Raw genomic sequence first — 225,172 nt, forward strand, 5'->3', positions numbered from 1 at the left:
TTATATTTCAATCCCCTGTGTGTGTGTGTGTGTGTGTGTGTGTGTGTGTGTGTGTGTGTGTGTGTGTGTGTGTGTCCCCTGCATGCAGACCATCCGGCCAAAGGAGGGGTGGCAGGTGTACAGCTCGGCTCAGGACGCAGATGGCCGCTGTATCTGCACGGTGGTGGCACCTGAGCAGAATCTGTGTTCCAGAGACGCCAAAGGCAGACAGCTCCGCCAGCTCCTGGAGAAGGTGCGCTTCACTCGCACACCCTGATCTGTTTACACACACACACACACACACACACAGGCGCGGAAGCCCTGCCAATAGCTTTCCACATCTCTCCACGTGCCCACATGAATTTGCACACACACTTCACTCTGATTTCCATCTTTATTCATGCTTCTCCCCTTCGCTTTAATCCTGGGCGAGATTGCAGCGGCGGCGGCGGCGGCAGAGTCTGTCACCTTATTTTACACTTCTGCTCATATTACATGGATGACATCAGATGAGCGGCTCCGCCTGATGAAGATGAGAATGTTCTCAAGTGCACCCACACAACATCCAAATAAACGCCTCATTGTGAATCTTTAAAGTTTGCTTTTCAGGGAAACCAAGGAAAGCAGGCAGTGTTCACTTTCTTTGTCTGCTACGTTGTGTTTCCTTTATGGGTTTAGAGCCGAGTTTAGTCGTCGTCTCTAAAGCCAACAGGGTGATTCTGCTTTCAAACAAACAATAACACCATATATGGATCCGCCTCCATTTTGAATGTCCAGTAAAGTCTGTCCTCTGTCATTCACTGGGGGCCTCTGACACTAATGTACTAAGTTGCCTCGGGGCCTCAGTCAGGCCATTTCAGGATCCCTCACACACACACAGAGAGAGAGCCAGGAGAGTGTGCAGTGCAGTGTGTTTGTGAGGGGTTTGTGCCGTTTCACCACCAGTGTGTGATCCAACAATGTCAGCCCCGGTTACAATAAGAACCAGAGAAAGACGGGAAGAAAGGGAGAAAGGATGATGTCATGGCCCGTAAACTGAGCTCCAGATGCAGATGATGCTTTCAATCCTGCTCAGGCTGGAATGTGTTAGGGCCTGAAGACTCTTTCTCAGTATTTGGTTGTTGTTTTCAAATCAATAATTCAAAACAGAGACTAGACAAGAGCTCAATTCTGTTCACATACCAGAGCGGTTAGGCGTTGATGGAAGGATCATGAGGTCGTGTTCTGCTTCGTTCTCTCCAAAAGGTGCAGAACATGTCGCAGTCGATCGAGGTGCTGAACCTGCGCACGCAGAGGGATTTCCAGTACATCATGCGCATGGAGAGCCAGATCAAAGGGCTGAGGTCAAAGTTCAGACAGATCGAAACGGACAGGAAGACGCTGGTCAACAAGAACTTTCAGGTATATTGTTGTAGTTTGACTGCGTGCCGCAAAGTAGAGACGAAACCAAACTCCCTCGCCACATTTGTCTGATACGTCTTGTTGTTCCAGGAGCTCAAGGGCCGGATGGAGACCCTGCAGCCCCTCATCCCCGTCCTGGAGCAGTACAAGACCGACGCCAAGCTCATCTCCCAGTTCAAGGAGGAGATCAGGAACTTGTCCAGCGTGCTGATGGGCATCCAGGAGGAAATGGGCGCCTACGACTACGAGGAGCTGCAGCAGAGGGTCCTGAACCTGGAGAGCCGCCTGCGCAATTGCATGAGCAAACTCAGTAAGTGGCGGCAAAGATCCCCTCCTTTTTTGGCTGAAATTGGAGGCTGCTGTGGTTAATGCATCTCCTCGTCACCGGAGTGTGTGTGTGTCTGTGTGTGTTTTGTCCTCCCAGCTTGTGGCCGACTGATGAAGATCACCGGACCGCTGACGGTGAAGACGTCGGGCACTCGATTTGGCGCCTGGATGACCGACCCACAGGCGTCTCCCAACAACAACAGGGTGAGAGGAGATGATGCACTCTGAATCAACTCGCCACGCCGTTTAATCATTCACACACAAATCTGCTTCCTGCCCGCTGGTTCAGAGGGAGGAAGTGTTGATTTTCGGCGTAGCATGTGACTTCTTTCTGTTAGCTTACTAACTGAGCAGTGATATGTTGGGTGTTGTGGATCTTGGTCACTGGAGGTTTGTTTTCTTTCGCCCTCAGGTTTGGTACATGGACGGATACACCAACAACAAGATAGTGAAAGAGTATAAATCGCTGGCTGATTTTGTGGCGGGAGTGGAGTCTCGAAGCTATAACCTGCCTTTCAAATGGGCGGGGACAAACCACGTGGTGTACAACGGCTCGCTCTACTACATCAAGATGCAGAGCAACATTGTGGTGAGGTACAGCTTCGAGACGGGCCGCGTCGTCACCCAGCGCGCCCTGGAGTCCGCCGGCTTCCACAACGTCTACCCGTACACCTGGGGGGGCTTCTCCGACATCGACCTGATGGCGGACGAGCTGGGCCTGTGGGCGGTGTACGCCACCAACCAGAACGCCGGGAACGTGGTGGTCAGCCAGCTGAGCCCGGACACGCTGCAGATCCTCAACACGTGGAACACGGAGTACTCCAAGAGGAACGCCGGCGAGTCCTTCATGATCTGCGGCACGCTCTACATCACCAACTCCCACCTGACCGGCGCCAAGGTGTACTACGCCTACTCCACCAAGACGTCCTCGTACGAGTACACGGACATTCCCTTCCACAACCAGTACTTCCACATGTCCATGCTGGACTACAACGCCAGGGACCGCGCCCTCTACGGCTGGAACAACGGCCACCAGGTGCTGTTCAACGTCACGCTGTTCCACATCATAAAGACCGAGGACGACTCTTGAGGACCGGCGGCGTTTTAATCTCTTTAAGTCGTCGCGAAAGGACTTTGGTATTCAGCGAACGTACTCGGCGGACAGCGACACTTGAGAACTTCGCCCGTCTTACTTACAGCCTGCGGCGCTTTGACCTTGTAATGATGATGTAAACTTACAGAAGTGGACTCGATGTTCAGATTGATGGATTAACGACTCGGCCACTCGTCAAATGTCAAGATTCTGCAAAGTGATTTTTTCCGCCGTACGGAGACGAAATGGAGTGAATATAAGATGAGAGAGGACGCAGAGGAGGGAAAGTGTTGCTTTGTGCACATAAATGTTCAATTTCCTGTTAATTTGCTTGTTTTTATTGCGCAATCTATTTAGTTTCTGGTATCTGGTTCCATTTTTGAGGAGTTTCTCTCTACGACTCAGTTCCATTTCAAAATAAAAGACTAATTGTGACTTTAGTTCAGTGTTAAACATACTGCAGGTTTTTACCGGTTTTTAGACGTCACAACTCTTCAGAAACGCTTAATGATGACTACAAACCCTCTTCGGTTAACTCTTCTAACGGTTTCTCACTCAATGTCGCCTCTTGACTGCTTTTTGCTCGTTGTTGGTCTTGATTTCGGGGTTTCTTCGTCCTCGTCCAACTTTTCAATTCGTGTCAAGTTCTCTCAAGACGAAACCAAACGAAGCGCCGTGACCCATAATGCACCTGTGTAGTTAGTCGGCTTCTTTTTCTATCTTCAGCTGCAATTTGAAGAAGAACTCTAAGCGTTGTTTTGCCTTATTCGGCGGCGTTCATTCCGGATCGCAGCTCTCGTGCATGAATGTTGACGTCCTGCTAGCGTTTCTACTGTAAATGTTTATCTGTGTATTTTGTAATTGCACAACATCCCATTCTCATCCTATCTATCTATATCAAAGCTACAGATCCATTTGGACAGACTGCAGTAGACGACTTTAATAAGCCTTCATCTCTGTATATAAGAAATGTCACGGAAGCAAAAAATAAAAATACTGTTTTCATTAAGTCGCCACTCTGCGTTTGATTGTGTTGCAGATCAGATTTCTGATTTCTCAACGCGCTCACAGGCGACAACACTCGGCCGTCAGAAGAGATTGAGTGTCACGTTGCTCTTTAAAGCGCAATTCCAAAGTAACGCCTGCGATCTTTCAGCCATTTTTACGCCGTCGTGCCTCCATTCAATGCTTTAAGTGCCTGAGGAGATATTTGCTCTTTGTCCTTCTCAATAAAAGGAAGAGAATTGGATTGCGGGGGATCGTTTATGAGCGACTGCACACTTGAGTCCCAATGCCACATCGGAAAAAAATAGTTAAACCATTGGAATTACCTCCTCTTCTTCTTCTTCTTCTTCTTCTTCTTCTTCTTCTTCTTCTTCTTCTACATTAATTACCCCAGATGTTTCCTCTAACTGTTCTTCTCTTCATCAGTATCTCCCAGATCTCTCTCCATCCCTCTTAAAGGCAGCAGCAGCCATTATAAATCCTCTCCTCTCTCTTGATGTTCTCACAGTTTTGCGCTGCAAGATTCCTTCCTCTGATTGTAACTTCAGCCAGTCAAAGCTGATCCGTGACCCGTCTGTCTGCTGCTGCTGCTGCAGTGCAGTGACGCTCTGCTGTTTGGGCTGCAGCACCATTTCTCCTCTTAATACAACATTGTGCTTTTTTCCTAGGCAGGGCAGTAAAAGCACTAAATTGCCTCCATTTTTGGACAATTTGTCGTGAATTGCCAGTTTTTATTATAAAGCCTTTTGGTGGTAAATGTATAACTCTGCATGTCTTCGTTCTCGGGGCCTAGGAAATGTTGTGTTATCATCTGACGGTGGCTCACATGAGCAGAGACGAGCGGTGGAGGCTGACATCTTTCAAACCGACGCTGTAACAAACAGTTTTCTGTGTTGTCGAGAACAAATCAGATGCTGTTTGTGTTTGTTATTGTCACTTTAGTGCAGATCCGACAAATTAAAATCCTAAAAGCTTCCTCTGAAGTTTTCCTACTCCTGTATGAATTCAAGGACTACATGTTGACTTAAAGATGAGACGTGAAATGAGAAAAGACATGACTCATTTTAAGAGTTTTCTTTAATCTTGGAATAGTTGTGCGATTTGCTTTTTATCTCCCTGAATTTGCACAGACAGAACATTTGAAGAGAGATTTAGGAATAAAACAGAATTCAAGCCAGGCAGTGTTTGTAGGATCTCCTTCTCCTTCCGCTTCATCAGTCCAGATGCAGCCTGAAGAAGACAAACACAGACTTCACCACCTGTTGAAACAAAATGAGAATTAAGATTTTATGACTCAGCCGCTGTAAGATTCACATTTTCTGCAGCGTCGGCTTGTTTGGATCCGTGTGGATTTAGACTGAACGGGGCGAGACGCTCTGCAGAGGGCAGGGGAGCAGGTTTGTGTTTGACCTTGGGCAGTCTTGGCCCGAGCGATACTACATTTGCAGAGGAGGAACCATACACACACACACACACACACACACACAGTTACATAAGCTCACTGATAGCCACTGTCTGTAACCAACGCTGACCACCCAAAGCTCAATTTCTTTCTTGAAACTTTCGGCTTGGATCGATCGATGCAGGTCAGCCAGACAGGAAATATCTCAGAAGGTCAGGGAAGCGGCTGCAGCTTCGCCTTAGGAAACACAGCGTGGAACCTCCCGAGATATTGATCCTGGAAGTGCACTAATGTCAAATGTAAGAATTCAACAGACAACCTTACGACCGCATTAAAAAAGTTCATGGATTTGAGCCCACAGGGACAAAATTCTCTTTTTCTATGACTGAAAATTTAAAGTAGATGTAAATTTAAAGTAGCAGTAGAATATCAATCTGATGTAATGACTTCAACTAAAATGCAGTGGAGCTCTGAATCATTGAACTCGTATGAACACAATCCGACTCTAACCTATGCTGATATTCCTTTTTGTTGAGGTTGAGAAGCATTACCTGTCACCCAAATGAGAAGTTTCTACGTAATCGCTCTGGTTGATGTATGAGCCTCTACTGGGAACTTTTATTTATCATGATTACAGCGTAAACACTCGCCATCTGCTCGCCAAATATGTGGGTGACGTCTGTTGTGGATTTAGTTTTGCAAAAAAATCAAGTTTAAGAGCAGCACCATGGGCGCCGTCTTATATCACTTTATGGGGAAAACTACTTTCAGATCTTTTCTACACGATAGCGTGTGATGCTACAAATCATCCTGGCAGCTGTGAGCAGCCGTTCCAGCCGGCGGATCGAGCCTCGTCATATTATCTCTGTGTTTTAAAATTAGGATTCGGGCAGGACAACTTAAGACTTTCAGAGGGAAAGTAATAAGAACAGCACTTTCCAATTCAGAAGATCAGTCTGTGAGCTAGAAAAGAGGCGAGGAGATGAGAGAATTAAAGAGCCATGTTTCATTTCCTTTTGTCAGTGTGCGAGCTGCTGTTTGGACGGGTTTGTGTCGAGCCCTCGCTTGTGTAATCCAAGCACATTTGAGCGGAGTGGAAATCAGTTTGGGCTGGAGACACAGAGACGTACTGAGCGATGTCACTAAAACGAGCCAACCGTGGTGATTGAAGACATTAAAGTTAACAGCTAATGGTGACAGGGAACAGTTACACTTTTCACTGAGAGCCAGGATGTAACAAGGAAAGATTTAGTCTTTAACAAAGCTCCCCTGAACTCATCGTCACATAAACACACACATACACGCTGGGTATGGGTTCAGATCTTTCTCGCTCCCTTTGCCCCTCAACAGCCAGGAGCCGCTACTCCGGCAATTAGAGTCAACATAGACACACAGTATATGCAGAAACTACAAACTCTTCTCTCAAACTCGATTTGTGTGAACAGCGATTAAAAGCGCCGATCCAGGACATGACCTTCATACGCTTGCAAACAGTTGAGGTCATTTAACACGGCGAGGTGCTTCCAGCGATGTCATTACGAGATCTGATCCGCATCTAGCAGCGCCATTAGCCTTCCAGCTAACCTTTCAGGACACACACACACACATGCAGAGGATGAGTTTGTGAGCAAAACCAGAAACATCAGATATTAAAAACAGCGACGGCGGCGTTCACTGCTCAGCGTTCCACTAGGAATTTGTCGACATTAACAACACCTGCAGTCATTTCCTCCCAGCGTCGCTCTGTAATCCCTCCAGCAGATATTATTGACAACAACGGAGCACTCGTACCCAAATGTCACATCTCTCTAATGCAACGAATTACAGAAGCCCTGCTGTGGGACTTAAATGTGAGGATTGTCTAGATATTTCATGTGGTGGGATGAAAGTGAGGAAATGTGACTGAGCGTCTGTCACTCTGTGGACGATCTCCACTTCAGGGATGTCGCAAACTTTAGATGGATAAACATGTGACGTCTTTGTGTTCTGTCCTTCCTGCCGGACGTCATTTGGCTGCTCTCCGCTTTGCCTCTCTGTATTTGGCCGCGCTCCCCTGCAATCATCTCTTATCTGTGTGCACAGCAGCTAAGGGTTTGGCTCTCTGAATGAACGGGTTCAATAAAGCTGTCAGTGCCCAGACCTGTGGACTCTGTATTGACTCAGGTTACAGGGACGCGCCCCGTCTATCCAGCTGCGGTTTGGCTGCACGTAGTCAGGATGGAACAATGTGCCGACACACAGGGGGAAAGTCATGAAAACAAAACTTCAACACGGCTCGGAGTCTTATTGACCTGGGGTTCAGCTTCTTTGGCCTCAGTTAGTCCGGACAGACAGACAGACAGATGCTATGATGTGTGTGACTGATAGTCAAGCACATTCCCAGCGTAGGGAAACAGGCCCATCCTCCAGATTAACTTTCTGCTGCTGAGCCTGTGAGATTGATCTGTGCCAGGGGCTGACAAGGCCGCGGTTTGGGGTACTGTAAAAAGAGATTGGATCTATTCTTTCAAGGAAAAGCCTCCAGGGCTGTGAGAGAAAGAATGTGATAAAAGAAATATGGCACGTTAATTAAATCACTTACAATCACTGTGCCGGCTGCACTCACACACACAGACACACACGCGCGCGCACACACACACACACACACACACACCCCTCGTATGGTGTCTCAAACACACTTTCAGTCAGTCAGTGGAGTCCATTTTATTCACAATAAGTTCAATAAACACAACTGTTGATTCAGTTTACACATAAAACATAATGAGTTTAGTTTGAGCTATGGTGTTTTTGTTCCATTTCCTTACACACACAGAGTTGCCACACGTCTGTTATGTCAGGACAGGAGTGTGTGAGTGTGTGACAGTGATCCAAAGCAGACAAGTCAGCTTTATTGCTTTTGACATAATGGTCTAATAGAGCGGATGACATCACCTTCTTAAACTCGATTCCAGGGGAAGGTTGGTGGAAATTTGTAAGCAGACTGGAGCTGTGTTTCTATGACGACCAGGGTGGATTTTTGCAATGTAATTGCCGTCTCCAAAAGTGCTCAGTCAAACTTTATGTTGTGTTTGTGGAATCATTATTTATTTGCAGTCGACATAAGTAAACATTGATTCCCAGACTTTTTCCTGACAAAAAATAAAAAAAAATAAAACCAGAACTTGAGTTATGGAACATGTGACATCATCAGAACCAGCAGGGCAGAGAAGCTGCTGCAGGTGAGCCTCGCTGATCCATCGCTCGCTATCTTCTCTCTCTCTCTCACCCCTGAGGTCGATACCGTCGCCGCTCCAGCCCAGGGCAAAGTTATTCACGTTTCTCTTCCCCCTGAGGAGCAACAGCAGGGGGGCGGAGGTGCGTGAGGAGGCTAATGAATGTATTTGTCATATCTCTAATGGCTCACTATATCACCAGAGCACCTTGGCTTGAGATTTATGATAATCACATAACGGCTGAGAGCATTCGGCCTTAGAATGTTTAGTCTCTGGGCCGAGCAGATGAGACGTCGTCCTGGGAGGGCAAGAAGAGATCTGAGAACCGCTGCTACCGAATTCTCTCAGTGCCAAACTTCATGTCATGGAATTTATTTAAAAAAAAAGAAGGGTTGAATCCAGAGATGGGAAGTTTTTGTTTAACATCAGCGAGACTGCAAGAAAGTGAGCTAATGATGAGTCAACTCTACTATAGATTAGAGCTGGATTAGTCCCTCACAAGCACACACACACACACACACACACACACACACACACATTCAAAGAGGAAAAGTATCAGTTTCTCACCAACTTCCCCCCATTTTTCCTCTTCTGCTTTGCAAATATAACCCACCAGCAGAACTTCATCTTCCTCCATTAATTCCCAAGTGAGCGCACTTTGAGACAGTGTGTGGCTTTTTTTTACCCCCCTCCCCCCTTTTTTTATTTTTTTTATCTATGCACTCTAAATGCAAATGACCCAGTGTCTAGTGGTTTGGCAAATGCCGAGCACAACTGGAGATGATGACACAGACAAGTGATGAAAGCCAGTCGATTAAGGACGATTCAGTAATCCAAAAGTGAAAGTGGTCGACAAATTAATAATCTCCTCGGTCCAAATGACCGACGGGGGCAGCAGACGGCACGAGGTGTCGGAAAAACAATCTCAAGTCAACTCTCTGACTGGTTGGATGTCTGCAGCTGCATTGCTCAGCTGCTTTGGCTGCAGACTTTCACAAGCACATTTTATGTAGCATGAATAATAGTGTGTGGGTAGAGACGGAAAGGGGGAGAGAAATATTTGTTCAAGATCTCTCAAGGGCGGCTCCTGCTGCTTCTGTAGAGACAAGAACACACGTACAGGCGAGGCGGTCGGGGGCCTCGTAGCACTGATGCACTTTTTTTAAAGCGCACTTGATCAGCGATTCCTTCTGTCAGCCCACACAGCCGCCAGACTTCAAACGCTCCTCCTGCCTCCTCCTCCTCCTGGAACGTGTGGGTGCAGAATGGAGTTGTTAAATAGAAGGATGCTCCGGTAGACAGACGGCGTATTGACTTAAGACATTACCGGGGGTATTTTCATAAAGCCTGCTGCCCTCATGTGGTTGAGTCCGGGGTCATAAACAGGACAAAATAATGAACCTTTGACAGAAGCCATTGAGATTTCAGAGATATGGCTTCAATATTTCAGAGGGCTTCCATATTTCACCTGAGAGTCACGCAGCACCCCGGTTGCGTGATGATGCATCTATTCTACTTCAAACGTTCTGCACCCAAACCGTTGATTCAGCCGCCAAAGAACCTGATTGATTACCCACTAATGATGGATGATTCCGGCTCTCTCAGGGACGGCACGGCGGTGAGACTAATTCGGGAAGCAGCTGAGGTTTTGCTCACTGGGGAAACGTTTCATTCTGAGGCTGCACTGTGCAACACTGTGGACAAATGTTTAGAGGACATCGTATATCTCCAGATCATCAAATCAAAAGCTATGATGGGGTTCTGTCACCTGTTCTGTCCTTCAACCTTTTGTTGTGTTTGTCTCTGCCCCTGCATGCTTTATAACGCCGGACGCTTCGGCTGTAGATTCACCCTCAGGATCCTAATTCATAATGACACAGGAGCTGAACGGGCCGAGCGGGCAGAAGTGATTTTTTAGGGTGGAGAAGTTGGAGAGGAATTTCACTTTTATTTGGAAATCGTTAAGGCGATGACACGGCGCTCTCTGTTCTCTGGAGCTTCAACTGATGAAACCCAGCGCAACTACAGAGAAATGTTGTAAAGTGAAACTCTGGACTTTCTGCAGGGATAAATGATCGGAAATGATGGATATTTTATGGCTGTAAGTTCAAACTCAAATATAAAGCAACACAGAGGAGCAACGTGGAGAAACACACACCACAATGAAACACAACATGACGTTTAATGATGGAAACTCTGTGACAAAGCTGGAGAACGTTTGGAATAGCAAAATCTTGAACCGTATCCAGGCAGACAGTGGGCAGCTCCTGTTGTAATTATAAGTATCTGAGTGTGTGTGTGGAAAGCAAACTCTCTCTCTCTCTGGTCCGAGCCGATGCTTAGACCTTCACATCGACTCGCCACGTCCCAGGTTGTGACTCGAGAGCGTCTGCGGTGAAGCTGATGCGTGCAGATTTGTTGCTAATGCGCGGGGCACCGAGTCGCACTCTTGAATGATAGATGGAGGGAAGATGTTAAACTTGAGCCGCTTCCGGTTTAAAGAGGATGCTGACTGTTCCGAGCGAGAGCGAGCGCAGCGCCGGGTTACTTTGGGCTAAAGCAGCGTCCCGTACTGTTGAATCATTAATGGAGGTGGACTTTGACGCGCAGGAAAGCAGCTTCTATCCTGAGTGAAGTATAATGAGGACAAGTGCAGAATAATGTACACATATACTCGCGTCTGGAGGAGGCAGAGGCCCAAAACAAGCAGGAAGTTTCTACACAACAGAGAGGGAAACTTTCAGAGTGTTCTAACTTCAGCTAAATGCAGTTCTGTTCTAGTTGGGAGAGATAAAGTTTAATGATTTCTTTTGTCCAGATTGGTGGTTTTGTTTCCCCACAGGAGCCGTGTCAGTCTTTGAGTCGCCCTCGGCTGTGCACGGCGGCGTGTAAGTGTCACTGCTGACCTGATCTCCAGCAGCAGAGAGCTCAAGGCCCCTGGGCTTCACTCACAAACATTCAGCAAGCATGGTGATTTCTGTGTAGGTGGTTCTCTCACACAGCAACAGGGCTAAAAGTGTTTTGGTGAAGTTTTCAGCGCCAGTTTATTGATTATTCCAGTGGAGAATTCAACGAAAGTAGAGCGTGAGGAATAGTTTGTTACCTTTTCTAAACTTCCTAAACTACTGTTCAACAATTAGAGCACAGTTTGGATAAATGGTTGTGTACATCAACAAACAGGTTGGTCCAAACCATATTTGTAGTGATGTCGATGACGCTTCATGAAGCATTGAAGCTTTCCATCCAATTGGTTCCCTCATGGGCCGAAGCCTCCAGGCTGCCAGGGCATCAGTTTGTGTGAATTTGGGGCAAATCTGAGAATATTGACAAAATTCTGAAAAAGTTGACCCCGCGATCATCGATTTGTAAAACTAGGGAAAAACTTCAAAGCCCATATCTTGGACAAGGAAGGAGGTACAGAGTTATAAATCTTTTTCCAAAGTAAATGCAGTGGCAAAAAATGTAATTGAACTTTTCTTTTGAATTTGTTTAATATCTGCATTAATGACAATTACAGTCCAGGCTGGTAAAAGTATCTCAACCTTGCATTTAATACCTAGTAGATCCTTCAACAGGATCCTTTGGAAGGTTATTGCCTGGTTATTATTTGTTATTGCTGCACAGGAATTTGCTATTGGAGGCGCTAACAGGCCGCATCATTTCCTGTTTTATTTGGTTGTATTCAGCTCTCCTCTCGTGTGTTTCCCGCCTTGATTACCTCCATCTGTCCTGATTAGTTTCACCTGTCCCTCGTTATCCTTCCCTGTCTAATGTCTTTATTATTGTTTGTGTTCCGGTTCTGCTCATTACAGTTTTGCATTTTAACGCCTCAGATGTTTTGTTGTCGTCTCTCCTGTCGTCTCCTTTTTGTCCCCTTGTGGACATAAACCTGCTGTCTTCTCTTCCATCACCTGTAAATGTAAAATGTCTCCCACTTAGACCCTAAAAACAGCAGCAACCATCCAAACGACGGAACAAATGAATACAGATCCTCTTAAAACATCACCTGAGGATTACTTTAATAACATCCCCACACACACACACACACACACACACACATACACACACACACACACAGTTCTTACTTTGCTCTGTCTCTCAAACATACATGGAATAAAAACCCTTCCTTCTGACTGGAAGCTTCGGCCGTGGCCTCCATTAAATCCTTGACCTCCTGGATTAGAGCTCACGAGCTTAAAGTAGGGGAAAACGTATTTAATGATGAAGCTAAATTGGAGTCAGACATGTGGTCGCCCCAACAAACCCAAACCATTAGTTGAGCCAGCGACCTGTAAACTGCAGAAAAGGAAAGAATGTATAAGATTTCTATTTTAATCCACAAATTAATGGAGTTCACAATATCAGACTTAGTCACATTAAATCCTCCGTTGACGTGCTTGAAAAAAGATCTCTGGTTTTGTAAGAACCTAAAGAAAATGTGTGCAATATTCAGTTTTGATCAATTTCGCTATTTTTCACATTTTACTGAGCATGCAGTTAATAAACACACTCCTAAGTTAATTATTCACATTCATGCTCCGCTGCATTTTTGGTTCCACTCATGTGAAAAACCGTAAAGTTGACTTTGTTATGTCAAACTGCTTTTACAAGCCGAGACTTTGAAGGAAACAGGGCGACACACACACACACACACACACACACAAAAATTAGAAATAATTGCTGGAGTTCAGGCGCCACTAAAGCCTTTAACACTCATATTTATCTCGGGTGTGACCAATTAGGAAGAAGATCTCCAGTTCACAAAAATCCAAATCCACTTTCCTTATTTCTGGCGCCCCCTTAAGGTGGACCTGGGTCATTATCGGTGCTTAGCCTCAAAGTAGATTATACAAACAAGACAAGGACTTAGAATTACAAGATGGAACCACGTCTATCTCTCAAAATGGTGGCTCGACATGGAATTTGTCTTTTACAAGCAATTACTGTCACGGTTTACAAAATATCACAGTTTGTCTCATATAAAGCAGAAACATCTCAATATGCAAAACATGCCACTTTCTACCCGTTTAATATTTGAGGTGATAGCTTCATTACCATTCCTGTATTTGCTGTGTGTGTGTATGTATGTGTGTGTGTGTGTGTGTGTGTGTGTGTGTGTGTGTGTGTGTGTGTGTGTGTGTGTGTGTGTGTGTGTGTGTGTGTTGCATCAAAAGGGCACTTTCACTGCGTGCTCCCCCTGTAGCGGCTGCGCTGCTAATGATTGGAGGGTTACTGAACACAGCTGACATTTCATTAAACTCCATTAAATTCAAATTCCAGCCATCTTTAGTTGATGGGGTTGATAGAGACGCATCAAATTAGAATAAAAAAGAGTCGAGAGTGTAAAGTAAACAATCAGTTCCAGCAGGTCACGGGAAAAAAGTGTTTAATGAGGGCAACAGCTGCCGACTGAGGCACGACGACCCGACGCCAGACATGCGCCTAAACAAGCCGCTAATGCTTCTAAAATGTGAAGTAAACCAATGAAAGTAATGTGGCTTGTTTCCGTACATTTTGCTAATATTTGGTAATGAAATCTTGCTTATCTTGCACAGTCTCGCCCCCCCCGTTTCCGGATCCAGCAGCACCCAAACACAGCCTCATTACCGAGCCGGTGTACAGTATAAATCACTCTCTCTCCCGCTGTGGCGCCGTTCACGCTCATCCAATGGACCGAGAGAGAGAGAGGGAAGAGAGCGTGAGATCCACACCAGAGAATTCATTAGCAACCCTCCAGATTGCACGGCGCCACTGTCTCCCTCTGTTTCTTCTGAGGGCGGCCAATGGAATTCAGACTGGTGGGCGGCCTGAGGCGGCGACACCGCAACTTGCAGGCAGGACAGCGGTAATTGGACCGCCGTGTCAGATAAATCCAGGATATAACAAGGCGCTCAGCCCGAGTGAAGAGACACAGTTTAGCCGCGACGCTGACCTGCCGTGACATCCTGGTATTCTCTGAGGTCACAGCAGGTCACCTTTCCATCTAAACAACGCCGCTGTAGCATCGGGGGAACTTCATGAACACAAGCAAAACTGCACACATCAGCATAAAGTGTGTTAATGGTTTATTTGTCCAGATAGAAAATATAATATCTCCTTTTCCACAGCTATACATGCCTAACATCTCATATTTAACAGTTTAGACCTAAACAAAAAGGTCAGAGTTTCATTGTTTGAAGCGCAAACTGTCCTTAACTTATTACCCTTACGATGACTGACATTAAATAGCGACATGGTGCGGCAAACAAACAACTACTTTCCTTTGCTGTGGCGCCACAGTGCACACTGAGTGATGACAGACTTTGTCTTTGGGCACGGCTGCGTCAAAATAGTCAGAAGGTTATGGCTGGAATGGTGAACGTCTCTACCGGTCACCCAGGTAACCAAGCAGTCAGTGGATAAAGTTCAAGATCCAGATCCAGATTCAGATCCAGATTCAGATCCAGATCCGGATTTTTCATTTTTTCCGCTTCACTGGTGAGATCTTGATGTCTTTTCGTCCTCGCCTGCGCAGTGTGACATCGTCGTCCTCTCCCGACTGTTGCTTGGCAAAGTTAACAAACACCTACATGACACACACACACACACACACACACACACACACACACAGATTCAGTACATCAATGAACACTGAACAAAGCCTGTCTGATGACGAACACCACGTCTCTCTCATCCCTCTCTCAGGTAGTGCCTACCTGGTCGAGCGTTGTCTGGGAAACGGAATAGTCCTCTATGCTGAGTCGCTCTTTATTCGCCACCACCAGCTGGAAGATCTTAGCCAGCGAGGAGGAGGGGATCTCGTACTGCAGCGTGTTGTAGTGTTTCTCCCTCTGGACGCAGCCGGGGAAGGAGCTCTCCATGAAGCTCTCGGCGGGCGCCAGATCCGGGGACGCGCCCTCCTTCGCCGCCTTGATCTTCATGGTCACTACGTAGCCGTCACCGAATCTGGATGGGGGAGGCACGGAATCGTACTCTTATAAATGATTCTCTGCTTTTATGCTCATCCCTACCTAACAGGAAACACCTTACTTGTATTTGAGATGCTGGATGGTGCCCAGACACTTGAAGGTCCCGTTGACCATGATGGCCAGTCGAGTGCAGAGGGCCTCACACTCCTCCATGCTGAGGGTCAAACAACATTGCATCTTTATGTTTTCATATCTCTCTGTCACATTCATCACATTTTCACGGCTCCCTGTGATCAAAATCAATCAAATTTCAAATCGAGCCACGGCAGCATCAGCATCAGCATCAACACATTCTTAGCAAAGTTGTTTGGTCAGCTGCTGCTGCAGTGTGTGTGTGACGGAATCATTCATCTCCTCCGTGTCAAACCTGTGAGACGTCAGCACCACGGCTCTCCCGTCTTGAATGACACTCATGATGGCGTTCCACAGAAACCGCCGAGAGTGGGGGTCCATCCCGGTGGTGGGCTCGTCCTGAAACACACACACAGGCACACACACAGGCACAGGCGACACACTTCAGTCTCCCATCTATCATTCTGTGCACACAGGAACCAAATCCTTATCTGTACCAGCATATGGCCCAGATCTCAAATTTATGCCAATTTGAATCAAACGGCGCAGTTTGCTTGCCAATGTCTAAAACGTTTGGAGGCCAGGCTCCACTGGACCCATATGGCTTCCCATCTGGATCCATAGACGATTTCATTGATGAACTCCCGCATAAAACCCCAAAAAGCCAAACAAGGAGCTTTACTGGGACGGCGGCTGTGATTGGCTAACTCACCAGCAGCACCAAGGGCGGGCAGCCAATCATGGCGATGGCGGTGGAGAGTTTGCGCTTATTGCCTCCGCTGTACGTCCCCGCACAGCGGCCGGCGTATTCGCTCAGCCCCAGCTTCTGGATGCCCCACTCTGCCACCTAGAGGAGGAAGAGGGTGATTGATGGTTTTGTTTAGGTGATGGATGATGTAATGAGGGAGCTGTGAGGGCGTCACACTCACTCTGGGGATCTCTGACTCGGGCACTCCTCTGAGCCGGGCGTACAGGTACAGGTGCTCTCTGCCTGTCAGGAGGTCGTCGATGGCGTCAAACTGAGGACAGTAGCCCATGTTCTGGTGTACGTCCAGAATCTCTGACAGGATGCTGCGAGAACCGGAGCCACGAGGTGCAATTTGAATTATCACAGCAAAAATCAATAACAAGTCTTCAAATTCTGTCTTTAAAAAGAAAACATGGAGGTCACACTGAAGTATTTAGTTGTTATTTGAAACAGATGGAATGTCAGCTTGGTTTATAGTCACATTAAGCTTAAAGTTGAGATTTTTTTTCTTGTTTCATGTTATTTTGCCATTTTTTTCGGATGGCAAAACATTGATCTGATCTGTCTGATGTGATCACCTGTAACCGGCCACTGTCGCCTCTCCAGAGCTGACATCAGAGTCACCAGTCAGCATCTTGAAGGTTGTCGTCTTTCCAGCTCCGTTCACTCCCAAAAGACCAAAACACTACAGAGACAAAGAGGGAGAGAGAGAGAGAGAGAGAGAGAGAGAGAGAGAGAGAGAGAGAGAGAGAGAGAGAGAGAGAGAGTTTATGAATCATCACCCTTCATTAATATCACATTTGAGGTCTGTTAGATTGAGATAATTAGGATGAATCCAAGCAGGTGTGATAATGCTGCTAATCTGAAAGCTTATGTGGGCAGCTGTGTGTGTGTTCGCCAGAGCAGACGCACAAAACGTAAAAAAAAAAGTGATTACTGGGAATAAAAACAGAGTGATATCAGGGCGTTTATGGAGCCGAGCGCCTCTCACCTCTCCTGCAGGGACGCCCACACAAACCCGATCCACAGCTGCCCTCTTCCTGCCCGCGTATGTCTGTGCATGGGAGGCAAGGAAACAATAACAACTTTAGAAAAAGGCTTACAAAGGACTTAAGACAAGCAAATGACACATAATTAAATAGTAAACTCAGATTATTCAACCAAAACAACTGTACAGTACTTACAGTATATTTCCTTAACATTTATACTGTACAATCTATAATTTACAACACCTTAAATTGATTTGTGAAACACCAGGAAGGCCCTAAACTGAGGCTCAACACAGGTTCATAACATCAAAGCACCTTTGAGAGGTCTCTGATCAGCAGGATGTCCGACTTGCTTCCTCCCTCATAAATCCTCTGCCTCTCCTCTGCCACATCATCGTCTTCATCCTTTATTGAGGGCGGCGTGTTGTCTGATAACCTGAAGGACGTGCGAGAGAAAAGTTATGAGGTGAAGCTCCTGAGACAAGCATCAAGAGTCAGGGCGAGTTACAGATCTGACCCTGAGACCAAGAGCTTCACTTCTTTGGCTTCTGTGGAGAGATTGTAATGTTGTAATGTCTATACACTGACAGAAAGTATACAACCACATGCTTTTAACTATACTCCTAATATACAGGAGCTTTAACTCTATTTATCTCTTAATTTTTAGACCAAAATGACAAAACCGTCTCTCTATTTTGGAGATGGGGAGCCGAAGAAATGAAACTAAACTAAAACCTGTTTAGGATATTAGACTGGAGACCAAAATAGGCCCAAAATAGTGTAAGTGTGTTCTTCTTTTGAGTGATGCATGGAGGCAAACACAGCTGGTGCACAGCTAAGATCCTGGTCCTATGAGGCACAATATTTATGTGCAGCTTCAACAGGTTTTTCATTCAAAGCAGCTCATTTTACTAATTAATAGAAGTTCAGCCAGAGAGGCCGAGTGCATTAATGAAATGAGCTGCTGCTGCTGCTCTGTGGTTTAATAAAACAAAGAGAGGAGCTCTGGGGGCGGAGAGAGCTTCAGTCTCTGTGTGTGTGTAAGACAGAGACGCACCAGTGGTTGAGGAAGAAACGGTACTGGATGAGAAGAGTCAGGGCAAAGTAGACGAAGCCCTCCGCCGCCATGAAAGCAACGTTTTTCCCCACAAAGTCCCACCGGAAAGGATCCACAGTGTGCTCTTCACCTGGAGACAGACACGGGCATGTTTAGAATCGGGGGAATTGCTGGAAACTGACTTGAACGTGACGTAAACACTCACCGAATCGGGCGTAGACGTCGGTGACCGCCTGGTTCATGGCCATGTCGATGAGACCTCGACCCAGGCAGAAGTGAGGGAACACCAGCAGGCCTTTCTTCAACCACTCATTGAAAGTGAGCAAAGACTGGAAACACACACACACAGAATCATCAAAAAAGCAGAAATTCACACACACACACACACACTTCCTGTCTCTCTTCCTCCTCTGTTGCTTCCAGTCCCTTGTGTGATTTTTCCTTTTCCATTTGTCACCTGTCCACCGGTTGCCCTCGCTGTCCGCCTCGTCTGCCCCGCTACCTCCTGAGCTTCATCACCTTGTTAATTATCCTCCTGTGTTCATTATCAGTGTTTTCCCTCAGCGTGTTGACTGTCCCATCTCGTCTCCTTTCTCCACAGAATTCGTCTACAGAGGCGCAATCTTACCCGATTGTTTTCAAAAAGCTCCAGGATGAAGGTGATGGCGCTGCTGTTGATGCCGATGAAGAGGTTGATGCAGGACAAAGAGACGTACGCCGTGCTGGGGATGTTGAATAGGTAGGACATGGGATACATCATGGGAGTGACTGACCACCTGTAAGGCAAGAACGAGGGGGAAGAACGGCAGCAGTTTGCAATCAGTGGTGAGTAATTTTGTTGTTTGCTACAAATTTCTCTCCGACGTTCTAATAAGCCCCTTTGGGTGAGCTTAGAGTGTCTCATCTCTCCTGCAAAATCCATTTTCCTGTGTGTTTGGTGTGTCTTTCTGAAATTTAAGTGGAAAACAAATGAAAGTGGACCTTACCCATACAACAGGAGCAGAGCTATTAGAGCTGGCAGGTTGGACGGTGACGTGTAACACTTTTTGTTAAAAGCCAGGAAAATCCCGACCACCATCGCAGTACTGAGAGAGTAGTTGATCTATGAATGCAGCACACAGGTGAGGCGATGGATACTAACCCTACAGCTTTGTAATCATGAGCGGAGTGTTCCATCTGTGCTTCACTCACCATGTCCCAGAAGAAGTTGGTGAGCCAGTAGACCACAGGGCTGACACCGCTGACAAACTGCAGGTGCTTGGCTTTAGTCACGCGCTCCTGGATGAGGTAGAGGACGAAGCTGGCCGGGATAAAGGACATGGCGAAGATGACGCAGATTGCCACCACCGCGTCTACGGATGTGGTCAAGCTGAGGAAGAATGAGGAGAGGCAGCGTATGATGTTAAATTCAATTCCATTCTGTGTTACGCTAAACCCCCAGATAACACACTGCTACACTAATGTAACACTCACACAGTGACTTCAGACAGCTGCTCTTTGGTGAGATTGAGTGGGTGGTTGATGGCTGTGATGCCAAACTGGTCGGGCTTGGCAGTGCGGGGGAGAAAGGCTCGCAGAATGGCATTGTTGGCCACATTCATGAAAGCCACCATGGCGTGCCAGCCTTTGTTGTTATACCAGACCTGACAGAGGAGAGCTGAGTTAATTGAACACATCTAACACCCCTCTGACTGGCTAATTACAGACCTGTACATCACTGATCTATGAGAGAGGGACTTGCAAGACAAATTTCCATGAACAAAACCTTCATTACTCTAAGTGCACAGTGAAGCCATTAAACAAAGTACTTAAAGCCATTAGTCAAGTCTCCTGTAACGTAACATAACAAAGCAGCTGAGGCCGAGCTCGCTCTCGTGTTTGCACTCCTTTTATCTACATTGTTTACTGAGAAAATTCAGACGGACGTACTTTCAAATCATTACTGTCACTCGCCGCATGCGCTCGCTAACCTGACCTACCTTAATGTTGAATTCACTCTCCATGTATCGTAGGAAAGGGCCGATCTCCTTCAGCGCCAGTGCAGAATAGTGCTCCTGCAAAGACCACAACACTCAGCATGATTTGAGTTTGATGGATATGAAACGACTGGCACGGCTGTGACGAAGAAGAAGAAAAGAGCAAATACCGCAGTGATGTTGAGAATCTGTCCCACTTGATGGAAAACGCTGCGGATGTCAGCCGGGTCAACATCCAGAATGGGAAGCTGTCCTCCCACTGACAGACCTCCGTATCTGAAACCCCACATTAACGCGTCTCAGTGGGCTTGAAAGCGTACTCGCTCCACAAGAGGGAGACAGACTATGTGACAGATATGCAAATACAAATTACAGTATGTCAACAAGGAGGAATGTATTACCTTTGTTCGTTCACCCAGTACTTGCTCTTCAGACTGTCAAGCAAAATTCAGAATGAGCTCAACAAACACACATCGCTTTCCCAAGAGAAATCTATTTCCAATTACAATGAGATGTGTGTGTATTTCTTCTTTTTCAAGTACTTAGTTCCCCTCGCTGCTGTTATCGTTCCTAAGCAACATTCAAACTGACCTGGTTCTGATGAGACTGGGGTATGTTTTGACCAGATAGTCAGAGATGTTCCTGTCCGTCAGATCCAGCATCGTGTCTCCTGAAGCCTCCATTCTCCTGCGGGGCGGAGGACCCCCGGCTCCCAGCGGGCAGATAGGCATCATGGTCAGCTTCTTTGTGGTGCTGCACTGGCAGGAGGGAGACGGGTTCCTGTGGTTCCAGGCGGGACTCAGTAAGATGTTGGCGACCACTGGGGAGATGTCGGGGTACTCCCACTCCGGGGTGCTGTTACTGCACAACAACCTGGAGGGAGGAGATCAATCAAGACCGTCGTTATGAATATGACAGGGATGTTTCATTATGTGCGTGTTTCCATTCTGTATTTAAGTTCTATTATATTCCAGTGTTGTGTGTCTGTGTTCTGTTTATTCCAGTACATTCTTTGTACTCAGTGAAAGATGATTGAGTCACTCTCAGTCATTACGCCTTATATAACAGTGAAATGACCTTTGTGAGATGGATTATAGCAGCATGTCAGTATGCAAATACCTTCAACACAGAGTCAATGGAGTGTGTTAATAATGGATGTGTCTAAATATGTATTATGCTTTCAATGTCTATGATTTTTCACATTAGGAATAATAAGTGTGTGTGTGTGTGTGTAATGGCCTTGTATTTTTGTATGAGTCTCACCCGAGTGGCTCTCCATCCATGCAGCGTGTCCCCAGGCCCGGTCTGTTTAATAAACGCTCTGTGAAGTGTCTCATCTTAGGGTCGTACGGCCGCTCATTACTGCATCAAAGAGAGGAAATGGAGAGGAAAAATTAGCCAACTGAGAGAGAATGGAGTCAAGGACCTTGTGTTTGAGAGTGTTTATCATGAGGTCAGACCTGAAGAAGGTGAGCTGCTCTCCGTACATCCAGGGGCTCAGAGTCAGACTGGGGTACTCTCCAAAGGGCGGAACGATCGTAGTGAAGACGAGAGCGATCAGGACGAAACTGGCAGGTAGAACGATCTGGAAGTGTGAGGCAGAGCACAAGTGTGGTTCAAACTGTGGTGTGTGGAGCACCGGTGGTACTTCATGTGCCCACTACATCAGAATCAAACTCCTCTATGGCAGTAAAGAAATTCTGCACTTTCATTTCTTACTATGAAATCATTTTTACTGTAAATATCATCCTGGTTATGTGAATTAAGGATTTATTCCCTCAATTACACGAGTTGTTCCGTTTACTCAAAATTCTCCCATCTGGAACTCCAATCCTGTTACAATTCTAAGAGTTATTTACACATCTCCAGTCTGCAGTCCACTCCACTAATCCCATAATCCACCTGGCAACGCTTTATGTCAACACGAACCCGTTCACCCGCCCCCCCCTTATCACTTCATCCCACCATTCATTATTTTCTACTCCGGTACCTGTGCCAGGAAGTCCTTATGGCTCCGCACGGCGTGGTGAAACCTCTTCACGAGCAGAGCGTGGAACTGTTTGAGGATTAGCCTGACCCCCTTCACCTGCCTGGAGCCCCTCCCTGCACTGCTGTCCGAGGCCCCCTGGGGGTTAACGTTAGGCTGCGTCCCCCCTTTGGCGTCTGCGAGCAAATAGAGAGATGTATTAAACGTGCAGGAGGTAAATAAAATGTGTAGGAAGGAATAATACAGGCAGAAAGGGGGAAGTTAGAGAAGCTGGTACCCCTACTGCTCTGATTATGCAATGCCGCTCAGAGAGAAAGTGTGGATGAGTGGTGAGACAGAACAAACAACAGCCAGTCCAGACCCTCGTGCTGTTGAAACAAGCATTAACACCCAGCATGCTCTCTGCTTTATGGTTTGCTAGGCGAGCGGAGCATCTGGACTAGATTCCAAAACCTGGGTCATTAGAATGTGGACCTGCAGTGCCAGATGGACGAGGTTTACGCTTTTGGGCATTGGCAGCCATAACACTGGTTGATGACAGAAAAGCATTTGAGTGGTCGGTGTACTTCACTGTGGAGAACACGGATCCAACCTGCCTTCATGTCATCAAACTCTATGTTATTGATGGGTTTAATGGAAAACTCTCAAATGTTAAATGACCCAGATTCACATTTATAAAAAAGCTGTTACCATGGGGATCTGGTGCACAGTCTCTGACCTTCAATGACCTCTGCAGCAGCATCACTGCCATTCTTCCTTCTCTGTAACATCCACTCTTCTAGACGGGAGCACACAGGTGGGAAACAAGTCACGACACACACACACACACAAGCCACAAGGTCAAACTGACACACACCACGCCTTGACACTGATCTACAATACAGACGATGTTGATGATGGATACTTTTGTTAGAGAGAAACAGCAACAGCAGGAGAAGAGATACGGGTGTGGGGCAGAGGAGGAACAAGACGGTGGAGAGACGGGGCACTGGGTCAGAAATTCAATTCCGGGGAAAAGGCCATGGAATATTGGTGATGGTATTTACCAGGAGTGGTGGCATTATGCGCTGCCTCTCCATCCGCAGTGACCTTTATGAAGATCTGGAAAAAAAAATACAGCTTTCTCAACTTTATCCCCCACACATTAAATAGAAGTTATAAATATAAATCTTCAATCCTTCCTCTTTTTTTTTTTACTGCATCATCTAGTGAGAAATCCCTTATTTATCGTTTCCAATAAAGCAGGAATCTGTGATGTGATGGCATGGAGACGGGGGGATTCTTCTACCTCCTCTAGTGACGTATCAGAGATGCCGAAGCTGCTGAGGCCCATCTCAGCCAGCGTCTCCTCCAGCTCCCTGAAGAGGCTGGCGTACGCACGATGCTTGAAGCCCTTATTAGGAAGCAGATAGGTCAACTCCTGGCCGATCATCTCGATCAGTTTGGCTTCGGGAACATGGTGGCGGATGAGGGTAGTGATGTCGTCTACATCGCCTGAAAGAGGAAATAAGGGTCAGGAGGGAGAAGCCGAGGGATTTTAGCAAGATGAGGACGGAGGAGGGGAAGTTGTATGACACGACAGGTAACAATGATGTAATTCAAGCTGCATGTGTATGGTTATGAGTTAAAGACATCAAAGCAGCGCGTCTCGAGTAGCCTCAGGCAGGATCGGGAGGTGAACGCACTACGGGTCAGTGTCTCACTAAGATGAAGTGAAAGAACAGTGTGTTCCTGTCTCACTGCCTGGAAATAGATGATTGGGTAAGACATGGAACCACTGCGCGATTACACACACACACACACACACACACACACACACACACACACACACACACACACACACACACACACACACACACATACATACATACACAACAGTGCCTGAGGTAAAAAACAAACAAGCAAACAAACTTACCATCCAGAACTCTGTCTGGGTGCTGGGTCTGGTTCTGGGACTGATCTTTGTACCCGGTACAGATGGAGCAGTTGCAGGAGCATTCGGATTCACAGTCGCAATCATTCTGACACGGGGTCGGGGAGAGACGACAGAACACCTGAACTTCAATAATGCACTCATAAATATGAGAAACCCAGAGCTGTGTGTGTTCGGCCTCACCTCCTTCTTCCTCAGATCCTTCATGCGGCGCACCAGCGTCAGATAGAAACCCACGCCGAAACAGTTCTTGAGGAAGAGCGGGGAGCCGCAGCAGTGCAGCTGTCCTTTGGAGATGATGGCGATGCGGTCGCTCAGCAGGTCGGCCTCGTCCATGTGATGAGTGGACAGGATCACCGTGCGGCCTGAGGTCAGCCAAACAAAACACAACAAGCTCATTTGTGGTGAAATGTATTAAAAGTAATTCCACCCTTTATTGCAGCTGTGAGTTCGATTCTATTTGATCACTTTACTGTTTAATTCAAGCACCAGGAGAGCTGTGAGGCTGTGAGAGAAGATCAATCAGACTCAATCAAAGGAAATCACTGAGCCTTTGAAAATGAGTCTCACTGATAATTTTTTTGTGATTACGGTCAATTTTGTTGTAGTAATTTGAGTAAAATGTAATAAAAGTTGGACTTCAATGGTTTGGCTGTGATTCTGCAGAGATGGTTTGTGTACCAGATCTGTATTTCAGCAGGAGGTCCCAGATGGATCTTCTGGAGTAGGGATCCACCCCTGATGTGGGCTCGTCCAGGATCACGACCTTTGACCCTCCAACAAACGCCATGGCAACAGAGAGTTTCCTCTGCATACCACCTGCAATGTTCCAGAAGAGAGTTACTAAAAGGAAACACAATACTACCCTCCTCTCTCTCTCTCTCTCTCTCTCACACACACACACACACGCAGACACTGAGAGACAAGTGGTGGACCTGAAAGATTCTGGGCCTCGTCGTCTCTCTTGTGCGGCAGCTCCAAGTCCTCCAGCATGTCCTCGACCTCCCTCTCTGCCTCTGCCCGACTCCGACCCTTCAGCAGTGAATAGAACAGGATGTGCTCCTCCACTGTGAGACTGGAGAATCAAGGGCAAAAATGTTAGCCGGGACATTGCAGAGGAATGAAGCAGCTTGTAGTCGTAAAGTTATCGGTTTGAATCTTTGATGCGAATGCTTTGAAAGAGGTGAATGAGCAAATCTGGCTTTCACAATCTGTCAAAGCAGCCTTGAAAGCCAACACCTGATTATGAATTCTGCAGAGCATTTATCTATTGAATGCAACACAACAAAAGTCTGCGTGTCAGCCTGGCACAGCTGGAGATGTTCTAAACTCGCTAAACTCAGCAAAATATTCTTCATCAAAAGGTAATTGTTGGGTTCTTTCACATGTGATTCACCTGTCTGTCACAAAGAGTCCAACACAAAGACTGTTTTCACTTTCAACCCGGCGTTCACGTCTGGCTAACTGGTAATGTGACTCACTGTTTGAAGAGGATGTTGTGCTGAGGACACATGCCCATAGATGTGCGGATGATGTCCATGTCCGTGCGAATGTCTCTTCCGTTAATGAAGGCCGTGCCAGATGTGGGAGTGTACAAGCCTGTCAGTATGGACCTAAGGGAAGGAGAAGCACGTGGGACAATCAGCAACGTGCCTACCTGAGCTGAGACCTGAAGAAGGGAATCTGAAATAAGTCTTCATCTTACAAGGTGGTGGTTTTCCCAGCCCCGTTGTGTCCCAGGAAAGACGTGATCTGTCCTTCGAAGAAATTCAAGTTGAGACAGTCGACTGCTGGACGAGTGCACCGCTCGTACACCTTCACCAGGTCCTGGATCTGGACCCCCAACACCAAGCCCAGCGGGTCGGGTTCAAAGAGCATCTGGCCTGCATGAGCAAAAAAGGAGAGCGACTGACTGTAAGACTTGAACAGGAGCTTTGAAGTTAGCGAGCACAGAAGCACTTCACTGGATTAACTGACAGCTCGGCGTTTCTGTTAAGCAGGAGGGTTATACAGTATCTGGGATGTAAAAAACAAATTCAAGAACAGACGAGAAACACGATTTAACCAGCAATTTGTAGTCATTGTGTCACATCACAAGAGCAGCGCCGCCATAAAACCTCCTTCCTCTCCTTTTACTTTACATAATTGACACACAGTATACGGTGTGACTAATAGAAGGGCCTGTTTGAGGAGATGAATTATGCATGAGGTTTGTCTCTCTGAGGAATAAAGTCGCTCCTAGAAGCTTGTTAAACTTTGAATGAAAGCACATTCGGAAATTTCCACTTTGCAATACACCCACAACAGCTGGACTCTCTTGCCACAGGTGTGGACACAGCTGCACGCCTTCTTGTGATTCCTTCTGTCTCTGTTGTGTTTCCTCTTCTGCTCTCACTCTCAGTATTGCAGATACACACACTGCCTGTTATCCCCTCTGTTCACCTGAGACACTCTTATTCCCTGTGCAGGTTGGCAGTGCAGCGTCAGTATCTTTAATCTGTCCGTCTGGCATTGCGTTAGCTTTGGTGTTGTCAGCTTTTCACTTCCCTCTGCTGTCGGCTGAACTTGAGGTCTTTACTCGGGTCCTCACCTGTCTTCGTGGTCTCCTGACACTCGTCCTGATGCGGCGTTTCACCTGATCTCAGCATTTCCTTCTGCCTCTCCATGCGCTCTCTCTTGCCCTGGTGCTTGCAGGTTTTCCTGCTCGATGAGCCGTTGCAGGTGTACGACTCTGGAGTGCCTATGTCCTCCACGTCTTTCTCTGCTTTCTGTGGTTCAGGTTTTTCAGGACCTGAAGGGTTCACAGGGGAAAACTGAGTTCCTCTTTAGGCACATCCCTGTCCTGTACAACTATACAACATTCTATGGTGCATCAGCTGACTTAAGGAGGAGGAGGAGGAGGAGGAGGAGGAGGAGGTTGTTGAAATGAAGAACTATACACATTCGCTTTCCTCACCAAAGTATTACTTGCAAATTACAGCAACGTCCCTCTGTCCACCTCCTATATATATTTAAATATTCACTATGTACGTGACATAAAACCTTTCAATCAATGTAAAAGACAAGACAGGAAGTGATTCCAACCTGGAGCGATCACGTCTGAGTGTGAGGGTGTGGGGCTTTGCCAGTAGGAGGACTGGAGGGGGAAATAGAAGGGCCGGCTGACACCATACTGCCCTGTGGAGAGGACATGTTTACATCTTTGGATCAGATAAACAACCTGATAGAGCTTATAGTGGCAAATAGAGATGGGAGCCAAACCTGGAAAGACGTTATCCAGATACCAGGCCAGGGCAGCGTAGAGGACAGCATCCAGCATCATCATGCCCACAGAGGTGAGGAAGGAGTAGGAGTCTCTCTCTAAGGGGCTGGTCTGGATGTTGTCCCACTGCAGACCCAGACCCTGCTCCTCGTACCGGGAGAGGTACTCCGTCCCAAAACCAAACGCCACCGGTGACAACAAGCTCTGCAGAAAGAATGACTTCATTTAGTGGAACAGTGGTACAGAATATTGTTGTATATCGATGCTTGCATTAGTCTGTAAAAGACGCAGACACATACAGCGACCAGCTTCATGCTCGTGGTGATGCGATCCTGCCAGGCGAAGCAAAGGATGTGGGGTAGATAGAGGGTGAAGTAGATGATGCCGCTGCAGGCGGCCGCCAAGTTGGCTTTGTTGAAGAACACGCTCATCAGAAAACACTGCATGATGGTGGCCACGGTGAAAGTCAGCAGGAAGAGGAAGACGAGGATGGGGTCACTGTAATTTAGCACCTTCCCACCCTGAGAGGAGAAACCATGCTTGGTGTGTTATTATCCCTGAGGGGAGTATTCCACTTACACACTCAGACATAGAGCTGTGAACAAGAATGAACTCGGTGAACTCACTGCTGTTCAGTAAATAACCAAGAAATCCATCCAGTCTTTAATAAGATATCTGACTGCTCAGCACAATCTCTGCACTGGAGCCACTGACTTCTGCATCAACCAGCACCACCAAGTCTGACAGGCAGAAATGTTTTATAGGGAATATTTGACGAATTGTGTGGAATAATGCTTTACAACCCACGGTGCAGTATGAGAGGAAAACATCTTTAACACTAAACCACTAGATGGCACCAGAACACTCTACTTAAAGACGGAACAGACAAAGCTTTCAATTAAACTTCAAGGTCTCCCTCTGTCCTCACCATGATGATGGAGGTGAGCAGAGCTGTGCTGGCGGTCATCATGGTGAAGCTGTCGATAAACCACGTGCACCAGATGACCCCGCTGTTGACCCCCATGGCCTTCAGGGTCTCCCTCAGACGCAGCTCCTTCTCCAGCACGATGCTCTTCACCGTCATGGACACGGAGTAGATCCACGCCAGCACCATGAATATGGGGAAGCAGCGATTCAGTGTGATCATGAAGCTGGAGCAGAAGGGAGAGGAAAGTGCATTATTCTCATACAAGTCCCAGAAAGGAGCAGAAATCATGAATATTTGAATTTATGGAGAGATCAAAGTGACTCACAGGTCGTCTACGTAACATGGATAAGGCATCTGCTGGATGTAGACCCCGAGCGGCCAGTCGTTGCCTGTGTGTAGCTTGATGATACCGTGTTCGATCATGTCTTGCAGGTAAGCAAAGCCTCCCCAGGTGTACCTCTGGTCCTCCAGGGGGTCTGCTCGAGGACCCGGGTCCCAGTACCTGGACGTGGACACAGGTACGAGGTACAGGTCGGTCTTATTCCCCTGTAGAAGCTAAGCTGTGGCTTTGATGAAGCGTTACATCGAATCAAATATTCCAAATCACAGCCTCTTTTCAAAAGATGGGACACAATCAATCATCCAATCCAAAGTCTCTAAAGCCACATGTACACACACGCACGCTGCTCCTGCTTAAGCGGATAAGTCGGACGCAAATCCCTCTTACAATCTGATTACTCAGTAGTATAGAGCGGGATTCCCACTGCGTCGATTTAAGTTCACTGGTGTAGTGTAAACAAGTGAACGTTCACCCCCGGGGCTTTCTTTCCACACACTTTTGTGCGGCGGCGTGTGTGAGATCAAAGTTAGAGGGAAAACGTGTGTAAAAGCGTCACGTGTGAGGATGAAAGAGCCGAGTCGTGGGTTTTATATTCAACCGAGAGGCAATTTGAGGAAACACTGGAGCCAGTTGCTGAGTGGTTTACTTTACCATGACGATGACGTACGGCGCTCTGACTGACCTGTCTTTGATCTTGTTGGTGCGCTCCACGGCGTCGATGTCCATGCGGATCTTGTATTTGACATGCGGGGGGACACTTGTGGTCCAGGGGTACATGTCCACGAAGACCACGCCGGCCCAGAACTTATTCTTCTCCAGCAGGTGCAGAGCCTGGTGGATCATCTGGGGCTCGTCGGTGTAGGCCACAAATTTATCCAGATTGATGCACTACAGTCAAAGGAAGAGGCAGAGAGAGGAGACGAGCGCATGAGAACAAGACAAAGAGTAGGAATCCTAATATGTTTATCATAAAATGGTTGCTTTGTGTTTGATAGTTTACAAATAGTGAGGTCCAAACTGTGCTTTGACATAGTAAATTAAAAAAAGAAAAAAATCTCAAAAATACCCTTCATACACTAAGAAACGTATAGAGAATTTACATTTTAGACATTTTTAATTAAAATTAAATGATGTGTTATTTCTTTACGTTGATCTGGAGACAGTGGAAAGTCTGAGCTCAAACACAAACACACTCATAGACGTGCAAACACACTCCTGTGAAACTCGTCGGACATGAAACTACCCCCCCTCCCCCTCCCCCGCCCACCTACCCCATGTAAAACCGTGTCTAATGTCTCCATTCATATTACTGTACAATACCCCCGGAGGACTCAAAGGAAGACGAGAGAGCGCTTCCCATTCATCTTTACGGGGCCATACATCGACGACACAATGATGCTCGCTCGGAGACGGTGTGAGAAAAAAGCCCCTGGCTGATACACATGTTCCAGAGGGCTTTCAGTGTGAGAAACATACCCCTGACAGGGTGAGAGGACCCCAACGCTAACTGCAGCCGCTACCCCGTAGCCAAACGCCGGCTGACAGCTATATCTAATTGGCTAAATCATCTGGGTTTGTTTGTGGCACTCTGGAGGGCTTCACACTCCACCGAGGAGACAAAGGGCCCGACTGAGATGCTCGCGCTGATAGAGCTCTCTCCAAAAAGAAAAAAAACCCTCTGCGTCCCTCTTAAATCGATTGCGATGCAGCTCTCAAAGCCCGGATAGACGGAATACAAGGACGGGAGGATGGAGAGAGTGATTCGCCCCATTTATTCCACAAGCACAGGGGTCTGTTTCAATGTGGGGCCATACGCTAAAACAGCATTGAGCTCATAGGGGGGGCCGACTCAGCTCCCACCCACTCTCCACTTTATCACCGGCTCCACAATGGGAGCCAGAGAGGGGGATGACAGCAGGCTTGTCCTTCCTACCTTTCAGCATACCGGACGGGCAGAGCGGCTCTATAGCTCTGCTAAGTGGCCTGTTCTGTTTCAAAGGGGCCTGACTACAATCTCCCGGGAGCAGACATGGAAGACTGATGCTCCTGTCTGGAGAACTGAAGGCTGCGTCCTACAAAGAGCCCCATCACCTTTACTGTGCTGGGAATGTGAGGCATCTAGCAACCAGAAAATGGGATAAACAAGAAAATCCTCAGCTATCTCTTTATATCCAGGGTCATGGTGCAGCCTGTCTCACCTCTCCGTACTGGTTGAACATGCGCATGACCTGATCGGTGAGGTTGAAGATGTTCCTCCAGTCAAAGCTGGGCATGCCTTCCTCCCTCTCCTCCTCTGGGCCACTGTGCAGGAAGTTCAGAATGTGCTTGGTGGAAAATTCAGTTTCGTTCAGTCTGGTGTCCAGGAAGTCGGTCACTGTAGGGTTCCTCAAGGTGTCCTGCAGAGATGGAGATGAGTAAGGGGACATGGACACTGCAAAAATGATGATGTAATGATAAAGGGGTAATAAATGGATTCTGACTGGATGTGTCCCTGGGCTTGTACTTCTACCTGAGGGTCCTAGAACATACAGTGTGGTTGGTTCATACCCTGATCATGTTCATCTGGACGCTGTCATGGAGGAAAGCCCACAGCTGAGGTCCCAGCTCCTCCCAGGCCTTACCCATGTTCTGGAGCCGCTCAAGCTCCTCGAATGTCGTGTTGGCCTGAACACAAACACACACAATTCGATGCGAATTTCAGATTTCAGATTAATACATCAAATATGAGAGGATAGTGATGGAATGTTTTTGTTGTACTATTTCTATTAAATCTTTGCACATATATCATCTCTCTCTCTCTCTCTCTCTCTCTCTCTCTCTCTCTCTCTGTCTGTCTGTCTGTCTCTCTCTCTCTCTCTCTCTCTCTCTCTCTCTCTCTCTCTCTCTCTCTCTGACATTTAATCTATCCAAACTTCCAGCTGCGTCCACTTCAAACCACACCAGCGCTCTACAAGTGGACACTTACGTATATGCAGGGTCACTCTCTATCTCAGAGTAAATCAACTCTCTCTTGAGATTGTTTTGTGTCAGGAAGAATAACTCAGACGTAGAGGACTGCGCCCATACATTCAATCTAACATCCAATTCTCCTCTCTGCTTCCCTTTCCTCCCACTGCAGTAGATGGCTCAGCCCTCCACCCTCCTCCTCTGCCTCATTCCTAAGAGGGGCGGAGGGGGAGGGGGGGGACGTAGGGGGGTGGGGAGGGACTGGCACGTAGAAACAGATACTGAAAGTATTGAAGGAAGCGGAGGAGAGAGGAGAGCCATAGAGAGACGTATAAGAGAGGGGACAGACAGAGAGGTGAGGGGTCGGGCTCGGGGGGGTCGTCTCTCTTACACTCTTTAATATGTTGCGGACAGCGGGGGAGTCTGGGGTGTACAGGATCTTTCCCATCAGCAGGGGTTTGACTGAATTCCACACGATTTTGGTGACGGGGTTGGACTCCAGACGCTCCATCAGGGCGTTGCAGAAAGGAGCTATGGAAGGAAAGGAGATCTTTTGATTGTATTTCCTTACTTTACATCCTCCATGTATAGATTTGTCACATTGTAAACTTACTGGCGTTATTGTCGTAGGCGTAGTTGTGGCTCTTGGTGCTGTTGACCCCCAGGAACACCTTGTAGTTGTTGTCCTCGTACCAGTTGAAGGACAGAACCCTGGAGCCGCCTCCCTCCGGGTAACCGCAGAAGAGGCTGGACACCATGGACGTCAGCTGGCTGAAGGTAGAGGGACCCCCGGGTTGGAGCAGAGAGGAGGCCACCTTGAAGACATCTTTGCCGCTCTCACGCTCCAATAGCTACAAGCAGGAGACGCAGAAGAGCGATTGAATGTGTCATCGTAGGAACTTTAGACAGGGGAATGAATACTGATCATTTGAGAGGGAGAGGTGAATAATGAGCTTTGAGATATTTGACCTTTGATCAGATGTTTGTGTTTGTGATGTTCATCCGTACTACGTGAGTCTCCTTATGTAAACTCTGACTGGAAAACAATAGTTTGAAAGATAAGCAAACACAAGGAAGACGGCCGCTCCTCACATGACTGAAGGACAGTCTGAGAGTGGACTAAATATCCTCCCATTCAAAGAGCCAAAATAGCCTCGTCCAACTGCGTCCCTCCACTCCGCTCAATCGTTTCCTTGCCAAAGAAACGGCGAGGACGCTGCCAAAATCGAGACGCTGGAATGTGACGCTTAGAGACGCTTTGGCTCGTTTATGAAGTCGCGATTAGTGCTACGCATTCTACAAATGTTTAATAATAATGTTTATTTGTGCAACACCTTTCAATGAACGCAGCTCAGAGTGTGTGTGAGAGAGAGAGAGAGAGAGAGAGAGAGAGAGGGAGAGAGAGAGAGAGAGACGTTCAATAAAATATTGAACGTATAATTCAAGCAATCACAGATGAATCTAATAGCATTGAAATGTCTGGCAGGAAAAAGCTTCAAATGTTTGTGGCTTGGAAAATGAGATGAGAACAAGGAATTAAAGATTAAGTCAAACAAAAATGTCCCTTGTTTCAAATCACCGCTTGATCTCCGTGGAGGATCCTTTTTTAACCGGAATTCAGTTCGTGCAGGAAATTGTTTCACAGGCCTGGACTTTGTTGTTGTCATAGTTTTGCGAGCCCAGGACTCCAGTGTGCCGTAATGAAACAGCTCCGACATGTCTGCCACCGACGTGACTCACAGCTCCACTATGAGACGCTACCAGGCAGTCGTAGCTCCGTGCCTCTACGTGTGCATGAATACGCACCTGCAACACACACCCTTGATCTTTGTCTCGCTCTCACACACACACAGGCTAAATTAAAGGAAGGAGATGTGGGTAATGACAGCATTTGGCTCGCCTCTCTGTCACCACGGTGATACAAGTGTCCCACCTACAGGATATGTCACTTCCAAGGAATGTCTGTCTCTCTCTCTCTCTCTCTTTCACTCTCTCCCTCTGTCTCTCGACCAGGTGACGATGGAATACACTCCCCTCAGGGACGTACAGTGAACGTGCCGAGACACAACAACACAGTCTGTCTCGTTTGTGTGTGTGTGTGTGGGTGTGTGTGTGTGTGTGCATGCGTGTGTGTGTGTGTGCACATTCACTTATATTATGTACAGTATACACAAACACACACACGCACACACACACACACACACACACACACATGCACACACACACACACACAGAAGTAGTCACACCAATCATGCCAGGCCTACACACACATGCTAATTACACACAAACACACACCGCATGGCTCAGCCCGTCACTCATCGTCCTCTGTGGAGCTTTTCTCGCAACACAAACCAGAGGAAGAGGCGAGTTTCCTGCGGGCTAAAAATACTGACACCTTCTGATCCAGCAGGAGTGAAAGAAGACGAGGCGAAGGCGAAGGGAAGGGATTGACGGACTTCAGAGGGACTTGAGAGTACTTACAACTTGGATATTCTCCGATGCAGCCTGAAGAACCTGACCCCAGAAGTGAAGGTCAACACCCTCAGACCTGGGATCCATAACCCGGGGCATCTGGGGAGGGGAATCACAAACACAGTATGCAAAGGGATTGTAGAGACAGTAGTGTAGTAGAAATTGAACACCATTGGCTCGTTTTTGTTCTGTTATTGTTCGGTTCAACTTGTATTTATTGGAGAACTAAGAATCTGTAATAAACTCAAAACCCATTATCTTGAAACAGAGACCCGTTAACATCATCCTCTAAACTTCCCTTTAAGGCAGAGGCCATTAGCGTTAGGTGTTAGAAAGCGCCCGGTCGGTGCTGAGGGGTTACGGAAGCGGAGAAAGCCAAGACAAATGCAGGCATGAGACATCCTTCCTTTCACATTCCTCGCGCCTGCATTTCAATGAGCGAGGGAAAACGGAAGGCTGCGAAGGGGAGGGGGCGGGGGGGAGCGGGAGAGAAAGCGGGCAAAGAGGAAGGGAGGTTGAGAGGAGCGAGGGGCGTGATGAAGAAAGGAAAAGGGGGTTAAAGGCAAGGAGCCCCATCAGGTTGTAGTTTGATCACAAATTGATTAAATGATCCTCAAAACATTGTGTCATTTTGAATGCTACAGACAGGCATCGCCATAGTAACCCGATAACCCGATGTGGGAGCAGCAATGTTCTGCACATTGCCTGACCTCTACAGACTGACCCATGCTCATAATGTACATGCAGGTAAACAAGATGTGGCGCCGTCAATTTACAGAACTAACTTCCAGGCTGTGGGGGCGGGGCCTAACTAAGCCCATTAGACAAATAGGCCAAGAGGGATAAAGCCACGGCAGCTCTCTGAGCCTGAGTCACCTGACACACACAGCAGCAACAGATAAGAGTATAGTGGAGAGCCGGAGCGAGACCAGGAGACATGTTTGAAGTATTCTACATAGGAGGTGTGTGAGTTTGAAGCCAAGTATGCGCTTAAATATGCAACTCTTCCGGTTTCAGCAGCCAAAACTATAAACAGATTGGAAAACGGACAGATTTGAAAGCCTGTATATGTTTACGAAGGGTTAATTTACAAAAAACGATAACAACCGGTGTAATGTACATTTTAAAGTCATATTTTTATGCTGCATTTCACCTCATATTAATCAAAACTAAGTCATTTCCTGCAAGAGATTAGTAATATGTATCTATCTCTTTTATTTCCGAGTCAGCCTCTCTCATAAATCTCTCTCCATGTAGCTCAAAGTGAAATGCTGAACAATACATGTACTCAGGTCTGCGGTGAATTAAAGATTGATGAAGTGGTACACCACATGCATGCACACACACACACACACACACACACACACACACACACACACACACACACACACCCCTCCTCCTCCACAGAGCAGCATTCCACCAGGACTCATTTGCATTTATTAAATCAATTTAAAATAATGAAGCCATCAGCGATAAAACTGACAAACTCTACACTCCCATGACAGGAAGACGGGCTCGCTCTTTCAAACGCTGATAAAGCCTTGAGAGGGTTTCACAGCAGTGGCAATGAGAAGCATATCAATGAAAGCAAATGAAAGATGCCCCTAAGAGAAGGAGAAGGAGAGCATTTCCAGCAAAAAGACAACAAGAGCATGGAGCCAGGAAGATATAAAAGGAATTCAGAAACGCAGTACATTAAGAGTACATTAGTAAATAAGTCTGCAGAGCCTCAGATCCTCAACATGTGATGATGTTTAGGGAAACGCTGCATGAAGCCCTTTGAAAACAAGACAACTGACCAGTCTGAAGATTTTGAAGAAGTCCAGATTAGCATAGAGGATGTCCTCTATTGTCTGCAGACTTTGCTGGCTGAGGGCGCACATGGCGTTGCGCACCCCGTGCACGCCCCTGCGATTGGGGAATATGATGAAACGCTCCAGCATGGCCTGGCTGCAGGCTATGTCTTTCAGCTGCAGATCTGGGATCCCAAAGGCGAACTAGTGAAGAAGAAGGAGAAGCAGAAGAAGGAGAAAAAGGAGAAGAAGAAGTCAGGGAAGATGATTAAAGTCAAGATTCTGATATGCCACAGGTTTCTTCTCCAACTGAAGCATATGAAAGTATCAACAAACTATCAAAGGCCACTTCCTGCTGACTTTAAATCACTGCACATGTATAGGAGGATGCATCTTAAGCATAAGCAGGGAATAAGCTAAGCTGAGCTGTTATGTAGCACTTTGTAGCGTTGTCAGTATAGCCTCCAGTCTTCCCTCCACACTGCACCTGTTCCAGCCGTAATTTGGCATTGATGAGCTGGTAAACCACAGAGCTGGGGAGGCGTGCACCTCGCAGCAGGTAGGCAGTGAAAACCTCGCCGTCCTTCAGAATGTCCTCTATCTTCAGACCACGGCCTGGAATAAAAATATACATCAAGCAAAACTATAAAGGGACCAAACAGCTGATTGACAAAGGATTTAAATTTTCAGGGGACGTCCAGTGTGCGGGAGGATGAATGTGTGTACATGGGGTTAATCTTTGTTACCACACGGTTGTATGTGCGATGAATTGGGTGAGCGTTCAGAACTGGAGCTCAGCTAACACTGGGCCCAAGCTGTGCCGATGTTAAATAACAGGACGCAGCATTTCCTGTCCTAACCTACCCGAGCTCTATTTTCAGCCTGTGAGTCTCACTCTTTCCAAGTAGAGAGCAGATATTTGGCTTTATATCCACAGCACATCTACTTGGCTGAGCTACAGTGAATGTGGACGACCCCGCTGACTCCTGTGCGTATTCTGTAAGTAATGGGAATATTAGAAATGTTGGCAGGGCTGTAGAGGTTAAACAAGAGAAATGTACACTAACAACATCATTCACTTGGGTAGCTTAGATGCTGGTGCAGTGTGATGTTTGTATCAGGCTCCATTTCTTCTACATACAGCCTCTCCCTGTACCTGAAACAGCAGATGGGTTTTTGCGTAGCGTCTCCATGAAGTCTGAGAAGGAGGACATCTCTCTCCAAAGCCGACCATAGTGATGGACCTCCTTCTCGTTGAGCAGGATCTCCTGGACGTCAGAGTAGAATCGCGCGAGACTGGAACACACAGCCAACGACGAGTCATTAGTCAACTTAAACGGGCTACAGTATAGAATCTATACTAAAGCTTCATCGTCTCATTTAAATGGAATCATCGCATCGTCTCTCATCGCATTGCCCAACCATCCATCCATTTTCTGCATCCACTTATTCCTATTCAAGGTTGAAGCCTCTCCTAGCATGCAATGGGCAAGAGGCAAAGTTGTACTGTATAATAAGATCAGTCAATAATTAATCTCTACAGTCTGATTTAATCATCAATAGCTGGCAGTACCACAGTGAAAGTCTTTCTAAATGAGTTTGTCCACCAGACAAAACCCTCCCTGGTGATGGAGACGTGTGTTGGCTGAATCATAAAACACTGAATAGAAGCCGACGAGTCTTTTATTAATAGAAAGCAAACACACTGTGGGTTCAGGAGCTTGAGCCTGTGATTCCTGTAAAAGAGATAATTAACTTACAGCTTATTTATTCAATCTAAATGAATGAGTTTTGAGTGAAATGGTTGCCGTGTATCATCACTTATCTACACTGTATGCATGAGACGTGGGCTTACACAGAGTTGTTATAGTTGGAGACGAGCCCTGGCGACTCTCCTCTGGTTGGATATCTGAAGCAGGGGTTGTTGGCGTTGCAGAAGATTCCCTGGATCCACGGTAGGATCCCGGCTGAGGGCATGGCCTTGTTGGGGAAATGACCTGGATGAACATGACGACAGAACGGGAAGGCTTGTGAGTGATTGGGATGCGACAAAGTTGATGTGCCGAACTTTCCAGCATTAGGTTTGTGTTTGTGGTTGCTTACACTCATGTTGTTGGTACAGAGGGTTGGCCTTCCTCAGCCACACCAGACCAATGAATAAGAGCACAGGCCAGAAGATCTCAACCAGGAATCGAACCTGACCGGAGACAAGTGCCATTATAGTCAAACACATTCATATGAAACACACTTATTTCAGTTGTCTTCCTTGGCAGTTACATTATTCCAGGTGACAGAGGCAGACGGTTGGGAGGAAGTTACCTTCTGCCTCTTGCGCAGAGTCCAGTTCTTCCACAGTAACAGGCGGATTTGACTGCCTGTGTTCATCGCTCCCCAGCTCAACCCCGAGATGGGGTCATCAGTCTGTGATACACCTGCAGGGTCACAACTTCATCAATCAGTCAAGGGGAGTGAACAAAAACATGATGGATGACAGAAGAAGAAAAACCAAGGCCTGATGCTTGGGTGTGAGTTGAAATATTTATTGTCTAAGTCTAAAAGGAGATTTAAAAGTTATAAATTCTTTATTTAAACCTGGGCTATCATATTGAAACACACCCACGCCTTTTGGCTGTGATCATGGTAGTTACCATGGTAACCTTAAACACTGATAAGGGCTGGCCAGCAAAACGTGTAGGCACACATGTCGCCCATTAACGTAAAGACCTACACAGTGAAAACCTGCTAAAGGTGGACAATTTCAATAAAAGAGCTAGTTCACACTTGGCATCAGAAATAGAATCAGTGTGATGTAAGCAGAGATGCAGATAAGCAGCTATATGGAGCACTCAGGATGTTTCTGTCAGTTTGCCAGTCAGTCTGTTCTGCTTTGCGTCTCTTTCCCTCCACCAGAGAAACAGTTTGCTGTGAATGTTTCTGGGCTCCATTTTAACCAGAGGGTTGATTCACCCAAAGCAAAACAAGGTTTCTTGTTTGTGCCTCCACGGTGCTATAGAGAGCTTGTGTCTGGATAAAGCTGTGGAAAAGCCAGAGAAGATGGATTCATCACTGCTGCTGCTCAAATTTTGGTTTTCGGTTGGTTGTGGTTTTAACACTACGCCATTTTTAGAAGGAGAGATGTTTAGTTTAATTCACAGTAATTCAGCAGTAAAGCTACTCTGCCTCACCCAGGGTGTGGTGGGAAAATATGAAAGTGATGCTTTACTGCATCTGTGAGCCAGAGGGAAGCAAACAGACTGGAGACTCGCAACTAAAGCTGATAATTGTGAGCAGTGATGTCCACACACAAATTTCCGATTCCCTATTTGTAACATAAGCTCTTCAATTGAGTGAACACACATCAACTCAAGCTTTCGGGGCGTTTAAGGTTGTGGCCTTCAAGGCAGGAGCCTGCAGGCTTCAGCTGGGTCGCCAGGGAGACAAGATTCACCTTCTCTGATGAACAGCGAGCTGCTGACAGTCAGTCTCTTTCTCCCCTGGCAGTTTCTTTCGGGTCGGGTCTTGTCTCTCTTTAAAGTTTGATCTTAGAAATATTTAAACTTCAGCTGGTGTCTGATCTCCCTCCTTGTCTGAACCTTGAGTCAGTTTGTGACAAGATAGATTAATGTGAGGGAGTTCTTTTCTATTTTAGAATTATCTCCATATACGTATATCTAACATACTCATACTTTATATATCTCTTTGTACATCTCTCATATATTCCTACCATGTATTTTCATAAACTGTATTTCTGTACTGATTTGCATTTGATCAATGTGCCTTTAAGAGCAGCCTTCCGTCCTTCACGCCACCATTAGGTGTGTGTGCTGCGTGCTTAATTACATACGTACCGTAACCTAATATGATCCACTGAGCACTGTTATTACCAACATTCAGTATAATGGTGAGCCGGTATATAAGAGTGTGTGTGCACCTCCTCCTCCACACTTCACTATTTCAAAAGACACATTTTCATTATGTTGATAAAAAAAAAGAACTTCAAATGCCTGTCACACATGCAGCTCGTGTGCAGATGGCCTCAGAGAACGGCTGACATAAAGAGTAATTTGTTCAGAGTGACATGTCCAATAGATTCCTCCTTCCTGTGTGAGTCTGTTTGCTAGAGCGGGAATGCAAGCGCACAAACACCTGTCTAGGGGAAACAAGACCACAAACAGAATAGAGATACGAGCACGCTATCATTATGTCTGTCATCGCTGAAACTAACTCATTATAGAAACGGTAATTACACGTGACACAAGTTCTTTGCACAAGACTGACAAAGTAGAAATGCAGAGGTAAACATGTTTTACCCCTCTTAAAGAAATCTGCATGTGTAAGTAAAGCATGCTCAGACCAAATGACGCATCAAGCTGGCTAAAATATAGACACCATCGACAAGAATCTTGTTTTTCTTTTCTTTCTAACATAAATAAGATCACAGTGGTGGAAAAACTACAGCGGTCACTGGCAACAGTATAGCTGTCGGCTTTTACATGATCGTATGGCTCGCATGCAGTTTTGACAATTCCACATCCATATAACACCTTTTGAAGAGAAAATCCAGAGTCTTACCTCTTGTGGAATGATGTAAAAGTCGTACGACATCTAGAGAACGAGGTTCACAGACAAGGGGTAAGTGATAGAGAACATTAAGGTAGAAGGTAGGAGAGCTCGGTGTGACTCCCAGCTGCCTACTCTTTCCTCTGCCTCCAGGTCAGCAGCCCTCCTAATCTGATTGCTCTAATCTCCCAGCTCAACATGGGTAGGCAGAAAAAGACAAGTCATCCATTTTGAGGCAGAATTAGGAGGATATCTGCGAGGGCAAGGGAGGGATTCTGAGGGAGAGAGACGGTCGGAGGTGGGCAACAGGTTTGATAGAACAGCCGCTGTGTTGCTTAATGTCTTTGTGAAGTGTCCTTAAGCAAGGCACTGATTATTTACCTTCCCAGAAGTGAGCGTGCCTACAACCATTCTACTATACAACAACAATACTAGGTAAAAATGAATGTGTGATTGAATATATCCACAGAGGGGTAAGTAATCAGAGGCACTGAAGAGGTTTACTGAGGTGAGTCACTCTTTGGAAGCATGGAGAGATAAATCAGGTGACCCAAGTGATTATGCTGGAGCTCTGGCAGCAGGACAATAACGCCGCTTAGACCTGTGGTGACCTGCAGGACACGTAGAGTACGAGCACAGGAGCAACAACGACACATACAGGTTTACCCTAAACCTCTGGGCTGGGCTTCCCCTCAGCTGGGAGGAATCTGTCCTAGGTTGGGTCTAGCCTGACGCCACCAACGTTTCTTTGATCTGTCTAATAAAGCAGAAATGCGGTTAAAGATAGGATTGTTGTTGTTGTAAGATTGTTGTGTCATTGCAGTCTGTAATATTACAAGTACAGGGAAAAAGGGGAATTTCACGTGTTCGATATCAACATAAAGTACAGCCCAGTAATAATAATAATAATAATAATAATAATACATAATGCAGCAGAAAAGACAAGTTTGAACTACATTTTTAATCCGCAGCAAGAACTGTTGCACGTCATTTTCCTGTATAGTCACAATGATGTGATGAGACTGACTTACTGTGGTAAACATGCAGTATGAGTTTATATAAAACGTAAACAGATACATAAGGTTTACATACAGACAAAGATGTACCAGTCTCAGACTACAAGGGACAAACTTAAGCATAAAAATGTTTTGAACAATTAAAAAAACCTCACGGTAAAAATACTTCCATCCATTCCTTAGGGAATAAAATATGTCGTCTAGGCAAAATGTAACATAATAAGAGGAAATATTAGGATTTGAACTGCATTAAGTGCATTCTGTGATTACAATTAAATATCATTTCATAATTAATCGCTGTACATAGAACTGAAGTGTTCAACTGAAACAGACAAAGAGACTCTGAATTGTTTACAGACAGAAGCAGATTTGGTGGTTGGTAAGAATTGCTATTGACATTTTCCACAGCTGTTCTATATAAAATGGACATAAATATGGAGTGGCTGCAGCTCACTTGCCTGCGTTTTGTTCTGAATGCTTGAGACAGACCGATGTTTGGATGTTACAACGTAAAACAAAAATATATTAGCACTTATAACACTTTCATGGTGTACTTTCACGCGCCGAGGCTTACACCCACTCTCACCCTCTCTGATAAAAATAAGTGTTTTACCCAATATACATTATGGCACAGATAGATTCATATTTACAGATATAGGTTTTTGGCACGGTTATATTCAGACAAAGTGAGCCTCTCTGTGCTCCAGCTCCTGCAGACGCCTCGGACGCAGTCTTTGGTAGACGGGTCTGGTCTCACCGGGGCTGAGATCGTCCGGGCTGCTCGGGGGAGGGGACTCGGGGGGCGACAGGGTGGCGGAGGTCGAGACCTCGGGGTCAGTGGAGCTGTCGACCGAGTCCTGTTTCTGGAGCCGTGGCTGCGGGGGGCTTGTGGCGGCGACGGATTTAGTGACTTCCTGGGAGGAGGTGGCAGGGGTGAGGGTGGTAACAGTAGGAGTCCAGTTTGGAACCGTCCTAACTCTGCTTCCTACTGAGACAGGAGGCATGTAAAAGGTTCCAGGAGGCGGCTGGAGAGTCCTGGGTGCCCTGAATGTGATGGGCAGGCTGCCAGGCTCGCTCGCTGAGTTATCCGTGTTGTTTTCCCTTTTGAAACTCCAGGTGGGCTTGAGTTGGTAGGGGCTGTTTGGGAACATGGTGCTAACGCTACTCGTGGTGGGGATCACAGTTGCTGTGGTTGCCGCTGTGCTGGCTGAGCTCGGCACTGTTGGTGTTGTCTGTGGTATTCCAGAGCTGGCAGGCGGCAGGTTGGCCACTATCTTGGCAGTCCTGGGTGTAACATCATAGTGCTTGTACTTCCTGTCCCACGTTCTCCTGTGCATGGCCTGCGTGTCGATGTAAGGCGTGATGTAGAAGTTGCTGACCCTGGACGAGCCGCCGGGCCGGGTCTTTTCGGGCTCGGCGGTCTCCTGTATGGACTCGGTGATGGCGCTGCGTTGGACAGAGTTCGCCTCCACGTTAGCGGCGGTGCTCTGGCCGTTCCTCTCGCCGACCTGGGAGGGGATAGGCAGACGCTCCAGGGGCATGCTGATTGGGCGTGAGCCCAGTCTGGGACGCTGGGTGCGCAGCTGGACCTTTGATGCCATAGAGGTGGGAGGGTTCGGGGGGCGACCAAAAACCGGGGTTGACCTTTGGACGTCACCGCCAGATGTGTGGACCCCATTGAGTCTGTCCGAGGCTGGGATCTCCATTTTATCCGCGTTTGGCTGGACTTCTTGTACCTCATCCAGGATATGAGAGGATGGGATCACGGAGGAGTGTCTTTTGTAGACTTTGGCACTCTGAAGGAAAAGAATACACAGCTAGGTTACTTTCCCTGCAGCAACAATTTGTAGTCGGTGCAGTGAATCATGAATCGTTTCACACCGAGTCGATTCAGTAATTCTTCTATCACGCCTTCCTAAATCCCACAACACAAAACTCCCTCCTCACCTCTTTGATGTCCGTCAGCGAGGCGGAGTGTCTGCTGAGCCTTTGCAGCTTCTCCTGCGGGGTGAGCCTCGGGGACAGCTGCCCGGCCACGGTGAGGTCAGAGCCGGACGCGGGGGACGCGTCGAAGACCGTCTGGAAGTGGTGCACCAGGAGCTCCACCATCAGGGCCTGATAAGGGTAATCTACCAGGGAGGACAGAGACACCTCGGCGTCCGTCTGCTGGGGCTTTACCAGCGTGGGGCCGAAGATAATGCCCAGGTTACTCGCAGTCATCTTGTTCTCCTCTGCCTGCTCAGTCACTCTGTTGTTGTAGAGAGAAAGACGGTGGGTTTAATGTAGAGCAGATTGATTGTAGATATGAATCAGCTACTTTACTTGGCTGATGAGGATTCAAAATCAGACTTGAATGCTCCTGGAGCCAATATTTGCTTCTCCTCCTCCTCCTCCTCCTCCTCTGTTTACAATATTGCCCAGAATCAGTAGCAGTGGTAGATTTACAGTCAACAGATAATAGATTCAAATGAAAGCAGTGTTTTTTAACCCACTCATATTGCCTATGAATAGACTGCGTGCTGTTTCTGCCGTCTGCTACTTCCTCTGCTATAGGGAAGTCTTTCTTTGCCTTAGTGTGCTTATGAGGAAGTAGAGGAGTACGGTAAGCTATTCGCAGAAATCCTCAATATGGATGAGTGTGTGTAATCAAAGCCATTACCTGTTTAAGTGCGCAATGAGGAAGCGCAAGGTCTTGTAGTTGTCTGAGGGCAGCTGGCGAAGGAGGTCTCGAATCTTGAAAATGACCCTGGTGAGTTGGGGGCTCGGTCCGCCTTTCTCTCCGGTCTGGGGGCTCTGCGACTCCTCCACCAGCACCCTCTGGCTCTCTTTGGCCAGGCCGATGATGTCATTGTAGTATCTGTACATGATGAGCGGCTCTGGTAGCTGTGCACAGAAGGGAATCAGAGTAGATAGTAAAGAGAAACATATTAAATAAAAGCAGAACAATAAAGATCTGCTGTTTATAGTTGGTCTTGTTATGAAGTGTTTGTTTGGGAGGCCCACCTGTCTCAGGTAGAGTTTGAGGACATTGCTGATGTCATGAGGCGAGAGCTCGGACAGTTCAACCAAGTCCTTCCCGTTCTCAAATGCCTGACAGAGCTTCTCAACGCGAGATTTGGCGCCGTTCACACGATAGATGCCCTGTGAGGAAGACAAGTCCACTGATCAGTTCATGTTCCTTTACTAAGTATTTGTCATTTCTCCATTAAATACCTCACACTAAGGGATTTCCTCCTTTACCTTAATGTTTAGTGCTCGGTTTTCAATCTCGGAGGTGCACTTTTTGATGATGAAGGGGATCCGGTCTGGACTGTTCTTTGCTGCTTGGGCAAACTCGATACCAAACAGCTGAAGTCGCCCCTGCAGCTTCTTATGTCCACACTGGATGGTGAGCGTCTCCAGACACTTCTTGTGGCAGGCCAGGGAGCACTGGGGAAAAGGGAAAACAGACGGGCACAATTAGAAAAACACACAAATATCATGTGAAGAGCTGGCGTGCCTCATACTGTGTGTTCATACAGCACGTACATATTTAACCTGTCAGTCTAATGTGGAAGCTCTTGGGCTGGTAAAACATTAAAGCAGCTGCTGGATGCTAAATCCATGATTCACCCCTGCTAGTGGCTAAACAAACTTTAATGAATGGTCTCTTACGTCTCATGTAAACATGTGACAGCGTTAGAATTTCCCCAGTACCTCTTCACAGTCGGCTCCGTGGAACACAACCAGGCCGTCGCACTCCCTGCACTTGGACGGAGCTCTCAGTTTCCTCAGCTTGTGTGTCTGGGCGGCTTTAGACATCTGAGCGTTCCTGAAGGGACCCGGGGAACTGGCAGTCTCCGTCACCATCTCAGCAAGGCCTGAGGAGTCGAGAGGATAGGTGGTGAGGACGTTTAGGAGAAGGTGACATCATGCTGAGCTGAGCACAAACTGGACAGTGGATACTGAATACTTTCCAGCTCAGGTGGACTCAGTTCATTAAAAGAAAAGTCTACACATTGCAGAACAATGGCAAAATAAAGAAATAAATAACAAGGAAGTAATTATAATAAAATGAAGATAGAGACTGGAATGGCACAGTGTAGCATAAGTGGATTAAACTATTCCAGAGGGCATAAAGCTTAATTTGGCCCGAGTCTCTGGAAATACTATCAGATGCACTTTCTCACCATCATTTAAGATTACATGCTACTTTGGGGAAAACTGAACAAAATGAGAAAGAGATTCAAAAATGGCAAAGGAGGAAATAAACATGTACACTGACTGGGACAGGACAGAGTGCGCACAGGAAGTCCAAAGCTGTGGACGTGTGCCAAAAGCAACATAACCCACCCCGCATCTGTGCACATGTAAAGAAAAACAGTAGAAGTACGTGTAATCCCTCACGCAGGCAAAGCCGCTACAAAAGCAATATGAAGTGCAAGGTGTGCAACTGCGTGGTCTTTCACAATATCTCCCTCACTTCCTCCTCACATGAATGGACGACATGCTGACACAGATACAAAGCATACATGCATGCACCCAATATGGTTTGCAGGCTGTGTCGCTCGCTGCCGTCACAAAGCAAAACTGGGACACACAAAGAGTGCAGTCACCAAGACAAAAGACAAAAGACACACACACACACACACACTACTTACCATTGTCTGAGGGCGATGGTGGCTCCCTCTCATCCAGGTCATCCGCCGAAGACATGGTGCCAGTGGAGGGCGTTCTTGGCAGCCGTCGTTTGAAATCACCTGCGCCGACACACAAGAATGACAATCATGCAAACGTCACCTACACAGAATGCAGATGAGAAGTCACGGCAAAAATAGTTTGTCTATCGGCACGAGGAGCCACAGCATAGATTTAGTCTTCATTAGATGTATCTGTGTGTGAGTGTGTGCTTTCAGTTGTAGGGGGAAGTGTACACAGTGATGAGTAATGCAGGTCCACTGTACAATGAGGAAGCAATTCTGAAAAGTCTGTAATGAGAGCAGACACATGATAAGCACTAGCTTAGCTCAGAAATAGAAATCTAAATCAGGCTCTGTCACTTATTTTGATTTGTTCCTTACTATAAAATGAGATTGCTCAATCAAATGTGTGATTTCTGTTTGTCGCCGTCCATCTGAAAACATATTCCACACCAGAGAAGTTATAAGCTTTGAAATCTGACACGGAGGTGAAATCGCACCTGGGCTGGCGGTCGGAGAGTCCATGGATCTGGACTCGCTGCTGCCTCCGGCACTCTCCGAGTCGCTGCACATCCCCCCCTGGCTGCCCTGGCTACCAGACGCCCAGCCTATCAACGGCCGCTGGCTCCTCAGGTCTGCGGGTGGGAAAACACAAACCACAGTTAAGAGTTAAAACAGCTCAGACTGTTTTGATTTAGGACCAAGACTCAGAATCTAAGGAGAGCCCCTGAGAAACACGTGAAGTTAGAGGTCGGTTTGAGGCTTAATGATTCCTATGAGTATATAGGCCGTCCACGTACGGCTTCTAATTATCTTTAAGTGACTTCACTGAGCCGGGGGCGTGGACATTTCGGAGCGTGCGCACCTGGTATGTCCGTGCTGCTGCTGGATCTCTGCTCGCCGATCTGCACGGGCAGGGAGTGGCTGGGACTGTCCACCTCGTCCCCGCTCAGCATTTCGAAGGAGGTGATGGACGCCTGCGACAGGTTGCCATGGGAGGAGTGAGTGCTGCCCACTGACCTTTTGTTGAACACAAACCTGGTGGGAAGTCAAGTAAAGTCAGCGTGTGAGATGGTGTGTGTGTGTGTGTGTGTGTGATGAATTTACAGCTGTTTACACATTTTATTGTCCCACAAAACAACAAGCACACAAATCTGCAGTGGTTGGACGAGGTCGTCTGCAGCGCCAGGTACAATAATATTAACAGAGTGTACATGTACTAAGCAAACTCCATTCAATTAGTAGAGTCTTCTATACGTCTTTCAACAATTTTGGTGTGCGAGAGATTTCATGAAATTGTCGCAGTTGTGTAGTTGCAGTTTATAATGAACTGTGAGAACATATTCACATCAACACGATGCAAAGACGGTGATTACAGCCCACTGCGTATTCAGCGCTGTACGTGCATGTGTGTGTGTGTGTGTGTGTGTGTGTGTGGGAAGCTGATTCGACACTGCTTTGATAGTGTTACTCGAGTCTTATGAACAGTTCTAAACCAGAGCCAAAATCTCACGCTCACAATCTCCCCTTCTGCATTCAGCCTGCACCACAGAGATTTCCTGAGGAAGGGCAACACACTCGACACAAATTCTCTCTCTCTCTCTCTCTCTCTTGCTTACTCTCTCACTCAGGGTGTGTGTCTCTCACTCGGTGTGTGTTTCTCTCTCTTCCTCCCGCTTTGACTCATTGTTACCCTTGCTTGCAAGAAGAACTAGGTGCAACTAAAAACTTTGAAATGGACGGGAGCTGCATGAGACGGCTCTGAAACCATACACAAACCAAAAACACCTGAAACTACATCTGAACAAATACTGATACAAGACCTGACCTTTGGCAAGTTACACGTCTCATTCAAAGCCAATTTTGTTATTATCATTTCCACTTGAGGACAAGAATCAGACTTTTCCCTCCCAGACACACACTGTTGGTACCTGGCATTGTCGGAGGAGATGGAGTCTGAGTGTAAGCGCACTTTGGGCAGATGTTTGGGCAGATTGCGAACAAACTCAGCGTAGCATTCGCCCGGTTCGTAAAGCTTGGCGCTCTCGCTCAGCGCCTGGTAGTGGGCAGGAAGTGACACAGCCTGGGCCTGCTGCATCTGGCACCAGTTAACTGTCACCTAAGGAATGATTCAGAGGGTGAATGGACAGGGAAGAGTACAAAAATAAACCAAACTTAAATCCCTCTGACCCCTCGCTCTCAGTTCTCAGGTGTGTGTAATGAACTCACGGCTTTGAGTGTGAGGTCACACTGGAACACCATCTCTCGGAGCTGTGTGAGGACGGTGCTCTTGGCGACGGCCAGATCCATCCTCCTGATGCCTGCGTCAGCCATGCAGTTCCTGTATTGGTCCTGGGCCTCCTCTGCCTGCCCGACGGACACAGAGAACAGTGTGAAGAGGGGCAGGAACCTTTACATTGCTTGTGAGAACAATAGATACTGTATGCAAGGAGTGTTTTGCATTGCACCGCTGTAACTTGGGAACAGTTACACATTTTACCATCTGGTTTTGGCCATATGGGGAAACAAATGGATGAATTTTTAACAAAATGAATTCCAGAAAAGAAAATGTGTGGATGTCCATGAACATCTGACATGAGTTAATGTTCTTGTGCATTAAAACACTACGATGTTGTGTTGCAGGATCTTTTTTTCTCCATCACCTAACCCGCCTACCTTCTGTAGGGCCTCTTCCTCCAACCTCCTCTTCTTCTCCAACTGTTTGTTACTGGCCTCCTCCAGGGAGCGGCTGGTAGACGAGTGGGCTTTCTGGTACTCCTCTCTCCTCTGCACCTTCAGAGCGCTCGCCTTGCGCACGCTCGCATCCGCCTCATGCTGCCAAAACCACAGACATCAGCCACACACACACACAGACACACACTTCAGATGAAAATCTGTGACATGTGGGTGTGAAACAGGTCTCACAACATCTTCAAATCTGCCATTGTGTCCTTTGTAAATAACCAGACCATTAAAGAATGCTTTCATCTAGGAAATCTATGATTAATGACACAAACGTGTTTTAGACTTGCAAAACTGAAAGAGAACTGAGGGAGAAACTATTAGCAGTGTTACACAGGACGTCCCACAGAGCTTTTTATCCACACACCATTTTCTTTTGCTCCCTCTGCCACTGCTCCTTGATGTCTTTCCTCAGCTTGTCCAGTTCATTCTTGCGAGCTAGAAGTGGCTGAAATAACAAAACAAAATCTTCAGTCTGTGCTTATTCAGAAAACAGGAATCTGTATAGGCCCACAGTCTACAGTCCAAACAGGTTCAGGGTTGGACAGACTTAAATTGCTACATTTGCCTTTGCCAATATCAGACTACAAGCACAAGCCTGCATCGAGGCGCTGCATCCATTCAATCCCACTGGATTCCAAGTTCAAAAACAAGTTAGTGTTCCTTCCTACCTGCATAAATTTATTGGTTTGTAGTTGCAGTGCAGTTTGAATCAGCAGCTGGTTGTACTCCATGTCGTTCTTGAAGGTGGCGGTGTAGACATCGATGAACGGCATGTAGTCCTGAAATGAAACGCAGATATGAGGTCATAATTCTGCAACTATTTAACCCTTTAAGTGAGGCAGATACATTTTAATACAAGCTCTTTAATTACCTGACTCGCCAGTGTCTTTGCAGTCTCGGCCATTTTGCCGTAGCCTTTAGCATACTCAATATCTGCAAGGAAAACAAAGGTAATTAACGATAAGAAATGAAAGTAATTACATCATACAGAATGTCAAACAGTCAGCGGACTACAGCGCACGAATAAGTCAGATTTGCCTTCTTACAGATCAGGTTCCAGTGAGTGAAGTGAAGTGAAGTGTGCAGTCTGGACCTTCTGAACTCTAAACTCAATCAACAACATTCCAAAGGCTCCAAATGATTATGGCGTCTAATGGCCTTAGCTCTGTGTGAAAGAGTGTTTTCAGATAACCTGATTTGTGTTCTTTCAGCTGATCTAGAATACAAGATGAGGCGCATGCTGCTGCATAAGTCTGAGGTCTTCAAACAGGACAGATACAAGACACAAACCGGAATTTCACACAACTCTCAACTCTCTAATGTCCTGATCTGTGGTAATATAGCGACTGGAATGTCATACGTCTTAGTGTCTCACCCAAAGCCAGCCGTTTCTCCATCCAGGCCAGCAGGTCTTTGATGTACTTGGACCATGCCTTGGCGTAGAGCAGAGCCGACTCCACCCCGCTGTCATTCTTAAGCAGGGTCAGGTCAACTTCTTCCTCCCGTGACAAAGCCACCTCTGGACCTAGGTGGGCAACACAAGGTGGGTTTAGATAGGAGGAAGAAAAGCAGCTGGTGTTGACCAAATCGTCCTGGTTTTGAAGAGAGTTCTATCAGTTCTGCTGTCACAACCGGTGCGTGGGAGGTAAACAAGACAAAAGGCCAACACAGAAGTGGGCAGTCTAGGAGGATATGAAAGTGTGGGGCATTTCCTAAGCTGCCTGAAGACGAGGGGATGTAAATATCCTGCGCTATGGAGAGAACTGCCTCTCCAGCGCTGTTATTAATAATGCAGAGATGTCGACTGCAGCCTCTCTCAGCCGCCGCACGTTCCCTAAACTGCCGACCCTGCCATCTGATTCGACTCCGAGTCCCATGTGTTTCCCATCTCACACGGAACTGCTCCTCAACAGGCGAGGAATGTTGGATATGCGGCCAGAGAGGGGGGAAAAAGAGCAGCCAGCACGAGAAAAAACAAAACAGAAAAGGCAGCAGAAATAACAGGGGTGAAAGCAGAGGTTTTAGGGTGGGTCTACCTCAGGCATGTAGGAGCGCAGAGCCTAAATCTGTTCACTCACAGACAGACACTCCGGCCCTGGGCGACAAACCAACCACTAAATGGTTTTGTAAAGCAGCCATTAATAGCTATTATGTTTCCGCGTTGGGATGGATTGCGCACCTGTGTCGCTCTGAGGGAAATGAAGGGAATCCAAACAACACTTACCCACAAGGTCGCCTTTTTCTGTAGCGTACGCCTCGGGATCCGCAGAGAGATTGTCAAAAGACTGTGAAAGAACACAACGCAGGATTGGGGAATCAATGGGTGGAATAATAGACGAGGCACTTTGACGGAGGCATCGGGCCGCCTACCTCGCTTTCATCACCGCACTTTAAAGTACAAACAACAAGTCTTTGAGGCTACAATTGCCCCTCCGAATGAATCCTTTGAACACAGACACGCTGGAGAGCAAGGCTCGGGGGGGGGGGGGGGGAAACAGACTGAGGGCTGAGAGGAGAAAGAGAGAGAGAGAGAGAGAGAGAGAGAGAGAGGAAAGACGGCTGTGAAGTGCTGTCTCACCCTGCTTCTCCTGGTCTGGGGGATCCCCAACCCTGAGCCACCGTCCACATCTCCCATAAGGAAGTCAGAAACTCTGCAGTGGAAGAAAACACAGAGTCAACGTCAGCTGAGACGTTTAAGGTGGTGCATATTCATTTAAAGGTGCAAAACTACAATTCAAATCACTGATATAGGACAGAAAGAGGAGCACGGCGGTCAGAGACTCCATCTTTTAAGTTAACATGGCCGACAAATATTACTCACACATTGCCGAATGTGAATGCCAACGTGTCGATGGATGAATAAATCTCTCCAAATAGAGCCTTTTTGTTTTCTGGGGTGACTTCCTTGAAGTTAACGCCTGTGGAGGAAGATAAACAGTGTGTGAGAACTTCAACCAGAGTCAAACTGTTAACAGCCAACTCACATTGCATTCTCTCAATCATTCAACAGGGGACATTTACACACCGACGCCTGGACAATGAGCTATAATTACAGGCCCACGCAGGGTTAAATGGATGAAGTAGAACAGCTACATTCCGTGTTCAGATCAAATGTGACAGCTATGCGGTAACCTGATGCTCTCTGTATCAACGATTAGGCAAAGAACAGTCTTCTTTTCCTTCTTCTTTTCTTGTTTTGTCTTTACACTCTTAAGCAATCGACACCGCAGTGTGATGTCGGCGTTGTGTAAGCGAGCGTTTACTACCCACCAGGCTGCACACGGACAAAAGTAAAAGTTATTCCGAGCGAGTGCAGACGCAAGTACTTCAACTGAATGAAACTCTGCAATTACAGAAGGGTTTAGTTTCACAGAAAACACTTCAATAACAACGTACAAAGCTCTGTGGTCAATGAAAGAACAGCAGGAGAGATTGTAGTTATGACGTTTAGTCGTTGGGTTTGGAACGTTTACAGTTGGTAAACGTTCCAAACCCAACGACTAACGGCTTCTGGAAGATCTTCAAAGACAGGAATCTCACCAGCTACACAACATTTGCCGTTCTTTGATGCAGTGCGTTATTATTCCGTAGGTTCTCCTCTTCCTCCTCCTCGTCTTTCATGCACAGAAAAAGGTGAAGGGCCGTATCCTTGGCTTCCGAGCCGTTTAGATCTCTAAGCTCAACCGCCGCTTCTGAACTCTTTGATAAGTTGTGCGAGTCGTTCTCCTTCTCGGGGGGGAAACGGTTTGCTCAGCGAGGAGACATTTGTAGAAAGCAACCCAAGGCACTGTCGGTGAAATCTGACTTCTCTGAGTACTTCCTGTCTGCCCACAACAGGAAACACTCACACAGCTTGAGTTCTGTGACAAGTAAATGTATCAGACAACCACTGCAGAGAACTTACCTCTGTCTCTGTCACCTCTCCACCCCTCTCTCTTATCCAGAACGCCTAATCTTCACACTTACGCAGGAACAACCCACGGTTTCAGTTTTCGTTCTAGCCGATGACGAGTGAACCTTCGTGCCTCCAATTTCTCTTCATGACAACAAACTCAAATCAAACCAAATCCAGGTCAAAAGCAGCCAGATGTGGGTAAATGTTTGATCTACCTCAAAGCACTCAAAAGGTCAAAGCAGAGTCTCAGAAGAGCAAATCCAGGCTCCGGCGAGTTCTCAAGTAGAAGCTGCGGTCCTGATCCGACTCCCGCCCGTGTGCCTCCCCGGCCCCTGAATGCTGGAGTGCAGTGCCGAGGCCCCTGACGCAGGAGCGCTGACTTCTTCCTCAGGACATCCTGTGGGTCTCATAACAATGATTCCAGAGCGCTGCCCCCTTGTCAGCAGTGAAATATGGGAACTGCATCATTGGAGTACGGGGGCCATTGTTTTCTCACGTTGTAGAGGAACATCCTGAGCTGTGACAATGTAGTGGTGTTTCTATTTGGAGGGAACTTTCTCTGGAGCGCCTGGGCCGCTCCGAGGCTCGGCTCAGATCTTTACAGTCAGGGTTTGGACAGTAAAGTGAGCTAAATGTATTTGACTGGATACGACTCTTCTTCCTCTGCTGTAATCACAGATAAATCTCTAACGTGCAGATACAAGAAGGATTCATTGAGTCAACCCGAACACAATCAGCTGCCAGCATCTTCTTCCCTCGACACAAAGCAGAGCCCGGCTTCAATAAGTCGAGAGGAGTTGACGCTTTTATTGCGGCGCGCTGGAGTCTCTCAGTGGGAGGAGCGGCGGGTGAACGCTCGCAGAATGTGAGCAGGAAAGAAACCTGGTCTGTGTCCGTGTGTCTGCTCCGAGCCCAGCCGGCGTCTGTGCACACAATATATCTGAGGTGACAGAAAGAAAAGAAGAAGGAGAAGGAGGAGAGGAGAAGAAGACGCCACCGGGATATAAGGAAAATAGTTATGTTGGAAAAGAATGGGAATCTTAGAGCCGGAGAGGAGGAGGAGGATGGAAATAGAGTTGTTGAAGAAGAGTTAGAGGAGATAAGATCTAAATGGCATTTAAGAACTGGTTGAGCCACCATGTGTTTGGAGAGGGAGGAGGACTTTTTTCCCTTATTTTTTTAAAACTCCTTTACATTCTGGCATCTGTCCAATCTGCCACAGGTGCCACAAACCAAAACCTGGACTGCCAGCGACGTGAGCGACGAAGAGAAAGCCACTCTGAAGACTCTGAAGGCACTAAGGCCCGTTATCATCTCCAGCCTTTGAGCCTTCATCCCTGAGGTTTCACTGATTCATTCCTCTTTCAGCCGCTCCTCTTCACTTCCCCTCTGGCACACGGATCCTGTCAGTGTTGAGTTACCCCGGTGACCAGGAGGGCCGTCTAGCCACGGGGCAAAGCGATGACAAGAACCCCCTAGTGGACAAGTCAGAGTTCTGTTTCCTTTGTGTCCTGTAGAAATGCGACCACATAGAGTCTGAAGGTGAACTACTAACTAATAAAGCTGGAGGACTTCTTCAGAGAGCGACAGCAGGTGTTACTCATCCTTCCATCCTGTTAGTCCAGCCTGATCTGAAACTACAGATAAATACATTTGCATTCTAAACATTATCAGGGCAGAACTCACTGACGACTCGCATTCCTCAGGTGAGCTTTGTGAGGAGATGTGGAGATACGGCAGGTGACCCGTCAGTCAGCCGACACCTCGGTGACGCAGGGGGGAAAAGAATGGAGCGACGTGGACGCACGACAGCCAAGGGGCCTCTTCTGTCGCTGAAATATGGAATGCAAATTACACCCGTGTCTCCGCTCCAGAGATTCCTGCGCGCCGGCCAAGAAGAAGATTTGCCCTCCTCCTCGCCGTGGATCACGTTTCCAGCAGGCAAACTCGTGAGTTGAGATTCCTTTTTTGGCTGGAATTCATTCACGGAAACCTTTGTTGTTGTTGAAGCCGGAGTCTTCGCTTCGCACTTTAAAAAACGTTTCGAAAACAAAAGAGGGAGAGGACTCTAAACTTGCGTAAGCCTTCAGGCAGAAAGGGCCGAAGACTCTGATTTACATGGACCAGAAGTGTGATGAAGGTGCATACAGGCACAGAACCAACAGGAGAAGGAGAGGAAGAGGAGACAAACGGCCTAACTGCATTCTCCCAGTAAAGGAATTCCATAATCTATTTCAGGCCTTAATCGCAGAGTAATCAAACATTTAAAGAGCGTGTAAACACACTGAGCGGCGTCACAATGAGACTTTGCGTCAACACCGTTCACTCTCATATCTGTGAGTAATGCCTGACCTTTGACTTTAGCGATGACCGTGCCGGCGGCTCCCAGGATGTCGGCGGAGTTGAGGGTTTGGTGTTTGCCTATGACGGCCTTGAGGACCTGCACCAGCTCTGCCAAACGCTCCTGGACCACCTGCTGGAGTCCTGACTGACTGTCTGGAAATGCAGAAACAGAGGGAAGACACGGGTCACACACACTGACAAGACGAACAAAAGCTTCGGTCGTCACAATCTTGCATTTTCAGCGCTTCGCCGACCAAAGTGAACGGCGCAGTCTGACTCACACATCATCAGGTGCCGAGTTAAATGTCTCATCTTTGTCTCCCTTGTCATTGCCAAACTCAGAATCTTTGTTTCGCTTTTTCCAAATCCGAGACGAGTTCTGGCTGAGAGAGAACAGCCGTCTTTGTCCGGGGTTCTGTTTTTATCTGTGGGCAGCGAATGTGCGACGGAATGAACGGTGGGCAGACAAAAGGCGGCTGTGGCGGACGCTGACCCATTTCTAAGCAGCGTGACACAACCGCTGTGCTTTGTTCCCTGAAGAAAAGTGACACCATGTCCTGCAGAAGAGGCATGGGCAGAAGCTTTGGACTCTTCTCTGTTCCCTGCTCGTGAGATTGGCAGAGAAATGATGATGACACGCCTTCTGCTGTTTGGATCGGTGGCTCAGACACGTAAGAGTCGCAGATACAACAGCCGAGGTGTTGGACTACATCTCTGAGGTCACCGTCAGGAGTGTGTGTGTGTGTGTGTGTGTGTGTACTGCGGAGACGCCGAGCAAACACGCCTATGAGTCGCGGTTGTTTACTCTGCGTTGAGATGTCCTTGTGCAACATCTTAAAAACTGAACGCACACAAAAGAGCTGTGGAACTAAATAAAGATGAGACGTGAAGACGCTGGAGGGGACAGACGGCGGCTGGCTGGCTTCCTGCAAACGCTCCGTGCCAGGCGGCAAATGCTGCGAGCAGGAGGAGGACGGTTTGGGAGCGTCGTGCGTTTCTGTCTATACCGCAGTTTAAAAGGGACGACGCTCGAGGGGAAGAATGTGTTAAATGCATCTGCTCGTATTCGTAATGAGTCGACTGCATCACACTCTTATCTGCCATCCTGCTATGAGAAGCATGTATCTTCTGTATCTTGTGCTAAAGGCCCCAGAAGAGTGCCTTGCCCAACGAAACCTTAGCGGTTCCAAGCAGATCCATAGACTAAAGCAAGATTTAGACAATGTTTTACAAGAATACTTTAACTAAGTAAACTAAAAGCCAGCAGGATACAGAATGAGAGGGCGAACAAGATGTCTCCTCTCCCCCTAACACAGTCTGTCTTGCTCTCCTGGTCTGATGTTGGCGTATCAGCCGAGGCTCTACAAGTTTGGCAGCAGACGAAAGGTGAGTTCATGTCTAACGGAGTGTTTGTGGAATAAGGGGGCACGGGGTGGAAACAGAGAAGTCATCTGTTTCCCATCAAGGCCACCCCAGCAGGCGGTGGAGTGAATTTAATGGAAAGTTAAAAGGAATTAGAGGGGGAGTGAAAACGAAAGCCTCGGTGTATGTGTGTGTGTGTGTGTGTGTGTTTGTACACAGTATGTGTGCGCGCATGAGGCTGCAAATGTTTTTAATTCAACCCACACACATCCTCGCCCATCCTAGCCCTCTCTCTCTCTTCCATACACACTACAACTGGGTCAAATCTGGCTGGAGTGAAACCGTGGCCCGGAGCTGTGAGATAGAATGGAGCCGCCTCAGTAACTATAGACAGATAGACGCTAACACAGATGCAGACAAAACTCAAAAAGCTCCATGGCGGTGGTGGAGAAGCTGGCGAACCTCTGACCTCAGCTCCCCCGTCCTCCCCTGTGATTAGAGGAGGGACGTTCACCTACGCTAACTGCCCCGAGCCTCCTGACCCCGCAGCACGCACTTTGAAGTCCCCCCCCCCTCCTCCTTCTTCTCCTCCTCCTCATCCTCCTCAGACAATAGCTCTTCATTAAACACCCTCCACTTCCTTTTATCCCCCCCTCTTCTTCAGCCGTAGCCGTCGGGGACATATCAAAGAGGTGCGCGGCTCGGCTATTAGCATCTGAGATGCAGCCGTAATGAGGGCGCGCACCTGAGAATTTCCTTCTTAGAATGACAAAGGAGGTGACGCGACCCGGAGTGTGTTGACGTTGAAGGACGTGGATCACGACGGTAACGAGGGGGTCGGATCCCCCGTTTCCCCATTTCCCCATTTCAAGATCCTGAATGTAAGGATGGATAGACTGAACCGGGTTAAAACAAAGCAAAAGGTGTGATGAGATAACAACGGCTGTGTAAATAACAGAGGGATGTCTTTAGGTGCTTAGCAGGATTCATTTTTGATATCAGAGAGAAGCACAAAGTGTTTGAAAAGAGGCGACTTTCCTACAAATAGACGCTTTTAGATGTTATAATCCTGCCAAAGCCGCTCGAGTGTGTGTGATGTCCTTTACCAGCTAATAGCCGGCGTGGAGCAACGCTTATTCTTCCTGCCCCTGATGTAAACAAACTAAAGCAATTAAGAGAGGGGAATTAGGAAAACAATGACAGATTTTGTGACAGTTTATGACAAAATAACAAACACCGTTGTTGCCGCTTGAGTTGCGCAAGAGAGAGGGGAAGCGGTGTAAACATCAGCGGCGAGTGGTTTCATTGTCATCTCAGCAGGAAGTACACGGCGTCTCGGCAGAGTTGTAAATTGGTTTTGTCACAACAATGGCATCAAAAAGGAACACTGGAAATTTGTCACTGGTGTTGGGGGGGCAGGGGAGGGGGGGGCATTGTTTTGGTTGCAGTAACGGCACTGAAGCGAAGAGCACTGAAGGAAGACACACACACACACACACACACAAACACCACCTCCTCCCTCGCCCTCCCCCAGCATCTCAAGGCCGCCTTGTCTTCCTTTACGGGGGGCTGAGATGAGTTTAGCAGCCCGGCCAGGCTTCACGCTCGGCCCGCTGCGTTAGCTTCAACCTTGCCTCTGCCATTGAGAGCCGATGTGCGAACACGATTACACTTCGCCGCCTCGCCTTCACAAGCATTTGCATTTCTCTCTCCCTGACAAAAACAAAATTGAAATGTTTTCCCTTTTCTTCTTGGACACAAACAGCAGCTGTTGTAGTCGTGGTAACGTTTACAGGTGAGTTGAAACCCATGATTATACTTCTATTAAGGCATTTGCTCCACATGCCTTTAAGCGTCTCAACAAAGAGCAAGAAAACACACCGCAGTTCATCTCCTCCTGTGTGTGTTGCCGTTTCTTTTCATCCGATTTTGTGAAATAAACGAGCCACTTGACCCGCCAACGAGCGCCCACTTAATTTCTTTGGATAAACGCCGATAAATCCTGCACTAAGTGACGTCTGGACTCCGGGAGGTTTTTTAAAAAAGACTCACACACTTCCCATTTAAATCAAATGTCACTTCTTGTATTATTGAGTTTGGAGAGGTCCCATTGTGTCTCAGAAAGCTCATTATGTGTCTAGAGAGAGAGAGGCAATCTAATCCAGAGCTTCAGGTGGCCTGCCAGAGGTTACAGCCCCTCCCCCTCCCCCCCCTCCCCTCCCTTCTCTGATAATGGGGCAATCAGCCGGCCAGTCTGGACACGCGGTTTCCTTAACATGAAACGAGCCTGGGCAGCTCCGGTGACACGGCGCTGTTTGGGAAACAGCCGCGGGCTTTTCCTAAAGAGTCCAGGAGGCTCCCTTTCTTCGGCAGCATCCCTCCTCTTCCTCTCTGAGCGGAGGGAGGGGGGGAGGGTGACACATGGGCAGAACCGCAGCGGTGGATCATTTGTAGAACGGGGAGTCATTTCCTCTCTGATCTGCCTCATTCCAGGAGGGTGAGGCGTCCTCCTCTGTGCTGACTCAGACGGCGGCTCGCACAATTTGTCTCTTTCCCATGGAGGAACCTGGACTCTACCAGCTAAATACAGATCACTGCGCTTTAGAATACGCAACTCCCACCAATCAGAAACCAGGAGGCGGCTGAATGCGGAGCGCTGAATGCGGAGCGCTCACTGTAGCAGATCCCCGCTTTGCATTGTTGAGCTGTCTGCAACCTAATCTGTGACAGGTGGAATTGTTTGGTCAGGATTCCATCTCCAAACACTAATTCCACCCCCCACCTCCCCTGTCCAAACACCCCAGGCCTCGCCGGGTGCCTCGTCGTCTTTCTCGTGCCTTGTTTGGAGACGGCGAGCGGAAGGCCTCAGACTTTCAAGCAGACAGTAAACAGCAGGCGCTCGCATAAACAGCTACCTGCCCCCTCGGCCCCGCCGCTCGGGACGGCGCTTTGTGAGGTCTGGTATGTCGGCCCGGTCAGACTCGCGCCTCGACACTTCATTACATGTTAGGGTGACCTTTGGGTGACCTTAGCACAGGTGCACCACCGGGCGGCATTCTTGTTGTGAATCAACAGCGAGGGAAGCGGCCGGGACGAAGACGGATTGTCTGCGGGGGACGGAGGAGGCGGAGGCGACGCGCCGTAAATACAGCGTGGAGATTCCTGTCCACGCCGTACAGAGCGAAACTTCACGTGTGGGATTAACAGGGTTCAGTCATTCGCTTAATATATGAAACACAACACTTTCTGGTTTCAGTTTCCTGTGTAAACAAAAGGCAGATTGGCTCACAAGACAACACCAGCAGGGCCGAGACCCCCCCCCCCCCTCGCTGGTCCTCAGCTGTAAATTTGCCCGCTTGTGGACAGTGCCGCCCCCCCCCCTGCTGGCCCAATCCGCCCCCTCGCCATGACCAATCTCCAACACCAACACTCTGAGCCCCATAACCATAAATCCCTCCCCAGGAAACACACCCCGACCACAGGCCTCGCACAAAAACATCCTTCACCATCACAGGGGGAAAGTTAGTGCCCCAACAAATCTCTCTCTCTCTCTCTCTCTCTCTCTCCCTCTCTCTCTCTCTCTCTCTCTCTCCTGAGAGCAGCCGGGCATTAAACTATTATGTGCCAGAATTCCTCTTTTCTCCCCCGATTGAAGGCGCCACCCGCAATCACTTGTGAAGTGGCCACTTGAGTTGGCACAGGGGCACTTGTGTAGGACAGGGAGATATTTGTGGCGACTGCTGCTGCCGGCCCGCTCTGTCTTAGCAAAGAGCAGAGCCGGGTGCTTTTACGGCCCGTTTACAGGGTCTTAAACCGGGCCGTGACTTAAACTCAAACGACAAAGATAAGAATATAACACCTGCGTTAACTATAATGACCCTCGTAAAGTACACAACTAAACAATTAAACTGCTAATAAAAGGGAGATATAAACCTTGCGGTGCTGAAAGACGTGCGATTCCATAAATGAGCGACTTTCTTAAGAGTTACTGCAGATTGTGATGAGGCTGATGCGTTGGCCTGCAGACAAAACCTTCCTGCGCATTTCTAACGCCTCAAAGAAGTCCTGTCCTTCAAAACTACAACACGATGACATAGTGGTACTGTGACGGACAGAACAATGCGGTTGAACTGGAGTACAAACAGATCTTATCAGCGTCGCAGCGGTTGGGAAAAAAATGACTCAGCCTGATCTGTGCCTCATTACAGGAGGGGTTAATGCCTCGCTCCACATGCCGCCGCGTTGTACGATGAATAGATTTACTGTAGAGCGGAGGGAGGGGAAAGAAATGTCGCAGAGTTTATTTGCAGTCAAACAAACTGTACAATAATGCAAATAAGCTTTCGACCTCACGCTCCAGAAGTATGCTGGGAGATGTTTGCTCTGCCTCGGAGGCCGAGAAGTGAAACGCTTTTGTTTTCCTCCTCCACCTGAAGTAGGGAGGCAAACGTGAGGCTTTCCCCCTGCGAGAAAAAGGGAATTCTCAAGGAAAAGGTATTGGCATTGGTGTCTTAATGGCTGCCTGCTGTTCAAACCTCAACAAAGGCCAATAAAAGACAGAATCTTCTCCACCCAGATCTTCCCTTGGAGATTTCTTCACACACACACACATTCCTAAAGACTTTCTGGCTGCACAATGGAGGCAACCCACCACGCTGCCTGCAACTATTTGGAAAATGTCCATTGATTTGAGAACCCGGGGGACGTTTCTAGGTAAAACACACAGCTGTTGTGTTCTCCCTGGTGTAAGGAACAGGCCAAACACACACACATGTCAGAGTGAGCAAACGGCAGAGTTTGTACTCTACTGGTATCTGAGTTTATGCAGCAGTGACATTTTGTGAAGTCTGTTCTTGATAAGTGATACAGTCGAAAGAACAAGCTTTCTCCTTAGCTAAGGGGAACGCAAGCAAACATCACAGCCACACACACAATCACCCTGCTAACACATCTATTTGGGGTAAACTAAACAGAATCCCTCTCTCCAAACGATCACAACCCAAAGCCCCTAACAGCAGATGAGCTATAGATTCGACTGCAAATCTCCATTTTTTATTTTTACGTTTCCAAATCAATTTGCCTCACACCTACCACGAGGCTATTGAAGGCACTATAGCTACAAGTGAACATTTGTTCTAAAGGAATGCAGAGTATGCAGGAGAGTAGGGGGATGGGAGGGGGAGGGGGCAGCGGCCCGGCCGGCCAGCCTGCCCTGTGTGCAGACGACTCTTCCTTCATCACCATTAAAACCATTAGCTCAAAGGGAAATATGGACTCCACTTAAAAGGTTCCGACTGGAGAACGACGTCACGGGTGGTTTTGTTGCGTGGCTCTCCTGCAGCACGGCCCCACATGTCTGGAATAGTGACTGCTGTGCTCCGTGTGTGGGGCTTGAGACGAGGATAAGAGTAAAATATGAGGCCTGTGACTGATTACATAGTGGTGATGTTGCTGTGCGTGTTAACAAAGTGATGTATGAACGCTGGGTCGCAAACTTCATGGGTAAATATTGTTCAAATATCATAGCTGAGCATTTCAAACGCAGACTGAGAGAAGAGAAGGGAGGCTCCCTCAGTCAGCGTGGGACTTGATGGAACATGCGAGCGGACAAAGATCATCTTGGGACAACAGGGGGACAGGGACAGGGGTCATCCACTCCAGAGTCAGGACTCACAGCGCCCCACATTCTTGTCTCAAGTTGCGTGTCTTTGACAGCTCGTCTATTGTTGGACAGAGCGACTTTGCGCCGCGCAGTTCTTCCTCACGAAGTTGACTGAGGGCCAAATTACGGGAAAAAGTGTAAATCCACACCACAATCTGACCCCGGGACCCCCGAGATGTTAACTTTGTGGGTGTAACCCATGTGGTAGGTGGAGTTGACTCAGGCTGTGGATCTCCCCTGGGTCTCTGTCAAGCAAACTTGCTGCGTGTGAGCAAAACTTCCCTGCAAAAAAAAGCCTGTGGGGTGCCTCCATAGGAAAAATAAGCACGGCTCCTAACTGAACACTCCACAAAGCGCTCTCTGTACCAAGAGGAGCTACGGGATACACACACACACACACACACAGAGCCCAACCTTCCTCCCTGCTAACGGAATATGAGAGGACAGATCCCGACGAGTTTTCAGAAAATGAAAAATGTCTCTTCACGCCCCGCTACAGTGAAACCTGTCCAAATATGAGAGGAACAACATGAGAGTGAGCCTCATGTGTCCGGCCTCCTCCCTCCCTCCTCCATCCCCACGCTCTCCCACCACACGGAAACCCCTCGCTGTCAGGCTGTTTATCCTTCCAAGCAAAAGGCTGACGCACGCTGCTAATCGCTGAGCGGTAACAACAGCAACACTGGCAGAAACACAGACGTGGGGTAATCCTGCCTTAGCTCTCGTTTACAAATAACTGCATCGGGAAATACAAGCTAAATCCTCTAAGTCATCGCTTTCACTATTCATTTCTGACTTCTACTACTACTACTACAGAAATGGCTGTCTGTTTGTGTTGACATCAGCAGAAATATTCAACCGCTCTTTTCTCCCACCTGTGCAGGACACAAGTCGTTAATCCGATCCAGCTAACGAAGCAAACGCACAAACCTGGAGGAGAGCGTGAAGTCAAAATGAATGGTGTGACTTTACGAGCTGTGTCTTTGGACTTGCCCGTTGTGTGAAATTAAAGATAATAACGCTAAGAGAATCATATCCAGGTTTGTCTTTAAGAGACAAGTGCTTGGTGATTCTCCAGTCAGCAGATAGCGGACTGGCTGTGAAATTGTTGGGGTGTGTGTAGCAGCAGCAGCAGCAGCAGCATCTTGGGTGAGTTCCTTCACCAAAGCGTGTGTGTGGAAAGGTCTCCGGGAGGGAAAACACAACAACAATAAACGTGTTAAAATCACAAACAGCTTTAAAGGGCCTTCTAGGGCGATGTGGTATGATTTCATCCCCACTTGCAGAATAACAGCTGCTGTTAACGGGGAGGCGAAATATCCCGAATGTTTCTCTGATGGCTCAGAGCAACACGCAGCACGACACAAGCCAAAGCTCACTCACACAGGCCTCACTCCTCCAGGCAGAGGAATGGCTAAACAACTCACTCCCACTGCCAGACCTCAATCTGCGCCACTGTGTGTGTGTGTGTGTGTGTGTGCGCCACTGTGTGTCTGTGTGTGTGTGAGGAGATATGTATATTGAATTCTGCCTCTAAATTCACAATAGTGCTGTACTAAATATATGATAACAATGTAAAGGTTACTGTTTACTATCAATACACTGAGAAGCCTTGTGTATTGATTTTACTTTACTTACTTGGAGGGAGAAACAAAAATAAAGTGAAACTGGAAACAAGAGTGTGCGTGTCTCTGCGTGTGTGTGCGTGTGAGTGTAAAAACATTTGTGTAATCCTTAACAGACTAACAAGCACTCCAGCCTGTAAGCAGTGAAGCCACCAGTCCATCACACACTGACAGTCTGCAGGTTTGTTTGGCTCTCACTGGCATTCTGTCACTACAGCATCTGGGATTCTGTAACATCTGTATACATCTGCAACATAAAACACACAAAGGCTGCCTAACCATTTTTCCAAAGCACCGCTCGGCACCGTGAACGCAACCATATTTAGTGATTTCACACACTCTTACTAGGAGTTATGTGAAATTAGATTAAAACATTTTAGAGGCATTTTTAAAGCCAGGGTTATGTTTAAAGGTTTGTATTACGTATGGATGTGTGTATTGCCCAACAACAAAACGTGACATCTCATGTCCCTGTGCAGCTACAATGGAATCTGCTGGAAGAGAATGTTGTCTATCTATAGCATGGACAGTAAACAGTAATCAGACTGTGGTGTCAGTTCCTGTAGTTTAAAGAGGCTTTGTCTCACCATTCCATTCCATTCTGTGGGCAACAATTACACACAGAGAAACCAGAGAAATAGGGTTATCCAGCTACAAAAGGCCTTTTTGTTATTATCGTGCTACTGCTGTCGGGAGTAACCAGCAGCTTTTGAGGTTTTTTGATAGGCTGGGAAATCTGAGGAATACAAGCTGGCATGCTTAGTCGTCAGAAAAGAAGTGGAATGCACTGAAAGGAGAGGAATCCTTGCATTCCAGCTGACCCTGAACCCACCTTTACACTGGAAAGCCTCCTTGAGGTTGAGGAGCACATCAGCAAACTTCCGTACGTCATTCACCAGCTGCATAACATACTCCGGGTCCACGCCGGGCGCTCCCATCAGGTGACAGGTGAGCCCTATGCTGCTCAGGGGGTTGGGGTTCCTGGTGCTGCGGCCCATATCCCAGGTCTTGGTGGATCTGGCTGACAGTGATCCGGTGTGGGGGTTGCTGAGGTGTCGTGGCTGGCCTTGGTTGCGTTTATTCCCACCGCCGCCGCTGCTGCTGCTCTTCCGCAACATCCCAGAAGTTAGTGGAGTCTGTACCCTCTTTTTTGGGGGGCACGGTAAGCCAGCTAGCCCCTGAACTCACCACGGTCCCCTGGGCCCTGGATGGCTGTTGGCAAAACAGTAAGATGAATGACAGTGATGCAGACAGAATCTCATATTCTCTTCAAGTTGATTAATTCCTATTGCACATTTACAGCATCCTTTTATATCTTAAGTACATAAAAGTGTGCAGTATCAAACATAAAGACATCATTTCACCATTTTAGAATAAACTGTGACTGTAACGATAAGTTTACAGTGCTTTTATCAAACATTTATGGTCAATTTGTCACCCATAAATGCCCTGTGAAGTCTTTGCAATGTTTATACGACATAGAAAATTTGATTTATGTGGCACTTTCAACCTTAAGCTGTTGGAACTGTGAGCACCGGCTTGCACTCACACACAAACTCCAGTAAGTAAAACATCAACATGTACTTATTTTTCACAAACTGACCTAAATGAAAAGAGAAAAGCAAACGTGGTGAATGTACAAGAGAGAAGCAGAGGATTTAGAAGAAGTTTAAAGCTAAATATGTAGAAAAACGTTTCTTTTTCCGGTCATTTTACATGAAACCTGATGCAGTATAAACAGTCTAAAAACAGTCTACGCGGTCGAATTTGCTGGCACAGACGAAATACGTAAACATATAACCTCACCTGCTCGGTAGTTCAGTGACATGGTGGCAACAACATCCAAGCAAAACGCTGCTTAACGAAGCCAGTGAAGAAACAACGCCATTTTTGTATCAAATGAAACCAAAGCACAGGTTGAAAGTTGGCCGGTCGGAACTCTGTGCACGGAGGAGAAACCTACTATAGGCAAACTCTCAAGTCAACCGTAGTTTACGAGTCGGTTGGTCACGTGACGGACCAAGCGCGCGTTCATTGGTTGGCTCGTGGTCGTGTGATGCCTTCATGTGCCGACTGAGCAAAACTCAATGTGTACTCAAAAAACAAATAAGCGCCACAAGAAAGTGTGTTAGTTTGAACTTATCTGACCGCGAAAGCTGAATGCGCATCATGAAGACGATATTTAAAACACGGAATCGTTGTTAGAGATAATTGTTGCCCGTTTAATTTAATGCATTTTCAGGATTCTCTGCATGAGAAGATGTAAGAGATTGTCTGAAGATACCCAGTAAATGTATGATACAGAAACTACTGAGCTGTGAAATATAATTATATATCGCATTTCGCCAATAAACTGTGGTAAACAAGTTGGTGACTCAATACATTACTAATTATCTTGTATATTGTAGGGATCCAAGCAGCGATTGGAAAAACGCCGTGCAGTCCTGACACTTACTTGCCATTCTTAGTCCTCTTTTTTCGTCTTAATGACGTCTATTTATAATGTTTCTTTAGCGTTACGTCGTACAGTACAATTATCATTTACTTTATGCGTGTTGACTAGGTTTTATTGCCATCATTCGTAGTGATCATTTATTGTAATTCATAGTTATGTGTGACATTGGGAAGTACGAGTATAAGGTGAGTACCTGAAAGCAGCACGTGAGCATAGTAAATACTGTAGTAGTTGCAGTGATGTCAGAGCTTTGATTAGTCATAATTACCCTGTTTGTTTGTACTAAAATGATGTTCAAAGCTCAGAGTGGAAAGTTGTTGACATAGGCAATTTTAGATATTCCAGGCAGCGAGTTTGAAAACCAGTAATTAAAAATAAAATGTAAAAATAAAAGAATGTTTTATACAAAAATGCGAATGAAAGAAATTCCAGTTAAAGTAAAACTGTGATATTACAAGTGATATTATTATAAATGCTGCTTACAGTTCTGGCCTGTGGGTACCGCTGCTGCCATCTAGTGTGCAAACGCTAGCAGCCACTGGGGCCCTTGGTTGATGTGGGGGGTTTGAAATTTAATGTATTGTTTCTACACGGAAGAAAGCAACACTTTGATTGATTTGTGATTGGTTGATTCCTTACAAAACTTGTAAATAAAGCAGTGCAATTAATTATTTTTTCCTAATGGTGTCTAATCTAATGTAGAGTTGTCATTCGTACCTAATTCTTCTCAGAGCTCCCCTTCTGACTGCAATGTTCCTTTGAATGATGTTTTGACTTGTGTGTAATTAAACCCTGGTAAATCATTGGTGAAATAAACATCAAAACACAATTTACATGGTTAATCAGTGTTTGTCTTTATTTTAATATACAAAAGATGGATGTATTCTCATCTAGTTTATATCTCTAAACGTTTAAACTCACATAAAGATACCATTCATACTGTTTAGTGAAACTGACCAACTTCCAGCCCACACAAGCGCTCTCTCAGACACACACACACACACACACACACTCTCACACAGTTCACATAAACAGGGAAGGTCACACAAATTCAGCTCAACATCCATTCACACTACAAGAAATGAACAATATGTCGACTGCAAACCAAAAAAAAAAAAAAAAAAAAAAGGATTTTGTTTTCACAGGATTCACACATGAAAAGGAAGAAACCCTTTACATTTGTCAAGTCAATATATACACGACAACTGATTTTTTTGTTTTGTTTTTGTTGTTTTTTGTAAGATGAGACTGTCTCCGTGTTAGTGTTACTAACGAGGTACTGCATGAGGTAACTGGTTTCTGTTCAGAAGAGCTGGGTGTAAGACAGCATTTGGAGGGACACAATCGATCACGGCAGATTTTCCTTGGTGACCGTTGTTCTCTGGCACGACACGTGAAAGCACCCGGGGTCACATTCAGCTCAGACATTAATGGAATCCACAGCTGTTCAAAAGCGATGTGGAGGCTTTCTTTTCATTCTCTCGCCGGAAAAACACAATCCGGGATTTCCACAAGAGACTTTATTAAGCTGCAGAAATCTGCTAAGTCACAGCTGAGTTGAATGACTTGAACTATGATATTCAAATGACTATTGCTGTATAATTAATATTGCTGGACCCATAGACTACGCACAATGCCACCGTTTTTACGTAACTCCTAATGGGGCTGCATTATCAATCATGTGGTTATAGACACATTGATGATTTCCAAGCACTAAAGACATTGCTCTGTGATGACCAACGTTTTGTATTTTTTTCAGTCCTTTACCGACGCTTCACAGGAGCAAGCATTACAGACCACTATCAAAGAACCACCGCATCTCTCCACAGCACTAACCATAGCACGACAGATGGGCTGCGTGTTGTTCCAACGTGGCTAAGCTACCACTCAACAGGTCTGAACATCACATCAGTGGGTTAATATTGAGGTAATACTGTTCAAACTGGAATTTCCAGCGAGTGGCCAATCACAGAAGCCACCTGCACCGAACCATTAGGATTTATTTTTTGTCACGTTTTGTTGTTTTTTTTGTTTTGTTTTTGCTGATAGACAATCCAACTACACACTAAGCTTCCTAATGCAAGTGCTACCTACACAGCTTCTGATCCAGAGGAACTGATACCATTATCATAGAAATCAGTAACACAACCACAAACCACTGCTCTCTGAAAATTCAGAAAATATAGATATATACGTATATATAGATAATCACAGGGCTAACTGTCAAACGGACTGAAATTCATGGATATGCCGGGGGTCAAAGTCCCTTTCTGTTCATGTGAAATGAGAACAATAATGCCCTGGTAGTGTGTTTTTAAAAAAATGATCAGTGTTCGGCAACTTTTGTGTACAGGTCTATTTACAAGAATCCGCCTCTTCTTCTTTTTCGGTTTGTACAGCGTTAACACCGTGACGACTGGTCAGGCTCCGTTTAAAAAAAAAAAAAAAAAAAGAAAGAACAAAAAAAAAAAAAAATCTCCACAGACGAAGAAGAGGCCCGACCGGCAATAAAATATCTCAACTACTAAAAACACAATAAAATACATAACACAACTTGATATACATGTAGAAAAAGCCTGAGGTACTTGTCAGAATATCTGAGGTCAGTCGGGAAGAGTAAGCAGCTGAGGGCTCACCCGCTCAAAAAGAAAACAACAACACAAAAACAGAATATTAGCCTCACATATTATCATGGATAGTTACCACATGTTAGCGTTATATTAACAAAGAATACATCTACAAATCCTTGAGTATCCTGGAATAGTCACAGCAGCATAACGGACATTCAATGTATGTATTCATGTTATGGTACAACTATGGCATTGCATTTGAGACAAAGGCAACCATTTGAGTTCTCCTTGCATGATGTACAGTGACTGAGGTATCTGGGACTAAAGTCCAACTGAGTCTAGTGAACCAACACCAAAGAAAAACCTTTTTAAAAAAAAAGAAAACAGACATGTTGCTTACTCAAGTATGGCCCTCGCAAGGATAAAACCCAACTACCTGTCTGTGGTTCTTACGTTCCAACACACTCGCTCTCCATCCCACATCGCCACACCACTCTGCTGAAAAATTCACACACAAGCGCACACACACACACGCACAGGTGCAATCACACTTAGTTCAAATCAAGAATGTGTAACATTGCAACTCCAGACAGCATCCATCAATGCCCCTGGCACTGGCAAAGGAGTAACTCTGCATTTCTACAATTAAAAACAAAACAAACAAAAGAAAAAAAAAAAAGTTAAAATCCAGGAATATTGTCCATGATAGCGAGCTGGATAGCTTGGCTCTCAACATATAGTAAATGTTCCAAAGAAGCCTAGTGGATACCTGAGAGGTAGTTCCCCGGGGGACAAGCTGCATCTTCCAAAAAGTCCAAACGTCCAATACAGCTGCTCCGCTCCTATTTCTCTCTCTCTCGGCCCCGCCCCCTCCCTCCATCCACCCCTCCCTCCCGCGAACCGACCCGACAGCCGCGCGCTCCAATTTTCAGATCTTTCCTTCACGATTTTGAGGCATTCACTGGTTAAAAGTAAGGGAGCACACGTGACATTATTTTTCGATTTTTTTTCTAAAAATGCGAAGCTTCGACCCCTGAGGAAGATTAATATACTTTTAACAGTCTGAAATCGGTTCCTCCGAGGTGCGCAGCAGCACGTCGTCCAAGGTTTGGAGCAAAAAGGTTCGTTTCATTTGGCCGCAGACGATCATGATCGATAGAAAAACCAGACAAAGATAACAAACCTATGAGGTAATTAAAAAAAACGAAAAGAAAAAAAGAAAACAGACTAACACAAAGAAATACATGAGGTAATGACAGAATTGAAGATTTGACACATGGGTGTTATCAGATGTGCCCGTCGTTTAGCTTATTACTACTTCAGAACTACAGCAGATGGATGCGTTAGTAAGATTCGACTTGAAAACACTGAAAACATTTAAAAACAGAAAAATAATACCAGTATTGGGATAAAATAGCAGCTGCATTCAAGTTGCTAGATGTTTTTTTTTTTTCCTTTCAATGTTTTTTAAATATTCACGGAGATCCGCTGAGTTTTGGATTTTTGAAAACTAAAGTTCAGGAGCTCGGGCGCCCAAAAGTGAAGGGTAGGTGGATTTGGGGGGGTGAGGGAGGGGGAGGAAGTGGCCCGTTCAGGTACTGGACTCTTTGGGAGGTAGGTCCTCGTTGGTGAGCGACGTCACGATGGAGACGGGGCTGTCTGAGGTAGTGCTGCTGGTCGTCCTGGAGATCTGGCCGATGCGCTCCTCCACGCAGCCGGCTGACAGGCGGGCCTCGGCGTCGTGGTCCCAGCATTCCTCGATGGTCTCGCCCATCTGGCCCAGGCCCTGCGGCGGAAGAGGAGACGTTACACGAGCCCAGGGTTTGAATTCTTAACATTCTTCCAAGTCCAATTGTGTGATTTTGAACCCACAAGGCAAAGACCAAACACAAATAGAGACTAAATTGATCTTTAGACGCAACAACAGCTTCTTTAAGACAAACTGCACACACCGGTTCGCCCGGACTGCCGAGCTGTGTTTGCTAAAGAAGGCTGTGAGATAGACAGCGGTAAATAATTCTTCCATTATGACTCACAGGATGTTTCAGCCAGGTGTCCTTGATGACTGGACGCATCTTCTTGTGCACGACCACATCCTGCAGATCCTCCAGGGTGGGATGCTGGCCTATTTCCTCCTCAAACGGCAGCATGTACTCGCCCAGCGTGCCTGCAGAAGGGCAGGATGAGAAGCACATTACACACAGTTCAGGTGGAAAAAAAGAAAACAGTCACTTAACTTGAAAGCACACGGAGGGGGAAACTTGTGAGCACACTACACCTCTTAACCTCCATCATCGCTTTGCCAAACACAACACAATGCGAGCGAGCCTATGTTTAGCAGCGTGCCGGCCTTTCGCCTGCGAGCGAAGCGGTGTTCCTGCGGCGTGACTCACCGTCAGTGTCGGAGCAGCGGGACGCCAGCTCCCACAGCACCAGCCCCATGGCGTACATGTCTATCCTCAGGAAGGAGTCTCGCTGGAAGTTGATGGCTCCCTCCAGCACCTCTGGAGCCATGTAGCGCCTCGTACCGACCTGCAGGGACGGCGGATAGGAGTGTGTTTAAGTGTGTGTGCGTGTGGATGGGGATTTGGGAGAGTCTATATTCTGGCCTCGGAGCTGTTAAAAGTGTGAATGCCAAGGCAGAGACTGAAAGCAGAGCAGCAGGGATGTGATACCTGTCCGTGTGTGTCTCCAGGAGGCTTTCCTGGTTCGAACCGCACAGCCAGACCAAAGTCTCCGATGACTGCGGTCAGATCGTCTCGGAGCATCACATTCTTACTCTTGAAGTCCCTGGGAAAATAAATATCAGGCTAAAGTCGTTACGACGCCTCGGTGGCAGAGATCCTTCATCACTGGCTCCGGACCAGAACTCATTTTGTAAATCTACTCAGCGAGGACTTGTGCTGTAACATTAGCATATGAAGTAGGAGCAGAGGGGGGCGGGGCTAATGACTGATCTAACCTGTGAGCGATGGTGGGTTTGGGCCCCTCTCCTTTGTAGCTGGGAATATCCTCATGGAGGTACGCCAAGCCCCGGGACATGGTCTCCGCTATGTGACACATCTCCGTCCAGGTCACAGTGTTTCCCTTCAGGTGGTCCGTCAATGAGCCCTACACACACACACACACACACACACACACACACACACAGAAGCAGCAGGAGGGACCCGGGGGATTACTACCAGAAGGCCCTCTGACATTTCTTTTGAGCGACTCTGAAGTCAGACATTGCGTGGCGGCGGCGGCCCTCACCCTCTCGTGGAACTCGGTGATGAGCCACAGCTCAGTCTCCAGATTGGTCCCGTGCTTCTCTGCTCCGATGTATCGCAGGAGGTTCTCATGTCGCATCCCTGGGGTGATGAAGATGTCGCGCTCGTTCTGCCACGACTGTTTGTCCTGTAAGGCGAAAAACACGTGACGGGTCACAATCGGGTTGCGATGATTCCTAACACACTCATTTTTTGGTGATGTGAATCTGAGACGGGGACGCACCTGAATGGGGAAGACCTTTACGGCGACGTATTCGCTCATCAGCTGGGCCTTCCAGACGCAGCCGAAGCGTCCCCGAGCTTTGATCTCCAGCAGCTGCAGGGGTTTCTGCCCCACCAAGGGGGACGGAGGAGTTGGTCCCGGATCCTGAGAGACGGGCGGGGGGAAAAGGCGGTTAGTGGAGTTCTACAGATATACAGAAGAGCTACGATGATGAGCAATTATGGCTGAGAAGAGAAGAAGAAGAAGAGATGAAACCCTGCAAATACATGTGTAAGTGCAGTGGAGCAGACACCCGCGGTGACAATTGCTTGGTGCCACGAATGTCACAGATTGGCGGGTATCGTGTGTCTCTCTCTCTCTCGCCCTCTCTCTCGCTCTCTCTCTCTTACCTCGCTCAAGTCGACGTGGCCGTAGGGAGGTTTGCGGTGGCGGTACATCCACAGAGCCAGAACCAGAGCCAGGGACAACACGCAGAGAGGCAGCAGGGAGTACACCAGCACGTTGAGCAGGGACGGCACTCGGGGCGGAGGCCGGATTTTCACTGGTGACGAAGAGCGGGCGCAGCGTTAGAACATGCCACCTCTGTGACATTTAGATTATTAGCTCCATCGCACACACACGTACACACACACACAAGACACACACAGAGACCTCACACATGGGATAGAAATATGCAGGAGGCCGCGGGAGGGAGCGCCTCTGAAATCTGTTTTTGACAGAACAAGAGGCGCCATCTGGCCGGCCTCAATGTTGACACTCGGTTTCATTTCAAGTGACAAACGCGTCAGTAATGACTTCGGTGGAGAGGGAGGAAAAAAAAAAAAGATGCAGATGATACAATCGTGTGGCACAGTCTAGTGTACACAGTGGCTGTGCGACAAACACGCCCGCCGCGCCCGTCATCTGCTTTCTGTCACGTCCCAGTAAGGCGAGGATCCGCAGACGGGGAATGCAAATAATTTAGAGAATGCTGCAAAACCACAAACACCCAGAGCCACAGATGACTTCCAGGCATTCTTGTACTTTCAAAGCCTAAAAATGTAAGGCGCCAACACATCACACAGAATCTGTTATATCCCGACAGGCTTGGGAGACAGCGAGGTGCCCAGACGCTCGCTCGCAGGCTCCTTCCTCCATTCTTTATTACACAGAGGAGGAGATCACAGTCTGTTTGTTTCACCTCACAGATGGAGCTGCTCACGTTTCAACAGCAGCCAAATTACTAAATTCCAGGTACTTCAACTTTGTAATGGACGGTGAGTGTAGGTGATGCCGAGGATAACGTGATCTCACCTCGGTTGCCGATGCCGATCAAGTCGGGGAGGTGGGTGAATCTCTCGTTGCAGTAGTTTCCCTCGCAGCAGCAGAAGAAGACCTGAGGGTTCTCGTCCATGGATACACACTCTTGCCTGGAACCAAAGGCAGAAACGCTTATAGATCCGATCACCGATAACACGGGGATCAGACTCGTTTCAAACCAGAGCCGCTCGTTTCAGAGCTGGGCTGTGAGGTTAGGTTCAGCTACACTTTGTTTGCTATCGGGTGCTTTTACTTAAATTTGGTGAAGTTTTAAGGCATGTATTTATATGTTATAGCTCCTTTCAGACACGCAGGCAATCCAAAGTGCTTTACAAAGGCTTAAAGACATTAAAATGACAGATAACAGAACTTCAAAGTCTGAATTTACAAGACAGAATAAAAGCAATAATAATAAATAACACAATAACCCGTTACAATTAAACATCCTGCTTGTTTTCTAACTCCCGCTCTGAGGTCAGATCCATATTTGTCACATTTATTGCCTCAACATTTCTTTTGTCTGTGGGCAAAATACCTCTGAACCGGCAACACAAAGTCGACACGATACAAAAAAAACAAAACGCAGCGTTTCTAAATCAACACGCTTGCGAGTGCCGAGCCCGGCCGCTTCCCTCTGCACTCCACACACTCCTCCTGTTATTGTCCCTTAAGCGCTGGATATTAACCACCTGTTCCACGCTCTGAAAAAGCTCCGTGAAACCTCTCGGATTTAAACTACCGGAGCCACCGCGTCTATTTTTACAGGCTCCACTCCTTCAATTCCCTCCGCCGCCGTAATTAGAGCCCAAAGCACCGATCGTTAGCAAATTTCTCCCCTCATTTAAATCTGTGCGTCGTGTTGAACATCACGTCGTGGAGGCCCGGGCGCTTTAATGACCTTTTACCAGTCGCAAGCTGAACATCGTTAATATGTCAATCTCCTCCTATGGCTGCGGTGCCTCGGCTTTCAAAAACGGCAAAATCGTTAAGATGCTGCTCAGATCATCTCAATGCTGAGGCTGAAACGTTCCTATTCTAAACTCCTTATCCTGTATTCCCCTCTTTCATCATCTTTAAACAGCCTACGGGGTCTTTTAGGATCAAATCTGCTCTAAACGCGTTTGGGCCTTTGCCGTTTCTGATACGGTTTGCCTTCCTTCCAGAGCCGTGGCCTCGTATTTGAGGACACGTGCGGCCTGCAGTCACACAATCTCCAAACCCGCCCGTGCCAACTTTTTTTTGGACCTCGGGGGCTGAGTTCTCGCCGCGCCGCATTCCATCTCCGTGCGACGCCATCCATCGGTGTGTTATTAAGCTCTGGTGCTAATGCTGATGATACAAAGTCGCGAGTCAAACAGGTGTCGTGGCATTATAAAAGTAAGTATAAACGGCGCTCTGCCCTTGAATCCGCCTGAAAAATCTGCAGAGGCGCTCTTGAAGCGGCGCCCTAGATGTTGACCGTTATACAATACAACAATACGACACGGCTCCTTAGTGTTATTTGCACGCTGTTGCCATTCTAGCCACACACACACAGAAAATCCACCTTTCTTTTCGTGTATAAGCAGGCCATAAAGGCAGCGCCTCCACACATTAAGTCACCCGGGCGGCGGCGGTAGAAAGTTCTTCTTCATAAGCCACAAGAGGATTCCTGTGCCTTCACAACGCTGCGGCTGGAATATTAACAAAGCCTGGGAAATTAAAAAGGCTTAAACGTTCTGCTCCTAACTTACAAAACCCCAGCGTTGCCTCATATCAGTGACATCATCGGGCTGTAGACACTGAGCTGTACTCTGTACTCGGCCCATGCAGGCTATATGGTGAAACACACACACTCAATCAGAAAGATCAAGAGGGAGTTTGGTTCCTAACAGAGCTTTTTTGTTTTGGAGCTGGTCTCATCCCAGAGCGTGACACCTTCACCTCAACACGCAACAAACAACCTTACGTGTTCTCCTATCTAGAACAAATCATTTAAGCGCAACCCTGAACTCTGGCTTGCTGACTGCAGCAGGTTGCTTCACAGTCCTAACGCCACCGTACAGTAACGAGGGAAAGGAGAGGCCTCAGACTGATCAATGGAGAGTCTGGCTTCCCTCCTCGCTCTGATTCGAAATCAAAACCTAATTGGTTGTGTTACTTACGTCTACCTCCGCATCTTTCTTCAGCCTGTTCACGCGGCGTTCATTGTGGTGTGAATTCTATGCGTGTATAGAAGCTAGCGGGATTGTGTGCACAAGAGTTATGAGCCTTCAAGGTTACATGTGTGTGTTTAAACACGCTTGGCTACGTGTTAGTGTTACGTATCCAAAGATGTGTGTTTGCTTACACACCTGTACAAAACACACACACACACACACACACACACACACACACACTCTTTATATTATATTACTGAAGTGCAAATGTGTTCACACCACTGTTGGCAACAACGCACAATAATCCCTGCTGTTCTAATTTCATCTGCCTCTTATTTTAAAGCTTGGAACTCTAAATCTGTCCCAACCATTTGAGCGTGAGTGTTGCGATGGGGCTGTGCAGGTCAGTGTGTACTCGTTGTGAGTCGCTGTGGGTACAGGTGACAGCCAAACGGCTCAAATATACATGTGAAAGCAGAGGCGGTGACCTCGTGCGGCGGCCCAACCTGTCATAGCAGTTGAAGTCGTCCAGCCAGCAGCCTTTCTTCACCAGCTTGATGGTCCCTGAGGAGTTGAGCCAGGAGGCATAACAGTGCAGTCGCTTGTCCTTCTCCTTCCCCTCGCATCGCTCGAAGCCGCTCTGGTTGGTCCTCTCCGTCCGCCAGTTATCATTGTAGTACACGCACTCCCGGGTCTCGACTTCGCCCAGACTGTACCCTGCGATGGACAGAATGCCTCAGTCAGCTCACATGGTAATGAATAGGAACTCAGCGGCGGATGCACAGACATATGGTGCAGAATCCACTTGGTGCATAGAAGAAAACATTTGTGAACGTGCCTCTATCATCGGTTTGGCACGCAGCCAGGCGCGGAAGCTCTCTGTAGTAAAAAGGGAAGCTCCTCTGGGCTAAGAATTGTTTCTGAATGGCAATTCAGCATAATCCCATTCACTACAAGATAATTTCAGAGAGTAACAACCAAAGATAGCAAAATGACTTTAATTAGCTGCTGGGAAACAATGATGTGTCCTGTGCTACCACACACTGGCACGGCACGTCTACAAGATAGGGACCAGAGAATTCTCCTCCAGTTTGACACATGTGGACGGAAGATAACACTGTCGTCTCAGACTAGAACTCATTCACGGGGAGGGAGTTTGAGCCTAATGAAAGTAACCAGGCGGACATTTAACAATAGCTGTCAGTCTCATCACGCTGCACAACTCGACTGCAAAGGTTAATTTTTGCTCCTGGTGGATTAAACGTTGGACAATCACCCAAACTACAATAACATTGTGTATTGGGTTGACGGCAGAAGCAGAAAATATGTTTGTTTGTGTTCTTTCCTATTTCTCTTGGACACTCGAGCCCAATCTTTGTTCACTGAAAAAATAGTGCCTGTCTCTTTAAATCCCTCCCTATAGGAGGCTGCCCATCCCCCAGTGTTACCCCACCAACCCATTACACACACACGCACACACATACGTTCATTTAGTTGTCCAACGGCATACAATAGACTTCATTATGACATAAAGGGATGCAGGCAACAAAACCTACATGATTGTTATTAGAGAAAGTAACAGGACGGTATTAAGAAACACACACATACACACACTGAGCAGCGGATGCTTCAATGAGCCGAGATGGCATTTCTGATATCTTTGGTCACATGATCCGGGAGGACTTTTACTACAAGATCATTCCCCAAACCCCCTCCCTCTGTCACTTACCGAGGCTTACGCCACAACAACATGAATCGGGAGAAGCAGCTTACTATACATTCCAGCCCTAATCTATAAAGCATAAAGGCATTAGCACGGCGCTATGTGGCACACTACACACCAGCCAGCTGTGCCCTGATCAACATGTCATCACAATTCGAGGGGGAAAGAAGTATAAAAAAAAATCCGTTCCTGAGGGGGGGAGGGAGAGAGAGAGGGGGAGAGAGAGAAAGGATGTGTTGTTTTGCAAATATAACGATTGCAGGGATCGGAGGAGAAATGCATTGAACGCGCAAACGTGTAACACACAATGTCTAACAGAAAGCTGCACGGGTTTGATTGGAAATGGCAAACAAAAGACAACAACGCTCATGCTTTCATTTCACGTGGTTCCGAGTCCCCAGGCTGGGCTGCGGCGGCGGCGTGTAACAGTAACCTCAATCCGGGGTGAACATCCTACTTTCAGGCGAACGCTGAATGTGTGCGTGTGTGCGTCTATGTGTGTGTAATGTCTCCGGAATCAAAACTCCCACATTGATTTATGAAATTCCTTACAACGAGCGTGGCGGCTCCTGTTCAACCGTGTGACCACAAACAAGAGTCCCCCCGACCTGAGATGGAGCCTCTAAGGTTTCAGGATGTTGATGCAGCTGCTGCCATCCATTCCAGACAGTGTTAAGAAAGAGCCCGAGCAACGCAACAGTTTCATTTTTAGCCCGTTTTGTCATTTCTATTCGAGTCTATGGAGTCATGGCTATAGCGAAGGAATAACCTGGAGTATGGAGACAGGCAAGGCAGACAGACAGAGCGCTGAGGGGGGAGAGAGAGAGAGAGAGAGACACCAGCAGCAGTGAGACGACGGAGTTCGCGGTGGATATTCACAGCGTGGAAACTTTCAAACAGCGAACAATAAAAACAATAAAATGACGAAATATCGATGCGTTTCCGTCGGGGGGAACGAGTCGTAAAACTGTTGCAAATTCCGTGGCAATAATATCAGCTTACCTGCGCATAAAGTTCCCAGAAGAAGTGAACAAGTCAGCCATGAAAAAGACATGTTCCGTTCTTAATACGAGACAGAGATTTCTCCCTCTTTCCGTGGCGAACATTAAAACTCAGGTTGTCCAAAACATCAGTCCGGGATCAAAACGAACACAGGCCTCCGGTCCCTCCAGCCTCGCCACCGCCACAACGCGTGTCAATAGCCGCGACGCCGCAACAATGTTACACGGGGAAAAAAGATAGGAGCGATTAATTGGCTGCGAGGCTCTTTAGTCCGGCAAAAAACTGCACCATTCCGCGTCGGGACTGGTTCCGAAACCGAATGGGAAGCTCGCAGACTGTCCGAGACGAAAGCTTAGCGCTCTTTTTAAGGGTTATTCAGTTGAATAGTAGCACCGCTGCGTCAGGAGGTCGGTCGGGTTTACATTCATGTTACTGATCTGTGTCCAAAATGGCTTCTAAATGGGGAATGGGCTGCAAACAGGGAAACCCGGATGTGTAAACACAAAGAGGGGAATTCAGGCAGCCAGCGAGTGACCTTAACTCGACACCGCACATACGAGCCCAAAATGCTTCGTTTCAACCCGCCAGTGTGTATTATCACACACTTTGATCACATAAAATCATCTCCGCGGACGAACTATGCGGTGTTGGTGTAAGATGTGTGTGTTTTTGTGTAGATAAATGTCCCAGTTCCAGCTGATGAAACACTTGCACTTTCTGTGGTCACAGTTGGTATTTTTACCAGGACTTTTCGGATATTTAGATCAAGGTAATGTGTTATCGGCGGATTCTTACGAGAGTGCCGTAATAAATAAATAAAAGATTTAAAAAATGAAATGAGATTTAAAAAATTGCATAGGTTGTGTTATTCTCTCGGATATCGTACGTCTGCGAGTAAAATAAAGAACAATCGCAGGTTTGTATTTATGGTTTATTACCCGAGATATTTCTAACCATATATGTGGAGGAGCACTATAGGAGGCTACTTTACACGTTTAATGTCATTCTGAACGCGTAGGAGCCTTTATTTTCATTTAAGCGACACTGTTCTAGAATGTTCGATAAATTGTTAGTAAGGTAGCGCCACATTGTGACAAATTAAAGAGTTGTTACTCCACGGGACTGATCTTTGATGCCTAAGTGGCAGTGCTAAAAATAACTGACCTAATTTGATGTAATAGGATACAATAAATGCCATTTAAAATGTATTAGTCCTAATCATTCAGCTCGCCACCGTGCAGTGTTAAATATAAAATGTAACTCACAGCAGAATCGAAATAGAACCAAACCAATGACGCAAAACGCCACACTTTACTTAGTCCTGTCACAACAACAAACAAAAAATCAATTCAATACAAATAATTCACAGAATCTGCAGTATTTTTTTGATATGTTGTGAAAGAAACAGACACTGTATGTACACTATACATCCCTTAAACCTATAGATATATGTATAAATATATACTGTTTATACTACAGGCCTATGTAAAGTATACTTCCAGGGGTCTTCATAAATGTACAAAGTCTACCCTTTTTGTCAAATTGGGTCTTTTGCTACCGTCTCAGTTTGAAAAAGGTATCTGTCATCAGTGTAAGTGCTTTTGTCTTTAAGGAAATAGATCTTTCTCTAAAATAACAGACATGCCTGAGTTGAACTCATTTATCTCCTTCCTCTCAGTGTGATCCATCGCAATTAAGAGCAACGCTTTCAAAAATAAATCCATTTAAGCAGGACAACTCGCACTGTCAGAGAAACTCAACAATGTTTTAGCATTGTTAAAATTCCATTAAGCCTTGCTTTCAGGTCGCCGTCTGCTTCACAGCTTTGACATCATGACTAATGGCATGTTGGTGACACCATCCCAATTCATGCAGCAAATGGCCTAGGAATAAGGTTAGGCAAAGGTAATCGCTCTTAAACTAGTGCTGTTCACTGTAACTCAAGACAAAGCATTTCCTCATTAGGCTGTCCTGTATTGACCCTGTAACTCAATAGAGGCCACGAGTGAAACCTTGTAAAGATAGATGATCTGTTGTCATGACAGTTGGAAGAGAAAGCTCATGAGTGCTCATTAAAACTTTACTAGTCACAACCATGACTGGTGTGACTGTAGGGCAAACAATGTCACGGGGACTAAAATGTAAGTAAACAAATGTGTTGTCTAAATGACTGTAGAATCAAACCTCTCATATTTGTGCACAGTATGAGTATGCTACGGTAAATCATATCTTATTTAGTTCCTATTGCATACATAATTGAAAGTGAGTATTTTGTAAAACTGAATATGGACAAGAGAAGCGAAATATCAGTGTGCATGCTGGGTAAACCCAAGTATTTACTGAGTGATTCTACAGTTTGTGTACTTTTCCTCCTCATATCGTGGTGTCCAAGGCATCCTGTTAAGATATTCTTTATGATGTTCATTAGTTATTGTTTGTGTCATCGCCACTGTAAGTCCCCATTGCCATCACTTTGAAAACCCTGAGGTGAGCGACACAATCTGGACTTCACAGTAAATTAGATAGATGACACTAGGTGGTAGCAGCGCTCCCTGGGGCATGAGCACATACCGGGTCTACCTGTGCAATAGCTCTCCTTCACTCTTGATTTATGCACCGTATATGTAGAGAGGACCCACAGAGTCTTTTGTTTATTGCTGACTGTGCTCAATATTCACTTGGAAGGGGGAATGAGTGCATGTGTGTGCATGCGTGCGTGCATGTATGTGTGTGTAGGGATGGAGGGGAATTGTACATAAGGATTGCTCTGTCAAAAACAGTGATTTCATGGTGGCTTACAGCTTTCTTCTATCTTTCCAAGCTTTCATCATGGTCTTTTGTAATGTTATTTCTATGCCCGTTTGTTAGAACAATTTAATTTCCTTCTCGGATGAATAAAATGCCCGACCATTTGTTTACCTTTGTTCAGTGGTATATCAGGGAAATATTTCATGGTAACTTGGTAATGGATCCATTAGTATGAGAAAAAGCATGGCACGTAAAGCTTTTGTACTTACAGCAGAAAATGGAGAGCAATGACCTGAATCATAGCCTGTAGCCATTTCTACATATGGATATGATGGTGGAGTGGGGAGCTTTTTTCCACTGTGGGGGAAAAAGCAACAAAATGAAGATATTCTAGAAGAAGCACTTCCTCCATTTCAAACTCTAAAACATATATGACAAAAACAAAACAACAAACTATACAAGACAATGCATTCAAATTGTAGTATCTATATATGTTAGATATTGGGGTTGTGGGCCTGCGTCTCCTTGTGGGTGCAGTAGGTCGGTCTCTGTAGATAGGATCGTCACACAACACAGAGCTGCTTCAGATAAAGAGCAGCAGGAGGACGGCGTTTAAAACAATCTACTGCAAGATAGGAGTTACAAGTCAATATTGTAATAACATGGCTTGTACAGCGCAAAGTGCAATCCATCAATGAAATACAATAAACCCATCCATCCATTCTCTCTATCTACTTATCCTGTGCATGGAGGGGGCTGGAACCTGTCCCAGTGTTCATTGGGAGAGAGGTGGGATACATGCACACAAAACTAATTCACACCTGTGTGCCTGATTCTATGAGGGGACCTTGCAACTCACCTTTGTTGCAGAGCTATCTTGCATAAATCCACATGCTGGCTGGTGAAAGTGTCTTCATCAGACAGCTCCAACCTCAATTGTTCTCTGTGTTGCCTGTGGAAGAAAAACACATGCTGACCCAGTGAGTCATGGCAGCAACGATCACATTTACTTCATTGCAGCCGGCTCTTTTCCTTTAAGTGGAGGTTGCATACTGTGTGTTCAAACACTCTTGCCTATTGAATGCTGAATGTTAAGTGTATACATTCTATATGGTCTACAGAAGTTGCACGGCTGTTGCTGCCTTTCTAACTATATGTCAGACTTCCATGTGAAACTCTGCCACCTTTATGCTGTGATGCATATTCCTACATAATACTGAAACCTTGAAACTGAAATCACAGACTTACCTGCAAAACGGACGTCTACAAAAGATGACACAGGCACGCACCTGCAAGATCAATATTGACCTTCCAGAGTTTAATGTATGTGTGCTCTTCATGTTCCAGGATGCACTGCTGGCCTCTAAAGTCTAGGGCGGCTCAGAACAGATAAAGGCCCGGGTCTGGACATGGACTCTGCCTCTCTCTCTCTCTCTCTCTCTCTCTCTCTCTCTCTCTCTCTCTCTGTCGCAGTTACAGCAGAGCTCCATTTCCCTCGCAGTGAAACATTTTCCCCTCTCACAGCACAATCTGTTTTTTTTGCCATGGCAGTGCAATTATAATGGTTTTACATTCTCTCTTTCCTATTAAGTATTAATAAGGGGAAGTATATCAGACAGAGTGAGTTGCAGATGGACACTTGTTAAATGCAATTGTGTTATTCGGCCCTTTATTATAAATCATGGCTGTAATTTTAACTGAGTTTGGTCCAGTCAGCTTCAATGTTGTGAGTGGTTGCATCATACTCGTTTTGGGACTCTTTTCCTGCATACAGTGACATTTTCCAGTGTTAGCCGCTTAGTAACATTGTATAAAAGATAAGAATTGGACAGCCAGATGTATATGGCCAGCAGAGAGTGGCTATTGTGACGCCGAGGCAACAAAGGCACAACAATGGGAGGGTTTAGGCATTTTGCCACATGGACACTTTCCCTTACACCTCACAGTGCTGATATTGGAATTTGGCTCAAGAGGGTGAAACAATGGACATGACGCTTTGATTGGGGCTTTTGCAGAGAGTTTGCAGAGTAAAATTTGGGTTGTGCCAAGATTAGAGGAGATAAGGAACAAAACACAGAAGAAACGTTAAAGCAGAGGCGCAGCTGCGGTTTCACTTCTTCATTTATTAGGGATCGGTGTGTGGTGCTGGTGCCGGTGGCTGGGCAGCACAAAATGGCCCTTTACCAAACGTGTCTTTGGTGAGGGCGTGTGAGGGAAAATAAGAATTTAAAAAGCAGTTTATAGCTCAGCCCGTGACAAGTTGGGAGGAGCCTGAGATTCTTTCCATCTGTAAGACATTAGATCAATTATTTGAACTATTCACATTTAAGTGGACTTTTATAATAAGATAAACGTCTAAGCTACTTCAATCTGTGTTTTATAAAATGTGTTTTTCTTTCAGTATGAATACAGTTCAGCCAGAAGATTAGAGAGTACAGCATAACAAATCTGTGCTGCTGCTGCTGCTGCCCTGCAAACACTAAACATAACTCAATTTAGATGATTTATGTCTTTATTGCATTTTTCTAAGATTATGTGTGGGCTCAGAAATCACAAACACTCTATGTAAATAGATGTTATTCTCTTTGCACGTTCATGTTTCGATGTTTAGATTGTGTACCAGGCTGAAAAACACAATCCTGAGTGTTTCCATTTGACACGACACCTTTGAATACGCCTCTCCATGTACGCATCAAACATGTTTAATGAAAGAAGAAAAGGAAGGATGATGTTGTCATCTAGCGCCGAAGAACCCATAAGATTTAGATCTCCATATTTAAACTTAACTAGGGGTTATATTTCTACTGCTCCAGGAAGTATAACTGCAGCAGCACAGAGTCTAAAGCCAGACTGTGACTCCTCTGTTCCAATCCACCCTATAACAAACATTAACCTGACTATTATCCTCTTGTATTGTACAAATCTCACTAAGTGAAATGTTGATTTGAGCTTTTGATAAATGAGGTGGACAAAGGGTGGTTACCCACCTTACATAATGCAGGAACTTGTACGGTGGGAAACTGCCACTGGAGGATACAGTGTACCCGTGCTGAGTGACGTGATGTGCACACACACACACACACACACACACACACACACGTAACTGAGGTATATTACTTGGAGGGGATGTTACCACCCAGGGACAAAGTATCAATGGGGTATAAAAAGAAGGAAAGTCAATCATTACGTCCCAGTTCTTTGCAGAAACCAAGACAAGCAAACCCAGTGAGGTAAGGGACCAGGATGATTGGTTTTTTATCATATTTAACCCTTTATCCTTACATTTTCAGAATTGTTTTATCACAGAATGGATCTTGATGTTTTGAACGTGCATCTGCATTAAAATCTCAGTTTAAATATGCAACATAAAAGCTTTAATCTGTGTATTTCCACTATTATGCTCTGCTTCCAGGTAATGTTAAGACTGTACAGAACCTCCAAAACATTTAAAATGGGTTGAAATCCCATGAAACGTGTGTGTGTGTGCTGATAGAGCCGTCCGTGTTATTTAATCCCGGCTTTATCACTCGTGTCAGGCTGCAGTATTGAACAGAAGCATGAAGCTGTTGGTGTTGGCTGTAGCTGTCGCCCTGCTGTTTGCATGTGGTAAGTCTGTCACTGATTCTCCACTGAATAAACAATTCCCTCTGGAGTGCTGCACAACGGACATTTGCTCTTTTTTCACTCACATCACTGAATAAGAACTTGATCTTTTGGACTGAATTTAATCAGATACTTAAAACCAGGTCAGAAACAGAGACAATAATAATCTACATTGCTGTTTTTTTTGTTAGGCGAGGCCCTGACTTGCCACCGATGCATCTCCAAATCACCCGGAGGAGCCTGCGAGCCCACAGAGGAGATATGTAAACCAGGGAAGGACGGCTGTGCTGCTGCAAAGTTCCTCAGAGAACCATGTACGTCTCTCAACATACTCGTGTCAACCAAGATTTGCATTTTAGACCAGGTGACAACTTATAATACATTGTCTGATGAGTTCTTGTCTGTGATCCCCTCTCAGTTAGCCAATACCAGAAATGCATGGCTACGGAAGACTGCAGGCTGCTGAAGTTGAACGCCTTCATCGATATCAAATGCTGCAGTGAAGACATGTGCAACACCTTCTAAAGGTGGCAGCCAGCCCAGGAGAACCGCAGTACCTTTGAGCAAGGCCTACAATAACTCCAGCAGAGTTTAGTGAGATCACGGATCAAGATGCATTTAAAAAAACAAAATAAAACTTTCAAAAGCTCCGTTCAAGTGTGTGTGTGTGTGTGTGTGTGTGTGTGTGTGTGTGTGTGTTGTTTTGTTCCTTCTCTCCCGTGTAAGAATGACACATCATCAGCCATTTACAGGTACAGTGGAAAAACACGTGCTGCGTTACATAACCACTTTTTCGCTTTAATGATTACAATCAAAAACATTTGTACAACATTTTCAACATTAGAAAATGGATGCAGATTTTTTTATTTTTTTGGCTGACAGAAAAAACTGCAATGAAAACAAAAGAAACAAAACAAAACAAACTTGGGGGGACGGAGAAGTAAGTAAAGAAGTAATAAGTAAGTGGGTTCTGAATGCGGCCGGAGTAGAAAAAGGGGGCAGAATATATCAGGGAGGCGGCGATGTATCAGAAGAAACGTCCGTGTCTAACCAAGCCGCTCGATCTCGTTCCATTTCATCCGAGCGTATATGCGTGGCGACTTTCTATTATTTACACAGAGAGAGAGAGAGAGAGAGAATTGCTCGTAGCCTATATGGGAGCAGCACAATGGAGAAGCTAAGATGCATACGGCCGCTATACTACGTCTGCCCTTAGATACTTTAACCAGCGTTACACAACATTTTTTCTGATACACCCGAGTGGAAATCTGTTTTGCATCAGTGAGCATAAGGATGGAAGAGGAGGGCTGGGGGATTGTGGGGCATCTACTGTAAGACAGGGCGCTCGTCCATTTCTTTAATCAAAACGCACAAAGAAAAAACAAGGAGAGGGAAGAGGGAATACTGATAAATAACAGTGGAATCAGAGCCGTTAATAGACAGGGTTGGGTATTTAGGACCCTGGGGTGGAAGTGGAGGTGGGGGTGGGGGTGTGTGTGGAGGGCGGCGGGAGGAGGAGGGGTCGGCTGAGGTGGTGGGGGGTGTGGGGGGTGTAGAGGACTGGCAGCTAGCCTTCAAGTAACGGGATATCCCAGTGCAGTGTCCTGTGTGTGTCGGATTGGGTTCGGCCCTACATCACGGAGCAGGAGGTTTTCCCGGGCTGCACGCCGCCGTCCATCTTCTCCGCCTCCAGGATCATCCTCCGGAAAACCTCCACGGCGGTCTGCAAAGGGAGGGAGGGGAGGGGGGGAGAGAGAATTCAGGGGGAGACGGTTTTGTTTTTGCAGCCATTTTATGAGCAGTTGAAGCTTATCGTGCCATAAGTGGAGTACGAGCAGATCAATAGATTTTTCTGAATATAGCAACAGCACAATGGGTAATAAATCAAACAGGAGGGGAAGAGACGTCTAAGCAGTACTCAGCCTGTGAGACGATGTTCTGTCTTCTTCAAGCTGACAGTGTTAAACCTTTGCTTGCTATTAAATCAATACATGCATTTCAATCAATACTTGAACTACTGATCACTGTAAAACAAGAGTGCAAAGTCTGAGTGATGTTGTTTTGTTTGAAACTATGGCTTACATCACAACTTCGCTTGTTCTGGTTTATTAAATGTCAGGATTTGATTCTGATAGTCCAATCCAACGCTCCCCTCTTACCTGGTTCTCTTTAGCGGAGGACTCCATGAAGGCGGCGTTCCAGGACTCGGCTAACGCTTTTCCCTCCTCGCAACTGATTACTCTGGAAAACAGCGATGTGAGAAATGTGAGAAATGCGTTCTTTTAAAGGCGTCCATTGACTTGAGTGCTGAGTGAGATGTATTTGCAGAGCTACACAAACACACAGAGACACATGTAAACACTCTGGCTCGGGCCTCTCTTCTCTCTGGGATGCCTGGGAACCAGATTATCCCATCTGATACGCATTTTGATTTGAATTCCGTACGTCAGACATGTTAAATCTGACATTTGTACAACGGATGGACAGAGCATTGATAATGGAGTCAGTGAGGCGGCGTGCGTGCGTGCGTGCGTGCGTGCGTGCCTCCATCCTGACCCCCGCCTGCCTGTGTAGTGAAGCTGTTTGCGTTACAGCGTGACATAGAATTCCACGGCGTGTTTGTTTGGACGTACCGTTCCATATGTAGGTCGTTCTTGTTTCCAACCAGCATAATTGGTACTCTGCAAAGGAAAGGAAAGGAAAGGAAAGAGCCATTTCTAGGTTAAGTACGATATTGCATTGCATATATGTTGAAAATCCTCCGACAGCATAATGAGAGCGGAGCCGTACTCACTGAACTTTCCCCACCATATCCAACAGTTTTTCATGGATAACTTGTACGACTTCAAAGCTGTTAGAGACGAAGGAGGGAAGAGCATTCAGTTCCTTACTTCTTACCCACAACATGAGAGACATTTGCTCCATTTTAAAAGGGGCCAAAAAGGAAAACATACCTTTTATTAGATGTGACTGAGTAGACCAGAATGTAACCGTTGATATCTATGGAGTAGGTCTGAGGGAAGATGGAGTACTCATCCTGGGGAGAGAAGAGAGTTTTGGGGACAAATTAGTATGCAGGGTTGAAATAAAAGGAGCCAGAAGTCACGTAGAGGAGTTAAAGGAGCTAAATTAAGCATTTTTGGCTCCATTCAGGTCTGATCAAGAGACTAAACCCTCAATCAGCAGCAATGGCTTTAACAAGACGTGTTCCAATTAAAAAGAATCACCTCCCGCCACCCGTCTTTAATTGGATTGGTGTGTTAAACGTGACATTGAGTCCTACCTGTCCCGCCGTGTCCACCAGCTGAAGATGGTACTCCTGTCCGTTTATCGTGATCATTTTGGTAAATGCTGTGTGAGAGAAAAGGAGGCAAACGACAAATCAATCTTTTTATAAATAGCTGTGAGTGAGAAGATTTATTTCACACAGGCAAAAAGCGAGAAACATGACAAATAAGGACATCGAGCGCACAGCTGTCTCTCTCCCCCCACCTGTCTCACTTGTTGTTTCAGTCTGCGAATCTCAAGAACCGACAAAGACACAACTCAGTAATGGATCTATTTTGAGGCCTTGTGGTATCAGTGAGTTCATCCAACGCTAAAATGTCAATACCTGCCTGGAGATGGAGCATATAATCTACAGCACGACCGGTTTGAGATTGCATCGCCTGCAGCATCTGGCTGGTAGCGCTGACACTTCACTTTATGTTAACCATCCGCACATTATTTATAGAGACGGACGCAGACCACACACTCCAGAAACACACAACCCGCCGCTACGTGAGCGAGCACGCAGGGGAATGCTCCTACAGGTCAGGAGGAGGGGGTTTATATACCAGTCTGTGCGAGTGCTTTGAGAACAGGAGACCGATGATAAAAGGCTCCCCTGTTTTCAAAATAGCACGGTCAAAGTGCCTTTGAGCAGGGCACTCAAACAATCTCCTCTTTAAGTAGGGCTGAGTGACAATATTTCTTTTTATTGTATCTGATAATAAACACAAGATCAATAAAAGCACTTATGTGACAATGCACAATGTCTCCATTAGATGGCAGCAGAAACCAAAACAATAACATAATGAATTATTTGTAGGACATAATCCTGTTTGAAACCAATATCTATTGCTTTGAGCATCTGTATCATTGAGGGAAACATTAAATAAAGCAGTTTGTGGCGGATGTGTGGTTGTGATTGCACCTGTGACTCCTTTAGGTCATAGGATCACATATTTCATCCACCGCCCACCTCTATCCAGGCCTCTGCTCGTGGGCGGCCACATTATGTGTCACAGAGTCTATATTAGTGGACAGGAGGGTCCAACTGTGACAGCGACGGGAATGAATTATCACCTAGTTCCAGTGATTTCTATTCCTGTGTCACAGCGTGCACAGATTCCAGCCCATTTCAACCAAACACCACACAGCTTACATCATCAAGGCTCCATCCTTTTGGGGTTTTCAGGTCGGGGAAATCGGGAAATCAAAGAACTTGAATAAAATGCCGTGTGAAGCGTTCTGTCACGTTATGATGCATTTTTAAAGATTAGATGAAGATGTCTAAACACTTTGAGATCATTATGACTTATTGATGTGATAACCTCATTTCACATCTGACACGAGGCACGATACAAAGGAAACTGAAGTGATACTGTGATATGTTGATCCTGAAGTATTACATTATAAATATTTACGCTACAAAAACATCTTAATATTGATTTCAACCCTGCAAGCAGTGTTTTGTACACATGCATAGCTGATGAACCACACACAGGGGATGTGAACTCAAGGCAGACTGTTACTCAGACAGTGTGTGTGTGTGTGTGTGTGTGTGTGTGTGTGTGTGTGTGTGTGTGTGTATTAGAGAAAGAGCAGGAAATGTTTATGTAAACGTGTTGAACAAATACACACTTACTGTTTTCTATTGTCGGGTCATAGGAGTCCACAAACTGGCCTTCGACAAACTGGATTGTCAAAGAGGACTTTCCTGCAAAATTCAAAGCATTATTAGAATAAGAGCACCTAGATGGATGGAAATGAGATCATGAGGCATAATCCTACATTCTGCATTTAACTGGATTAAACTGATTAGCAGTTATTTATCAGCGTTATCCGGTAGATTCGCCCTTCCGAGACAGGAAGTTTGTCTTTTGTATGTCTGTAATTTGAACAACTGTTGGATTTTTGGGCTGTAGGAAGAAATAAGCAACCAATAGAAATGTGTTCACTTTTAATGCACATTATATTGGTCATTATAAGGAATTGTCTCTAATAATAGAACAAAAGCCAATATTACATATTACATATCAAATAAGCTATGAACCATGTAACCTAATCCTGACAGCACTATGGGTGGTATGGTTGATGAATATAAACCATAAAGGCAGAATATTTGACTTTTGGAGCTGATGCGTGTCCCTATGGCAACATGAATGGGTTTTATTCGTTCATGCTGCTAAAATGGTAAGATGGCTGGGCCTGCAGTCGTGCTTCTCCTCTCCTCCATCATCCTCTCCTCCTCCTCCTCCACTGCCTTCATCCGCATACAAATCACGCTTCGTTGGTTTGAGAAAACGACAGAACGAATAGTGAAGAAATGTCACAGTGATGCGTCAAAGGCGATGGTTGCTCAGGCCTGGACGGACAAACTGACTGACTGACTGACTGGCTGACTGACTGATTGACCGGCTCGGGGGCGCAGACCCCGGCTCAGGTACGCGCTGATGGAGACGGATGGATGAAGAAGAAATGGCTGTTAAAAATAGAATGAAAGTTTCCACACGGGGCGGCCTTCATATTGGGCCTCGTGTGGGCTCGAACCCATCCAGGCCACATCTCACCTGGCGGCGTCCGCTCGAGATGTTGCATGACAGATCGATTCCCTATCATTTAAATCTATTACTAGGAGGCGTAAATCGGTCTCCATAACGGGCCTGCGCGGCGCCTATGCGAGGCTTCACCCCCTCCCCGTGCATGGTGCTCAGAGCGGGACTCACCTACGGATCTGTACCCGAGGATGGCGATCTTTCGTGATTTGGGCTGCGGCATATCTCCTACTGGTTATCGCATCAAGTCCTCGGGCTCTACCGCAACCTCCAGCTGGAATGGCATCCAAATTCAGGGAGCGCAGAGATTCCACATACAGCCTACAGGTTAAACAAATCCTCCCTGTGTTTACGAGAGGGCTCGCATCCAAAGATAAACAGCTAAATAATGTTATTTCAGGTCACCCGAAAAAGCATGGAGCCGCTATACATCTACAATAACTGCGTCACTCCCCTTTGCAATGTAATGAATAAGTAATGACTCCGCTCTTCTCATTGGTTGTACGCGGGGTGAAGGCGGGGCGATGGTGCTCATTCCAAGGCTGTGATTGGATAGATTTGGCGCTCGTCAAAGAACGGTGCCCCTTTCCTGACACGTGATTGGTCCTTACACATGCTATGACGTGGAGGCTGGTCGCGAGCGGTGTCATTCACACGGCCATGGGCGAGGGAGCACGTCGTCGTCTTTGATTTGATTTTAATTGACTACACTAAAATTCTGCGCTGACCAAGAGAAATATGGCTCTCAAACACACTAAAGGTATAAGTTACGAGTAATTATGAACATATGGTTTCCAATTGGCCATTATAACCTAATTTTTTTAGAATCTGCACGCCATTAATTCTCGTATTATAAATGGGAAAATTAATAGTCAGTATAAACTCACTGTGCCGATCTATTACAAGACAAACTGTATATGAGTATCAATCATAGCAGAATTTTAGATGATAAACTCGAGATAGAGTGGACTTTGTTAGATACACAATTCATCTCTTAATGAGCATTACGAAATACTGTGAAACCATGATGACTAACACAAAACACCACAAACAGTACCGATAATAGCATTATAGAGGTAATATTTTGAAATAATTCGAGAAAACACAGACAAAGAAGGCAAAGACTTAACAAGGGTATCAATCATAGCGGAATTATAGGCTCATTATAGACACACAATAAGTACCATTAGAAAAATGATACGATGTTATTGGATTATGTTATTGGAGGACAAAAAGTTGTTACAATAATAACACAGTAAACTCAAGTACATAGACCCACTTCAGTGCAAACCCAATATCAGTATTGCGTGTACCTTACATGACCAGCAGATGTCCCCACAAGATCACTTATATCTCCTCCACCCCCCCTGCACACACAGTACCTGCACCACCAGAATCACTATTTCCACCTTCCTGCTTTGGTTCAAACTGCAGAACAAATCACGTCCTGCTGCACCATAAAACAAGACAGACTGCAACATTCCTCAGTGTCTTTACCTCAAAAACCTCACCTATAAATCAAACACGCCCCAATTGCAGCCATCCCTGATTATTTAAGATGACAGCGTCTTCCAAAGAAACATCCAAATACTCAGGTCTTAATATAACCGGAGCCTGAAGCCAAACCACAGGCATGCAACAATAGTATAGGAACTCTGGCCACAATTAGTGGGTTAAGCCCATAGGCAGACAGTGGAATCCATGGCAGGCATGGTGACAGTGGAGAAAGGATGAGTCCTTCTGGCTCAACATACACATAAAAATGAAGTGTTAAACTTTGTGTAGTTATATTTATAAAAATACAAATAAGGCAGTTTTCAGAAATGCATTTTTGGAGATAAAGGCCTCAAAAGTGCTGAAACTGTGAAACTTTTTTGCAGCTTGAATGCCTCGTTTTGGAGGAAAAACTCTTGAAATAATTATATCCTTCCTCAAAAATAGCCCACAGGCCCACGGGTGTGCAGTTTTTTCCTGCCCTGTGACCAATGAAGTCCCCTGTTTCCCTGTCACGTCTTGGGCCATTACTACTTAATCACAGAAATGTCCAACTCCCCATCAGTAATACCCCACTGTTTTGCTTCCACACACACTTCTCCGCACCAGAGACAAGAAATCACTGGTGTCAGCAATAAGTGATTTGTTCTGCATGACATAGGGTGTCAAAAAGGAGCCGGACTGAAATGGTTGAAGGGTGACTGCAATCACTGGACACACACATTCACACACATTCACACACATAAACGCACGAACACTGTCACCCCCACCCCAGAGGAAATTATGATGACCGAGAATAGGTCACATTGGCAATACGGCCATGTTCTAGCCAGAGATTATAGTGTGCTGACATCGGCCAACAATAAATACCCCCTGTGAGAACAACAGGTGTTTGACAAGATTGTTTGACTTTAATAAAAAGGCTTACAGAAGCTTCAGAGGAATAATGCATTAAGCTCTTTCAGGCACATTGGCCTTTCATTGCTTCATCCCTTATGATTGGAAAATGTCTTTTTCAACCCAAATGATTAATTTGACGGAATCTTGCGTGGAGCGCCAGAGAGAGATGTGACCGAGGCGGCCGCATACCAGATCGATAGTCTCGCCGCAAGAAATATGATTCAAATCAGGAGCAAAATGTACTCAAGTGTCCAAAGTAAAAGCACTGATTCGGAGAAAAGGCTGTATATTTCAACATATAGGAGGGCAAAGTTCAAATTTGCTCTCTGATCAGTTTGTTGATTACATGTCTGATAAAACAATGCTGAGATAATCTACATCTTAATGTGCAAAATTACCAGTGAGTGCAGCTGTAGTGGAGTAAAACGAACAATGTTTGAATATAGCACCAAGTGGAAATTCAAGTGACTTGAGTAAATATACTATCCACCTCTGTCAGGGAGTGTTTCCGCTTTGTATTTCCAGCCCATAATTTCTTTAGTCATGTGATGGAGTGGACATGCAGCTGGAGCTCGTGTTTCTGAGCCCTGGGTATGTCGCACCAGCGCCGGTCTCTTTCAACCCACTGTGAAAGCACCCCTGGCTCTGTTAGTATGCCAGCCTGTGTGCCAGCAGAGCAAGACAGCCACATCCTCCAGCTGGGCCTGCGCCACCAACGGGCACCTGGACTCCACTCGCAAACCTCATGAAACAGAATGCATATTTAACTCAGAAGAATGCGTCTGTGCGGCGTGTTTTTAATCTGCGAGTCAGCGCGTGTGCCTGCGCCGTGCCTGGAGGACGCTCATTACACCTTTATCAGTCTCATCTTTGAGACTTTCATCTTCCTAAGGGAGGCAGTGCAGCCATTTTGACTGGCACGCTCACACTTCGGGCTGTGCCTCAGCTGCTGGACCTTGTCCAGAGTCACACAGGCCTGAAAGACAGCCATCGTTATCCAACTCTCACAAGGTGTCATTGTAGGATTCCAATGATTACCATATCAGCACCACATGAAACATTTATGGCTCACTGGCAGTGGATGGCCTGGCAGGCATCCTAATTTCCAGCACAGAGCTTGTCAGATCCTATTGTTTCAAGTTTTGGTGGCACGGACAGAAAATAATTATCAGTGCTGACACTTCTGTACTCTCACAAATAGCCACAACACAAATTATAATAATTACGTTGCACATTTTTGAGGTATTTGCGTCCTTTTTAGCCATTTTTCTGCTTCTTCCATTCCTTCCAATGTTTTCCATTACACTGTCTTGTACATCAACAGATCTGAAAGTGTGAAAATCCCCCCAAAAAGGAGACACAAGGTTTTTACGAGACATTTACAAGACTTTTATAGTGACTACACTTTACTTCCAATAGCTCTTTTATTCTACTCTAACTAGTAATGGAAGAGCGATATAGTTACTTCCTCCTGCCCATTGTGATTATGACTCCATAGTGTGATTGTTCTAGTCTATATTGTTTTTGTGTTTTGCACCCAGTAGCCTATAGCTGTGGCCGAGTGCAGGTGAGACCCAGATTGGCTGCTCGACGGTACTTCATCACCCTGCTTGTTGTTGTCACCGCTACAATTGGCTCGTACTTCCATCTGCTGCCTCAGCAAAGCCAGGACTGATTTGGTCACTTTGGAGCCCAGTTAGCTTTGCTCACTGCACTTCCCTGTTGATTCCAGCCATCATTACAAATGGTGTCTTTATGCGGTGGAGTTAACCCGGATAGTGCTCTCCCCTGGGTGCCTTTATTATCCATTCATCATGTTGTCCCAGTTTATCTTGAGATGAATCTGGCTGCCGCACCGCCGATCTAACTACAGATACCTGGCGTGTGGCCTGGGGAGAGAGATTAGGAGATTACGAGATACTCAATGGAAGTGTATCTGTTAGAGGTGATAAGGCAATGAAAAATATTTAAAGAAGATGCAGAACAGTGATGAAGTCGTGTTCCTCCTCCTCCTGCGTACCGCTGTTGGCGCCGGTGCAGCTTGGAAGCGTGTCCGAATATGATAAAACCACCTTTCTAATAATAATTTCCATGATAATTTGCACAGCCACCCAGGGGTGTCCCAGTCTGTGTCCAAGCTGGTAAATAAATGTGAAACATAGAAATAAAACGCTTCTGGCCTTGTGTTCAGCCTCTAAGCAGACTTGTTGGATGCTCCCCGAGTTTCCCTCCTCGCTCATTTGCATTACCAAGTAGATCTTTGTGTCACCTGGAGGTTGGGGCCGCGCGGGCTTGTAACCAATTTCCAGATGGCATTTCCAATTGTGTGACATATCCTCAGTTTTTGACGAAACGCACAGCCGCTCTCGCACAGACTCCATTAGCTGGGAGGATGTGGACTCACATACAAATGAAAGGTGGAAAGTGTCCGCCGGTGTGTATATTCACATCTACACCTGCTGAATAATAGAAGATTATCAGCTCAGGTGGCTTATACCATCCACCCCTGTCCACATCCTCTCCCCCATTTCACGTGGCTAATTTTGTCTGGAATACTCAGTAGGTTTGCAAAATGCATATTCCTCCTCTCTCAGTCCTGATCTTGTCTTGTATTCTGTCTGAAGTCTTGAATAGGAATGTTGGCTTAAGGGAGTAATGTGTCTGCAATATAGACTCTAAAGAGCCCCGGGCCTTGGCAGGTTCTCCTTACGTTTTCGACAGGACTGAGACACCTCACGGCAGATTCTGCGGTGGCGATGCCATATATCATCTGTCACTGCCAGGAGCCTCCACAGTAATGAACAAGTAATACAGGTATATATCTTGGACTTGAGTCTCTAAAGGTAGCTCATCCAGAGTCATTATACTGCCACATAACCAGACCAGGCTTTTTCAAATGAGATCCTTTTTTTCCCCCCGTCACCCTGAGGACTGGAGGGTGTTACGGTTCACAGACTGAGCCAGACCATCCTCATTTGGTCTTAATGGGTCTCTGTGTTAAGGTACTGTGCAGATGCAGGAGTTATGGAAAAATCCATTTTCCTGTGATTTACATCTCAAGCTGTTTCCACACATCTGTTTCTGTGGGAAGGGGGGGGGAGGAGGGGTGGGGGAGATTCATTTGGATAAAAGCATGTGTGATTAAAAGGAGGATTTAATGAGGATTCATGCCACACAAGATTATGACAAAGTGTTAGGTGATGGTGTGTTATGGAGAGATTCGCCAGCAATGAGCATTAGTCCCTCTGTCCATTCATCCACCCACCCACACACACCCACACACACACACACACACACACACACACACACCAATCCCTTTCCTGTCTCCACCCTCCTCCCTCCCCTTCTATCCATCCGTCTCAGCCTTTCCCAGGTATTGCGTCGCTTCTGTTAACCCGTAATGAGGGTGATGCATTTGAAGGCCCAGGACTTTTTCCGCGTTTGACAGCATGTGTTCCCAGCCTCGTGTTGACTGCTCCTGGGATGTGTTGGCACGCAGGGGGGGGCGGGGGGAGTAATGCTGTGACGGTTACAGCTGAGGTGTCATTTTTCATGTAAATAGAGCTACAGCACGATACGGGCGGACCTGCTGTTTGTGAAATTAGCCGGGGCACGTGTGTACACAAGTTCAGCAGCAAGGACCTCCACCGCAAAAACGAAGGCCTGTGTGTAAAAAAAAACAAAAGGGCTTTATGATACAGCACGGACAAGGAATCAGGCTAAGATATGAAAATGTTGACTTTCACTAAAGTGTGTCCACTGCAGCACAAGCAGCTGTCTGAATGGGAAATAAAGCCCAACAGCCCACTTTCCTGTCGGATTCAGCAAACGCACAGCTCGACCTGTCACTCATAAGTGCTGATGTAGCCGTGTTCGCAGGAGACACGTCAAGTACCCAGAGTTGGATATTGCTGCTAAGTGTCATCCAAGTACCTCGATTACTGGACTGAGCGAAAGAATGATGACTAAGGTTCCCGGTGGTCAGCACCCGGTCACACGCTCAAGGCTGTTGAGGAAAGTGGATTTAGTCCAAGGTATCACTGACTCGCCTCACCGGGCCTTAATGTGGAGATAATGCAGTGCAATGAGATGTGAGGGTGACGAGGGTGATTTTAGTAGACGAAAACAATAACGTTACATCTAGAAAGTACATTATTTTTACCAACCAGTTACAAATATAGCATACATTTCAAATCAAAGCTTGTTTTCCCTCGAGAGCCGTCAGCTGTTGGGGGGTCAAAGACAAACTCTAATATGAGGCATTCTTCTCTAAGGGTCATAGATGAATCAGACAGATATTTTTGAATAGGGACACGCTGGGATTAGATCCTATGTGATGGTTTCCGTGGCCTGTTGCTCCCGAGATTAAGCCGCTCCGTGTCTGTGGATGGCGTTGAGCTATTTTGCTAATACCGCTAAGATCTGTTGCTGTTTTGAGAAATGATTCAGTGTTTTTTTTTTACAGCTGACAGCCGGGTGTCAAGTTTAAGTGAAGACAAACAGACGCAAAGGAGGAAGATGTTGACTGTGAGTAGTTTTAAATACAAGATATAACACACTAACATTGTTTATCTCACAGGATGTTGATGCTTGTGATGTGCCTGGTGTGCTGTGTGAGGTATGTGACTGCATGTCTTTGCATAACGTGTTCATGTGTCTGTTAGGCTATGAGGTCATGGCAGTGAACTCCACCGACTGAGCTCACACTGCATCCTACCCTGCGCTGCTACACTGTGTGGGGTGTGGGGGAGGGGGAGGGGGAGCTGGGTGCTATCTGTGGACTTGGAAAGTGACAGGACCAGCTGGGGAATGAAATCCAGTAAGACAGGCAGTTGGTCCAGGGAGACACAGACCACGAGTCTGCATAGTGCTCGGTAACAGCGCACGGCAGCGCTGCTCTGAGAGAGGAAACCCAGCCAGGATTCAGAGTAACTGCTGGCTAACATCAGATATTCTGCATCGTCCACTACACACTGGCCTACTGGAGGAACTCATCATGCGCTGTGTGGCTTCATTTAGAACCCTGGAGATCTGTCAACAGCTTAAATCATTAACAATCTGCTCACTGCTCCAAGGGTTCAGCAAATCACATGCTGACATCTTGTTATAGGTGACAGAATAAACAGCAGAGACGACCATGGGCGGGAAGCAATCCAAAAAGGAGTTAAGTGAGGTGAGTGACCGGAGGAAAAGTGTGTGGAGGGATGACTACCCCAGCATGTCCTCAGCTGCTGAGAAGATCCGCAGGCTCGCCACCACGCACTTTGGCTACAGCACCCTCAGGCTGGCCATGCGGGGGCTGGATGTGATCCCCACTGAGCTGTGGGAGCTCAGAGAGCTGCAGAAGCTAAACTTGTCCATGAACTGTCTCTGTTCTCTGCCACCTGCCCTGGGCACTTTGGAAAATCTGGTGATCCTCAATCTGTGGGGCAACAACCTTTCCAGCCTCCCCCCCGAGATTGGCCTCTTGAAGAAGTTGCGCGTGCTCTTCGCCTGCCGCAACCGCCTGAGAGAGGTCCCAGAGGAGCTGGGCTCCTGCACCTGTCTGGAGGTGCTCAGCCTAGCCAACAACCAGATCTCGGGCCTCCCCGGCAGCTTGACAGCCATGCACAGGCTGACCAAGCTCAACCTCAGCCACAACTGCATCGTTCACATCCCCACCTGCGTCTACACCATGAAGGGGCTGGTCTTTCTTCACCTGGCCTGCAACCGCCTGGAAACCATCGCAGACCAGATCCAGAACCTGGTTAACCTAAAGATCCTTATCGTGGAGGGAAACAGCATCCACACGCTGCCTAAGACTCTGTGCTTCCTGGAGACTTTGGAACTCCTTAATGTTGACTTTAATGACCTCCAGAGTGTTCCCATGGAGATGTATCTGCTGATCAGGCTGGAAAGGCTGGCCTGCCACCCGCTGGATAAGGGACTCCATATCATTCATAACCCGCTCCTTAAGCCGATTCATGAGGTGCTGCAAGGAGGACTCAGCGCCCTTTATAACTACCTCAAACCCTCGTGAAGGACACCCGCTGTGCGCGTGTGTGTGTGTGTGTGTGTGTGTGTGTGTGTGTGTGTGTGTGGTTGTGTACATGTCGGTCATAAAGTGATGTTGGATCAAATCTGACCCCTGGCAGGTGTTTGTCATGCTGTGTGTCCTCTGTTATCACGTGGCCGCGGTCGTGTCACGTTGTATTTGATGCTTTATCATGTTTTGGATACCGAAGGATGAACTCTTTGTTTCATCTAGAAAATGTAATAGAGATCAAATTCTAAGTGTGGAATATTTGATAATTTACAATAAAGATTCTTAACAACTTGAGGTCTAAATTCCAGGGACCAAACTTGATTGTGCATTGCCCGTGGCAGTGGTAGCAGACGGGCTCACTTAGACACGGCTCTTTATCACCAGGCCATTGGGATCAGGTGTACAAAGTCAGTGGAAAGTACTGTGGCGGGGAAGGGCTTAAAAACAAAAAAGGAATTCTGTCTCTGATTAAATGTTCCACTCCATCAGATTGGAGCAATGCTGCCTGGCTTTCCTGAGGATCCGTCGCTGTTGTAGCACAATAGATACGCTCGGTTTAAACTTCCACAGAGATTAGAACGAGTGGAGTAAATCAGTGGAATCAAACGCACGTTGAGTGTGTACGGTTGCCCGTAAAAGTGGACAATTTGGACCTGAGCTAACTGTAGCACCTCATCACAACAACAGAGTTAGAATGCCTCACTGGCAGAGCGATTGTGTGAAGCTTAAATGTGAAAGAGACAAAGTTTACAGCATCACACAATCATTTAGCAGCGTACGAAATGTGTTTATGCAGCGCCAAGTCATGCAGTGTCGTTGTTGATGTTGATTAGTGTGAGTTTTTAAAGCGGCCACAGTTGAAGAGAATCTGTCCCAGGCTGTTCATCCCACAGATATCTTCTCTCCCCATACATGGATCATGTCTGGGTAAACACATCATGCGTGAACTTCAGGTCAAAGTCATTTTGAGCAAGTGAGAGGAGAGAAAAGTTGGAAAAAGCGACCTCTGTTGGTGTGTAGCTGTCATTGCACGAGTCAAACTGTAAGCTCGATTGTCCTTTCTCTGACTCTCTGACTCTCTGACTCTCTGACTCTCTGACACACACACGACACACACACATAAGTTGATGACCCCTTGAATACCTCTTTGTCTAGCTGGTGATCATGAGACCTGTTTTCAAATAAAGTTCCTCTAATGTTATTTGCAAGAGCCTGAGTCAAATGACCTGAATTAAAGTAAACAGCCTCATGCGGTGGTGTTACTATATCAAGAGGCGCTATTAATGTTTCTGTGTTCTGATGTCATCTATTCAACAGGAAATGAGCTTAAAACTGACGAGGCGGCGGAAAGACATTTGTCGCTTGTCAGGTAGGGTCGAGTTAACTGGGGAATTAAAAACTACCTTGATACCAAAACACACACACACAGAGAGAGAGAGAGTGGGAGAGGGAGACAGATGATGACACACACAGATCAGTTGGGTAAAGTCAAGAAAACACACACACATTAACCACTCTGGCAATTAATTAAAGAGAGTTATGAGGTCTGGCAATCAACCGTGCAGCGACGACTTGAGCGTTCCCTCACTTGGTGGTCAGCGATTCACTGGGGAAAGACCTCGACGGCAGGCAGCAGGCTCAGGATTTTAATTGCTGTGCGCGCCAAGAGAACTTTGCCTCATAATGAGACGCCGCGGATTCTTTAAACAATTGGGTGAACGCTGATTGGCACCCGTGTTCTTCATTCAAAGGTACTTTGCATGCATAAGCCAAAGCTGGAAGTTTAGCATCACTAACAGCCAGTGACTTCCTATAATGGAGGACAGCTAATCAATCTCATATTGAGCTTTTGACAATCAAGGCATGGGATAAACACAATGGAATTTAATGACAAAATCGCTGTTGTCTGGCTGCCACACGAGGAGAAGCTTAATAGGAATTTATGGGGAGTGCAGGTTAAGTTCTGTCATTATTCACGCTGAGACTTTGTCACATGGGGAGAAATGACTGTCATTTATTGACAAACACCAATATACTGCCACTTACTGCAGTTACTACAAAATGCTATTTTACTCATCATTCTTAAGTCCCCACAGGGAGAAGTATGGATTGATACAGATTCTGCCCTGATGAAGACGGTTCACTATGTGGCAGTATCACCTCTGGAATAGCTCAGGGTGTTTTTCCAGAAATCTACAATGGTGAGTGGATGGATTGGCTGGCTGCTGTCACTCTTTTGATCCTTGTCCACGTCCATTTTGAATGCACTCCCCCCACCCCACCCATTTCAATCTGTCTAATGTCACAGCTTTTCTCTGTCTTGCTTTGAGGGTGTGATGAAAGAAAGCTTGTTAAAGGTTACAGGGTAAAAAAAAAGAAGAAGAGGAAAATGGCGTCCAAACATACAACATATCACAACTAACTGTTCCATGTTCAGCACTCAGCCAGAGGAGCATATCACCAGGATGGATTTGTCAAACATGACATAGCACTATGTTTACGCACAACCACCCAAACTCCCCAGGGCACGCCCCTCTGTCTCACACACACACACACTCACACACACACTAAGCATTCAGGAGCGCAAACAATGCTGCTATCCATTCATCCGTCTTAGCAAATGGAGGAGTTTACATTCTTACCAATCCCCATGATGGCTTTGCTCCCACAAGCATTCATGCGTTGCTGGCAAACATTATTGTTATCGCAGAGACAATACCTAAACGCCACAAAGGGACGCGTGCCGTTTCTCACACACGTCTCAGCCATTGTCTGTGCATGCATGACAAACAACAACAACAACACGACAACAATAACCCGAGCCGCATCCTCCAACGAGAGGTCGGTTTCAGGCTAAAAGTAGACCAATGTCAGTTTCACTGCATTTTAATTAGTGATGGAAACTGCTGTTACAAGTGAAATCGCCATGTGTATTTACGCCTGCAATAACAACAGCGGGATGACATTGGGCGACTTTGGCATCAGTTTGTTCATCACCCTTGTATTTGATATTGCCCCGAGTAAACTGCAGCTCTGTTTGCCTTTACTCTGTCACAGATGAAGAGTGATTTTTGGGCAAATATTCACATAAATAAAAGAAAGGAATGATTCCTGATACATCAACGCGGGGGGAAATGAACAGGGACGAACTGATGAGGCCGTTTTGAATGTCAGCCACAGCTTCACTTAAACAAGATCAATGCATGAATTTGACCAGAGAGGACATGCAAGGTGAACTCCAACTAGGATTGCGGCAGGTAAAAGTTTGATGTATACATAAGTAAATGAAAACAGACATGTAGTGGCTCAATAGCAGGCAGGGAGAAGGACTCAAAAACCACTCAGGAGTTTATGAGGTAATAAAAAACATCCCCGGGAAAGAGGAGAGGCAGCAACCTCCACACACACACGCACATGCACACACACACACACACACACACACACACACACACACACACCCACGTACACATTTAATAAGAAAAACAACTTTCAACGTGATGTCAAAATATTAGATGGGACACACACACTCATTCTGCTACAGACAGGCAGCTGATTGGCTGATTGGCACCAGCTGTGGAACTCTACTATAATGTTCTGTCCTTATTGTTTTTCCACATCCTTTTTGCATCAGTTTAATAAAAAATACATACAATTCCTTGTGGCGTTTGATATTATGTGGTGAGATGTGTGTGAGTTGTGTGTTTGGTGTCCAGACTGTTGGAGGTCTAGGAGGCACCGGCTCCTGATGAAGTGAACACACCTGATGTAGCTGTAGGAGGGAATAAGCATGGGGGACAAATGGATAACATGATGTTCTGTGCTGCATGAGGACGAAGACGAGGACAGAGAACTACTAGACCTTTACTTTACATTCAAGGAACAGGGACACCAGGTAAGTTCAATCATAATTGTAGGATTGTGCTGAAGTTTAAACAGCAAATTGGCTGATTGTAGATGTAGGGAAATGGTAATTTAGCTTTGAGGTTTGGAATTAGTATGAATACTTTTCAAATGTGTAAATGTAACCCAGGGGTTGTGTTCATGGCCCACATATAAATCATATTTTTGTATGTATTCTTAATGGAGAGTTAGAAAGTTGTAGTTCTATAGTGAAAAATTAAAAACCCAGTGTAAACAAATATTTCATAGTATCAGAGAACCTGACTGATGCATGATGGGTGATGTGTTTATTAGTGCTGGGTATTGGATAGTTTGCTCAGCAGCTTGTGATCTTTTATTTACCTCAGTATCACAGAGCGCTCCACAGGTTTGATGTGGCCTATATATCAGCACACATACAGGAGCCTCAACTCAGCTGGCCGCTATTTCCCCGCAGCTGGCCACAAGCCAAAGCAGTGAGGGAGGAGGAGAAGGAGGAGGAGGAGGAGGAGAAGAAGGACAAGAAAGAGGAGGAGGAGGAGGCGACACGCACACACAAGCGCCCTCTACCGGTCAGAGCGGCGCGCACAGAGCAGCCTGCGCTCCGTGGAGCTGGCGGAGGACTTCACTTCACTTCACGCGTAATTCAGGAATCAGGACTCACTCACGGTCCTCCTGCAAGTCGGCAAAGGAGTAGCAGCGCCGGAACCGAGAACGAGACCCAGACCGAGTCCTCTCTCACCCCGCCAGCAACCCACAGGCAGAGAGGGACGGAGGGCAGGGCGAAACACCCGCACATCACACTTCTGCTCCCCCGAAAAAAGAAGAAGAAGAAGAAAGTGTCGGCGGGGATTCAAGTTGCGGTGAAGACAGAAGAGTTTCCCGGGAGCCCCGCGCCGGGGGGTGAACGCTGAGACGACGCCGCCGACATGGATAAAGTTCTGAATTGCTTGTTCGCCGTCGTGACCCTGCTGCTGTGCGTCCGGGGAGAAGTTTATAAAGGTAAGGAGAGGAGGGGGAAGGAAGGGGTTTACGCGTATGGAACCGTATGTTGAGCCGCATTTCACGCCACAGTCAGCGGGTGCACGGAGGGTCACGGGTGTTTAGATTACGCGTGACAGAGTTTCACCGTATTGTTAAACATCTTTACGGTCTCGTTTCGTTTCTTTACGCGTGTGTCGGTGTCAAAGTGGCGTTCAGGCACAGGTTAAATTGTGGTATTTACGCACACCGGCGGTCACTCGGTTAACGTGTAAACACACACACGTGTCACTTGTGCCGTTTGTCGCCGCGGTGTCGTTGTTCGTCTCCGGTGTGTGTGTGTGTCACCTTTGCTGCCGGTGTGTGAGCGGAGCAGGTGCGCTGTGCGGGCACCGTGCATGCCGTCATTCCATCCGAGATGACCACAACTTCACAAGCGTACGGTGTGTTTGTGTAACTTCATCTACGCACTCTGTCACACACACACGATCTACGAACTCTAAGTGAACTTGTTGTTTTCTCTGACATGTAACGTAAAAGCACAGATCTACGTGTAAAATGGAGAATGTGTGTCACTTACGGTGCGCTGCAAAATCCTCCTTCTCTCTCTCCGGTATTTTGTTACATTTCAACATAAAAGCAAAACGAATTCAACTCGAGTGCTTCATCCTAAATATAATATATCACATTTACATTATTATACTATTCTCTGCTGACAGGCCGTTTTATGAGAGAGATTTTGGTCCTCCGAGTCACGTTTAAATCCCATTAATCTGAATCAATATATTTCCAAAGAAATGCTCATTCTGTTTCTGTTTGTCGAGTGCCCGCGTTCTAACAGTCGTCACATTGAAATATTACAAGTGTTTGTATTGTTTACAACCCTCGTATTTCTATCCACACTGTTTCCTTGTGATTTTGATGAAATTGTCGTGTCGTTGTTTGTTCGAATCTTGCTGCGAACTTTCCTGCAATCCACCTTATTATGGATCTATGCTTTGAAATCCATCCTAACTCAATTAATCCATTCAAAGGTGTGAGGAAAAAGTTTATTTATTCGTGTTGATCGTGTGATAGTGTCTATTTGCAGACTTGTACCTGTGTTAATGGCCCCATAGTTGCCTTAGGGGGTTTGTTTAGACTTGGAAATCAGCACACATTAGCCTATATTCGTGCCAATCGATGCACAGATACCGGCTGTCCAGTCTGATGGTCATTCGTTGCTAATACAGTACAACTCGGTGGTTGAACATCACAGTCGCAGCATTGATTGGCTCCATTTCTGCGTTTCTCCTCCCTCTTCTCTATTTAATATGCCGCCCGCAGTGCTGCGGGGGGCTGCGGGGTTAAGTTGGACTCTGATGTGTGGCTGCACTTAGTTGGACGCTGTGGATGCAACAGACGATGGATGCATTTTTCATGGAGCCTGCTGGGGGCAGCATGGTACACTTCTAATGTGATGCCTCGATGATGAAGTCAAACTGCTCCGACTTGGAAGACCACAAGTCAAGACGCACAGATCAGAATACAAATTCCCACCATGGGAACTCTGGAATTCAGCCTCCCCCCCCCCCCCTCCCTCCATATTTCCATCACAAATCTGCCATAACAATAAATTAAAAATATTTGCATTTGCCAGATTGATCCGTGTTCGTCCCGCTCACACTAAGGGCCTTTTACAAGATAATGGTGTAGCCGAACATTCAGGGACGTGGAGAAGCTGTATTAAAACATTTTATCATAAATGAATACCTAAGTTGCACAGCAGAGTATCAATGCCACGAGTCAATGTTAGTGATTGAGAACTCCGGCCCCGGAGCTCTAAGTATTCCCAGTCCGTTCCTCTGTGAGGTTTATCAATCTGGCCCGCTGGCAAACCTCAGGAATGTGAGATTTATTGGAGTGGGCTGCAGTGCAGGCTCCCAGCGGCGCCCGGGCCGTCGATAAATGGGCTCCTAATTGCTACTAGTGTGTGTGTGTGTGTGTGTGTGTGTGTGTGTGTGTGTGTGTGTGTGTGTGTGTGTGTGTGTGTGTGTGTGTGTGTGTGTGTGTGTGTGTGTGTGTGTGTGTGTGTGTGTGTGTGTGTGTGTGTGTGTGTGTGTGTGTGTGTGTGTGTGTGTGTAAATATGTAAACCAGGAAGCAATCAATTGGATGTGTTTTACTCTCTCCGGCTAGGTGACGGATTAGCCAGGCACACACACACATGTTCGGGGGAGGTAGAGGCTAAACATGAGAGCGCCAGGTAGCATTTATTATGGAGAGTATATGTGCTAACGGCTGGCGTGGTAATTAGATCAGCGAGGTAACCGGAGCAGCGGCCTGCCTCACCATTCACAGTATCGTCATCCTGCAGCCTTCACCTTCCATCACAGACAGGGAAGCCCCTTCTTCTGAGGAATCTTAACAAACAAACACAAACAAACAAACAAACAAACAAACAAACAAACACCAGGCCTCCTTGAGCAGGATGGAGCTGTATCTGTTTGATCTGCGTCCTCTGCCAGCTTGTTTATGTACCTGCGTATTTGTTCTCGGTGGCGTGCTGGAGATGAACGGCTCTTTTGATTCTTTGTTTCCCTCCTCTCCCTCCTGGATTCACGATGCCCACTGGCTGCTCTAAGTTCAGAGACAAAGCAAAAACAACACTATAAATCACTTGTTGTGTATGGCCGGCACTTGTGTGTTTTTTTTTTTCCTTCCCTACATTATGAGGACATCTTTTTTCTCGAAGGCCGGGCCTTTGATATCTCTACTCTGTCTTTTGACCGAGCACATTAAATTCCAGGTGGCTGCGTGCTTTGTTATGTTTACCACCTTTTCCAGCAGCCCATAAAACCTGCCTTGTTTCCTGATGGAGCTTTGGCCCGTGTGTGTGTGTGTGTGTGATGCCCATACTGGTGTGTGTGTGTATGTGTGTGTATGCCATTGCACTTTGTCATTGCGGAGTGACTGCAGCTGATAGCGTCCTGGTTGACCGATCCTGATTGCCATCCAAGCTGTGACTAAGGAGTAAAACAACACGCTGTCTGCTGGGGAAGATAAACAGCACTTCATTTGAAGTCTGGCAATAATTTAGACGGCTTCTCATTCATGAAATATTTCTTCTTCCCCCCCCCCACCCCCACCCTCAAGCTGACTCAGAATTAATGGAGACTTTTTCCATAAAGGTGTCCTGATGGGTGGCAGCTCTCTTTGTTTGAGCCAGTGGAGAATGAAATTAAATATGCATGTGATTTTTTTTTTTCCCCTTTCTCTTACTTATTTTTGAAGATAGCTTCAACCATGTTGGTGGTGTGTGTGTGTGTGGGGGGGGGGGGGGGTCTCCTTGGTGATTGATGATAATACAAAGCACAAAGTAAGTAAAGAAGTAAGCAAGCAAGCGCCCACACTCCTCTGCAACTCTGCTTTCAGACACTTTATCCGGATGCTAATGAAGGTGGTGGAAACACACATTTACTGAAACTCTGTGGGATGAGTCTGAAAACGACGCGTTCAAACACTCTGCTGCACTTTACTTCAGTCCCGCTGATCTACACACAATAGGTGTCAACGATGAAGATCTCTCCATAGATAGCCGGCCAATCGTTTCGGTCAGACGTCCGCTCTGATGTCTTTCTCTCTCCTTGACTGCAGCGCTGAGGTTGAGCTTTTGTTAGTGTTTTGATTTGTTTATCCACAGTCGTTTCCATTACTGTGTCAGGTTCTAGTTTCTCCTTTCACCTGTCACGCGTCCATTGTAGGGCAATTGCAGCTGCTCAAACACTGATGACACAATAGCATCTCATGGTGTCATATTTCCAGACCAGGTGTGTGTGTAGACTCATCATCAGCAGTAGATCAGTCAGGGTTTTGCTGTCAGTCCATCAGAATCAAACATCATGATCCTCCTTCTGCAGGGAGGAATCCATCACATCAGGACCAGAGATCTCAAGTTTGGCATTTGCATGAATTTGAATACAACACAATGTTGCACAGATGCGATGCAACATGCTGTTTGAGTTAAGGGCACAAAATGACACACGCCTCGGCCCCTTTTCATCAAATTTAGCATTTCTTCCCCTAGACTGGTGCCACAGGGCATTCTGGGAACTGCAGGAAATCACTTACTGAAGTGCTATATCTTTACCACTTCAGTTAGCGGCTCCCTGCAGCGAGGCGCGGCACAAAAGTAAACACTTCATCACAAAATGACTTCTGAGACGCATCGAACGCCGCAAGATTGATGATACCTAGCAGTTGCTTGAGTAACCAAGAGTGGATGTTTCCATTATTTTGGACGGCAAACGGCGCAGCTAGTTAGGAGATTGAGTCAGACGTGACTCTGTCCTGTTCCACGATTTAAACACGATATACAGTCCGTGTCACCGCCGCAATTTGCAAATCAGACTTTAAATGGGATGCAGGCTGACAGGGCCGTTTAGTTATACAACTGGCGCAGAACTGGTGAAGTGTTTAGGTGTTTACATCAGGATCTGTCACTTCATGCAGGATGATTTCTGTAGAAACGCTTTCAGGTAATTTTTGTGGGGTTTGTTTTTTTGTGTGTAATAAATAGAATTTGGAGTGTTTACTGTTCCTCCCCCAAGGCCAAACAAGCCCAGACACAAACCGTCCTCTTCCACTAATATAATGGCCTATAAAGGACAATAATAGGACTTAATTGCTTGTATTTGTCAGGAGAAACAGTGTTTATTAAACTTGAGCCAGACCATATTTAACCTATTTATAGCCAGTTGTTGAGATTGGAGTTTTATGGAGAAAGAAATCATTAGAACTTTCCTGTTTGCCCCTGGACCTGGATCTGGACTTAATGGATTCTACACACGACCTTTCCACTACGTTTCATCAAAATCGATCCAAAACATTTCACCCTGATGCAGGTGAAAGCATCAGCGCATTGTTGCAGGTGACTAATACACACCAATGAGGTCAGTGTTACGTGTGTGTGTGAAGAGAGAAGAGTGTTGACCTGTCACAAGCAGTCCCAATCCTAAAAACGGGAGTGATTGAAGAACGTGGGGTGGAGCCGTCAGCCTGCTGTCCCACACTGCCACTTCACATTCAGTCATCAGCTGTTGATCTGAGTGAATTTTTTTATTTACATTCTTGAGAGGCAGTAATAGTTTGAAGTTCCTCCTCGCAGCGGTGGCAGCGGCGTTATCTGGGAAGCGCTGCACAGGAATGGTAATTGGCCCTGAGATGTGGCTGTGTGTAGGATGCTGGACAAACAGAGATGCTCTAATTATACACAGCGCCTTCTTCAAATGAAGAGGATAAAAGCTAATGAATCGCACACAGGCCAGCACAGGGGCGGCCTAATGAATAGAGAGCGAGAGACGGAGAGGGAAGTGTTTGTGCGAGGGGAGAGAATGAGTCTGTGTGTGTGTTAGCCATGCTCCGACAGTTCTGTGATCTCATCACCCAAAAAAAAACACACTCGCACACACTCGCGCACACTCACACACACACGCACAGCAGACAAACAACAACTTACTATGCAGCGGATCATGTTTACACAAGTCTGCATTAATGGTCGGTGGCTCTGTGAGTCCAGCGCGGGAACATTTCTCTAATTAATGCTCCAAGGGTCTCAATTGTTGTTGATGGTGACGAGGAGGAGGAGGAGGGGAAGTGTTCAGAACCAGGATGTTTGCCCTCTCTCCACACACACACACACACACACTCACACTGCCTTCTATTCTAGGAATCTAACTTAAGTCAGATTTACTCTCCTCCCAGTGTTTTAGCATCTGAACAGCTAAATGCAACACCTGAAGTCAACCTGCTATAGGCTTTTGTGGCTGTAGGGGGCGCTGTGCAGAGTAACGGGGACAACGTGCGAACATTTACGGCTTGTGGGGATTTGGGTTCAAGTGGGCATCCTAGCTCGTCTCCTGCCTGAAAGTGGCCTCCTTCATTTGGACTTGTGTTGGCGTGACCGAGTCTTTTAAAGAAGCCCAAAAAAGGCGCCGGCACCGCAGGCGTATAGGTGCTGGCAGCGGGGGTTTCACCTTGTCTCTTGTTATTTATTAGGCTTCTGTCAAAGCTCAGGCAGCAGGCAGGTGTACACACACACACACACACCCTTCCCCCTCCCCCGCCCCCTCTCCCAGGCCTTAGGAGTATAACCAGGGGCGAAACTCTCCATTACTGTCAGTCTGAATCTGTCGGCGTCACATTAGGGAGCGTCACGCGGTCATTAATGCATCAGGCCTGTTTGAGTGCCAGTTATTTGCATTGGCTTTTACAGAGTGTGTGCGCGCCTGTGTGTGTTTGCCCTTGTGTTAAAAGCTGCCTAGACGGAACCTATTGACCATTTAACTATTCAATAAAGGAGCGATCCCCGAGGATGAATTAGGACACAGGGGCCTGTTTGAATAATGGATCTGCACAAGGATAAGCATTAACAAACATACACACACGCCTTTGAACACCACTATGATCATCATTACTGTTGTTATTATGATGCCTAAACCAGTTTGTTAATGCCGAGACGGCCCTGTGCTAATGGTAGAGCACACACTACCCAGGGTGGTCGCCGTGGAGACGTCACGGTCGGCTGGCGGAGGGAGGATGAAAGCGGGCTAGGAGGGATGTTAGGAGGGAGGATATGCTGTTGTCTCCTTTGCTCAGCATTTCAGGAAAGGAGGATGATGATGGTGCACGAGACCCCCGGGGACCATGAACCCCCAGAGGACTAAAACTGATCTGATGAGATGTTACAGCGCCATTTCCCTCCATGTCAATCAGCTTTAGGAACGTTTGCTTCCTTTCTGGAGTCATATGTCATCAGTGTTTCCTTCCTAACAACCGTAGTTATTCAGTCCCTAGTTACTGGTTTCACCATTAGTGGGCGCCACTGAGGTCGTCTCGCTTTGTAATTCGTGCCTTGTTTTCGCTAAATGGTTTTGCCTCATCTTGGATGGACACACACACACACACACACACACACACACACACACACACACACACACACACAGCTGCAGGGGCTTATATTAAAGACCGAGCAAACACCAAACAATAACTGGGAAAGATGACGCTTGGCTCCCAGCTCGACTCGCTTCACCCTGTAATCAGAGTTTGCTCGTGCCAAAGAAATTACAGGGCGAGCGAGTCATCGGGCCCTGTGAGCGCCAAACGGAAACAAAGTTAAACACACACACACACACACACACACACACACACACACACACACACACACACAGGGAAATGTGACAGGTTGACTGTAATGATAGTACTGTAGAGCGGCGACCAGGAGGAAGACGAGCCGCTGCTGTTTAACGTGGAAAAGCCTCCAGCGTTACATTTAATCACTGGGAATTAAGAGCCGCACATGTAAATGAACACATTTATACACTGAACTCATACAATAAATGGTGAAACCTGCTGTTTATTGCCTCAGCATCACACCAGAACGTCAGATATTAAAGATTAGGGCGGGATACGTCACATAGACTCGTTTGCTTGCCCACGTTTGGTCATAAATTTAACTTCAATGAATTTCAAAGCAGCCTGCGTCCCCGTCTGGTGTCTCCTCTGAACTGTGACGTCCTCAAACGCTGCTGCTGAAGCTTTGGAGCACATGTGCAACACGGTGGACACACACACATGCAGAGCAGAAGTTAAGACCGCCTCCCCCCTCCCTCCGGTTTGCCTGCACCACCCACATCTGCATGCACAAACACTCCCTAACATGCTTCAAACCTGCACCCGAGGCCAGTTTACCCCGGGGCCTCACTTAAAGACGCTTCCGACCCAAACAAACGCGTCTCATCCGTCTGCTTTCTTTCAGCACTTAGTTTGTGTAATGACTGACACAAATTGCTGCTGTTCCATTTTGTTCGGCGCTCGCTGCACTTAACCCTGTCAGACTCTTCGCTGGAGTCAAAAACCAGCCACATCTGCCTCAAACTTCTCGCCCTCGTTAACATCTGGACTCATTTGAATAAAGGGATTTTAATGAACCAATCTGCGTCGTCCAGCTAAACTTGTGCAGACGGCGAGTCCAGATCTGCTCGACTTCCTGCTGCACCTCAGATCAGAGTTTCTCTCCGGAGCAAACAGCCGGGAAAACTTTATTTACTTATATATTTATTTTTAGACGTGCAAAATTAGGTCGGGTGAGGGATTCATAAAGCTGGTGTGTGTGTATGTGTGTGTGTATGTGTGTGTGTGTGTGTGTGTATATAAGTAAATATTCCATAAATTACCCCGGCGGCCTCCTCCTCCCTGAGCCGGTCCCTGGACGGGCCCGTGTGGCTCGGCGGCCTTATTTAGTCACCGGCAGAGTGGAGGTGGCATCAAACAGCGGAGATCAGGAGAGCAGCGGCCCGGTGAAGGAGGCGGCGGCTCAGCGGCAGAGTTCACACCATGAATAATTCACTCCCAGGAGCCCCTGGGTTTTTTTGTGCCAGGAGACTAATATTCAGCAGCACCTGCATGTTTGATAACCTGCCCGTCCAACTCTCTCTCTCTCTCTCTCTCTCTCTCTCTCTCTCTCTCTCTCTCTCTCTCTCTCTCTCTCTCTCTCTCTCTCTCTCTCTCTCTGGGGGGGGAAGAATCCTCGCCCCCATCATCGTGCCAGCTGTGTATTCTCTCCAAACTGTCAGAGTGGGTCGGTGCTGCAGTGTTGGCACGACGACTGCTGTTAGGGGAAAGTTTGAGGATGTCGTCGCCGTCGCTGCGCACATACACACACACACACACACACATACATACACACACTCCTGTTAATCACCTGCAAAGCTGCACGAGTTTTCAAACACGTGCATGGTGTTTTCTGTCAGGGTTTGTCGGGGGAATTGTTTGCCGTGAGCCCGCTGGCAGTCGGGTGTCATATTATGCCGCTCTGTTGGCGTGTTGGCGTCGCCGGCGTGATTTTTGGGTTTGATTGAATTTTGACATCACCGCACTCAATGTACTCCTACCCCTCCTACTCCCCCCCCTCCGCCCCCCCTCCCCCACCTCCTCATTCAATCTCATTCTCTGTGCGTTTCATCACTCAGCCTTCATTTCTATAATTATCTGAACAAAAGGCGCTCATGAATGCACAAAGTCACAATAAGTGCCGACAGATCGACCGCGTCCAATGGTGAGCGTGTGGGCCCACGTGCACGCGCAGAAACCCACTGTCGTCCGTGCGGGCGGCCATACTTCTGCCCGTGCATATATTAAAGCGTTTGGCGTGTCTGCTAGCGGAGCCGTCTCGGTCCTTATTATCTGTGACAGAAGGCGGCAGGCAGCAGCACAAACATCTTAATGGAACCTGGGCCCCGGCTAATTGGTGACACGGCGGCGCCGGGGGAGAGGCAGGGGCCGAGACTGGCAGGGCGAGAGGGGAGAGGACAGAGGGTCCGGCCCTCACGCCGACCATTAAGCCCCATCATGTTCATCATCCTCTCTCTGATGCTTCTGCTCTGTTTCTCTATAATTGTCTGGTCGCTGTTGCATATTTAAGCAAACCAAACCAAGCGGAGTTGCAATTGGTACCAAACACGTCTTCATGTTAGACTGGATGAGCTGAGCCTGCCTGGCCCCGGGCTGACCCCTGACCCCTGACCCCCCTCGGCCTTCACAGAGGAAGACAGCGCTGCTCCCCCTCTCCCTCCCCCCCTCGAGGTCCACCACAACTCCAGGGTTCGCTCCGTGACCTTTTGCTCTTCAGTGGGAGGAGCGACGGGCAGCCGGCCTCGATCTGTCACGCCGCCGGCCGTGTTTATGCGCAGAGTATTTGGATAACAGCAGATTAGGGAGGAGCCGTTTGCTGCAGAATGTCAGAATCACCTAAAAACTGCTGTATTTGACCATATGGTCGGCATTCCATCATCTTTAAAGACTTGATGCGATTGCCTGATAAATCCTGGGACTACAAGGTGTCGGAATCTCCGTCTGGCTCCTTCGCGAGGCCTCATCCGTCCCGCCGGATCGGGATGAAAGATGTCGGTGGGCCGTCTGCCTTGTTTTCAGACCCCCAGCATGTGTAATGACCTGATCAAACATCTCCCTGCACACATCAGCTGTCAGACATCACAACAAATCACATTTCCACCCCTCCGCCTCGCTCGCCCTCCCCCCTCTCAACTCGGTGACAGATCTATCCCGACGCCTGTGATCCGGCTATCCGAGACTACATGGGAAGATCAAAGACGGCGAAAAAAGCATTTTCATAAGAGATTATGTATGAGTTGTAATTAATGCTGCGCAGTGACAACAAAAAAAAGTGTTTTTTCCGATTTTTTTTTTCTCCCCCCAGCTTCATGAGGCTGGAAGATGAAACGGCGGCAGTGTGAGGTGTGAGGCAGCGTGTGTGTAACCAGGTCTGAGCTTTAGTGTCACGTTCTTAATTGAAGAAATCCCCAAAGAGCGTCCGGCTTTTTCCAGCAGCTCCCGACTCCAGAAAGACAGATTAGGACCAGACTTATTAATTTCTGTTAATGCATTCGTGCACATTCATTTTCGGCAGGATAATTACGTGTTTTACTTTGATGGTTGGCCTCTTAATTGCTCGTGTGCGTGTGTGTGTGCGCGACTTTCCCAAACTCCCCCCGTCACATCTATACACATTAAGGTTCCTTCAATGTGCAAATCTGCCTGAAAAATATACGTGTATTTGTTGCCTCTGCCGCTCATCCCGTTATCCCACATTGGGAATGATTGTGAAGATGCATCAACCCGAAAAAAAGGTTCAGATAAATCTTTCATAAACATCTGTGCCACTGTGGTTGTAGGCAGTCTGAGGGTCAGCGAGGGGTCACGCTGTTCTGTGAGCTTGTGCGGGAATCTCACCTGGAATTCTGGGGTTTTAAATACAATAAATGAATTTTCTTCCTAATGATTCCGAGGCGGAAGTTTTCATCTTTGCATACTTGTGAAAAGCTGCTATTTTCAGAAATTAAATGGGACGCCCTTGGATGTCCCACCTTATCTGAGACGACTCCACACACACACACACACAGAGAGAGAGAGAGAGAGAGAGAGAGAGAGAGAGAGAGAGAGAGAGAGAGAGAGAGAGAGAGAGAGAGAGAGAGAGAGAGAGAGAGAGAGAGAGAGAGAGAGAGAGAGAGAGAGAGAGAGAGAGAGAGAGAGAGAGAGAGAGAGAGAGAGAGAGAAGCAGTCAGTGCTGAAGCGGTGGCGGCTTATCCTGGCGGAGGCGGAGCTGACATTTACTCTGAAAATTCACCTTTTGGATTCCGCCTCTGGATTTACGATATCGCTCTTATCCAGATTCCATCAGCGTTGTTTCATTACTGTCGTGCTCTGGCGCAGCGTTCAGCCCCTCGGAGCTCAGATGAACTTGTCTGAATAGTTTCTGGCCTCGCCTTGTGTCTTTAACACGACGATCTGCTGTATGACCACAGCACGTGGCGTTCAGACGTGTGTGTGTGTGTGTGTGTGTGTGTTAGGTTTGCATAAGGCGCTCTTGCTCGGATGTTACGCCGGATGCCAGGCTGCGGCGGCGAAACATTCAAACGCTGCTTAATTAACGTTTCGTCCGAGTTGCTCCAATTCTGTCAATCCCCCCCGCTATCCCAGGAGGAATATCCTCCCTCTGCCCGTTAATAAGTTTTTAACATCTTTTTCAATTTACTTGGGAATAGGTGCAGATTAGTTTAACATCTTTAATACATCTACACCTCCGCTCTCCCAGGGAAAGCAGGAGTCAATAGCAGCTGTCTTGGCTCGTCTTCTGAAGGGGATTTTCTTAACCGCCGATCTCGTCAAATTCCCCGCTCCCCCTTATTTGTGCTCTGGAATCAAAAGCACTCAGGAGCGAGCGGCGCGCTAACATATCAGGCGGCGCTAAGTGGCTGCCGGATCAGAGAAAATAACAGCCCTTCTTTTCCCATTTACATAGACGGAGGCCTGGCAGCTTATTTGTTGCGATGTCGGAGCCGTTCACCTGACATAACTCTGGGGTGCTTATTCCTTGAAATGAGTGTCGTGTAAGAAAGCTCCCAGCTGGAGCCGGAGCGGAGCGGCATTCCGCCCCGGTGGGCCGACGCCGTGTTAAGGCGGCCTAATATCTGCCGGCACACTCGCTGTAATGAGGGAAACAGTGGAAACCGCAGATCATTCCTCCAAACACACACGCTCTATTAGACAGATGACATTTTCTCGTCGCCCGGTGTGAGCTCTTTGGCCAAACAAGCGATTCTCACCGCCGATCAACCGCCGTCTGCAGGTAACGGGATCAATTAAATGTTTAAAAAAGTTTAAAAGTACAAACACCAGCTCCTAATTAACAAGTTAACAGGTGACACAAAGCTTTTCAGCAATAATAAGATTGTGTTTTTCTTCGTGTGTGCGGGAGGGAAATGAGCACTAGCGAGCTCCATGAGCCACGACGGATCAGATTATGATTCAGGCTCTCTGTGTTGTTGTTTTGGTTGATGAAATAGGGAAATTTGAGTAGTTTGAGAATTCATCCATCACTGCGGCCTGTGGACTGAAAGGTCAGACGCCTGACCTTTCATCCAGACCGCTCAATCTGCAGAGATACAAACGACGGCAGGAGAACACCACGCCCATCAACAGCGTGGCGATGGCGGCATTCACTTCCCTGCGTCTGGCAGTGAAACATATAGGCTGTGTGAGCTCCTGAGGCTAGTGTGTGAGCACAGCCAGGCCCTGCACGGTGGTGCTGCCCGGAGGAGCTTGAGGACGTGGGTTGGTGGGGGGGCGGGGCCTCTGGAGGCGAGACAGATCAGTGCAGACAGGGAACACTCGGGAGAGCGACACCTCGTCCAAGGCGCCTGCTGCCATTTACCAGCAAACCCCCCACAAACCCCCAACACCCAGCTGACATTTGTGCTCAGCGTCTCTCCTCCGACTCCTCGCCCACACTTCAGTGCTGGAAAGTGGATTTCCTCTCTGATGTGCGTGACCGTCTTACTTTATGGCGCTGAACACATCCGCTCCTATACTTTTCTTACGAGTGTAAACGAAGGACTTAACAACAGGAACCAGGAATTTGAATGCAGGAATTTGAATGCAGGAGCTTGCCTTGTTCCTGTTGCACAATCAGTACTTTTCCCCTCAGCTTCACCCCTCCGTCACCCGTGGTTACGCTGCCTCACAGTGGACGCCTTTCACTCGTCCTTCAGCCTCAAGCCTCAGGAAGCCGCCGCCCCGCTCCCTCCCCGAAGCCGGGCCAGGTGTGTTCCTCTGAGGCACATCTGCAGCACCCAGTGTTTGACACTGTAAGAAAAGCAGACAAACTCCTCCTCCTCTTCCTCCTTTTCCTCCTCCTCTTCCTCACCCTCTGAATCCACCCCGCACGAGGGTCGAGTCCAAAACAGCGGCTCCTTTCCTCTGTCAAAACAAGGGGGTTTTGTCAGGCGTGGGGGCGGGGTGTGTGTGTGTGTGTGTGTGTGTGTGTGTGTGTGTGTGTTGCATCCCTCTCAGTCTCTGCCAACGGAAGTGCTATTACTCCCTGCCAGTGCCCCCGGGGAAAGAAAAGAATCCCCAATATGCATATTATTGTAATAGCAGCCGGCGGTGAGCGTGGAGTTAGTGGGCATGATGGCATAATGAATGCGGCGCCTTGTAGGTTCCTCCATGAAGCTGCTTTGCCTCCTGGATGAATAATTCATGGAAGCCCAGAGGCCATAAATCAGCCGGGCAAAAACTAAGAAAATTAGCTACCAATTAGTGTTTATTTATGGGGATGGGGCTTTTTTTGGTAACCTTCAATCTTTAATATCCGAAATATATATATGTATGTATAAATGTATAAATATATATATGTGTGTATAAATGTATAAATATATATATGTATGTATAAATGTATATATATATATATGCATAAAGTAAAGTTATGGTAACACCTTTGACCTTGGGAATACAACTGAGCAGAGGGGGGGTTTCACAGATCAGGCAGCGGTTGATGGGGGGGTGTTAGTGACCCTCTGGTGCCCGGTTTGTGCCCCCCCCCCCCACAGACAGGACGCATCAGTCGCCCTCTCACAGCAGATTGATTTCATCTCCAGGGCAGCAGAGGATGCAGAGGGACTTTTTCTTTGACTGACTGGATGCGATGTGAGCTTTGGCGCTCTCCTTGAAGCGTGGAAGCCCCCCCTTCCCCCCCTCCCTGCCTAGCCCCCCCAAACACCACCCCACCACCACGACCGCCTCCAGCACGCCTTGGCAGCCTGCCCGCACATCGGCAGTCGTTAGTTGTCACCGGACGCAATGTGCCACGTCTCCTCTGATTCGCCAGGACGCTGCTGCTGGACCGCGCTGATCCTGGGTGAAGAGGAAGAGGAAGTCCTCAGTGTGCATGAATGGAGCCTGAGCGGTAAAAAGGCCACTGAGCTCACACCAGTCAGAGTCTCGCCTGCCCTGCTGCGTAAGGCCTGAATCTCTGCCCCACTCTCCTCGCTCCTTTCAAAGGCACAAACGATCTTTTGCCGAATTCCCAATTTCTCATTTCTGCCTTTGTCTGAAAAAAGAGACTTTCCTTCCAGTTTGTGAAACACCTGATGTTTGAAAACTCTATCTCGTCTGTTCCTCAAGGTCAGCGAGAGGAGGCGATATCTCTCTAGCCAATTCACTGACAGACAAACAGACTTATATCTCGGGTTTTTAAAAAGAATCAGACGAGCTGTCGACTGGAGGATAATGGGAGGGGGAGCGAGCTCAGCCGGAGATCGGTGAGGATAACTCAGACGTTCTCGCTCTCCTTGTCTTCCTTTTGTAAAGCTTTGATTGCGAGGAAATATGCTGCTGTGGATGTCTCGTCTAAAGCGCTTTTCACGAGCTCCACATGTAGAGTCTGGGCGCCGCAACCAGCCAGACATTGTGTCGGCCAAGAGATAAGGCAGGCCAGGTGACACACACACACACACACACACATATGAGGGATGAGGTCTCTAATTGTTTTCATTATCGGAGGATCTCTCAAGTATTGTATTGATTCTTTGGTTCATCATTTTAGACTGAAAGTGTGGAAACATTGACAGAAACCCTAAAGCTTGTTTGTGTGTAACACTTAAGGTCGCTCAGAGTGACAAATCTGCAGCTCGCCGTAGCGTTTAGTGGCCTATTGTTCATTGTTTTGGCTTTACGGCTGCATGTTTACTGCCTGGTTGAGTCTCAGATGATCTCATCTATCACGGAGGCCGTAGATGGCAGCCGTTTCCTTTTTAAAAGCCGTGATTAACTGACTTTACGCTTCCTGCTGCCCAGCGCCAAACAACAGAAATAAACACTTTACATCCTTTTATATGGGATTGTTCTGATGCCAAGCTATGTCGTCCACCAACCAACTGCTGCAGCACTGAGCCACCTTAGCCTGTCGCTCCTCTCTGCCTGTGATGAAGATATTTGTAGTTTAATTTGAGTTTTAGTTCAGTTGTCGACTCTTTCCAGCGTCTCTTCCACGCTGATATGTGTCTGTCACGAGTCCGGCGTCTCCCGTGCTATCATGGCGTCTCCTGAGAGTCCAGAGAGGACGGCACTTGTCACAAGCTATTGTGTTCCGTCCCCTCAGTCTGATGTCTAAGTGCCGGTGTTGTGTCTCAGCCAGTAATTAGCCGTGGCCCTACGGCCCCGGTGACGCAATTATAGCTGCTCTCTCCCCCCACCCCACACACACACACACACACACCCCGGCAGCACCAGGAGCGAATGAACTGCAGGTTAATGAAATGCGTGTGTGTGAAATGGAAGACGCCTCTTGAAAAGTTTCACACATCTAACTCATTAAGATCGGAGGCTGCAGGCACAAACCTCCCAAATGACTCAGGACCACGTTTACAGCTTAGTTTGCAACTTCTCACCTTAATCATTAGAAAATGAAAGCTGGTGAATGTCAAACTCAAGCACCGCCTGTTAATTTTATGCGCAGGATGGATAATACATTTATGAGTGTAACTTCTCACAATACAGCTGAATCCTCACATTTGGCTTTTAAGCGTCTGAATTGGTTTGCAGCGTTCCCTCGTTCTCATCGCATCCCGATTCGTCACGTGGACGCGTCGGGAAGTTTGCCAACGCTCAATCTGTCGGATGAGTTTATCCGACTTGCTTGCAGCTTGTTTGTGTCGGCGGTTTCTCCCTTGCAGCCGAGCGTTAGTTAAAAAAGTTTCCAGTGTTTGAGCTTCACAGGATCCGTGTTTGTTTTTTTTGGGAATGAGCGGTGCTTTAATTGATGTCGATGCAAATCCCGCAGCCGCGTTTCTTTCCCGCGCTACAGACGGTGCAGTGTTCCTTGTTGACTGTTTACTGCAACAGCTGGCTTGTTTTTGCGTAAATACCTTCCGCGTCCTCGGCGGTGTTTCTTTCTGCACATATGGCGGTGGGTAGCCTCAACGAGAACAGGAGAATAACTTCATGTTTTCACTCATTATGATCGCCACCACCGCCATCTACTGGTGAGGGTCGCACAGCGGCAGCAGTGTTGCACGCTTTCTGCAAACAGACAGATGTTTCCAATTTACATTTCCAATTTTTCTTTTGCCAACACCTGTTGTTGTTTTTGTTGTTGTTGTTGTTTTCATATCCGCTTACAAATTAAGGAGACGTGCAAGTTGTTTTTCGCTCGGTGCCGTCTTTGAAGCCGACGCCCTGCGGTCCTGGTCAATTTTTCACGATCCCCGAAGCTTCTGAGGGAGACCACAGGGCACACACACACACACACACACACCTCCCTCTCTCTCTCTCTCTCTCTCTCCCTCTCTTGCCTGGAGGTGCTTAGGTGTGTTTTGCGCTTCAGTTCGATTGGATGAACTTTGTGGTGAAATTCCATCAAAGCAGCCATTTTCTTCCACCACTCCAGATATTCTGTGTTTGATGTGAACTTTATAGGACGGAACGTGACACAGGAACGCCACAGATAAGCGCGGCGGCGGCGGCGGCGGCAGCAGGATCTGACTGTTTCCTCCACATTAAACCCTCCTGGTTATTTCCTCATCTCTTTAAGAGCATTTAAGCTTTTTCCTTCATCCCAGCGGTCGGGAAGGAAACATTTCGTCTCCTTAACTTCAGCCCCCTTTTTTCAATCATCCTTTTGTTCAAACTTCCAAAGCCCCTCCGGCGGCATTTGCATTCCGGTCCCGTCGACGGCGGTGACATTTTTTGAGCCGGTGTCAAAACGCGACAGAGTGCTGCAGCGTCGGTGCGTGAAAGTGTGAACGGAAGGCTTTGGCAGCTCCCCTCGTTTCATGATTGATTTAGTTCTCCTGGCCAAACCAATATAGGCCCAAAGACCTGCGGGGGACGGACGAGCGCGGCAGACGGCTCAGAGTGATGTCTGACCGGATGAGACATTTTCCCCAAACCAAAGGGTATTAACAGTATCACGACCTCTGTGGTCACTGGGATGATGAGGCTTTTTAGAAAGAACCTGAGGGATCAGAGCGGCGCGGTGACAGGCGTCGCTGTGTTAGGGAGCCTCCGGTTAGTGTAAGTAAAAGGTTTCACTGTTTAATCCTCAACTATTCTGCTGGATTGTGCAGTTTTGACGGAATATCTCAAGCTGGGATGAGACGAAGGGAAGGATTAGACGTCCCCAGATCTGATACCTTCTTCTTCTGGACAATGGTTAAGAGATTATAATCACCAACGCTGCTCAACACATCAGTCTGCTGAGGATCGGGGGGAATAAAAGTTCACTTCGTCTTCACTTTGGACAGAGTTTCACCAGGCAGAGAAGCAGAGAAACAAATGGCACCTTAGGTTGAAATCAATTAATGGAGGGCGAAGCCAAAAGAGCCATAACCATTTGGAGCTAATGTTAAATTAAACCCACGTACAGAAATGGAACACACACACACACACACACACACACACACACACACACACACACACACACACACACACACACACACACACACACACACGCACGCAGACACACACAGCTGTTATTTTTATGATCTTTTAAAGTTATTGATGTATGAAACGTCTCTCAGTTTTGCCTCACAGGTGGTTTATATGTGCAAATGCAAATTGATGCAAATTTATGGAATAATTTGTGGTTTTAGCTCGGGTGTACAGTAAATAACAAAGTTTTGATCAGAAGCACACACACCAAACTATCAGCGAAGGAAAATGTGCCTCCTTCTTCCTTCCCTGTACATGAACGGGGCTCCTTCCCCTCCTCCCTTCACCTTCATCAGGTTCCTTTGGCCAGGATTGTTTGCGTTGAGGCCGGTCGATGAAGCGTCTCGTCTCACTCTGCACGCGTTCTCTCTCCGTCCCCGCTCATATTCGCCCCCCTTTTCGTTGAAAAATTCATGTTTTTCCTCTCCAGCTCGGGTTTTAAACGGACATTTGTCATTCCGTTAATGGAGAGAGATGAACGGCGCCGATCGTTCATCTTGATGTACGGCGCTCGTTCCAGGGAAAAGTTTCCGTCCTGCAGGGGACACGGTGGCGCTGTGCCAGGACGGGAGCGTGTTGGGCCGCCCTGCAGTCGCTACGACAACCAACCGAGACTCCAGCATTAAATAAAGCTTCCGTCGCTCTCCACTTTCCCCTTGATAGGACACTGGAAGAAATAGGTCACACGCCTTCACATAATAATTGAATTAATAATGTATAGTATTAATGAGACTAAGAATTGCTCCGTTTCCCCGACTGCTGCTGTCTGAATGAATAAGCAGATAAACCAGATGAAAAGTCTCATTTATCTGGCGGTGCGCTGTCACTCAGTGTGCACAGAGGAGACCTGCACACGGGCCTGCCTTGCGTTAGAAGTGGGTTAGCTGCTCAAAGCTCCACTGCACGGACGCGTTCACCGGGTTTATCTGATTTAAGCGTGAAATCGATGTTTCGCCGCGGAAACGCAACAGTGCGAACCGCTAAAGCGCCTCAGCGGAAGAAATGAGCGACATTGTTACTGCAAAACAGAAACACTTTGTTGTTCTTGTGACGATTGATGTCTTAATTCAAAGGTCAGTGCTGTAGATCCAAATCAGCTCATCAACCAAGTATGACAGTGGGTAGTGAGATGGATGTGGCTATGACATGGAAGCTACTGTGATCAGATTGTGTCAGCATAGTCGTCTCCGTAGTTTGAATCCGGTGTGAACCCGAGCTGAGCCCCCGCTGATGCCCACAGTGATGTAAGAGCATCTGGGGCGCAGGAGGCCTCCACCCTGACCCGTCTGCAGACGAGCAGCCGGCACAGACCATAATTTAGAGGGGATGGCTCCGTGCGGCTCTGCCTTCCCCGTCCTCTGCCCCCCGACCCAGGAGGATTAAGCCTGGCCAAGGGCTTTTCCTCTCTCTCAGGTAGCTGATTTATGGAGCCTCGGCGCAGAAACAAAGGGCTTGGACGCTTTTGAAGTTTGCAGGGGGGGCGAGGGGGGGGGAGCGACCGTAAGACAGCACTTTGAAAAAGCTCCCACTGGGAGCCAAATCCCGTCAGCCGCACCTGTCAAGGCAGCACTTAGATCCGCCCGGTAACCCTTCAACCCCGGGCTCCTTGCCGCGCACCGGCTGCCCACGCACCGGTCAGACGTGTGGAGCCGTGTGTGTGGTCAGGAATTAACTGTAGCACTACACTGCATCGACGTTGTGTCATGACACAAAAGCAAAGTAATGATATATGATGCGGCGGCTGATTGTGCCTGAGCGCTGGAGCTCCGGCTTGTGGCCTAGATTTCCTCCTCAAGCAGAATTGATTCAAGCTCACTTCTGTTCTTCTACATTTTTCTAATTAGCTTTAGCGATTTCCTAATACTTTGACATTCAACCTTGAATTATTCCCTCCTCCGCACATAAAAACAAGCATTTGTTCCACTTCTGGGGAGGCAACAAAGCATGTTAATGTTCTTGTTTATTTCATGATCAAACATAATGCTTCTCTCCTCTGGAGGCGATCTCTCTTTGGGCTAATTTCTGGCATTGTTACTTGCATGTTTGACAAATTAGACTCTGGGAAGCTCAAAGCGAGAACAAGGCAAAGCTCCTGATACTGACATTAGCATTTCATCCCCTCTTTGTTTCTCTCTTCAGGCGGAATTCAAAGGTTTGTTGACTTTGCAGGTTTGTGGAGGATTGGAGGGCTTGAGTGCGAGGGGGCAGACGGTGGGCCGGGGAGGGGGGGAGGAGGGGGGCCTGTTCTCCATCGGAGGGAGCCAGGGGAGGTTTTCACGGCCGAGCGCCGGCTGCGCTTTTATTAATCCTCCTCTTTGAGACGGCTCGCTGTCCAGGTGTGGATCTATTTCCAAGCGGAAACGCTGAGAGCTTTTCTTTCCCCCCCCCCCCCCTCCCGTGCGGAGTGCAGGCCAGGTGGCCCGTCACACCTGGATCGAACGCAGCACCGGGGCTGGAAGAAGTTTTATTTCGCAGCCTTCCACTTATTGAGCTGCAGCCGGGGTTGTGAATCGAAGTGCTGCGGCGTAATCCCACTGTAAAGCACCAGCATGGATTTATCCTGCTGCACCGCCGTAGCATTCAACAGCGCTGCACGCCATTCACACTTTGCTGCTGGAGCCTCAGTGTTTCTGCAGCTCTCCCTCTATTCACCCATCGTAATAAATCTGCTCCTCGTTGGGTTTTTTTTCCTTTCTTTTTACCGCCGCGACAAACAAACAGAGATTTTAATAGAGTGGCTTTTGTGCTCCGTCGCCGTATCATTTCTGGGGCATGTTGAACAAGAGGCAAATGGAAACCCAAACAAGCCCATTTCACTCTGACATTCACTGCATCAACAGGCATTAAGCTGGATAGGAAGCTGTCTTGTTTTCTCTCTCTCTCTCTCTCTCTCTCTCTCTCTCTCTCTCTCTCTCTCTCTCTCTCTCTCTCTCTCTCTCTCTCTCTCTCTCTGTGTGTGTGTCTCCGGAGGACAGAGACGCTGTGACAGACAGCAGCTCTCTGTGGACGAGCAGAGAGGAATGATGATGCCGGCCACAATAGGAGGGAGGCCATTGTTAGCTGGCCTTGTTGCCATCGAGGCCGAAGGAAGGGAAGCGTCTAAGCCCCCTGATCTCCAACCTCAGTCCCCCCCCCCCCCCACCCCCCTCTGAGCCAGGCCTTAATCTCCCCTTATGCTGAGACTCAAAAATGGACGCAGTCTTAAGTAGAAACATTTGCATAATGTTTTGTGTTATCAGCGCTGCATGGGCGCGTGGATGCAGGCGGGCAGGAGCGCTCATTCTTATTACTTAGAGGAAAATGACAATAAGGATCTTTGGTGTCTCCCACTTGCATCCCATATTCGTCTTAATTGGCGCCCTGGCAGCTCGCACGGAATGGAGATGGATTTGAGGTAATTTAGTGGAAGTTCTTGACAGGCGCAGTGGAAGAGAACGTGGAGCCCCTCGCCGCCGCCACCGCCGCCGCCTCCTCCGCCGCCGCCGGCGTACACGGCTCGAGAATCATCTGTCAAAATTTAGCATATTTAAGGAGAAAGCTTCCTGTCATCGTCGGCGTACATCTGAGCAGGCACGAGGGCGAACGTGATCAGGCGCCGCGTTGTATGTTTGCTCGCAGGCGGCTGACAAGACGAGACGACTGTTTCACAAAAAAGGCAAAGGTGCTCTTCAGAATGAAGGAGGTTTGAGCTAAACATAGGTTGTTTTATACCGTCAGTGTCAAAACATTTATAGGTACATACATCATCAGACATTATCTTAACTTATAAACGCTTTGCTGATTTAATTCTGTCACTTCGGAGGCGAGCAGTCAGTCTTGTTTTAGCGAGACGCCGCTGACAAGTGCATGGCTCAGCCGGGGCGAATTATCAGAGGAAATCTCCACTCCGACTTCTTTATTTCCCCCTGAATCAATGAGGGGAACAGCCAGACGTGATTGATAATGATATTGAGATTGATCGTCTAAATCCCCTCCCCGAGTTCAAAGTCCCCAAACAGAGTGTGTGTATGTGTGTGTGTGTGTGTGTGTGTGTGTGTGTGTGTATACATGCAATTCAGTGCAGATATAGGACTTGGCAGGAGCTGCCAATAGATAAGTGAAATAGGGCCAGAATGAAAAGGCCTATCAGTCCCTGAGGGGCTTAGCTGCAGGATTCTGAGGCTCTAAACCGGCCGCGGTGGAGGGAGATAGTTGACACTGGTTTTAAATTACCTGAGATTGCCTTGTGGTTTGAGTCTTCGGGGGGGCGGGGGGGGGGGGGGGGGGGACAAGGTGCAGACAAGATGTTTGTTAAAACAAGTGCAGACATTGAGGCAGATTGGGCCGAAGAGCAGACCTGCGATTTCCCGGCCAGACGGAGCGGCTTGGAAGGCTGGTAATTGCAGAATTGGCAGAGGGGCTAAGGAGGTCTTACAGCCATGATATGTGCCACAGGGACCGGGGGCTGCGGTGAGGCTGCAGCGGCTCAGTGTCTCCCCCCGAGGATGCACCCCTGCCACACAACGGCTGCACTACACACACCGCTAATTGTCCATCCTCAGCTTTCGTGTGTTAGCCCTTTGTAACGCGCTCACAATCACCAGGTAGAGCCGTGACACACACACACACACGCACACGCACACGCACACACACACTCGCTCACTAACAAGTACTTATTATAAATGAGCAGCATCATGGATCACACCTGCAGCTCTGTTGTTCTCTGGAATACAGTCACATGTCGTCCCTGCTTCCTAATCTGTCACCTTGTCTCCTCTGCTTTCTGTCACAAAGAAATGATTTACAGGAAGACATATTACTAAATTGAAAAGAGGTGAGAAATCTGGCATTTGAAAGCTCAACACGTGTGAATGAGGGAACCATGTTCAAGTGCAATTTGTTGTTTTTTTCAATATTCCCTTTTTTGTGTGTCTGTGAGACTCATTCACTGGCATTCAGGGACGTGTGTGTGTGTGTGTGTGTACTTGCGTGTGTGTGTGTGTGTGTGTTTGTGTGTGTGTGTGTACTTGTGTGTGTGCGTGAGTGTGTATGAATAGCTCAAGTTTCACACTTTTTAATGCTGAAAGTTTACTTTTGTTACAGGTGCAATAACAAAAGGCCTTTTAAGTCTGACTTGAAAATCTTTAGGAGAAATTGGCTCCAGCATTGAGGGGTTGAGGTATCGATCGTGGCCTCTGGCTCAGTCCAGTAAAAGATGGATAGATTTCTTTGAAATGCACTCTGCGTGAGAATATAAAGACCATTGTGTGTTCTCACTCAGGAATAAATTGTTTAATGGCATATCTGAGGCCACCTTCCTGGCTTCAAGCTGCCTGCGTCTCCTGAAAGGGGAATGTTGACAGGGTGGAGCACATTCATCTGCAGCCCCCGACTACACACACACACACACCTCATAGGGGCTTTTATTGAAAGTTAAAGCTCCTTCAGAGAGTGGCTGGCAGTCTCTGGTTGGGATATCTGTTTCAGCAGCTGTCGTGGATGATTATACGGGGGCGCTGCCACACACTGGCAGCAATATAAACCTCCTACTGAGAGAAGGACTATTATGATGCTATTGATTGATCTCTTCATCTGCATGCGTGTGTGTACAAACGCTTGATGGTGAAAGCCCCCGTTTGTAAGGCTGCCATGCAACATGTGATCAATGATGTATGCGTTTGTTTTCCCCGTGTTCACAGTGGCACAGGCGCATTTAAGAAAGCGTCTGATGGCGTGCGGGCGCCGTGCGATAGGATCCTTTGATGTTTACCTCGGGGTCAGTCAGCTTCATCCCAGCGGTGATGCAGCACCGGATCAATAACGAGCTGCACATGTTACCAGAGAACCCTCCGATACCGAGAGCGATATGTAACGTGTGAGAGATCAAAGCCGCGCACATTGATTGATCGCTTGTTGGAAGCGAGATGCGACATCGCAGAAAACATGGATTCTATCTCCATAGGTTTGTTACCCTGACGTGAGGCTCAGACTCATTAAGACAGGAGGAGGAGGAATGTTGTAGTGGAGGTATAGGAAAAGTGATTTTAGTGATCGTTCCATCTGGTTTAGATCCACAAATTGACAGATAAGTGGCTCATGGTTGTGTTATGAAGAGACTCTGCTGTAGAAACGAGGCTTTCTGGCATTACTCATTGTCTTTCAGAGGTTGGAAGTGTGATAGTACGCTTTTTAAAAAGTCTGATTCGTCACCATAACCACTTCTGGCTTCACAAAGCGGTGAATTTGTGATTTTAAGGCTTCTATTCTTTGGTGTGTGTCCTTGGCTTTTATCTGTGAGTATTTGTGCCTCGTGCTCACGTGTGTATGAGTGTGTGTGTCGCTTCATCTCGATTTAAGGTTGAGAGAAGGTTCTTGTGACTTTCTCTTCTTTTTGTTGCCTTCATCTACAAATATGTTGGTTTCTTTCTTCTCTTTTTTGTCCCAGCTTGAAACCTTTTTGTTTCTAATTGAATCGCGCTCCCAGAGAACCGTCGCTCGGCCCCAGAGAGTCAACGACGACTATGAAGGGAACGAGCTCTCAAACTGTGACCTCACCCCTCACACTTGACTGATTCATTATTAAACACAGAGTTGACATTTAACCAAAAAAAGAAAAATCTCAAAAGAACCTCTCAAAATGAAACACAGAGCGGTCAGAGCTTTGTGCATATTCTCCTTTTTTGATGGCTTTTTTTTTCTCCTTCACACCCAGAATACATTTCTGCGCCGCCGAGTCGGATGTCAAGCGGCAATAAAAGCCGGCGCTCTGGGTTTGTTTAAGCGAGAGGGGAAGGTGGGCGCAGGCCGAAGGATCTCGGATCCGTCGAGTCAAAATATTGACAGAGCCACGCCGCCGGGTCCCTCTGACGCGGCGGCCAGAGGGTTCATGTAAATCACACGGCGGTGCATGTTGGCGTTTAATGTGTTTCTGTTTATTTAGCAGGAGCATGGAGTGGCACTGGAGAGCTGCCCAGTGAACACGCCGTTCCTTCTGCCGGTCCCTGAACGCCTCCTACGGACAGTCAGGACCTGTGGGTGGTGAAAGATGAACTTTGCTCAACGTTCAGAGACTTGAGCTGTCGATAAAAAATTTAAATTTTAAATTTTAATCAGGCTCATTTGATATTTTTGCAGTTTTGCTCATGTTTACAAATCAAGCACACTAGCAGACGCAGAAGCCAAAATCTATCCTCGCATTCTGCAAAATGCAAACCGTATCCCAGTAAAGTACACACACACACCCACACACAACCACCCACCCACACACACACACATACACACACACACAGGCGAGTCGATGTGGCGTGGGTGGTCGTCGTCTCTCCATCCTGCCTGCTTTTCACCTCCACGTTGTATCCCGGCGCCTCCTATCTGTGGCTGCGGTCACGTGTTCGCCGCCCGCCAATGAATCACCGCACACCATCTTAACAATCCCTCAACCTTTTACCGGGTGTAATGATATATTGGCGATCGTTCCCTTTTCCCTCTGTCCACCCCCTCAGAAACAGACAAAGCAGCAAATTTGTCATTAGCGGCTGCCCCGCCGGGCCGGATATTAATTATCTTGTGTTCTCCTCGTTTGGCCACTCATTTGCACGTGTACTGTAAATGTCAGCGCGGAGATAAATGGGAAAACAAAGACCCCATCTCGTAGCCTTTACGCGGCAGAATGTCACGGGGAGCTTGTAAGAGATGAGATATTGGTTTTGGCCGGGAATAGATCCTGGCTCAAAGGACGTCGTTCTCTGGAGGCAATAAAAATCTGTATGTCATCGCCACGCACACGCAAACACAAACACTTTTACCCGCTTTCACGATTTGGAACTTCCTGTCTTCATTTACGAGGTGATTAACAGCCCAGCGCCGTCGTCCCAAATCTTAAAAGTGCCCTAATATCATTTTAGTGCCACTCTAAGTCATCTGCCTCCCGCCGTGTAAAACAAACCTCACAGCTGCTTTCTCCGCTCGCTATGAACTCCTTTACTGGCAGATATTGTTCTGACAAGCCTTTTTTTATTTTTTAGATTTATGAGTGGATTGAAAAGCACTTTGGGCCGCGGGCGGGGAAGGAGAAAGAGAAAAAAAGCAAGCTCAACCCTCACATCTCTGCATGGCCTTTAAGGTGTGAGGAATAAAGGGGGTGTTTGTATTAATCGATCACACGCCAAGCCGGGTTGAAGCCTGGGCCCTAATGGTTCGCCGGCTGTCATTCGGCCAGCCGCTTGTAGGAGGGATTAGAGCGTCTGAGCCGAGTCGGGGACACGCCGCCGCCGCCGCCGCAGCCCCAACCGACGGCAAAGTTCTGGGGCCCCGGCGAGGAAAATAAATCAATTTATCCGAGATGGCGGCGCAGTTTGGGAACATAATGCCTAACGATGATGGAGTTTGGACACTTCATACTTGTCATTGTGAAATTGGACTGCCGTGTTGCTAATGATGGTAATGTATGTTGTGCCTGGCCTACTACAGTAATCCTTCACTCTGTCTCACTTAAATGCATCTCATTGTCTGGCATATTGCATTATGAATACCACCGGGGGAAGGAAACAGAAGAAAGGGGACGGGATTTAATTTATCCGTTCATTCATTTGGGCAGCCAGTTAATGGAAAAGCCGCACCGACGCATAAATTTCCCTTTCTGCTTCTTTTTTTCTTCCCGTTTCCGTCACAGGCGATTGCAACTTCGAGCGGCCGCTGGCGGCGTGCGGCTACAGCCAAGGCAGGGAGGACGACCTGGACTGGGAGCAGGCAAACACCAGGGAGAAGCCGGGAGCAGACCCCTGGATGCCCTCAGGTAAGAGACCAGGAAGACTCTGTCACCTTCGCCGCCGCCGCTTGATGGCGAGGGACCAGGCGGATCATCCAGATTCTCTCACACAGACGGAGGATGTTAGTGTCCACTCAGGAAGCACAGACCTGCTCAGATCTAATCAATCAGACTAGTCGATGACTAGTGTTGACGTGTTAAGGCCACATACCTCCACCAAGGCCAAACAAGTCATCAATATTCTCCTCCTGTTAAGAGTAAATATTCTCATGTTTGTTATTTTCAAAGAAATTGCCAAAAAATACCAAAAACCTTGACCGATCATGCAATGTTAAAATCATTACTGAAAATTTTTCTCTAAAAACATCTTTATTCCAATTTTCATTAAAATCTCTTCAAAACTTTTAGTGATCTTAGAAACAAGTAAACAAAATTATAATGTGACCTCTTTGACACACACACACACACACACACTCAGACACACACTCAGACACACACACACACACACACACACACACACACACACACACACACACACACTCAGACACACACTCAGACACACACACGCACACAAGGCCTCAAGGTCCTTGTGGGACAAACAGGAGGATTGAGACAAAAGCAGCAGGCCGCCCGGGCGTTTCTATCCAAATATTCAAATCCATTTTAATTAGCGATGTCTTCTCCATCAGCCGCATATTGAAATTCATTCAGCTGCTTTCTTGCCGGTTTGTCTGCTGCGCGCAATTCGTCTCTTTAATGTTTCATTGATCGCTTCTCATTTTGATTTGAAATGCGGAGACGCTCACCGGCACCAAGCAGAAGGCACCCAAGGAATTAGACTAATGGAATGCTCCCCCCCCCCCCCTTCTTCTTCTTCCTCTTCTTCTTGTTCTTCATTTTATAACAAAGGTAGCGTTGCGAACTAATGGATATTGTTTTCCTCTCCTATCTGACGCCTAATCTCACACAGGCTGCATCACAGATAGATTGCACCGCGGCCCCCCAGTGACAGAGGGGGAATTAATTAGCAAGCCCTCACTAATTTTAAGCAGCCACTGCCCGGACCTGTGTGTGTGTATGTGTGTGTGTGTTTATGAGGACGTTGTGTGTTGAACCGCCCCGGAGAAATTACTTTTTCCGCGGAGGAGGGGAAGCGTCTACTTTTTTCCACGGCGATTGATTTATGCCGGAACACAGGGAGGCTGGGCAAAGGTCACGGCGGAATGTGGAGACGACTTGACCTACAAATTAACACCTCGCACCGGGATCTAAATTTAACACATCTGATTAAAAATCCCATGTCTGCTTTAAGAGGCCTCCTCCTCCCTGATTGTGCCCCCCCTCCCCCCTCTCCCTCTCCCCCTCTCCAGCCTCAGCCTCCCTCCCCCCTTAACGCCGCTTGAGACCGCGCTTGTTTTCCACCTTGGCATCTTTCGGAATTGCATGTAATTAACAGGTTGCTGCACTTTCTCTGTGTCTTTGTGTGAGGCACTCAACCTGCCACACCAAATTGTAATCTCGCTCTCTCCCTCTCTCTCTCTCTTTCTCTCTCTCTCTCTCTCCCCCCTCCCTCCTCTTTTGACCGCTGCTGAAAGGAGATGTGAAGTGTAGCGTGTGTGCTCGACGGCTGAAATTGTTTTAGGCCAAACTGCCGAGTGGGGTTGATGGGTAGAAATGCGTTTAGGTGAAAGCCACACTGGTGGAGGAGCTATCTCGCCCCTGATTGCCGCCTGGCTCTCATCCCCCGTACTTACGCATCTCCACAGAACGACCTCATCATGCTCGCTGAACAGATCGTTATCCGACCTGGCGTGCCGGCGTTGGAAAAAGGGGAATTGTAACTAGCGGGCGAGAAGAAGAGAAAAGCGTGCTTGTGTTTTTACATTAACGAGAACACGCAACTTTAACGGTTATTAAAGCCTTTATTGCTCTGCCTGATTTCCCATAATAATAAAAGAAATAACTACTTAAATCATCGAACATCTAAACAGCTCTCATGTAAACTCTATATGTGTTTCCTACGATCCTCCACGGGGGAAGAAGGAAGAATTCATCTGCACTAGATCTTACAAAGCTGATACAACAGCCAAAGTACAAACTGGCCCCCATTTCCAAGAGAGCGCCCAAAGAACTGTTGGTCACATGAAGAAGGAGAAGAAGAAGAAGAAGAGGAAGAGGAAGAGGCAAGCAGCTCCTGGAACTCTGGGGTTGTTTACGAGGATCTGCTCCTCGCCTAATTGCTACGTCTGGGCAGAAAGTAGCCGTGTTTATCCCTCTGCGCCGCTCTGATTGCATGCTTGGGCTGCTCGCTGCGGCTCAGCTCGCCTGTGAGACTCAACCCAGCGGCGTGCTCCCTCACCCTATCCCCCCTTCACCCCCCACCCCTCCCCCACCACCACCACCGCCGCCGCCACCCCCCACCCGGCAGAACCGTCACTGTCAGAATCGAAACTCAAACGGAAACGATTAAATCAGAAACGCCGGCGTCGCCTCAGCCTGACCGATCCGCCACAGTGCGGCGCGGCGGCCTGGAAGAGGAATGGATGGGGGGTCGACTTGGTTGGGAAGTTTTCTGTGTTGCACGGGCGCCTGTGTGTGTGTGTGTGTGTCCAGATGCCATTAAGGAAGGCAGGAAGCTGTTTTTAGTGAGCCCCAGCTGGTTGCCCAGGCTTCCTGCTCTCTGATGTTGTCATGGATGTTGCCAGCAGCGGCCCCCTCGCCCCCCTGAGACTCATTGTGGGGGATAATGGCAGGAGGAGGAGAGAGAAGGTCCTCTAACTGAGATTAATTTGGCTTTTTGTGTTGTGCTGGGAGGGGTGGGGACAATAGAGAGAGCATCTCCAGCCCAATGACTTATTGTTTTCTGGATAATGTCTCTCTCTAAATAACGTCCGGGGAGAGAGATGACACGTTTTTGTCTCGGGGGTCTTTAGTTTAATGACACCTAGACAATGGTGACGGATTGGCAGAATGAGGTTCTTCTCGGGTAACTTGGGTAATCTCCTCTCCTTCATCATCACCATCATCATCATGCAAATGTATCTCATTGAACTTTCTTTAAGTGTGTGTGTGTGTGTGTGTGTCTGTTGCGTTTGCGTAACACAGATCACGATCACCTGTTAGGACCGTTCCATTACGAAAGCCGCCGGCATCGTTTATGTGAAGAAGAGAAGGAGAACCACTTTAAGATATGAGAGGCGACATCACACACACACACACACACGCTCACACACTCACATGTGTGCACTGACTGAAGGACGTCAGAAATTTAATCAGAATTTAAATCACATCAGCCAAAGATGTGATTTGCTGGTTTGCGGCGTGAGAAGAAGCTAATCGCCTCTGTGGTTATTCCCGACTTTGCGTGGGGAAAAATGGCGCCTCGCTTTGTGTCGGCGGCGGTGGCGGCGAGGGCGGCAGGTTAAGGAGAAACCCCATTATATGATTAAGGGAGGAAACAGAACAGCAAATTACCTCATCTGATCAATCCGTGAATTATTTCCCGCGGATGACGGAGCACCGCGATTTCCAAACGCGGCGTGTTTGCGGGGTTAAGAGCTGCGGTGCGGCGGTCTCTGACCAAACGGAATTGCGGCCATTACCACAAACAGGATTACGACGGCAGCCCGATGGAGGACATATTTGCATACGTTACGCCGTTAAGAGTGCGTGGGCGGTACAATTAGGGCTAATGATGCAGCGAGGTGAGTCTCTGTTGTGTAATGGGTTTGTCGTCGTCATTATCTGACCCATTTATTGCAGTTGGAGTGGCAGCATTGTGCGCCGCATATTAACATGATATACCGAGCCATTTGGAGCTGCGCTTGATTGACACGCGGCAACAAAAGACGCGGCCGCAGAACATAATAAGGGTCAGCCGCTGTTCCTGCCCGAGCCAAATGCCGGGGCTGGAATGTGCTCAGCGTGATGGATGGGTTCAGGTGAATCAGTGTGATGGCGGCGTCAAAGAAAGCTGCCAGAACCTTCATCTACAGAGCCTCCGAACCTATAGGCTGTTATTTTATCAGGGGCCGGGCTTTCATGTTAAAAGGACGCGGAGGAAGAAATTCAGGAATACCGAGCGAAGGGCCACGGCCGTCCACATTAGCAGCCGAGCCCTCACAGCCGGAGCGGTTTTGATTGGTGGCAGACAGGGGGAATGGCCCCTCGTCTTCATTGACATTTCCGAAGCGACGGCCCTGCGCTTTTTCTGCGGCGGTGACCTCTGTGGTATTTTATTAGCAAATGAGACCTGGAGGGTTTGGGTTTAAAGAGCGCCCCTTCATTCTGACTCCCCCCCTCCCCCTCCCCCTCCTCCCACCCCCACCCACCCAACACATAATGATTTTCACAGAGTTCAGGACCCGAGCGGTGCAGGAATAATGAGCACCCGTCATTATTGCAAATTATATTCTCTGCTCAGACCGTCGCTAAACTCATAATGAATCCAAATACCTTCAACCTGTAGACTTCCATAATTAGGATTAGACCGTCTTCTATTTGTCTGGACTGATTGAGCTCAATCCACAGCACGGTCACATGTCTAAAGACGCCCTTGCCTGTTGTTTTTTTTAGGGATAGAAACGGAAGGAAAACCAAGTATACGGAGCCTCGCGTTTGTTTTTCTTGCTTTGTTATCCGTGATAGAATGTTCCCGCGGTCTGGAAGGAACACCGTGCTTACAAAGCGACACATTGCAGGTTTTCTTTGGCCGATCGCTGGTGTTCAGTTCCTCTCCCACAGACAAACAAAGAAGGGACGGATACGTCGGCTAAGAGGTTCATCTCACACTCGTCTCTCTCTATCTTGGACAAACGCAAACCGATGTGTGTGTGATCCATCCGCCAGGCAAGGATTCCATGCCGCCAATTAAACTGGGAACCATCATAGGAAGACGTTTGGCTGTTCTCCTCACATGTTCTGTCCACTGTGTTACCACTGAATCAGCCAATGAAAAACCTGTTGGATTTTTTTTTTCAACATTACCAGGAGCCTTTTTTTCTCTTCTTTTAATTCAGCGGCTGACCCTTTTGTTAAGCTGACAGTGGTATTATTTAACCAGAAATATCCTCTCACAAAGCATCCCCGCATGGATGAGAGCGTAATTATAGGTCCAAAATTAGAGTCTGCAGACAGTATTTCAAGTCGCGTCGCAGAACACTCAGACGTGTTTCCAGTCGTGTCTGAGGGCAGATTTAGACTCAATTTGAACCCGTTAAAAGATTTCTGTAGTCAGACTTACAACTCACCTGAGCACTTAAGCACCTCCTCATGACGGTCAGCGTGGAGATCTCAGTGTCTGCTGGATCATCAGCCATTAGATTTGCTCATCAATCCATCGCAAGGCTCCACAAGTCCCCAAAGTGTTTTTTTGGTCAGAGGAACATCACACTTAGTAATCTCACATTTCTCTCTCTCTCTCTCTCTCTCTCTCTCTCTCGTGTGCTCTCTCTCTCTTTCTCTCTCTCTCTCTCTCTCTCTCTCTCAAATGATCTGAGGCTCTACAGAATATTTCCAGAGGACGAAAAACACAGAACGTCTCTCATTCTGTCCATCTCTGTCCCTCAGAACTCAAATAAACACAATCGTCATTGCTGAATTTCATCACACGATTGGCGACAGTGTTATTATTTGTAGGCGTATTTCTTAGTTTGATTCGATGTGACGACCGGAACGTTCAAAGCGTTTTAGTGTCGGCGCGAATCGGCTTTTCCTCTCGTCCAGTTTCCGAAACACAGACGCTGGTTTTTGAGACAAGCGACTGGACACGCTGAACATTCCTCGCAACCTACTTCTGATTTGATTATACTTAATATTTCCACAATCAAGGACTTCAGAACTTCAGCCATCTTTCTGTTGGTGATCATCTTGGCAGTTAACAGAAAGTGTGTTCTATTTGATAAAGAGTTGGTGTCTCCCAGATCTTGACCCAAACGCATCTAATTTACCTTATTGAGTGTGTGTGTAGAGCAGGATGGGATGGCGAATCTGCAGTATGCTTCGATACTTGAGGTCCGGCATTAGAAACCCTTGATTTAAAGTATAATTCGGCCCTTAAATGAGCCGGCAGGGTTTTCAATTCGAAGATGTTTTGTTGATGTAAGACCTTGTGGCACTGATCTGCTTGTAATTGGCACAAATCCAATGTGCAAAGCTCCGGCCCCCGCAACAGTTTGATTTATCGCGTCTTTTGGGTCTGAAGTTACGGAGAAATATCGCATAACTTTAATGCTGTTTCATTTAAAGGTCCTTGGATATAAATTGTCACTTCCATGGAGGCAGAGATTCTACTTCATCACCAAAATCTAACCAGTATCTCCTCGGAAGGAAGCGATCTGCACACCAAATGGTTATTTATAACTTCTGCCCAAATGTTACTAGCATATACTCACAATTACTACCAATATATATGCAATGTTAATATTTCAGTGGTCTGGCATTGATTTCCAGAGAACATTCCAATGAACGCAGGTAGCATCTGGAGCAGGGACACTTCATCTTCTGCTAATTCATTTTTCATACCCGTCTCAGCGCGCTCTGTGTTCAGCCATCATTGTAATGGAAGGTGAAGGTGGCCTACATTGGAATAATAATAAATCTGTTCCTCTGAATACCTTAGACAATAGCAGAGCCCTGGCCTTTTACACAGCCGCACAGTCGGGCCTCCAGTGCGCCGAGAGCTCTCTATTTTTAATTGGTCGCGAGCACGCCATTGTTAAAGCGCGAGAGCGAGAGACGAAGAAGGAGGGAACAGAGAGAGAAGGAGAGAGAGAGAAGGAGAGGGAGAGAGAGAGAGAGAAAACACCCCGGTGCATCACTAGCACATTAGCGCAGCGCTAACACAATGTCATTATAATTTGCTCTCCGTCTCATTGGCTAATTAGCTTGTCATGGTGCAGCAGGTCCTGCCGTGTATGTGGTCATTAGGCTTGAAGAGCACAGGAACCGAATGACAATCAGCATTTCTCCTGTCATCTGCTTCATGTCAGCTGTGCGGTGACATGGCAGCGTGATTAGCCACGCCGCCTCACTTCAAACTCTGTATTTGTATTGTGTTGTGGCAGCCGATAACACGGAGACGATACACCTTTCTCCCGTTTCTGTCATTGGCTTCGCTGACCTATAGATACAATATTTGTGCCTCAGTTGTACCTCCTGCCTGCCGCCGGATAAGTAACTTCCTAATATTAACATTTGTAATGCGAACAGGTAATTTGGCCCTGATGGTAGCAGCCACTACATTAAGCCATATCAAATGAGAAGTGACTTCTTACAGCGTACCTATTGTTTTATTAATATTTCATTAACATAATGGTAAAATGTACAAATGCTGCTCGGGGGATGTGAGATTTTCATCTCTAATTACCAACAAAAGAACACTGCCGCGCATAAATCTCCGGTGCAACACTGTCACAGCGAGCCTGTTTGAAATGAATAGTAAACAGCCTGTTTTAATCATAGAGCAAAGCTGTGGCGCCTGCATCTTTGTCTTTGTAACACGAGCCACAACTGAACAATTCATCAACTGATTATTAGTGCTGGTTGGCATCACACAGAGGGTTGCTGACGCCTCCGAGGGGAAAACAAAATGTTCCGGCCACCTGAGCAGATGGTTGAATTTTATTAAAGAGACCTCGGAGTTCTCCTATAGAGCCGCATGACTGAGTTTGGACAACCAAGTGTCGTCAGAGTCTGTCCTCCTCCTGCCCGTGTTCATGTACGTCACGCAACTACCTGCACGTCCCGGGAAATAATTACCCTGAACACCTGAATCAGATATAAAGCAGAATAATGAGAACAGGAATAATGCATTAGGAACACTGGAAGAGCAGCAACAGCTTGCGTTGTTCACAGCGGTGCGTCGTAAGGGTCGTAACACGCTCGCCCCCCAGTGGTTATCCTTTTCAATCATTCAGGTTTAAGCAAAGTACGCGTGCAAGTATGCAAACGATGACGTGCGTACTTGACCATGCTGTGATGTTGAAGTATGTTAGGGCCCGTGGACTGATCATGCTGTGGCCGGATTGAGAATCTAATGCATAAATCGCAGATCACAGCTTTAAAATGGGAGTGTTAGACGTTAATGTGAGTCCGTTGAGGGTTACACGGGGTAATTGCTCCATTCAGTCACTGATTTCATTCCCGTCCAAATCAACAGTGTCTGTGTTTTTCTTCTGCAGCCTTGAAGTACATTCGGGGCTGAAATGTACCTGCAAACCTCCTTCTCCATGATCTCAAAGGTCCTCTGATAATTGCAGAAACTATTCGAATCAGCATTTTCAGAGTTTTCAAGGAGAAATTCAACTTTGAAATCTTTTCGGCCTCCATCAAATGCCTCCAGGTAATGAGGGCCAACTTATCATGTTTGGCACAATGGAATTTTCTCTGTCGGACCAGAGGGAAATAAATTTAAACACTTCTGAGGCACCAAACACACAAGTCTAATGCTTTGCAGTATGATTCAGCTTATGTTCCAATACCCATAACATGAAGACTGTTGGATAAAGGAATTCCAGACATCCATGATTCCAGTTCGATTAATTAAAATCACTCTTGGAAATGATGCGTTTATTTGCTGTCCAAGTGGTAGGACTGTGTAGGGCTGCAGGAAATAATTCACTAAACTATAACTAAATCACTTTATAGTGCAAAACCCACAAGTCAAGTTAAGCCAAGACATCCCATTTCTATTCAGTGTCTTGGATTAATTTTATTTTTTTAATTTGTCATTCTTTAAAAAAAATAAAAATTGTATTTTTTATTTTATTTTAGTATGGCTTGGAAAGTCTCTTAGTCATTATGAGTGCAGCCATGTAATAAGTCAAGTTCTCACACCTGGAAGAACAAGGAGAAGAAGGAAGAGGAAGAGGAGGAGGAGGAGGAGGAAGAAAGAACCTCAGAGCCGCATTAACACCCCTGTCTCCACCCGGGTCCTCATAATGAACAGTGGAGCGGTGCGAAGTGGCCGAGCTGTCCCGATATATGAAAATAACAATTCACAGTGTGATACCAGTGAGAGTTAACTGGTAACATAGCACAGAAACAGAAGTTGTTGCCATGGTTATGTCGAGCGCTAATTTAAAGTGATGGCAGGGCCAGAACTGCGTTTTGAGGTTGTATCGTGTTAATAGCAATCAGTCACACAATCAGAAACGAGTATTTCCATACCATAACGAGCAGCACTGCGTGGTTTTGCAGATTTCCATTGGTTGCAATAGTGTGTGTGTGTATGTATGTGTGTGTGTGTATGTGTGCGCAAGGCCCCTCAAAAGACACAACCCTTTAAAACACCGACTCTCTTCCACCTGACAAACAAACCATGGGGGCCTGACTCTTGTGTCATCACAACCCAGCGCTCCTCTTCCTCCTCCTCCTCCTCCTCCTCTTCCTCCTCCGCTGCACCCCTCGCCTCCTGTTTCATTGTGTAAACATGACAAACCACCCCCCCGCCCCTTCCCCCCCGCTCGTTATCTGAAGCTGGAGACAGATGGAATTGGTGAGCGTTACAAGAAGCGGCACAACAAGACAAGTGTGCGAGCGCGGATCATTGATGGAACAAATAGGGTTTCTGTGAGAGGCTGTTTGTGCTGGCACATCCAGCGACCGAGCGCGCTCATTTAGTCGATGTCATTCACCCCTTTTAACGCCGTCTCTCAGCAGAATCACCAGATGTTTCAAATCTGACTGCAAGAATCCACGTCTCTCGCTCTCACTCACAGGTTGTGCTCCCCCCCCCCCCCCCCCTCTCTCTCTCTCCGTCTCTCTCTCTCTCTCTCCCTGTCTCCCACAAATCTTTGCACATTGAAAACCCAAAACATCCCAGCGTCCCTCTGGCAGCGTGACGCGGCGTTAGGAGTCGGTGCCATCTCATTACCCAGCCAAGCTAAATAGGATGATGACAAATAGAATGTGTTGCGCCTCTCATTGAACGCTGGCCAACGTAATAATTCTCACTTGTGTTTTATTGGCAAGAGGGGAGAGAATTAGATTAACCTTTCATATTGAACCCCAATGATAAAATCTAAATGGGGCACGCTTGGCAAATATATTTGAACTTATTGATTCCTCATCATTTCCCCTTCAAGCAGCCGCAGAAGAAGAGGAATGCAGCAACAACGTGTCATCTCCCCCGCCTCATATTCCAAATTAATAAATAGTAATGATAAGAGAATCTCCATCACTGTGTCCTTATGAAAGAAGCCTCTCCAGGCTGGAGGAGGAGGAGGAGGAGGAGGAAGTCTCTGCCTGTTATTTGCCTCCATGTTGCATTATGCTTGTAACATTCAGCCTTTTATTTACTTACAGTAAAATCTGGGCTCCGGTTGCCTGTAATAATCAGGTTTCCTCCTGTTCACATAGCCGCCTCGCCGTCTCCAAAAACCCCAGTGAATGACAAACGATGCTACTTTGATATGGAGCCGAATGAAAGAAGGCATCGCAAATATGAAGTAACCGACGCAAACAAGTATTGTGTTCTGTCAACAACACAACGTTGCTGTTTTGGGTCTTTAGATATTAAAATGTTGGATGTTTAATACTTTATCTTTGAGCTACCAGCGCCCCCCTTGAATCCTCCACCCCACCCCCACCCCCACCCTCTTTTTGTTGGTTGCTTTGGACACTAAATTGTGGAGGAATTGTGGGTAATATCGGGTGCTATAACAAGATGGTGCAACTTTACCGCTCACATAAAACTAAATCCCCTCTCCTGTAAAGATGTTTTACAACTACAATTTTTCTCACCCAGTTCATGTTTGCAAATAGTTATTCTGCTTTATTTGATCAGGCTCCAGTGCAGGTAAATGATTCTGCAGCTGTAGGAAGAACAATAGATGAGCTTTATGGTTTCAGGCTGCTGCAGGAAGTGTTACCATGCATGTTAATTACCTAACACTGTTTGAGCAAGATAAAAAAAAAAAAGACGACCTCAGGTTCTCCTCACAGGTTTAAACAAATTGCTGCAATTATATTTAAGTACTGTTTGACGCAGAGCCTGATAAACAGTAATTTAAACTTATGATATGATAATCTGCTCTCCGCGTTTGCAGGCTCGGCGTTTGTGATGGTGAACACGTCGGGACGCTTCGCCGGGCAGAAGGCCCTGCTGCTGACGCCGCAGCTGCGGGAGAACGACACGCACTGCGTCATCTTCCAGTACTACATGGGCGGCAGGGACAACAGCCACCCGGCCCACCTGAACATCTACATCAGAGAGAACAACAGTCCACTGGGCATGCCGGTGTGGAATGTGTCCGGACCGGCCAGCCGTGCCTGGGCGCAGGTGGAGCTGGCAGTCAGCACCTACTGGCCCAACTTCTACCAGGTGAGGCGAGGGAAGAGGGGCATGTGACGCCCAATGGTCATGAGCGAACATCTCCAGCTCAGCCAGAGCCGGAATAAGACAGATGTGTTATTCCAGACCGTCCAAACAGACACACAATGGCCCCTTACAAAACTCAAAAAAGGATTATCGATTTCCGGGGCTACCTTGGTATCCATGGTAATCTATTCTCGCTCCCTTCAATCTGAGCCTGTTCTTCTTTTTCAATTCTAAAAACTCATTTTCACTTACCAGTGCACATGAGTGCTAGCCAGGGCCAGGTGATTTCACACTCGCCTGGTTATTAGTCTCCACCCGGCTTGTTCCCACAGTCCACCTAATGTTAATTGATGCAGGGAGACCCCTTAACCCCCCTCCTCGCCTGGAGACGGTCCCTGCTGAATTATTTCATTACAGTCCAGGGGAAGGTGGTCCGTCGTCTATCTGAGAGGAGGGAGGGGGGCGTCCGTCCATCTGTCCATCCTCCTTCCGGCCTCATCGTGGCAACACTGATAACTTGGTTAACAAGCAGCACTGCTGAGCTTCTCTCTGCAATCCAGGGGCCTTAATGAGGGGCACACAGACCACAGTGAGAGGGGAGGGGAAGGTGTGTGTGTGTGTGTGTGTGTGAGTGAGCTGCAGCTCCATCACCGCTCGCCTGTGACAAGATGGTGACCCTTGTATGACATAATGATCCACAGCCGTGTGGTTCGATTGTTTTGCTGTTTGGCTCCAGACTCTGGGAGACGGAGGGAAGTTTGCTGCCGGAGGCGACTTTTCTTTCTAGGACAAATGTGACAATCTGGCACAGAACTCCAATCCGCACAAGGAGTTAAACACTTAAGAGGCGCTGACGTCTTAACAGTTTAAATGTGGCCAAGTTTTATTTGCTTGTTGTTGCTGTTTTTTTGGAGCTAAATCCTTTTGAGAGAGGAAACTAAATGACCTTAAGCAGCCAGTTTGCTTTCCTCTCCTATTTGAAGGAGTATTTTTGCTCGGGCACGTGCGAGAGCTGAACCCATAATTGATAATGTCACATCTGGCAGATTTTCACCGCCCCCCCTTCGCCACGATCCGCCATCCGCCGTTGCGATGTTCCAAGATGTTTCTGCGGTCGCGGTGCGTCCGTTTGAATTTGCAGCCACCACTCTCAGATCCGGGCTTCAGATCCGAAATGAAAAGGAAACATCCTGATGAAACTCCCGGCATCTGTTGCCTCCTGCGACGGCATCGGGCCAAAAACTGACGAGTCGGGTAGAGATATGAGGACACTAATCATCGCTGCACCTCTTCTCAGTCAAGAGAAGGAGGAACAATGCAGGAAACTGTCACTAATTAGCAACATGGCACTAATTATAGGTATCTTTAATTGCATGGTATCCTACGCAATTGTCAAAGGGAAGCCACCTGATTCTTGGAAATTATTTTTTAATTACTGGTAAGGCTTATTTCAGTCGCCAACAGCCTTTCAGCCTTTTGATAATTACTCTTCTGACGAGCCATCGCTAAACTTTTAATTGAGATTGTCATGTGTTTCCTCAACTGATGATGAAGATGATGCAAACGGTGTGATTTTCCGAAAAGGAAACGCAGAGTCTTCACATTCGGCGCTCTCTTGCTTGAGCTGCATATCAAGATGAACGATGTGTTTGTGTTTAATGGACGAAAAAGCCAGAGTAGAAGCCAAATCTCCTCATCCGTCTGGATTTCAGTGTGAACGGCAAAGCGGATCAATCCGGCTGTGATGTCGCTCTTAGCCGGAGTCTCTTCGGGGGGATCGCAGGCGAGCGGGTTGCACGTCCATCTCCGACCAAATGAGGATAGCCAACTTTGCCTCGCGACATCAACAGCTTTGGGTCCCGTGTGGCTTATTTTCACACCGGCAGGTCGGACCCAATTACACGCCGCGACATCATCGACGCCGGAATCAATTATATCACAGCCACTCGCCGCGCTGACTGATGTGTGTTGCACAAACAAAGGATTTCAATTAGAGAGCCGAAGGGAGGGGGGCAGTTCATTTGTCTGGTGGCAGTATATGGAGTGTTTGGCCTTTTAATTTCCTTTAAATTAGCCCGTAATGAGGCCATAATTGGCACCCAAGACATTCACGTTCATATTTCACGAGACAGAAAAAGAAATTTATAATTAGACGGCCTTATCTGAAGGCATCCTGCCTCCCAGATGACAATGGTCGCTATCTCCTCCCCCACTGTCACAGGGTACAAAAGGAATCCCAGAGTTGTGTGTGTGTGTGTGTGGCATAGATATGGCCAGTAGAGCAGGACACGAGATAATTCCAAGATGTTGCTATACATGGAATAGACCCATTGATATTTATAAATATATTTAATCCCCTGGAAGATGCAGGTTATATTTAGGGTATGAAAATGACACGAAAGCCATGTGTAGTGTGTGTAATGTGTGTAATGTGTCTAATGTGTGTGTGTGTGTGTGTGTGGTGTAATTGGTCCCGGCACCACACCCTGGGTTTGGGATGGACCGGCATTCCATTTCCCTTTTTATCGCTCTGCAGACCAGCGAGTGCATAACTCTGACATTCTGCAGGGACACACCCTCCGCCAGGGCTTAAGGCACATTTGCTTCCCTTAAAAATAGAGTCCACACGCCGCGCTCCAAACTGGATTTTGGACTTTCTGTCGTCAGAAATAGTGGAAGCATCGGGCCGGCCGAGTAACACGAGAACACCGCGCAACTGCCAAACGCTGAAAATGCAACAGCCTCCTGGATTTTTTTCCCTGGGCCTGAAAGACACCCGAGCGGCCTTCAGCGCTGTAGCTCTAAACATCGGCGGGGTGTTTGGTGTCTTGACCCTCGTTTTCTAGCCTGTTAAGCCGGCGTGCTCATCGCCACAGGCCCCAACACTTGCATGTCATAACACCTTATCTACCGTGACATATTGTGGAAGTAAAGTCGGGCGGCCTGCAGCACGGCGACCAGTCCAACGAGCAAAGGGCCGGACTTCATTGTGCACCGGGGGGGATGGGGGGTCAGCGCAGCCTCGCTCAAATGCCATTTGAAGACGCATGTCCATTTATCATCTGTGTTATGAGTCTTCTCTCTCTCCTCCTCAGATTGTGTTTGAAGCCGTAACCTCAGGGCAGCGCGGCTTGCTGGCCATCAAAGATGTGGCGGTCCAGGGCCACCAGTGCAGTAAGTCCCCCCCCCTCACCCCCCCCTTTGCTCCACACCATAAAAGAAACCCATCAAACACTCGTTGTCCTCTCCCTGACACCCGTCCAAATACCAGCATTGTTGTTCTGTTCAAGGTGATGGGCTGCCAAGTCAAAACAGTGTAAACCTCCCTTCTGCTTACATCCCTCAAGATTTACGGGGATACGGTTGACACACTGGAGTATGCTGAGGCTGTCGCGACGGAGCGGCGGTCTTAAATCTGTCCTCTGAGAGACGCTGCCGCCGCCGCCGCCGCGCAAATGGGAAGAAGCGGATGGAAAACAAACGGCGGCGTGCAGAATGTTTGGTTTCGCCGGCTAGTCTCTCCTCCCTGAAGGAGACAGCAAAGCGTCTCATCCCTCAGATGTTCAGAGTTCTGCCAGCAGAGCCCAACACAAGCAGCGGCACTTCAGAGCGCATTGAGGAGCTAATGAACATGTAATCACTCGCGTATTTAGAATTCCTCCGCTCCGGCGTTTGGAATACTGCCGCCGCCGTGGGAGTACAAGCGGCGAGGGCTCTTCAGGATTCTGCACGTCTACGCTTTAGAGTGCGCAGAGTCGCGTTAATCCACGTGGAATTATTACGGTTTATACAAAGAGGTTTCACATGCTGCAGTCTTCAGTCTGAATCAATATCCTATGGCTTTCATCAATTGATTTCTACTTTGCTTTGCCCCTCGCAGCTGAAGTATCAAGCTCTGATTGTTAGATGCTAATGACCTGCTAACCGTTTGAAAGGAGCTGAATTCCTACAAATGTTACGTCGATGGGATGGATTTATAAAGCGATAGGCGCCACATATAAATGTTATCGGGTGAATCGGGAGAGAGCAGCGGTGTGATCGATGTCTAAACGTGTAAAAGTGCGAGAGGGTCGATGCGGCGCTCAGTGGCGATCGGGCTTCTTTTGAATGATAAGCAAGCGTCGATCGGTTCATTTGGTTTTCTGTCCATACGAGTGTGGACGATCAGCCAGGTGGTCCTCCATCGTCACCACAGACGCTAATGAGCAAATAGATTTGTCCTTTTTTTGGATTGACAGGAGAGGAAAGTTGTGAAAGAAGCGTGGCTCAGAGAGAGGAGTGGAAGTCTCCATGATGAAAGTGATACAATTAGGTTTTAGTGAGTCTACAGAGATTTGGTTTGTGTTTGGAATCAAGGTCGTTCCATCGAATTGCCCTATTTTCCTATGCAGAAGAGCGGCGCTAATCAGAAATGCTCCACATAAGTTACTTTTTCCCGCCGACCATCCCGGTATAATGAGCACACTCGGAAAAAGGAGGATCACGCTTTTGGAGAAGAACCCTCAATCAATGCAAGAATGTGGTTAGGAGACGGCAGGAAATGGATTTTTTGGGAGGGTTGAGATCGTTCTCTGGTGTGTCACGTTTCAAAGAATGAAACGGGAATATCGACTCCTTTTCATTACTCACTCCTCCAAGTGTGATCTTGTGCATAGTTTCCACGCTGCGTACCCTGCTAACTTTTCACCATCTCCCCCACCCCCCCCTCAGTGAACACGCCTCACTTCCTCACCATAAAGGGCGTGGAGGTCAACGCCGGACAGATCGCCTCCTTCCACTGCACCGTCAACGGACGCAAGCGGGACAATTTCCGCCTCTGGCTCCAGGTGAGGCGCTCATCTCCTCCACATTGGAAACCAGGAATTGAAGCTCTGGTAGTTAATGCAGCAGGAACAATTAGTCACAGTCAATACATCTGGCCGACCTCTGCATTAAAGGAATTATACATTTTCTGTCTCGCTGTAAGTTTTCGTGCTTATTAGTCCAATTAAGGTAAAAACAGAGGGACAAAGAATCCGTCTTTCCTTGAACAAATGTGACTTATTGCTCAATTGTCTTACAGAAACTGATTAAACTGTTTGTTTACGTGCTTCAGTAAATCCAGCAAATGTGTTTATTGCCTTAATTGGTGTGTAATCAAAGTTTTTAAAGTAAAGAAAGAGCTGACTGGCACAAAGCAGTGGTATGTATTTATGTAAGTGTGGGGCGTAGAACACAGACGCTGCCTTGTCAGCCTGATGTTCATGTTTATTCCGCGCTCATCAGATCCCCCCCCAGTTGTTCCCGATCACCTTAGTGCAGTCTTAACCTACATAGATCTGGGCTCTGTGGGTGCCGTGTACTATATCTGGCCGGTCTAAGCGTCTGAGCAGCAGTCTGCTGGTGACCTTGTTCCGAACGTGCGGAGGTAGTGCATCTGGCAGGCACAACCCCGCCCGAGCACGCTGACACGCCGCGTGATCAGCGGGAGCATGACGGCGGGTAAAGGTCCTCTGCCAGGTACTCCATCATTTTAACAAACACGTCCTCATTAGCACAGGAGCTGAAAAACAAACATTAAGTGAAGTCCCCCGATGACAGTAATGAAGAAATATTTCTAATGAACAAATGTCCCCCATCTGCCTGCTGTGAGGGGTGACAGCTGGGGAGAGCCTACTGAGTGTGTGTGTGTGCGTGTGATGAATACATTCCCAGCGATGGGAATGATAGGGGCACGAACACACACACACACACACACACACACACACACACACACAGGAGAACAAACAAGTACATACCGCAGTCGACCACAGTTTCTGAAACACACAAGGTCAGGCCACTTTGCTAATTAAACGCCTCCACTCCGCCGGCTCACTCGTGTTGTTTTGTCTCCGTTCCAAACAGGGCATCGGCGGACGGGAGGCCCCCATGAAAGCCACTAAACCTTGGAACAACCGGCGCTTCATAGGCACTTTCGACGTGGAGAACACGACCAAGGGCGACTCAGGCCGCTACCGCTGCATCGTGCACTCCGACAAAGGCGTTGGAGTGTCCAATTACGGCGTACTGACGATCAAGCGTGAGTACACACACACACATGCACGTTCCCACAACGCAGGGGCGCCAGTTGCGGGAAAATTTGATGTTGATTTGTTCCCCCGGAAGAGTTCAGTACTTCCTGTATGGAGGCTACCCTTGACTAAGCACAATCCTACCTTAAACGGCAGGAAGGCGAGGCAGCAGCGTTTACAGTAACCTCTCTGATATTTCACTCCTGCAGTCATTTGATACGAATTTATGGAGTCATCTGAAACTAAATCCTGCAAGGCCTCACTTCCCTACAGCCTCCATAGCTCAGTAATGGCCTCCTATATTTCTTCACCTCAATTTTCTCCCTCTCGCTCTCAATTGAATTTACTGCCCAGCCAGTTTTTTTCCCTTTCCCCCTCCCTCCCTCCTCTTTGCGCGCGTGTCTCCGAGCTTTATGTGATTGATGGGTTTAATCCCGCCCGTCCGCGCCCAGGTCTGTCAATCATGCCAGAATAGCCGCGGCTCCAAACACGCCCAAGTGGTAGAGGGGAGATAAAAGTCTGCACGCAGGTGTGTCGTCGGTATGACGGCGTTGTGTCTTTGCGGTCGACGCTCGACTGAAATATACCGACACTTGCCGCCAGCGTTCTAAAAGCCGCCTGCGTACATAAACATGTGACGCAATCACGCACGTCTTCCTCAAACGCCAATATTTGGGGGGGTTTTCTCTCCGCAAGCGAAACTTCAATGATACACATGTATCAAAACCTGTAACTTGTTCAACAGGGGACGAAGGAAGCATCGCCATGGAAACGTGTCATATAAAAAGCTGTTATTTCCTTTTATTCGATCAGCTTTCTAACAAAGTCTCAGATATAAATCTTTATTCGCCACATCCACAACTCATCTTTTTGGGAGGAGTGACCACTGAGTGCTTACATGGATTATGAGCATGCAACAGACTCTCTCACACACACACACACACACCTCATTAGCATACACCATCTCTGCATCAACACGAGCAGAGCGAGGGCTTGATTATCCCAGATAATCACGTCTGTCTTTTCATGCCGGCGCTCAATCGTATTTTATGTGCCTCGGTGTGGAAGTGCATCAAACGTTCCTCCCGCCGGCGCCGCTCTCTCCGGCGTGATGGGCTCCCCTGTAGTGCCGCCAGAGGTTCTGAAAGGGGGATAATTACTCCCCGGGCCAAGTCCTGGGTCTGTCTCTCTGTTTGTCTGTCTGTCTGGGCCCTGGCTGAAATCACCTGCAACCCTATGAGAAAAAGGGAGTGCCGGCTTCCAACAACTGAAGCTTGCGACTAACTGGAGGCGATTATGGCGAGGCCGTGTCAGCGCTAATGAGAGGAGCTGCCACAAAAAGGAGAGAAATCGAAGGCCCACCAGTCAAAGCTCGTCATTCTTCTGATACCAGAAGCAGATCGATTGTTTACTCGCAGCCTTCCAATTACAGGAACAACATAATGATGACCTTTTTGCATCTGAACAAGAGAGGCTCAGCGGATGGGAACAGGGAAATGAGAGAGGTGTGTGTGTGTGTGTGTGTGTGTGTGTGTGTGTGTGTGTGTGTGTGTGTGTGCTCATTTGTATGCAAAAGCCGCAATATGTTACGTGTGTATGTGTGTGTGCCAGGTATGTCCGTATTGTCTGTCATTAGTGTGTCTTTCTGGCGTGCAGTGCCGGCTAGTGTGTGTGTGCGTGTGTGTAATCGTGTGTGTGTGAATGGTGTGATTGCGTTCTGGCAGGTGCCGTGCGGTAAGAGGAAGCCACAGCTGTCGCCGGGACGTTTGCCTCTGCGGTCAACATCACGACAGCAGCTGCTGGACGACCCTGGCGTACGGGCGCCGCTCTTGTCTGCTCTAACGTGGGGTTGGGGTGCCCCTCCCCTCTCCCCCCCTCATCCCCCCATCCCACCCCCCGCCGTGTACCAGCAGGGAAATGAGTTGTTAATATCATAAAGCGTTCCAGCACTTGAGTGTGTTTCATAGCAGTAATCTATTATTTTCCCTCGGTCTGCTCGGCTTGTTGAATGTAGGATTACAGCACCTACAGGAGTTATTTCATCACCAGAAAGCGGCTGTTGCTTTTGTGAAGCCGCAGATTTTCAAAAGTTAAATATTTAGTCCAATAATGCATCATTCTGCTCGGGCTTAGTCCTTTTGTTCTGGAAATGGTCTCAGGTGAGAACAGAAGGCAGGGAAGAGAAAGAGGATGAGGAGGACGACGTCATCACTGTGTAGGAACAGTGGCGTGTTTATGAGCTGACTGAAGAAGACGTGGCTCAGTCGGCACCAACATGTCCGAGCTCGTCGCCTGGTGAACCAGTCACACGTGCGTCACCAGCTGGAGACCTCATGGCGCTCTGAGGGCCATTTGGTCCTGTGTCATCGCAGACTAAGCGTGATGACTCGTGTGTTCCTATGTGGGATGGAGCCACGTGTTGATCAACAGAGGCTCATACTTCTCTCATTGTACTTTGGATGAAGCTCTTACTGCAGAAGAAATGACATTCCATCTTACAATATTTTCAACCAAACCACAAGAAAACCAAAGACAGGAAACATTTTTCTGAACATTTTTCTGACAAAGTCTTTGTTTTTCTCCACGCTCTCGTACGACGGAGGCGCTTTAGAAAAGAGACGGCCACGTCTTCTTTTGTTTGAATGAAACTGAGCATATTGCCTCTTAATTTAGTTAAACCCCTTTTAAGACAAAACAATCGAGCATAGTGGGGAGACAATAAAGGGACGAGGCAAATTCAATAAAGGACCATCGGAACAAACCCATAGTTTGAAACCCAATCGTCTATCTCTTAATTCTGCTGTCTGGCTCCCGCTGAGTGACCGCTGGCCCTGCACGTCTGTGTGTGTGTGTGTGTGTGTGTGTGTATGTGTGTGTGTGTGTGTGTGTGTGTGTGTGTGTGTGTGTGTGTGGAGGAGAGCTGCTGGATTAGCTCATTCACATCAGGTGATGTTTGACAGCGACACTGGAGGGTCGGATTAAAGGGAGTTTAGGGCCCAGCGACAGAGGTCACAGGGGTGGAAACCATCTGCTTAGCGTGTTTGCAGTGGGACACCTCTGCAGGCTCGCAACACGCCTGAGGCCTCTCCCTCGCCATGACGACTCAACGAGAAGCAGCCAGGTGACTAATGGCTTTATTCAGTTACACGTATGTGCTCATTAGAGCCACTCACCACGGCCTAGGGGAGGCGTAACTATTGGAGTTCCGTGACAAAGAATGACTCCTGAGGTGGAATCTGTGGCTTTGGGGGTCGTGGCTCTTTGTTGACAGTTGCAGGTTTTGGGTTGCACCAGAAGACCTGCATGCATCACTGCCACGGTGCAAAATGGAGTCGCATGGATGAGTGACATCTCTGAAAATGTCTTTGTAGTTTAGGAAGGGACACAAACTCGTCAAAGTCAGAAAAATATCCTCTAATTCAGTGCAGGACTGAACAAATCTAATGTAGATAATCAAAAACATTCACTAATCTTTAACTGATAACTCTCAAACGTTAAAGCATTCTATATAGACATGATTGGATAAGTGGCTAATATTATGTAAATGACTCAACACTGAATAAATTAATATGTTTTATTTAATATTCTTGAAGTAACCTTTGACAGTCAGAGAGCTGATATAAGTTAGTTTAATAAGTGGACTTATTGTCTGTAAATATTCATAATAAGTGAGTGAGCTATCAATGACTGCATTGTCTCCTTCCATGCTCATATACATATTATCACATAACGTACAAGACCTGAGAGCTTTTCACTTTGAAATCAGTGGAGTGACATTTAGAAAAAGCCTCATTATAGCAGGAAAAGCAGCGGGTTTAAACAGGATTAGACAAATATTGGTGACATGAAGAGAAAAGGTCATTCTCAAGGTTGTCTCCGCCGTTATGTGGAGAAAAGTAAACTTACTGTATGTGAAGATGGAAGAACTTGAGATTATATTTCTATCCGAACTTAAATAGATGCAGAGTGGTTGCAGTCTCAAGTGTCAGCCGTTACTTTTCTCTCCTCAAGACTCCCTGAGTGTATTTCTCGTATTTACCTTGCAAAGATCTCAGGTGTCTGCAATCATTTAAACTCTTTTCACGAGCGCGGCGTCGGTAATGTTCTGCTCTTCTCTTCCAACCTTGCGTGACACAGGCGCCTATACAGACGCAGAGCCTTCACACACGCGGCGCCTCGTTACTGCGCTCGCTAATAGAAGCTGGTCTGAGCTCACAGGGTCATTTAGCACACGGCAAAGCAAATGGAAACAAGAGAACAACGGCTCGGAGGCGGAACAGACCAACTCAACAGGTTACTGCCTGCACAGAACACAGAATATTACTGTTGTTGCTATAGCGCCACCATCAGGGCAATTGATATTAAATGTCCAGTAGAAGATACTGAAGAGTAAATTACAGGAGGAGGAGCCAATTACAGCAAAGTGCACATTGGTATCAATAAACAAAGATGTAACATTATTCTGGTTCGGTCCAAACTTTCCACAACTGACCAAAAATTGCTGGAGGAAATGTGAAAGCAGAACTAAAACATTTTCTGTCTGTTTGTAACCCAGAGCCCCCGGTTCCCATTGCGCCGCCCCAGCTGACGGCTGTGGGCGCCACCTACCTGTGGATCCAGCTGAACGCCAACTCCATCAACGGAGACGGGCCCATCGTGGACCGGGAGGTGGAGTACCGTACCGTGTCGGGCACCATGTACGACCTGCAGCCCGTCGACAAGACCACACACAAGATCGGCCACCTGGACCCGGACACGGAGTACGAGATCAGCGTGCTGCTCACCAGGCCTCTGGAGGGAGGAACCGGAGCGCCCGGACCGCCGCTCAGGGCCCGGACCAAATGTGCCGGTGAGGGCAAAACGTTCACTTATTTACTGCACAAAGCACACGGGGGAGTTTTAAACAAACGCTATAGTCTCTTATTTCTTCTTCTATGCTCTCAGCTCCCATGAGGGTACAAAACAGTTTACACAGCATCCTGCACTTCTGTATAACATAAATACATAAACAGGAGTGTGTTCATTCATGTCCTTTGCTCATTTATTTCTGTTGGATTAGTTTGGAGCTGATCTCAGCAGTGACCACAGGACAGACGGGCCTCCAGCTTCTCACACAGGCACACTTTATAGACGGCGTCCTGAGAGTGGGAGATGTTTTAATCGCTTAAACGGGTAGCGGGATTTACTACACGGGAGAACAAAGCTGGGACAGAAATCTGCTGAGGCATCAGGAGCAAACAGGGCAGTCTGGGTGTGATTTGCTGTGTGCAGTGGCGATGATGAGGACGATGATGATGATGATTGTCCTCTCCCTGCTCTCTACACTGGTGCCTCCGGTGTGGATGAGGCGGCGGCACTCTTTGCTTGCTTAAACCTCAAACTGAGCAGCTGTAAAGATGAAGATAACGTCGCCGTTACACTGAGAGGAAACAAAATCTGTCCGAGAGCAATTTGCAGTAAATCTATAATATTACGCAGCGGTTCAAACGGCTCATGTCATCGGCAGTTTGTGCTTCTGATATTCGGTAGTTCCACTTCAGAGCTTTGACATATTTATACTCTAAATTTCCCCTTTCTTGCTCTTTTAAACCGGAGCTGTGTTCCCTTAAAGCTTTGACGGTTTATTCTAAAGCCCAACATTCAGGAGATCCTTGCTCTTTTTCAGTTAATTACCACCGTCAGTACGTTTACTCACAGATCTCTATGAAAATCTTTGTCCTGTTGTCATAGTTGCGTTCCTCGCTGAGCGTCTGGGACGACTGCATACTTTTTAAATATTCTAAGTGGAGGAGACATACACAGACCATTGAACTTCCTAAACAGTATCAGGATTAAGTAAAATCTTTGCAGTACCCTTGTGTGTATAACACTTATGATTCATAGTTAGGTTCTGGGCTGAAGTCGTCCCCGCCTCGTTGTTAACTTTCTAAGCGCTCGTTTGTGCAGCTTAATGCTCTTTTTAAAGCTCCTAATTGCATCGGCGATACAGATTGATACGGCGTGTGAAGCGGAGTGGCACCTTATATTTGGATCATTACGTTGCCTCTTTATTGTGGGCATTACGGCCTCAGCCATGTACATAAACACTTTGAGAACGCTCCATGATATCGTACAAATTGCCCTTCTCACAACATTAACCAGCTAAATTCCCATGTTGTGCGCCGATGCCAACTCGGGGAACAAAACAAACCCGGCCTCAGCATTTTCCTGGGCTAATGCTGTTTGGTGTCCGGAGAAACGCTGATGAAAATGGGATTTTTCTCCCTTCCTCACCCACGGCGTGTGACCCCTCCTCCCCCCACTGTGAAGGTCACGAGCTTATTCATTTGGAGCGCGGCTGATAGGGATGAATGGCGCCGTTACCTGGTTTCAGCCTTCGCCGCCATCGCCCGGCTTCCTCGCGGGGGGTCCTGCCCCCTCGGCCACCCGGCGGGTCCCAGTCAGGGAGATTGATGGCCCCCCCGACTCCCGGAGTGTGTTTGAGGAAGCGGCTCTTGATCTTGTCCGGCTCTTTGCTGGTCTTTCCCGCTGACAGGCTGGGGGCCTCAGCAGAGCTCCTAATTGAACGGTTAAGACTCACAGGGCTGCGTGATACATCACTGTTGATACAGACAGGCCCCGAGACGCCATCACTCTCTCTCTCTCTCTCTCTCTCTCTCTCTCTCTCTCTCTCTCTCTCTCTCTCTCTCTCCCCTCTCCCCTCTCACTCTCCCTCTCTAATGAAAATCTGTGGCCACTTCTATAGAGCGCCGTTCTCTCACATGATTATTCGTCCCCGCGCCTCGGTCACTTCGCAAACCCAGCAATGTTTCCGGTGACAAAGGACGCTTTAATTCAGCCTGTCTGTGAAACGGACAAGGTGCAACACAAGGACGCCACCAATTGAATTCAGGCGCGGGAGAAAGAAAGGTTTTCTCTCTCAGGACGCACTTCCATTACTTTCCACATGAACGTGAAAAGAATGCCTCGTCCAAGGCCCCACCATCGCTTCTGGGGTTGTTTGTCGGTTTCATGGGAATGATTCAACATTCTGCATCTCTCTCGCCTGAATGTCCTCATGCCTTTGGATCCGTCAATATGGAAGAAACATTTAGAAATGTCTCCTTTTGCTACTTTGAGCCGAGTGCTAACGTTAGCCGCGCTCTTCTTTGTGTCTTTGAGTCGTTTACCACTTGCCGATGCTCTGCGCTTGGTAACCGTCGCTCAGAGGAAGCCACTGTATTATCCTGCGGCGCCCCGGGGTCACAGCAGGTCGCCATCCGCATTTCAGCGACATCACCGGCAGGCCGTCTCACACAGAGAAGCCATTTCCAGTCCGCACCAGGGGAGCAAGCTAACGTCTCATCTTAAACCACGTCTCCAGTTTGAGTGTTTGCCAAAAGCTTTTCAGCATTCATAACTCAATCTGCCTTCAGTTTAGAGTCTAAACTAGACGACGGCAGACACGTCGTGAATCCCCGCTAACAGGCCAAAGGGAACGTGTCCAGTTAGGTCATTCCATACCGCTGTAAAGGCTGGACCAACATTCTTGTGTCCCTTTCTATAAATGGCGCTGCTTGTTGTCCATGCTGGGTCCAAACACCTGCTGAAACCTCCCAGCCTGTGCCAGCGCCGCGTCTCCATCTATAAGTTGTCTCCCATCTGCGCCCCCCCGGCACCACGTGGGAGTAGCCTCATCTGTTTGTTTTTACTTTGCCATTCTGTTGCGCCGAGTGCGATTAAGCGCAGGGGAACCGGCGTTAATCGGGGATCAGCCCTTGCTTAAACACTTGTTTACAACAGCTGAGAGCAGCGAGGAACTGTGCAATTATGTTCAACCCACACCGAGGTTGGTGTGTTTAGCGTGTGTACGTGCGAGGGAGCGCGGCGGGTTTCTGGTGCAGGCCGACGGGAACGGATGCCAGGGTGAGCGAGAGGATGGAAGCCAGAGCGAGGAGCAAAAAATCACTGACCGGTGCTGTAAAGATTCACTCCTGCTGTCACGCCGGCACAGAACAGAGCAGCCGAGCATGAACAGAACCAGAGATTACAGCTAAATTAAGCCACTGTGCCTTTATAGAGCTTTGATATCGGGAGAAATCATACAAATGGATGGAAAACTACACTGAAACTATAATGGTAGACGAATTCTTTAGAAGCTTTGCAAAGTAATACATAATCTAACACATTAGAATGACGTCAATCATCATTGTGCCATGGTTCAGCTGTCAAAGCAATCAAAGGGCTTTTTTCTCTTGTGTATTTTTAGTGAATCCTTTTTATTCTTATAGACCAGAGGATTTTAATGACCTGACGCTGGGACGGCACAGAGCAAACTGGATGATCTGTCAGGAATAAAGAAGTCTCTCCTCTCTGCTGCCTCGTGCGTTCCTACAGGACAAATTGCCTCGCCAAGGTCTCGCCCTGCCTGACGCGCGCTTTCATTCCCGAAGGTTCCCCCCCCCCACCCCTCATCGTCACAAGAGCAGAGGAAATTGTTTTCTAGGTTGATGTGTGTTAATGCTATTGTTGCAACCGGGTATAAATAGAAAGCCGCTTTACCTCGCCATCGCAGATAACATCGGCCCGCCGTCGACAATGGGCGAGCGATCACGTGACCTACAGGGTTTATATATATATATATATATTGTCTGTCTGGAGGCGGATGAAAAGCCTTCGGTTTGAGCCACATTGAATTTGTGTCCTTTTGTCAGTGGCGGAAAAAGGAGGAAAAGATTGAGTTTGTGGCGAGCAGAAAGGTTAGAGGAGGACCACAATAAAAGCCTGTTTATCACAGGAGGCTGCAAGCAGAAAGGTGAATTGTGTTCTATGATATTGGCTCTGCGCAACAAAGGCAAATTGTGTTCCTCTCAAGGACACGTCTTCAAGTAGAGGGAGGGAGAGGGAGGGAGGAGGGGGAGAGAGGTAGAGAGACGGAGAGGGAGAGAGAGAGGTATAGAGGGAGAGAGGGAGGAAGGTGTAGAGAGGTAGAGAGAGGGAGGGAGGGAGAGAGGGGGAGATGAAGAAAGGTAGAGAGACGGAGAGGGAGGGAGGGGTAGAGAGGGAGACGGAGGTAGAGGGACTGAGAGAGAGGGAGAAGGATAGAGAGAGAGAGAGGGAAAGAGAGGGAGAAGGATATGGAGAGAGAGGGGGGAAGAGAGAGATAAAGAGGGGGAGAGAGGTAGAGGGCTGTTTCATCATTTTTTATTTCCCAGATCTCCATCACTCCGTCTATTTACTCCCCAAACGACGAGGCATTAAAGGTCTCGGAGCAGATGTGCACAAACGACACACCGGGGCCACGCCCACGTAAACTCAAGATCAATTTTTAAAAGCCGCCCTCCTCAAACTTCCAACAACAAACACACGTCACCATCGACGACGAGTCGTGCGAGTCGACGCCTCTTTTTAAACCGGAGCTGAAAACGCCTCTCAAGGTCTTTAAACGCTGCCATTCTCCCACATCCATTATTAATTGGCTATCTGGTGTAATTTTTGTCACAGATTTTCCCGGCCCCCTTTTCCCTGAATTATACATGTCCCATTCCTCCTTGGCCAACCGTGTTCAGTCAGGTTGTATAACTCCAAAAACATTCCCCAGCCTGAGCTTAAAGGACGTGCGTGTCAAGAAAGCGGCGATTTATCCCCCCCTGCGTTCACCCGGCGAGATGGCCAGATCTCCGCTCTCATATATCTCCTAAGTAGGTGGCTCAGAAACCGCGGCCACCATTTTACAAAGTCAAAGCGCTTCAGTGTGATTTACACTCTGGGTAACACCCTGAGCCCGGCGAGACACGTGCTGGGATTTTGGCGACAAATGACAGAGCGTGCACACGGCGGCAGGCCATCTGGGGAGTGCTGGAGTTTGAAGGATCACCTTGGTCACCTCCCACCGCGCCCGTACAGACGGCACGGCGTGGGTAAACCGGGGCTGGTGTTCCTGCCGTTGCTGTTTGTTAGTCTGTTTGTCAGTCAGTCAGTCAGTCAATCAGTCAGTCAGTCAGTCAGCCAGTCAGCCCCTAAACCGCAGGAAGCCCCCCAGCTTAAACGTGAAGAAGAGGAGGTGTTGCTCTACCTGTCAGGCTGACCCCAATCACCACAGAGGATGTTGGTTGATACAAAATGGGGAATCGATCTCACCAGCTCCTCCTCCTCCTCTTCCTACTCCCCCCCTCCTCCTCTTCCTCTGCCCATCAGCTGGCAGCATATCTGTTTTCATCTGAGCCGTGGACTCGTTTCCCTTTGGATTCTTGATGAGTTTGTCCTTTTTAATCACTTAAAGAAAGCAGGATGATTCTGCCTCAGACGTTGTGGTTGTTGTTGTTGTTGTACTTCAGTAAATTCTTCTTCTTCTCCGCCTCACTAAGTACCATCAAGGACCATCAAGGACCATCCAGATGAATAAAGTGTGTGAAGCATTTTAATTTCACTGGGCTTTAAACTACTGCACTGCCCACTACTTCTAATGCACTGACCATTATTAATTCATGAAATCACCGATTGTGTGTAAATATATGTGAATTATCAGAGGGCCTCACTCTGCTCCATAGTTACAACCTGCCGTTTGTCTTTTAAAATTAAATTTCCTTCTAATATCTTCTGTTATCTATAAAAAAAAAATCCTCCATGATGAATCCTTTATTGGCGGCCCCCCAGCGCTCATTCTGCCATTCCAGCGCGCTTGCAGGCCCCGCCCCCATACCATCTCCGCCCCCTCAGCCACGCCCACTCTGGCATCCTCATCAATCACCGGGCCTATATATATATAAAAGGCGTTATGGAGGGAGGGAGTGACCACCGCCATTCAATAAATCCTTCTGATTACCCACGCCTGTGTGTGTGTGTGTGTGTGTGTGTGTGTGTGTGTGTGTGTGTGTGTGTGTGTGTGTGTGTGTGTGTGTGTGTGTGTGTGTGTGTGTGTGTGTGTGTGTGTGTGTGTGTGTGTGTGTGTGTGTGTGTCTTTGTTTATGCTCGTAGGCGGCGATGTAATCGGAGGTCCGTGTACACCGTGTTCTAAAGTGCGATCAATTATACGGCGTGTACACGTGTCGGACTCAAGGCCTGCATGTTTGACTTGTTGCTCCAGGAGCTTCGACGCTTAATGGAAACAAAAACCTTGGCACCCCACACACCCCCCCCCCCCCCCCCTCCCATCACCTCCCCTCCCCCTCTCTCTCTCACTTAGCTCACTTTCTCGATTCCACCCGCCCACACACACACACACACACACACACACACACACGGCGTCTCCATCTCTGCCTCTTAACCTCCCCTCCCTCTCCTCCCGTCTTCCTCCCGAGGGTTCCACAGAGCAGCACTCTAGGAGGGTGATGGAGCTTTGATTGTCGGTTATCAAAAGCTATCATTATCGCCGGCTTCTGCGGGATATGAAAATGATTTCCTAAGTGTAAAACCAATGTCATTACCTCAATGGCCTCGCCGCTATCGCCCCAGACGTAATAGAAAGAGGCAAACAAATGCGCTTCGCCTCCCGAGCCGGGAACAGAACAGAAGTGACTAACGCGCAGCAATGGCGAGATAAGTGGCGGCGGCAGCAGGGAAACGGGAGTAAATCTTCATCCCGTTGTGTTCTCCGCTGCCAAGAATGTGACAAACCCCGACTGACATTCCCGTCGGCCTGTGAAAGCCTCCACATCTCTCCCTTTTCATCTCCGCGAACAAACTTTCCCCCCCTCCCTCCCTTTTCAAAACCTCCTTCACCTGATCGCCATTTCATCCCGATGAGATAGCAACGCAGCTCAGGACGGGATATTTAATCCTCCAGGAAGTAGTCTATTCCTCCCCTCTGGCTCTATTTGCTGAGCAGCGAGATGCGAGTCTACGCCCTGCGCCGGGCTTCTCTCCTCCTAATCGATGCGGATCTGATAAAAGATCCCGACTCGCCCACTGACTCGCCTGAGGAAGATCTGATAAGTAAATCGTTTCTTTGTACATGCAGCCAGTGAGATGCTCCGGCTCCAGACAAGTGCACCGCAGCGCAAACACATGTTCTTCTGACGCACACGCACACAAACACACACACACACACACACACACACTCGTCTCTCAGTAAAGTGGCTGGTGCTCTGGACATGCCCAATTTGTTTCCTTTCATCCAGGACTAATGTCTGGCTCTACCCGGGGGCTAAGTGCACCATTTGAAGCCCCTCCACCCCGCTGGCTGTTTGTTTGTGTGCTTTTCCCCTCCTATTGTGAAGTTATCAGTTCATATCCTTCCTATATGTGCGGCCCGTGCTGATCATTTCAAAAACCTCATTTAAATGTCAAGCCGTAATGACGAGAAGTCACTTGTAGTTCTATGTAAATGTCAAATTCAAATTATTCAATTACACCGGCCGAGTGTGGGCCAGGTAATAATTTGCCCGCCGCTCTGAATACCAATCTAAGGCCGACTCCGGCTCGCTCCGTGCTCTCCGTGTGCTCCTCGTGCTCCTCGTGCTCCGTGTGCTCTGGCACAAGATAGAGCTCAGTAATTTCTTGCTCCAAGGGATGCTTTCATAGCTATTATTATAACTCTATTCCACTAAGAAATATCTGCCATCCCAGGGAGATATTAGAGTCATATTTCCAGTACTTTTCACCCCAGTGTAGCCGCCGCCCCTGTGTGTGTGTGTGTGTGTGTGTGTGAGAACAGTAGAAGTAGAAGACAAAAAAGCGACCTCAGAATGGATTTCCCAGAGATGGTTCCTGTTTTTCCCGTGTTGTGATTTCTGCTCTCAGGCTGTGGGTCGATAAAACCAACCGAGCCATCAGCCGCCACTCATACGCCTCCACTTCCTGTTTGCAAAATGGCGGCGGGAGTAAGATTGATACAAACAGCCTCGCCCCAGTCCTTCATTTCCCATTTTTCCCGTATTCGACCTTGACCCCCGCTGACTCGTCCAGGCCCCCCCCCTCCCCTGGTTGAAGCGAGGTGTCATCGGTGCAAACAGATGATGTCATTCTCATTCGTTGACATATTTTTTACAGCCTCCCTCCCTCAGACAGCTGGCGTGTGCACTGCAGGGAGCCGACGGGGCAACAAACAATTAGCCTTTCCTCGGCTCCACTCCGGGGAGAAGCTGCACAACGCAGCCATAAGAGCTGTTTACTAAATGGCCCGGTGGTTTTTCAGCGTCTTCACTCCTCACCGCACTCCAAAAACCTCTCCAAACCGGTATTATTGCTCAAATGCACGCAATTATTTAAAGGTATGAATGTTTAAAATCGAATCAGCCCTTTGGTTTCACTCTCTCTCCGTTTGCTCACATTCTTCTTCTTCTTCTTCTCGTCTCTCCATTGGCCAGAAACTAGGGGGGGTCGCAGTGCAGGGCATTATCTGTGATGTTCCTCCCCAAGGTGTGTGTGCATGTGTGTGTGTGTGGGGAGTGTGACATCCCCCGTGAAATGCCCCACCCCACCCGCATCGCCAGGCGCTCACACTTTGGTGCGTTTTGTGACTTTGGAGGGCATCTGCTTTAATTTGATTTCCCTGCCTGGCCTCCTCTGTGCATTTCTCTTTGCTTTTAGTGAAACCGCCGCCTACTGAGTGCGGCCAACAGATAGTTCCGCAAATAAAGGGTTTAAAAAGTCCCATTTTCACCGGATGAGCCTTTGCCAGACCTGCGAGAGACTCCGACGTCTCCTTCCCCTTCCCCTCTCTGTCGCCTCCTCTCATAACACAGCTTCTGCCTCTTTGTCTTTTGTTTGGGGAAAACAGTCGATGAGAATTGCGGGATTGCGTAAAACCAGTCGATGGAGTCCAGAACGATTCACGCCATTCGTGAAGATCAGGTGACGAGTCAAAGGAGGCCCTCAACGCCGCGCCACAAAAGGAATATTCCAAGTGTATCTCTTGGCCGTTGGATCCTTTGTGTGGACAGAAAACCTGACGGACGTACGTTTATTCTTCCAAGGATCCTTACACGTTTTACTTAGACGAGAGTGAGAAATGTTATTTCAACCGAACCGCCGCTGAAAGATGTTTTCCCCTTTTCCCCTCTTATTTGATCATCCTCAGCTCGGCGTATGCTGCGTCTTGATATCCCCTCCCCCCCATCTGTCTCCAGCAGCTCTCCTCCGGGCCCCTCTAATGCTATTTCATCTGCGCCATGAAAGCACGCCCGAGATATCACACATCCGCCGTTTCCTCCTTGTGAAATCTTCAAGTGTTCAATCTTCCTTTCAACGAGCTGGCACCTTTTTTTACTTCCTGTCTCGCCTTGATCGCGTGTTTGAGTTCTCTGCCGTGTCGTGACCCAATTTCCGGGGGAAAGCGGCTAATTTTTTGCGATACAAAACTTCACCCGTGCGACATACTCTCGCTGCGGGTGCGTTCCCGGGATAAGGAGCAAAAGAACGGGAACGCTGTGTTGTCGTAAATGAGCAAAGCGCTTCCTACCTTCCTTCCTTCCCTACCTGACATTGTTCTTGCTCATTAGCTTCTCTTATGGCGCTTGCTTGGTTGTCGTGCTCTCGGCTGCAGTCTGTTAAAGCGGGTAGCGTCCTGCAGCTCCTCTCCGGCCTCCCCTCCGAGCACCTGCAGAATGTTAAACACGGACGCCACGGCTGCCTCCGAATTGCCGGGCCGTCTCCTGGGGAACGGGGGAAATTGAGCCCTGGCTGTTCCTAATAGGTGGTAAAGTGTTAAGTTCCAGAGAAATGGACTGCGAATTTAACCTGGAATGGAAATTGATCCCATTACCTCGTGCTCGGGCTGCTCTCCTCTTGTAGGAAAGTAAAAGGAAAGGGAGAGGGGAGAGGGGGAGAGAGAAAATGGAGCCGGCAGACGAGAAGCGGCGAGGAGACCTGGAATGTATGTGATTAGAGGTGATAGGATGGCGACGGGGGGTGTTGGGGGGGTCGTGTCCTGCCTGGTTGGACAGAGGGTGGCTGCTGACTCTGTATCGGCGCGGCACTAATAGCAGGACCGCCGCCGGGTGAGATGGGAAAGGAAGAAAGGGAAAAGGGGGAAAAAGAAGCGATGGACCGACAAGCTGCAGAGAGGAGGGGGCACGCTGAGGGCTTCCACCAGCGGGGCCTCCACCGGCCCCCTGCGGTGTCTCGGCGTGCAGCCGCCGTGAGATGAAGTTAGAAATGGTGATACAGCACAAGCTTAGTGTCATATTTTAAAACACTGCCAGGATATTGGCTTCAAACGGAGGCCGTGTTTCAGTGCTTCACAATAAAAAAGACGTCTTCACAGCTTCTCAAGTGTTGTGAAAAGTCTAATAGAATATCTGTGTGTGTGTGTGTGCGTGTGCGTGTGTGCGCGTCTTGTCTGTGCCCTGGTTTGGCCCTTTTGGATTCTTTTGAAACACCGTTCTGCTCAGCCTAATTGTGGCTCTCTATTTCCTCTCATGCCCTGCTCTCCATCCATCCCCGGCAGAGCCCATGCATGGCCCGCGGCGCCTGGAGGTGGTGGACATCCAGTCCAAGCAGGTGACGGTGCGCTGGGAGCCGCTGGGCTACAACGTGACCCGCTGCTACAACTACAACCTGACCGTGCAGTACCGCTCCAGAGTGGCAGGCAAAGAGGAGATGCGGGAGGAGGTTTGCTACGACACGCAGAGCCGCGACCCGCAGCACACCATCCACAACCTCACGCCCTTCACCAACCTCAGTGTCAAGCTGGTGCTGCGCAACCCGGAGGGGGTCAAGGAGAGCAAGGAGCTGGAGGTGCAGACGGATGAGGACGGTGAGTGTGACGAGGGTGCGTGTGTGGGGTTGAGTGAAGATGAGGCGACTGGAGATCTGTCGGAGTTGAGAAAAATCTGTCATAGACTAGACTGATTCATTCATGAGATCAAGCACTTATTTAAGATTAAGCCACGCCCACTTGACTTTGGCAGCCAACTATAGCAAAAGGGTAAGAAATATTTAAGAAAAAATTAAGATAGAACTTATGTCCATCTCTGGTCCATAAATTCTACATGTAAAGTGGACATTCAAAATGAGACACAGTGGGCGTGGCCTATATGCACACATACGGACGGATCCAAGGAGTCCAGCAACAACAGACAGGTTTTGATTTGATTTGATATTTGATTTGCATCACTTGTGCTTTAAAACTTTTGGGCCAAAAGACTAAAGTGTTGATTTCAGTGGTGATTACAGCGCCACCATCAGGCCAAACGGTACCAACCCTTAAGTGAGTCTAACACAAACCACTGACCACTGACAGATGGCACAGCCGAGACAAGAACAAATCAGATGAGTCAGGATGTGGACTGGAAAGGACCAAGGATCAAAACTGCAGTTTAATATGAGATGATCTATAATGGAGGCGTTCTATCAAATCAAACTGTTTTATCAGACTCACATCTTGAATAAAAGGGTTTATAAGGACGTTAGGTGACTCCCGAGTTTAATTTAAGGCTTCCTTAATACAGGCGAGAATCTCCCTTTATCATGTCCTGTTGGCACCGGCTGCAGATTTACAAATGAGCCACTTAAATCATTCAACAAATATTTATAGATTTACAGCAGAGAGTATATAATTGCCGGTGCGGTCGAGGCTGGTAAGGTTGATTGTGAGCTCACGTCACAGCAGCGAAGATTAGATGCCACACCAAAGTATCTTTGCTATTAAAGTTGCGACATCGGGGTCCTAAGGATGAGCGGTGATTCGTCACCGCCGGCGCCAAAGTGGAGGTTGGAATTTTCCTCCGAATATTTATGAGGAAGGCGAACCGTTGTTTCCTGTCGTCGCTTTTTTGCCGCCTTCGACGATGAAAGCTCTCAGGGCCGCTCAGCAGACACAGGAAGTGAACTCAGGAGGCAGGCGTCAGGAGGATCCCAGGCCGCCGGGGAACCGAAAGGGTTCAGCTGACGAAAAGAGAGTCTCAGCGCTCAGATAGAGTCTGGTTTGGGAGTTGGGGGTTTGAAAGGGCGTGTGTGTGTGTGTGTGTTTAGGCTCCCGTGGGTATAAGTGTACAGACAGGGTGTCGCCATTGTTGCATTCTAGGAGATGGAAGATGTCTCTGCGTCATTGTGTTTCATGAGAGAGAGAGAGAGAGAGAGAGAGAGAGAGAGAGAGAGAGAGAGAGAGAGAGAGAGAGAGAGAGGGAGGGTTTAGAGGAGCGGATCTGTTTGGCAGCATCTTATTACAGTGAACATTACGGAAAGATTGAGATTCCCACATTTTCCCATGAGGTCTGTTAGCGCAACTCAGCCACTTTGTTTGCAATCAAAGTGTGCAAAAGTGTGTGTCGTCTCGCTCCAAGACCTCCATGTCCCCGAGCCGTAACGCTGTCAAATCATCTCACAAACTCCTCTCCTTATTATTATTATTATTATTATTATTATTATTATGATGACGATGATGATGATGATGAACGATATGAAGAGTTTGGCTCGTGGCTCTTTGTCAACAACATTCCGCAGCGTTCCAGTGTGAGAGGTGTTGTGTGACCGCGCTCACACAATAGAGAAAGACTAAAGCTGTGTGTTAACGCCTCCAGAGGGAACCTTTGCCAATAATAAATGCGTTTTCTACCCGCGCCGCTTATTCCTGCCTGAACGATGCTTCTAATCACGTGTGTGTGTGTGTGTGTGCCCGCAGTGCCGGGGGCCGTGCCTCTGGAGTCCATACAGGGCAGCGCCTACGAGGAGAAGATCGTCCTGAAGTGGAGAGAGCCGGCGCAGACCTACGGGATCATCACCCAGTACGAGGTACGGGCCGGACTCATGGGAATATGGGGGGAATTCTTTTGAAGGGTTTGTTCCCGAACCGCTTTCAGCCCCTAACCAAACCTCCAGACCAGTAAACAAACTCCTATTTAGCGATGTGTTCATGATTCACTGCAGGATCCACACATTTCCCTCAGATGTTGGCGAGGAATCCCCAGATATGGATTTTCTCTTATGTGGATCACTTTGTTTTTCCGGTACCTGCACGTTTGTGCAACAGTCCACACAGCAGATGGTATCAAGCTAAAGCTAAGATTACCACTTTCTTATTCCAGTAGGTGGAATTCTGTTTACAAAGCAGCTTAAAGAAAGAGCCAAGTTACAATGGAAACTTTCAGTGAATAAAAAAGGGAGAGATAAGCTTTGCACCAGTCTGAGACTCTGAGCTCAGCATTCTGACCAGGCTGAAGCTCTATTCTATTCTGTTCTATTCTATTCTATTCTGAATGTGGCCAAAGGTCAAACACACGCTCGCCCACACTCACAGATAAATAAACGACTACATTAGCGATTATTTGTTCCGAGGGCTTCATTCTGTTTTCATAACTAATGAATTAGAATTTTCATCATTATACCTAAAGAGCTAAATACTTGAATCAACATTTAATCTGCACTTCCGCCAAATGGAAACCAAATATCCTTGCCTGATGAACGCGTCTGTGTGTGTGTGTCTGTGTGTGTGTGTGTGTGTGTGTGTGTGTGTGTGTACTGTGGATATGCTTGTATTTGATTTGAAGTACTTGAAGGCCGAGCTGGACGAAAGAGAGAACGCGTCTCTCTGCTCTGCTGGACGCTGCTGCCGTCTTCTTTGTCTGTCTGTTTATCTCCTTTTTCTTCTTCTTCTTCTTTATAATAATTCTATCCTTGCAGTCGTCTCTTTCACTCTGGCCCTCACGTAATGAACGCGTGTTTCCTTGTTTAATTGTTTACACCGACGCACTCATCGGCGCCCGGCTCCGATCAGATGGCTCGTCAAGGTTACAGCTTTTCTTCTCCTTTCTCCTTTCTCCTTTCTCCTTTCTCCTTTCTCTCTCCTCCTTGGCCCGAGCCGGCTTCTCTCTCCTGAAGTACAACCGCCGTCCTTCCACTCGCTCGCCGCCGACCTCTGAAGAAGACGCTCGACCCTGAAAGACGACTTAAACTCGCATCACGATTCACAGCCAGCAAATGTTGACACAGAGATCCACGGCGCCGCCTTTGTCGGGCCCAGTCTTGAATAATTGAAACGGTTCCACACACAGGCGTATATATATATTTATATATATATCTGTATGTGTACACACTGATCTTAACCAGCTTATGGTTGGAAGTAATCCCCCCGCGTCTCCGTCTCCGTCCCCGTCCCCGCAGATTGATTCTTGTCTGTTGATTCTCCCTCTCGTCGCCGTTTGAGCACTCTTGGTATTTTGACAAGGTTAGCAATCATTGACACTGCAGCAGTAAAAAGCAGCGATGCAATCTGGGCGAGTGTGTAACGCCGCCGCCGCCGCCACTGCGTCCCGCACGCCAGCCGGGGCCGAGCTGGATGAAATATGAAACGCTGCTCGGCCCCAGACGGTTCAATCACACCGGGATACGTCTAAAGTCAAGCTCGCGATAAGCCTGGATTTATTCACCTGAGCGCGTGTGTGTGTGTGTGTGTGTGTGTGTGCGGCGGCGTGTTCTGTCATGGACGACGTGATGAAGCACGGGCGATGTCACGGCACGGCGGAGAAAGCGGAGTATTCATAAAGAAAGAGTGACTCCCTTCCCGCGTTGAGCCGTTTGTAAAGCCGCTCTGAGCAGGACGGTGAGATGTGGAAGTGCTGCGGCTTTGTCAGGTTTACTGGTGTTGATGGCGATCTTCCTCACCCGGCGTCTTCACTTCGGGGGCCGCAGAATGAGCTTCATCGGTTTTCCGGCCTCATCCAAAGAATTCCAACTTTGATTTCATTCCAGAGTGACAGAGCGGAGTGAGAACATTCATGTCACCCCCCGACACGGCGAGCCCAGCAGGCCTGCAGCTCGCCCCGGGTGTCTCCTCTCTCTCTCTCTCTCTCTCTCTCTCTCCTCCCTCCTCTTCCTCCTCACAGAAGTGTCTTTCTCTTTGTGTCGTGGCTTTGATTCCACTCTATCAAAGTGAGCCGCGTCACATATCAAAGCCGATCTTCAGCCGCGGCACCTCAACGTATCGCCGCGTTATAATTGTCGATTCTTCAGTCGGACACGAGTTTTGGTTTCTGCATTTAAATACGGTGATGTATTCTTAATGCTCAGCAGCCAAACTGAGGTCCAATCAGCCGGGACCATCACGTATTTATTAAAAGGCATAAATAAGATCAGTTGCTCCTTCACGCTTGGCTGCAGACCGACCCGACTCTCATACAAATCTGAGTTTAGACGCATTCATTTTACACATTCATCTCCATTGTATTCAGCGGCCATAATGAATTAGCGCCTTAGTGTTGCTTCGTTCCCGTCTACATGTGTTTCTGCTCCTCTATTGTTTCCCAAGTGAATGTGCTGCAGATTGGATGGTATCCACATTGTGAACGCCGCGTCTTATTGCTGCTGCTTTATTATCTGCCCCCGTATGGAACTGTGTGTGTGTCTGTGTGTGCGTGTGTGTGTGTGTGTAAACATGCGAGCCGAAGCGCTTAACATTTCAGCTCGAATTATGCCAGCAAATTAATTTGCGCGGTTAAAAACTCCTTATTAGTTTTTCCCGACAGTTCCCGTAATTTAAAAATAAAAGCAGAGTGTACACACTCCTCTCTCCTCCCGCTCAAACCTTATGATACAGGATTTGACGCGTCGGACTCATTTCACACACAAAGACGGGAGAGGAGCGACGTGGAGGCCTCGCAGCACTCCGACGCCGTGATGGACACAAATTATGCGGCACTCCAAACTGCCTTTGTGTTCTTTAATTGGAATTATAATGGAGGTTTTTCCTTTACGAGCGCAGGCTTTTTTTCCTTAAAGTGGCTCTTTATAGATATTCAAAATGGATATTAGCAGAAACACTCACCTTAATGCTTCCCTCCAGAGCCACGCTGTTTATTAATGTGGAAAGGAATGCATTAACAGCTTTCCCTCCACACTTTGAAGCCACTAAGCTTGTGTTTGACTGGAAAGGAGGGCGACATCACTCACTCTTCCTACTCTCACCCCTGGATTCAAACGTCCCTGTGTCCAAGTGTCCCCGTGTCCCACTTTGGATTTATCTTGGTAACAGCAAAGAGCTCACTCGGAGACATTTCGGCTTTACGCAGCGCTGGAAAAGCCTCCGCAGCGAGTGGGATGGAGAACTTTGACACCGCGCGTTCTCTACATGTGCAGGCTCCAGCTTTCTGAGCCGACAACGCTCGATGCAAATCCTCCGCATCAGCATCGGCTCCAGAAAAAAAAAGCAGCCGAAAAGCGCTGAAAGGCCACGGATCCGGAATATTAATCCACCCCGCCCCCCCCCTTCCGCCTCTCCTAGATCTCCTACAAGGCGGTGAGCTCCTTTGACCCCGAGCTGGATCTCTCCAACCAGAGCGGGAAAGTGGCAAAGCCGGGCAACGAGACCACCCACACGTTCACCGGCCTGTACCCGGGCTCCACGTACTCCTTTACCCTGCGAGCCAGCACCGCCAAGGGCTACGGCCCCCCGGTCATCACCCAGTTCACCACCAAGATCTCAGGTCAGTGCGGTCAACAGCGAGGCCCGGCTTGTGTGTGTGTACGTGTGCGTGTGTGTCTGAATACATGAATGATGATCAGTGTTTATCATTCAGGCTCATCGCTCTTCACTGCCGGTTTGTAATGTTTGTGGGGATGCTCAGCGTTCAAGGATCATTGAGATGCTGAGTTGTGCGATCTCTCCCTGCTGTAAAGATCTCAGTCGCACAAATTCCGTCAGAGCCAAATGTTAATTGATTGCCGTTTCTGGTTAAGCTCCGTCCATGCCGGCGTACGACCAGGAGACGTCTCTGAACCAGACGGAGAGCACGGTCACGGTGCTGCTGAAGCCTGCACAGAGCAGAGGAGCACCTGTGAGGTAGACACACACACACACACACACGCACGCTCACACACACCCACACACACCAGGAACCACAATCAGTAACAAGCAATTATACAAAGAGCGATGGAAGGTTGTCGGGTCGATCTGAAGCCGCTTTCATTTCCTGAACTTTTATTTGTTTGTGGATTCTGATCTGACGTGAGGGAGAGAAAAAAAACAAGCGTGTTCTCTTGAAGATAAGACCAAAGCTCGGTGCCGAGTCTCTCCAGTCCGCTCACCCCGAGACACCGCGGCCGCCTCGGAAATGAAGGAACTCAGTGAGGTCGGCGGTGCATTTCTGCGTCATTACAGGACGAAACCCAAAAGGTTTTACTCCGGGACTCCACAGGGTCCAGACACATGAGAGGAGGCGGCTGGCTCGCTTGATCTCTGTTTGCTGAGCTCAGGCACCATGACTGTCAGGAGGTTTCATTCTTTCTGGTTGAATTCTATCGGATTCAACCAGTAGGAGGTGCTGCAGAGCTCAATGTATGGATTCCTGTCAGGATGTAAGAACACATAACACTGCTCTTGAAGCTAAACGTGGAATTCTGTCTCCGTCTCTCCTCCGTGATTGCCGTCTTCCTCGTTCCTTCAGTTTAATCCGGAATCTTCTTCCCGCGCGTTGGAGTGACGGACGACCGCCGCTCGCTGTAAAACTCAATTTTACACCGTCACCTCACCTGCGTCCTTTACAGATCGCAGCCTTGGACGTCTTTAGTCAGGCTTGTCAGCTTGCGTTTCCCCGCCTCTGCCGCTGCCCAGATTAATGCCGGGCGCGTGCGGACGGGCCCGAGCGGAGGAGACAGAGCGATCCGTCTTGAATCTCCTGGCAGGTAGCGTTCAGAAAGCCTTACTCGGCCTGCCACTCTCCCGCCGCCGCTAATAACAGGCCGGCTAATTAGAATCTACAGAGCGCCGCGAGTCGGAGCCTCCATTAATGAAGCGTGCCGGCTATCCTGCTCCTTTCTTTTGGTTTACTGTGGCAAAGGCTGAACACGTCAGGCTGAACAGGAAGCGACTCAATTACGGGCGTGCAAAGTTCAGTTTGAGCCCGACTAGATGTCAAGGTAACTGCCTTGTAAGTCCAAATATGGCCGCAGTGGAGGAGGGTGTGTGTGAACGCGACACAGACTCTGTTTTGATGTGGAGTTGTGAGTTTAAAGGCCCATTGTTTTGCTCGTCCCTGGAGAAAATCCATTAAAACAATTCATCAGCATTTATCGCGGAGAGTTTGCGACGACTCCTCCAAACCAATCCGCTCGTCCTTTGATCACAGCGCCGTCTCTCCTCGCTGCAAACTTTAGAGGCTTCTCTTAAGTCTCGCAGGACGCCGAGGCCACGAGCGCCGCCTGGGAAACATGAAGCGCAACAAGAGACGGCGGCGTTTGAAGGGCAGCAAAGTGTGTGCAGATTGCGGCGGCGGCTCAGGACGGAGATACCGCTGGGCGTTTGAAGGCGTTTTGCACCTCTGTCGCTCTCTCCCCGGAGCGACACGCGACGAACGCCTTTGAAGCCGACGGCGGCCGCCGGCACGGAGAGGAGTCACGTCAGTCAGGCTGCGGGGATCCGCCGCCTGGACAGGGACGATAAATTCAGTCGCCATGACAGCTGGGAAACGTAACATCTCACATCTCTGCTTTGAGGCGAAACGCAGGAGAAGCTCACACCAAAGTGTTCCGTGAGAGATTCTGCACAACACAGAACTCAAAGTTTAATTAATTTTTTGAGATATAGTTCAATCTGAAGACAGAGGAGGCAGTGAAACACGTCTGAACTGGTTTTCATTTGGCAGGATTGCGTTTGTAGCGCGGCTCGTCTCTCGACATGAATCTCTCATGAAACCTGTTTTTAAAGTCCGCAATGAAACAGGGATGTGATCGCTGAGCTACCGGGAGTGCGAGCACCGCAGGAGAGCAGGGTGACACAGTTTCCAATAACGCAATCTTGCATGCTGATTGGGTTCGGGGGCGGAGGAGAGGAGGGGGGGGGGGTTCAAATAGCAGATGTGAAGCTGTAATACAGGAAGTGGAGGAGGAGCCACGCAGGAAGATCACAGGGAAGCGTCGGTACGGACACAGACGACCTCAAATGTCAAACGCTTCAGTCGCTCTGCATCCTGCGTGTCGCTCGGCCTCGTCACTCCTTCATTTTGATGTAACTGCTAATCGGTGTAACGTTTTCCAACTTGGAAGCGGCGTCTAATCTGCGGGGAGGACACGCCGAGCCGGGAACACGTTTCACCAGAGGGGACAGTGTTGCTTTAAGAGGATTAGTGGAACGTCTATCAGTCATGTCCCGCTTGCTGCTGCTGCTGCTGCCGCTAACGTTTTCCTCCCCTTCCTCCCCCCCTCCCTCTCCCCCCCTCCTCGCCGCGGCCAGCGCACGCCTCCGCGCTCCGTAACATCAAAATAAATGTTTACACGCCTCTCAGGAGATGTAACCCATTTGCGACGCTTTCCCTTATCGTTGGCGCCACCAAATCAGACGTTTTTCCTCTTTCTTGCCTTAACCTTTGCCTTGAGCGACTACACACACACACACTCGCGCTCACACACACCAGCGATGAAACGCGCTAATTTGCAGGCGTGTAGGTAGCACAGTGAGGAGAGTGAGTTTGAATGCACTCTGTACCCTGTAGCGTCAGATTAACGGTGCTCAGCCAGGGGTTGAAATCAGTTAAGTGATTCTCTACAGTCCCCAAAACAAGCACTAACTTCCTTTGATCACCACACAGCACAACACTAATGGCTGAGCTCCAACGTGACACAACTCATTGCATTTTACGATGTAATGGCAACACGTAATCTATGGCACCTTCTAATTTGTTTGCTTTATGGGCTCCGTGGACACCCGGAGAGAGAGAGGGAGGGAGGGAGAGGGGGGGAAAGGGAGAGAGAGAGGGAGAGAAAGGGAGGGAGAGAGGGAGAGGGAAAAAGAGGGAGAGAGTGGGAGGGAGAGGGAGAAAGAGGAAGGGGGAGAGAGAGAGGAGAAAGGGAGAGAGAGATGGACAGAGTGGGAGAGGCGAGGAGAGGGAGAGGGGGGGAGAGAGAGAGAGAGAGAGGGAGGGAGAGGGAGAGAGAGTGGGAGAGAGAGAGAGTGGGAGAGAGGGAGGGAGAAAGAGGGAGGGGGAGGGAGTGAGTGGGAGAGAGAGAGAGAAAAGGGGGGGAGAGAGGGACAGAGTGGGAGAGGGGGGAGAGGGAGAGAGGGAGGAGAGAGTGAGAGAGAGGGGGGGAGAGAGAGAGAGGCAGGGAGAAAGGATGCTGGGTCAGGGGAAGTGTGTGTGTTACTTACAACCCGCCTTAAATCAGACCTATAGGCATATATAGAGCGACCGATTAGCATTAGAGAGAGAGAGAGAGAGAGAGAGAGAGAGGTGATTGAACCCCCCCCCTCTTCTTCTCCCCCCTATCGGCCTCGGCTGCAAATATAAATCTGCAGTTTCAGGTCACAATCCAGTCGATTCCGAGTCAATCCTCCATAATTGGTCGGCGTCACGCGGCGGCAGAGCGGCAGGAGGAGGAAGAAAGAAATCCACGGGGCCGGCGGGGCGGCAGGAGGCCTAATTGGTGTCAGCTCGGGTTGCGAGGACGCCGGCCTGCCCTGCCGGCCCCACTGCCTCCACGCTTTCAACACCTCACTCCACTTCCCTCTCTCGTAGCCGCTCTCTCCGGTCGCCCCTCGCTCTCCTCCTCTCTCCCGTCGACAGTCATTCGATGGGATTTTCGCTCTTCCTCTCTCCTCTCCGCCGCCGCTTCATAACTCCAGACTGCCACAGATGAAACGCGTTAACGATCATCGCCTGATTAATTACCGTCGTTAAACATCGATGAACGTAACTTTTCCCGCCGAAGCCAAACATCCGCCCGTGCCTCGCTCGCTCGCCTCCTCCTCCTCGCCGCCGAGTCTGTTATTTGTTGTTGTGGTGTCGAGGCGTGTGACTAAACGACTCGGCTCTGTCAGACTGACTCATAATGTAAACAGCGGCTCAGCAGGGGGTGACAAGGTGTCAGCTGCTCAAAGGCACGTCGGCATGACAGCAGTGATTAAAGAAACAGAGGCGGGAACAAAAAAACACAATTTCCTCCTCCTTTTATATTTCAGATTTATACATTTTATACCTTCCCAGATGTAAACACACATATTTTCCCAAACATTGTGGAAATGCACCTGTTTAATATTTCATAGGCTCTGATATATATTTGAAGTGCAGTGTGTAAAGTGTGTTTGATCGCTTCCACCTATTACAAAGAGCAACAAAAGACTTTTCTTTATTAAAGCACAAATTTATCGCAAGCTACTTTTTTTCCCTTTTTTTTTGGTTTCATTTCCACATTCCGGGCGTCTCGCAGCCTTCGGCGCTCGGCATTCTGCCCCGAGGAGACGAAGCCGCTCCTCTTCATTTAGTCCTGCCAGAGCCGCATCATCATCATATCACAAGGATGCACCGGGGGGGGGCGGGTCCTGCTGGTGCCCCCCACCCCACCCCGCCTGCTTCCTGTTTGTGTGTCACTATCTGCACATTGATTCGGAATACCAAGTACGGATCGGGCTGCTCTCTAAATGAGTCACTGCGGCTCCTCTAACAGTAGGTGACTTGCGGGTGTTGTCCCAGGCTGAGTTGCTTTATTGTGGCTGTTATTCACAGCAGCCACCGGTTGTTTCCAAGCTATAAGGGAAATATAGACATTGTCAGTTTCCTCAGGTTATAGCACGTTAAGATTAATTACCACGCCCCCCCGGGCCTGATGGGTAAACTACGATGGATTGCAGGTACTCACACGTACCGCAAAGTGGATCATCATGCGGCCCGCATCGCCCCCCCGTCTGAGCCCGGGCCCGGCCGCAGCCTCATCGCTCATTTCTCTGCTGTCGCGCCGCCGCTTAAGTGGCTCCGGCGCACCCGCTCCTCCTGCCCTTTGACCCCGCCTCCTCCCACCAGGGGACAGTCATTAAAGGCGGATTCCTCCCACAGAGTCTCAGCTGGATTAAATATTTCATCACCTCCCAACCCGCCGCTAAATAGGAGAGCCCCGAGGAGCCGGAGACGCCCCCCCAAAAGAGAAAGGGAGGGGATCGGCTAATGACACGGCGAGCACCTGAGGATAAACTGGAGGGTCAAAGGTCAGGTGCTGTACACACGAGGGGACACTTAATCATTCGCTACAAACCTGGAGCAATAATTGATCATCTCCAGGGCTGTTTGTGCTGCAGAGGAGCTTCTCACACAAGCAAAGCCTCCACAAACGTTCCTTCTATTCTATTCTATTATTCAGTCATATCCTGCATTCCATTTGTAGTGTTTGCGATCTGTCCTGACCTCTGTGTGCTTCAGTTCCTCCTCTTTTGTCCATCAAACGTCTCTCGAGCTGCGTTCTGTAGTCAAAGGAGCGACACAAACCCAGATTGATTGGTTGATTGATGTGATGTTAGTCGTGCATCATATTTGTGAGGCTGTGGTCCGATCAGATCCCCGTCTCTCCTCTCCCCCGTCTCTGCGTCTCCACTCGTCCTTTCCCCCCGACTCATTTTTGGGAATTGAACCGAGCGCGAGTCGGCGGTCATTGGTGCTTATTCTCCTCTGAGGCTGTAAACAGACTCTTTGTCAGTCTGCGACTCAATAGATTGAACAGGTGGACGCGCGCTGCATACTAACGCCGGCGTCTATAAGACGGCCAGTCTCCCTCTCCAGCTAAGTGGCCGGTCCGGAGACAATGTCATCTCTGTGAGACGCACACACAGGGGCCGCAGCCAAACACTCAGGTGGACTCGGCTGGAGGGGAAATGGAAATGGAACCGGAGCCGTTAACCTTTTTCGGTGGTTGAATAATAAAAAAGCTCTTCCTCGTTCCTCACGCTGTTTTCTGTAGGTCATTCATATTCAGCAGGAGTGCAGAGAAGAAGCGGGAACTTTAACTCTCATTTGTGAGCATTGTTTTGGAGATGTACTTCACTTCAGCCCAATCACGTTCACTTTAGGCTTTTATACTGAAATCTTTCTCCAATTGAAGTTAAGCGCACATTAGTGAATCCTGTTATTCTGCATATTTCTCAGTATTGTAGTTCAGACGTTTCAAACTGTTTTCTTGGCGGATGAATATTCATGAAGCTCAATTTGAGAGGAGTTGTAAAGTACACACATGCATATTTTTCATCACATTGATTTACAAACAAAGAGAGTGTGTGTGTGTTAAGTGTGTGTGCCCTTCCTCTTCCTCTCCAGTGCGTACCAGGTGGTGGTGGAGGAGGAACGTCCCCGCCGAGCGCGCGGCACAGCGGAGATCCTGCGCTGTTACCCGGTGCCCATCCACTTCCAGAACGCCACGCTGCTCAACTCCCAGTATTACTTCACGGCTCAGTTCCCGGCCGGCGGCATCCACTCGCCGCAGCCGTTCACCGTGGGAGACAACAAGACCTACAACGGCTACTGGAACGCCCCCCTGCTGCCCCAGAAGAGCTACAGCGTCTACTTCCAGGCCGTCAGCACAGCCAACGGGGTGCGTGCACGTTTGACTCGCTATGTCTTCCTCTACGTTCCGCTCTGATCCGTCCTCCCTTTTTATTATAGGAGAGAAAAATAAAAAGGACAAAGAAACGGAGAAATCAGATTGTGGAGTCGCAGGTTCTCAGGATTCCATCTCATGTGTTGCGTGTCAGGTTGACATTTTGCTGCATGACAGCTCGGGCCTGCAGATAAGCGAGTGTGTGTGTGTGTGTGTGTGTGTGTGTGAGGCGTCTGCAGCTGCTACACTGAACTTGACAGATTAATTGGAATGTTTGAGAGAACGACTGTGCGGACATTAATTTGTGAACTTAATTATAATGAAGCACAGAACACAGAGATGATAAAGCAACATTCAACTCAGCGGGTCGTTTCACGGCTGCAGATTTTTGTGCAACGTGCAATAACGCCGGCGTGTGAAAGCTGGTCTCTGCTCTGAACGCGTCCAGACGTCCACATCAAACACCTGCAAGTGTTCAGGCGGGATTAAGACTGAAAGGAGTGACTGAGTGGCAAAGACACTGCAGTGGTTAACTCCCTGAGCACACACACACACACACACACACACTGGTGCAGCACCCTGGTTGAGGGGGGTTGGGGGGAGGGGGGGTATCAGCAGCAGCAGCAGCACTGTCTGCACTGCTAATAGACTTGAGCAGAGCCGGGGCCTGAATGCAGAGCCTCGGCGCGGTGACGCGGCTCTCTCCCTCCATTATCCAGCCTGTTTGCCTGCCGCTTCAAATGGAGCTCCGTGCCAAATGCCAGACACGGCTTTGATCAAGTGCGTTTAAGAGAGGAGGCCGTCCCCGAGGCAGTTAAGTGCGGGAGGCAGGCAACAACAACCAGGTTACGGATCGTTCAGGTCACAGCCTCTGTCATCAAGTGGCGCTCGGCGGGGCCCCTCCCCCCCTCCGCTGAGCCGCCGCAGACAGTTCAATGGCAACTTCAAGAGGCGCGCCGACTGTGGTCCTGAATGAAGATCACCATAAACAGCCTCCTTGAGCAACGGCGGCACGTCTTGAAGGAGGCAATCGGAAAATAACACGTGAGCCGGGGCGGAATACAATTAAGAGAGTTTGCTCTTCAGAGGGGAAGAGCGTCGGCGGGAAACTTTCCAGGGTGAATTGATGAGAGCATGAATCGGCTGATGGCGCTTTTCCCTTGAAGGAGCATAATAAAGGAACATTGAGTCCTTTTGTTCAGGCGGCATAAAGCTCCGTTACAGCCATGCAGACGGCTCTGTCACTGTTTTTATATCGCGTCTTTTGATTTACACGGGCCAAATGCACTCTGGCTCATTACGCCGTCAGTGTCGGCGGCGAGCAGAGAGCTTTTAATTAATGCCTAATGACGTTGGAGTGACTTGTTTGGCTGGTAAACAAATTAGCACTTAGAGAAGGTGAGTCGCATCCATACCTCCAATTATTCTCTCCACTCCTATTCAAGTGTTGAGTGTGTGACTTGCTGTACTGTCGGCTGTAACAAAGGACTGTGTGACAGCTTAAAAGCACCCGGGGGCCACGCCGCCGTTTGTTTACTCCTCGCGCACGCCGGTGCTGCGTCTGCCTGGACGGACAGCGCGGCGGGGTCAAACACGAGCGCAGGTGTCTCCGGTGTTGTATTACTTAGCGGCGCCGTGTTCCAGTCCAGCAGACCATTGTTGACAGCAAACCTCTCTGCCAAACGGCTCAGGCTGTTGTCGGAGCCCAAACTCAACCCATTACATATTCAGAGAGGCTCCCCGACGTGTCATTTTTTGGAGCGCGGCATGCTGGGCCGGCGCCGCTCGTCACAGGCCTCTGGTTCTCTCTCCACGGCTGCTGACCACCTTGAGCTGCGGGGCTGCCGACAGATCACAGTTGGCTGACAAATCGGCGGCTCAGCACCGCTAATCTGTGCCGTGGGCGCCGCTCGCCCGACTGGGTTGTGTGTCACAGTCGCCGGGTTGAACAGATGATGGGGGACAGAGAGGGACTGAGCCGGTGGTTTGTTTTTACCTGGCGTCTGAAGCATAAGAGCCGCTGTACATGTGTGATAACCTCTGATCCTCCGCTTCTCTCTCCTCTTCTCTTTGTATTCCTCCGTCCCTGCAGGAGACCAAGATCGACTGCGTCCGTGTGGCCACCAAAGGTAGGAACCAGATCTCCCTCATTACAAGACTCAGTGTGGTCCAGCGAGGACAATGACAGACGTCCCACCGCGCAAATCAATCCAGCTCGTGCATCTTCACTAACATCGCCGCCGTATGATTTGGCAGCCATTTTGAAACTAACACACTTAACACGTTTTAAAATGAGAAACACCAGAAGACGTCATGTGCGTTTACAAGACAAGTGTCGTGTTCCCTCCTGGCTTATTCCTCATATTCTCTCTACATGTTCCCGATCAATACATCGATCGGGAACATGTGTTTGTCTTTTTTCACGACTCGGAGGAAGCCTATGAGCCCGGCGGGGGGCTGCGGTAGCTTAGTTAGGCCGCCCGTATGTCCTGCACGCCGCGTTCAGGGTGATGAAGCCTAAGCACCATCGATCAGGCGTCAGGACTGATAAGGCCCGAGGGAGGCCCGGTCACACTCTGTTCTGGGCCGTGGGAGGTCCTGTCACGCCGCGCTGACAGCCTCGTATATCGTGCGGTTCGCCGCGCGGCTCCTCGCTATGGATTTCCCGCCGAGTGAGCGGATATCTCCATCCGCACGGCTCAGCGGGCACAAGTCAGACGGGCGAACACACACACACACTCCGAGCGGAACGGCTGTCGCTCAGCAGCAACGCGGGGACGCTCTTTGATTGGGTTCGCTGGATATGAAATTGTGTGTTTTTGTGTGTGTGTGTGTGTGTGTGTGTGTGTGTGTGTGTGTTTGTGCAACTGTTGCTCCTGGAAACTCAGTAATGCTTTCTAATGTTGTGATGTGTCTCAGGTTGTCTGCCTCAGTGTTGCATGGTTACAGGGACTGATGCACCTGTTTGCGTGGCCTCTCTCTCTCTCTCTCTCTCTCTCTCTCTCTCTCTCTCTCTCTCTCCCTCTCTCTCTCTCCCTCTCCTGCATGCCATCCCGGATCCACTGACTATACTCAGCCGCCATACTCGTGACTCAGCTCACGACCCCGTACATCCGCATCGCCCCGGCGGCCGGCGACAGCCAACTAACAGGTCAGACCCTTAACTTACCTCTCTGCACACTCCGCTCTGGATGCTTCGCCACGCTCTGGCTCGGTGGCACGGCGTGAAGTTTCCCACATGCAGGAGGGATGAAACAGCCAGCAGAACCCTGCGTGCGTGTGGCTTTGTTTGCCGCCTTCTTGCCGCCGCACAGAATCGGTGTGATTAAATCAGAATGGGTCTCCTTCCTTTTGATGCCGTTCCTGTACATGAAAGCTCTTTCTCATGTTGTTGTTGTTGTTGTCTTGAGGTGCCATTTGATGTGTCAATGTTGGAGATTTCTGACAGCAGTTAATCCGCTTCCATGAATATTTCTCATTATTTCTGGGAGATTAAGTGTTTGGGTTGCAGCAACGGCAAACACGGCAAAGTGACGACGACGCCGCCGCCGCCACGCTCATCCTGACGATTTAAGGGAGAAGTTTTTTTCTCCACGATATCACATTCAAATTCAACACGAGTTCCCTTTTTTTGTTATGCAGAATCTCCAAACTCCAAACAGTGACACGTGGCGGCGAGCTGCTCCTCGCCCCCGGCAGCCTCTTCCTCTACCAGATTAACCCGGAACGGCACGTCGGAACAAATCAGCTCCGTCACTCCTGACACCGCCGTTAATACGTCACCCCATCTTGACACCTACGGCTATTATACCGTATATTCTATTATACCTAAATAAAGACGCCCGGCTGCTGATAACGGAGCGGCCGGGCAGGAACAATATGTCACAACCAGCCCGGGATAGATATTTAGCGTTTGATAGCGGGAGGAAGAGGAGGAGGAAGAGGAGGAAGAGATTTGTCTGACATAACAATTTGTCATTCTAAATTTACCCCCAGTGACAAGGAGTAATGGTGTTGTTCAGGTGGACGGCGTCTCTTCCCCCCCTCGTCTCCCTCTCTGAGTGCTTCTTATCGCCTCCTGGAGAGCGGAACGCCGTCCAAACAAGCCGCTTTCTTCCCCTTTGTGTCCCGCGTGGTCGTCGTCTTCGTCGTCGGCGCCTATCTCCACGCCGAGGCTGATATTTAATGTTTCTTGCTTATTTCCGGGCCGTTTTATCTCCTCGCCGTATTATCTTTAGCGTTCTAGCGTCCTACATTTTTCTACAGGCCCGGCCCCAAACGTGATTAAGGGTGAAGACGCGGCGCGGCACTTATCTCGCCCGCTGCAGCCTGACGTCCACTCACCATCTAGTTAAAGTCGCCAGGACAACAGGAAGTCGCCTACTTTCAGAGAAACATCGGAATTAAATGTTAAATAAATGCACATTGATGTTTATTTTCTGATAAAATAGTTATATATTGATAAACAAAGCCCCACATATTGTCCAATCAACATCTGGACATCCTGTGTACTCATGCAGAACAGCAGCGGCGGGTTCTCATCTCACTTCTTACTCTTTGTTTCTCTGTTTGTGTTCTTCAGGCGCCGCCACTCACAAGCCCGACGCGGTGGAGCCGGAGAAACAAACGGACCACACGGTGAAGATCGCCGGGGTCATCGCCGGCATCCTCCTCTTCGTCATCATCTTCTTAGGAGTGGTGCTCCTCATGAAGAAACGGTAAATACGTCCTGTTGTCGTATCGTGACGAGAAATAACACGGCGGAATAGTGGGAGAGAGGAAGAAGTGACTTCCCAGAGTTCACGGCGCATTTTCCCCATCATTTTGTACATTTTCCCCCCGCAAAACACAGTAGCGTTGTCAGTGTGACAGTAAATAATTAATTTGATTATGTTGTTCCGCCCCATTAAGGCTGTTTAGAGCCACGAGATACAGTCACTGCCATGAAAAATTAATCCCTCTCCACAGCACCCTCAAACAAACGCACGCCTGCTTCAATGACACCGCAGAGAGCGAGTAGGGAGAATGTTCCAGGGCCTCGGTGCTATGGAGGGAGATAAGAAAGAAAAAATGATGAAAAGGCTCCAAAGGAAAAAGAGGATGACCGCGTAGCCAGAGGCAAAGTTTACATTAGACCCCGATGAGAGAGAGAGGAGGGGGGAGAGAGAGGGAGAGGGAGGGAGAGGGAGAGGGAGGGAGACACACACACAGATGTCCTCTGTGCATATTCCAGCAATCAGCCCGAGCCAAAGCTTTGGCAAATATCCGCCTGCTTTTGTCCACAGAAAAGGCTTAAAATAACACAAAGGCCTTTTCACTGAGTTTCAAGTTGGCCTCCCTGGAAGTGTGTAGGAAACGCAAACATGCTTAACACGGCTGAACCCCGGGGGCAGATGGTCTAATGACCGCTCGCCTGGCCGGAGCGGTGGAAGAAGAGGTCGGGCCGGTAGACTGTGGCGTCCGTGAACCCGAGCGGGCCGGCGCACAGCAGCAGAGCGCTATTGAAATCGCTTCTCGCATGTTTGTCGCTCCGCCGCTACACGAGGATCCTTCCATCCTCGGCAGCGACGGGCGGCGAGCAGTGGGTGGCGGCGGCGGTGAGTGCGGCCTAATAGAATTGTTTTCAATTAGCCTTAATCAAACAGGAAACGGAGAGGACTTCGTTGGTTGGATTTAGTGTAATTGACGGCGGGCGGCGGGGGAGAGAGAGTGTGTGCAGGCATCCAGACCGCCAATCAGACTCAGACCTCCAGGTCGGATATGAGGAATTTAAAATGTGTTATAGTGCTATAAACTGATGTGTTCATATAAAGGGCTTGATTAGAGAGTTTGATTAGCCCCGCCCGCCCGCTCGTCCGCCCGCCCGCCGGCCCCTCCCCCTCCGCCGGTGCATGACATGACCCCCAGCGCTCACCTTTGCCCTCACGATCACGAGTCTGCCTCCACGTGTGTCACCATATCTGATTTTGTTCATTTCGACTCTTTTTTCCGACATTAATATATTTTTACTTTTTTCTTTCCTTTCCATTCCATCCCTCCCTCCCCCCTCCCTCCACCGCTTATATCCTACCACCACCACCACCACCACCACCACCCCACTCGGCAGAAGAACCTATCACTCCTACACTTACTACCTGTAAGTAACCCACTTTGTGCAAATGTTAGTGCCATGCTTCTCACACCCACGCACGCCGATTCCCCCCCTTTCCTCCCCCCCTTCCCCAGTGCATGCAAAGAGCCGTGTCGCCCCCCCCACCTCCTCCTCACTCCACCCACCCTCCCCTCCTCCTCCTCGCCTCCTCCTGCACCCGCTGCCATTACAGAGGCCTCTACCGCTGTAATCTCTGCAGCGAGGAGCGGAGGACGCCATACGCCGGCACGTCCCTCGTTTCCCCGCACGGCGATCATTATGTATGGAGGCACATTGGCGAGAGGGGGGGCCGTGATTTGGGGGGGGTGAGCTCAGTCAGTCAGTTCACGACCACCCCCGTGTGAGAGAAACACACACACTCCAGCAAGATGTTGTAACAGGCGTAATTCCAAGACTCTACTTCTTGAGCAGTTTGTTTATGAGATGATGAACTAAACTCCCGTAATGATGCTCCGGCTGCCAAACTCATCTGGTTGCGAGTGCAAAAAAACACAAAAATCGATGCGGCCGTCCCTCTGCATTTTTTACTGATGTTGAATATTTCATTCGCCTCCAATGATTTTGCCTCTGTGAGCTCGTCAGCGTGTCAGTCATGCTGGAGCTGCAGCTCCGACGCTTCGCCCGGTTGTTGTTAAGATTCTACACATATTTGGATGTTTGGCGTGCAAAAGCAAAACACCTGATTAAACCCAATGCATCCTCACATATGGGCTGCTGAGATCAGATCAGACTGACAAACACCGATCAGCTCTGTTGACCTGCATGCGGTGCATTCACACACACTTCTTCATCTACTATCCCCACGATTCCTCCCTAAACCTCCATCCTCCTCCTCCTCTCGCTCCCTCATGACATCATCTCAGCTCTCATGCTCACGTTTCCCCCCTTCTTCCGTTCCCCAGCATGTGTTTTGCCTTGTTGCACGTCTCATCCCATTGATGCTGCGGTGATGGTGAAGTTGTGTCTCCAGCTGCCTCGGATGCGCTTCCAGATTTAGCGCCTGTTCCACTTCAGATGCGTCCGGCCTGATGAAACAATAACGTTAGCGTATATATAACGCAGATGCTGCTTGAGCGACGCCTCTTAGACAGTAAAAGACGTTCATTCGGCGGCTCTGCCTTCATCGCCGCGGCTTAAAAGGCTCCCACTTCAGAGTCTTTGTGACGGGTGTCGACTAATCTGTCTTGAGATGACTGTGATCAGAGGATACAGTGGAGGCTTCCTCGCATCAAAGCGTATTTCAGAATACACCTGAAGATAATTCCACGCTGAATACTGGCCGTGTCACTCATGTTTGAATGGGAAGCACCCGCGACTTACAGGAGCTGAACCGAGGGGGTGAGATGAGGTTGTCGGCGGGGAACCAATCAGAAATGTCCTGTTTTGTGTTTCCCGTCTTGCTTTTAATACTAACGTGCGTGAGAAAGGAGCTGATAGTGACGGCGGCGAGGGAATCGCGTGCAGGCTGAGGTGTTGAAGCCATTGTGGAAGCGTCTCAGTCTCTCTGACGGCTCCAAAGCAGATTGTGACGGCGAAGAAAAGGATCCTAATCTTCTCTCTTTACGCTATTTACCATAACATCTAAGCCGCTCCATTAATAGGCCTGCGTCCATGCATATATTTGAGTCTTTAGACCAAATTGTAGGTAATTGTGCTCATTTCCTGCAGCCTCTGATCGTGCAGAGTAACTATGAAAACAGACGGCGTGCGTGATGTTGAGCTTTAAACAGAAAAAGGAGACTGCTGGCAACAAAACCTACACTAAGAGAAGTTAAAGAGAATCGTCTCCATAGGGACGTTACGCCATTACAGCACCACTTCCTGCTGTCATGAGCAACTATCCCCTTTATATTGTAAACATATTTCATCCTGGAGAGGTTCCTATCCTCTCTAGGGGGGGAGAGGAGTTACCCATGCAGTACTTATGACATCCTCGTTGATGAACCCCATTAATGCTCTCATGCATTCATCAAAGTCTTCTGGAGGCGAGAGAACATCCCGTCGCCGCAACCGAAATGCGAGCTTCAGTGCGGCTGCCAGGGGTCAGGCGGCATCAGTGAGCTCGCTCGTTAGCCATTCACTTACATGTGTGATCAAATGTGCCACTGTTCTTTAATCAGGAGGTCACACATGCCCGCTGAGGCTGCCGGGGACAAGGTGGAGAGCTGAGGGTGGAGGGGGACAGGGACAGGGTGGTGATTGGGTTCGTCCATCAGGGAGAAAACACGGGGAAGAAAACTGCAGTGTTTCCATTAACAAGTCAGTATTAAGTGCAGTATTAAGATGATAGATAAATGCAGAGAAGAGTGAGACTATAACAGCTTTGCTCCGTGTAAACAACCTTAAAGTCCAGCAAAAAAACAGCAAAAAACATAAAATGATCACAAACTAAAGCACGAGGTCATCCAACACCACTCCTGGAACTTTTCTGATGAGTTTCTGTCCCAAAAGCAGAGTTCAGACTCTACCTGTGACCAGACACGGTCAGAAGAGACCAAAGCCACTGTAGCGTTCCAAAACAACACATTTTAAAGAAGTTTCCATTTCACAAGAAAGGTCACTTCTGCCACCCTCATAATTGTCTCAATAAATCTTCCTCTTCATAATCACCTCGGCTCGGCCCGGCATCAGGAAACCGGAGCCGGACTAAACGCCCCTGCGTGCGGAACCAAGTGCTCGGGGCAAACACCTTCATTAAACCTTACAAGTCGGCGCCAACGTGCAGCAAGGATCACTTTAATTGGTACAAGACGCGGCGATTTACACGGCTACGAGCGCCGCATGCCGATGAGGAGGAGGGACAGATGAAGAGCGGCGAGGAGGTGGGGTAGATAGCACACAACTACCACTGAGTAGCACTGAATAACATTTTGAGGAGGATACACACTGGTGCTCATCTTTGTGTGCTTTAACACAGCAGAGGATTCTTAGAAATACAACTCTTAGAACGCTGAATAAAAACAAACGATAGGGAAATACAGAATACACCATGAATATTTGCAGTACTCAGGGTTTAACTGCACTTTGGAGACACTTTTACAATATAACTAGTGAGCAAAACCAACATGTCATACAGTCAAAATACAAAAATGAAAATGTAAACACGGAATTACCCTGAAGTCTGGTTCATGTTATAGAATTCATGTTACATATCCTCTGGGTTTGACGTGTCTAATAGCTATCTTTCCTAGTGTAAACATGTATCATCACTATAGGAAAGATAAGGGATGTGTAGATAATGTGTGTGTGTAGCTGCTATGGATAGATGATGGATTCAGAAATGGGAAGTTTGAAATGAGGAGGCAGGATAAACAACTGCTGCAACACTCCCACTGAGTTAATCAAAGAGGCTTCTGTTGCTCCTCCTAGCTGGGTGTCAGTCATCTAACACACTCGCACACACACACACACACACACACACACACACAGTGGCAGTGCGCGTGGCTTGCCTAATGAAGCCGTCTTTGTCCCAGTGTCACGTGGCTTTAGGTCGGGTTGCGGTGCTGAAATGAGGCCCGCCACGCTGAGCCCGAGGTTTTGAAGCTTTTGTTTCAGAAGTTTCAGCGGCGGCGGCGTCGCCTCCCGCAGAACGCTCTGGCAAGACATTGTGGCAAACACACACACACACACAAACACACACACACACAGACAGACAGACAGACAGACACCAGTGCAGCTTCCTTTTTGTTGTAGCTGAACTGGTGCAGATAGCAGCTCAGCTCGGTTGGATCACAGATCTGCCAGACCTGTCATGTACGGCACCGCAGACAATCCCTCTAATGAGAGTCTCCTAATATAGTTACCTGCCGTGTTGGCGTCGTCTTTTACTTCTACACACACCTCCTCTCCCCGTCTATTCTCACCTTCATGTTCACACACACACTCCGTGCCGCTCACAGATATTTGCGGCCGTATCGACGCTCCTGTAAGTTCGGTGCCGGGACCTTTTTGCGTCCCGTGCAGCCTGAGTATGATAAATAGCCGTGTTCATTAACACGCTACTGTACCTAACACGCTTACGCCGTCTCTCTCTCGGCACATCCGACCCTGTGATATTGCCATCTATCATTACATTCCTCTCTTCTTACAAATGAGGAGAGACGAGCGTGCCGATTAATCTTCATCTAACACCCACGGTGCCTCGCAAACATCCCAGTGTTGGTCGCGGCTTGGCTGGCGTTGGCATCGGTGTCTCGTGCAGCCTCATTTATCTCCCAACTTCCCTGCTCCGACTGTTCCACGGGCCAGGAGAGTGAGGATCCAGAGTCTGGAGATGGGGAACGCCAGAAACAAGCAAGCGCACCGATACAGTATGAAAACCGGGATTAGAGCGTTTGTAAACGGCGTCGTCCATGAGCGCGCACATGCCGACTCAGTCTTAATATTGCCTGGGGGTGCATATGGCTCCCCTCTCCCTCCCCCGCCCCCTGCCTATTACAGTATGAAGCCATAATGGGAGGGGGGGGGGAAGGAGAGAAAGGAGACATGATTGCCATTTTGTTCTTCGCTCTAATTGCAGATTAAAGACAGAAAAAAGTGGGTCCAGCAGATGAAAATGTCACTACTTTGTCACTTTGCTTTCTGAAGAAGGGATCCGCCATTAGCCTCACGTCGCGGCCTTCAGAGCAAATGACTGTTTGAAGGCAGCAGGGGCCTCTCGCCATATGGCACGAGACAGCGGCGGAATTGAATAAACAGGGGGAGGATTGCGGAAACAAAGCAGCGGGAGCGCATCATTAGAGCGCAGTTGTCCGCGGCGGAAGACGGCAATCCAAACAGGCAGCGGGGTCACGCAGAGAGTAACAAAGTGGCGGGATCAGTGTGAGAGCTGCCATAGTTAATTCTCACGCCGCTCGCTCCCCTCCAGCTATGGCTTATAGCTACAGTATGCTAACGCTCAAGCTGTTCGCCATTTATCCGTCGTGCAACTTCTGTGGGAATCTGCCGAAGTCGTTATGTTTAATAATCACTGTTGGAAAAGTCTCTAATGGGATCGACACCCTGCCATCCGGAGGTTAGGGGTCAGGAAATCATTGCTTAAGGGCACTTTGGCAGGGTTGATGGTTTGCTCACGCTAGGACTTAAGCAGTGGGTCCCGCTGACTCCAGCCCCCCCGTTTGCACTCTTGTGGTAGCTTGTGTGTGTGTATGTGTGTGTGTTGTGCTCCTCACGCGCAGCTGAAATGTTGTTCAGCATCCAAAGCCCCAAAGTAGGACAATAAAAGCAGGTTGACTGTTTTAGTTCACCGTTCAAACTCAAACTGGATTCTTCTGCCCTGGAATCCTAAAGCTAATTTTAAATCATCAGTGTGTGCTGATGTATTGGGGTTAGAGTGTCACACCTTTTACACGCGTTCTCCAGGAATCACACCTCAGCGCTCCAAAGCCCTCAGAACCTAATAAAGCCACAATCCCTCATCACATTAGGTCAATCATCTCCTTACATCATCTCTTCCTGCATCAGATCGGTTTCAAGCAAAGTCATTGTTGCTTTCCCTCCCTCCCTCCTCCCCTCTCCTCCACCTTCTCCTCCTCCCTCCTCCCTACCTTCCCTACCATGAAGGAAACTGGCCAAGAAGCGCAAGGAGACCCTGAACAGCACGCGACAGGAGATGACAGTGATGGTCAACTCCATGGACAAGAGCTACACGGAGCAGGGCACCAACTGTGACGAGGCCCTGTCCTTCATGGACACGCACAGCCACACGCTCACCACACGCAGCGAGTGTGCGCTCACGCTCAACGCCCACAGCGAGTGCGCCCTCACGCTCAACGGCCGAGGTGAGACGCCGTGGCCCCGCCCATCTCACCGTCACACACCAGCGGCAAACTGTTATGCTTGTTTGAAACGGCAGGGGTTTTAGTCTGCAGGTGAGAATGAAACAGTTCAGACTCGACTGCACACCGACACCACAGGATGTGTGAATCTTGGGTTTGGTTTATTTGTTGTTTTGCTGTGTGTGTGTGTGTGTGTGTGTGTGTGTGTGTGTGTGTGTGTGTGTGTGTGTACTGTCTACGCTGGAGATAAGGAGACCATAACTCATTTATTGTGCATATGGTGCCTTCAAGGTCATCAGTGAGCATCTGAAACATTTACAGCTCCTAAAAACAGGTCATCTTCTGGCTTTTGAAAGATGCTGTGACCTTGATGAAGAGTCTGCTGGGTGCAGCTGTCTGACCTCATACCTCCATCCAGCAGCCGTGTCATGTTACCTCACACACTCTACAGTATATTAGTGATCCCGGTGCCTGGTGTCCATCACAGTGACTCATCGTCTGCTCGGTCCAGGCTGCTGACCCCTCGTGTCCTTCTCCTCTCTCCTCCTCCTCTCTAGCTGGATCCTCGCCCTCCTCCTTCACTCTGCCCAAAGCCAACACGCTCAGCACGTCCATCCCCACCAACTCCTTCTACCCAGGTAACACACACACACACACACACAGACACACACACCGGCCGCAGCACAGCCGCCTCGCTCGTTCGCTCGCACTTGATCCTCCTGCGTTAAAGCTTTAAAGTCAGTCATCACCCCCGAGCAGCGGGAGAATCCATGAATAAATCAAGCAAAGTTTGAATTTGGTTAATTTTCCTGGACAGACCCCCCGCCACTACACCCCCCCACCCCCAACCCCCCTCACCCATCAGACTCAGATGGAAATTGCATCAGGAGTCGGATTGGGTGGCGTTGAACTTTCCCATCAGAGATTTGGATATTTTGAGGAACCCGTCTGCACAAACAGATAGATTAGCTTTGATTGGTTTTACTCCCGGCCCAGTTCATGTTGGCCGAGATGGGATTTGACTAATCTGCTGCGATTGCAAATATCTGTAATTGCCACGTCTTGCGTAATCTCATCACTTGATTTGATGACTTTGTGTCACTTTGACTCGATCCACAGCTACAACATGTTTAAGAGTAAAGGGTTTTACTCTTCGCTGACCAACATAATATTGTGTTATTTGTTGTGTTTCTTTGGTGGATTCTTCTTCTTCTTCTGTTTTTCTCCTCATTTACTGCAACTCTCTCTCCTCCTCCCCTTCCTCCTCCTCCTCCTCCTCCTCTCTCTCCACTTCTCACGGGGATCCTGAGCAGATCCCTTTGTGCCGACCGCCATCTTAGGTGAGACACGTCTTCTTCTCCTAAATGCTGTTACCTTTCATGACCTCTTTGGGTATTTGTACGCCGGTAGAAATGTACAGGAAGTTGTTGAAGTTCATGAGGTCGCTGCTTGGACCACAGAGACGCGAGGATCAACCAGCACAGACCTTTAGTCTTTCCTTCCCGTTGTGCTTTGGTTGACTTTTTCTTTTGAATTTTTCCAATTTAGTTTTGGCTTCCTCACCTTCATACCTGCCTGCTGCTTCTCCTCCTCCTCCTCCTCCCCCTCCCCCTGTCCTCTTCCTCCTCCTCTTCCTCTCCCTCTCCCGGGCTGAGGCTGGCTTTGACACACACTCCATCCCATCCGCATTGCGTGTCGTGCGTGTGACGTCACATTACGTGTTTGACCTCTCATATGCATGGACAGACATGTGGACTGGATGTGGGGAGGGGGGTGGGGGGCAGAGGGGGGCGGGGTCAGGGAGGGGGCGGGTCAGGGGAGTGTGTAGGTGGGTTGGGGGGGGGGGGGTCGAGGGGGGCAGGGGGGCTTTTTTGAAACAAATTTTAGATGCAGGCATCCGCGCTCTCTCTCTCTCCCTCTCTCTCTCACTCGCTCTCTCTCTCTCTCTTGCTCTCTCTTCATCTTTCGCCCCAGAGTGTCTAAACCGGACGTCTCGCTAATCGGCTGTGCTCCCCCCTTCCCTCCCTCCTCTCTCTCCTCACTACACGTTTAACCCCCCCCCCCCCCTCCCCCTAAACAACAACAACCTTTTCTATTATTCTTTTTAATGTTGCTCGCCCCCCCCCCCCCTCCCTGCCTTTGGCGAAGTGTTAGTGACCTACTTGTTTTTGTTTTGGTTTTGCCGATGCTTACTCGTCCCGTTTAGCCATAAAGTAGAATAATATATATATATTTTTGCAGCATTTTGTTTATTTCCTTTAATTATGACTGTGCGTGGTTTCCGTGGCGATGCGTAGCGCCTAAGTGGGGCAGGAGAGCTCTAATGATCCAACACTCCAGGCCAAGAACAAAGCGCGACTCCTTCTCCTTCTTCTTCTTCTTCTTCTTCTTCTCTTCCTTCCTACTTACCGCTACTCCAGTTTCGCCACAAACGCATTACAACTCTTAACAACTAACTTCATTTCTTCTTCTGCGCCCATCCGTGCAACTTAACGCTCCGTCTTTCATCAGCGCCGCCGTGACAGCTGCTTATGTTGGTTCCAGTTCTTAATGAAGCGTGAAACAATTAACATGAAATCACAGCAGCCAGAATAAAAAGGTCACGTGCTCCTCCGACTCATCAGCTGCAGGTTAACGATCAAAACTGATTACATCCTGCAGGAAGCCTGAGTTTGTTTTTGTATTTTTTTTGTATTTTTTTTTTTTTAAAGATTGTGCAGAAATACAGGTGTTTGGCTCTTTGGAGGACATGCAAATCAAATCACAGAGGGAGTTCAGAATGTCAGAGTGAGACGGCGGAGCTCGTTAGGGAGACGATCACCTCCTCCTCCTCCTCCTCCTCCTCCCTCCAAATCCATGACTTCCTTTATTTATTTTGAAACTTTATTATTCCTTTCCTCTTTTTGTCTTGCACTGTTGAAACTGCCCCATCCATCCACACTCAACATCCCCCCTCCCACCCCCCCTACTTTAGACTGTTTGGACTCAGATGGGCGTGTGTTCTCGCCCTTAAGCGTAGCTCTAAAACACTGTTAACGGGATCTCTTGCTGTATTGTTGCTTATCCCCTCTCTCTCTCTCTCTCTCTCCTTCTCGCTCTCTCTCTCCCCTTTCTCCTCTCTCGCTCTCTCTCTCTTCTCCTCATTCTCTCTCTTGACACACGTTAACCTCTTTATGTATCTGCTATCTAAAAAGTGCCCATTAATGGTAAGTCTCCCCATGTGGGCCCCTGGGTTTGGGGTTTTTGGGGGGTGGTGGGGTTGTGGGGGGGGTGGGGGGGTGGAGGTGGTGTGTAGTCAGAGAGCTTCTGACATGGACACATGACATTACTGCATGATGACACAGCTGGACGTTGTTAGCATCGCATCTCGCCGCCCTCAGCACCGTGTGTCCACCACCAGCCATTAGCCTAGCATGCCCCTCCCCCCCTGCCCGGCCCCGCCCCTTCCTCCATGGCAACATCACCTCATGCATCCTCTTCTCATCTCCGCTTCCCCCCTCCTTGGGTTTGTTTACTTTGTTGTTGTTTTTTTTAATTGTTTTTTTATTGTAGGTTTTCATTTTGAGTTTTCAGTTTTGTGGGCGGGGCTGGGGGGCGGGGTTGAATCCACGCTGTGTATGTGTGTGTGTGTGTGTGTGTGTGTGTGTGTGTGTGTGTGTGTGTGTGTGTGTTTGTGATGCTTCTGACGGTGCTGCCTGCTGCGACATGCTCACTGTGGAACCCACCGCAACCCCCCTCCCCCTCACACCCTCCTCTTCCTCCTCCTCCTCCTCCTCCTCTTCCTCCTCCATGTTCCTGGACACTCCCCCCTTGCCCCCTCATCACCTGCTGGCTCCCCACAGCATCTGTGCCTCATGTCTGCCACTGACTGGATTACAGTGCGACACAGCTGGAGCCGACTGGTACCTTCAGTCATTCAGTCATAGGGTCGCAGCCCAAACCGGCCCACTGTGTCGCCAGCTCAATTACTTTAAAAGCATCTCTGTGTGTGTTTTCACGAGTTGATTGAGACTCTTTTCACTCTGAAGGTAAACTCAGTGAGCTCAGCGCCGCAAGCGGTTTGAGGATGACAAAGATGAAGAGTATCAAATGTTTTCCAGAGACAGATGGACATGAACCTTCCCACCACATGACTCATCCTATTACACAATGATGTTGTGTTGTTGTGACCATCCATAACAAACAGATTAGTAGTTGAGGGTTGTTTGTCAATCTGGAGGGTGGTGACATAATGCTCCACAGTAAATGAGGTAATGCTCCATCTGTTAATAAGAACATTCATAGCTGAGACCGGAGTTGGCGGAAAATCAGCGAATGATTGTCACCCATCAGGGAAAGCAGAGCCTCAGCAATGGACTTCAAATTTAGATGAAGTCACGAAGCGCCTGCATCATTTACCACCCGAGCATTATGTCACCCTAGGGCACTGATGCATTCAGCTTACAGCCATCAAACAGCTCCACCCTGTGCCACCTCTCACCTCTGTCCTGACCCGCTTCTGTCCTCGTCCCTGTCCGTTGTGTTCGACAGACGAGAGCCAGAACATGGGCAGCGACACGAGCAGCCTGGTGCAGTCGCACACGCACTCGCTGAGGAAGCGTGAGCCGGTGGACGTGCCGTACCAGACGGGTCAGCTGCACCCGGCCATCCGAGTGGCCGACCTGCTGCAGCACATCACCCAGATGAAGTGCGCCGAGGGCTACGGCTTCAAGGAGGAGTACGAGGTAGGGACCTACACCCCCCCGACCCCACGCCACCACGCCACCATCAGCTGTCACCCCCCCGTACACACACACACTGTTCAAGGTGCAAACACAGATGAAGTTTGGTGACGGACTCTTCCATGGAGCTTCTTTAATGGAAACAATCTGAACCAGGCTTCATCTGTGTCCCTATGTCTCTCTCTCTCTCTCTCTCTGTCTGTCTGTCTGTCTGTCTGTCTGTCTGTCTGTCTGTCTGTCTGTCTGTCTCTCCCTCCCTCCCTCTCTCTCTCTCTCTCTCTCTCTCCCTCTCTCTCTCTCTATCTCTCTCTCCCTCTCTCTCTCTCTCTCTTTCTCTCTCTCTCTCACTCTCACTCTCGCAGCAGAACCATTTTCTCTCTCCCTGGATGCACTTTCATGATAAATTGTTAATGTACTCTGTCACCGCGTGTTTATGGCGTGATTCATTTTGTCGCTCATCTGTTCCTTGTTGTTTTGTCGCGATTGTACACATTTGCACTTTATATTTTTCTGCCTCTCTGTGAAATTCCAAAAATCCCCCAAACAAATGAGAGGGACAGCTAGCCGAGCCCCCCCCCCTCCTCCCCCTCCTCCTCCTCCTCTTCCTCCATCTCAATCAGGCTGGATCGCGGCGGACTGTCGCTCTCTTTCAGACGTGTTGTCGCGCGGTTGCAGCAGTCGTAATCTGACACGGGAGGAGCAGATTTGGTCGCTCTCTCTCGTGATCTCCCGTGAGGCCGAGAGGCTGGCGGGGCTTTGGCGGCTCTCCAACTCGCCTGATTGTCCCTCAGCACCACCGCAGACAGAGAGACGACCAGCGCCCCTCGCTCACAGACGCCACAAATGGCTCGTCGGTGTCACTTAGGAGAAACAATCTACCCGACTCGTCCCTTCTCTCCCTCATCTCCTCGTCTGCCTTCATCTTCAGCACTCTTCCTCATGATTTTCACCCTGTACTCATCTTTTTCTCGCACCACCTTGCCTCATTCACTCGCCCTTACCTTCCCCATCCTCTCCTCGCTCTTCACTCTCTCTCTCTCTCTTCCCCACCCGGAGCTCAGTTTTCCCCATTTAAAGGGCGACGGCGCTGATTTCACACGTTCAGTTTATTGGTCCTGTGGCGCATTATTCAGTGTGTCGGAACAACTGAATTAAAGGCTTTTATTACATTAAAGGCAGAATCAGGGGAAACTGACCTCTGAGGCCCCACAAAGACCACCTACTTTGGTACTAGAGAGAGAGAGACAATCGGCACGTTTACAAGCGCTCCAGTAACACGGTTATTCCACACGTTTGGCACTAACCCGGTTGAAATCCCTCAAAATGGCACCAACAAACATATCAAGAGATCCAGGTGCTGACCAGTGCTCGCCCACGGACCAATAAGCTTGAATTTGAACTACAAACCATATGGTAACGCAGGAATCAGACCATTGAGGGGCGAGCAGGGTCCGTTGGGTTTCCCTCTAGGCCCAATCCATTATGGATAAAGGTGTTTTTGGGGTTTGTGCAGCCGGCGAAAAAGAGACGTCAATATGAAACCCCTCTCTCCCGTCCCTCTGTCCCCTGTGTCCCCCTGTCCCCACCCTCTCACCTAGCTGTCCGCCTGCTGTCTGGGTAAAGGCCGGTGGGAGGCCTACAGTGTGTGACGGAGCTCATTCTCACTTGGCTACGAGCGATTCATTTGTATGTTGTGTTCCGTTGCTGTCTTCTCTATATCAATAGATATGTCTTTAAGGTCAATGCCCTTTTTGCCCGTCTTTTTCTTTTGCTATGGTTGAGATTGGAGCCCAGTTGCGCCTCTAAGCCTGTGTGACTTACACTGTACTATATCTCTCTTTGACCCATGCTTCTTGTTATTCTGTACGTTAACTTTGGATCAGATCAACGAGGTAAGCCCATACTTTTGGTTTTGTTTGTGAGTTTCCTAGACTTGCTAGCTAATATCGTAGCTAATAGCTAATATCAGACAGATTGACGGTGCTTGTTTGGCGTTTCACGGCCCTGTGGGATGACGACGTCTCACCTCGATGATCTGGTCTGAAAAAGGGCAGAAGCAGAGCAAAAGTTACACAAGCCTCTGAAAGTGACGTCTTCTGTCAAATCTGTCCCCTAATCAGAGACTCGCTCCTCATGACGTGGCTTTATAAAGCTTTTTTGAAAGCATACTTATTATCCCATCAGAGGAATTTAAAAATAAGAGCCAGAATTGCAGTTTGATGTGACGTTCCTTTAATTTGGCTCAATCAAACACCAAGCTTGTTCACATGTACTGAGGTGTGGGTCACGTAAACATAAGTATGACATAATCCTGGACTGCTAAAACAAACTGTGTGTTCCTGGGCTTCTCTACATCTGATCTGGACTTTGTCAGAGCTTTATAGAGCCACGTTCCAAATTCTTCTGCCCGTCGATGCCCCGTCTGATTGAGGTAACAGATCTGTTACCAGCAGGGCGTGGGTCAAACATGTCTCCCTCTCATTGTCTCCGTCTCTCATGTGTTGCATCCTGCCAGGATTCCCAAAACAAACAATTCCATTATAAGCTCCTCTGGAAACCACAAATGAACCCTCGTCAGTTCGAATGAGTCTCCTCCTCTCACATGTTGATTGATGATTAATCATTAATAACCAAGACGTGAAGAAACTCGCTAAAGAATTCTGCTTCTTTGTGTTTTCATCCTCTTTGTTTACTTTACGTTTGTCATGGTGTTTATGTCGAATACTGTCACCTTCCCGTTGTGATTGGTTGCCTAGTGTGTCATGGTTGAAGAGTTTCAGGAAGCAAAACCCCTGTATGGACGAACAGATAGAAGCTGATTGAACCTATATTGATGCAGGACCTTTAGAATGACAGGAACACTCTGCATCCAGGATCCAACAATCTCGATTTAAACGCCACTTTAGCGTCGCAGCCGGGCGATGTCATTCGGCTGAAAGTGAGAACTATTATAAAGTTACCGGCACACGCCTTTCATCTTAAAGCTGATTTATGTCCAGATGCTTGATATTACACTTGTATCCTTCAGGGTGACAGCGAGAATGACTTTGGCCGGTGACATACTGCCACAGGAAGGCGACGCTGTGTAATCCATCTCTGAGACATATTTCCATCTTTACTGAATGGATGGGACATATTTTTAGCATATTAAAGCTGTTTCTCATTGAAATCGCTAAACCTTAGGACTTAATACACAGGCATATGTCCTTGTGAACTGTCTGAAAGGCCTTTATTTGTTAGATAAACGGCCTGCTGCCAGCACAGTGCCCAGATGAATGAAGGCTGGGAGACCTAGGACGCTGATGATTGAAGACATAGTGTCGCGCTTCCTCAGACGGGCTAACGACGCTAAAAGGAGCTCTCCTAATAACGTGTTTAACATCCACTGGTGCTCTTGAATCCCTACTTGCAGATGGCCGCGTCTTTGGAATAATAATGTGCAAGCCCAGTTTTCAAACGCGCTTCAGACGGACGGGCAAAAACATGTTTTCCCGCTGCTGCTGCTGCTTTTCAGCTCGGAGCCGCCGCTGCCGCCACCGCCCCGCCCATCCCTCTGAACAGCACTGGCCTGGCAGCAGAGATGTATTTTCATAATTTGGCTTAATTGTGCCTAGTGTGCCATCAGAATGGAAATCTCCCCAGTGAGAGATGATAAATATTTCATGAGGGCAATCTGAGTGGAGCGGTTTTGATGTGCAGGAGACGAGCCGGCTTTATTTTCCCCTCACCATGAGTCCGTGGAGTCCCTCAGATCAGGCAGGCTGAGGCTGCGGTGGCTCCGCCCGGCACAGCGGCGCAAGGGGGAGCAGTTTGAGCGTGACACCCTGCTGCATCCGCCCTAATGGCCCTCGCTGTTTGACACGACTCTCCAGGCCCCGGCAGCCTCGCCGCGTTTCATGTCTGATAATAATGTGGATATATATCTCTGCGTCTTCCTCTGTGCTGCCACTGCTGCCTTCCTTTTTTCTCTATGGCGCAGCTAAAAGAGGAAGACTGTGTTCTTTAGCCTGGTTATCATTTAGAGTGTTCACACGTGACGGCGTATTTCACATTTCCCCGCTCTGTTCTCTGCTTTTCAGAGCTTTTTTGAAGGACAGTCTGCGCCGTGGGACTCTGCCAAGAAGGATGAGAACCGTATGAAGAACCGATATGGGAATATCATTGCATGTGTGTACAAAGCACCTCCTCCATGTTCATGAGTTTCCCTGTGCCGTTTCCATTCTTCTGCATGATTTATTGCCCAGGCCTGTGACTCCGGATAACCATAAGCTGCTCAAACACACTTTTTATTATCAGCCAACGAGAGCAGCTTTGACCTTTCTTAATCTACTTTTATATGCATCTTACTGCAGTGTCTTTGCAGTTAGGAGACGTCGGCTGGTGCGGCACACACACACACACACACACACACACACACACACACACACACACAGGCACATAACAATGCAGCCCTGCCGTGTTTGGACTCGTCTCCACTTTGATTTTGTTATCAGCTCATATTGACTATTCAGGCTCCGGCTGGGCAAATCTGCCAGCTAATGCAAATCAGGGAGTTTCTTTTAATCTCACTTATATCCACTTATGTCACTTCATGGCTTTATGTGTACTTCAGTTTGCAGACATCCCCAGTAGATAATCTGCACGTGTACCATTTAGGCTAGGCACCATTTTTGTAGTGCTTCACATAAGCCGTAGAACATTAGGTTGAGGAGAAAGCACGACATTTATATGCAAATGCAGTGTATAAGGTAATTGCATAGTGGTTTATCACACATCATTTGCATTGTAATATTACTTAATGTACCTTTAACTGAAGGAGCGTTTAGCTTCCACGTCCATCCATCAAATTCCACACCGTGAAGCTTTTAAAGTTCCAAAAAGTGTAATGTTGGTGGTAATTGGTTCATAATTCAGAGATTGATGTCGGTGTTGTTCCACACTGGCGGCGGCGTTAAGCTTTGTCATGATGCAGCTCACATCTGTGTTCATCCACTCATCAACCGTGTTCCCTTTGTGAAGCTCCACTCCACTGCACACTGCCATACTAGTTTGGTCACGCTTCCGTTCCTCCATCACCTCCTTCTCATCCCACTTCACTCTGTCTCTCTGTCCCTCCGTCTCTCCGTCTCTCTGTCTCTCTGTCCCTCTCCAGCTTTTCTTCTTTCTCCTGATGCCCTCGTTAATATGATTAATTCAGCGGCGGTTTCTTCCTCTTTGCCTCTCTTCCAGATGATCACTCCCGTGTCAGGCTGCAGGCCCTGGAGGGGGAACAGAGCTCCGATTACATTAATGCAAATTACGTTGATGTAAGTACACACACCAGCCAGCGCCACCAACGCAAAGGTCACTGCGCCTCCTCTGGGGGGGGAGACAGGGCGCCGGTGCCACCATCACGTGGGGCCTGGGGGACAAAGCGCCGGGGCCTCTGCCTGCCCATCAAACACACACACACGAGAACAGGAAACACACACATGCATACATTTTAAACTTTAGAAGGCAACTGTATTACTCTGTTCATTAGCTATTTAAGAAGAATGAAGATCAGAGCCTGACAGCAGCGGGGATGGAGGGAAGCGGCCGGGCTCACAGGGGAGAATGGGGGAAGAGTGTTAGAAGAGACGAGAATGAAAAAAGACACACAAGCTGCACGGAAGAAGAAGAATTTGCGGAGTTTTGACAAATGTGAGATACAAGAGGCATGGAAACGTGCTGTGCATGGGAGCAAAAACGACTCGCACTGCTCCTTTAATTCTCCCTACGATTGTCAGGATTTTTTTCAGCTTTTATCTCTAAAGTGAAAGACCGCCGAGCTTCTTTGTTTCAGCGTCGGCCTGCCTCATTTCCTCCAATAACCACCCAGCAGCCCACTGACCGAGAGCCATCACTCACACACACACGCACACACATGGCGGTTATACTGCTCAGCCACAGGAGAGTACTTACACTTGCACTTACATACAGGCGTGTGAGCGTCCTCGCCTGTACAGCAGGTAGGAGTCATTAAAAGGTGGCGTGAGACAAGACGCCTCCTCCTGTTTGACTCGCTTAGCTCGCACAATGCACCAGCGCCTGATCTGACCTGATTTCCTGTTAATGGCGGCGTTGGCAGCGGGAAAACGTGACCGTTTGCAGCTGCTTACCGGCCTCTCGGTGCAGATGCTTCTGCTCCACACGTAATGTCTCAGAGAGAGATCTACCTGACGGACTCCCTAAGTGGTTCTTCAGCTCAGGAGAACTCCTGCTCCCTCACTCTCTCTCTCTCTCTCCTCTCCTCTCCTCTCTCCTCTGTCCTCTCTCTCTCTCTCTCACACTCACTCACTCACTCACTCACTCACTCACTCTCACTCTCTCACTCTCTCTCCTCCCATCATCTCCCTCCCTCTCTCTCTCTCTCTCTCACACCCTCTCCCTCCTCCCATCACCTTCCTCTCTCTCCTCACATCATCCCTCTCTCTCTCCTCTCTCACTCACTCACTCTCTCTCCACCCATCATCTCTCTCTATCTCTCTCTCTCTCACACTCTCTCCCTCCTCCCGTCACCTTGCTCTCTCTCTCCTCCCATCATCTCTCTCTCTCTCCCTCTCTCCCTCTCTCTCTCCCTCTCTCCGCCCCTCTAATGTGGCAATTTGTAATCTCTTGTTACGCCTTCAAACGTAAATTCATAATGCAAGGTGCGGCGCTGCAAATGCAGGGGGCTTAAATTATTTACCTTTCCCGCTATTTGGTTTATGGGCCATTATGGCGTGAAAAAGGGGGTGGCGGCGGCGGCGGCGGCGGAGGAGACTCTCACAATGGAGAGGCTCCCCATTATGAGATAAGAATACGCGCATATTAAAGAGAGGCCCTGATTGAAAAGGATTTCCAGCGCTCCGCCAGCTTCATTGGAAAAGTACTTAGCGGAGATGCGGGCAGATGGGTAATGATGTTTCTGCTCTTCAGAAAGCTTTTTAACCCATCTAAGAGATCGGCCTCCATAATAAACTCTTACGCGCAGAACGTTTCCCACAGTGTTTGTTATTGTGCTCTATTATTCTGCCGATTATTTCAGCCCTGTGTGTGTGTGTGTGTGTGTGCGTGCGTGTGTGTGTGTGTGCATCTGTGCGTGTGTGTGTGTGTGTGTGTGTGCGCGTCTGTGCGTGTGATCAGGGGCCGGGTGTGTTTCTCCTCTCGGTGGCTGATGGAGTATTTTCATAAGCTTTTAGGAGGAACAGCGTAATGGTTTGTTGTCTGCAAACTTGTATATGTGTGTGTGTGTGTGTGTGTGTACATATGGCACAAAGAGGGGACTGCAGCTGTGTGCTCTCTGGGCCGCTGCAGTGTGTGTGTGTGTGTGTGTTTGCCACAGATTCACTCAGGTACCACAGATTTGCAGATGAAATGAATACAAATTTGCGCCTCCGGGCAGGAAACGTGTTGTGCTGCGTATTCCGAGGTTCCACTTCCCTCTGTTACTACAAGGGATTAATGTAAATGATCGTTATAGGGAAATACAAAGAGTGTAACAGTGCAGTGTGAGCACATTTACTGATCCACACACACACACACACACACACTCCAGCCTGTTCACTTAACAACTCCAGCTCTGATATCCACTCGTTTATCTCTCCGTGTTGATCGCTCAGACTGATGCACCTAATGAAGCGTCCCTGCAAAAGACGTGGGGTCCATTTATAGAGAGCGCCATCCAGCTGACAGTCGCTCCTTTACCTCCGTCTCCCCCCCTCCACCCCCCCTCTAATCCGATGGTGTGCCGGGCCTCCACTTTGCTTGACAGAACGTACATGAAAGCACAAACAAATCTCCTCCGCGGTCCAGAGATAAAGAAGTCATTAAAAATGGAGGACAGTTGAATAGCTGAGAGTGCTTGGTGGATGATGGAGGGGGAGAGGAGGAGGAGGAGGAGGGGAGGGAGGGTGAAGAGGGAGAAAGAGGAAGAGGAAAATATCCTTTGTGTCTGTCTCCCTTCATTGGAGAGGCGTTAATCACAGTCCGAGTTAAATTGAATATGAGTGAGATAAGCAGAGCGGCAGGGGGGAGAGAGGGGGGGGCAATCAAGAGGAGGCAGGGCTGAGGAAGAGGAAGAGCCTTTAAGTCCCAATGTTTTGTCTCTCCGCCTCGTATCTCCTGGGAGAAGACAAGGAATTGGACAAATAAAACTTGAAGGGATTATCCTAATCCACCAGCCCAGCAGTCTATTGTGAAGATCAGCGCTATTAGTTGTATCTCGTGGATTATCGTCACTTTGGCTGCTCACACACTCCATAGGTGTGTGTGTGCACATGTGTGTATGCACGTGTGTGTCGTAAACACGCCGGTTCATACAGCGAGTGAAAACATGACAGCTGGCTACCTGACAGGTTGTTGTTGGTGCTGGAACAGAACCGCACACGTCTCTCTCTGAACGTTTCCCCTCAGGAGGAGCGGAGGTGCTGCGGAGTTCATTTTCTGCACTGAGAAACAGCTGTTAGCCAACGCCGGTGCCAGGGCTTCATATACAGTGGATGCGGAGTGTATTTTGTTAGAAATAGAAACGGGGAAGTAATGTGCATGCGAGGGCTCAGACAGCGGGCAAACAACAAACACACCTTGTAGTTTTGCTCTTTTATGAGTAGGAGGGAAGTGAAGTGACTCCATCTTGTTTCTCTCCCCAGGGCTACCACCGGCCGAACCACTACATCGCCACTCAAGGTAAGAAGGAAACTTTGTGGAAAGTGTGTGGGCGGGTGAGACGTGAGATAAGCCCGTCTGTCTTGTTTGTTATTGGGGGGGGGGATGCGAGTGTGTGTGAGTGTGTGTGTGGCACGGCGCTCACAAACATCTCTCTGAACATCCCAGTCGTTGTTTACATACACTCCTTCGCAAACTACTCTTTGATGCTCAGTCAAGTGTGTGCTCAGGGAATCTGCTATCGCTCGCTGCACACACACACACACACACATACACACGCGCACGCACGTAAGTCCCCTCTCTCTCTCTCTCTCTCTCTCTCTCTCTCTCTCTCGCTTCCATCAGTGGTGTGGGAGCGAGTAATCAGTCATTCGGGGGAGAGAAAGCTGAATAAATAAATGGATTAGCCGACACGTCCGGGCTCATTTTGTCGTTGTGTGTTAATCTGGACGGCAGATTCGCGCGGCGCCGAAGCACTTACCGTGACCCGGGAGGTTAAGTCTGATTGATGGTTAATTGTTATACATTTTGCACGGAGAGCCCTTACGCCCACACGCACACACACACACACGCACAACATGCACGAGGGGGGGAAAGGGGGGGGGGGGTTCAGTGTCGGCGGGAGGAAGGAGGGAGGAAAAAAAGAGAAGAAAAGAGGAAGAGGTGTTTTTGTGAAGAGGCCTTAATGGATTCACAATCTGCTTTGGCGGAGCTGGGAGTTGCATAATTACCTGTTTATTAGTGCATCGCCTCTCTTCCACAGTGTCTCAATTAAAACAACCCCTCTGTTTGCTCCGACTTCAGAGAGAGAGAGAGAGAGAGAGCGAGAGAGAGAGAGAGAGAGAGAGCGAGCGCAGCAGCAGCGAGCCGAGGAGTCGCTGTGTGTCTCTGCGTCTGCCTGCCTGATGCTGACCACTGAGTCACATCACACCTTCTCTGTTTGCTCCTCTGGGTCTGAATCCCACCAAATGGCGCGGAGTTAGCATTTCACGCTTCATCTGGATTATTCTGACGTGTAAATTTGTCTTATAGTCACCACGATCGTCCCTTACTTCATTTATAAATATGCACATTGGAGATGTGCGGGCGCTGTGACGCTCTCGCCTCCTCGAGTTTAAAAGCTGGCGAGGCCCAAACGCGTTCGCTCCCATTCAAGATAATTAGCCGCGGCTTCCCCATCCAGCTTTTATAAGAAGTCATCCACTGTATCAAGAAAGGAAACGATGAGGACTTTCCTAAACCCGAGTCGGTGTGCGTATGTGTGTGTATGTGCGCGTGTGTGTGCGCGTGCCAGAGAGGGAAACATCTGTATTCTCCGGGAGAGCGCGGGGGCCCTTTCATAATTCATCATCAGCCGCAGCAGACTGACAGGAAGGAAGGCTCAGTCTGCTGACACTGAGGCAAAGAGCAGCCGCGAGATGAGAGGAGCGGCAGACACAGACCTGTCTCTCTCTCTCTCTCTCAGCCTGACAAACTGCATACTGGAGCACCTGAAAGCAGCACCTGGGCACTGGCACAGTTGCAGAAAATCTCTCTCTCCCTCTCTCCCTCTCTCCCTCTCTCTCTCTCTCTCTCTCTCTCTCTTTCTCTCTTCTTTCCTCCGGTAAAGTTTTTTAACTAGTGACACTTCCCTCTAAAGTCCGCCGGGACTCAGGGAAAGTCGTGAGACCCCCGCAAGAGTGCTGCATAAGCCAAAAAGAAGGAGAATAAAAGACTTTGTCATAAATCGGTGTGTGTGTGGGGGGGGGGCTCTCTGTGGCCCCCGCCCTCTCCCCCCTCCAGTTCTCTTACTCCATAAACTACAATGACGCTCATTAGTTTGGGATTTATTGACGAGTCCCTTTGCTCCGTCAAGGTGACAGCGGCAGGTAGAACAGCTGTCACTCCATAAACGCCTCATCACCCGAGCTCGCCTCCTCATTACGGCCGACAGGTCTGTCATCCCCGTGTGGAGGGGGGAGGGAGGGGGGAGAGGGAGGGAGGGAGGGGGGGAAAGGGAGGAAGGGAGGGGGGGAGACAGACTTAACTGTAGCTGGGTTATTAAAGCCTGTGGCTGGCCGTTCCGTTTAATGTACCTGCCTGCAGCTTCTGCCCTGGACACAAATCAGGCACGAGCTTCCTCCCTATCTGGGGAGTGCAAACAGCTCTGATCACCCTCCCTCCCCTCCCTCCCTCCCCCCATCCCTCCCTCCTGGTGATGTGGAAAATATTCATGACACAGGAAAGGGTTCGATTTCATCAAGCTGCCCCCCTGCAAACACACACACATACACACACACACACACAGGCACCAAATGCCACCAGCAGTGCAAAAGCTTTATTATTTACAGGTTAACGTCTCAAAGCCCAGAGCAGGAGAGAGAGAGAGACAGAGAGAGAGAGAGAGGGAGAGAGAGAGAGAGAGCACAAATCAATGATAAGTGAGTGCACATTATGCCAAAGTCTGCTGCATGTAATATTAATAGACGAGGCAAGAGGGGAACATAGTCTGTGTGTGTTTGTCTGTGTGTGTGTGTGTGTGTGTGTGTTGATCAGGAGTTCTTGAGGTGTGTGTGGCTCGTGGCTCGGGGATTTCTACAGCTGTCACACTCTTTGCTTCTGAGGAGGAACAGGCCTGGTCCCTGAACGCGGCGGCGGCGGCAGCAGCAGCAGCATCGTTGGCTCTCTGACAGCTGGAAGTGGAGCTTCCTCGGTGGAGCTCAGGAGCCTCTGAAGTGCCTCCTCCAAAACTTATCCAAACTCAGCGTGTGCGCTTTCGGAAAAACGCCGCTCTCATCCGCGCAGTTCCGTTTCTTTAAGTGGGCTCTCAAGCTAATTCCCCCTCCGCTAACCTGAGGACGAAGCCTTTGAGACGCCGCACGGTCTGACTGTTTGTCCTGCTTTGCTTCCACGTCTCCCTCACCTGAAGTCCATTCAACCCTCATAGATCAGAAGAAGTCCCTTGTCCCATTTGTCTCTGTAGCGCCTCCTACTGATGGATTCTGATTTGCTGAAATAAGCGTTTCAGCCTCCAAAAATACCACCATTAACCACAAGGGGGCTCACTGTCTCACTGAGGCAGATCAGGGCTGTAATGCAGCGCTCAGCGTGTCGTCGTGAGGATTCTATTTATGTCCCTCCGTGCCAGTAGGGGGCGTGAGTCATGTTAAAACTGAAGGTGGGGGTGAAACAGGCTTATAATGGATGGAGAAGAGATTTGGCGCTGGCTGTAGTTTATGGACTAATTTTAAAAATAAGACGCGGATGAAGATGCTGCTCAGCCTGCAGCCGTAAACAAAGGAGGTGGAGCGACTATAATGGAGCTCAGGGGCAGCGGCTCAGTCAGAGATGTGATATTTGGAGCAATTACTGATGGAAGAGACGGTATCAGAGGAAGACAAGACAAAAAAGAGAACGAGAGATTCAGAAAGAGGTCGAGTCGGCGCATGTTGAGCTTTACAGACAACAATCTTCCTCCCAAAAGTTCCTTGCTGCTTCACATCCTGGGGCCTAGTTTGTGCCACACTTTTGTACCTTTACACAATGTCCACACTGGAAGGGAGGGAGGCGGCTTGTTCTCTCCTGGAAGGTATTCAGGGCCGAGTCGTACCAGCAGTTAAGAGAAGAAAGAAAACGAGAGAAATTAGAGCCCGGTCCATCGCTGCGTGAGGCGTCGGCTCGTCTGTTTGGGAATGTTTTGGCTGAGGTTCCATCAGCTTCATCGCCCCTCTTCTCTCAGAGACGCGGTTTCAGATGATCCCGCCGCTTCTCCATCTGAAGCGCAGCGAGGCCTTTGCTTCCTCTTGGCTGTCACATCCCGGCGTCTCTCCCCCTCACCTATTATCCATCTCCGCTTGCATATGGAATCATAAATTGGCTGACTGTAGCTTGGCAGGAGGCTCACTTTGGATGATTTACCATATAATGCCAAGTGTTATTGTGTTACTGAAGTCCTACACACCAGCTGTCCTGCTTCTCAAGACTCCCTCTCCCAAACTTCTCGGCAGCGTTGTATCCTCCCGCGGGGACGCATGTGCGTGGGAGGCGGCGGAGTGGGCGGCTCAATCAGGTTGGGTAGTTACTGGAGAGACGGGAAGAGATTGGAATTGGAGATTGAGGTCCTGCAGTTAAAGCGGAGAGCCCCGGCACACGCGAAGCAGGAGGAAGCAGGGGAATACAGTAGAGTCGGAGGATATTGAGCCGGTTCCAGATAATTCTGGATATTCAGTTTGAGACGGGCGCCTTTTATTTTACATTACTTTTAAAAACACGATCACAGCCTGTCATATTGTTTTCTAAGGCGAGTTTGTACACATGCCCAGATTGGCAGCGGAAAACAAGAAAACAGAGACGACGTTCCGCTTCGAATCTATTTTATTTCTATTTCGAGAGGGAAAAAAAGTCGCCTGAAGTTTTTTCTCAAAAGTAAAAGTGATTTAAGTTTTGGTTTTTTATTTCCTCCAAGGCTAAACAGCCAAGTCAATTTACTTTAACCTTCAGCAACTTCAAGAGAGGAAACATTTTGCTTCTGCCAAGCGATGTAACTCTCTAACCGCCGTGTTGTTGGAGCTCAAACTGCGAGCGGCGAGATTCCAAGAATGTGGAGAGTGGGGGATTCGTCTGTGTTTAAATACAAATCATCGTGAATCAAATGGAGTCAAACTGCTCGTGGTCGCTCAGTTCAAAGGTCAAACTGAGACGCTAATCTCTCCTCAAATCACATTTCCCAACAATATTCCCAAGAAGATTTGTGTATTTTGAGGAAACAACTATTTTGATCGATGTACAATTCGTGTAAGGGCGAGGTCAAAGGTCACGCTAAGCCGCCGCAGTGACAACAAGGCGCAGAATGTAAAACACCGGGCTGCTACACTGCTGCTGCTGCTGAGCTCTGCTATGTGAATATTTGCTTGAGTTTGTGCGTCTGTCTGCATAATCCGTCCGTCTCCAGGTGATTCACACCAAAACACCAGAGATGCACAACTGCTGAGATTTGCATTCGCTAATTAATTAGTCAGAAGCAATCTCTCTCTCTCTCCCTCTCTCTCTCTCTCTCTCCACTAGGTGCTTGATTAAAACCAATGTTAATAATTTGAATTAACCAGAATAATAATTAAATTCCTATCAATCCACAATTATTGCTCGGCGAAGGTTTAAATATGTGAGCGAGCGAGCGAGCGAGAGAGAGAGGGAGCGGCTCTCTGCTCATCCGTGTGGTTGTTCACCTTTGGGTCCGCCGTGCTGAGAGGTTGGCGTGGAACAGATGAGGAGTGGCGGTAATTACTTTGAGCTTTGTGACACACGCACACACACACACACACACACAAGCGCGTATACTTTTTCCTCACACACACACGGGCGCACACACACACGCACGCCGGCACAGCTTTTCCTCTCATCTCAAATTGTTTGTGATTTATTTGAGCCTTGCCTTGTTTAAGTCCTTTGCTGTGGTGTGAAGCACTAAGCGCCGCACCGGCCTCCCACAAAAGCTCTATAAATAAATATGACTTGACATATTTTCCAGTTGCTCGATCCAAAGCTGTGAAAATGGAGGGAAATGCTCTATAAACTGCATTGTTGCCGTACGACTTTAATACCTCCGGCTCCCCTGTGTGTAAGTGGATCTGACTCCCTCTCCCCTCTCCTCTCTCCATCGCTCTCTCTCTCTCCCTCTCTCTCTCCCTCTCTCTCTCTCTCAGGCCCCATGCAGGAGACTGTCTTCGACTTCTGGAGGATGGTCTGGCAGGAGAACACGGCCGCCATCGTCATGGTGACCAACTTGGTTGAAGTTGGCAGGGTGGGCTTTAATTTCATATTACCACCTTTCATATCACCCCCCCCCGCACACACACACACACACATCCCCCAACCCCCAACCCGCCCCAGTTGACTGACAGCCAAAGCTCTGACTCTTGATTGTACCTCGCAGCAAAACGGGGCCACCTCGTTTCGTGTGTGTTTGATTATCTCCGTGCAGATGTGTGCTTGTGTGTGTGTGTGTGTGTGTGTGTGTCTGTTCTGGGCCAACTTAGTGAGGCGTGGTGCTCGTGTGCCGGCAGCTTTTTCTCTAGCTATGTGATCAGTGAGAAGTGAGAAGAAGCTGATTGATGGCCTTCATTACCGGAGAGGCATCCAGGCGACGGACTGCTGTTTCATCCGAGCGGCTCCGTAACAGGAGATTATACGCCGCCGCCGCCGTCAGCTCCTACCGGGCTCCTCCCCGGCTCCTCGCAGCAGAAACATCTCTTTGTGTTGTCCCGGTCGGACGTCGGAGCGCTGCTGTTATTGAGTGCTGAGGAAAGTTCATAACGTTGAATCTAATGGGCGAATCTGGCAACTGGAAATCACCCCCAGCCCCACTTCAGCCCTAATCTGTCCCACTTAACTCTGCACTGTAGTTCCTCCTGGTTAGACCGTAATCAAGAGAAAATGAAGGTCTCACACACGGCGTAATGCTTTGACTGCCCAGGGATTTTCCTCTTACGAATCTTTTAATGCGTTGGCACACAGAAAAGCCCCTTAAACGCGGCCGCACCTTGATTTCGCTGATGTGCATTTTTCGGGGAGGCCTTAAACGTAGCAGAGCTGATAATGATTCACGGGCTCATCTCTCGGCACCTCATTAGGCCGTTCCTCTACACTAGCTGAGCCCCCACCCCACCCCCCCCCCACACACACACACACACACCATCCTGCCCCACACCTTCTCCACACCTGCTTAGCTGCGGTTGCCGTCCTCGGCGGGCCCGGGCCCCCAAACCGTCTGTTATATGATCCTTGTCCAATGGCGGGCGGTAGGCACAGTTGGTCACAGTGACGGCGGCTCCACAGAGGGGCCCCATAAAACCACTCCGCCATATCGCAGCGGGCCATCTGCTCGGCACAGTTGCTGATGAACTCTGGGAAAATCCTGGCACACACACACGCGCGCACAGAGGCGGCCCTCGGCACACTTTGATGTATGAGAGATTGGGTTTGGGAGTGTTGTGATGTGATGAGGTGAAACTATGTGTGCTGCGCTCCCAACCGGGAGAATTCGGATGTACATTGGCACACGCACACACACACACACACACAGAGTCATTGCGTGCCCGTGCAAAGGAACATCTGTGTGTGTGCCGTCATAATTCAGCCCAAAGGCTAATTCCCCCCAAAACCAGGCGTCTGATTCCGAGGGATCTAATAAGGTAATGGCTTTTGCCTAATTCAATCTGGCTGGAAGCTGAACGGTGGATTTGTGATTGTCATCGGGGGATTAGTCACCGGAGGAGGAGGAGGAAGAGGAAGAGGGAGGGGTGCCACAGAGAGAAGGGGTCCGATGCCCCCCCCCCCCCCCCCCTCCCAGCCCCCCGTCCCCCCCCCCCCCCCCCCCCCCCCCCCCGTCCCCGTCCCCGAGTCACTCCACAAACCAAAATCTCATTTCATTCCTAATCAGCGGCGTCGACGCTGGAAAATGAAAATTAAATCTGCGGTGGCTGATGTCGCCTTCGTCTTCTCATCAAAACCTCGCCGTTCTCTGATGCACCTCCACGAGCTCAAACGCAGCTGAAAGTGCTTGTACTCCCTCAGTATCGACTCTTTAATTGAGCGAGGGGAGGGGGGGGGGGTAATTTTGCACTCTGATGATACCTAATACAAGTAATATTTCCAGTGGGGTGTTTTAGATTTCTGTAGGGAAATCTGTTTTAAACAGCTGAGGGTTTATTATTTCATGTCATTACTGGATTATCATTATATCTCCCTCATCCAATTGTGGCACCATTTTTTTTTTTATGTTTTGTCCTATTTCTTTTTACTGACAGAGAGACGTGAAGGGGGAGGAATCTTATCTCCTTGCCTGATCCCTCTCCTCTCTCCTCTCTCCTCCGTATCGTCTGCGTTTGGCTTCGTTCTCCCTTTTTGTTTTGGACTCATTTTCACATTATCGACGTGCGAACCAGAAAGCAATAATGTGCGAATGAGCCCTCCATCGATACATAAGATTCCTATTTACAGACGATCCTTAACCGCCGCCCGAATCGAATACCAAACAAATCTCATTTGGACTGGAAAGATGGTCTCAGCCACAGAAATATCAGGTGGCAAACCGGAGGTAATGTGATGTGACAATTAAGTTTCGTCGGGGAAAAAAAAATATAATTACCTGCCGACTCCAGCTGAGTGAGTTTGTGCAGTAAAAATCTCACATTTGACTGCGTTCATTTGTACCCCTGTGTGTGTGTGTGTGTGTGTGTGTGTGTGGCTATAAATGGCTTCCTTGTGTCACTCTCAGGTAAAATGCTGCAAGTACTGGCCTGACGACACCGAGATCTACAGAGACATCAAGGTGACGCTGATAGAAACCGAGCTGCTGTCTGAATACGTCATCAGGACCTTTGCTGTGGAGAAGGTATGCAGAGGATCAATCAATGAACGCCCTGCTTGTTTACATTACACTCCTGTTTTAGGTATGCGAGCGGCTACGAATCCACCCAGTGAATACGCTGAAGACGCTTAGAACGCTTAAATTCCAGTGGCTAACCTTGGGATAGTAAATCTGACATTCTCTTGCAACCATGAACGCACCGCAGATAAGTGGCACAGGAATGAGCGTTGAACTCCTTAGAGAATGAAGACTTTGCTCCACACATCCTCTAGTTTGTCTCCTTCAAGTGTGTTTGCTTTTAGAAGGAGCTCTCAACTCATCTACGCACCGTCACTCACCCTGCCGTCTCTCTCTCTCTCTCTCTCTCTCTCTCTCTCTCTCTCTCTCTCTCTCTCTCTCTCTCTCTCTCTCTCTCTCCGTCCCCCAGAGAGGCGCTCACGAGATCCGGGAGATCCGACAGTTCCACTTCACGGGCTGGCCGGACCACGGCGTGCCCTATCACGCCACGGGCCTGCTCGGGTTCATCAGGAGGGTCAAGTCCAAGACCCTGACCAACGCTGGGCCCATGGTGGTGCACTGCAGGTTGGTACTCATGAACATTGACCACTCGTACTCGTTCGTTGACCCGGCCATCCCAGATCTGGAGGCTGGAGAGTGAAAACCAACAATGTTCCCGACCCTGGAGATTGGACTGAACCACTGCTCTGATACCATCATACATTTTAAATGTGCATGGGAGATACTAATGCGGTATTTGTTTGCTCTGCAGCGCCGGGGCGGGGCGGACGGGCTGCTTCATCGTCATCGACATCATGCTGGACATGGCGGAGAGAGAGGGCGTGGTGGACATTTACAACTGCGTCAGAGAGCTGCGATCCAGACGGGTCAACATGGTCCAGACCGAGGTACAAACCCAGCCGCTACGCTCCCCGCAGCAGAGCCTCATGGGTAGAAAACGAGCGAGAGCGCCGCTTGCTCGCCAGGCTGTTGCCATCAAATGTGGATCAAGTGGAATCTGCAAATAATCTCTTCATCACACCCACCTGTCTGCTGCTCCAGACTGCTTAACCAAATGCTCGCAATTAAGGAGCTATTTCCCAAACTAAATAATTTTTAAAAATACCCGAGGTGTGTTAGTGAAGAAAGGCTCAGTCTGCCAGTCTGGAGGTTTCACTAAAGGAAGGGACGGATTCAGTGAATTGTAAGAGTGATTCCATTGAATTGTACTTTTACATTCATACAGGCGTTTACTGAAGCCTCCTCCTCGTCTGTCTGAGGCCCGGGCGCTGTAATAAAAGGGTTTAGAGGCTCGAGAGCATTTAGTCCATATTGACGGCTGAAAACACCGCCGGCTCATTCTCGGCTTTAATGCCAGCGAGGGGCCGCCGAAGGACTCTGCGCTTTCCTGAACAGCCGCCATCTGGAGGTGTCCGCACTCCCCCTGAATGCATCATTTCACCGTAATTCCCTTTAAATCACAAGCGTCATTGGTCTTAATGGGCAAATGTTTCATCGTTGACGTTTGAATTGGGATTTGAGTAGCTGGAGACGGAATGTTGTTCGACCCCGAGTCGCTCCTCCACGAGTTCAGTGACCTTCAAGACTGAGTGTGTGTGTGTGTGTGAGTGTGTGTGTGTGTGTGTGTGTGTGTGTGTGTGTGTGTGTGTGTGTGTGTGTGTGTGTGTGTGTGTGTGTGTGTGTGTGTGTGTGTGTGTGTGTGGCCCTCCCCCCTCACAGGTGTCCCTCCTCCTCGCTCGCCCCCTTGGCTGGGCACTTACTCTCCCACGTGCCATTTTTTTATATGCGGTCGGTGCAAATAAAAAAGCCTTGTTGCCGTTGTTTATCGTTTATCGCCTCCAATAAGATCCTGAAGCACCACATTGCCCGCAACCTGTTGTGTAGCCCCCCGGCCAGTCACAAGCCGGGGGTCAACAGTGCTCGTTGGGCTTTCTGACCGAGCCGGACTCAGACCAGATGGCGACACGTGTTTCTTCTTCTGTCCTTCTGTAAATCCATGACCCCGCCCCCTGCCCCCCCTCCCCACCCGTGTGCACGGTACTGTACGTGGATTTTGGTGCAAAGTGACAAGGGAGCGTCAGCTGCAAATGTCACTTCAGAACAGATTTGCGTCACGCCCGGAGCCGTGTCACCGTGCCGACGGGATGACTGAGTGATGTGAAGAGGAGGGTATCTGTCACCGTCTTCCCCCCCCTGCCTCGCTCTTCCTGACATTAAGGACAGCAGGGGTCATACATGTTTTTAAATCAAACATATCAACCGCGTTCACGCCTTCAACCTGACAATAATGACGATGATGATCATTGAAATCTCAGCCTTCATCGGGCTCAGGAGGGTTACAACAGGGTCATTATGGGATGTTGGGTTGTAAAAGATGATCCTCCAGATTGTACTATGTTATGGTTCTTAAATGTCAGGCCAGCTTTTATTTTTTTGGTAAGGAAACTAAATCTGCTATTTAAGTGGAATAAGATGCTAAAATGTGTCACGTAACCTTTGAACACAGGAAATGACAAATATTAGTCATGAGAAATGCCTGATGGGGAGAATAAACATGGAAAAGGTCACAGACTTGGGTTTAAGGAAGCGAATCACCAGTTTATTCCTGGTGATGATGATAATGATGATGATGATGGTGGCTCTCTATTAGGCGTGTCCGCTGTGTCACCAGTCTTGATGACGGTGCTGTATTTGGCAGGAGCAGTATGTCTTTATCCACGATGCCATTTTGGAGGCGTGTCTCTGCGGGGATACCACCATCCCGGCCAACCAGCTGCGCTCCGTCTACTACGACATGAACCGCCTGGACCCGCAGACCAACTCCAGCCCCATTAAGGAGGAATTCAGGGTGAGAGCGCCGTTTCCTTCGCCATGGCAACCTATCTGGGGTTTTTGAACATAATAAGGCAAACAGAATAGTGTGTGTGTGTGTGTGTGTGCAGCCCCTGATAATAAAGCATGAAGCGTTATGTCAGTGCAGTCAACATGTCGTCCCTGATCAAGGGTGCAGTCCCCCTCTGAGCCAATCAGTCGCAAATATGTCAACTTGCCTTAACCCAATTGTTTCACCCTCCCCGGACCAATCAGTGTTATTGTGGAAATGCTAATTGTGCGATGCATTGCTCCCCTAAGTTTCATCACAGTCCCATCAGGGGAGCCTGAGATATAGCTAATGTAATTGATTAAAGAATCGCATCCTTAATTACAATATTGAGGCTCAATTAGCGCGCCGGCGCCCCCGTCACCACGCCTGCTCTCTCTCTCCCCCCCCCCCCGCCAGACGCTGAACATGGTGACGCCCACGCTGCGGGTGGAGGACTGCAGCATCGCCCTGCTGCCCCGCAACCACGAGAAGAACCGCTGCATGGACGTGCTGCCGCCCGACCGCTGCCTGCCCTTCCTCATCACCATCGACGGCGAGAGCTCCAACTACATCAACGCTGCCCTCATGGATGTAAGAGTCGAGCGCGAGACGGTAACAGTTCAGCATGTGACCTTTCAGCCACAGACTTACTCTTAAGTAACCGCGAGCTCATCCGTGGAGCCAGAAACCACATTACAGAAGCATGTAATACAATATAATATGATCTCCACTGCTCCATTACAAGACACTAAGAGAAACGGGATGGAGGTCATGTTAAAAATGTATAGTGTGTCATAAACACCAGTCTCTCTGTCTGTCTCTCTCTTTCATCTTCTCCCTCCAGAGTTACAAACAGCCGTCTGCGTTCATCGTGACCCAGCACCCGTTGCCGAACACGGTGAAGGACTTCTGGAGATTGGTGCTGGACTACCACTGCACCTCCATAGTCATGCTCAACGACGTGGACCCGGCCCAGGTAAACCCGACCTGATACGCAAACACACACAAAGTAATCCTCCGCCATCCGGCATTCGGCAATCAGATCAGAAATCCGTCTCACAAAAGCTCCCGAGTGGGGAGGAGATCCAGGAGGAGATTGTCTTTTTGTTCCCTTGTAACCCCTCGTCCTCGCTCGGGGACGCAGCTGTATTGGAAGACACGTATGTATCCAATATAGGGAGCAGGGGTTTGAAATGAGCTGGAGTGTAAAGTGGAAGTGGAGGACTTGCCATGAAAGAGCAGGTAGATGGAGAGACAGGCCTGCGCAGGAGGCAGGAGACTCTCCACATTTCTCCGCCCGAGGCTCTGTCATAACACCCCAGGATCAAAGCCTGAAGCCGGGCTGCTCTCCCCATCCAAACCCCCTCTCCCCCAGGTGGCTGCCTGACGAGCCGGGTAGATGGATGGGCCTTTCATTCAATATTCTCACTGTAGCCAGTCAGACAGCCAAAGAGAGGCAAGAGCAGGTGGGGAGGAAGGGAGGAAGGGAGGAAGGGAAGGAGGCGCGGGGCAGGGAGGAGGCGAGGGAGGTGGAGGCTTCGCTATCTCCTCCTCCATCAGCATCTTTGTGTTTGCATCTGTTGAATTTGTCAACTTTTGACAGGATCTCAAAGGAAGCTTAAAAAGTGTTTTCGCCGCTGTGCACACAGTGTATACATGTGATCCCCGCGTGTGTGTGTATGAGAAAGGAAACGAGCGAGAGTGCTGCGGGCGTGTGTTTGTGTTTGTGTATGTTTGTGTGTCGGCCCGTATCACCGTGTGCCGTTTTCCATATTTGCATTCGTCTCAGGTATTCTGTTTTCTCTTGTTTGTTCAGGAGTGTGTGTCTGTGCATGTCTGTCCTCTGTCTGTCTTGTGTGTGTGTTTGTGTGTGTGTGTGTGTCTGATTTAGCGCTTTGCTCGGCAGGTGCACGTTTCTAAGCTGGATTTTCCCTCCCGAGGAGCGGAAGTCGGGGAGGTTTTCACACACTCTTCCTCGCTCTCCCAGGGGCTGATTTCTGCCTCTCGCCCTCTCAGAGCTGCTTCCTCTGCAGTCAATAACTCTGTCAATATCAACAAAAACTCCCTGATGCTTCCGATTATATCTCCTTTCAAAGACGGACGCACAGATTCCCCCTAAGCCCGGACAATAAAGGTAGAAACGTCTTAAGGGAAAGGAGGAATTTGCTTTTTTCTTCTAAGGAGATAACAAGTAGTAAAAGTTTTGGAGAAAGTTTTCTTTGATCTGTCGAACAAAAGGGGAGAGAATAAGGTTCTTTAACTTGAACATCTTTACTGAAGGAGCAATTTACAAAATAAAGAGAAGCCATCACATGTCTGTGTGTTTTCATGAAGGCTTTTATTGTGAAGGGCTTCCACCATCAGCAGGATTCAAAACTAATGAATCATCTTCTTTCTTTTCTTTGTCTGTCTTTCCTGCTTGTGTATGTGTGTATGTGTGCTGCTGAATGTGTGTGTGTGTGTGTGTGTGTGTGTGTGTGTGTGTGTGTGTGTGTGTGTGTGTGTGTGTGTGTGTGTGTGTGTGTGTGTGTGTGTGTGTGTGTGTGTGTGTGTGTGTGTGTGTGTGTGTGTGTGTGTGTCCATGCCTGTTTGTCTTAGTTGTGTCCACAGTACTGGCCAGAGAACGGTGTTCACCGCCACGGACCCATCCAGGTGGAGTTTGTCTCCGCCGACTTGGAGGAGGACATCATCAGCAGAATATTCCGGATTTACAACGCAGCACGGGTATTGACACACACACACACACACACGCACACACAGGAAGTCTTTTCTTCTGTGGTGCACATTTTGATTTTGTAACTTTTGTAACTTGTTTGCGTTCCCTCTCGAGCTCACAACACATAATTTATTTTGCGCCTCACACGTCCCACACACACACACACACACACACACACACCCATCACGCCGGCCCGTCCATTCAAACGGTGCAGATGCGAGATCGGTCTGTTCTGTTCTGTTATTTCCCCCCAAGGTGTGATGGGACAGAGTCACATGTCGCGTCCACTGTCTGTCATTTTGGCAACTTGAGTCCAAGTGAATCCGACTAGCTTCTCCTTTATTCAACAACCTTTCACTAAACCATGAATCTGCCTGAACTATGAGCCTCCTGACTTCCTGCACAGGACAGCAGAAGCACCCAGACGTGTCACCTGCACACACTCCACCCTCGGTTGTGGATAATGACGCCCTGTATGAACTCATGATCATAACAGGGCTGCAGCAGACGGAGGCCTCACACATGATCGCCAACAAGTGTTATCGATCCCTCAGTCTGTGTGTGTGATGGCTTTAGAGCATCTGCGTGTTCGATTGCCTCGCTATCAGTCCGTCCATCAGCGCGCTCCTCTCTCCAGTAACCCCGCCGCCGCCATCACCCTCTCGCCCCGCCCCTTTTCTCTGTGTGAACCCGGGCGTTGACCGCATGATGTCGTTTGCCTTCCAGCCCCAGGACGGCTACCGCATGGTGCAGCAGTTCCAGTTCCTGGGCTGGCCCATGTACAGGGACACGCCCATGTCCAAACGCTCCTTCCTCAAGCTGATCCGACAGGTGGACAAGTGGCAGGAAGAGTACGACGGCGGCGAGGGACGCACCGTGGTCCACTGTTTGTAAGTCGCCCCAACATCCAGACTCTGACGCAGGCATTAAAGATGAAACAGCTCCACCTACTGAGTGAAAAGCTTTACTGCAACACAAATGTCATCAAACTTAACAATTCCACCTCAAACTACATTTAATTTTGCCCGCTTTGATTGTGTTGCTGCTGCCGTGGCGACCGCAGGAACGGAGGTGGCCGCAGCGGGACGTTCTGTGCCATCAGCATCGTGTGCGAGATGCTCCAACACCAGCGCTCGGTGGACGTGTTCCACGCCGTCAAAACACTGAGGAACAATAAGCCCAACATGGTGGACCTGCTGGTGAGATGATACACACCTTAACCTCACACACACGACAACAACACACTGCACACTAGAGAGTTCCTGTGCATAGAACATTGTTGGATTCAGCTTCAGGTTGTGGTTTCCAATCCTTTTCTGGTCTTCGGCAGGTTGAATCAGCGCAGACATGTTCAGTTTTGATGATTTCATTTGTGGCCTTTTGTCGTATTCGGCGTCAAGCATCACACTTAAGACTGGAAATGTGATTGAATATCTGCCTGTTAGATTGAAAAAGTCCTTTGGTTTTGGTTTCCCTTCCTGCCTCCTACATCTCCTCTGTGTTTTCTGTTCTTCTCCTCCTCTCCCAGGACCAGTACAAGTTCTGCTATGAAGTGGCACTGGAGTACTTGAACTCTGGGTAATTGGTGGCCACAGTCTGTGCCCGCCAGAGACTTACCATTAAAAAAAAAAAAGACTGCAGTTCACATGTGTGCATTGTGCTGTGTGTGTGTGTGTGTGTGATTGTGTGTGTGCGTGCGTCCGGGCAGGAGCAAGGTAGACACACACACACACCGAGCGTACGTGCGGCTCCCCTGACCGGCTGATGAGATGGGAGAGGGAGCAGAGTTGTACAGCGTTCTGGTTTTTGCAGTTTCTGTCAGTGCCAGCGGAGGAACCCAGCAGGAGCACAATGATGTATTTTTCCCAGCTGCAGTGAGTCGCCTCCTCTCTCTCTCTCTCCCTCTCTCCCTCCCTCTCCCTCTCCCTCCCCCCCCTCTCTCTCCCTGCTGCCCGTCGTCCATTGGTCGTTGCCTTGATCCACATTGGACAAACGTGCGTGAAATGCTCAAATTTTCTGTGGAATGCGATACACTGTACAAACTGTAATGTCTTTATTTTGTTATTATACAATGATTATTATTATAATTATGTTTTTTTTCTCTCCGCTCAGCGTTGAATAACGTCCTGATTAAGGCTCCTTTAAATGCAGGAGCTCAGAGCCTAAATGTGACTAAATGTCCTGTAAATTTCTGGATTCTGGATTCTTATTGCTTCATACTGTACGTTGGCGACAGCTGGCACCGCCCACATTTGCTGATTTTCTTTCCTGTACAGGGATCCAAAGCTTTATTTGCACTCCCATTGACTTCTTCTTGTTGTGCATATTGTACAGAATTCTGTAGATTATTTATTCACAGTATGTACTTTTTTTGTGACTCTCAGTAAGTGACAATCATTATGTTTTATTGGTTGTATTGTGTGCTTTTGGGTCATCTTGTATGACGGATCAATTCCATTGTTTAATAAAGTATATACAGTAAATGTATCTATGCTTTAAATGCTGTGTGTGCGTGTGCGCGTGTGTGTGTGCTTCTTTCAGCGTGAGTGTTAGGAAAGATGACACTTGGGCGACATCTGTTGGACGGAAGAGGAATTACACCAATATCATGTCTAGGAATAAGAGGAATTGTATAAAAGCAGTTTTGTGACCATGTCAATCGTCGACTCTGATTGGACGACGGCTTCAATGGTTTTCTGTTCTGATTGTTTTCTAGATTTCACGTTGTGCACGAGCATTGATCCTTTTGAGTTGAAGGCGTTTGACCTCAGTGGGCTTTAGGAATCGAATCAAATCATGGAGCGGTGGTTGATCTTTGTGCATCTTTCTGATCATGGAGTTTAAGGTGCTCTTATACACACGACAGCATGATTGCTTGTGATCCAATGCAACACAATCCAATAACTCCTCCCCCTTTGTGAAGCTTCCAGTGTTTATAATATTTGTTTGAGAAAAATGTTTTGATTGAACTTTTTGAAAGTAATCCCAAGGAGTTTAACCCTTTGTACAACATTAAAGAGACATTGATCTCCTTTCATCAGACTCATCTCCACGGTAACGAAAGTGGTTGCCAAATGTTTCAACTTCCAAAAGTGGAAACCAAAACTTTAATTAATCAGACGACGACGACATTGAATTTCAAAATTCTGGGATGAAAAGTGAGCTTTTTGTCTTTGTGTGACACAAACCAGAGCCGACCTGAGACAGTTTCCACTCTGAGAAAGTTAAAAGCTTATCGAGGACGTGGAGCAGCGTGCAGATTGTACACAGATGGTTAATTAGCAAACTGACTCTACCTGTTCTCCTGTTGAATAAAGAGGAAGGCCAAGTGTGACAGCTAAGTACGCAGACTCGTCACAACACAACCTCTCAATCATTAGCACTGGCATTGGAGCATTATGTCTCTTAACGACTAATGCATGTACCTGATTTAAAAAATGTTGAGCAGCTGAGGTGCTTATGATCTTTAAAAAAGCCAAGGAATTCAACATTATTTCTGTTCTAAATTCCTTTTTAATGGCTGTTTCTCCCTGAACAGCTGGAAAGCCTTTGTCAGGATCAAACCTAATTATTTATGTCCATCTAGGGACACAGACATAATTATTAACCACAGGCCAGCAGATATCACGTCAGTATCAAAATTAGCTCTATAAATTCTATAGAATTCTCTAATGTGTTGAGCTTTTCTGCAGCGTGCACCGTCGAGCTCCCACTGCTTTGCTTTATTCAATAATCCATCAAAGCTAAATGTCAAAAATGAAACATTGCCAGCTGTAAAAAAGTGCTAATGCAGTCAAAAGCTGCGTCTCTCTGTGGCCTTTAGATCGTTCATGAGGACGGACGCAAGGTCACAGTTTGTCCATCAGTGTACAAAGTCATGGTTTTACTAATGACCAATGGCACCTATGATGTGAAGTTTACTGATATTGAACGGGAACTACATTTAATCTACATTTTGCTCCAATGAGACAAACTTTCTTTGTGACATCAGGCAGCATCTTTGCATCATAAACACTCAGACCAGATGATAATGACCTCACATATGGCACATGGACGCAACGGTTCCACTCTCATACATCTGCCCTGAGCGACCACAGGTTGTGTGGTTCCAATTCAGCAGCAAAGAAGTTGAAGGAGTTGGGGAACAAATGCCTTGCTCACAGGCACATCAACATCTGCCATTAAGAAAAATTAAGACCTAAATCACGTGTTTTCTTTAGCCGTTCTGGTTCAAACCTCCGGTGGTTTGAACGTTGGAGAGTACTCTAAGCCCTCTGTCACCACCACGTGGAGAGATTTGGAACTACAAACTGTGGCTTACATAAATGATTTTGAGAGGTCACAGAGCAGACCAGCAGTGGGGCTGAGAAATAATGAAATAGAATGTTATAACTGAGCAGATATTATGTAAATACTATGGATGATTTGGAAACGTAACCGTCCCTCGCCTTGGACTTTGGGTGCTCACCATCTTAACCATCATTTCCATATTTGTCTGTACTTAATACAGTAGATTAAATACTGTAACAGCTCACACAGTCATAATTATGAGATATTTGAGTGTTATTGCATCATAATGCAAGGGAGGAAGGAAGGAAGGACGGACGGAAGGAAGGAAGGAATGTTTTGACACCTCAAGTTGACGTTCTCATCTTCTGCCTTTGCAGACGGCTGCAGCTGGTCAGAGCTTCAGGCGTCGAGCTACCAGGGACGCTTTTCATATTTCATTGCGAGGCTGGTGGGGAATTATTCCTCTGTTCACGTGTGTGTGTGTGTGTGTGTGTGTGTGTGTGTGTGTGTGTGTTTGTGTGTGTGTGTGTGTGTGTGTGTGTGTGTGTGTGTGTGTGTGTGTGTGTGTGTGTGAGAGAGAGAGCAGGGGCACTGGAGAATTGAGGGAGGGTGAGAGGAGAGTGAGAGGAGACTGGGAGCTGCTGCTGAGGATCTGCTGAGACACCAGATGTTCCCTTAAACTAATGTCCAGAAGCACAGCACAGCATATGTTCCTCACACAATCAAAGACACACACACACACACACATACACACACACACATATATACAGATCTTAAACTGTAGAGCTCATCAGTCCATCAGTGGACTGAACTCTGAGTCATTCATATGAACTCCACGCTCTAGTATAGAAGAGTTAAATAATTTTCTTAAGGCAGCATTACCTCGCAGGCCCCGGACACCCAGGGGGGCCCAAGTATGATGTGCCGGTAAATTGATTAACAGCCAAATTGTTTACACCACACACAGGTGCGGTGGTAAATCTTGTGAGATGACAGCTGCTGTAAGAGCGTCCTGTAGTATCGCCTCTCGAGCTGTGAGCCATAAAGCTCGGTGCCAAACGTCGTCTGGAAACCCCTGAAAGGTATTTTATGATCTTTATGTTCCTTATAAAATGAAGCAAAGTGTAATGTAAGCTCTGTCCTCACCGGCTCTCACTGTATTATGGATTATAAAGGAGTCAATATAGAGTGTATGGGGGCCCAAAGCAGATTTCTGCCCCCGGGCCTCCTCGCATACTAATCAAGCATAAGAACCATCAATCTAAATGATTTTATTGAATTATAAATGAGTTTCGATGAAAAATGCAGCATCTGTAATCTATATGTTTTAGAAGAACGGGTTGATCTTTATATCTTTGTTTCTTATAAAGATCTAGATCCATATCAGCCTTCGTTTTGAAGGAATCGGGTGTCACATTTTCCAAACGGTGGACTTGCTTTCATCAGGGGGGGATGAATTTTTTATGAGCTGCAATGGAGAGGAGCAAAGCTGCAGCACCGCCGTTTGGCCTTTCACTCTGGCGTTTTGATATCATCGGTGCGTGCCGGGGCGTTACGCATCCAGCAGATGGCGCTGTAGAGCAGGCGAGGTGGGAGGGCCGTGTAGTGTCAACGTGAAGGCAGCAGCAGCAGCCTGTGGAGACGCACTCCTCACTCTGCTGTGCACTCCTCCATCGCTCACACTGACCTTTGACCTCTGTCGCAGCACAGCGTTCATCCCCCTGCAGCTCTTCATCCAGAGCGAGCAGATTACAGCCCCAAAATGACAGCAGAGCTCTGCGTGATAGAGCGTCTGTATTGTGTTGCCGGTGACTCAGCACCTTGGTGATTGATGCGTATCCTCTTATGGCCGCTGGTCAGTCTATACGCTTGATTATATTACATTTGTCTGTTTATTTCTTGCCAGTTTCCAGGACATTGTTCTGTATTTGTACGCACTGTATACTGGAATCAGCCTATATTGTGTTTCCCTCCATTCATTTGCATTTTGAATTCATGAATATAATATTTTCTCACACCGAGTCTCATCGAGTATAATGAAGAAAGCAATGAATATTTAATGCCTCAGCGGTTATATACATTAGTGTGTGTAGTTGTGTGTGTGTGTGCCTGTGTGCGTGTGTGCGTTTTCCCACGTTGGAGTTGATGAGCTGAATTCCATCCCCAAGCGTTTCCCGTCTCTGCATCGCCGCGCCTGAGTGTGCAACACATACGTGCAGGTCAAAGGTGAGCCCAAGCAACTGGAGCACGGCAGCCTGGTCCTCATCTCCAGGGAGTCCAGGGCTTTATTCTATTTTCCCTCTCTCTCTCTCTCTCTTGATCTCTCCACCATCCACTCCTCCCCCTCCTTCTCCTCCTCCTCCTCCACCACCTCCTCCTCCTCTGTCGTTTATGCGCTACAGTAAATCTGAGTGAGGCTGAGAGAGCAATAAGAGGATATTGTCTCCACTTGCCCTGATAACTGGATGTTGTTGCTTCTCCATCCTGCATATTGATATGATTGATCTCGGCGGCCTCATCTGACACCTTTAAATTGCCTCTGCTTTCGCGTTTATCTCACTTCTTTTAACATTAAACAAGTTGTTTCATTTCCGCCGCTCTGTCCCTCTGTCCGCTCACATGCAGAGAGCAGCTTCCAGCTTCCAGCCGCCGACTTCCAGTAATTTGCTGTATTTGCGTTTGGCTGCGGCCTGGCCATCGAGCGTTTGCCAGTGGGGGGAGGAGGAGGAGGAGGAGGATCAATCCACGGGGCCGGCTTGACATACAAAAAGCGCCCCTGTCGAGCTCTCATCTGAAGCTAATCCATATCTCATGTTTCCTCCATCTTCATGCAGCTGTCAGGGAGGAGGAGGAGGAGGAGGAGTAGACAGAGAGAGTAAGATGTCTCCGTCTACCTCCACACAAAGACTTAATTGCGTTATCAGACCTGCGTCCATTTGCTTTACAGGCTGAAACAAGCAGAATATTCATCAGTCTGGTGGAGTTTTGTCCTCTACAAATGATATTTGATTAAAGACAAACGATCCTATTTGACCTTTAAAGGCACAAATGTTCTCTTTCGACTTATATTCAATGAAATGTTAGCAAGTGAAAGTGCAGTAAAGTAGATTATTTGTCTTGTAATTTGTCTCCTTTCATGTCAGACCAGTCAAGTCGTGACAATCCCAGCCTGTAATCATCCAAACCCATTTTTCAGACGTGACTTCTTGGTGAGAGTGAGAGTGAGAGTGAAGGACTTGGATGCATCACGACGATCACAAGTGGAAGAAGTTTCCTCACCCGTGTGTCATTTTCTGGCCTTCGGTGCAGCAATCTGCCTTACTCGCTTTCACGACTCTGACACTGACTTCCTGTGAGCTGTAATCTGTAACGGAGGCAAGATGAAATCGTTTCTCTGCCTTGGTGGATTTGTTTACGTGCTTCAGGCTTTTGTCAGCTGTAGTGTGAACACATTTCATATTTATTATTTGTCCATTTCCTGTCCCTTGTTGCGTTATTTAAATGAGTTATTAATCAAGACCTGTTATCTTGGAAAGCAGTCAGATAATGTAGCACTGAGGATGAGAATGTATAAGATGGTAACACTTGTTGAGGAGGTTTGTGTGTCTGTGATGTAAGCAGATGTTTCTTTCATATTTCAGTCCTAAATACATATTTCAGATGTTGTTGCCGTCTCTCAGCCCACAGGCGACTCATCTCCTTTGCTGTATGGCTCACATATTGCATCAGTCTCTCCCTGATTTGTTTGAGTTCCGGTAAGCACACACACACGCACACACACACACAAGCACACACACTCGTATCTGAGCATCAATCTCCATCTTGTCAAAAATACTACAGAGGCAGGCTGATACTGGGATTCAGCCCGAGGTCAAGTCCTCATCAAAGTCAATCTAATTTTCTGCAACTCACTGGAAACCGACGACTTGGCCCCACGTTGCCGTGGCAGCCAGCAGCCAGCAGCTCCTCTCTGCATATGATCAGTCTGTTGCCATAGCAGCCCCGTGGAGCTTTCCTGCCCGTCAGTCTAGAAGAGAAGACGAGTGAACCAGCGGTGGCCCCATCCGGCGAGGTCTGTGTGTCTTCATCTGTTGCCATGGCATCGCGATAGTGTTCTGGATAGATCCGGCGTGCCAGGGAGTCGGTCCCTTTATCTTCCGAGGCATCGTATCGAGCCGAGCTGGCTTGTGTTCAGCATTTGCGAGATGGTGAGCAGACAAAAACAGGAAGGTAAATCGGTCCATGTGAGGGAAGCGTTTCTCTATTGAGACCCAGGGCTGCGGTGAGAGATGCAGCCTGCTCACTGTGTTGCTGATTAGAAGCAGCGTGGGGACGATGCAGAAAGGTAACCAGGAGCACAGGTTGGACTCTTACACTGTGTCAAAGCATACATGTGTACAATCCCACAGCCATGATGAAGAGACTCCCTTCAAATGTTTGCAAAAGACTATAAACTTGGAGAAATTGACCTTTTTTTCAGATAAATCCATCAAAGCAAATTCAATCAAAAGCTTAAATTTGAAGCGAAAATTCCACGAGTATCTACAAGTTACCTCATATCATATTTAGTGGAAGAGGCAGTGATGATTCTTGTGAGATATTTGACCTTTGATGGCCTCTAGATGGCGCTGTGCCTTGATTCCCAACTACTATGGCAGTGAGGTCATTTCCAAGGGTAAAGGTCACAGTAAAGTTTATAGGGAAGATTCATGTCGCCTGAATGTAAAACTTACCTCTCAACCTGTAAGATTCATTTTGGTTTGTTTGTTTGGCCTCTTTGTAAACTTGAGGGATCAGTGTGTCACTCCTGATGCCTCCGTTGTCAGGAGATCTATGAGAACACATCACTTATAAATCATTACACAGGAAATTCATCACCATGCAAGGAAAACTGAGTGTAAAAACATTTTCCAGTTTGATAAATTTCAATTAAAGTGTGATGTTGCTGATGTCAGGGTCAGAATTTGCTCTCAACTGCCTGAACCGACTGATCTATCAGGGTTTGTGTCCAAGGGGCGCGGCAGCTGGCGATAATTTAACGTTGTTGGCGAAGCATCAAGGCCTCTGAGTAACAAATGTGCATTATTTCAATCTGCCAACGTTTCTCCACGTTATTGCTGACGGAGTGTGTGAGTGTGTGAGTGTGTGAGTGTGTGAGTGTGAGAGCCTTCATGCGTGAACGTGCTGCATAAAGACAATGATGCTACGCCGCTTTGATCGATTAATAATTTCTCAGCCTGAACACACAGAGAGAGGAGACGGCGGCTGTAATATTTCCGTGTAATTCCATCACTGTGAGCGATGTTACAGAGGGGCACAGAGGCTCTTAATGGTCGCTCTGTGTGTTTCCTCAGACGTCACCCCGGCTGCTCATGATTTCTGCTTTGTACTAATTTAGCAACCACCTATACTCACCTCAGCCGGCTCCACTTACACCTCCTCCGTTTGCCTCCGGTTGAGGATTTATTCATGTATTTATTTGTTGGACAGACTCTGTGTTTGTGGCTCGCTGTAGTAGAGTGGATAGAGTCCAGAGCTTTATTCCAGAGCAGCTGTTCCTCTCTCTCCTCTGCCTTT

General features: G+C 48.1%; 8 protein-coding genes across 12 annotated transcripts; 4 read left to right on the top strand and 4 right to left on the bottom strand.

Annotated features, from left to right (window-relative positions):
* Positions 1 to 1,233: 1,233 nt before the first annotated feature.
* Positions 1,234 to 3,732, top strand: LOC142996645 (noelin-3). The gene is made up of 4 exons (XM_076147642.1): positions 1,234 to 1,380; positions 1,471 to 1,690; positions 1,805 to 1,911; positions 2,120 to 3,732. Exons 1-4 carry the CDS (start codon positions 1,234 to 1,236, stop codon positions 2,795 to 2,797), a joined length of 1,152 nt encoding a protein of 383 aa, XP_076003757.1. The 3' UTR covers positions 2,798 to 3,732.
* A 10,789-nt stretch (positions 3,733 to 14,521) lies between these two features.
* Positions 14,522 to 38,275, bottom strand: LOC143000155 (retinal-specific phospholipid-transporting ATPase ABCA4-like). Of its 2 annotated transcripts, none has more exons than XM_076149367.1 (49): positions 38,210 to 38,275; positions 37,994 to 38,087; positions 37,746 to 37,887; positions 37,047 to 37,186; positions 36,378 to 36,505; positions 35,897 to 36,094; positions 34,107 to 34,196; positions 32,239 to 32,476; positions 32,017 to 32,156; positions 31,227 to 31,343; positions 30,878 to 31,075; positions 29,362 to 29,567; positions 28,665 to 28,841; positions 28,340 to 28,562; positions 27,711 to 27,932; positions 27,411 to 27,615; positions 27,234 to 27,326; positions 26,740 to 26,940; positions 25,855 to 26,032; positions 25,631 to 25,762; positions 25,085 to 25,224; positions 24,831 to 24,968; positions 24,333 to 24,514; positions 24,132 to 24,237; positions 23,505 to 23,710; positions 23,263 to 23,317; positions 22,962 to 22,994; positions 22,220 to 22,383; positions 21,690 to 21,814; positions 21,493 to 21,591; positions 20,821 to 21,102; positions 20,631 to 20,663; positions 20,400 to 20,505; positions 20,233 to 20,307; positions 19,727 to 19,896; positions 19,445 to 19,622; positions 19,240 to 19,355; positions 18,882 to 19,029; positions 18,459 to 18,582; positions 18,254 to 18,383; positions 17,512 to 17,632; positions 17,199 to 17,261; positions 16,786 to 16,892; positions 16,389 to 16,530; positions 16,172 to 16,306; positions 15,755 to 15,858; positions 15,449 to 15,541; positions 15,115 to 15,364; positions 14,522 to 14,984 (listed from the first exon to the last, which is right to left on the bottom strand). In XM_076149367.1, exons 1-49 carry the CDS (start codon positions 38,273 to 38,275, stop codon positions 14,877 to 14,879), a joined length of 6,921 nt encoding a protein of 2,306 aa, XP_076005482.1. In that variant the 3' UTR covers positions 14,522 to 14,876. The 2 variants fall into 2 exon arrangements, with proteins under 2 accessions (XP_076005482.1, XP_076005492.1); XM_076149377.1 differs by having other exon boundaries at positions 22,220 to 22,392; positions 22,935 to 22,994.
* Positions 38,276 to 41,406: 3,131 nt separating this feature from the next.
* On the bottom strand, positions 41,407 to 65,754 carry LOC142997710 (rho GTPase-activating protein 29-like). 3 transcript variants are annotated; one of them, XM_076148296.1, is made up of 22 exons: positions 65,584 to 65,754; positions 64,610 to 64,989; positions 55,138 to 55,281; positions 51,712 to 51,808; positions 51,469 to 51,541; positions 51,115 to 51,175; positions 50,266 to 50,415; positions 49,762 to 49,823; positions 49,559 to 49,669; positions 49,255 to 49,335; positions 48,822 to 48,980; positions 48,375 to 48,512; positions 48,077 to 48,264; positions 47,011 to 47,183; positions 46,646 to 46,780; positions 46,107 to 46,205; positions 45,163 to 45,326; positions 44,707 to 44,895; positions 44,470 to 44,607; positions 44,126 to 44,349; positions 43,414 to 43,714; positions 41,407 to 43,262 (listed from the first exon to the last, which is right to left on the bottom strand). In XM_076148296.1, the coding sequence occupies exons 2-22, from the start codon at positions 64,893 to 64,895 to the stop codon at positions 42,144 to 42,146; spliced, it is 4,092 nt and encodes a 1,363-aa protein (XP_076004411.1). In that variant the 5' UTR covers positions 64,896 to 64,989; positions 65,584 to 65,754; the 3' UTR covers positions 41,407 to 42,143. The 3 variants fall into 3 exon arrangements, with proteins under 3 accessions (XP_076004411.1, XP_076004413.1, XP_076004412.1); XM_076148298.1 differs by lacking the exons at positions 55,138 to 55,281; positions 64,610 to 64,989; positions 65,584 to 65,754 and adding an exon at positions 52,795 to 53,127; XM_076148297.1 differs by lacking the exons at positions 55,138 to 55,281; positions 64,610 to 64,989; positions 65,584 to 65,754 and adding an exon at positions 52,431 to 52,740.
* A 3,945-nt stretch (positions 65,755 to 69,699) lies between these two features.
* Positions 69,700 to 79,433, bottom strand: LOC142997763 (activin receptor type-2B-like). The gene is made up of 11 exons (XM_076148300.1): positions 78,457 to 79,433; positions 76,238 to 76,448; positions 73,588 to 73,703; positions 72,684 to 72,835; positions 72,295 to 72,438; positions 72,055 to 72,198; positions 71,765 to 71,913; positions 71,478 to 71,592; positions 71,196 to 71,334; positions 70,839 to 70,969; positions 69,700 to 70,588 (listed from the first exon to the last, which is right to left on the bottom strand). The coding sequence occupies exons 1-11, from the start codon at positions 78,506 to 78,508 to the stop codon at positions 70,394 to 70,396; spliced, it is 1,548 nt and encodes a 515-aa protein (XP_076004415.1). The 5' UTR covers positions 78,509 to 79,433; the 3' UTR covers positions 69,700 to 70,393.
* Positions 79,434 to 84,338: 4,905 nt separating this feature from the next.
* Positions 84,339 to 85,457, top strand: ly97.3 (lymphocyte antigen 97, tandem duplicate 3). Of its 2 annotated transcripts, none has more exons than XM_076147448.1 (4): positions 84,339 to 84,433; positions 84,721 to 84,810; positions 84,999 to 85,121; positions 85,226 to 85,457. In XM_076147448.1, exons 1-4 carry the CDS (start codon positions 84,358 to 84,360, stop codon positions 85,330 to 85,332), a joined length of 396 nt encoding a protein of 131 aa, XP_076003563.1. In that variant the 5' UTR covers positions 84,339 to 84,357; the 3' UTR covers positions 85,333 to 85,457. The 2 variants fall into 2 exon arrangements, with proteins under 2 accessions (XP_076003563.1, XP_076003570.1); XM_076147455.1 differs by having other exon boundaries at positions 84,373 to 84,434; positions 84,741 to 84,810.
* A 127-nt stretch (positions 85,458 to 85,584) lies between these two features.
* Positions 85,585 to 91,074, bottom strand: LOC142996615 (GTP-binding protein Rheb). Its single transcript, XM_076147602.1, has 8 exons — positions 90,798 to 91,074; positions 89,717 to 89,788; positions 88,091 to 88,158; positions 87,762 to 87,844; positions 87,602 to 87,658; positions 87,441 to 87,488; positions 86,967 to 87,048; positions 85,585 to 86,530 (listed from the first exon to the last, which is right to left on the bottom strand). Exons 1-8 carry the CDS (start codon positions 90,847 to 90,849, stop codon positions 86,438 to 86,440), a joined length of 555 nt encoding a protein of 184 aa, XP_076003717.1. The 5' UTR covers positions 90,850 to 91,074; the 3' UTR covers positions 85,585 to 86,437.
* Positions 91,075 to 98,157: 7,083 nt separating this feature from the next.
* On the top strand, positions 98,158 to 99,039 carry LOC143000144 (uncharacterized). Its single transcript, XM_076149355.1, has one exon. The coding sequence runs from the start codon at positions 98,158 to 98,160 to the stop codon at positions 99,037 to 99,039; it is 882 nt and encodes a 293-aa protein (XP_076005470.1).
* Positions 99,040 to 103,853: 4,814 nt separating this feature from the next.
* On the top strand, positions 103,854 to 216,887 carry LOC142997746 (receptor-type tyrosine-protein phosphatase mu). Its single transcript, XM_076148299.1, is given in 37 exon segments — positions 103,854 to 103,926; positions 130,377 to 130,499; positions 141,521 to 141,795; positions 144,888 to 144,966; positions 146,503 to 146,618; positions 147,676 to 147,850; positions 152,398 to 152,691; positions 163,210 to 163,518; positions 165,385 to 165,494; positions 168,979 to 169,180; positions 169,434 to 169,536; positions 175,766 to 176,039; positions 178,138 to 178,174; positions 179,122 to 179,196; positions 180,628 to 180,763; positions 182,152 to 182,181; positions 187,759 to 187,981; positions 187,983 to 188,052; positions 188,531 to 188,611; positions 189,287 to 189,313; positions 191,168 to 191,179; positions 192,504 to 192,697; positions 194,578 to 194,586; positions 196,774 to 196,861; positions 197,924 to 198,000; positions 201,346 to 201,382; positions 207,043 to 207,140; positions 209,616 to 209,732; positions 210,136 to 210,290; positions 210,478 to 210,613; positions 212,425 to 212,574; positions 213,007 to 213,180; positions 213,434 to 213,565; positions 215,188 to 215,313; positions 216,032 to 216,195; positions 216,369 to 216,504; positions 216,834 to 216,887. Coding segments are annotated over 37 exon segments (4,671 nt in total).
* Positions 216,888 to 225,172: the final 8,285 nt, after the last annotated feature.

Source organism: Genypterus blacodes, unplaced genomic scaffold (genome assembly GCF_046128005.1).
Source record: "Genypterus blacodes isolate CSIRO-AG114 ecotype Tasmania unplaced genomic scaffold, CSIRO-AGI_Gbla_v1 ptg000005l_1, whole genome shotgun sequence".
Lineage (NCBI taxonomy): Eukaryota > Metazoa > Chordata > Actinopteri > Ophidiiformes > Ophidiidae > Genypterus > Genypterus blacodes.

Excerpts from the sequence above, each read along its gene's own strand:
- LOC142996645 (XM_076147642.1), top strand. The coding sequence starts at position 1,234 with ATGTCGCAGTCGATCGAGGTGCTGAACCTGCGCACGCAGAGGGATTTC. Across the intron at positions 1,381-1,470 it reads TGGTCAACAAGAACTTTCAG|GAGCTCAAGGGCCGGATGGA; the intron begins GTATATTGTTGT and ends TTGTTGTTCCAG. Across the intron at positions 1,691-1,804 it reads CAATTGCATGAGCAAACTCA|CTTGTGGCCGACTGATGAAG; the intron begins GTAAGTGGCGGC and ends TTGTCCTCCCAG.
- LOC143000155 (XM_076149377.1), bottom strand. The coding sequence starts at position 38,275 with ATGAACACAGGCAGTCAAATCCGCCTGTTACTGTGGAAGAACTGGACT. Across the intron at positions 28,842-29,361 it reads ACCAACAAGATCAAAGACAG|GTACTGGGACCCGGGTCCTC; the intron begins GTCAGTCAGAGC and ends GTCCACGTCCAG. Across the intron at positions 24,969-25,084 it reads CGAGGCCCAGAATCTTTCAG|GTGGTATGCAGAGGAAACTC; the intron begins GTCCACCACTTG and ends GGAACATTGCAG.
- LOC142997710 (XM_076148296.1), bottom strand. The coding sequence starts at position 64,895 with ATGTTGCGGAAGAGCAGCAGCAGCGGCGGCGGTGGGAATAAACGCAAC. Across the intron at positions 55,282-64,609 it reads GGAGGCTTTCCAGTGTAAAG|ACAGTCAGTCAGGACTCCAG; the intron begins GTGGGTTCAGGG and ends CTGCATTTCCAG. Across the intron at positions 51,542-51,711 it reads GCATTCACATTCGGCAATGT|AGTTTCTGACTTCCTTATGG; the intron begins GTGAGTAATATT and ends CTTCCACTGCAG.
- LOC142997763 (XM_076148300.1), bottom strand. The coding sequence starts at position 78,508 with ATGTCTTTTTCATGGCTGACTTGTTCACTTCTTCTGGGAACTTTATGC. Across the intron at positions 76,449-78,456 it reads TCTGGGAACTTTATGCGCAG|GGTACAGTCTGGGCGAAGTC; the intron begins GTAAGCTGATAT and ends TGTCCATCGCAG. Across the intron at positions 73,704-76,237 it reads GACTTCAACTGCTATGACAG|GCAAGAGTGTGTATCCATGG; the intron begins GTTGGGCCGCCG and ends CTTTGGTTCCAG.
- ly97.3 (XM_076147448.1), top strand. The coding sequence starts at position 84,358 with ATGGGGTATAAAAAGAAGGAAAGTCAATCATTACGTCCCAGTTCTTTG. Across the intron at positions 84,811-84,998 it reads CGCCCTGCTGTTTGCATGTG|GCGAGGCCCTGACTTGCCAC; the intron begins GTAAGTCTGTCA and ends TTTTTTTGTTAG. Across the intron at positions 85,122-85,225 it reads AAAGTTCCTCAGAGAACCAT|TTAGCCAATACCAGAAATGC; the intron begins GTACGTCTCTCA and ends ATCCCCTCTCAG.
- LOC142996615 (XM_076147602.1), bottom strand. The coding sequence starts at position 90,849 with ATGCCGCAGCCCAAATCACGAAAGATCGCCATCCTCGGGTACAGATCC. Across the intron at positions 87,659-87,761 it reads TCAGTCACATCTAATAAAAG|CTTTGAAGTCGTACAAGTTA; the intron begins GTATGTTTTCCT and ends CGTCTCTAACAG. Across the intron at positions 87,489-87,601 it reads GATATGGTGGGGAAAGTTCA|AGTACCAATTATGCTGGTTG; the intron begins GTGAGTACGGCT and ends TTTCCTTTGCAG.
- LOC143000144 (XM_076149355.1), top strand. The coding sequence starts at position 98,158 with ATGGGCGGGAAGCAATCCAAAAAGGAGTTAAGTGAGGTGAGTGACCGG.